General features: G+C 40.1%; 1 protein-coding gene and 1 pseudogene across 1 annotated transcript; one reads left to right on the top strand and one right to left on the bottom strand.

Annotated features, from left to right (window-relative positions):
* Positions 1 to 2,119: 2,119 nt before the first annotated feature.
* SLC24A2 (solute carrier family 24 member 2) lies at positions 2,120 to 241,895 on the bottom strand. The gene is made up of 11 exons (XM_012769764.3): positions 241,720 to 241,895; positions 238,753 to 239,834; positions 95,566 to 95,604; positions 92,828 to 92,936; positions 64,023 to 64,073; positions 47,173 to 47,271; positions 43,351 to 43,469; positions 25,330 to 25,470; positions 16,456 to 16,545; positions 13,877 to 14,043; positions 2,120 to 9,757 (listed from the first exon to the last, which is right to left on the bottom strand). Exons 2-11 carry the CDS (start codon positions 239,680 to 239,682, stop codon positions 9,508 to 9,510), a joined length of 1,995 nt encoding a protein of 664 aa, XP_012625218.2. The 5' UTR covers positions 239,683 to 239,834; positions 241,720 to 241,895; the 3' UTR covers positions 2,120 to 9,507.
* Positions 167,142 to 167,261, top strand: LOC142874612 (uncharacterized; annotated as a pseudogene).
* Positions 241,896 to 288,358: the final 46,463 nt, after the last annotated feature.

Raw genomic sequence — 288,358 nt, forward strand, 5'->3', positions numbered from 1 at the left:
AAACAAACAAACAAACAAACAAACAAACACACAAACAACCCCAAAACCAAAAAACAAAACAATACTTTTTTTGAGTCAATAATTTTATTACTATTATTTTTCACACCAAGGAGACTTAGTTACATAAAGTGATATTCTATGAATTGATTATCAGTAGTAGAAGCATAGAGGTGTGGACAGTGAAACATGAAGAAATACCCTTTTATCAGAGTGAAGTCCATGTGACAGAAGTATACACTCCAAACAGCCTATGTATAAATAAATAGAGCTTTCAGTCTATGTACAGACGTATTCACAGAGAATAAACTGACACGGGTATCATCATATATCTTGTCATCCAGTGAAAATTGCTCATAATAAACACAACACACACAAAATGACAAAAATCATTGAGAAGGGCATCCACTGGATTCTTGTAGGGGACAGGGGTTAAAATGCTTCTTTAAAATGGAGGCAAAGAAAGGAAGCATGAGAGCATGTCGCGATCCCCAGGAAGATCCTTTATAAAAATGGCATCCTGATGTTTTTAACGTAACCTGTCCAAAAGATAGTTTACATGTTATTGAGCAAATGTCTATGTTGGAGTCAGTGTAGAAAACATTTTCTCTGTTTAAACCACATGCAAAGAACATAAGTATAATAGAATTTATTTTTCCTTTAGTGCTAGCAGCAACTTCATGTAGCTTTTGCTATTCTTATTTTTAATGGCTCTTTGAGTCTGTGGATTGCTTGAAGATGGAAGCTGTTGCTTCTGGAGTTTTTTCAGATTTGAGGTGAAGAAATATCAAGACTAGGTGCAGGGCACATACATGGACCATGCGTGCAGGGTTCAATAGGGCAAATGCCAAGAGAGCCTTCCTCTTCTGCATGGGGAATATCTGCCTTCTGGAGAGAACTTTGGACCATAAAACAGACTCCATAGAGGAACATCACTGGCTCTGGGGTCAGATACCCTTTCTTTAGGGCAAATTGGCCATTTAAGCATAAAATTGATGGAGTTGCTCTATTTCATACCAGTGTTTATATAGATAATTTAGGAACCCAGTTGTGGTTATTTCTAGGCTATTCAGTGCCTCTTAGCCATTATTTAGCTTTCACTCAAATAATATAAAAAGTTGTGATGAAGTGAAACATTAAAGTTTTTAGTTGTGTGGACATCTGTATGTAACAGTCTAACATACTAGGTCAGAAATTGTGTATTTTAGCAGAGGGGGAGAAAAACCACCAATGCATTAATGAAGTCTGCTGTTCTACATGTCCTCCCAAGCAAGGCTAATAATTTAGGCATAAAAATTATTGATAAATTATTTATCTCTATTTGCCATTTTTATAAGGGAACTTCTTAGATCCATTCTACATTTATATAAAAGCTCAAACACATCCTAAATCTCCCAGGTATATGTTTGCTAATTATCCATTTCACTTTCCACATGGGTGACCCTTGTTTTACATTACAAATGGATTCCTGAAAAATGGTTAGTCTATAATTTTAAGAGGAAATATTTTCAATGTAGTGTCAGAATTTGGTATTTAAAGGAACTGTGTAATAAGCTATTTGGAAAATTAAGAATGCTTTTGTGAAATGAATAATTTTTTTATTTTTAAACAGTTTTTATTAAAGTACACATCTAAAATTTATAAGTAGATTAGGATTGCCTAGAACAATAATTGTAGGTAATAAAAAATAGAACAGATAAACTCCAATTTACAACAAACAATACAAAACAGGAATGACTCATGGACTGCTTATTGATTGACTATATTCAGAAGCCCTGAATATATGTATTGTTGGTATTTTATGGCTTTAATCAGGACCATTGTCTCTTATGAAGTACTATAAAGTGCAATATTAAAAAATTAAAAAAACCCAAAAGGCATTCATTGTCCTTCAGTTTTATCCCAATGAAGAATTGGAGATTTGCTTAATTAAATGGCAAGAAATTACCCTTAATTTATGCATGCCATTTCATCCTTAAAAATGATTTTATTCAGGGATTCAGACTTTTCACTTTTTTTTTTGTTTTTGGTGACATGATTTTAAAAAGTAACGTTTTCTTTTGGTTAGCTGAGTGTTTTAGAGAACTATTAGTCCCTAAGGCCTTAGTTACTTACGGATCCATTATGAAGGAATATGCAACCCATTATGTGAGAATGCAGGAGCAAATTCTCATCCTTTTGGTGGACCCTGGCCCATTTTCCTAGGCCAGGACACCAATTGGCAACTTTAAAAAAGTCCTATCCAATCTATCATACAAAGAAGTAAACACACTGCAGTACTGGTTGATAAATGGAGGTCCAACCACTTCCCCCATTTCCTATTTAAAGTAAAAATACTAATTCCTCTTGGTAAAACAGTGCAGATATACATGGGCCCAGCATTGTGGAATGATCTGAGTGCTTTGTGAAGTGTGGGATTATGACCTTGGAAATGGTTTGTGAGCTTGACCTCACCAGGGCCTCCTGATAATGCCACACACCACGCTCATCAATGCCTGTTGGTGTTCCTTGTATTTCAGGCCTACTGGTGCTCTTAAGGTATTTCTGTTACTCTACTCTCTTGGTTGTGAATTCTGTCCACATTTTAGTAGTAATTAGGAGGAATTCCCTCCAAGAAGTAGTGGATTACATAAAACACAAATTGTTAGAGGCAGGGGTTTAGCATTTTTGAATATTCACATTAATGAGGAGTTGGAGAAAACTCCTTGTTAAACTTGCCAAGTAAACTGGAGAGGGTCATGGTGAGTACCTTGTAAGGGAGTAAGTGCTGGGTCCAGCCTGGACGTGAAAATGAAGTGGGATTAGCAATAAACAGAACAAGGCTCAATAAGGCCAAGTGGAGAGTGGCACATAGTCAGCAAGACACCTATGCAAATGCACTGGGGCAAGCTGGGAAACGACCTGGCTTCCTCCAAATGTCTTGGAGGAAAGGTACAATGTGAACTAGCAACGAAGTGAGACTTTTTAAGAGGTAAAAGCAACAGAGGGGTGCATAAAAGTGGGGTGAAACATTAGGTTTGAGGCTGTAATTCAGCACTGTTGAGATATTAATATTACACTTGTGTCATGCTTAGTTATAAGATTCCATCATTTAAGAACAATATAATGCATCTTAAAAGGCTTAGTAGAGAGGAATTATAAAAATTATTAAGAGTGTACATGAAAGGGATCCAGAAATAAAAATATAAAGGTACTTTTGATGAAAATAGGTAAAAGGTCACAGGGGTAAAGAGTTAAGAGTGCCCAGATACAGTTGTTTTCTGCCAAAAAGAAAAACAAAGTAGGTTACACCATCAGCTGGAGGGTCTTGGGTTAGTTTGGAGGGAGGGTTTTTTGGTGCTGATGGTTGTTAAACATTGATCTGGGTTATACCAGGAACATCTATGCTGGGCTCTCTTTCTTAAAAGGACCCTTGTCCTTTGGATTAGGGTGACAGACTGGACAAACTCTCTTACTGGAATTAAATCTTTGGTGGAAGCCTATGCAAACTCATGGCATTCTTTCAGACTTAGGTGTTTATCTGTTTTTAAACAAATTTTATTAGGTTTTCCAGTCTGTTGATCATTTAGTAAAAGGGCTTTGGCTTAGATAATATGGTGCTCCATACAGACCCTCACTACTCATACACTGATTTGAACATAGATATCTACCCCATCATAATTGCAGAGTCATTTTTATCTCTCAAAAACTGGCTGACTTGTGGATTCCATTGTCCTTTGCGGTTCTCTCTCGCTCTTTTAATTTAATGTAATTTTTTTTGAGACAGAGTCTCGCTCTGTTGCCCTGGGTAGAGTGCAGTTGCATCATGGTAGCTCACAGCAACCTCAAACTCCTGGGCTCAAGCGATCCTTTTGCCTCATCCCTCAAGTAGCTGGGACTATAGGTGTCCACCATGACGCCAGGCTAATTTTTCTATTTTTAGTAGAGATGGGGTCTCATTCTTGATCAGGCTGGTCTCGAACTCCTGGCCTCAAACGATCCTCCTGACTCGGCCTCCCAGAGCGCTAGGATCACAGGTGTGAGCCACCTCACCTGGCCATCTCTTGCTCTTTTTATTTATATTTTTAATTTTTTTAAATTTTAGAATATTATGGGGGTACAACGTTTTGGTTACATGTATTGCTTTTGTACAGTTTGAGTCAAAGTTATAAGTGTGCCCTTCACCCAAATAGTGTGCATTGTGCCCGTTCGGTGTGAATTTACCCATTCCACTCATCCCCCTCCTACCTGCTTGATTTCCATTGAGTTTCACTAAAGAAAACTGGCCAGATGGAGGACCCTGCAGAGTCCGGGTGGTTCTGAGCAAGGCTGACTCCACGAGTGTGAGGAAGGCGTGTCTGACGGCAGTGTGCACATTGGTGAAGGGGGGTCTATGTGGAAAACACATTCCTTCCATAGCAAACTTGAGTGTGCCTATGATTTTCACAGACGCCTACATACTCCTGGTGATTACGTACCACAGCCTATGCAGGCTTAAGGCCCCCAATGAAGTGAAAGAAATATTGTGATGGTGTAATAATAAGTAATGGGATTGAACTGGCTATATTTCCTTTATTGCTTCTTGTTTGCTATATATTTAAAAAATATGAAGCTGTGAGGTTCAACAAGAAACACAAAGATGCAGAGGCAAGGAGCTAAACTTAAATACAGACAGCAGAGCAGGGCGTGGTTACCTTTCTTTCCTAAGGCCTTCTTGAGTATTTACAAAAAAATCTTGGACTATAAAAGGGCTCTTGTAATTGGTTAAAATTAGCTTGATATTTGTAACCATTTAAAACTACATAGGAATATATTTCTCTGTGACACTTAACCTTCTGGGAATCCTAGTAAAAGTAAATTAATTATTTCTTTCTTCCCTTTCCTTATTCTTCTATTTATCTCACTAAATCTCTCTTAATAACAAAGCCTGACTTACTAATTGGACAATATTGTTGAGGGGCTGAGGATGTATCTTTTAAAAACATTAACTGAGGCTTTTAAGGAAGACCTGACTTAGTAAGAATAAGCATTAGCTTCTATGCATGCTTTCATGAGACAGTTGATTTATCCAGAAATCACCCTGAGAACAGCTTAAATTCATTTCTTCTGGAACAGACCTGCCACCTAGAGTATGACCACTTGCTTCCTGGAGTAAGAATCTGCCCAGGTGCGAGGAAGCACAGCACCCTCGTGGTCTTCTCTGTGTGGGGGCGTGCGTGTGCATTTGGTAGATGGGGAGAAAAGCACACTGACATGTTCTGAAACGCTTGCATGCAGGCAAGCCATCAGACCCAGGTCAGATCGTCCAATGCAGTGATTTCTGCTGAGCATTTAACATAAATTCCATCTTGTTATTAACTCTCTGTCTGGCCAGCAGCTCTATCAGTTGTCATTTCCTTGGTCAACTTTCTGTTAAGGTGGTCTGGGCATGGGGTGGGAGGGGGTGGCTTCCATTTATAGTTCATCTCCTCTCTTGCTGTTATAGAGGCATTGAAAAGCCAGGAGTTTGCCAACTCTCTCCCTAACCCAGGAATGGATGTACGTTAACATTATCAAATGTCTAATCAGCAAAGCAGCTGTGTTTTGCTGAAAGGGCTCCAAACCACCTGATTCATGTCTTCTCTATGAAATAAATGATAATGGCCTCTGTCAGGTGACACCTGTTAGAAGCCTTACAAAGCATTTTCCCTGAATATGCTTCAGGGACAGCATAAACAGTCCCTGCTTCTTTTTATAATCTTCTGGGCAAGGCTTTAGGACATTCTACCGCATCTGCCACATGGATAAACAGCCCTATCCCTCAGTCCCTGCGCATCCATTCTGCTTCCCTGACCCGCCACGGCCTGGCTCAGCTGAGGTCCCGGGAAGCTGCATCAACACCGTCTAATCTCCGGCTTCAGATCCTCAGGAACTGGTCAGGTTCAGAGGGCAGCTGGAGATGGCGTGGGCATTCTCAGATGCAATTTAGAAGTTTCTATTTGGGAACTGTCAGTTTGAGCCAAGTCGCTCTGCTGTCCTGGGGTTCCCAGGAGGGACAAGGGGAGGTGACAGCAAGCAAGACCTGCTTGGTTTGCTGTGGGTAAATAGAACTGTTTGGGTGTAAATCATTTATTTTAGTTTGAGCAGTAAAATGTTGTCTCTTGAATTTTTGATATTATTTTATACCCTGCTCCAAGGACGCAAAGAGAGTACCTGCAGTCTAAATTTTGAAAATATATTTTCTGTTGTGTATTCTTTGCCTCCACATCAGTATTAGGGATATGGCTGGCCATTTCCTTAAGGCTATAAATCTGTATTCTTAGGGAGGGAAAATATGGGTGCATATGTGTGTGTCTGTATGTATACGTGCACAGAACAAAACAACCTTGTGAGATCAGGAAGAACTGTTCCCTTTGGTTTGTGTGCATGACCTTCCTTTTCCTTGACTTCGTCCAAACTTGATGCACCCTGCTTTGGAATCCTGAATGTGGTTGGGTCAGAGGGTGACGATGTAAGTCATACTGTATGTGTACATATAGATCTGGTATAAAGATATATATATATATATTTATATTTATATATGTATATACACAGGCATGCAGGAAGGGGGTTAGAGATGGCCTACTCTGGAACCCATGATGTGGAAAATTCTTTCTTATAATTATGTGAATGATTTGAATGCTTTTAAGACTCATTGTTGCCTTCTACACACTTCTCTCTGAATTTACCGTAGCCCAAGACATGACCACATACTCACAGACACATAAATGAAAGGAAAGCAGGGGCAAGCAGTGGAGGACGCTTGTATCCCATTCAGTGAGGGAACAAGGTTGATGCAGGTTATGTGCAGTGCATATCACTGAGGTGAGAACTGGGCCTGGGAATGTTGTCTTCTCAAATGCAACTTTTCATTAAGGACCACAACACTCCCTGTGAAGTGGAGCTCCCAGGCAAGTACAGTGCTCCAGGCTGCCTGGGTCAGTCCTCACTGTGAGCTGGGAATGAACGGGAAGGTGTGAGGAAGCAGGGGAGGACCAGAAAGTGTTGGAATAAGAAGCGGGTAGCACGGCACCTCCCTCAACCTTGATCCTTTTACATGGTCTATCTGCAGTTGAGTCAAAGTCACCTATTTAAACCTCTTTTTGAACAACAAACCAGTCAATCTAGAATTCACCCAATAACCAACTTTGCTCCCCTTCAAGCAATACACTGGGTAAACAACCAGAGATTTTTAAACTAAAAGTTCACTTCCTTATTCTCTTTCACTGTAAGGAACCAGCACAAATTCTTGCCTCGATACAAAGTCTTGCCCTTGGTTAAAGGGATGCAGGTTTCTTTCACACATCTGAAAACCCAGCTTTGCAAGTGGGGGAGACTTGACAGCTAGCCTTTTAGGTGGCAGCCATCTTGCTTTCTTGTTTTCCCGGGGGGTCTCCAATTTGAAGTGCTTTTTGCTTGTGGGCGAAGAGCAATGATGGGCATTGCCCATTATTGCCATGCTCTGTGGAGGGAGCTGAGGTTTAGTGGAGGAAATACTGAGCTGGAGTTGTCAGGTTACCTTTCCTCTTGCTCAGCTGTGAGTTTGGCATCCTGCCTCCCTATGTTGAGAGGTATGTGCTCACAAGGAAACCACAGCAGGTACCAGTGACAGAGTAGACTGGAGGGAAGAACACATTCGGTGAAGTCCCCCACATGTGATGTGTGCCAGCTTAGACATAGGATGGGTGCAGAATGATGGGCCATCCTCTAATCACTTTTTCAATTGATATTAAGGAAAGCATGACTTGGGGAAATGGAAAAAGTGCTCTACATACTTTTTCATCAGTTCAGTTTGCCTGTCCCCCCCCCCCCCACTGCTGGTTTTATTTTCCACTGACATAGACCTGAGATCATACAAGGTGTCGAACAGAACTTGGGGGCACTGAATGAATGAAATGAAAATATCCCATGTTATGCTGAGCAAAATCAGGAAAAATTAAAAACATTAAAGTGACTGGCTTGAAACCAGCGTAAAGAAGCTGTCAAGTATAGTCTTTACTGAACTCTGAAAGCTAGCCAGAGTCCCAGATGGGGTCTTGATGGAAGAAGAGATACAGGTGTTGCATGGGCTTTAACCAGACCCTCGTGCTGCCACGACCTGACACAGGACTCAGAAACCTTCCTGGGTGTGCTGAGTGTGCAAATGCCTTTCCAAACATCTCTAAGCTGCCTCAATCCAAGCAGGATTGGTCAGAGTTAATTTAGTTCTATTGGGAACAGTGCTTTCTTCAGACCCTCAAGCCGTTTGGGACCACACTGGAAAAACGCTTTAAAGAACTATGCTCTTACATTCCCATGAAGTGGCAAGTCCTACTGAGCTGGATGGTATTTCTTATCACACATCTAGGCTCTCTTGGCAGGCATTTCGACTATATTTATGTCCTTAGCATCAAAATATGCCTAAATGACAATCACAGCTGAAGTCACCCCTCTTCTTTTGATGAGAATGGGACATGCGTTGAAAAAAAAAATAGGTTTAGTTTATATAGTCTTGCTGTCCTAGAAAAGCACTAATTTGGTTTGTAGTCATATTTTCTACGTGCATGCTGGGACAATATAAGATAAAACAAAACAAAACCAAAAATCCAACCCTGGTTACCTCCCTCCCCCCAAAAACGATTTCCACCCAGTCTGGATTTTACCTCTGTTTGTTCTAAGTAACCCTGTGAGTTTCAGCCAGTGTACCCCAGTGGAGGTGAACACATAGCCTTCCCTCTTAGGCTTGTGGGAGTGTTTTGGGGGGCTCAACTCAGGGCCCTTAAATACCCCTCCCACCAAGCCCTCTGCCCTGCAAACTATTTCATTAAACTGTCCACCTCACCAAAGCAGGATCTCAGTAAGTTCAAGGTAGGTTGAAGGTCACAGCAATTCTACCTTTGTCTACTGATTCTATTATTAATAGTTTCACCTCTTGTGCTTAAGAGGTAAAGCCCAGACTGAAGGTTGATGCCCCACTTCAAATAGGTACTATAAATATACTAGAGCTATCCCTGAAAAGATGCATTTGTACTTATATATATTATATTAATATATATGGTTATATATATATATATAATTTCTCTTTCTTTGTGTTTATATACAGGTATATATTAATCTATAGTAAGGAAGCAGAGGTATAGTACAGGAACAAGCAGGGTTTGTGTGTTCATGTGCGTGTATTTATAATATGTATATGTTATACGTATATAGAGAGCCTCCGTCCTTGTTTTCGTCGTTACAGCGAGTGTACCTCCGACCAGCGAGGAGTACCTGTCAGCGGTGAGTGGGCAGAAGCCCCGTAGTGACGGTTCTCTTTGTCTCTTAGGCGAAGTCATTTCCGTAGGCAAGGATGGAAGCAGCCTGCGAAGAGAGTGGGCCCAGTGTGACTCCATCCCTCCTCCAGTCGGCCAAGGAGGGACACGTGGCCTCCAGGGCTGTGTGTCAGCTGCCTCTGCTCAAAAGCGCTCAAGGAGCCCGGAGCCCAGAGCGGGGAGGGACCATCCCTGCTGTTGGTTCAAGATATGGCTTTTCCTGCTAGATGGAGACAGGGCACATAAGGATTCTGTCTTCTAGGAGGACGCTGACCACCAGGAACACGAAGTAGAGGCCGAACATGATGAAGCCCAGCACTTTGTTCATCCGCCATTTGCAGAGGGCGATGGAGAGGATGACGAAGAGCAGCATGATGAAGAGGAGCACGATGGCACAGAAGAGGCCGTTGCTGCTGACAGTCACCGGCTGGAATTTGCGGATGATGGTGTACAGGAGCCAGGGCAGCGGGAGCCTGCGGGGCAGAAGCAGGGCGGGGTGGGCAGACCAGGCAGCAGTGAGACGCGGGGAAGAAGGCACCTGGTCCTACCTTAGTTTCTTAGGAGTCAGCTCTGAGAAGGTTCACTATGGCCCAGGCATAGGAAATTTTCGGCCCAGGAAATCACATATGGAAGGAAAGTGAACCTTAGAAACCTTTGTCTGTGTCCTCACCAAATTAGGGAAAACCAACAATTTGCTCTACAGTTGGATGCTATCAAAGACATGACTGCCACAGGTGGTTTCTGAATTTGATCTGCAATTATTTGATCTGCAATTAGTTTCTGAATTTGATCTGTTTCCTCCCTAGTTGAGATCAAAATGTTGATTTCAGCCCTAAAAAAAGTGAGCTGCAGGATTTGTACAGGGTGATGGGTGGAGAAGACAAATGGAGAGAAGGTACAGAAATGAGTGGTGAAAATGGAACAAATTATTTTTTTAAATGGCGAAGAGAATAACAATGCCTTAGTTAACCATCTAAAAGCAAGTGAAATTAAATGAGGTTAGTGGGGATCGTGGTATAATATAGCAGCCTAAAGTTTATTCTGGAAAAGATGTTGACAATCTTTTGATTCAAAAAATGATCTTCTTAAAAGATTTGAAGAAGACAGTTATCTTCCATTTTTTATTTTCTAAAAACGTTATCTACTTTTATACCCATTCTCTCCCTTTTCATTTGACTTTTAAAATATGATGCCAACTTTTGTTTCCTATCCAGAGTGGTGATTCCGAAAGACATCAGGGAAGCTAGTTGCCAGGTATACCAAAGGAGTCGACTAGAACTCTGTGGGAGAGGAACGTGGCTCAAAACGCACAGCTCAAGGGGTGTGGGCATCTCCCAGGGGCTGGCAAAATGGAGCCAGTTCTACCCACTGATTCTAATGAATCTAATAATTCTAATGCCTAGAGAGACCTGGACCCAGCTGGCTAAGCCTTTCACATGGCAGTGGCCAAGAGAGGCCCACTCTTGGCCTGGTCTCAGAGTGTGGAAGAGGAGGTGCTCTTTTGAAATATTAATTTCTCCAGAGGAAAAGCAAATAGCTTGTGAGAGAAATAATGAGGGTGAAAGGGGCAGTGAGGTTACTCATTTGTCTTCTCTGCTGGAGAGAGTGCATGGAAGACAGAAGCCACTCATTACACATCTTTGAAATCCCAGGGCCTGGTATATGTTAACCTGGGCCAACCGGAAGTGATTGATGTGACTGCCTTGTGGCGGTCAGTACAGGAACTTTGCCAACCAGAGCCTGGCAGGGAGGTGCTTGCATTAAGCGGGCATTGTGGGGAGGTGTTCTACCCAGACAGCCCTGGAACAGGTGTAATTCCAGTTCTCAGCAGGAGGGGGCAGCCCTAGCATCCTGAGGTCAGCAATGAAAAGTCAGAAGAGGAAAGGGGAGGGCCAGAGAGTGAGGGTGGTACAAAAATGAAAACCTTTGATGGGGACTTGTCCTAGGGAAGTCTTCTTTCATCTCTTACAAAGAAAAAGACCCCAACCCATTTTATTCTTAGTGAACTAGACACACACACAAACACACATACACACATCTGGTGAAGTTGAGGTTGATAGCACTACAAATAATTTGCAAAAACCCTTTGGGGAAAAACATGACATTTTTCATAACTTTTGATCTATCAATTCTATTGTCAGGGATCAAATATAAGAAAATAATTTTAAACGCAGGTATAACTATTCAGAGAAATTACTTTGATGTTATTTTGGATAGTAAAAAATGGGGGATCTCTAATAATCTCTAACAATAGGGAACTAAATAAATAGCAGATAAGTCAATGTAATGTTATATAGCTATTTTAAAATACAAGCTTATAATGATAAAGGAAAATACTCATAATTCTAAACTTAAATGAAGGACATACAAAAATAGTAATGCAATTTTAATTATGTAAAATACACAGGAAGTAAAAAAGGGTAGTGAATTATTATTGATATTTGTGCATTATATATATATTTTTTAAATCTCTGAGTATATGTCAATCATGTAAGCAAAAAGAAAATGCTGGCAAGGCTATCAAGAAACTTTTACACACAATATATTGCTAATGATGTCACTTAATATATTGCCAATAACATTGTAAATTGGCAAAAACTCTTGGAAAGAACCTTTTGGAAAAGAAATATACAAAATACATCAATAGCCATTAAAATGTTCAATATATTTAATCCATTAACACTGCTTGAAGGAATTTATCTTAACAAATTAAAAGAGGAAGTTTTTCTGCATAAAGGTGTTCATCAAAGCATCCATAATAGCAGAAAATTGAAAAAAATAAAAAGTTCCTATTACATGATAATAGTTAAACTGAAAAGCAACAAGAGGGAATGTTTGAGGCCATAAAATGTTAGTTATAAGAGCTTTGAAGAATCTCAGAAAAATGGTTGATATGATTTACGAATAGATACCTCTTTGTGCCAGGCATATATGGCTTTAAAATAAAATGGAAAAATAAAAACCTTCCAAGAGGACAAAACTGAATATTTCACTAAGAAAACTTTGTGAAATATTTGGAAGAGAACATACAAAAATAAATAATTTCTGGGTAGTACCATTAGTGGTGATTTTTTTTAAAACTTTCATTTGGGGTGTGTGTGTATATAATCTAAGAACAATGAACAACAAAAAAAGCATTTGGTAATTACCTATAATATTTATTCTTTAGAAACATGACAAATATGTCTAACTGAACACATGTAATCTTTCTCAACTTGTAGGATATTTTCTTTTTATATTATAGAACGTGTTTTTTTCCTTTTTACAAGAGATGAACCAAGAAAACTACTATAAATGTGTGGACAGCAAAACTGAGAAACACTGTTTATAAGAGGGACAACTTCCTTTAAAACATATAGCTTTTAAGGCATCCATCCATCCATCCATTCATCCATCCATCCATCCATCCATTAATTCCACAAACATTTGTCAAGCCACTACCAATGAATGGCAATGGACGAGGCTTTGGTCAGTTCCTGGTCTTGGGGAGTTCAGAATCTAGGGGGCAGACATGACCATGACAAGAGTAAGATGTACAGAGAGTGTACAGGAGAAGAGCCTCCAAGTCAGGACCAGGGGAATCATGGAAGTCAGGATTTGAGCTGACACTGGAAGGATAAACCAGACAGTTTGCAGTTGACAGCACTATCTCTTTGTTCAAGTTCCAGCTACCTCCTTCAGCTTTCTTATCTGAAAAATAGGGATAATACACACCTCACAAGGTTGTTGTGTGGCTTAAACAGATAAAAATGTATGCACAGTGTACATGGTAGACACTGTATGAATAATAATAAATATTAATATATATTTGGTAAGGAAAAGGTGTAAGAGAGAACAATATTCAAGATGTTCAGTGGGAAAGTCGATGCATTTTAGTGGGGTTTTCAAACTTAAGTGTCAAGAGCCCAGTTCTTCTGGGAAAATAAAGATATCATCCCATGTCTTATTTTCTCAGGGGGCTGCCATTTGGGGTTATTTGTCAGATTACTTTTACTTTTCACAAGTTAAATGAAACAATATAGATAACAGTGCCCCTTCCCAACTGGATTCACTTTCGTGATTATTCATATCGAGAACTCTAGTTTGCTTAACTGTAAGAACAGATCTCATGTTCTACTAGAATATCTTCATCGGCACAGATAAACACATGATCATGCCAAGACTGCCAGCGTTTTCCAAGGAAGGAGACAGGATATTTGTGCTGGGCCTATGTTTGTTCCGATCTGCCTTAAAATCCAAATCCCACGTTAGCTTCGTGGGGACTTTAATTAAAACATGGAAAAATATATTGTGACGCCATCAGAGTATCTAGTTCCGCCTGGATGTTGTTATATAAGTGAAATTCTTTTAGTGTTTCCTAAAACATCCATTTTTGTATGTAAGTATGTGTTCCTGTCTGTCCAGGGGTGACAAATTCTTCATTAAGTTCTCCAAAAATCAGAGGAGAATTGGGGAAACCTAATAGTACTGTCAGTTTTTACTTCTATTGGTCAGTTTTGGGCTTAAGATCCTGGTCATGTCTTTTCAGCTTCTAAGAAGATAAGGACAGTGATGGAGTTGGCATGCATCTTTATAGAACTATCTCTACTCACCCTACAGTGATGTCAAAAATGTTGCTTCCAACAGAGCTGGACACGGCCATGTCCCCTAGCCCCTTCCGGGCCACTATGACGCTGGTGATCAGATCAGGGATGGAGGTCCCAGCAGCCAAGATGGTCAGACCCATAATCTCCTCACTAATGCCAATTGTCTCCCCAACCTAAAGGCCAGAACGGGGATAAACATATGAGTGTTTGAAATTACAAAATCATTAAAACCACACAAATGTCAATGCAACTTACTTTTCATGAGTTTCTATTCTGTGCTCTGTGAAGTGCTGAGGTCATAAAGACAAATAAGCCACAATCATAGCTAACAGAGGAGTTTACACTTTTATGTATTCAGACCCAAGAAATCAGGAATTTAATAAACCATCTCAATCTGAAGTTAAAAAGCTAGAGAGGGCTAGAGGGCAGCCTCTGTATAGTGCTTTCTAAGACTGAGCCCGGGGAGCCGCAGGATTGGAGTTAGAAAGCTAACTGGCCATTGAACCCAGGGGCCAGCCCCTGGCAGGGGCACCCACACCTGCAGCAGATATGCCCTTCGGTTTACCACCAAATTTAAGGACTGACACCCAGTGTCCCCATTTTTCCTCAATATCTCTTGGTGTCTGTAACACACTTTTAAATATTTGTAGATTCTACCATTTCACAAAGAACTTGATTTTGGGTATTTTGGGGTTTGGTCATATGAGACTGTAAATCAGCAAGGCAACTGTGGCGAAGCAAAAGTTAGGGAATCTGAGGACTTGGGACCAATTTCTGGCTCTGGAATTTATTAAGTTCTTGACTTACTGCTGACTGGACTGGCTGTACAATGTCTCTGATCCTCGATTCCTCATCCACAGAGTGGGGATAATAGTACCTACTTTACAAGGTACTTCTTAGGACTAAGTGGTAATTTGTGGAAAGATTCTTTGTAAATAGTACATCATTATTGAAAAGCAAGGTGGGGGCAGCTGTTATTTAACACATTTTCTTTTGGTCTTTGCCCTTTAAGACTGATGAGTTCTATTTTGAAGTGTTGGTCTAGCCTCAGATGGAAGCTCCTCCATTCTCTTGAGCAATTTGTTTGTCTTCTTGGGACTTTTAAAAACTTTATGTACTTTGCTGGAGTTGATGAGCTGTGGTTCTGAAAACCTTCAAGATAGTGCTTTCCATCTGGTTTCCAATAGGCTACTTGATGGTGTCCAGTGTTTTAAAAAAATTTAAAGGGCTGAAATAGCATATAAGGACAAGGCTTTTTAGAGAATAGAATACACTCACTTCTAAATTGCTTTTTAAAACATTTTATAAGTAATGGGTTGGTTCTTTTCATTTTTAAATGGTGTTTCTTAAAGAACAAAAGTTTTAATTTTGATGAAATCTAGTTTATCCATTTTTTTTTCTTTTATGGATCATCCTTTTCTATTATATCAAAGAATAACTCTTTACCTGACCTATGGTCATGTATATTTTCTATGTTTTCTTTTAAAAGTTTGCTAAGTTTTAGCTCTTACATTTAGAATCATGATCCACTTTGAGTTAGTTTTTGAGTATAGTATGAGGTAAGGATCTAAGTTTATTTATTTTGGCATATGGAAATCCAATTATTCCAGCACCATTTGTTGAAAAGTCTATCCACATATGTTCTCTTGGTATATATTTCCTCATTTCAAATTGCTATATTTTATTTATGTTAACAAGTATAATAATTTTAGGACTATATTAAACAAAGGATACAAGTGGGAAGTTTGGAATTTATGTAGTATATAATAAAGATTAAAAGCATGAGTTTTGGAGTTGCAACATCCTGGGTTAGAATCTCAGTCTACCACTTAGTACCTATGTGATCTTGGGTGATCTTAAAGATTTAAAGCTTAAAGTTTAGAGCTTTAAACTTTATCTGTAAACTGTGGCTAATAACAGGCCCTCCCTCATAGAATTTGAACCTATGTGTAGGTTACTGTCAAGAGTTTAAAGACAAAGAGATGTGAATTGCACGGCATGTAGTACACACTCAATCACCAATGGTTACCACTATCATCTTTGAAAATGTGAAACCTTGGTTTTCAATAACAATTACTGATAGTGTATTCTTGTGATAGGCGCTATGACTCGTATTGAGTTGAAATGGATAATAATGAAATACATCATCATTTTTATAAACTGAAGCTCAAGGAAGAGGCCAATTTGTCTCCAGGTCTTTTCCTAAGCTCTAGTTTTGAAAGGCTGGTGACACCGTGAGATGAGTGGCTGCCGAAGATAAAGCAGCCTGAGCCAGGCACAACCCCTAACACTCTTCCCAGGCCAGAGCTGGCCGGGCTTCAGGCTGCAGAGACAAGAAACAGTAAGGCTTTTCCTCCTCCACGTGGCTGTTTGGGGACTATGATTTAGTTCCATGCTATATTGAAAGGACTGGAGACTTGGGAAAGTTAAGTGGAGTAAATTCCTTTAGTCCTGGGATGTGCAACTTGTCCGTGTCACACCCAATATTGTCGTGACAATTTTAGAAAGCAAACACATTGATTAACCACTTGGCAACCAAGATCAAAGAAAAACCAGGCAGACGGATGCCATTATTGAAGTCTTACCTGGTGCGCCCACCAGACCATCAAGTAAGAGAATATTGCAATCCAGGTGATGGAGCCAAAGAACGTGATGGGAAAAAACTTCCTCGATGACTGAAAGACAACCAGGAAGAGGTGAGAGTGTCAGTGTTATCAATGGAGGTGGACCCGATAGTTCAAACTAAAGCCATCAATGCAGCTATTTCTCCTGCATTTCTTGCATCTTGGTAAGATTAGCAATCAAAAGGACCTACCCACTCCTGATCAAGCTGGGACAGTAAGATTCTGTTCTGGAAATGTGAAATTGGTGGGAGCTGAATGATCACAATTCTGGGTTTTGAGCTGGAAGTCTCTCGAAGAGAATGTCTGGTAGTTCCTGCTGCTACATGGTCAGGTTCCGTCAGCTCCTGTTCTTTTTAAGCCCCGATTTCTCAGTCTTTCCTTCAAATCTATTAACTACCCCATATTCTCTTTATGTGTTCTTCTCCCTTTTCTTTCTTTTGCTCTCAAGTCTGTCAGAATCAGTTTCTACTGCTTGCAAACCATGTATTCTAATAATCCACATGCCAGAAAACCTTTGGGTTTCATTACACTGAACAAGAAATGGGAGGGATCAATAGCTTTAAAAATAGATTGGCTTATCTTATAATCCCATGAATTATCAGGAAAGCCACACAGCTTCCACAGGTTCCTGATGACAGCCGGTCTCCAGGACATTTGAGCCACACAGGCTGACTGGAGTAGACAGAGGCAGAGATGCCCAACTGCGCTGGTCTCCCCCAGGGTGGCAGATCAGACACTGCTCTTGGGAATGTCTTCTCTCCTGTTCTCCACCCCGAACTATATCACGTTCATTTCTGCTTCTAGCACTAGACATTGTGCAACAGCAAGCTTACAAGGTGAGCACTTTCAAAGTTTCCTAGGAACATCGGCCAAAAAACAGACACAAAATTCAGTGTTCCTTATCCGACCCCACTAAAGGGAAATCCGGGCGTGCAGTGTAGTTGTGTTCTGTTGATGCCCCGTGGTGAAAATTGGGGTCCTTTAAAACATGCTCAGACAGCAGAATGCTGTCAGAGAGCCTCTCACCTATTATTGCCAAACACTTTCTATTTTAAAGCTTTCGAGTTGAGAAACAATCCCACTTTTTGCTTTGATAATGTCATCCAATTTTGTCCCAAGAAATGAATCTTAGAGTTGACTTGGATGAAAGCAATCTCAATTGTCTGAAGGGCTGACCTTGGGCAGTCACGTAGAACACTTTCTGCCTTGGGTTTTGAGAGCTTCATTAAAAGGAAAAGATAAACTTGTACATAGTAATCTTTTGAATATCTATAATGGTGAACATAGTCTCTATCGCTCCAAACCAGACTTATATTCTCTTTACTAATTTCAAGTTTTCAATACATATTTTCATTATCATTCACATGGTTCTCTTAAACTTCACGGTAACCTTTTCTCTGTTTAAATGAATGCCTTTTTTTTGGGCTATTCATTAGCTGGGATGTCTGGAAGACCAAGCAAGCTTGATTAAATTGGGGGAGGGCATCACGTCACAGTGAGTAGCCAAAACCTTACTTTCAAATCTCAAATGCTTCCCTGACCCCTTTCTTTTCTTTTCTCTTTCCTTCGTTCCTTCCGACAGGTCTCACTCTGTCATTTCGTCAACCTCAAACTTCTGGGCTCAAGCAATCCTTCTACTTCAGTCTCCTAGTAGCTGGAACTACAAGTGTGCACCACCATGGCCAGCTAATTTTTCTATCTTTTATAGAGATGGGGTCTCTTGCTTAGGCTGGTCTCCAACCCCTGGCCTCAAGCAATCCTCCTGCTTCGGCCTCCTAGAGTGCTAGGATTACAGACGTGATCGCTGTGACTGGCCCTCTTCCTTTTCTTAGAAGGAAAATATTTTGGACAAGGACTCAGACCTCCCAGGGACTTGAGCACTTTAATGCTAATGGAAAACAACGATCAGTTTTTCCAAGTGGGGATTATGATCTTCACTTTTGAAAGCAAATTTCTTTAGAGCTGGGAGTTCAGCTGGATTCTGGAGACTAGATTCCTTAAGCCAGTGTTAAGAGATCAAGTTTTTGCTTTAAGGTATCTCCATATTGCTTTCCACAGAGGTTGCACTAGTTTGCAGTCCCACCAGCAGTGTATGAATGTTCCTATCTCTCCACATCCACGCCAACATCTATTGTTTTGGGACTTTTGGATAAAAGCCATTCTCACTGGAAACAACCCAAGTGCCCATCAATACATGAGTGGATTAATAAAATGTGGTATATGTATACCATGGAGTACTATTCAGCTATAAGAAACAACGGTGATATAGCACCTCTTGTATTTTTCTGGATAGAGCTGGAGCCCATTCTACTAAGTGAACTATCCCAAGAATGGAAAAACAAGCACCACATGTACTCACCAGCAACTTGGCATTAACTGATCAACACCTAAGTGCACATAAAGGAATAACATTTATCGGGTGTAGGCAGATGGGAGGAGGAGGAGGGGATGGGTATATACACACATAATGAGTGCGATGCTCACCATGTGGGGGATGGTCACGCTTGAAGCTCTAACTCCAGGGGGGAGGGGGCATGGGCAATATACATAACCTTAACATTTGTACCCCCATAATATGCTGAAATAATAATAATAAAAAAGAGAGATCAAGTTTTCCCCGGCAAGGCACTTAGCTGATTAGAATTCCCATCCTCTTCCTCTGGTCACAAGTCACTGTTTCAGGATCCTAAGTGTGATGAGGGCTTCATCCCCCACAGTGTGTTCTGTTTGCAGGGAGGAGAGGGCTCCTTTTGCCATGTGGGGCAGCACATGTGATCTGAGCAGCAACCAGTGCTTGATTCTGAGCACTGTGTGAGGGGAATGGAGGCTTTCTGCAGACTTTCAGGTGTGGCGTATGTACTGGATGTCCCGGGAGAGTCCTCTTTCCATACACTGCTCGCTTTCCAGGTTAGCTCATTTCCTAAATATGTAATTATTTTATTTTTGTTCCTTTGCATGTATATTCATTGAGATAACTTCACAAGTCAGAATCAAATCATTTGAACATATATATATATATATATTTTTATCATCACTGAATTATAGAACATTCTCTGCTAAAAGGTAGACAGCAAGGAATCAGACTAAGGATTTAAAGGAACTAAATTTAAATCAACATATTTATGGAAACCTCTCTAATTCAATATTAGATGATCATGATTCTTAATCGAGAAGCCAATTAGTAATGAATGGATATTGAAACATACCTCATGTTGCATTAGAGGTGCATTGGGAAAAAAAGGCTAAAGATAAATTATTTTGTGAATATTCAGAGTCTTCATCATAAACTAGGGGTAGGTGAAGGCTGGGTAGTTACTCTATATCCAGATATTGAACCTGAAATAAAATCCAAACCTAGGTCTGCCCGACTGCATAGCATGTGCTTCTAACATCTAGGTTATACTGATGCTTTTCTGAAGAAAAATAGGGCCAACAAGACTCAAAATATACCCCGCCATAGACATAATGATCATCATCCAAATACTAAGCTCTACTTGGAATGTTAGAAAATAAAAAAAGCATTGGGGAAGTGGAGACTAGCGTTCCGGCTGCATGGCCATCTGCCTCGCCCAACCTCCCAGACTGTTCCTGCTTCGGAAGTAGCAACTCTTCGTGCATCGGAAGTTTGGCCAAGTGTTTCCCAACCGTCAAACCACCTAACGATTTCCATTCTCACAACCCAGGTAATTCCTTCTTCTCTCATTTTTTTCTGGATCATTCCCCATATTTGGACTCCATGGTGTCATTCCAGACATCACTGCCCAGTAACACCTTCATAGGTTTTTAGTTGCCAGTGTCATGGGAAGGAGGAAAATGGCCCTTGAAGCCAAGGTCTAACATGTCAATTTATGGTTAGCACTGGTGGTTCTTCCTGACATCTGCCTGGCTAGGCCTCATACTAATTAGCAAATAAGCAAATCGTGTCCATGTGCTGGCCATTTTGTTCCCAATGTAATGGTTTACTTATATAATTCACAGCTAATGTTCCCATTAGAAGCTTTTAGTACATCAGAATGATATTGACTTGGCTTGAAAAAAAGTTACTGGACATTAACAGGTTGCACAAATTGGCCGTATCCTTACTGAATTAAATCCAACAAATATTCACCGAGCATCTGCTCCGTGCAGGGTTCTGGAGTATACATATTTAACAAAGTTCTCCCGAACCATCCTATTAAAGATTGAAAGAGTGGTCTCTGGATTAACATGACTGATATTGAAATCTTTGCCCATGAATTACGAGCAATGTGCCCTTAGACAAATAATTTAATCTCTGTAAGCCTTGGTTTCTTCATCTATAAAATGGGAGAAATAACAATATCCAATTGTTCTCAGGATTTCATGTACATAAAATGTCTAGCAAAAAGTGCCTGGCACACAACAAGTGCTTAGATAATAACTGTAGTTGTTACTAGACAATACAATCATCGCATGGTATCCATGGGGAATTGTTTCCAGGACACCCCCTCCTTGGATACCAAAATCTGCGGATGCACAAGTCCCTTACATAAAATGACATAATATTTGCATTTAGCCTATGTACATCCTCCTGTATACTTTAAATAATCTTTTGAGTATTTATAATACCTAATAAAATGTAAATGCTGTGTAAATCATTGTTGTATTGTTTTTATTTGCATTTTAATTATAATATTGTTATTTTTTATTGCTTTTTTCCTCCTGAATATATTTGATCTGTGGTTGATTGAATGCAGAACTTGCAGATACTTGTTTTAGCTTTAAGAGATGAGGAAACTGATACTCAGGGAGGTGAAGGTGACCATGGAGACCTGGCCTCTAGTCTTGGCTTTGCCTCTTACTAGCTGGGTGTGCTTGGACAAGGCACTAAACCTCTCTGGGTCTCAACCACTCCATCTTCGCTAGAACTGTGCCTGGCACATAACAGACTCTCAATAAATACTCAGTGAATGAACGAATGATGACATTGCAAACACCTATTTGGGCTCTCAGTTCCTTCCTAGTTCTAATGGGGCATGTTTTTGTATGTCAGTAGAGAGAAGACTTATTGGGTCTTTATTTTGTTTACTGTCTCCAATTTTCGTCAAAGACATGTTCCTCATTAAGGTTTACATTTTAGTTCTTTTACTTTTGAAACAAAGCCATTAATTTAAGACAACTATAAACATGAAGCCCTTATTAATTATCTGAGCTGAAAATATGCATGATTCAACAAACACTGTCATATCATTTGCATATAAATGAACTGGAAACAAAAACAAGTGGGAGTACTATTTACTCTGAAACTAGGAAGTACACATTAAAAAATCATGTTTTCCTTGTAATATTTGTCAAGGTTTGGTATATTCATCTCCATGGGTAGGTAATTCAAAATGTACTGAAGAGACAGAGCTGCCAGGGAATAAGGAGAAGCAAATATCTACAGTTAATCATTTTCTTCTCTCTCTTTTTTCTCCCTGTATATTTTCTCAAGAGGCTGTTATGAAAGTACATGAGATTTATGGCAGATTGCAAAAATGGCCACAAGACTTCACTGCTCCTCCCAGCAAGAGGTGAGGTCTAGGCTGGGTGTGGTGGCTCATGCCTGTAATCCTAGCACTCCAGGAGGCTGAGGTGGGAGGATTGCTTGAGGTCAGGAGTTCGAGACCAGCCTGAGCAAGAGTGAGACCCCATCTCTACTAAAAATAGAAACATTATCTGGCTGTGGTGGTGTGCACCTGTAGTCCCAGCTACTCAGGAGGCTGAGGCAGGAGGATCGCTTGAACCCAGGAGTTTGAGGTTGCTGTAATGCCATGGCACTCTAGCCTGGGCAACAGAGTGAGACTCTGCCTCAAAAAAAAATAAATAAATAAAAAAGAAGTATGTCTATTTCCCCACCTTTTGCATCTGGGCTGGCCTTATGACTTGCTTTGACCAATAGAATGTGGTGGAAGTGTGCAAATTCCAAATTAGATCTCAAGAGGTCTGTGTAGCTTTCATTCTTGCTGCTCTTGGCACTTTGCCGTTATGTGAGGAAGTCCAGGCTAGCCTGCCTAAGGATGACCAGGTGGAGCAGAGACAAGCTGTTCCAGCTGAGACGCCCCTACACCAGCCAGCCCCCAGCCATGTAAGTGAGTCCCACTGAGCCCAGCCCAAATTGCAAATTCACAGAATTATGGGTGAAAAAATGCTTCTTGTTTTAAGACACTAAGTTGAGGAGGTGTGTTATATAGCAAAATACAATTGATACAAGATCAAATCTAATGAAAATCTTCTCACTACACATGATCACTTATTGGCTTTTGTATCAGCTGGTACTTTTTTTTCATTTAGCATATTGTATATGCAGAGGATGCCCATAGAATTTATCTTTATATTTATCCCAGTATGCTTTGGGAGGATTCTGGGCAAACTGGGACATATGGTCACCTTAAATGTGCAATACCTTGTTTATGATCATCTCTTTATGAACGCTGTCCTTAATCACAGAATGGCATGGCTGGTGTGGAGTCTAGAGATCTTCCAACCTTTTATTCCCAGAGAAGGAAAAATGGGGCCCAGAGTTGAGATGTGCCTTTCCTAAGGTTGCACAGCTCATAAATGTTAGGGGGAAGCCCCCTGCAGTCCATGTGGTAGAATGAAAATGTTCTGGAATCATGAGACATGGGTTCAAGTCCAGCTCCTCTCACAAATACAGCTGTGCAATCTTGCTCTGCAGTTATATGTGGGCATGGCTTGTTTCCTCTACTAAACTTAGGGCTCCTTAATGATAGAAATTGCGAATTTTGTGTCTTTACATCTCTTTAAGGCCCCAAGCCCAGTGCTTGGCATATAATAGGTGTTCAATAAATATTTGCTGAGGACGTTTCAAAACAACCAAATGTTCTTCGTGAGAGTCTCACTTCTGATTGGAACAGCATGTAGTATACTTAGAAAAAGACAGGAAAAACTCCAGTCCATCCCAGGGCTGGCCCTTGGAGGCATGGTGAGGGAAAGCCCCACTGCCCACCCTGGCCCATGTCACAGGGGCTGGTTCTCATGGGTGCACGGCACAGGGAGTGACAAGTCAACGGCATTACAGAAGAGAGCATTGCGTCCAACTCCATCTTTTTGCTCTGTGCTCCCCGGGATTGTAGATTCAGCCAGAGCAGTTGTCATGATCCAGGCAACTTAACTACTTCCTTGGTTGATTTCTGTTTGTTTTGCAGGAGTTGCTGGTTGGGAGCCTTTGATCTTCTCTCACAGCTTCTTTGACCTTTGAGCTCAGACTCCCAAGAGGAAGAACACTTTGCCAGCCCTTGCTCTAAGAGGCCATCCCAACCCTGAGAGCCCAGGGCCTTGAGTTGCTGGCATCTTCCTCCCATTCCTGCACATCTCCCTGACTGCCCAGTGGTTGTGTGCTGGCATCCTCCTATCAGCCAATCAGCCCCCTCTACTCCAGGCCACTAGGACTAGGACTTCTGCAGGGATTTAGACAACCACATCTGTCTCACTGATTCCCCTCACTTAGGTCAAACAAAAGCACTGGGCTAACAGCAGAGCAACAGAGAGAGAGAGAGAGAGAGAGAGAGAGAGAGAGAGGGAGAGAGAGAGAGGGAGAGAGAGAGAGGGAGAGAGAGAGAGGGAGAGAGAGAGAGGGAGAGAGAGAGAGAATGAGTGCAAGCGAGTGCATGTGAGTCAGCACATCTCAGAAATGTCAATGTGATATGAGCAAAAAAAGAGAAAAAAAAATCAAATACATCTAGGTATTTGGTTGTAGGTATTCAGGAAGCCAGGACTTTGCATAGAGCAGATGTTCTGCAATTGTATCTTGAATAAAGAAGCCTAAATATTGTTTTAAGTGAGCCACACCAATTATATGCATCCTTTTCCAGGAAACCTCTGGAGTTGGGAGTCCTTACACAAGGGAGTCCTTGCCTGGTGTCTACTTGACTAGACATGGCTCTCCACCAGGCTGTATTATTTATAGGCCATGCTAATGGGATGGGATTTTTCTTCTGTCTTTTTGAAATGAGAAAAGTAGGACCATCATGGGACTCTTGAAGACTCATAAAATTATACTGGATGTTACCATAGTATTCTTCTACTCCAAATGCTTTTAGAAATAACTTTTTCAGATTTCTACCTTCCGGCATCATAAAATATGAGAAGCCCAAGAGCATATGTTTACACAGACCTGGGTCTGAATCTCAGCTTTGTCTTCAAGGAAGCGATCAGGTATAAATTAGTTAACTTCTTTGTGCCTAAATTTCTTTCTACTTATGTCAATAATATACATATTCCTACCCTAGATGTTTCCTGAGATTCCACAATATGGGTTATTGTGGGCCAGTAACTCAAGGCCCTGGGCTCTCGGGGTTGGGAGGGACTCTTAGAGCAAGGGCTGGCCAACGGGACAGAATGAAATGGTGGTGGTTTCACATCACTAAGTTTTGCAGTTGTTATGCAGATTTGATAGCCTGAACAATCACTGTGATTGTGTCTCTGTCCAGAGAAATTTTAGGCATATATAAGAAGACACAAGATGTGTATAACCATATACAGCATTTGAACTTGTACAGATCCGAACCCTAATGTTATGTGTGTTTTAAATTTCTAAGCCATATTCACTTTTATTTTTGTCTTGTTTTCACTACACATGTTATTGCCATAATCATTCAAATGTGGTATTAATACTGGAATTTTAGATTACAAATCTCTTAAGAATAAGTATTATATTACTAACTATATAGTGTCATATTAAATATGCCTCTATGAGGAAAAAATAAAGAAGACACAAGAATCCATTTCACTTTCCCCTTTCCTTTTAGCATAAATCAAAGCACACTTGTGTTCCATGCTTTTTACAGGGAACCTATTAAAAAATGCCTTACTCACAGGTTTGCGAACGTCTGGTAAGGTGATCCAGAGAGGAAAGACTATGGGAAGAACGATCAGAAATGTGACTTGCTTGCGGGTGTTGGCAGGCCAGGCCAGGCTGAGAGGCTGGTCGTCTTCATCGTCAGCTGTCTCTGTGGTCTGTTGTAAAAAAAAGAGAGAAAAAATAAACAAACAAAGAAGAGGCTAATGAACATAGGCCCAAACAGCAAGAGCACAGGGCAAGGGAGGGAAGCTCCAGATCTCATTAGGAGTTTTCCCCGGAGTTGTCCAAGCCGCTTCCTACACGTGTTTTTTAGGTTTGTAAAGGAACCCCATCTGCCACAGTCTGAGTGCCAGGAACAAACAGTAAGTTGCCCAGCCGTGAGAATTTAAGAATTTTCTTTTCTCTCCTTGAACAGTCTTTGGCTTCTCATGTTCATCAACTGACTGTTTAACTCCAGTGGGCTCTGGCTACGATTCGTGAACTTTTTATGAGAAACTGTATCTGCAGAGCCAAAGACCTGATGACCACCATTCCCCCTTCTTCCCTCCTCCTTGAGGACAAAGCCACGGGATTCGAATCCTTGGGAAGGAAAACACTGATACACTTATAAAAATTTTTTTTGTTTTGTTGAGCACTGATTTTCAGCAGGCAAACGAAGGTAACCACAGAAACAATGCAGTAATAATACTTCTACTGGCCCTGGAATAGTTAAGCTCATAGATTTTTTTTTTTTTGTGGTCATGAGTTTTTAATCTGCTTAACCACCCCGTTGAAGCAAGGATTCAAAACCATTTTACTTGCAGCCAAAGACTTCTACGCAAACATATGCCTCGATCCTCAGAGAAACGGAAGGCAGCAGTCGAGCAAGGCACTGAACCTGCACAGGGCCGCAGAGCCAGGTGGAAACTTCAGAGTTCCTGACTTGGCAGGGAGCAGGCAGCGTTTTCTTTGCCAGCCACCGGAGTCAGCAGCTTGTGAAGTCCCAGAGCTCGAAGAGACGGAAGGCGGATCTGGGCCCGGCAGGATGACCGTTAGCTTGTCAGATGGGCCCTCGGAGCTTCCAAAACAGCACTGTAGACACCATCACTCACTTCCTTCCCCGCTTGTTTAAAAATGAAAAGTGCAGCCGAGGACCACGCATCAAATCTAAAAATATCAACAGGAACTTTTCCACCGATGCTTCCTTTTGAGACATATAAATAACTTCAGAAAGCTCCTGCCCCTGTGGCTCTTGCTTCTAGCATCGCATACTTTTCCAGCAGTAGCACTGAGTCCTCCAGAGCCTATGGCCCTAAGGAGGTGGCAGGTGGGGCGAGGGGGCAGGTGGGGCAGGCTCAAGACAGTTGGCCTTGGGGGTGTAGGGCTCAATGGAGGTCCCAGCTGGGTGTGAGACCCAACTCAGAGCAGTGCTGTGTTTTGTTTACTTATTGGGCAGTTCCTAGGTACTGCCAAACGGATTTGCAGCTGTCTACACAATCACCTACACTTCGACTCTTTCCAGGAGTTAAAATTACAAAAACGAAAAGGAATGTTAAGTCATATTGAGGAAGGTTAGTAATAATAACAGGTTCTTTTGCTTTGAGTATATGTCCTTGGCAGTAGGTAAGAGAGTTTATCAACAGCAAATCTGAGGGGATTAGGTAATAAGTCAGAATTAGGAAGCTGGCATAGTTTAGTTTGGGTGCCTATATCATCATTCAATACACATCTCATGCGCTCTATCCCTTTGCTCTGCAATTCACGTGCTTTTCCGTCCTCAGCTTTCTTTACTCCAGCCTGAGGCTCCTGTCACTGGTGGAAGCTGGGGTGTGCTGGCTCTGGTCCCTCTTCCAAGCCACTTCCATATCCTCTGAGTAGAAGTAGCAGATGCAGAGAATATCATTCCCCATTGGGCTTGCCAGCCTCCCAAGGTGTCAGCTGGCTGCCTGAGTAATCTCTGTGTCATGGGGCCAATGAGGATTAAGGAGATAGGTGCATTTTCCTCTTTGTTGCCCCCAGATACGATCATTTTTGTTTAATTCAAATGAATGACTTTCCCCTCCCCACCTGGTAGATACCCAGGAGACGGTCCTGGCAGGGTTGAGGTATTGCCTCATTCCTAAGTGCCCCATCTCATGCCAGACAGGCAGCTTTATCTCAGCAGAGGATTAACTTCCCTGAAGTCCCAAGAAGCTGATCTGATGAGTTGATCAAGGCTCCTCCTCCTTCTGGGCTCCCTTCCCCAGCTCTGTCCCTACTGCCGTCCATAATCTAGCAACTTCTCTCTAAACTCTAAGCTAACCTTTTTCTCAGAGAAAAAACAAAAGCAACTCTTTATGACTCATATCATTTTAATGACACCGACAGATGGTGACATTTCATCAATAACCCTTCTGCTTATAACCTACGGATTAGCTCCTTTCTCCATCTGCCAAAGTCACCAGGCAGGCAGTGCCACTAGCAAATAGCAGAAAATAATTGTCTGTTTAGATGCATAAGCTCTAAACACACTACCGTCCAACGCAAACAGTTAGCTATATTGTGCGGCTTCCAAAAGCTGCATTTGAGATGGCTGTTGCTAAGGCAGAGATGGGCTAGGAGAAGAGACTGTGTCTCAGGCTGTGCAAACAGGAGGCTCCTTGGGGACTTCACAGCCTCTTGGGGTCAAGCTGTGCTGTAGGGAAGTGCAGGAGCCGGGAATCCTGGGGTGGGTTCCAGGGGCACCCCAGGAGCAAAGCTGTCAGCTTACTTTAGGTGAAATTCTCTTTGTCTCCTTGCCAAGTAAAATCTCACTCTGGCTTGCAAGCTGGTTAGAGAAGTGGAAGGAAAAAAAAAAATATCATTTCCAGTGTGAGGCCTGCTTTGCCTTTGCCCAAACTGGAGATACCCAGAGGGAGAGGCCACTGAGATCAGGGCAGTGAGTTTTCAGGAGTTGTGGCATGCTGGCTTTGGCCTTGCCACAACCCACCCTTGCCTCCTCAAATTTCTGTGGGGTGTAGAAAACAAAACGACATGAAATGATCCAGAAAGAATTCAAATGAATTTACATGTAAGGGTTGAAAATAGTTTGATATCTGCTGGGGTCTCTGTAGAAGCCCTAGAATTGTGCAAAACCCGGACCAGCCATCACTGCTTTAGGGCCTATAATCTTTGATATGGAAAATCTGAGAGGAAAACACACGACTGGAAGTTCCCACACGGTGGGTGGTGTGCTGGTCATCAGACCTTAAAGAAGTCATTGCAGCGTGCTGACAAGAGTGGGTGGCAGAGAGTCAGAAAGTTCTGAGTTTCAGGTTTTGCCCAGGCTGCGATACCTTGGGCAGTCACCACCATCACCTGTGAAACTTCACTGGGTGCCTTTAGGTGCAAAGTAGTGCATTAAATTCTAGGGCTCTTGCCTTCAAGGGGTCTTGGATTTAAAAGGGGAGACAGAGCAGGTGATTCCAAAGAGTTTATTATTTATCCAGTTACATGGATGCTGGCAAGAGATTTCTGATGATGATTTCTGCTCTGTGATATCTATTCTGCTATTTATGGACTGAATTTTGTATTTCCCCCACAACCTCCCCAAATTCATATGTTGAAGCCCTAAGCCCCAAGTACCTCAGAATATGAATTTTTGGGGGATAGGACTTTTTAAAAAGGTAGTTAAATTAAAATGAGGCCATTAGCATGGGTCCTACTATTATATTATACCATCTGACTGGCATCCTTATACAAAGAGATTCGGACACACACAGAGAGAGCAGGCATGCATGTGCACAGAGGAGAGGCCACATGAGGATGAAGATGCAGCCAGAAGGTGGCCGTCTGCAAGCCAGGGAGAGAGGCCTCAGGGGAAACCAACCCCGCAAAACCAACCCTGCTGACACCTTGAGCTTGGCCTTCTAGCCTCCACAACTATGAGAAAATAAATTTCAATAAAAAATAATACAAATAAAAAATATAGTACAACAATTATTTACGTAGCACTTAAATTGTATTAGGTGCTATAAGTAATCTAGAGAGGATGCACACAGCTTATATGAAGCTACCACGCCGTTTCATATCAGGGACTTGAGCATCCGCGGGTTTTGCTATCTAAGGGGGGTCCTGGAACCAATCACTGGTGAATACAGAGGGACGACTGTTCTGCTCTTCTGCTTTAATAAACAGAAAGCCCTTTACCTCAGCCTGGAATAAAGACTGTTTTACAGACTTGGCCTTGGCAGGTGTGGCCATGTGATTATGTTCTGGCCAATGGGATGTGTCAGAAGTACCTTCCACAACTTCCTGGATGTGTCTTTAAAGGGTGTGGGTGTGTCCTTCCTTCCTCCCTACCCCTTCCTGTGGGCTGGAATGGGACATTTTGGCCAGAGTATGAATGACCATCTTGTACCATGAGGTGGAGGAACAATATCTGAGTTCCTGCCACCCATCCACGAGCCATTCTAACCCTGGACTACCTACACTGACTTGAGAGAGACAGAAATTCCATCCTATGCAAGCCACTGTTATTTTGGGTGTTTGGTTACTCACAGTGGAACCTTAACCTAACTGACCCAGTGTTCTTTTCATGAGGACTCAACGGGGAAATAGCTCTCCTATCTCAGCACAAGGAAAAGTCATGCTTCTGTGGAGAAACTTTAAAAAAATTCTTAGAAATACTGTGACTCAGGCAATTGATACTATACTTTCCTTGCTTTGTCCACTGGGGATTTCAGAGCCAAATTTGTAACCCCCATCCAGCAATCACAGAGCTGGAATCGGTGCTCACCTCACCCCAGTCTTACCATTGTCCTTTCTTTCTCATCCTTTGCTATATTTTCTCAACACTATTCATTTTACCTTTTTTCCTCAGACTTATTTTTGCCTTGAATCTCTGTAACACAAAGTGGGGCAGGCCTAAGTAAAAAACTAAAACTCCTCAGTGGTCTAAGCAATTTTGGCATAACTTTATCAGATTGAAAAGAAAGGGAGAGAGAATGAATATAAATGTTATTCTAAGTGACAACTGATGATAAATGGACAACCACCTTCTAGGACTCATTTATCAATACTGGAGGTTGATATCTGGAGGTTTGGCCATCAGAGCACCTATGGAGGATAGAGGAGAACAGTTCCAGGGGTCAGTTACCATCTACCGCAAGGTTTCTAGAGCAACCAATCTTGTTTTTATTTTTATTTATCTAGTAAACAGGAGGTGTAGCAGCAGCTTTTCCAATTGTGGTCTCCTATCATGAGAATCTACTCTGCTTCTTTGCATGTGCATCTCGTCCTCTTTCCACCTGTCTCTGGTGTGGACGAGGGCCCCAGGATAAGTGCCAGGTCTCCAGTGGAGGAGTCTGAGCCAGATTCATCAAGTCCAGAGGTTATTTATGAAGCCAGAAAAATATTTCTTGGGAGCAGCCCAAGTTCTCATTTTTGCCTGTGAAGGGCCCTGTGCAAGATTCCGGTGTGAAAGGGAGCCCACGTTAACACAGCCTCTTCTGTCGGAGAATTAAAATGAAAACCTGGGAGGCATCTGAAAGTAGGCCATCTTCAAGTTCAGTTTTATTGATTGGTAATAACATCTCATCTCTGGCTCATAAGGAGCAATCTCAGGATCACTCGGGTCTGCCTAGATCTCAGCTCAGGTGGGGCTGGATTCCAACTGGAAGTGGAGTTCTTTCATCTCTATCCCACCCACTGCAGAACTTAGGAGCCAGCTCTTCTCAGTGGGGAGCCCCTTCAGCGTGGCATGATACTGGATAAAAAATGCTAGCACAAGGATCTATGTAAAAATATAATTCATTTACTCGAAAACACCAGTGCACCTCACTGCCTTCTAGGCTCCAGCAGACCTTAAATACCATGTTATTGTGAGGAAGGGTTTCTTTGTCCCCAGGTTCCTGTACAAGAACTTGTTATCCAATTCATCACATGGACAATACTAGCTCACAAAAGACAAGCGGCAACCACAGACCCCTGCAATCGTTTAGAACAGGAGCTTTAGGCCCTAAGAGAAGGAGGCCCAGAAATTCAAAGTTGGAAGGGTCCTGGCTCGTGCAGACCAGCCCCTCACTTGATGGGTGAGGATCTTGAAATGAAGTGACCTGCTCATGCAGGTCACCGTGCCAGGCCAGGCCCAACTAACCCCTAAATCCCAGCTCAAGGATCTTCTCCCATCTCATAGCCTCCCTTCCTTGGTCCTAAAAAACAGATATGAATATGCTTTATGCACAATGACACCAGGCTTTCCAGCTGTGTTTTGTAATATAGTCAACCTCTTAAAAAAAAAAGCTAGCTATAGCAAACACTAAGCGGTTAATTGGCATAATTTTTCTCGATCTTTTTGAACCTAAAACTAATTTGTAGTGGTTAGGATGGCCCATATTTTTTCAAAAATCTGATAAAAAAACATCTGAACATTGCATTTTTTCCCTTTGCTCAGAGCCCTATAACGTCCGTGACAGCATTGAAAGGGAAAGGAAGGGCAGGTTTGGGGGTGTGTGGATAGGAGGGGGCATTGTGATGCCCGCTTCCCTCCTCTGTCTCCTTGAGTGATATCTCCAAGGTGCCAGGTAGAAATTTAAAAATGAAATGTAGGTGCTGATAAGATATCAAGGAACACCAGGACCTCAAACATAGCTTGGGAAGAAAGACTTGTTCTTTAGCATCTCTGCCCAAGAGAAAAGTGCAGAGATTTAGCTCAGGTTTGATGTAGGCAGAGGTGACAACCAAGTGCACTATGACCAAAATGACGGCTTGAGATTTTATGTGCCCTTTATTGCTGGTGTCTCCCCTGATTCCAAACTGTGGATAATCTTGCATTGGCAACTTCTAAAATGGATATCTAGGGGGGACGTTGGAGAAGATGGATCAAGGCCTTTACAATAATGAACTTTCCTGGGGCTGTCTTTAGCAAGAACTGAAAAAGGAGATGGGTTATTTTCAGACTCAGCATTCAGTGTTCAAAGGCCCCATGGGAAGAATATGCACAGCAAAACAGCCTCATCTTTAAACAAGGAACTATCTGCTTCTCCTCCTACCTCCCTCTTCATTTATTATTGAAGCATTAAAAATACTCTCTTTGACAAAGGTGGCATGTTTTATTTTTCCAATTAGGTTTCCTTGGGAACTGGTAAAAAGGCGCGTGTGCCTATACGATGGGTGTGTGGGAGGCTCCTAGGGAGAGAAGAAATCTTGAAAGTGCCTCCCCTAATGAAGGCATAGTTGGAGAAGGGACCAAAGGCAAAGACCTGCTTTTCATATGGTTTTCTATTAAATAGGAAGTCAAACACAGGCAGTCTTAAATATGAATTCTGTTCCAGAATGTTCTTTTACAACATTGTTGTTGTAAAACTAACTGAGACAATCCATGAAAAGCACTCAGGACAGTGTTTGACACATAGTAAACACTCAAAAATCCAAAAAATGTTGGTTGTTATTATTTAAGAAAAATTTAGGAAAATAATTTATTCAAAGACATTTAAAAGAAAGAAGTTTTGACTCGATGAAGTATAATGACATTTGCAGCAATAAAATTCTATAATTCAATTATTTAATATGAAAGTCGAAACTGCAATAATTTTGTTCCTCTATTTGTGCTGGTCCAGTATTTACTGAGCATTTATTGACAGTAGTCATATCAACAATCTAATTTCTTTTTCTCCTAGGTACTATGAATAAATAGAAGGCCTTTGTAAATGAGATGAAAGGGAAAATTTCACAGCCCTCAGGAGAAAACACTATTTTATTCCAGTAGGTAGGCTTTAAGTAGACTTTCTATCAGAAACAAAGCTTCCAAGCAGATGGCAAGACTCATAATATTGTGACACCTTGATTCTGTGTTTTGTGAGAGCTAAAAACAATAGTAGAGTTGGAACACTCAAAGGTAAAATTACCCAAAACGCACAGTCACACTTTCAAACAGTGAAAGGCTCTGAAATCAACAACTCTATGCCAAGTAAAAGGTGCCTCCCAAGAGATGTTCCATAGAGTGTTCTCCATTTTGTAAGCTGAAATCACACCATGCTTTAGTACAAAGGACATGCCTATAAACTCCCATTCATAAATACTGGCTGGCTCAAGAAGAGTATATTGTTCTCAACTCCCCTTTTTACTAAATGGATAGGCCAATTAGTGGGGTCTATATACTAAATGGCCTTCATTATGTCAACTGGCTACAGAAAGACAATACTGTGCTTGAAATTGGAAAGAATGACCCATAAAAGTATTCATTACTGGGTTGTGGATCAATTTGATCTCATAGACTCAGAGACCTGAATTCAAAATCTCGAGTGACACATTGCAAATGAACTTTTGGGGCACTGAAACTATATTTCAGGACTTGCCAAACAAGGCATGCTACGAGTCACTTCCAAAGCAAACTCAGAGTTCTGGGATGGTTTTCCTGAGGCTTCTAAAGCTCAGGATAAAATGCCATTTGCCTTTCCTCTTTGAAAGGGGAATGAAAACAGGGAGAGTCTGGAAGAAGGAAAACTGTTAGATCAAATGATGGAAAACCAGAGAGCCATATTTGGAAAACTTTAGTTATTCTGAGATTTGAGTCCTTACTGACTGTCATAAACTGAAAGTTTGTGTTCCCCCAAAATCCTGTGTTGAAACTCTACTCCACCTAGTGTGGCTATATTTGGAGATGGGCCCTTTAGCGATGTAATTAAGGTTAAATGAAGTTAAATGAGGTCATCAGGGTGGGACCCTGATCCAATAAGATAAGTGTCCTCATAAGAAGAGATACCAGAGACCTTGTTCTCTTTGTCTCTGTCTCTGTCTCTCTGTTCCCCCTCACCTAGGTGTGCCGTGCACCAAGGAAAGGCCATGTAAACTTTTGCATTCATAGTGAGATGTAGACATAATGAGAAGGCAGCCCTCTGCAAGCCAGGAAGAAAACTTTACCAGAGACTGAATCTTGACTTGGACTCGATCTTGGACTTCTAACCCCCCAATCTGTGAGAGAACAAATTTCTGTTGTTTAACCTCCCCAGACTATAGCATTTTATTATGGCAGCCCGAGTAGATTAATAAACTGACCATGTGGATATTTATCTTTTTTAAATATCTCATTTTTGAATAGATTTTTTTGGCTTTGAAATAAATCATTAGTGTAATTTATTTTTAAATTGTCTCCTTTTCTCTCATTCTTTATTGAGTCTTAGAAAAATTTCTTTATTTTTGTTCTCTTAGTTTCTCAATATCTTTGCATTTGTCTTTTTTACCAACAAGTCTTATTCTGTACACACTGTTCTTATCCTCTATGTTCCTATCACTTATCTCTTATCCACCAGATAAGTCAAAAAGAGGTGAGTTGAAAAGTGTCTCTTTTTGGAAGACAGCACCACTGAGACATTTGTCTTGCCTTCTGTGTGGACATCTGAATCAACAGAGCTAACACTTAAGTACAAAACAGATTTTTTAAAAAGTGATAAATCTTTTGCCTGCCTGGTGGTAGGCAATAATTCACTCCTTTCTAATACCATCATACGGTTTGTTTTACATATAGATGGAAAAAAAATCAAGAATTTATCACACTAAACACAAGAGGTTTCACTCAGCAATGGCAACCTGAAAACAACTTAATTTTCTTCTTATATGAGACTCTGAATTGAAACTGAGGTTTCAAAATATTTTGCTGTGAGTGATGAAGCTGTCTGGACCTAAGTTTTCCAAGAAGCCAAGAAGCCATTTTGTAATAATGTAAAACGGCATTTGGAGAGGCCGGCGAACTGCAATTACTTTCCCTCACTTTGCATTTTGCCCACATGATTCTGAGGCGCAACCTACGGACAAGATGGATTTCTTTCTGGATTGCTATAGTAAATTGGCTTTTGTAGTTTTCATGGGCTTTGCAAATCTTGCTGATACAACTCATAAAAGAATTGTCAACATAAAGAAAAAGCTAACTGGAGAATTATAAAATATAATTCAAAAATAATTTTCATCATCTTATTATCATTTTGATTAGAATTGCTCATAGGAACTATAATATTAATATTAGTATTTTTTCCCCAACGGTGGTAATGGAGTTTTTTTTTTTCTTTTTATTAATAGTCAGTATCCTTAATGTGTATATATATATTTTTAGGAATCTAATGACCCTTTTATTGTCCTGAATTTTCTTCCTTCTTTTTTCTTAATGTATCTTATGTAGATGATTAATAGACATTCTTTAAACTCTTTCAGAAAATACAACGACAAATGGTACTTTTAATAGCAAGATTCTCAGCGAATATAAAATTCTTTATCAATGTTCAAATCTAGGCAGAAACTCTAGAGTCTGATCTGTATCTATTTCATCTGTTATCTTATTTTATTTAAAATAAAAATTTAAAAGATAGTGTCTTGCTCTGTTGTCCAGAGCACAGTACAGTGCTGTCATTATAACTTGCTGCAACCTCTAACTCCTAGGTTCAAGCAATCCTTCTGTCTCAGCCTCCTGAGTAGGTAGGATTACAGGCACAGGTCACCACAACCCGCTAATTTTTTAAAAAAAATATTTTGTAGAAACAGGGTCTTGCTATGTTGCCTAAGCTGGTCTTGAACCCCTGGCCTGAAGTGATCTTCCTGCCTCAGCCTCCCAAGGGGCTGGGATCACAGGTGTGAGCCACCACACCTGGCCCAGAATCCTCTTATTATTCACTGACGTTCCAGGAGATCGAATCATCTCCTAAATAGGGGGAACTACAGTCTTCTGCTGTTTTCACACTTTCAAAATGATGGACCTGGCTGTTACCCCTTAAGCATTTAGAAAAGCTTTCTTTTTTAATAATAGGAGAATATGAAGTTCCCAAACCCAGAGCTAACCTTCACCACTGCTAAGAACATAAATGTTTGCTGACTAGGAGTAATATTTAGGAAGAAAGACATGGTACAGATTCCAGGTACCATCTGCTTGGATATTCTTGGAAATCTCTATCAGAGCTAACATTCTTTGACCAACGTTTATTACAAAGTCTTCCAAAGGAGCTCTAAAATCATAACTGTAACTTTAAACAACAACAACAACAATCTGTAACAAACTGCTGACCTTGATAAAAATCAAGGCTTTTTAGAAATCACTTGGAGATCTGAATTTAATAGTAGGAAAATATTTTTAAGCATTTAATTCTTTTATAAAAGAAATTAAAAACCACTGTCACTTCCATCATCTTTCTCCTACTCATTCTTTACTTAGTCACATAAATCTCAAACACTTTTATCAACACCATGAGGCTTTATAAAAAATCCTCTGAGTTTAGGTAAAGGAAAATGCTAAGGAGAAATAAGTCAGGGCTGAATTCCCAAAAGGAGAAAGATAGAGCTTAATATGGTAAGGCTATATTTGAATTGTAAAGTGAGGAGGGAAAAAGCCTGCATTTTGCACATTGTCTATCTGTCTCCATCCATCCGCCGTCCATCCATCTATCTACTTACCCATCTATCAATTACATTCTGAGGAATGTGATTTTCTTATACAAATCTATTTGCCCACTGGTGCATCTGAGCAGCTCTTAACAACGCAAGAACAATTCTGATTTCCTCAAAGACAGAAATCTTAGAGGTGACACGAAATAAAAGTTGCAATACAAAACAAAGCCATCTCATGATACATGACAATGAACGTATAATGCAATTTTAAAGAGTCGTATTTTTAGATTTCAGAATCTAAGAAATTTGCAAGGCACTTCCCCGTCTCCACTCATCGTGAGTGTGTATTTGAGGGCTTTGATGTGTCGCCGCGGTGAGGTTCGTGATGAAGCAGGCAGCCGGCTTCACGGTGTATGTGGGCCAAGTACAGTCCCCTGTCTGCTGTCTCGACTGGCAAAATGAAAATGTAAAAAACATACTGGGTTCTGGGTGGGAGAGCATATTTCTCTGAATTGTCTTTCAAACCTGGCTACATTCTCCATGTGGAAAATCTGGGAAGGGTGGTGAATTCTCTGGGGCAGCCTAGATCAGTGGCTCTGAGTTGGAATCCACAACACTGCATCAGTAGTTATTGGGAGGAGACAATTAGCACTAAGCTGTTTGAAAAGTAGAATTATTTCTTGCTTCCACAGAATATACAAAGAAAGGAAAATGCCTCCTGCAAAAGGGCTTTCGTCCTCTGTGAGAGAAAAACATGTAAAAAATGCTCGTCATTGCCAGAGCCAAGTCTGTACTGAAGGAACCCTCTCAGAGAGGAGCCGTGAATGTGAAATGAGTTCACTTGTTATGGAGTTGTTAAAACAGCAGGTTAATGACACAAGACTGGCTAAAGTCTTGGGAGAAGACCAGTCACTAGTGTATGGTACGTGTAGGGGCCAGGGTTTCCATGAACAGAGTGGGGTGCACACCTCTTTCTTTCTTTTTCTTTCTTTTTTTTAGTTGGCCCATTAATTTTTATTTTTTAGTAGAGACGGGGGTCTCACTCTTGCTCAGGCTGGTTTCGAACTCCTGACCTTGAGCAATCCACCTGCCTCGGCCTCCCAGAGTGCTAGGATTACAGGCTTGAGCCACCGAGCCGGGGCATACCTCATTCTTCACGTGCCTTGATACACGTACAACTCAGAAGGAATAAAACAAACAAAATAAAAAGGCATTGAATCATTTCTGTGACAACTTTCAGGTGGCCTGGGCATTCCGGTTTCATCTCTTTCTTCTGACTCAGGAGGCCTACCTACCCCTGATTCACCCATCACCTGGTCTCTGCAGCCCGGAAGCCTCAGCTTGACCTACCGCTTCCTTTTTTTGTTTGCTTTCTAGGACAAATTTATTACCGAATCTTCCCCATCCTGGCTCAGAAATAGCTCCAAAATCCAGCCATTGCCATTCACACTACAACCAACACTGGGTCTGAGGCCTTGTCGTTGGCGCCACTTAGTAGCCATTTAAAAACTTTTACTAGGTACTGCTAATAATAGCAAACACCTCTGCAGTGCTTACTAGGTGCCAAGAACTGTTCCAAGAGTGTTTGGTTCTCACAATTCTCACAACAGCGCTGAGACAGGCAATGATATTATGATCTCTGATTCACAGGCACGAAACATGGAGGAAATGCAGAGGTGAAGGACCTTGTGGACGACCACGCAGCCGGTGAGCCGCCGAGCTGGGACTGGAACCCAGCTGGTCTGTCTCTAGAGTCTCCGCTCTAATGACTGGTGCCTACCGCTTCTATTTTATTTTAATACATTATCTTTATTGTTGTTGCATTTTTTTTTTGAATAGGTGTTACCTGGTTCAAAATTCAAAAGCTACAGAAGGGTCCACATTGGTTGGAGACTCTCCCTCCCACGCCGGTTTCGGTTTCGCCTCGCCCAGGCCCCTGCTCTGGAGATAATCCACATGACCATTCTTTTTCAGTTGCTCTATTAGTTTATTTTTATTTCTCTTGTTGGGCTAGTCAACTAAATTGTTTTAAACTAGTGGCTTTCTAAAAAAGTTAGGAGAATTCAAAAGCATTAAAATTCTTCTGTGTTACAAGCACAGATTAAACCAGGGGTCCTCAAACTTTTTAAACAGGGGACCAGTTCACTGTCCCTCAGACCGTTGGAGGGCCGGACTATAGTTTTAAGAAAAACTATGAACAAATTCCTATGCACACTGCACATATCTTATTTTGAAGTAAAAAAACAAATGGGCAAAAACACCTGCGTGTGGCCCTCGGGCCGTGGTTTGAGGATGCCTGGACTAAACCCTCTTGTGGGAAAATCTCATTCACATGGTAGTATTCTCTTGAAAATTCCATTTGTTGGATTGAACCCCTAAAATGATTCCACATCCCACAAAAATATTCCACATGATCAGTCACTTAAAGACATTTTCTCCTACATCAAGAATAAGTTGGTACATGAAAGAAAACCGCGTGAGTCTTAGTTGATTTGATCTGTTTTCTATATATGTGTGTGACATCCAAGATTCGCAAAGCATTAGGAGAAGAGCAACGCATGCCTGTCCAGTGTTGACAGTGTGCCCAGCAAACACTTTTCCCTCCTTTTCTCCCAGTATATAAATATAGTATACAGAATACAATTTGGCACGCTGCCTTTTTCACCAAACAACGTGTATTGAAGGTTGTCCCATATCAGTACATGAGGAGCTTCCTTATTTCTTTCTTCTCCTTTCTTTCTTTTTTTAAAGACAGATGGTCGGAACTAGGGATGGGCAAACTTTTCCTGTAAAGGGCCAGATAGTAAATATTTTAGGCTTTCAGGTCCATATGGTCTCTGTCACATATGCTGGTATTGCTTCCTTTTTTTTTTTTTTTTTATAAAAAAAACCTTTTAAAGTGTAAAAATCACTCTCATCTCATGGGTTGTACAGAAACAGGCTGCGGGCCAGATTTGGCCCATGGACCAAGCACGCCAATGCCTGAACTAACAGAGATGCTGTATCCAGTCTTTTTCTATTCTGAGCCCTCTTGACCATTCTAAAAGAGCTATCTTCCTATGAAACAAGTCTGATGCCGCCACTGCTCCCTTTAACTCTTTCACGGTTCCCCCCTTTTGAGACAGTGAAGTCCAGACTGGTTGGCAGTGCACACAGTGTCCTTCATGCTCCATGTACTTCCATGTACTTCCCTGTACTTCCCATACTTCCATGTACTTCCCTTCACCTTGTGTCTACTCCACTGGTCCATGCACCATCATTTCTTTCCCTCACTCCTGCCATGACCTCTTTGCCCCACTATAAACCCTTCTCCTCCCAAATTTAATCTCTTCACTGTAGCCCCAGGGATCTTTGACAAGTACAAAGCACTTCTAGGAACCTCCAATGGCTTGTTGCTGCCCTAGAAGGAAGTCCACTTCCCTATCATGGTCTACAAGGCTTGATGACTCTGCTTGGTCCTCCCCTGCAAATTCATTGCTCCCACTCTCCCTCCTCCCATTTCCCCCTTCCTGCTCTCTCCCATTCCAGTCACACTGGTTTTTCTGTTGCTAAAACAAGCCAAGGCATTTCTGCCTTTGTGGGTGCTGTTTCCTTGGCTGGCTCCTTCTTGAAGTTCAGTCTTGGTTCAAACGCCACTTCCTAGATGAGGCCTTCCCTCGTCTCCCAAGGAGAGTGGGGCCTCTCCACTCTCCTTCCATCCCATCACGGCCTTCGTGGCCATCTATAATCATGTTGGTTTCTACTTACAGTCTCTGCTGTGCTAGAACACACGGGTCTCTCTTGTGCCTAGTACATTTTCTGACACATATTAGATGAACAATTGAATCTTTTTGATTAGATAAACAAATAAAGAATTTCAAGACAATTTACCTTTTCTGGTAGATCTTTTTTACTCCTCACCTTATATTTTAGTCTCCAGTCCTATTGTCTTTCTCACCAATCACTAAACATGAATTTCCCTCTTAAGGTTTTATACTTTTGCACATGTTGTCATTTGGTTATTTTTTTTTTCTCTGAGGGACAAACCCATCAACACCCAGCTCAAATGTTAGCTCTTCTATGGAGTTTTTACATCTCCCCTAGATAGGATCAATTTCTTCCCCTGGCTGGCTCCCAGAGCACTTTGTATTGACCTCATGATCACAGTAGGCCATCATTATTTAACTACCACAAATGTTTATTGATTGATTGATTTATACCCTGAAAACTCCTCCAATATACATATATGTATATAACCTTTCATTTTACCAACAATGAGCTCTTTCAGGGAAGGAACACCTTGAATGGCACTTACATGGCAAGTATGAACACGCAATATACATTAACACATAATATATAAAACCTAGCATCTAGCACTGTGCTAAGTGCTTTATGTATATTATCTCATTTAATCCTCCTAATAACCCCAAGGTGGCAGCTATTATTGTTGCCTGTACTTTACAGATAAGGAAACTACAGCTCAGTGAGGTTGGGCATCTTGTCCCTGGTGGATCTGGAATTCGCCAGCAGGCTGTCCTGCAGCCAGCTGTGGTGGGGTGGCTCTTCGAAGGCCTGTTTGCTCTTGAGCTCTGAGTGTAACAGGGTGGTGCACAAATCTGTCCTTTTTCTCTTTATTGGGACCTGGGGGCACAGCTCTGCTCAGAGAGGGGTCAGCTGGGACTCTCATGGTCCCCTGCAGCAAGGTCCTCCCTCGTGGGGGCACGATGCCATCTGGCAGCCAGATGGAGAGGCATGGTGAGGAGGACGCCCTCTGCACACCTGTGACTGTGCCGTCCCCAAGGGCAGCCAGATGTCCCTGGGGCCTGCCTCCTGCTGCCACATGCTGCTTATCCATGTGGCCATAAGCCGCTCTGCCAGCTCACTCTTGAGCTGATGCGAAGGGACCGCAGGGCTCTGGGCAGGAGGGTGAGGAGCCTAGAAGGCACAGGAGACGAGGGCAGGAGTGGCAGGCTCCTTATCCTTGCCTTTAAATGAAGAAACTTTCTTAGAAAAAGGAATAAGGGCAACAGGCAATAATTGGCATTTTTTCTCCCCTAAGACGTACAGCAGCCCTTTTATTGAAGAGCATTTCTTGGTATACAGGAGAGAGTGCTGGTTCTTGGCTGCAGTCTGGTTTCTAGTTGTGAGCACTGCGAAACTTTTCAGCTCACTGGGATTGTTCACACTTTAGGATAGTGCTATGAAAGTGTGCTCCTTAGACCAGCAGCATTAATAATATCACTGGGGTATTCATCAGAATGTCAGACTCTGGGCCCCACTGCAGACCTGGCAAATCAGAATCTGAATTTTAACATGACCCCTCACCCCACCCCTCCTCCCAGGTCCCCCCCCCCCCCCCCCCCCCGAGAATTTGTAAGCTCATTAAAGTGTGACAAGCACTGACCTCATTAAAATGCAAGTTTTAAAATACCTGATTAAAATGCAAGCTCCATGCCTTAGAAATTCTGATTCACTCGATCAGGATGAGACCCAGAAATCTCACAAGCGCCAGCAGAGGTTCTGCCTACTTTTTGAGCAACTGTGGTCTAGAGGCAGTAGTGGAAATAGCACAGGCACTGAATTAAGAGAGTCCTGAGATCCAGTCTCAGGTTTACTCCTTACAAGCTAGGAAATCCCCATGAACTACTTCGTCTTACTGAGCTCCAGCTTCCTCATATGTGAAATGGAGACACTAATGCCTGCACCTCCAGTTGCGAGGTTTAAAGGTGATAACATACGTAAAGTGCCCGCTACCAAATCCGTGGCACATAGTAGGTGCTCTGATTACTAGGTAGAACAGCTCTACTGGTTGTGCCATTGAACAGTGGGCTGGGCCAGAGAGTGTTCATTTCACCCACAGGGACAGGGAAGGCCAAAGAGTCTCCCTGAGGTGGCTGCGGTTACTTTATTATTTAACCTTGACCTTAAAGACACAGAGAAAGGATCAGACTGCAGCAGCTGTCAAACTTTAAAAATCACCAGGGAAGCTAATTAAAAATGCTACTTCCTGGGTGCTGCTTCCCTGAGGTCAACCTCTCCTGAGAAACGGTGGCTTAGAGGATATGTGTGGCCATTCCATACATGTAGAGCTTGATGCATGTGAGCTGGCACTAGGAAACACCGTGTTTCCCCGAAAATAAGACCTACCCATAAAATAAGCCCTAGCAGGATTTCTAAGCATTTGCACAATATAAGCCCTTCCCTGAACATAAGACCTAGTGATGGGCGTGGCTACGCGGCGTATCTGCACAACCCATGCATTTCCTCCAGAGCGGTAAAGCGTACGAGCAGCCCTTCTCATCTGCCCTTTGAGAGCTCTATTGCTCGACGTGAGAGATTGGGGCCAGTGGTTCTAAAGGAAATAGAGTCGCAAGAAATTCAGGATGGAATTCGGGGTTTGGAGAGTTATGATGATGTTCCAGAAGAAGATGACTTACTATATTTGAATCAATGTAGATTGTTGTACCGTACTTAAAAAAAATAACACATCCCCTGAAAATAAGCCCTAGGGTGTCTTCTTGAGGAAAAATAAATATAAGACCCTGTCTTATTTTCGGGGAAACACGGTACACACAAGCATGAATGAGCCCTGGTGTCAAGCCAGCTGGGAGCTGGGGCTTCCCAGGAGAATATGGGGTCTGTGCTCCTACGCTAGGACGTCGATGAGTGCTATGCTAGGATGTCGATGAGTACTACGCTAGGACGTCGACGAGAACAGCAGCCAGAAGAGCAAGGGCAAAAAGGCATACCTGGACTTCTGCAGCCTCAATGCTGTGCGAGAGGTTTCCATTTTGCACGGGTTCGGAAGCATCGCTGGGTGGTGTCATTTCCACTTCTGTGCTGGTGCTGTTTGGGAGTTCGATTTTTTCTGTGACATAATTTTAACACACACACAAAGAAAGCAAAATGAATCAATGAAGGTGAAGAGTCAGATGGAAAAGAACAGCCTACAATGTTGGGCCAACGGAGAGGACAGTGATGTCTGAGGGGTGATAAGGTCCCCAGCCTCCCACTCTGGCATGGTGTCTTAACTGGAGTGCCCCGTCAGCTCCCGCACTGTGCCTTGCTCTAGTCTAGGCAACTTTGGCAACTAGCCACTTAAGAACATGAACTGGGACATTTACAAATCCGAAACCACATCCAGTCTACACACTACTGTCTGTCCCTGGGACCACACCCCTCAGCTACCTTCTTACAGTAGGGTCTGTTCTTTCCTACTGCACTCTGCACAGGATACTGGCTAGGGCTTCAGGGTCCTAGACTTGACCCTGCCACTGTCCGGCAGTCCTCTTACACAAGTCCCCTCCTTCCTCTGAGTTTTGCGAACCTTATCTATGCAATGAGGGGGTTCAGCCTGTTGACCTCCAAGGCCCATTGCTATTAGCTCTAATCTTCTCAGGCTCTGTGAATGGCAACTCTTCCAGTGCCTAAGTGGCCACGGGGAGGGCAGGCTTGGGAACCTGGCTTTTCTCAAAATGCCTGGAGAATGCTACTTAGCATATTCTATACCTGGGCATCCTATTGCAGGCAAGGCAAAGGGAAGTGGACAAGTCATAGAGGTCAAAGTCTGTGCCGTTCCTGAATAAGAGAGAACATTTGGCTAGAGTGAAGCCAGAGGTCAACAAGTGCAGATTCAAGTTTTCCTCTGAGAGTTGAGAAGTGACTCTGGGGTAGTGACTAAGCACTGAGACTGTACCACGGGAAATCAGACAGGCCAGGGTTCACACTGTGGCTCTACGACTTGTGCTGTGTGACCCTTGGCAAGTGACTCAACCTCTCTGAGATTCAGTTTCCTCGTCTGTAAAATTGAGGGTGATAATAACAATACTCCTATTTTGCTACTGCTATACTAACAACAAGAACAATATGCTCAAAGGGTACTTTGGTAAAGATTAAATGAGAAAATGCATATAACCCTTAGCACAGTGCCTGGTATGGAGCAAGGAAGCAAAAAAACATAAACTATTTAGATTCTTATCATGGTGCCTGCCTTCTATTAGAAGATTTTTGTTTCAAGACTGAGAGGAGCACCTGGAGGTGGTCATTGCTTAGGCACCCTGAGGTCTGCCAGGACCTCAGGGGGAGGGAAATAAAAAGGGTCCTATTGAAAACACACACTCTGGCTGTGCTTGGTCAATTCTTGTACGTCTTGGGGAAGGCAGCTGTGTGGTACATGGCCAGGGCTGCTGGGAATATCAGATTGTTCATCAGCGTCAGAGATGAGCAGTATCAGGCTGCTCATAAAGTAGGAGAATATGTTTGTGTTTTTTTTTTCCTCTAGCAACTCCAGAAGCACAGACATTTCTATCCCTGGTGCTTAGGAAAATAATTTGAGAGTTATATAAAATTGTTGGGTTTGAAGCAGCCAAATTTTGGAAATCATAGGAAAATGTTTATGTTTATTTATATATATATTTAGTTGTGGAATACAGGGGCATAAATAGATTTAAATATGAAAAGCTATAGAAACTCAAATTTATTTTATCTCTCCAAGTTTTTTTGTAGTGACAGTGATATGTATGTGATATTCTGCTGCATGTGGCTATGCCAGTTTATCCTGGTATGCTTGATGTAGTTATTTAAACTAAAAAATTCTAAGTACCTTGGGGAATATTAAAATTGTTTTTGGAGGAGTCTATTGGCTAAAATGATACAATCTTAGGATCAGCCTGCAATGGCTAAACTTGACCCTAGCAACAGAGGATACTGGGTACCAAAAAGGAGTTGAGATGTTCCAAGGACAGACATGAACAGATGAGCAGTAACTACCTACCAGGCATAGTGCCTAACCCAAGTATGCCCATCTTAGCTTATGGAGGGCTTTTACACAGCAGGTGGAGTTCTCATCACCAAAGAAATATGAAAATATATCTTGAACTTACTTTAAACGGCATAGCTTTTAGACAGACATTATTTTCTAGTTACAAAGTCTTTCAGAGACCCAACATTGGAAGGGTCCTTGGAGTTATGTGTGCTTCCTCTTCATAAAAGATTAAATCCAAGTCTAAGGTCAGCCAGTCATTAGGAAGAAGACTGAGGCTGAACCCAGGAATCTAAGTCTTTTACTCCAAGCTACCTTATTGTACATAACAGAAATCAACAAGCGCAACAGAAAAAACAGCTTGTGTCATTGAACCTAAACATCACAAGCAGAACTTAACCTGTGCCATAGAATTTCATGGTGTAGCTTTACATTTTTGTAATACTAGAGCAGAATATGCTCATTCTAAAAACTCTGTCCAAGTTCACAAAAGTATAAAGGAGCAGACAAAAAATATTAATCCCAATTATGAATTATATATTTCAATAGTTCAAGAAGTAACTATTGTTAACATCTTAGCTGACTTCCAGCTTTTCTTTTCATACCCAATTGAATCTTTTTTTTTTTTTTTTTTTTTTGAGACAGAGTCTCGCTTTGTTGTCCAGGCTAGAGTGAGTGCCGTGGCGTCAGCCTAGCTCACAGCAACCTCAAACTCCTGGGCTGCAGTGATCCTTCTGCCTCAGCCTCCCGAGTAGCTGGGACTACAGGCATGTGCCACTATGCCCGGCTAATTTTTTTTTTTATATATATATCAGTTGGCCAATTAATTTCTTTCTATTTATAGTAGAGACGGGGTCTCGCTCTTGCTCAGGCTGGTTTTGAACTCCTGACCTTGAGCAATCCACCCGCCTCGGCCTCCCAAGAGCTAGGATTACAGGCGTGAGCCACAGCGCCCGGCCGATACCCAATTGAATCTTGATTGTTTCTTGGCCAAGAATTTTCCCTGAGCCAGAAGTCAAGATAACAGGAGAGGCAGAAATTCTTCTATGGAGTGTAATGTATTTTGAGTGCAAAACTGTTGAATTTATGTCTGCAGATAATTTTAGTTACTTGGGTAATAGCTTCGTTTATAGCATAGATCCAGATCAGGTTAAATTTAGTTTGAATTTAGAATTAGAGAACTATATTGTAGCTACAGACAGGAGAGAAGGAACATCATGTTCCAAGTTAAAATAAGATGCCTGAATGTCACAATCTGGTCACGCAGGAGCTCTGAAAAAGTCAGCCAAAAGAGACCTGGGCTGATATTGCTGAATTCTTAGAAAAGGAAAGGCAGCATTATCTCCACGGGACTCTGTAAGCAATGTCATGGGCATAAAATCTGGTTACCAGGCAAGAATTACAGGAGGGGACTCTCACTTTTGGTTAAACATTAAATGGCGTGTGTGTGGCATGTGTGTGTGTGTGTGTGTGTGTGTATCCTCTTTATGTGGAATTTCTGAAACAAAGTGATTTTCTGCTCTTGAATGGAGATGCCTATTTAGGTGCTGGGCTACTTCAGGCTCCTCAGAGAAGTATTTTACTCTTCTTGGACTTCCCCTAGAGTTACTGGTAACATACTGTGTCCATTCGTGCCCTGTGTCCACTCTAGAAACAGGGACTCATTTTGCGTCACCAAGGGAATGGCTGAGCTGCAGGAGTCTGTGTCTGCACCGAGTCAGGGGTACCCATGCTGGGTCCTGCTTTTCTGCTCCTCTCTGCTCTCCCCCGCCCCCTGAAAGGCATGGGACAGAAGTGCCCCTGCACTCACCAACGTGATTGGCAGCCCCATTCTGCCTCTCGTTCTCATCCACCTGGCATTTCTTCTTGGCGATCTTGTGGAGAATTGAAGCCTTTTCTCTGAACCTCCCTGAAGCAAGAGAAAGTGGCAGGAAAGAGACAGAGTGAGGAGGAAGACAAAGAGAGAGCCTCGTGGCGCAAAGGGTGAAGTGTTGGCAAAACAGGCAGGTGGCTTCCTCATGATGCTGCCCTATTGCAGTGACCACTCCATTCTGTCCAACACAAATGCCCTGTGACCTGCAATGACGGGGACTTTCTTACCTTTGGGGATTCTTCAGCCCAATTCTCTATCTGAGGACCTCAAGCTGTTGGACCATAGATTAAAGGTTTCACTTGGACCTTTTCCCTCCTCTCCCCTCTCAGTGGCTCACAAAATAAATGAAAGCACCAAGCACCACTAAACTCCCCCTACTGCAGAGATACAGAACAGGTCTAAAGAGCTGCTCTGCAGGCACAGCCATTTCTCTGAAACTAAATGCTCATCCAAGTTTGGATTTTGATAATGGGCTGGGAAGGAAAGCCAAGTCCAGGGGGCCTTTAATTTGACTTCGGTTTTCAAACATTTACAGGTTGTGGGTATCCCTAATCTGAAGATCCAAAATCTCAAACAACTTCTGTTCGCAAGCATTTTGGATGAGGGCTACTCAACCTGTATCATAATTAACATTGCAGTTTCTAAACGAGTCAGGAACATGCATCACAGCTTTTCAGATCAGCTGAGTCAGCCGCAATTAAAGCGTCAAGGAGGCAACTGATTCCATTTGGGGATTTGGGGCACAGAAGGATCAACTGAGCACAGCAAGGAACGTCGGTGATGAGACGCTTTGGGAAAGGTGCTGGGAAAAATACCATTCTCAACGCAATCGTTTTAAACAGCTGTACCGCAAGCGTAAGGCTTCGTTTCTTCTTCATTATTGACATAATTAATGGGCAAATGCATGCAACAAGCACAGAAAAAAAAAGCAGGCAACAGTATAGAGAGTAGGGAAACACAGCACATTTCTCTTTCATTTTTTAATCCTTGATTTTCTTCCTCGGGAGCATTCAAAGTACAAAAGGTTCTGATTTTAAACTGACTGATTATTGCCTAGATTCGGATATGATGAGTCCCTCAAAACACCACAACCCCTACCATTTCCCCACTAGTGATTTTGTGCCGGCTGCTTTGTATCGCAGTATATTAACACGGGATCTCATTCTGGGCTAGTTAGAACCGAACCAAACCCAAACGTTGCTCCTGGAGAGTCTCTCCTCCTGGGGTGGGACGTGACAGGGTGGCACCCACTGCCCCTGCCCCACCACAAAGAGGAATCATGGCGTGTGGTCACAGTGGTGACTTGTGTGACTGGTTGGGAGGGACGGAACCTGAAAACTAGAGTGGGGCTGGTTGACTCCAACAGGGAAGGTGACATAGGATAGAGCCCTTTCTGCTCACAGCTCCATTCGTCATAGGGCTAGAAACTTTGCGACCACGAAGGCAACCCCGAGGACACTACTACCTTGGACTAGGCAATGAGTATGTACCACATGGCACAGTCTCAAAGGAAGCAGGAAGGGAAACTTCACGTAGAGCAAATGAGGTCAGTATGTGGCTTGGGCTTCCTAAGGAATGAGGAAGGAGGAGGAGTGATGGGCACGATTCCATTCTTGGGCAATGGTGGTCAGCGTTAGGGTCACCATCCTGGAAGGCACTTTCAATTTGCTTATTTCTACTTCATCTTCAAGGGAAACTCTGGGAAGAAAAAAGGGAAGGAAGAAAGCCTGGGGACTAGGAAAAGGAGGTGGTAAATGAGGGCAAGAAAGTAAAGAAAAAGAAGAGAGAAGAAGAAGGGACACAAGGAAGGAGGAGGCAGGCAGGGGGCTGAGATTGCTGGAGGTTGCACAGGATGTGCGGAGGCAACACACTTTCCTGGCTGTCAGGTCTGGGCTTCCTCGAGGACTAGATAAACAGAAATAAGAGTGATCTTCAGCGCTCTGAGCCTTAAATCTAAAGAGGAGTTGCTTCTTGTGGAAGACAACTCCAGAAAGTCCTCAAATCATTCACAGGAGGAAAAGAGAGGTTCTGAAACTTTACTGGGATGATGCGTCTACTCATCAAACCCTTCTACTGTGGTCTCAGGGCCATTCTTTGAACTTAGAACATCCTGCAGCTCTACGAAATAAAGACGATCAATATTTGCTATTTGAAAATTATATATAAATACAATAATAAAACAGGAAAGCATTCAGAAGAGGAAACAAATAAGCCTGTAGAAATAAAACCTGGAATAATAATCTAATTCAATGAATGTCCTAAAGTCATGAATATTTGATAGAGAAAATATTTGATAGAAACCGGCTCAATCACATATTGTCTGTGGTTATAAGAATCTTCTCAGAGCTTACATGTGTGCCAGAGAGAAATGGTAATAAGAGGGACCCCAAAGCGTGTAGGAGGACAGCCATTCCCTCTGCTAGGAAGCATCTTTGGGAAAAGTGTTGGCCACTGTCACTCATGGGCTGGTTTTTCCAAAATCTCCAAGGGAGGAGAACAAGGTAGGAAATGAGTCTGGAACTGGGATTTTTGTAGGTTCTCAAACATTTTACAGGCTCATGTGGGTTTTCTAGATTGCATGTTACTAGTTTTCCTACTTCAGCGGCACCTCAGATTTTCCACGCTGTTGAAAAGCAGGAGGGATCGGCATTGTTTGTTTTCTCTGGGAGTCTAGCCTTAGGGGCACAGGGCACAGTAGCTGAGGCTGGTTGGGGAGCTATCTTCTCTATGGACTTCTTCCCCTTCTTTCTCCAACCTCTTCCCCGGCCATTCTTTGTTCCACGTGAGCTGGCAAGCATTCTGCATTCTCAATGCTGACAATGGCTGTTGCATAGCCTAGAAGGATTTTCCCTTAATGATTAATTTCTAGAAAGGCAACAGTTGAGGTCCCATCATCAGAATTCAGCACAAACTTGGGCTCTTTCGGGAGGGTGGGGCAAAGCCTGACAAAGCAAGGCATGGTCATTCCAGCCCATCCGATACACCTGGGGTCACCAGAGGGCACCTTTTGAGAAATGCTATGGGGATGAGGCCTACAGGACAAGAGTGAGCATGAGGGAGCTGGGTCAGAAGCCAGCACAGAACCTGTGACTTTCAAAGTGACCCTCTGTGCCTGGGAGTAGGAAGACACCTTCAGGACCTGCTCATCCACCCCCAGGCCACAGCTAGAAAGAAAACCAAGCAGGGGGTGTGTGTTGGGGATAACACAGTATTGTGGCTAAGTGGATGGAGAGGCAGGTAGATCAGAGTTCAAGCCCTAGCGCTTTCAGTGGCTCTGCTAGGTGATTTTTGGTCTGTCCCCAAATATTTCTGAGTTTCAATTTCCCCTCCTGTTAAATAGGGAGTGCAGTGGTATTGGCCCATGAGTTAAATGTAAGGCTTGCACGGGAAAATGTGTGTAAAGGGCTTATCACAGTATACAACACTGGACGAACTTGTAAATAAGAGGAAAAGGAGAAACAAACACAATCTCAGGGGCAAGGGTGACATGGCCCTGAGTTGCTCTAGGAGGATGGCTGCCATTTTCTCTTTTCTCAACTCACACTGGCAGGATTGGAAAACCAGCCACATCTGGAGCCAGGAGTTTAAGCATCCAGGACCTTGTTGGATTGGTGCTCAGGATTCAGAGCATCCTCCAAAGCCAATTAGAAAAAGGATCAATTTACATCTTTCTGCGGTTGAGAAGATCAAGGTGATGGAGTTTCTGTGTCTTAAACATTAATACCTTTGCAATCTTTTAAAATGGGAAGATGATGGTTCGCTTTCCCCCATCACCTGTAAGGACAGAATGCAGGCCAAGGAACTACTGCAGCTGCACAATTGATTTGGGTTGCCTCGAAACATCATGGTGCACTAAGTTCTTGCTTCTCAGGCTCAAAATTTGTAAGGTGAGGATCAGAAGAACACCCAGCTCATACTGTCTTTAGAAGGTCCGATGGGTTAATACACACCACGTGTTTAGATGGTCTCTGACATATAGCAAGTGTTTAGGAATTGTTATTCAGAAAGGGTTACTATTATTATGGAAGCAAATGACAGAAAATTCTTCCCATAAATTACTGAAAATAAGATTGATACTTAAATGGAACTGATGCTTAGCAGCCTCAGGTGCAGACCTTGGTGCTAAAGGGACTGCTCAGCTATTTTAGGGACAGAGTCTATATTGTCGTAAAGGGTGGTATAGAGAGACAGATCTAAGAAACAATTGTGTAACTTTGTGCCTGGTGACAAAGAATCATGATGTTTTTGAGTACTTTTCAAGGTGAGCGAAGGAGTCATTTTTAACATGTTTTAAGGCAACCTTAAAAAATATACTCTTTTGTGGTTTAAACCCTGGAAGTGTTGTATTTTTATATAGCTATAGATATGTGTATGGTTAAAAAAATCTCAGAAATAGCAAACTCTTCTCAAATCGTGAGGCACCTACGTCAAAACCTAGTACACAATTTCAATATAGTTTAGCTTGGTCGGAAATGTGCAAAAGAGTGCCAGCTGAGTGTCCTCAGAGGAGTGCGTGTTGAGGGGGTGGCAGGGAAGTGTGGAAGGAACAGGGCCAAGCATAAGGGCCTCTGTGAATTTTGAAAAACAACCAGCCATCAAAATCCTTGACCAAATCATTGGGACGGAAAACAGAAGCTCCACGCTGCATCGAAAAATAACCTTTGGAGGGTCTGTTCACTCAAAGGACATGGATTTTGCATCTGTTCTGCTGTTAATTAAAACAGCCCCTTGGAAATTCTTTCACATCTTTCCCACCATGCCTGAAATAGGCAGGGTGACAAATGGAGCCCTTTGGGTTGGAGATCAGATTAGCTCCTGACTGCTACAGAACATTCCGAGCATCTGAAACACAGAAAAGCTGGAACAAAAGAGATATATAGATGCAAAGAGAGAGGCCACACATACCCGGGTGAACAGATCATGGTTTAGGGGAAGAAAAGAAAAAAGATAAAACGGAAGGGAAAACTAGAATATAGTTTTTTTTTAAATCTATTTTTGCCCTTTAAAATCTAATTCTGCCTTTCCTGTGTCTTCCTTTGACGTTGATGGCTTGGCAGGTAGCTTAAAAAGCGAAAGTGCACCTGAACTTTCCTCCTGTTTATCCAGGCAGACAGGCCACCACCAGTCTGAGAAGGCTTGCGACAGAGTGACTGTGACCCTGGGGGGCTCCTCTCTCTCTCGCACCCCCCCACATGCCGTCCATCAGCAGATCTGAAGTCTCTATTTTCAAAATATTTCAGAATCTGATCGCTTTTCTCTGCCTCCACCCCCCTGCCCCAACTTAACATTTTCATCTCCGGGGATGTTCCCTGCCAGCATCGAGTTATATGGGAACAGTTCCACTGGCGTGAGTCCCCTGCTTCTACCTGTACCTCTCCGTCCCCCAGGCCAGGCTCATCGCAGCATCCTTAGAGATCAGCAAATCAGATCGTACCACTCTCTTCTCTGCAGAATCCTGCAGTGGCTCCCAGGTCGAAGTGAAAACCACGTCCTTACAACACCCTGTAAGATTCTATCCAACGAGGCTCACCCTGACTGCCTTGAAATCATTCCCTACCCCTCTCCTCGCTCACTCTGCTCCAGCCACGCTGCCCTCTTTGCCTTTATTTGCAAACACTGTGCATGACCTCACCTCTGGGCCATGACATTGGCTGGTCCCTCTCCCTGGAATGTTCTTCCCCCAGAGATCCACGGGGCTCAGTCTCGCACCTCTTTCGATCCCTTGTTCACATGTCACCTTTGCATTGAGGCTTCTCTGAGCAGCCTATGTAAGTCTGCAGCTTCTCTCTGCAGCATTTCCCATCCCAGGCTTATTGTCTGGAAAGCAGTTATCACCGGCTGCTATGCTGTGCTGTCACTGCTGTTGATTACCTGTTGCTTTCCAGGGGCAGCAGACAAGCTCCACGAGGGCAGGGATTTTCAAGACCTGCCAACATTTAACCCAACTACTTCCTTGGTTTTGTTCACTCCTGTATCCCCAGCACCCAGCGGTGCTTAACAAATCCTTCCATTCATGGTTTCTAGGCAAGTAGCTGAGGTTATAACTCTTTAATATGCTTGCTGTTGGCTAATGACTCAAAGTAAGTCCCTTTAGGAACTCCCAAGCCCATGGCCCCAGTGTGGGGGCTAAGGGTCTGCCCATGGGACCCTAGGAACGTTCTTGGGGTAGACAGGAGAACATGGGGTACACTAGATGTTTGTACTCCGGAGGTGGAAGGCACAGGGACATGTCAGTTGTCCCCCTTCTCACATTCTCGGGGCCAACAAAGTGCGTGTGGAAAGATGTCTTTTTGAAAGGAGTTGGGTGAGCATTGCAGAGAGCAGGCCCGAGAGAGCGGGCCCTGGCTCCTCCTTCTTTGTGAAGCTGCTCCTCGTTCATCAACTCCTAACTCAAGACCCGACCTGAAGGTTTCTCTACACACACCCTGTAGAGAGAGAGGCAAAGGCCAGACGCACGTTGTGGGCAACTCGCCGGACTCTCTGCTTAGTTAACGCTACGGCCAAGTTTCTAAGGTCTAATGGCGTTTGTATTAAATAGTTAATGTTTATCTTATCTATTTTGCCACTTTTTTTTTTTTAAAGGTTAATCTAATCAAGTTCAGACAAAATTGGTATTTTAACAAACTGAAAACCTCGCAGCAGGTATCAGACTGCAGAATACGATGTTTCAGGAAGAGGGCCAACTTCCTGACCTTGGCTGAGGCTGACGCTGCCTGAGAGCTGAAGTTCTTTATCATTTTAGGTCACCTGCTTTGTTGTTTTAGGAACTTAATTTTCTGAACGTTTCTATCTTATAGACTCAGATACAAATAGCTCACACAAAGATATTCTCAAAGAGGTTTGTCTGGTTCTCAGATTTGGAGTTCTGAGCCAGGTAGGGCCTGCCAGATAGAAGCTTTAAATATCTTCCTTTTGTTCCCATGCCCTGAACCCTGTGGATATCTAAGAGATAAATGAATAAAGAATCACTCTACTAAAAAGGCAGGCCTCATGTCCCAAGACGTGCCAACATTTAACCCAACTACTTCCTAATGGGGATAAAAAGTTCTCTTCAGAGTCAGTTTGGTGAAGCCCATATCTTGGGGGTATCTTTCTGCAAATGGGTTGTGACATTAATCTATTCATTTGGGGAGAGTTTTGATTTGTTCACAGCACCTTGAAAACAGTAGGTGCTCAATAAATAAGTGTTGAAAGATTATGACCTACATACAAAAAACCAGAATCTAACAAAATAGTTCTTTCTTTTGAAAAGCCTATATATTACTCAATTATTTATCTTGATTTAAAGTGAAAGATGTTAGATTTGGCTAACATTTTTTCTGTAGCAGCCACTATTTCGTGTATATATATCTCATCTCCTGTCACCTAGATTTCATGTGTCCATGAATTGTCACTCAATTCGAGTTCCTAGTTTCCATTTTTTTTTTAAAATCCTCAACGTCAAATTGTAAACAGGTACCTGTACATTTCATTTGAAATGTGGGTTTGCAACAGAAGAGCCAACACATGTTGAGAGTCCTTAACTAAGTCTTGGAGGCCCCTGACTAAAGTGAGATGATTCGGCTCATTTCAGATTTAATCAAAAGAGAAACTTAACATGACTAATTGAACATGCCAGCCTCCTGGTATAACAGACTCCCACTTTTTTTTTTTTTTTAAGAGAAAGCTTCACGAGTGTGGGGGAATTATATTATTAATTTATAATAGCAGTGTTCAAGTTTGACTGATGAAGGCAACTTAGCATTTCCATCTCAAGGGATGTCAGAAACAGACAAAAAGAAGCATCCACAATTTGCCTTCTGCTGCCATTTAACACCTTCTACATATGCAATGTGGCAAAATCTGCCTTTACTTGCCAAGTCCAATCTTTCTGCTTTTACTGCTGACAGTTTAGATCACGAAAATAAGATGCAATGAAGTTTGAAAAAACTGGGATGTATTCTAATGAGAAGAATTCCTTGGTCCTGGTTTTCAGGAAGACGGTGGCTTTACCCACACAGCTGGTTTAGTCTTTGTGACAGAGCCGATGCCAGTCACTAGTTGGTTAGTCTGGTTATGCACGCTGACTAGGCTGCTGTCTTCCTAAGATCCAGCCCCAGGGAGATGCTTGTAAGAATACATCTCTGAAGCAGTAATGTGTTAATAACTGGTGAATTTAATACATTTATCTTTTGGATAAAGTCCAGCCTTTCAGAGAGCATCTGTTCAAGTGCCCAGAAAAATCCTCTGGTTATGGAAGGTTGGACTGAATGAGTTAAACCATAAACTTGGAATGAATGAAACATAACACGATATCGGAAATGGTGTCTGTGCACAATTGGGGCTCCCTGCTTTGGAAATTGAAAGGTAGAAAGTCAACTAGCAGTGTGCTTCTCAGACTTTCTGCAGGAATATCAATGGTCTTGAGGTAAGAAGGGCACATGCTGGGGACGAAATTGGATATTCTGTGCAGGAGAACAGCCTTGCCATTTAATTTAGAGAGGACAAATACTTCCATTATAACTGCACCCTGGCTTTAGCTGAACTTTGGTAAAAATTCAGGTTTCTGAAACAAGTAAATTAGAAGGTAGTTAAATCACAAAGGCTTATCTGCTTTGTAATGAAGTCAATTTGAATCCCTCTTCAAAGGACATTTAAGTTTGTTGTTTGAGGCTCTCTCATTCACTGTTAGTGGAAGCATAAATTGATGCAATCACTTCCCAGGGTAATTTGGCAATTGTTTTCGAAATCTGAAATGTGTATACTCTTTGATTTGGTATTTCTATTTTCAGGAATTTATTTTATATGTGTATACCTTCTGCTTAGTAGAGTTTACTATAAGGGCAAAGAGGATGTCCATGTAGCACTGTTTTAGTAACTAAATAAATAAAAAATGAAAACATACTGACTGTTCATCAACAGGGGATTGATTGAACCCACCATGGAACAACTACGCAGTGAAATACTGTGCAGCTGTTAAAAAGAAATCTCAATGTGCTGTTATGGAAAGATCTACAAGGTAGAATTAATAACAAAAGCCAAGTTAGAATAATACATGGAGGAAAAAAGAATATATTAAAAAAACTAATAAAAGTGGTTACCTCTAGGGAATGAATGGAATTTGTGGTATAAGAGAAACTCGCTCTGATTGTTTTTTCTTGCCTTATATAGTGTTTGCTTTTTACCTCTGTGTGCATGTAATATTTTTATAATAAAAAATAGCTAACATTAATTTATGATTTAAAATATCTACTGTGGTAAAAGTTTGGATTTGTATCTAAAAGGGAATATGATTTTTTTCATTCTTTTAAAGGTCTATTCCACAGGAACTATGTAATGTATTATGTGCTATATTTAACCACATTAATACAGAGTTTGGTTATAGACTGGATCAAATGATATACAGGCTTTTTATTTTCAATGCTATGGTCTAGGAACCTACCTACCACAGTCTTGGTGATAGCTTAACCAAAATGCAAGGTCAAATTATCAGAGGGTTTGGCTGGGTGCGGTGGCTCACGCCTGTAATCCTGGCACTCTGGGAGGCAGAGGCTAGCCGGGAGGCTGAGGCAGGAGGATCGCTTGAGCCCAGGAGTTTGAGGTTTCTGTGAGCTAGGCTCACACCATGGCACTCTAGCCCAGGCAATAGAGCGAGACTCTGTCTCAAAAAAAAAATTTTTTTTTTCAGAGGGTTTAAATAGACTGCAAACCAGTGTTTGCCATTACACTTAGTAAAAGGCGCAGGACAGAATCTTGGGCATGGGACTGGAAGTAGCATCAAAGGGTCCGTTATCTGAACACTCTCCTGATGGAGGCTTGCCTGGCTTCTCCAGGGAAGGGGACCCGCGCCCTCCGAGGTGAGCCATTCCGTCTCTGGACGTGTCTGTGGAAAGGTCTTCCTATGCTGGGCTGAACTCCCTCCCTGAACTCAGGAAGGCCAATCTGCGTCCCCAACCACGATGCCACCCCTAGCTAACTTAAGAGGGTCTCCAAAGCTCCCCTCTCCTGCTGAGACAGACTCTATTTTACCACTGCAAACTGCCCACGGGACCAATTCAAAGAAAGAAGCTCTAGTAAGAACTTGTAAAACATTGCTAGGTTGTTCCCTAACCGTATGCTCCATCTTGCTCACTTCAGCAGAGCTTCTAGGTTACCAACCATCCCGACCTTTATCTCATATGGCTCTGAACATCCCTGACCCGACTTAATCTCCAACCCCTGCCATCGGTAAATCTCCTAGATCCTTAACCTTTCGTCTGAATACTCTCTTGTTCCAACCCAAACTCAGCTGTTTCCTGAAGGCCCCTTTTCCCCTGTAGTCCTTGAAAGTGGCAGCCGCTTGTCCCTCCAAATGTCCCACACTCATTCCCCTCCACCCACTACTTCTAGACCACTGACTCTCGGGAGGCAAGAGCCAATACTTCCACCACCTCTGCCCCAACTGACTTCCTAGTGCCCCTCCCTTCATTCCTCAAGTTTGTAGACACTAGCTCCACCATTGCTTCTGTCACCATCTGTGCCATCTGGGGTGACTTTACGCAGGTGAGCCCTGCAACACCTGGCTCCTCCTTGCCTTTATCTGCTCACTCCCAGCTCCCTTCCTCCAGCACCTCATCCACCCACCCCTGCGCTCAGTCCCCAGACATCACCACTAGCAATAACTGCATCGCTTCCAAAATCTCCGTTTGAAGCATCTCGCTTTCTTGTCCATCACTCTTTTTTCTCTTTCCACTACAACAATTCTTTGATCCCATTGGTCAATTCAATGATGCTTTCATCTGTTCTCTGCCCGCCTTTGGAACGTGTTCTTCACTTGGCTTCTGGGCCACCCTTGTCTCCTGGCTGTCTTCCCACCCAGCTCCTCTCCTGGGCCTCCCCTTCTTCCTAGGCTTTAAACTGTGGCGTCTTCAGAGCTCAATCAATTGCCAGGTATCATCATCCAGCTCTCTAGCTTTAAGTAGCACCTACACTCTGTGACTCCCAAATTTACATCTGCTGCCCCTCCTGACCTTTGTCCCAAGCTCCAGACTCCCACACCTACCACTTTCTCCACACCTCCCTTTGGATGTCTCATGAGCAGCTCAAATTTAACACAAGCTCTCCAGCTTCCTCCCATAGCTTGCTCTATTCTCAGACTTCCTCCTCAACATACAGCTACATGAAAATGCGATTTTCCTGTTGTGGAGAGAATGCAACCTGCCTATCCAATATCTATTTTGTTTTCATTCCTCAATAACATAATACCTATATTATTGGGGGCAGAAATTCACCCAGCTTAACCAACCACATTTTTTGAAACTAGGTGTAGTCATGTGACCAACTTTTTAGCTAATTTTATTGAGAGGGTCGCCAAAGAGGATTCTTAAAAAGAAGATAAAATATCTAGGGAAAATCGCTTTGACACCTTCTCCTTTCTAGAATACAGATGTGATGGCTGGAGTGCCAGCAGCAGCCATCGTGGACCATGAGGTGTCCTTGAGGTTGAAAATCACACCCTAAGGTGGTAAAACAGAAAGTTGGAAGGTGCGTGGGTCTTGTTATTGTGGAGTTGCCAGATCTTCCATGTATTGTCTGCATCTGGACTTGTTCTACTTGAGAGAAAAATAAACTTCCATCTTAAGACACTGATAATATGGATTTTCTGCTACATATCGTTGAACCTACCCAGATTGATATATTTGTGTATATAACACAGTCTCATCTAATCAAGTAAGGATTAAAATGTCCTATAAAGGGCATTACATCAAGGACTTATTTTAAAAGTCTGATGCTCTACTGACTGAGGTATCTGGGCTCTACAGGACTTTTTAGTGAGTACATCTTAGTGGATAAATCACTGCTGAGTGGAATTCCAAAATTCAATTTCTCTTTGAAAAAGAACTGGACTATTTCACTGCAACTAAGAACATCAAATGACTGGCTAGACTATGTGACCTTAAGATGCTTTTGTTTCTTTGAAATAATGTGGGTTTTCAAAACTGAGCCACATAACTAATTTAAGATCCCATGATTCATGTAAGACATTATTAGTTTTTCAGCTTGCTAAAGAGGCTGTTGGTTGCCATGAAACAGTAGGCTTAATTTAATTAAGGAAAAATGTCTTTGTAATTTTTGCCCTTGATATCACAACCTTTTCTACCTTTTTCCTTATACAAATGAACAAAGATTGACCTTTTCAATGATGGTGAATTTTTTTGGAAATGGCTTTAGTTAAGTGGCAGTGAGTTTAGGACAACATGATGTGGGTAGCTCTCACCATACAACACGTCTTTGCAAGATGTTATTCAGGAATGTCTGTCTACCTGCCTACCTACTGACATGTCTCTTTGAAATGTTTATCTCCAAAGAGCAAAAATTACTAGTTCTATATACTGCCATTGGTAGAAAGGCCTCTTCTCCTTTTAATTCATTTGTTCCATCACACAAATTTGTTGTCTTTTGAATCAACTTTCGATATTTTCATTTAGAGTAATTTTAGGAAGGAAGCCAAATTCACTTTATTGAGAATTTTCCAGAGTGAGAATGGTATGAAATTTGGGTATCTGCAGATGAGAAATAAACTATGGGTTATTAACTTTAAGTAGGAGTTGGAGATTGCTCTTCCAAGAATGTGCAATATCACTGCATGAAGAGGTAAGGGGATAGCCTTGCATGGGGAGGGGGTGAGGTCACTGAAAGACCACCTCTAGTTATTCACTTGTGTCCCCAGAACTGTCTTATAGAAGCAAATGTAGTCCCTGGAGGAGTGAAGCTCACCGATCTATCAGGTCTAGCAACATGTCTCATACAGAGCAGGTGCTCAGTTATTAGTAAGATTTATGGATTCTGCCTGCCCTCATTTCCCAAGGTGAAGCAGATGCCATCTGCTGGGCTCCCCCAGCACATAGGGTCTGCCTATCTCACCATGTATCTCTCTGCCTGTGTCTCCCACGGGGTCACCAGTCCTTTAGGAGGACTGTCTTTAATCTCCATGGGCCTAGTCTAGCGCCTGGTACCTGCTGGATGTTGATGAGTGAATGGGATAATAAATGAATGAATGGATAAAATTTTGATTGGCTTGGGGTGGCAGAGGAGGTTGGGTGTGGTTCAGGGAGCTGCTCTAGGGCAGGTTCTAGGGCCCCTGAGAGAGGGAAGGAGGGAAGGAGGGAGGGAAAGGACTCTGGACGAGGATGATCTTTTCAAACATCATGATTTTGTCCAGTGTCTGAGAGTAAGTATATTGTTTTTATTAAAACAAACTTTTTATGGGAAAGTGTTCAAGTAGGGTAAATGTTTTCTTCAATAGCTCATTGTCACCGACACCATGATGTCCTTGTTCTTAGTCAGTGGTCTCTATCCAGCCTTTCTTCCCACTCCCTACACTGCATCCAATTCAAACTTGCCCGTTCCTCTATGCACCTTGCACAGGGTGGGACTCAGGTGCGACGCAGTCCTGAGTTCAGGGCCCGTGTCACAGCAGAGCACCTCTGAGTCCCAGAGCGAATGACTTTGCTTCTTTTAGTTGCCTAATCTAATAAAATACTTCTCTGAGCCTTGGTTTTCTCATCTTCGATAAAATCCACCTTGTGTGATCATGCTGAGGGTTAGATCATGTAGGATACACAAAGCCCACGGCACTGCAGCCAGCAGGGAGGAGGCACCCAGTAAATGTTGGTGTGCACCCTTCCTTTCATCCCTTTCTTAGCCTAGTAGGTTGGTCCCTGTCGACTTCCTTCCCCGATTTACCCCATAATTACCGATTCTTTATAGCCCAGTTCAAAGATTGCCTTCTCCTCCAACTCCCCATCCCCTGACTGTAAGCAATTTTTCTTCCCCTATAGTCGGCCACCATCTCTGAACCACCTACGGTACTTACCACTTTCTTCCTGGTGCCTCAGTGATTGCTGCGTGTTCTATCTCCCCCTGCTCTGTAAGCTCCTCGGGGGCAAACTGCCTACCATTTAATCTGATTTCCCCAAAGCACCTAGCAGAATAACTTGCATACAGTAGGTGCTTAAAAATAATGAACTAAATATGTGCAGGATAGTTGTCTATATTTAGAAATCATCACTCAATTCCTCTTTGGATATGGGGTGGCATATATAATGCAGCTTTCCATTTGATCTATGTATGGGGGAAAAAACAAAACCCTGGCTTCATTGCAAGTAGCTGACCTCACACAACATCCATAGAATTCTTTTTGGAAACAGTTATAAATAGTGACTTGCCACATGGGAAGTCACAATAAAGCCCCGCTCAAGGGCTAGTCACAATTCTAAAATTGTGAGAGTGCTTAAAGGGACGGGGGTATTTCCCAAAGGCTAGCTAGCCCACAGTGATTGCCCCAAACATCTTAGTCTTTATTGCACTTCGTTAAATTGTACAACATGGAAGTGATATAAATCACAGTTATTATTATTATTTCCCAATGGGAGGGGAGAGGCCCTTGCGAATTTGAAGAGATCATGCATGACTGCCACCGGGTCTGAAGATATTGAGGTGGCTTTGAGTCTTTTAGATGGAATCTCAGGATCAGGTTTAAGCCAGATCTAACTTGTCACAATGGAGGCAGCTGCCGCAGGATGTGATTTGAGGTGTCTGGATGGGGAGGCTCTGCTCCAAAAAATGTCCTTTCACTTAGTACCTGAGAGGCATCTCTATGTGTTTAGAAGACTTTTTAATCTTTCAGAGCTTCCTATTCCAGATGAAAATTTAACCTTAGCCAACATTTCCACAAGAGGTTCCATATAAGAAGGTCTGGGAGACGCTGTGTGCTAACAACTTACTATGTGCTGCAGTGTATGGTAGCATGTGGTAAAGAAATCTATTTACCTTAATGCAGAAGGTCTCCCACTTATTTCCCTATGAAATCAATCTTGTTTTTTTTTTCTCTTCTCCTGGTTGTTGGAAATTTCCTAGTGACATCATATGTAACGAGTATTTCATAGAAGACCCTTTAAAAATGCTGCCTTAGCTACTATTAGCTGTTGCTGTAATGGGGATAATTTTCAGCTAAGAATGGGACACAAAGGGATATGTATGAGGGGATGGGAAAGTCAAGAGAGGGATAAAGAATGTCAGAGGTGACCCATGAGGGTCACAAACACACAGTCTGGCCATAGTTCTCAATTCCAGACCTTATTTTGACTTTGTTTTCCTGCTCCAAAAGCCCAGGTGTTAACAAGTGATATCATCAGATTGGAAGTAGAATTTTGCATCTTGTGATCTCGAATTGTCTGGTATAGGGAAGAAAGAAAGGGGGTGCTTGGGCGGCATTTGCTCACATAGCTGTGAAAAGGGGGGGGGGAACAAGAGAGGAAGGGAGAACGGGGACAAGTGAGGTGGCAGGGAGACAGAGGCGCACCAGCAGTGGGAAGTTGGAGGTGGAGGCAAGGGACAGGATGCAGAAAAGAGATAAAGTGAAGGGTCGTGACAGGTCAGGCAGAAGCTAACAAACCCACCGCCCAGGCCATGAATAAAATAATAGTGGGGACACGAGCTTTCCTTGAAGGTACAGATTGCTGTTTCTATCCTTTTGGTGGTAGGACACTTATTCCTACGTGTAGCTTTCTACTCTTGGCCTCTCATGGCCAAGGGTTGTGGGTTGTTGGTAGGCCCAACCTGAGATCCTATAATACTAGTGGCCTGCTGCCTCAGGAAACATCAGAGTGGTTAATTTAAAGCACAGGGCTGGCAATAGAGAAGGGCCCAGGTGTTGTGCAGAAGCCAAGTGGGGAGGGGCTGAGAAGGGGTTTCCTCTTACCCAGGGCTGTTAGATGTTCCACTGCGTGCATGCAAAGCAACTAGGAGGTCTTTGGCAAGCTAAGGCAACTCAGAAATACTGGAAGCTAAAAGCAAGATATGCAACACATTTGGGAGTTTCTCTCTCATGTTGAAAGATAAATTAGCTGATTCCCCTATAGGGGACCTCTTTTGATTTCTTGTCAGTATCAGTGTAAATGTTTTTTATAACTTACAAATAACATATTTTATTCAAAAAGGTGGAGGTGTGTGTGGGGTGAAATAAGAGATAAGGCAATGGGCTAGCTCCCTTTACAAGAATTCTAAATTTTCAAATTGCTGTTCCATGGCAAACCTAAATCAGAAAAGAGATTCTGCCTGGGACAAGGCTGTGTTCTGGGATAGTGCCTGGAAGTCATTAATAAATACATTTTAACTAAATCTCTGCTCAGGGAAAATGGTTAAAATGACATGCTCAACCTCATAGAGCGGGAACCCCGATATAGACAAATTCCATGGCTGGAATGGTGGCCCTGGCCTCTCAGAGTAATAATGCTCTTGTCTGATTCAATGGGGACTTTGTGGCTGAGGCCATGAACCTACAGCCCTTTGCACGAGAGTCAGGACTCTAGCTCGTTTGGGAATAGGAATTACTTCAGTTCTCTCATGCCTTTGCATCAGAAAATCACCAGAACTTACATCTCCTTCTGAAATGAAGGACACGTTAGAAGAGTGTTGGATGGATTTTTCTGTGGCTGTGGTGAGCATGTGGAGGAATAATGCTGACACAGTGGGTGTTTACTTGTGTTTATATTACTGACACCATTTCTCTGAGTATGTTACAAAATTAAGATGGTTTGGATTGTTTGAATGGCATAACATGATTACCCGTGGTATTGCACGTCTCCAATTCCAAATAAACACAATGGCAAAAACTAGACAAAAATGCAAAAAGAATAAAAAAAAAATCACACAATGTCACTGAAGTCATGCAAAGAGGAAAAAAATTCAAAAAAATGGGCAAGCAACAGACACTATAAATGAAAAAAGAAAAAAGCCAATGCATACAATTCTAAAATCATTCTTACCTTCTTCAGTCATTGTGTCATAATATTTTAGTTTTCCATATGATCCAAGTTCTACAACATCACAGTAAAAGACACAAAGATAAGGAACGAGCTATAATGCAAGAACTTTGTTTTTACACATTTTTAATTAATCAGATTCAGAGTTACACTGTCAAATTCCGCAATCGTTAACTCTATGGAGATGTGCAAACATGGCCCATGTGGCAGACAGCTCTCACAGCCCATTTTCAGAAATCACTTAAAATATATTATTCTACTGGGGGTAGGATGTGCCCTGCATTGCAGAATAGGACACGGTTATTTTAACATCCGACGAAACAGAATACCTGGCAAAGATAACTTCACCCCAGGCCTAGACTAATGCTATAATTTTTATAGAGTGACACTCCAAGAGAAAGAGACTGAACAAGGCAGGTGTCCAGGCCCGCTGAAGCTTGCAGATGCTGTGATTTTTTGTGATGGAACACCAGTTCCAGAAGTTCATTCCACAGCTTTTCTCCAACAGAACCACTTCCTAGAAAATAAGGAAGGCTACTTGGGAAAACCCGAAATGAAAAAGCCAGGTTCTAAACTTCACTTTCACTTTTCAACTCGTACTTTAGACAGAAGACACCGAATGCCACTGGGCAGCCTGCTGGAGAGAGCTGTTGACGGTGCAGAGTGCTCTGGGAAGGAGGGGGAGGCATGTGCCCAGGGAAGACCACCTGGCTCAGACAGGTGACAGAGTAGCCACAGCTTCACCTGCTGCTGTGTAAACAGTCGGAGGAGGAGAGAAGACCAGCAGCTCCTGCACAGCCCAGAAGACTCCTCTGTAATGGAAACCACTAGCAGAACGGGAGCTGGTGGGAATTTTCTTATTTTTGGTTTAAAGTAGAAACTTTTATTTTTGTTCATCTAAAAATTCCGGATTGTTTTAAGCAATGTTTTGAACAGGTTAAAAATATTTTTCCTGGTCATAACAACACTCTCCCAATAAACCTCAAGAAATTAATTAGACTCAAGAGATATTCCTGTGATTCTGCCGAATGTGTCCACGGCCCATTAACCTGGGCAGCCGCTGGGAATCGCACATGAATCAACCTATAATTAATGGGTTTTGTGTGCAAGATGAAGGATCTAGCTTAATATGCAATAATACATAGTCTCATATTTTACATTTGTATTAGACGTTCCCTATGTATTTTTCCATGTGCCTAAGTTTTTACCTACAGCTGTTTTAATACAAAATTATGTCTTGGGGAGAAAAATCAACTCATCTGTATGTTTCTGCAAAAAAAAACCCTTCCTATTCTGGATTTTGTTGGATACACTGCCAAAGACGCAGGTGAGTTAATAAGAAATTGAATGCTGTGTAAATAACAAGAAAAATTTTTTTATGACTCTTAGAGATTGCCATCGGTGGAATATATTTTTCCTAGAATTTTAAGAACAATAGTCTATTACATATTTGACATTGCACAAGTTTGGAGTTCTTAAATGGTCTCAATGCCTTCTCATAAGCATCAAACACGTGTTCATAGTGGCTTCCCACGTGATATACATGTTTGTGTGTGTGTGTGTGTCTGTAGTCTTGCAGTAAGTTGATAAATCATTTCAGCTAACTAATTGATTTGTGACCTTTCGTCCTTCCCTAGGTAAGGAGTGGAGTAAGCAGCTGGCATTCTCCATCATTGGCTCAGGAAACAGAGTGTGGGTGGCTTCGTGTTTGCAATGTTGGATGTAGACCATACTGTACACAGTGAAGAGCACCACTGCGTTTGTATGGATTGCCTTAATAGATGCAAACCTCTTTGTATGCACACGCCTGGGTTCATGCATCAATCCCAACTGGCAAACATCTGCTGGAGGCAGATGATATTATTCCTAACCTTCCCTCTCTTGTGGAACCAGGTATAAATAAATAAATACAATCATATTGTTTAATTATCACTTTATTTTTACACAGTTGGAATTGGAACTGTCACACATTCTTGCCACTGTGGCAACGTCTAGATCCTTTCTTAGCTGTTTTCTTGGATGATGAGTAGGACAGAGGGACAAGAACTGGACAGAAGATACCAAAAATGAGGCTGATGATGGTGGAAGAGAAGGGAAAGCTGAATGACAACAGGTGATGTGGCAACTCAAAGCACAGAAAGGAAGGCATGGAAGAAACAGTATCTGCCCAAGCCAGAGGATCCATGTTTGCAGCTTACTTAAGAAAAGACAGGGGCCGGGCGCGGTGGCTCACGCCTGTAATCCTAGCTCTCTGGGAGGCCGAGGCGGGTGGATTGCTCGAGGTCAGGAGTTCGAAACCAGCCTGAGCAAGAGCGAGACCCCGTCTCTACTATAAATAGAAAGAAATTAATTGGCCAACTAATATATATACAAAAAATTAGCCGGGCATGGTGGCGCATGCCTGTAGTCCCAGCTACTTGGGAGGCTGAGGCAGGAGGATTGCTTGAGCCAGGAGTTTGAGGTTGCTGTGAGCTAGGCTGACGCCATGGCACTCACTCTAGCCTGGGCAACAAAGTGAGACTCTGTCTCAAAAAAAAAAAAAAAAAAAAAAAAAAAAAAAAAAAAAAGAAAAGACAGAAAAAGAGTGGAGAAGGGAACCGGCCTGTTAGAACACAGTCTAACACTGACTGCATGGGCTGGAGAGATGGTGAGCTCAGCAGCAGCTCCAGGAGCCAGGCAGTCCTCCTCTCCAAACCAGGGCCTCACGGGGTGCAGTAAGAGGAATGACATGCTACTAGGACAAACACGACATGCACACGTAGGCCAGAGCTCATCATGCACCTGGCTGGGCTCCTGCAGCCCCTGACGCCTCATGGAAAGTGGTGTCAGCCACTGTGTGTTGACAGCCTGCCTAGACCTCATCTGGCTGAGAGGACCTGGGAGGCACGGGGAAAACTCACCTGCACGGGAACAAGGCTTCCAATCAGCACCCTCCCCATAATTAATCATCAAAGCACCTTTAAGATAACTGGATTAGGATTCAAACTGGGGCTAATCCGAGATTACTTTTTGGGGGATGGGAGGGAGGAAGTAAGAGAATTCAAGAGCCTATCGGGTAACACAATCTAGCAGTGTTCACTGTATCAACTGAGCGAGAGGCAGCCAGGATCGGAGGAGTGATGTGTCACCTGTGAATATCATTCTGGGTACCACCTGTTGCCTCTTCTCTCTAACATTTCTCTAAGAAGTCCACACAGCCTGAGAGAAAATTCCAGAACCCAGTGGTTGGTGTTTGATATGAGCCTGTAATCTGATCGTGAATACTGCCCATCCAGGGAACCATGTGTGCTTTCAGGCCATCTGGACAGCTGTGGCCACAGGTGTCCAAGCTCCTGGGTCTCCAGGGAGATTGTACCTTTCATTGTTCCTCTGCCCACTTCCTCCCAGTCCTGCCACAAATCTCACTCCCTGGCTTGAAGGTACCTCTGCATTCTTCTCCATACTTCATGATTGACACAATCAAAGTGAGGGTCTTGTCTTCAGACTCAAAGAATCTATGAATAAGAACTAGTATTTTTGAGCTCCCAATCTCCTTTCTTGAGAAGTACATAAGGACACAGATTTCTCTTTCCAATATTGCCTTTCTCAGCTTCACTTTTGAGGCCTTTGGTATACTCAACCTTTTCCCCACGAATCCCTGAGGTGGGAGCAGCAGGAAAATGACTTCACACATTTGAGACCTCAAAATTCTGACATATAAAACAGAAAGTCAGTAAAAACATCTATGCGGAGTTCATTATATTAGAATGAAAAACAGAGGTAGAGAAATCAATGAGAACAAACATTTAAGTGTTAGCTGATGGGAAAAACGATAAACGTATTTATTTTTTTTCGATCAAAGAGCTAGCATTTTTTTTGGCATTGGTTTGACTTGTTTGTGAAGATCTGAAAATTAAGGCTTTACAAACAGTACAATACAAACAGTAGTTTCTTGGTAAAGTTGTCTAATACCTGTCAAGGGAGTGTGTACGAATACTGGATTGTATCACACCCATGAAAGAATTATTTTCAGTAGTGCACGGAAGTTAAGAATATGGGCATTGCAGTCAGGGGTGTAAATTTGGATCCGAGATCTGCCACCTAACAGCTGTGTGACTTTGAGCAAGTTGCTTCACCTCTCTGAGCTTCAGCTGTAAAGAGGGATGATAATTGTACCCATAAGGTGGTGGTGAAGGGGTAACGAGATAATGACACACACTAAGCAATCAATAAAGGGAAATGCCACAAAGAAGAATGAAGGACAACCCATGGGACATGAAGCAGGCATTTAGAGAACTTGGTATTTTCTACAGGTTTGTTAAAACAAGTTCAACACTACTTACAGAGCTTTTAAATAGGCATTAGTCGTGCAACAACAAGAGATATTCTGTAATGTCCAGTCCAGTATTTTAAAAAGACCCCTTCATCAATGTTACTTTTCTGCTGTCAGATATATGGGGAATCAAAACATCGACCACAACCAAGGGAGTCAGATGTAAAAAGTAGACACTTCATTTATTTGACTGCCAGCATTCCAGCTTGAAACCTAGACACTTTTCCTTCTAATTTTTTGCATATGAGCCTGTCTCTCCAACTAGGTTGTCTATCTGTTGGGGGCAGAGATCCTATTTCTCTTTAGATCTCTCCCAATAGAACCTAAAACTGTGCTCTTCTCGTATCACGTGCTCTCCTCACATTTCTTAAATAAAGCATACAAATGCACAGTTCCCAAAGGATGGTGAGGTTCAGGATGCATTGGTTTATTGAACTTCCCCTAACTTGCTGAAATCAGGAAAGCCACTGCTGATGTCTGAGGCTTTTTGACTGTGGACACAGTATCACCGTCCAGGTTAAGAGTGCTTCTGAGTGAAACAGAGCAGACGGCTAATTCAAAGCTTGGCTGTAACTGTTTATGCATGAGTTCTGTGGCCCTTTTTGAACCTCAGTCTCTTCTTCTGTAAAATAGGGACAAGAGCAATTAACACTTATTCTCAGGAGGGTTTTTTGGAGGATCAGATGAGACATGTCTATAAAGCACTTTGCAATGGGGTGGTACAAACATCTTTCATTGATATCTCTCTTGATCATCTGCCAAAGGTCCATCCTGAACATCTAACTCAGCCCAGTACAAGGTAGTCAAATCCTATTCAAACTCTAATTATCTCTGTAGGTGGGCATCAATCTATACTTGACATGTGCAAGTCAACAAAACCCCCTACACTTCTTCTTATCTTCAATACAAGGAAAACTGTCAAAAGAAAAACTTTCAGTCTGGCAAACCCTTCCTTGGCTAACTTCCAGAACCATGTTTTGTGATATTAACAATTTATCCTGAAGGTGATGGTTTAAAAAAAACGTAAAAAAATAAATCTGTGAATTTATTTTTATTATAGGGTAAAAGTGTGGTGAAGTTTTATAAACAGGTAGTATGAGGCTTGAGTATTTGTAATTTCCTACCATAATCCCTACAAACATAGCACTTATTTTTGTAGATCTATACAATTTTTAAGTGTTGTGTAGGATATCTGGGATAACATAACGTCACTATCTTTTTCTCCTGTCTTTATGCATGAAAAAATTTCATCAAAAAAAAAAAACCCCATGTGAGTGAGATGTGCACCATCTGGGGGATGGTCATGATGGAGACTCAGACTTTTGGGGGGAGGGGGGGAAATGGGCATTTATTGAAACCTTAAAATCTGTACCCCCATAATATGCCGAAATAAAAACAAAACAAACAAACAAAAAAACCCCATGAATTTCGAGTTAAAAGATGTCTTCTAATACAGCCTGATATTAAACTTTTTGTTTAATTTCACCTCAAAAAAGGATATATAGGCTACCAAAATTAATGGCTTTCCATGAAAAGGCTTTCTTTGGTCATTATTCTTTTATAGCAAATGTACATCCCAGTGCAAGTATTTTTTTTTTAACTTAAAAAAACCTTAAGAAAAGGAGGTTAAATGAGGAAACAACAAATTCTCACTTCTTAGTCAAGTCAGAATGAAAGGCATATTTTAACTTTCAAATTCTAAATCTCACTCAAAAAAGCTTTCAAAGTACTGACGCATTCCAGAAGTTCTGCTTAACATTCCATTCTGTGGAAGATGGATGTTCATGTGTTAAACTTCCCTAAGAGGCTCTGAAATGTGTATAGGTTTGCCTGGGGACAGTTGTACTCAACATGTGGTACACATATATGTCATACATGAGGTGTTAACAGAGATAATTTTGCCCTGTGGAGTTTTTTTCACAACTCAATCTTCCAGATCTATGTTAATGAGTAATTCCTTTTGTTTTATGAGATCAAAACTTCTCACTTAGGCTTTTGGAAGCAAGGCAGGAACTTTGCAAATAAAAGTAAATGGCTGAACTTGGGAGTAATTACTAGGGTTTGAATGTGTCCTCCCCCCCCCCCCCAATTTATGTGTTGGAAACTTAATCCCCAATGCAACAGTACTGGGAGGTGTTTGGCTTTTTTGGGAAGCCTTCCTGAATAGATGAATGCTGCTGTAAAAAGAGTTGCAAGAGTGGGTGATCTCTCTCCTGCTCGTCTGCCAAGTGAGGACACAACATTCCTCTTCTCTGGAGGATGGGGCAGTCAAAGCGCCAGCCAGGAAGCAGAGACTAGGCCCTCACCAGACACGAACCTCCCTGTGCCTTGATCTTGGACTTCCCAGCCTCTAGAACTGTGAGAAATAAATTTCTGCTCTTTATAAATTACCCAGTCTCAGGTGTTGTTATAGCAGCACAAAATGGAGTAAGATGGTAATTTTCCATTAGCTACTGAGTGTCAAGTAGGTTTTGTGAATACACTAACACACACACACACACACACACACACACACACAGCTACCTCTTAGAGAGAGACCACCTGGTTTTCACGCCCTCTGAATCTAGCCCCCTCATGAAATCCTCATTCTGCCTTTTCAAGTTTCCTGCACATGCAGACACAGGTCTTGTTCCTGCTGCCATGTCTGCCTCCTCACTCTCCTCATGTACTTCCTTGTTGATGTCCCGGGGCTGTAACATTCAGAGGCACCAGCCCCCCAAAATACCAATGTCACATCTGTGGCCAAATCGGGAGTCAGAAAGATCCCCAGCATGTGACCCAGTGCCTGGAGCACGGCAGGCATCCTGACAAGGTGCCAATGAACCACAGGGGCCAGGCATGGAGAGGCAGGAAGTGGGCTGAATAAAACAACAGGGCATGGTGGGGATTGTGGAAAACTAGATAGTGCATGCCTGAAAAGTGGCAGCAGGCACTCAGCTCCAGCTGTGGCCTCCGTAGGGAAATGCAGGTGGGTAAAATGTTGACATCATCTGATTATTATGGAAGCCAGATATCCAGGTTTTTATGTAAAATCACTTGATTTTGAAAGGTGGTCAACTAATTCTAAATTAAAAAAAATACTGGAATATGTGTGGTTTGTCAATTTGTAACCCTTGGTTTAAAATCAGGCTGCTTAGTCCAATTTTCTTATAGATATTAGTTGAATGAATGAATGAGTGAGATCAGCCAGACTGTTGGAAGTGAAGAGGTCCTCGCCAGGCAACTCTTCTGCAGAAGGTCAAGGACTCTTGCTCACTTCCTTGTCTCCCTCCAGCTTACATCTCTCACCTGGTGGAGGTAGCAGAGTCTGCTCCTCTCTGGCTTGGAATCAGGTTGTATTTCAGCACCTCTGGCTCCTCTGGGAGCATCACGGTGGAGCCTGTACCACTAAGTTGTGACGATCCCATGACTAATTCCCTCCTTTATGCATATTCCTGCCCAGATAGCTCTGCCACCACACAAGCCAAGACAGTGATTTGTTTGTTTGTTTGTTTGTTTTCAATTTTATTTTGGGGAGGAATGGAAGTGGCCTGTTAGGTGTCACTGTTCCCAATTATCTTGCAGGGCCACATCTGGATTATAGGAAATACAGTGGAAGGTTCTGGAAGGTAGGTTAGGATCACAGAGGGAGATGCTAATATAATTATGTGGGAATTATCATCCTCGAACAGTGAACAATAATGTGTGGTCATTACTGTGGATCATCCAGATGGTTCATAATGAAATGCCCAAGCGAGTCCCCAGATTTTCCAACTTCTTATAAATTTGTCACCTAATTTGCAGCCTTGCTCCTCTGTGGTGTTGCTTAGCAATATCAGCGGTTACTGATTTCTGTCCTGTGAGGCGCTGACTCAGGCCATATTTCACCTTATTTTACATGCTCTGGATGATCAAGCAAGAAAAATGGGACCCGGATGTGCCGTTCTGCTGCTTTCCTTTGGAAGGGGGTTGGGAGGGGGAGAGTACAGCAAAGAATAAGCAGGTTTCTGGAAAGGATTTTTAAAGAAAAACAATGATCAACCCAGATAAGAGAATCAAACCAAAACAGACTAGTTAAAAAGATTTCCTGCCTTTTGTGGACATCCTTTTAGTTGTATAATACTTTGTTAAAGTGTTTTTTCCTTTTTCCCAAAGTCAAGGAAACAAACATATAGTGTGAAAGCTCTACATATATTTTGGATCCCTGTAGATTATGACTTGATAACTAGGTCTACCACTTACTAGCCATGAGACCTTGGGCAAGTTACCTAACTTCTTTGAGACTTAGTTCTCATACTTATGGAGATGGAAACAATAATAGTTGTCTTATAGGATTGTGGTGAGAATTACAGTTACTTAACACATCAGCGACACATAATATTCACTAAATATATGGTAGGTATCACTGTGACTTTAATGCATCAGTTGGTTTTCCTTCAAAATCATCAGGAAGCTCCCATGGATAGCACTCTTCTGATCTTCAGAGAATCAGAGTATATCTGGTATCAGGAGACCTTATCACTAAAATGTAGAACAAGGAGATCTTGTAACATAGCATAAGTTTTGGAGTCAACAGATGTGGGTTCTAATCCTGACTTTGCTCTTTTTAGCTGTGTGACTTTGTAGCAAGATAGCCCTTCAAAGCTTTAGTTTCAGTGTCTATACAATGGGACTAACAAGCAGCTCCCTTTATGTTGTTGTAAGGGGCTTTGTGCCATGCCTGGACCATTAGAAGTGCTTTTATTATATATTAATATACAAACCATCATTATATGATTGGGCCAAATCCCAGCAAATGATCAGTTGTCCAGACTAATAAGTCATAGTAAGTGACCACCCAGGATTAGAACCTTGTTCCTAACATTGCTTTCACAAGTTTATATTGAAGAAGAAACTGGTAAAAGGAAAAAAAAAATGACAAAAATAATGACCGATTATCTTATGCCAATGAAAGTCTATGAATGTCATATTCTTTTCTATAATCTGACATTAGGTACATCGAGACTGGTGGCGTTATTTAAAGAATGTGCAACTCAGGGAGAGAGATAAATTTAAAGATCTTAGTTTTGGCTGTTCAGGAAAGTGGCAATTGTCTAGCGGTTAATAGGGTGGGTTCTGGGAACCAACAATCCTGGATTTGAACCTGGCTTCATCAATTATTGTCCTTGTATTCCTGGGGAAAATTATTTAACTACTGTAAACTTAAGTGCCCTTATCTGTAAAATGGTTATAATAAAAGTTCCTATCTTGTAAGATTTACGTGGAAAGTAACTGAGTTAATCTATGTAAAATGCTTAGCACATGCCTGGCTCTTAGTGAGTATTCAATAAATGTTAGTTATTTGTACTGTTACTATTATTGCCTTCACATGTATCAATTCACAATTCGAGCTGACTATTCAACATTCTGGTCTCTTCTTTTTCAGCTGGAGTTTAAAGGGAGAAAATAATATTATTAAAGACAGTGAAAAAATATAGTTTGAATAGCAAGAGACATAGACTATCTGAAACCATCCATGGAACATTTGGAATTATTTCAGATGATCTGTTTGAGCTCTTCTAATAGCAACTTTCTAAAACATATTCTTAATAAATTTTGGGGGTGGGTGGGTATGGAGGGTAGGAAGATAACATTTTCATTAATGACATCTTCTAACATCTTAGGTACACTTTTGCATTTCTATAAACTGAAAGATCGTGTTTACAAAATGAAGCAAAAGGTACTTTCTGACCAAATCCTATCAAATGGGGGGGGGGGGGGTGTGACAAACATATTTATTACTGAGTTGTAAAAGTGGCAAAACATTCCATTTTATTCCTTTTTTTTTTTTTTAAGGATTTATGGGGTGGTGTGTACAGATAGGCCCATTGTTTTCTTTCTAGAAACATGAGCTTGGTTATATTACATGTGACTAAGATCCATGGGGTTGGAGGTGGGGGTAGGTGGGGGGTTAGGTGATGCTGATGCATCTATAAGCCACACTCACAGTCCAAACCAGTCACAAAGCCCAACTAATTCCACCGCTAAATAGCCTCAATTTTATCTTTCCTATTCCATTCCTATCACCTTTGCCTTAGTCCAAGGCCTTGCCTAGGCTTTTGCAATAGTCTTGATTGAACACTTCTTTCCCTATCTTTCTTACCACCTGTCTATTCCCAGCACCATTTACCTATCTTTCACATTGTTATCAGGGTAATCTTTTCAAAATACAAAATGAAAATACAACACCTCTAATCTTGCACCTACTGTCTTTTTGTGTTGGAATTTTACTACTTCTCCTAATTTGCTTAATCCTTTAGATCCCAGTTGAGGTTGTCTCCTCCAGGCAGCATTCTGGAATGCTCCCATCCCTAACATAAGTCCCTTTCCTCCTGTGTGTCTGTTGCAAGTATACACTTCTCTTGTTGTGCTCATCAAATGTACCTTAACCTATTTGCTTTCCACGCTATAGGGCAAGAACTCATTGTACTCATTTTGTGAATTCCAGCACCCAGTAGAGCTCCTGGCACTCTGTAGGTGTTCAACAAATGCTGCTGAGTGGAATGAAATCTCTGTTAGTCTTCCTGAGCCTTGTTGCCTTTGGCACTGATGCCTGTGATTCTTTCCATCTCATGCCACAGGTTCAACTATTTTGTCTTCAGTATCTCCATAGGGAGGACGCCTGAGAAGGGAAAATACATGTGGTTTTGACTCTTGGAATCCCTGCATCGCTTCTTTAAAGTAGGAGGATTTACATCATGCAAAATAGTCATCAGGAGAGTCCTCAGCACACAGAAGAGAAAATGGCAGCAATATGGTACAAATGGAGATGGAAAATTCTGGTGTACAGAATGGATGCTGCATGCTGGCTAGAGAACGCTTGTGTATACTTTTGGATCCCATCTTGGGGGATGACTGGATTCAGTGGTTTCAGCTAGGCAGGGAGAATCTAAATTCTCTAAATTATATCCAGCTTTGGGGTCAGCACAGATGGGTTTCTGCTCTCTGGTGCATGAAGCATCAAACAATATCAGAAAAGCATTCAAGGAAAATATCCAACGGAAGAGAGGAAAACCAATAAAATGAGAAACAGCAAAGGCAGCCCACTTCAGCCATTCAAGGGAAAAAAAGGCAAGGGATGAGAGAGAAGTATGAGAAGGTAAGAGAATTTGAGAGCAGCATGAAATGAAGGGAGAAAAGACTGGAAGATAGACAATTAATGCCACGGACATGGAAGTAAATGAAAGTAAACATTATCCTTATAATTATATATTCTACACTGCAGTATTGTCCAGGATGTCATTTTACTGAATACTTGGACAATCCTTAGAGCCAACAGAAAATAGAAATAAGCACCCAAATTATGAAGAGCTTACAGGAATGAATTTAAAGTAGAAAGAAGGTTCACACAATCCTCTAAATTTCCTCTAAGTGTTAATTCCATTTACCATTATTCTTATTTGGGTATTATGCTGTATAAGTGGGACTATATAAATGGGTTTAAAATCCAGGACACAAAGAAAGGGTAGAAGATTAAGCTTTGTTTAACAAATAGTCAATTATGTACCTTAGATTAAATAGCAAATGTCTTCCAGTGAACCAGAGATCTGATGACATTGGAGGAGGGAGGGCACACCATTGTCTTCTTACCCACAAGCTTTCACATAGTGGCCTAAGGATGTTTCAGCAGAATTAAAAAATTAATTGCTTTTCCAGTTTTTATTGTATTTGAAAGAGAATTTCTTTTAGTCTGCTCAACATCTTTCATCCAAGATGAAATTTTTTTTTTGTTTTTCATTTGTGTTTAACAGTGATGGATCCAGATGAAATCTGGCCTTTTTGGAAGGAAATCAGTTAAGTATCATGTCACATGATTGCCTTCTCATTGTACAAAGGACAGGAGAACTTTGCAAATACTGAAACTGTAATTATACAGTTTCAGAATAACTTTTGTTCTACTAGAAGTCAGTTTTGATAGAAAATCAGTTCTCGTGTTACCTTAGAGATAGGTATACCAGGACCTAAAGATATGGCAAGTGGTAAATAGGCTTCTTTTAAAAGAAAAATATAGAAAAGATAATTCAATGACTTATTACTGAAGCACCAAACTGCTGTCTAAAAATTTGATGGTTGCAAGAAAAAAAAAAAGTAATATATTTGGCAGATAGCTACCTAGAACTAATGATGTGGCAGGCACTGTTCTGTGTGCTTTGTGAATAGCACTCCACTGAATCCATTTAACAGCCCTAAGAGACAGATATTATTATTTTTCCTTGTTTACAAAAGAGGAAGCTGAGTTGCAGAGAAGTTAAATAACTTGCTCAAGGTCGCGCAGCTAGGAGGTGGCAGAGTTGGGGTTCAAGCCAAGGTGGCTGGCTCCACGGTATGTCTGCTCAACATCTAGTTATGTCATTCCTCCCCAGACTCTGATGGCAAGAGGCCACCAAACAGGGGAGGGAGAGATTATGTAAATGCGCCCACTGTGTGATGTTACCTTTGAGCTCCTAGTTTCCGCTCTTCCTGCTCTAAACCTGGCTGGCATTGATGGGGTCAAGAAAAGAATTTGTAACTTTTTCCAGAAAGGAAACTTTTCATGACCTAGTGTATCATTTATGGAAGTGTAGTGTATGGACAAAAAGATGAATATCTGGAAAAAGTTTTTCCAGAAATGACAGAGAAGAATTTTCATTATAGTTTTCTAAAATGTGATCAATTCACCATGGAATTTGACTCCCGCCAATGATAGTTGTTCTGGGCTAAGGGCCTTAGAGTTAAAGCAAAGCTGTTATACATTCACTATTGGCTTTTGGGCTTAAGTGCTGCCACCTGGGAAGTTTAAGAGGGCAGTAGCTGCATAGGTTACTGCAACTGCGTGTCTCTTAAAGGTCAGGTTCAATAACAACATTTAAGCTGGTTTTCAGGACGTTAACCAGTTTAGGACAAGCACTGGCTAATGTTCCCCCAGAGACCTGTCTACGGTGGGGGCTTGTGAAGGAAAATGTTCCCAAGGGGATTATCAGTTATGTCAGCTTGCAATGAATAGGATATGTTTTGTGAATGAATGAGTGAATATATGAACACATACACACACGCAAAATAACAAACCAGTCTGATATAGACCTATAAGCTTAATATAAGCAACAAAGCTGCCTCTTTACAAACATGTGTGTGCTTGCATATGTGTGTAATATAGTCTCATTTGAGCCCCAAGACAACCTGTAAAGGACAGTTTGGTATGGGTGAGGAAATTCCTTTCAATGGCTGAGGCGAAGAGGCTAGATTTGGTGGATCTGATAACGAGAGGTAAGGAGAGACATGGGTCCCGACAGCCACTTGAGGATTTGTGTTTACAATATGATCGGCACGGCGAGTGCAGAGCACGGGTGCCAATCCCAGATGGAAGAGCCACCTGGGAAGAGCTTTCGCTGGCATCAGAGGAAACCATCGCATTACTGAATGCAAGTCATTCAACCTCATTCCAGTAAGTAAGGCCCTACTCTTTATTAAACAATCAGAGGTGAGTTCAGCTTAAATGCCTTTTGTTTGGGAGAAAATACCTTTGAATGCTCTTGTATCACAGGTGATAACGCATTTATCAATATGCATTTTGAGTGGGCAGCCTTTGGCAAAATGAAATTGCTTTTTCACCTTCAGTGATTGCCCTCATCCTTTGGTACCCCAAGTAATCATGTCTGTGACAGCCGCTTTTTATCTCTGGGAACTTTTGAGTCCTCACTTCTGAAGGGGCTCCCTTTTGAGCATGTGATAAGTTCCAGAGAAGAAAGATGAAGCTGTAACTTTATGGATGCTTCATTGTCTTTTTCCTTCTTCATGCTGTGTTTAAGCTCAAATGCCATCAAAATCAATTTTTTGGCCGCATGCTTTTGTGGCCTTTACTTCAAAGCGTATCTTTTTGAGAAAGAGAGAGGGGGGGGGAGGGAGAAAGCGAGAGAGAGAGAGAGAGAGAGAGAGAGAGAGAGAGAGAGAGAGAGAGAGAGAGAGAGAGAGAGGGGGGAGGGAGAAAGAGAGAGAAAACTGCATACTCAAAAGCATTTATTTCAGTAAGACCATTCACATTCCCTTAAGCCCCAAATGATATTTATTTATAATGCGTACAACACAAAGAGAGATCCAATTTGAACATCTTTGACGTTCAAATATGGAATAACGCTTTACTATTCCCTAAAGAGGGGCGCTATTTAGCTTGTCCTGTGTTTGCTCTATGACAGGCATTAATAGCCCGCCCTCTCCTGTCCAGGGATTCTTACAACTGTCATCTTATTGAACCACAGCCAGTAGATTGGATTCTATTCTTTTCCAGAGTCCTGGGTGAGTGGAAGAAGTTCAGGCTCTGAAGTCAGTTCAGAGTTGGGAGCTGGTGACTATGAGCAAATCACACCACCTCTCTGAACCTCAGTTCCTCAGAGGTAAAACATGCATATGAATTCCCATAGCCATTGTTGAGAGAGTTACACAAGATCACTGCCAGGTGCATGGCACAGAGTAGGTACTCAAAACGTTCCACTCTTTTGTTTTTGTTTCTTTGCCATTTCTTAGGTCCCTAGCTTCCTATACTGCAATCACACACACACTTGCACATATACACACACTCGCTCCCACGTCGCTAGCAGCCCTCAACAGGAGAAACTGCTAGAATGTTAGTTCCGTGGGCAAAGATCCACGTGTTTGCTCATTTCAAAGGGGCCTCCATTTCGGTTGGGCCAACAATACGTAGCTTTGGGTCTCCCTGAGCCAGCCAGTTCCTTTGCTTGCTCACACCCCTCATCTCCTTCGAGAACCTGCTCCCAAAACTCACTTTCTCCAGGAACACTTCCCTAATGGCCTATCCTCAGGGTTCACGCAATGGTGTGGATTTCCTCAGGATCTGGCAAGCTGAGCTCACCTGCGTTGAGGGCTTACTTTGGGTCAGCCGCCATGCTCGCTCTGTAGGTGCGCCAGGGCACTTGTGATGTGATGCTCATGCATGAATGTGTGCTTTCGCTGCTGCGGGAATGAGGGCCTGCTCCTTCCGACAGGTGAGGCCAATGCTGCAGGAGGCCCCTCTCTTGCCTCACACACTGTGTTTCCCCAAGAGCAAATCATGGATTCGTCCAGGGTAGTAGTGCTCCAGTGAACCCCTCGAAGATAGCCCAACTGCCTCCGATCCAGCCTCTCTGTCTTCCTCCCAGAACATCTAAAACCAGATGCTTTGTGATATCTCTTGACCTCTGGTGGGCATATGTTTTTGGTTCTTTTTTATAATCAAAAGTATCTTTGTTCTTCTTGCTTATTTTACATAAATTTACAAATCAAGTTATGAAGTCCCATGAAATATCTTTTTTGGGATTTCAATTAGGATTGAACTGCATTTAGAGTTTAATTTGGGGAGAACTGACATCTTTATAATATATTAGCATTTATTTAGATCTTCTTTTATCTTCTTCAGAAATGATGATGATGATTATTCTTGCCATAAAGTTCTTAGATAGTTCTTTTGAATTAATCTTTGGTATTTTATAGTTCTGTCGCAGTGGGGTCTTTTCTTTTTCTTTTTTTTTTTTGGTAGAGATAGGGTCTGGCTTTTGCTCAGGCTGGTCTCGAACTCCTAACTTTGAGCGATCCACCGCCTCGCCCTCCCAGAGTGCTAGGATTACAGGCGTGAGCCACTGTGCCTGGCCATGCAGTGGGTTCTTTATTTCTTTTGTGTTTATTATTGCTAGTCTACAGCCAGGCTATTGAATTAGGCACACTGATAAAGAATCTAATATGAGCAAACTCTTAGTCATTCTAATAATTAAAAAAATTATTTACTCTTCCCTGTGGGAATTTGTTTGAACAAAGGTCTTTGCTATTAAAGAAGACATTTGAAAACCCATGATCTAAAGTATAGGGAAAATGGTGAAAAATTAGATATTTGCTACTCATTTGTGAGGCGTTTACATTCGAGATGGTCTGGAATTCAGGCCATGGAGGCCATCTGCTTATCCCCCATTGCCTGAGCCAGACCGATGGAGAATGGGAGAGATGGCACCAGGATGTCACAGCAGCCATCAGACAGGAGGGAGGAAGCAAACCTGTCTGTTAGAAAGGAAGGAGAAAATGCTCCCAGGAGACTTCCCAAGCAATATGAATGAAGAGTAATACATATTATTATAAGTAAAATATAATAATAAATAATAAAAGTTATTATAAATCATAATTAAAATTAATAATTAATATTATTATAAATAATAATAAAAGTGTTGGCTGGAAAGTAACAGTAGCAGAGACCAGCTCTGATGCCATCGTAAAGTGAGCTTAGCATGGGGAAAATTTGCAGATAAGGCAGGCAATATACTATGAGTACGGGGGCACTTTCAGACATCTCATTATAGGATTCTGATGGTTTTGCCATGGAAAACAGCCTCGAGGGAATTGTATGTCAGGCACAGGACCTGCTGGATTAAACTGGCCCAAGTCCTGTAATTAAATAGTCCTTTAGTTCAATTACAGGCCCACTAGATAAGTAGTATTCCTACTTTTGTGTTTCTTAAGGTATCTAAGGCACTTATTTGTTAAATATTGGTATCAGTAATTAAATTGTGTAACAACAAAAAAATGTAGATCACATTTGCATCCCCACAAGGAAGGAGAAATTACTAGAAGAAGAATATCCAAGAGTCCACAGAAATTGAATGAGAAGCTTCTTTTTTTGTAGTTTTCTTCTCAAACTCATCTTAATGCCAAATTATGCAGAGGATGCTATTTCACAGGTGTTTTGAATTTGTAAAACAAATGAATGGTTAAAACAATAAGCTTTTTTGAATCTCACTATAATGGTCATTCTTTGAACATATATAATTAGGCCAAGGAAGGAACCAACCCTATGTCAAAGAGAAGAAAAGGAAAGGAAATGAAAGAATAGCCAAGCATTTGGAAGGAAAAGAGGAGGAAGGGGACAAGAGGACTCATCAATAAGGTGAAAGGCAGAAAGCAAACATTTCCCATTGCAGCAGTGACCCTGTAACTAGAGGGAGATTTATTCAATCATCCAGCAAATATTGACAGAGAACCTACTTAATGTCAGTGCCGTGCTAGAGGCTGGGGATATCTGGTGCCAAACCAGATGTGATTGCTATTCACTACTGCAAGACAGGCATGAATTGAATAGGACTTTGTTGGGCACACCAAAAGAGCCCTTTGACAGGGCATGGAGTAAGAAAATCTACATGGCTAGAGATATACAGTTCTCCAGCAAAAAAAAAAAAAAAAAAAAAAAAAAAAAAAAAATTACAAAAGCAAGTATTCATTCAATGTATTCAACAAATAATGTATTGGGGCCCGCTTGTGCCAGGCACTGGAAATAGGGCGAAGCTTGTTCTGAGTCCTGCCCTTTTGGAAATGTAAGGGGAGAGACAGGCAGCACACGACAAATAAATGCAGAGAATATCGAGCAGGGCAAGGGAGATTGAGAACTCTAACTATCATTACTTTGATTCTGATATTTACAAAACATTGATCAAGGCCTTGCTCATCAGGTGACATTTGAAGGTTGGCTTGAAAGAAGGGAGGACAGGAGTCATGTGGATATCTAGGGGAAGAGGGAACATGTGCAAAGGCCCTGAGGCAGGAGTATGTTTAGAATTTGTGAGAAGGAGCTGCTAGGCAGCCAGAGGAGTAGAACCGAGGAAAAGACACACGAGAGGTAAGACACAAGGGCAGAGTGAGATGAGGAGAGAAAAAGGAGAGAAGGGCAGGGGAGGTAAGGAGGGGTGGGAGGAGGAAAGGAAAAGAGGAGAGAGGCAGAGAGGCAAGCCGCAGGCAGCCTAGGGGCACCACGAGGGCTTTTACTGATGGTGAGATTGTTTTAAGCAACTGGGGCATGATTTCACTTGCATTTTGGGGGAAGCTGCATTCTCAGTTGACAGTTTTGGGGCATGCCTTTTCATGGCTGCTGTAAATACTAGACTCCTAGGCCAACAGAGGGCCCTTCAAATGGAGGGAGATGGGGAGTGTGAGAAGACAGGGTGAAGGTTACTCGGGTGGGAAGAAGAAGATGAACACATTTGACCTTAGCTGGGGCCTACCATAGAGTTACATGGTATGATCCTGGGAAAATAGTTTTTCCCAAATCTGTCTCATTTGAGAAGTGGGACACTGAGGGAGAACTGCCCACGAGAGGTGGGAACAGAGAGTGTTAAGCAGCAGGGCTGGCTAGGACAAACTGCATTAAAAACCTGGCTCTACTATCCTTGAACTGTGACCTGGGGCAGGTAAGAAAACCACTTGGGGTGTCAGGGTCCTCCTCTTTAAAATGAGGATAACAGATCCTCTCTCATTGACTTGCTGAGAGAACTGAGTGCGATAATATTTGCAAAGCATAGTACTTGGTACCTAGTAAGAGCTCAAATGTGACAGCTAAAAGAAGCTATTATTATCAAGTGTAAGTACTATCTTGAGCAAGCAAGATTCTATCTTGAGGACCTTTTCTGTCCTTTCTTAGTAATAACATTTAGCACTTAACTGGCAATTATTCTCTGCCAGGCCCTGTTTTAAGTGCTTTTCATATATTAGCTCATATATTCTTTTTTTTCTTTTCTTTTTTTTTTTTTAAGAAAAGACAGGGTCTCACTATGTTGCCCAGGATGACCTCAAAATCCTTGGCTCAAGTGATCCTTCTGCCTCAGCCTTCTAAGTAGCTGGGACTATAGGCATGCGCCACTGCTCCTGGCATATATTAGCTCATACACTCTTAAAACAACCCTATGAGGTAGGTATTGTTACTTTTCTCTATTTACAAATGAGAAGGCTGAAGCACAGAGAGGTAAACAGATCATTCAAGGTCACACAACTAGTGAAAGACAGAGCTGGAAGTGGAACCCAGGGGTTCTAGTTCCAGACTCAGTCTAAACTCTTATTAGAGTGCTATGCTAGACTTCCTCTTTGATGATTCAGTGCTCACAGTTCTTCATCAAAGACAGAAAACAAGCCAGGCATCATGGTACACGCCTGTAGGCCCAGCTGCCCAGGAGGCTGAGAAGATTGAGGTTGAGAAGATTGCTTGAGACCAGGAGTTTGAGTCTAGCCTGGGCAACATAACAAGACTCTATCTCTAAACACAGCCAACCAACCAACCAACCAACCAACCAACCAACCAACCAACCAACCAACCAACCAATCAATCAACCAACCAACCAAACAAACAAAAACAAAGATAGGAAACAGTTCTAATCTCCTTCAGTCATGTTTGGGATCTTATGTGTTTAGTTCCTTACTACTCAGCAAGTGGACAGGCTCCTAGGAAAATGACTTTGGAACCAGCTCAACCTGGGCATCGATATAACATCCATCTGGGCATCCTTCTAAACATACTCCTGCCTCAGGGCCTTTGCACATGTTCCCTCTTCCCCTAGATATCCACATGACTCCTGGTCATCAAACTGCCCTGGGCCTCTATATGCATCCATGAAGTAGGGATGATGGTATTCATATGAAATAATAGACGAATAATAGAAACTACTATTGCCAATAGTGATAATGACACATTATGTTCAGGAAAAATGCTACTATACAGTAGATCTTCTCTTTTTAAATAGTTTTATTATCTCTTTAAAAATATTTTTATAATTTTTATTTCAAAATATTAGGGAGTGCAAGTGTTCTTGTTACATGGATGAATTGCATAATGCTGAAGTCAGGGGGTTTAGTGTGCCTGACACCAGAATAGTGTACATTGTATACAATAGGTAAGTGTTTATCCCTAATCCCCTTCCCATCCTTCCCCCTTCTTAGTTTCTAATGTCCTTTACACCACTTTATGACCATGTGTATCCATCATTTAGCTTCCACTTATTAGTGAGAACATGTGGTGTTTGTTTTTCCATTCCTGAATACTTCACTTAGAATACTGGTCTCCAGTTCCATCCAAGTTGCTGCAAATGACACTATTTCATTCCTTTTTATGACTGAGTAGCACTCTATGCTGTGTGTGTGCGCATACGTGTGTGTGTATGTGTGTGTGTGTGTACACACACACACACACATTTTCTATATCCACTCATGAATTGATGGGCACTTAAGTTGATTCCATGTCATTATGATTGTGAATTGGGCTGCAATAAACATTCAGGTACAGGTGTCTTTTTGATAAAATGACTTATTTTCCTTTGGGTAGATACCCAGTAGTAGGATTGCTGGGTCAAATGGTAGGTCTACTTTTAGTTCTTTGAGAAATCTCCATACTGTTTCCCATAGATGTTTTACTAATTTACAATCTCACCAACAGCGTATAAATGTTCCTTTTTCACCATATCCATGCCACCATCTATTGTTTTTTAACTTTTTAATAATGGCCATTCTGATAGGAGTAAGGTAGTATCTCATTGTGGTTTTAATTTACATTTCCCTGATGATTAGTGATGTAGACCATTTTTTCATATGTCTGTTGGCCATTAGTCTATCTTCTCTTGAAAAGACTCTGTTCATGTCTTTTGCCCACTTTTTAATGGGGTTACTCTTTTTTTTTCTCACTGATTTGTCTGCATTATTTGTAGATTCTAGATATTGGCCCTTTGTTGGATGTATAGTTTGTGGCTATATTTTCCCATTCTGTAGGTTGTCTGTTTACTCTGTTGATCATTTCCTTTGCTGTCAAAAACTTTTTAATTTAATTGAGTCCTATTTATTTATTTTTGTTTTTGCTGTATTTGCCTATGTGGTCACAGTCATAAATTCTTTGCCGAGGCCAATGTCTAGAAGAGTTTTTCCTATGTTTCTTCCAGAATTTTTATGGTTTCAGGTCTTACATTTAGGTCTTTAATCCATACTGAGTTAATTTTTGTATATAGTGAGAGACAGGGATCCTGTTTCATTCTTCTTCATGTGGCTATCCAATTTACCAAGCACCATTTGTTGAATAGGACTTCCTTTCTCCAGTGGTGTATGTTTTTGTCTGCTTTGTCAAAAATCAATTGATCATAACTATATAGTTTTATTCCTGGGTTCTCTATTCTGTTCCATTGGTCTATGTCCCTACCTTTATGCCAGTACTATACTGTTTTGGTTACCACAGCATTGTAGTATAATTTGAAGTCAGGTATTGTGATGCCTCCAGATTTGTTCTTTTTGCTTAAGATTGCTGTTGGGAGTTTCACTCTTCTCCCTCTTCCATCATCCCTCTGATCTCCTTCTGGCATCTGGCCACAAGCAGCAGCCCAAACCAGGTGAGCTCCCCAGCAAGGCCACTGCTGCCCTGGGAGCTTCCCTGCCCAGGATCCTGCCCAGACTGAAAGGCCGACTGTCCCGTTGGGGGAGGGGTGCTCTGTGGGCATGCTGCAGCTCACCGGACTCTCCTTTAGTTCCTTTAGTTTTGCCCATGTGGGCTCCCTCGCCTCCTAATATTAGTTCACAAATCTCCACTCCATGCCCCGAGCAACAGGATCAGTTCCTGGGAGTATGGGATCTGGCCTGTGGACCTGTCTTCTTATCCCACAAGTTCAATCTCTGGCCATGCCAGGGAGAAACACACTGGCCCCAAGTTGCACATGGAGTGCTCAAGCAGGCTTAATGTCTCTCTGCTTGGGGTATGCCCTGCTCTGCTGGAACAGCCAGGCAGGCAGCCCAGGGGAGGCCTGCTGGCAGAGAGCTCACAGTCCTAGCACCCCTTCGTCTGCTTCAGGTCTTTAACAGGCAAGGCATGAGCCCCATTCTCTGTGGAAGCCTTGGTATGATGGGCATGCCAACAGAGGGGAAGCAGCCACTCCCAGGAGCCGCAGCTCAATCGTACCTTGGGACTGCCATGGTGACTCACGTGAGAACTGCCACACCTATGTTGGCAGCTGTGGGCAGGGAAGGGGAGGAGGAGGAGAAGAGTCTGGATGGAGGAGAGCTGTCACTCTGGTCCCCTTTGACCCAAGGGGCCTCCCTGGCTTGCTGCACTCTCCTCTCCCCTGAAAGTAGCCTGCCTTGAATGTGCAAGCTCTGGGATCACACAGTTCCACCAGGATCCACCAGCCCTCTGTCGCCACCACAATCTGGGCAGGAGTTGGAAAATGTTTGTATGGGGACCAGTGACAAGGAAACTGAAGGGCTGAAGCTCCCTGGGAAGGACAAAGGCATACAGTGGATGGAAAAGCATTATGGTGCCCACTGCCTTAGCTCAGATCTGTGATGTAGGGGAGGGACTGGCAGCCTGGTGCTGTCTTCTCATGAAGCTTCAAGTTCACTGGCGGCAACAGCTTTTGGGTTTGTGAGGCTGAAGAAGCTGCCCAACAGTTCGGAAGCCTGTAGTCTGCCAGAGGTATGAGGGGAGGAAAAACAAACACCCCACCTACCCTTTGCATGGGCCTCTAGATTTTGGGGGTTGATTTCTGCTGAAATCTTGCTCTGCTCCACAACTTCTCTCCATGGAGTTTCCAGTAGGTTCTGGCACTTTTTCCTCAGAATTACACCTGGGCTATGTTTTCTTCACCTAAAACTTTTTCTTCCTTTGGAGACAGTCTGGTGACTGATGTCTCTAGTCAGCCATCTTGCCTCTCTGCTCCTGCATTTGTCTCAATTTCATTGTCTCTTTGGTCATGGTAGTAATTTTCACTCTGAATTTTTAATAGTCATTTGCCTTGTTGTGACTTTGATTGATCACCAGAAGAGACTGTGGTCCTCTTTTCTCTGCAGTGTTAGGGAGACAGATATACACCTGCCTGACATGGCCTGTCTGGTTCTGCCTAGAGAGTCCTGCCTGGGCTGCAGGAGCAAACATTGTGCAATTCTCACTTCCTTGAACTGAAACCAGCAAAGCACAGGACCAACAGGGCTCGAAGGGTGGAGAGAGGGAAGATGCCACCATTTTTTTTTCTATGCTTCTCTTTCCCCCAAAGGTCAACCCTGAGCATTTTTATCCCCAGCATTCTATTCTCTCCTCCTTATCTCAAAACAGAGGAACAGAGAGCTTTTCAAAAACTCTGGCAAAGCAGGCACTTCAAGTCTTCCTAAGTAGTAGCAATAATAACAGTAATAATAATAATATCCCTAGTCCAGGGACAGGTCAAAGCTCCCAGGATTGAGGCTGGTGTCTACACCAGGAAAACAAGGAATGCTGGGTTGGACATGAAGTTACACGAGGAGGCAGAATAGCACAAGGATTATAAACACAGACTTTGAGTCAGGCAGATATAGGTTCAAGTTCTGTCTCTACCATTTACTTCCTGTGTTATTGGTGAGGCAAGACAAAGCCTCTTTATACATCAGTGTCCCCTGAATGATTGAGCAGGGCTGCTGGAAGGATTAAATGAGATGGTTTATCTAGAGTGCTCAGCATAGTGCCTGGCCTGTGGTAAGCACTCTGCAAGTGTTGTTTGGTGCTATTATCTTTAGACAAATTGATAGCAGAAGTTACTACACTCAAAATGTGCAACATCCAGCATCCTTGTTTTAGGTCTATAAAGATGAACCCCTGAGTAAATATAATGGCTTGTTTAGAGAAAATGTTAAAATCAATATGAGATACAGAATTTATTAGAAAGATCAATTCAGACTGCCATGCTGTGATCTCAAAGACTGATAATTCTAGTTCCCCAAGACTTTCCTATAAATAAGACAAAATCTTTATTCCAACCATTCATCTGTGCCTTAGGTAGATTCCTTCTTCTCATGAATGATGTCCTGTTCAGATGTTTTTGTCCCTGGAAAGGCCCTGCTCAGCTTTGTTTGGACTGAACCTTCACCTAGGCAGGCTGGCTTTGCCCCTTCCACACAGTGTGGTCTGCCCTGAGCACACTAAGGAACAATGGACAGATGAACCAATCAGTGGCATGTGTCCCTGAGACAGACTGGGTTAGATTAATGGTGGTTTCAAGCTCTTTCATATTCTTCCCATTGAGAGGGGGAGTCTCATTCTCCTCCCTTTGAGTCTGGGCTGGCCTTAGTGACTGCTTGACTGAATGCAGTAGAAGGCACATCTTCCCAGGCTAGGTCATACAAAGCTTTGCAACTTCCACTTGAGCCTCCTAGAAGGTTTTCTCTTGGAGCCCTTAGCCACCATGTAAGAAGTCTATCCACGTGGAAAGGTCCTAAGGAAACATGGAGAGTCAGAGGGACCCAACCGAGCCCAGCCTTCCAGCTGTGCCTTCATAAGTGCCAGACATGGGAGTGAGGCCCTTCTGAACCTTCTAAGCTACCCACCCAGCAGCTGAATACCATCAAGTGACCTCCAGTGATGCCACATGGAACCGAAGACTCAACCAGGTGATCCTTCCCCAATTCCTGGTCCACAAAGTCATAAACAATAATAATACGGTGGTGGTTTTAAGTCACTAAGTTTTGGGGTGCTTTGTTGCACGTCAGTAGATAACTGAAACACAAACACGGCTGGAGCTTATGACTCAGGCTCAGAGGCTGAACCAACCATCAACAAAGGCTTTCAGGCAAGGGCTCAATCACTGGATTTTGGAAGCCAAAGACACCTGAGTGGCACAGATGAGACAAAGGGAAATGTGTTTCCTTAGGCCATCTGTCCTAGACGATGTGTTCAAATGAATCTGAATACTTCTCTCTGTGAACAATGACCATATGCCAGGTGAACACCGGTAACATCCACGAACTGTCCTTTCGTTTGACAGGGGAGCTACTGCAGTGCTCACGCTGTCAACTTGATGATGTAACCTGCCTGCTCCACATTGTTAAAAGGTGGCAGTTTGGCACGAGGATGTGTGAATTCAAGTGATCAGATGCAAACTAAAAGAGAAACGACTATTTCTGAGAGCTGTGGGTTAATTTTTTTGGGCTGTTCTCGGAATGGAAAATGATTGTGAATTTTGGGGGAAAAATACCAGAGCAATCTGTTTTCTTGGCCGCGTGCTGTGGAGCAATTTTAAACCATTGAAGTGCTTTTCATATTTTCTAATCACTCAAGACCAGAGCTGATTATGGCTCTCAGCCTCTCTCAGATTCACACCACTGGAGCCCTCCACGTCTTCCAGGGAGAGGTTTCACCTTGAAGGCAGGTGCCCGGATGCAGAAGGCACATCTTGCTGCAGCAGGAACAAACAGTTTAAGTGTAGCCCAGCTCCACAAGGGCCAGGTGTTTTGGAAAATCACTGATGGCCCAACTCCGAGACAACCCAGATTTGCTTTCTCTTATCTCACAGAAACAAAACATGACCTCCTCTCCAAAAAGAAAAAACAAAAACAAGCGCTACCAGAAACTGATTTCCTACAAACAGAGAAACAGAGAAATTTAGATTGTTGAGATCTGCGGGCAAGGACACACACACACACACACACACACACACACAGTTGCATAAGAAATAATATAGAAGGTGTCCCAAGAAATTGGTAACTGCGTTTTCCTCTGTGAAGAACTGGGGAACTGGAAAGAGTTGGGGGGTTGATGCAGAGGAAGGATTTTTTCACCCTAACCTTTTGAATGTTTAAGAATCATGTGTTGTATCACTTTTCAAAATGATGAAGCAGAATAGTTCCAAACCTGCATATGGTACTTACAATGTGCTAGGCAGTGTGTTAAATGCTTTACGTACATTCGCTCTTTTAATCCTTACAACAACCCTGCATCACAGGATGCAGACACCATTATATAACATTCTGATTTTACAGAAGAGGAAACTAAAGTACAGGGAGATTAAATGACTTGTCCAAAGTCACACAGCTAGTAAAGGCAGAACCCAGAGTCTGGACCCAGAGTCCGGTCCTGGAGTCTGTCCTCTTAATTGCTACATAACACTGCCTAGCTAAAAATAAATATACTCAGTCGCTTGCTCATAATTGAGTTGGAGCAGATAAAATCATTCCTTTCTTCTCTTATATGGTCCCCCAGGGAAATGGGGTGGAGAAGATCGCTCAAAATAGCCAGGGTATAATTCACCGATTATCTTCAACCTGTGCTAGGCTAGGTGCGGTGGCTTACACCTGTAATCCTAGCACTCTGGGAGGCCAAGGCAGCGGGATCGCTTGAGCTCAGGAGTTCCAGACCAGCCTGAACAAGAGTGAGATCCTTTCTCTATTAAAAAAGAAAAAAATTAGCTAGGCGTGGTGGCACATGCCTGTAGTCCCAGGTACTTGGGAGGCTGAGGCAGTAGGATCTCTTGAGCCCAGGAGTTTGAGATTGGTGTGAGCTGGGCTGATGCCACAACACTCTCTAGCCCAGGTGACAGAGCAAGATAGATCTCAAAAACAAACAATAAAAACTCAAAAAAAAAAAAAAAACCCACAAAAATACCTGTGCTGCTTTAGAATTGTATAAATTTCAAGTCAATATCATGACTTTGGCCAAGTCCCTTAATCTTTCTGAGCATTAAGTAATTAAGCAATTACTAAGTGTCAGGTGCTCTGCTAGGTTTTCAGGACAACTAATAAATAAAATAGAGTCCTTGCTCTCATGAAATTTCCTGTATCCTGGCAGAGACAGGCAATAAACAAATACCCAAACTGTAATGTGAGCAAAAAAGAAAAATTAAAGGGTGCATTGAGAGATGAGTATTGGGGACCCCGATTTATACTGAATGGTCAGGAGTGTGATTTAGACAGGGTGCTGAAGAACAGAAAGGAGTAAGCAGGAAACATGGAAGGGCATGGGAGAAGGAAATGTGTTCTAGTGCAGGGAACAGCCTAAGCAAAGACCCTGAGGCAGGGAAGAGTTATCTGAGGACAGAAAGGCTTGTGTGGCTAAAACAAAGTGAGTGTAATTAAATTTGGAGCAAGAGGCAAATCATGTGGACCACAGTAAGGATTTTGCAATTTTTCTTAAGAACCCTGTGAACCAATGAAGGTTGTAAGTAGTAATGACACAACCTGATTTCCTTTTTGGAAGATTTACTTGGGCTGCTGCTTTGATAATATGTATAGGTGGAGGCAATGGAAGAAGGGGAAGACCAGCTAGGAAGCTATTGCAGGAATCCAGGCAAGTGATGGAGATGGCTTAAAATAAAGTGCTGGCAGAGGGAGCACAGCAGATAAATTTGAGATCTAAGTTGGTGGCACAATATTCTGTGAAAGGAGAACAATAATGTTAGCTGAGAAGTGTTATTGTGAAGTACAAGTTTATTGCAAGGTGCCAAGCAAAGATAACCATTACTGTAGGTGAAGAAACCAAGTACTAGAGAGACCCTAACTTGCCCAAAGTCACACAGTTGGCTAGTGGCAGGGGGAAAGGAGGTGAAGCAGTTGGCCTGCAATCCTTCCATTCCCTCCTTTGGGTGTATACTCTGTGAGAAAGAAAAGAAGGCTGGTGACCAGGTATAATCTTGCCAAATGGACCTCTGGGGAAATAGAGTAATGGTGCTGAAGATGTCCCTGGCTAAGGATTACCTCCAATCTATAGATCTCAGGATCTATGAAGCAGGGCTCCTTGGAGAATATCACGTCAGCTATACGCCACTCTAGAGTACAGTAGGGAGATGTTTCATAACTGAAATGCTCCAAATGCTCCATGCAGTGAGAGGTGACCCTGTGATGCTCACCTGTTATTCTAGGTGAGGCATGTGTGTCCAATGCGAAAAGATAGGACCTGGGGAGCCACTGTTGGGGTCCCATGTTTTTCTTTACATGGTATGAATCTCTTGATTGCCTGTACTCTTGAAATTATTTAGCAAATCTTGATATTGGGTAAGATATCTGATTTATGTGACATGATTGGACAATCACATTCCCTCGATGTGTTCAGTGGCACATAACTGTTCCCCAGATTGCACTCTTTCCATGATCCCTATTAGCTTCTGTAAAACGTCAGGCCTGATTATAAGGTCCAGGGATGAAGGGATGACAGACTTGGTTTGCTCGAACCCCTTACTAGTGGCAAAACGAATATTTACTTGACACGTCAGATACCTATCTAACTGAAAAATTAATGTTTTGGGATACTTATGCCATTGGAGAAACACAGTAAATCTGGCTTCATTGTGATGAAAACAGGAAGTACATGATACTGGATTCTCTGTGATGGTTTGTCAGATTACCATGGGAGGTGAATGAACCAGGACTTTGCGTCTCCAGTGACTGATCCTAAGCGGTTATCGTAGAGAGAGCTCTTTGCATGTGCAGGCGCTCACCTCCCACCCTCCAACTGCCAAAGAATCAGTACAACGTCAATGTCCTGCAGTGAACATCATCCCCCCAACTACTCCTGGCCCTCCTAAGTCACGGAGTTCTTGTTCCCACTCTCTTTTTTAGGGTGCATAATTTATCTTCACACACGACTTTGTTTTGAAACTTAGAGATGATGATTAAAAGAGAACTGCTTCTCTAGCTGGAAGGGAGGAAAACCTTTTTGTCCTCTCTGCGTCATAACACACTGTATTTATGCCGGAGGCGTTAAGAGACAGAATCAGCGCATGAACCGTATCCTACTCCTGGCACAAAAACTAGCGATCATGAACTGAGCTGTTGCAGATAAAGCGCGTCCAAGGGCCAGGGCTGCTTCTGGCAGATGCTAAACAAGAGGATGCTGGCAGGTGTGTGTGACGATTGCATACATGTGTTTTATGCAGAGAAGCCGTTTGACATTCTCTTTTCCCCGAAACAAGCTCCCAAATCCAAGCCTGATGCTTACCTTCAGCGAGAGGGTCAAGGGTGTGTATCATGAGCTGGAAGATGCTATTCCTCATGAGACTGTTGTGAAGGGAAGCAGAACTTCCACCCCGCTGGAGACGTGGCTTAGCCTGAGCAGAGAAACCAAAGACGTGGTTAGTCTCAGAAACGAAAGGCAAGTGCATTATAGACAAAATCCTCACCTAGCCTGGTGGCCACTCATTCCTGTCACACGATCACACACTATTAGAGCCAAAGCTTTTCAAAATGCATTTCGAACCCTCTGAGCAAATGGCTTTCTCACATCCTTTTCTACTAAAATAAATGAATTGCTTCCATTTTTTTTAGAGCTTAGTAAATGCCAGGCAATATGCTATATGCTTCACATCCCTTGGTTTATCTCATTCTCAAAATTAACCCTTTGAAGTGGATATTGTTGTTATTCCCTTTAGATAGATGAGAAAGCTTCATCTCGGAGAAATGAAATGAGATGTCCAAGTCACGTAGACAACAAACAGAGGCTGCAGGAATGGATCTCAGTCTGCTTCCTCAAAGGTTATCTGAACTGGTGAGTGGTCTCTAACATTTTTGGATTGTGCATCCTATCAGTAAATATCTAAGTGTGTATATATGTATCTATGTCCATGTCTATGTCTCTATTTATATCTATATCCATGTAGATACACATACCAAAATAAGAGTATATAAAAACATTTCCAAAAATAGAAGTTAAGAAGAATGATAAAGAAAGTAAATGCTAGAGGTGTTAATATTTCCTCCTTGCCTCCCAAGGGATCATCTCACCCATCTGCTGGGGTACCTCATCTCTAGCCTGGGACCACAGCTCAAATTCAGAGAGTAGGATGGTCTACACACACAGAGAGAGAGAGAGAGATTCAAAGAGCTAGAACCTCTTATCATGAATCCATGGGGAACCCTCCTAACTTCAAGAGGGAGCTTCTATTGTACAAACTGCTACTCTTTGTGATTCTTTGCTCAAATAAATGGAACTGATAGATGAGAGAATAAGAATGAGCTTCTAGAGATAAGGTTACCAACAAACTCTTTTTCTTTTATCTTCGAAAACAAACAATCTAAAAAAACCTTTGAGCCCTCTGTATTTTGACAGATTTTCATCCTAAATAGGAACTGCTTTCTCCCCCTTGGATGATTATCACAGAGGAAGATGCTCAGAGGAAGTGCAGATTTATAGACAGATTTAAGAGTGAGGAAGGTCTTGCAATATAAGGAAATTAATTTCTTTTTGAACTTCTGGAGCAAAAGATTGACATGAAATTTTTCTGGGGTCAGGTAAAAATAAAACACTATTTTCCATTATGTCTTCCATCCCTTTACATACAGGGTTTTCCAAAATATTCCATCACACTCCAGACCCACAAGGGGGCTTCCCCAATAATTCTTCCCCAAGAATCCCCTAAGAGATTCCAGGATCAAATACATTTGGAAAGTGCTACATCCTAGGCCAACTCACCTTTAGAGTTTCAAGATACATATTAGACCACTAAATCGAACACTATAGCAATCTGGCTAACTTGATCAATTTGGGCAGTGTTTCCAAACTATACCCAATAGGTCTCTTATTTTGTAACATACTTGTTAGCAATCATGGTCCACACATTTGGAGACAAACATGAAACCTACAGTAAGCTTGAAGTATGGGTTAAATCTCACTATGAGATACATGGAGAAATCTGACTTTCTTAGTGTGATTGTATTATAATTGATATTATATTGGAAATCATATTCCCAATTCAACAGCATTGGAGAAGACTCAGAGGAGATTACTGAGGTTGCAGTGGTGAGCCAGAATAAAGCTCCTCAATGGAAAAGACGGGGTCTGTACCCCTAGCCTGCTACTGGACCAGGAACATTCTATGAACTCTCAAGGAATGATAGAAATCTTTGCTCTGAGCATTATAGGAGGAAGGACTAGGTCATATGTATCTTCATTGCTAGTCCTTTTAGCCTTAAAAGTGTAACATTTTTTAATGCATTGTGTTATTTAGTTATGGAGTATTCAGACGATTAAGGTTCAAAATATTTTTGGAGCAAGGTTAGGAGACATGAATAGAGTGGAAATGTAATCACTGTTTGATGGCTGAGCACAAAAACTGTGAAGGTCATTTCCTTTGCATGCTGCACAGTATAAAATGTGACATGTTAATTGAATAGGAACTGGAAAATGTGTTTATTGATAATAATTTGTCATAACACTGTTACTATGGCCTTATTCTGGGAAAGTGGAAGAACTCTGCTGTGGAGATCTTTATTAAGAGAGGACCATACCTACAGGCATTATATATATATGTATTGAATACATAGGTCTCATGCAGCATTTCTTTTGATGGGACCAAAAGAAATTTCCAATCAAAAAGTATGTGCATGCAGATACACAAAGAAAACAGGCATCAAGCATTTCATCCAACAGTATCCCCAAATATCAGCTCAACATCCCTTGGAATGCAATTTGGAAATATCTCACTTTTTAAAACTCCTATAAATGTCATGTCAAAGGGAAGAGAAAATTCAAACTTTTGAAACGCAGTCTTAGAAACTGCTAATTATAGGATAGCATATACATACATACCAGGGGGTTAGACTATCTAAGAATTCCAAGGGAGAGGATGATTTGTTGAGCAATTTGTTGAGTCCTTCATTTCCCCCTCCTCTAGCCCCCCCTCCCGCCCCCTCTCCCACCACAGGCACCGAGCAGGTATAGACAGGGCCATTGCTTCCTACCGGGAGAGTCGGTTCATCCTTGTCCCTGGTTGCAGATGACTGCATGAGAGGAAAAGGCAAAAACAAAAGACAGAAAAATAAATAAACAAGGAATCACATATAGGATTTACATTAAATAACAAGCATCAGCATAGAGAAAGATTTGGTTCATTCTGTATCTGGGATGAGTTAAGCAAAAATAGGGCCAGGGGTATATATTTCTAGCCAATATATAATGGTTTATTTAGGCACATGATTCAGTCTCCTGAAAGGTCAAAGTTGAATGGCCAACCCAAATGTCCAGCAATCCAGAGCAATTACATCAACTGTGGCCCAGCCATGCTGTGGAATACCACATGATCATTAAAATGAATGAGGCAAGTTCACATGTACTAACACAGAAAATATCTAAGGTATATTGTTAAGTGTAAAAATTTAAAACCGTTATTTATTGTTGTTGCATAAAATAAAATAATAATACTTTAGTGCATTAAATAAAAAAAATTCTACAGGAATTATACCAAACTGCTATTAGTGGTTATTGTTGGGGGTTAGGATTGCAAGAAAATGTCATTTCCTATGTGTTTTGCATTCATTGCCCCATGTGTGGTGAATAAAATAAAGCCTGAAGAAGTTAGAGGCCTAAAGGATCCAAGAGGAGGGGACGGTCCCTGTCTAACCTCCATTAAATTCATCAGTCTTACCCCTCCAGAAACCAGATTGATCCTAGCGAATGGCTGACCATTGCGATGAATCGAAGACTAGGATCATCACACGTGGAATTCAGATAATCCACCTTTTCCCCTCTTCCTGCCACCTCATGTATTGTATTCTAAAAATGGAAATCTCTGCAAGTTGGGGAATGTTACTTAGAACACAAGGGCACATGAGGCCTTGTTCATCTGCTGGGAAAGAACATGACGTAGACAAGGAGATAGTGGAATTCTACCAACATGGCCCCACTGGATGTCTTTGCTTCCTCAACTCAGCGTGAGCTCTCCTTCTTCCACGGAATCGGGGCACCGTCCTGGGATCTCAATGGTGTACAGGTGCTTTATGAATGTCCTTACGCTTAGACACTGCCTAGGTCACTTCACCTCAACGACAGGTGCAGTTGGCAAGAACAAACTGGAAACTTTCCCCTGTCTTGCCTTGTGGTCCTCCCCATTAGGGTCTGACTGAGCGGATGTTTGTCTTCAGGAATGATCACGCGCTTGGAGAAGAACTGTTTTAAAACCTGCACGTGCTCTAGGCTTTCTTTTTTAGGTCCTACCACACGCATCATGTAAAGATGTTAAGATGCCCCACATCCCACATAAAATATACACTATTGTGTTGAAAAAAATGGAAAGGATTTTTACAATTTTGAATTTCAAATTATTGACTATGTGCGATTCATTTAATTTATGCTTGGCATGCTCAAAATCTTGGAAAGTGAAAAAATTGAATTCATAATTTGTTTTCATATGGAATTTTTAAGAAGACAAAATTTAATACTCAGGCCAATATTAAATATTTTGTAGACATTCAATTAAACATTTAATAATCTTGATTTTTTATAGATACCTTTTTGGATTTTGGAGTCAAAACCAATGTATTTTTTTTTTTTCCTTCTGGTTCCAAACATTTTTATAGGCTCTTGAAGAACTTGTAAGTGTCAGACACAGACAGAAGGGTTCTGGGTTGGTGGTAATTTCTGAGCACAGTCTGTGGCCATCACTAAATTTGCCATAACCCTCTGATTTGGGGTTCTCCCTCAGTGACTTCTCTAAAAACACTAATGGGAAAATATCCCTGATGCCCTAGTTCCCAAGAACACGCTTGCAGAACCGGTATGGACTGGAAATTGTCCTTTGATTTCCTTCTTTGCTCTGAAAGGCGCTGTATGATCCTGCGTCTCTCTGGCGGGTCCTTTCATTTTCTCTCCTTCCACATCAGACAGCTTAACAAATGGCCTCACATTCTACAGAGCAATCCCCGAGGGAAATTTTCCAGTGCAGCGAGCTCAGCCTTTCGACATGCACCGAGATTAACTGTCAGAGCACGCCTTTTCAGTTAGCAAATTTACACCTCGTGGCTAAATGGGAGGCAAATAATTATGAGCCAGGATTGATACCACAGCACATGAAGGGGCAGCACAAAACTGACTCCAGAAAAGGGTCAGCTTCAGAAGAGCAAAGAGATCGCCAGCTGAGAGTCTGAATTTTTAAAATATATTTAAAGAAACTATTTAAAGAAGGAAAAAAAAATCTGAATCTGTCTTTTGGTCTGAAAGGAAGAAAAAATATCTACTCTATTGACTTCTTTTTTTTTCTCTCACAAGCAAGGAGGATCATAAAACATAAAAAGTGGAAGAAAAATGCCTTGTACGTAGATTCTACAAAGAAAAAACTAAGTGCAGAGAAAGGTCTGAAATCCTTTATAAAATTTCCTACTGTTTAAAGTCTGCAAAGTTGATTTTATTAGTTTTCTTTCAAGTGTGATTTGCAGACATGAATATACATTAGGTTATAACTTGTAAATTTAGGTATACACATAAATGGCAGCTGGGCCATTAAAATGCCCCTCTAATTTCCATTTACTCCCTGTTGCAAAAGACATGGGAAGTGTGATGTGGTGGAAATTGGCCATTTTCAGGGGCTCACCCACATCTACTGAAAATTCCTGAGGTTCTCCTGACTTAACCTTGCTCTATTTGCATCCCGAAGCAGCTTCTCTGTCCTGGCAATGTATAGCTGATTACGTTAGGAATTCTATTTTAACGGGGTTTTAATTACACTGGAAGTAACTAGTGATGGTGACAAAGAAACGATCCTAATGTGTATAGCCCATGGGTATGGGGTTGGCATTAGTGTCACGAGTTTATTTTCAGGGCCATTGAACATCTGGCAAGTTTATTCTAACCCATGGGATGTTATAGAAGACAACTTCTTCAAAAGAAGACTAACATGACTTTAAGAATTAATTTTGGCATTCTTATCATGCATTTTGCTTTTTAATCCCCTTAATTTTAAACACACCCAAATACCACTCATTTGGGCTGTACTAATATGAAAGTCCAATTCCTGGGGTCAGTTCAAAGGCTACGCTAGCCATGAGAAAGACTTGTTAAGCCAATCCATAGCACACGCAGCAATTCTTGAGGATTGTTTAAGAGAATTCATACAGTGCATCTCGAAAGGTATCAGGTTAGGGCTTTGGTGAGCCAACACAGACTTCCCTCTGCATTCCTAAAGTAGGACTTCTACCAGGCCAGGATGTATGTCATACATATTTTACCTACAAGAAAGTATTCTGTAATTCAAATCTTTATTCAACTTCACCAATTACTCCAAGTTAGTCTTATGGTGTTTGCAGTTAAACTGAACACCTTGAGATGCCATTACAGGGGTCCTCAAACTTTTAAAACAGGGGGCCAGTTCACTGTCACTCAGACCGTTGGAGGGCCGTTGGAGAGTGCGGGCACATTCCACACATGAGCACTGTGGGCCTGGGACGAGTTGGCTGCTAAGCAGGACAGGCAGCGGTGGCAAAAACACCCGCTGGGCTGGATAAATGTCCTCGGCATGTGGCCCGTGGGCCGTAGTTTGAGGACGCCTGCATTAATATCTATTGCCCTTCCTGGTGGAAATCCCAATTCTATGTAGGAATTTTGCTACTTATTATTCTTTTTTTTTTGCTACTTATTTGATAGGTGTTTTTAAAGTGCCCATTTCCCCCCAGATAATAAAATGCACAGCCCATTTAGAAAGCATTCTTAATGCTATAAATCATTCTCAAGTCCTTAAATCATCTTTCTTCCTTTGACCCTCAAAGGAGGCCACTGGTTGAGAAACGATTTTGCTGACTACAAAGTGTAGGTTTTTTTTTTTTTTTGAGACAGAGTCTCGCTCTGTTGCCTGGGCTAGATTGCTGTGGCGTCAGCCTAGCTCACAGCAACCTCAAACTCCTGGGCTCAAGCAATCCTTCTGCCTCGGCCTTCCGAGTAGCTGGGACTGCAAGCATGTGCCACCATGCCTGGCTATTTCTTTCTATATATATTTTTAGTTGTCCAGCTAATTTATTTCTGTTATTTCTTAGAGACGGGGTCTCGCTCTTGCTCAGGCTGGTTTCAAACTCCTGACCTTGAGCGATCCTCCTGCCTCAGCCTCCCAGAGTGCTAGAATTACAGGCATGAGCCACCATGCCCGGCCTACAAGGTGTAGTTTTGATGTAACTTTTTTTAGAGCCTTTCACCATATATAGGCCTCCACTACCCACCCCCCATAAAAATTAGGCAATACTGCAGTTTAGCTACCTCAAGGCCACTCAGTAAAAGGATACTAACATGTCTATGGTTAACTTTGACTGGTAATTGTCCACCTTCAAATCATGTAATCAAATGAGTCACTATGAAGACTTCATATGCCAAAAGACAAGTGTATAAAATAAAGGATGGTTTTCCTGGCCAGTGACTTGGCATCAGATATAGAGGAATGATAACCAATTTGTTACAAATTGGTTGTAGCCAACTAACAATTATAAACTTCCACCACTATAACCTTCGACCAAGTCCTGCAAAGTGTGCCTAAATTCCTCATGCCAAGGACTTAGAGGCACTATAAAGTCTATAAAATAAATTTAAAAGTAAAATTATTTTGTCATAAATGTGATCCAAAACAAATATGCTTGTGATTAGAAATATTAACCCAACATTTAATTGACATTAATTTTACTATCTTATAATTTAGAAAGGTTGTGTGAGGAATGATTTGGATGATTGACTTTCATTTAAAAAATTAACATGGAAGTATAAAATGATGTCTTCTTTTTCTTTCAATACATTTACCTGTAATAGACTGAAACGCCCAAAATATCTCTCCTAGTTAAAGATGAATAAACCTCAAAGTCTATTGGGAAGACTAGATACAAATTGCAAAGGCCTCAACATTGAAATCTAAAGGAAAGAAACCCTACCACCTCTTAATCAGATGGAAACTCATCTTCCTTTTACTGTGTCTTAACGTACTCCCTAAAACATCAAGGAAGGAGAGATTAAATTAATCCTTAAAGAAAGAAATACTAAGAGATTTAAATTCAAATTACTTTATAAGTGGTTGCTGGGTAATTATTCCAATTTCACAGTCCTTCAGTAACGTAAGGATCTCAGAGATTAATGAAGTGCAGAAGGTGGCAGCCCAGAATGCAGGAATATCCACTTGACTTTTCTGGTTTAAAGAGATACATTGAGGTGGAGGAAAGAGTAGAAATTATCTAAGTAAGAAATGTGGTAATGGAAGCTCACACTTTGGAAGCAAAGCCTTTTGATCATTTGTGTGAATAATCCCCATAACCATGAAATATTTGGGATAGCAGAAAGACATTTGAGAAGAATAGCTATCCCCCAAGATGGAAGAAGAAGAAAAGAAATTGCTCACAGACAGTTAAAGAACATTTTGCCTGTTAAGTAATTGTACAAGGGAACAAATAACGCAGGATGAGAAGTGGTGTCATAGGGTGATTAAGAGGATGGAATTCAGGGTCTGACTGCTGGGGCTCGTTTTCCTGCTTTTGTCACTTGTTGGCTGAGTGACTTTGGGCAAGTTACTTAATCTCTCTACGCTTCAGTTTCCTCATCTGTAAAATGGGGATAATAATAATACCTTCCTCAGAGGGAGGTTGTGAAGCTTAAGTGAGTTAATACATGTAAAGCACTTAGACTAATGTTTGGTACACAGTAAGCATTATATATTAGCTCTATTATCATTATTATTAATATTAGGAGACACAAGGAGAATAATAACCAGTTAAATAACAGAAGTAGGTTCAGGGTCATGAATTGGGTTCAAGAACAGGGTGGCTTCCAGGGGAAGTAAGAAAACCTCATCACTGAGGATGGTGAGAGGTGATTTGTGTAGGATACTAGAGGATGGCTAATTGGGCACGCCCCAGGCTAGCAGCTGTGGGAGGAGATGACACAACAGATATTTCCTTGACTTGGCTTCTGACCACGTCCCTGTCCCATGAATCAGCACTGCATAGAGGATACAGGGCTGGTGAGGCTAGGTCAGCATTTCGTATATCATACGCCTTCGTGGGCCTGGTTTGGAACAGGAGGCTCTCGGGGGCTGGGATATTCAGAAAAGGCAGAAGCCAGGCCTGAACCAAAAAGTACCCCCCATCCCAACTCTGAAATGCTGGGGGTTTCTGGTCAACACTTCCAAATGGTAGGATGCTGTTTGTGAGTAGAAACAGGGGCTATATGGGTCAGAAAGGTCACAGGTCGAGTCATGAGTTCAATTTCTGCTGGAGCCTCTTCTTCCTCTGGAAGGTGTTCTGGACTGGAGGTTCCCTGCCCCCAGGTGGCCGGGCTGTACGGGGATGATCTGTGCACATGTCCAGTGTAAGCACCTGGGAGCACTAGGTATGCTCAATCAAAGTCATGATTTGGATAAAGAATGAAATAAGGTTCCCTCACAACTTGGAAAAAAGTTTAGCCCATGAGAGGGCAGATGCTCATGACAGATGGGATGAGACATCTGTTCGATCTGCTGCAAGACTGTTAGGAAGTACACTTTGGGATTCTGAGCAAGGCAAGGACCAGGGTGACTTCAGGATGCACAGCTGGACAATGACTGGCAAGTTAAATCCACACAAGTGTATGCAGTCAGTCTTCCAGACTTGATTGATCATATGCCATTATCGGAAACATTCTGAACACGTAATGTAACGTGAATCTTTGCCTGTCTATATATCTGTATCTATCTATCTATGTGCTATAATTGTCAACCATTAAGTAAAGCTGGATTAATTTCTTCCCTCTAAAACATAAAAATAAATAAAAGTTCTAATATTTCTTTCTTGCATCTCAAATATTAATAATTGTCTTGTGCACCCCTCTGGAGCATGAGTGCAAATTTTAAGTTCTTTAAATGTCTCTCACTGAATTGGTAAGCTATACGGGGTATGTTCTGTATGGAACTCCTCCAGATAGCCTCCCAAATACTGAAATCCTTGAGGACAGGATTCACTCCTGAGCCTTCCATGGTCATCAATTGTGGCTACTCAAAATGTAACCAAGCAGCATGGGTAAGTGAGGGCACCCAGGCAGAACAGGAACTGTGTGTTCTTGTGTCAATAACCAAAGCTCCTCAGCTGCTTGCTCCGCTGCTAAATTAATAGTAATGGTGATTATTTAAATCCACCTCTGAAGGACTATTTAATCTTTCTTATTAGGTGGGTACATAGAAGACAATAATCCTCATTTTATAAATGGAGAGAGAGAGGTGGGAAGGGCTTCAGGCTATTTCTGTACTTGGGATACTAAGCACCAGTGTTAATTCACTTAATTTAGAAATTAACAACCCAACTACCACTGCCATCTCTAGCCTTCCCCTGAAAAAATCCAGATGTTGCTAATATACTTTATTGTATTGTTTGAGCAATTCTCACAATTGCTAATGAACAATTTTGATATGTCAATCAAACACAATCTGTTAGTGGTGCTCTGGCATTAGTCACACAAATTTCCTTTAACTAGTAAAGAACCCTAAATGCATTCATGTATTAAGTCTCGACTGCCTTACTTCTTTTAAGGAAAGTGTTCAAGAGGATATGGTTTTTAAAAAAAGTCCAACAAATGCTGGTGCAACACAAACAATGGAATAATATGCAGCAAATCAGGCAGATTCCAGTAATAACAGATAATATTTATGGAAATCTCAATATGTGCCAAGTGTTCTATATATAATATTTCATCGACTCTTCACAATAATAGGTATTAAAGCCATATCTTCCCCTTTTAATATGTGATGACGCTGAGGCTGATGAAGGTTGGATAATTTGTTCAAGGCCACATAGCGAGTAAGTGGCAGAGCTGGGATATGAATTCAGACAGCTGATTTCCTGAGCTTCCTTGAGTGTAGCAGAAACAAGATAGTGGAATTTTCCTTGCCGTGTGACTTGTGGGGAGAAGACAGCAGGCAGTACAACTCCAAATATAGTAAAAATAGCTTATGTATATTAAGAACCCATAATATATGAGCTCTGACTTCCAGTGGCGGCCAGCAAATAGTTGCCAAGAGATTGCTGTAAATTTAGGATGACAGATTTTATTTGTGTTCATTTGGTACAAAAAGCTAGTATCTAGGAGTAGAGAAAGTACAGAGGTATTTTCTTGTCTTTCGTTTCTTCCAGCATTATTATTTAGACTCACATACAATTGCCATGATTTTTTATTATTGTTTTTGTTTCTTAAAGGTCATGGAGGCACTTTTTATGACCTTCGCAACGGCATAGGCTCAAGTAACCCTGCAAATTAGTTTCTCTGTAAGTCAAATTGACTTATTCTTTATAAGGAACGGATAGCTCAGCAGTAGGTGGGAAAAGAGGGGCTCTCTGGTGGTTGCAGTTATCGCTGCAACCATGGGGTCCTGTTTAGTTTATTTGGAAGTAAGCGTGTGCCCAGTCTTCAGTTTATTTCTGACACTTGAAAGACTGGTGCTGTTTTTTTCTTTCAAGGAAAGAACAAGCTTGAAAAAAGAAATAATCGCTCTCAGTGTTTGAAGCATCAACAGAAGAGTTTGACTAGTAAGTTTTCAATAAAGAAAATCTGTTCATTCATTAATTTAACAATATTTACTGATAATATTTATTGTACACTTACTACATGCCAGGCATTCTTCTAGGTTCTAGGGATTTAGGTGTGACCAAAACTAGAAAAAATCTCTGTCCTTATGGAGCTTGTGTTTTAGAAGATGCTATTATCACAAAATTAACTAGACAGAAAGGGTAGGTAGCAGTTAGATCACTTAAAATTGAGTGTTATCTTTAAGGGTATACTTAAGTGGATTAACTGTGGTATAATCATTACTTTTTTAGTAATACTTTATGATTAATTTATTAATCCTGGATTTAGCATGGATTCTTGTATGAAGAAAAATATAGCAAAGACTAAATAAAATAAAGAACATAATTGTGTCCGTAAAATCTCAATACACAGCAAAATTCAATGAGCAAAGGGCACTATATATTTAAAGTACATCTTGAAACTGATAAAATTGAAGGTATAATTTAATTTTTGATAATATTATTGGTAACCAAATTTTTTTGCCAATTTCTTAAAAAAAATTCTCATAGACCTGATTTTAAAAATTGAAAAACCCTGAACTCCAAAGAGAACAGAAGATTACAATTTGAATATAACACAGTGATCTTGATATCTTTTCATATTTATGGTCTTCTAGATACAAACAGTTTAATCTCATTAATACAACAGGTTGATTCTTCACCATATCTTAACTTCTGATCCTAGAAATTTCATTGGTACCATATCACTACCTGATTCCAATAGGACCCTCACACAATTTCCATACAGGCAGAAAAATATAGATGCTAGATTTGCTGACTTTAGTTTTGGAGTTTCTAGGAAACGAATGAATATCACGTAAACCCAATTCAAATATTAAATAATATAAATGCAGATGTAAGTACACTTTGGGAAAACAATGAGGGGCACAGATATCAAGCATATAACATTCTCTGGGGAGAATGCACTGATGAGAGTTGGTCTCACTCTGTGATCTGCTCTTCTGTTCCCAGGAGAGGCCAAGAGGAAGCTGAAACCATTCATGTCACGGAAATGAGTCATAAAAGTGGGACACAGCCACACTCATTCTGAACACTGCTTGGCTACTTCCACGTTCTCTTCCCACTGTGTGTCCCCAAATTTCCTCCCTAGTGCAGTCTCCCACATTATTTGTCTCTTCTCTCTCTTTTCCACTATTGAGGACCCTTCTGAGGGCAGAGACCACACCTATTTCATTTTACATTATTCCATTGTACCTAGCGTAGTGGTGCTAGATGTTCAGTAAATGCATGTTTAATAATAAATAAGTTAAATCAGAGCTTATATTTTTTTAATGAGCCCATATGCTCATGTATAACAAGGCTGGAGGCAAATGGCTTTTTCTCAGCCCAGCACTGAGCTGTGTCATTTTCTCTCTTGGCATCTGATATTGCTAATGACCCTCTGCTACACGAATCGTTCTCCTCCCAGCTATCTGGGACGTGTGCTCTGACCAGGCGACTATTTTCCTCACACCCGTGGAAATGCAACAATATCAAACTTCTCTCCTTTGAACTCCTGTTCTAGTTAGAGTCAGCACTCATAACTTTCCTGGTTGCTCGTGTTTGCCATTTTGCCTGTTCTGTTTGGAACTGTCAGCTTCCTGAGGAAGGGTGCCTTACATATTACACACCTTTATATTTCATATTTTGCCTACCAGTGTTGGCACCCCACAGGTACTCAGCAAGCACTGATCTTTTGATTGCTAGTTACAAGTGGTGGGACTAGAGCTTTGCAAGGAAGGAGGATGCTCAAATAGGCAGGAAACTGACCATGAGGCAATAAAGAATTGAGGTCCCTGGATCCAGTGTTGGGGCTTAGGTCACAGTCAGCAGAAATAATTTAACTAATACAGAGTGGTATCATTATAACTTCTCTGGCTTAGTCCCTGGGGCCCTGTGCCCAGACACTGTTGCATGGGTTCTTTAACCTGAGAGAGCCAGTCTTCCTTTTGAAGGCCCAATGGCTAAGGCAAGTGTGGAAGTAGTCATCTCTTGTGGCTGGTAGAAGGGTTGAATGGAATAGGGTGACCATGTAGTGAAGTGGAGGAGATGGCAGTAAGAAACAGTTTCACTGGGCATACACCATGATATGCTTGGGTGCTCAGGAAAGGAGCCTGACCCACCAATGGGGCTGGACATGAGGTCAGTCACCTTCTCAATTATCTTCCTAAGGAGTGGTCCCCAACCTTTTTGGCATCAGGGACCATTTTCATGGAAGACAAATTTTCCATGGACCAGGGAGACAGGGCAGTGGTTTTGGGATGATTCAAGCACATTACATTTACTGTGCACTTTATTTCAATTGTTATTACATTGTAATATATAGTGAAATAATTATAAAACTCACCATAGGTTGGGGACCCCTGTTCCTAAGACCGATGCAATTTAGCATAGGGGAGGGTAAGGAGATTCAAACTTATCCTCAGCATCTTCTCAGCTGACTCCCCCTTTTCCCCCATCATCATTTGCTCTCATGGGTGTCTAGGCAAATTGCTATTTTAGCCATTTTATCGGTGCCTTACTCTGGATTTTACCACATCATTCCCTCTTGTTCCATTTGCCAAATATACTCCTTCATGGCATCTTGAAAATCACTCATTCATTCTTCATCACATGTTTAATGACCACCTTATATGTGCTACATTGTTCTAAGTACAGGGATACAACAGTGAACAAAACAGCCCAAATCCTTGCTTTCATGGAGTTTATATTCTAGTTAAAATTTCTCTTTTAAGACATGTTCTGCCAGTTAAGTAGCAACAGCAACAATTAAGTAGCAACAGCAGCAGTTAATATGTAAAATCCTTGCTGAGTTTTATGAGCACTAACTACATTGGAGATGCTGTGCTAAATGCTCATCCACAATCCTAGTTGGCAGATATTACTAGGAAACATTCAAAAATACTTTTTATTTTTAAATAATTATAGATTCACAGGTAGTTGCAAAAAAAAATGTACAGGGTGGTCCTGTGTACCCTTTACCCAGTCTCCAGCAATGACACTATCTTGCATAACTATAGTACATATCAAAAATAGCAACCGGACATTGGTATAATCTAAGGATCTCGTTCAGATTTCACCAACATATATATATATATATATATATATATATATATATATTATTCGTGTTTGTATATGGTGTGTGTGTAGCTCTACACAATTTAATCACACATGTAGCTTCATGTAACCACCACTGCCATAAAGCTACTTAACCGTGCCATCACCACATGACTCCCTTGTGCAATTCCTTCATGTCTACACTCATCCCCTCCCTCATCTCTAACCCCTACAACCACTAATCTGTTAGCCATCTCTATAATTAAGTTATTTTGTGAATGTTATATAAATGGAATGATGTGGTATGTATACTTTTCAGGTTTGCTTTTTCCACTGAGTATAAATTCCTTGAGGTTCATCCAAGTGATTGTATGTATCCTTTGTTCCTTTCTATCGTGTAGTAGTATTCCATGGTATGAATGTATCACAATTTGTTTAATGACCCACCCATTGAAAGACAGTGGAGAATTTCCAGTTTGGGGCTGTCATCAATAAAGCTGCTATGAACGTTCACATACTAGTTTCTGCATAAACATAAGCATCATTTACCTGGGATATTTGTCCAAGAGTACAATTGCTGGATCATATGATAAGACCATTTTTAGTTTTAAAAGGAACCACCAAACTATTTTCCAGAGTGTTGTACCATTTTGCATTCCCAACAGTAATGTGTGCATGATCCCGTTTTTCTGCATTCTTGTCAGCATTTGACATTGTCACGATTTTTGATTTTAGCTATTCTAATAGTGCAGAGATATCTCATTGTGATATTAATGTGAACTTATCTAATGGCTTATGATGTTGAACATCTTTTCACGTGCTTATTTGCCATTTTGTCCTCTCCAGTGAAATGTTTGTGCATATCTTTTGCACATTTTCTAATTGGATTGTTTGTCTTTTTAACATTATGTTTTGTTGAGTTCCTTGTATATTCCAGATACAAGCCCTGTGTCAGATATGTGATTTGCAAATACTTTCTCCCCATCTGCAATTTTTCCTTACATTCTCTAAATCTGGTCTCTGAAAGAGCAAAGGTTTTAAATTTTGATGAAGTCTAATTTACCAAGTTTTCCTTTTATGGATCAACTTTAGCTATCAAGTTTAAGAACTTGCCTCATCCTAGGTCCTGAAGATTTTCTCTTATTTTTTTTCCTAGAAGTTTTATGTTTTACATTTATTACTGCAATCTATTCTGAGTTAATTTTAATAAAGGTATGGATTTTGGTTATAGTCCATTTCCATTTTTTGCCTATGGATGTTCAATTGCTATTATACTCATTTTAAAGATTAGGAGTAAAGACCGAGTGAGGTTGACTAACTTGCCCAGCGTAATCCTGGTAGTATGGAAGGTAGTGGGATTGAATTGCAGGCAGTCTAACTTGAAATCACATACTCTTTATGACTCTACTTGCCTGATCCAAGGCATAACTCTCTTTGCATTCTCCAGATAAACATAAAACAGACTTTGAATTCACCCTCCATGCAGGACAGAATGACATTTATTCAGAAAATGGAAGCCATCTAATCTTCCTAGGACTATTTAAGAAAAATGAGAGCTTTAATTATTAACCTTGCTTTGAACAAAAAGTACATGACTAAAAAAATTAACTATTATTTTCAATGTCATACATCCTTCTAATCTTATAAAACCAAGATTTATCTAATCTCATAAAGTGTAAAACAGAAAAATAGAGATGAAATTGAGATCTGCCATTAAGTAAGGACAGCACTCCATTTTTGCTGATGAAGTAGTAATGGTCTGATGATTTTGGAGAGTCAGGGTTAAAATACAAATTCTGGTTCCAGACAGTAGCTGTGGTCTCCTAGGGCATATCTTATCTGCTATCTGTCAGTAGTACAACGGAAATTGTGTGCTATTGAAAACAGATGTAGCCTCACAGTAACAGAAATGGAAAAGAAGTACTCTGGAAATCCTAACTGCATTACTGTCAAATGGAGTCAGGAGGTACTGACAGTAGAGTCAGCACCCAAATATTCAGCACTATTTTCAGTGCTGGAATAAAAAATCTGTTGCAGAATTAGGGGAAAATGATAGGAGAAATATCTCGTAGTCAAAGCCTTTCCCCCTCTATTTACTGCTGGCTCTGAAATCTTGGCTTTAGCCATTGGGAACTTCTCTAGATTGTTCTGTACACTTTGTTTTGAAGCAGGTCCCATGACACAAGCTTATTGCCCAGAGAGCATCTTAAATGCTGATAATAATCATATAATATTGCATGAATCATCACTGAAGGTTTACTATTTACTAAATTATAGTAACATTGAATGTCTTTGGACAGGATTCTAAATTACAATGAAAAATATACTAGACCTGTGGGAAAATGACGCTTGCCAATTGATAAATCTAGTGCCAAAGTGAATGCTTATGTTGACATTTCTCTCAAAATAATATGTATGTGTTCATTCTCCAGGTTTTTATAATGAAAAATTTCAAACATAAGAAAAGTTCAGAATAGCCATATTTTTACCACTTACATTCATTGTTAACATTCTGTACTTGCTTTATCAATATATGCCTATATTTGTAATTTTTTCTGAATAATCTTAAAGTCAGCTGCACATGTCATGATATCTTGATCTTTAGACATTGCACGTGTTTATTTTCTAAGGACACGGGCATTCTCCAACATAATCAAAATAACAGTGTGTGTGTGTGTGTGTGTGTGTGTGTGCGTGCATTTTGTATGTACATAATAGGTAACATGTTGCCTTAGCAGGTTAAAACCTCCTACTGGTAGCTTTTTTTTTTTTGATAACATGATCAATTTTGTTTGTGTTTATACTTTTGTTCCCAAGGCTAGCTATTAAGTATATGTAAAACAAAGTATCCATTTTATTTGCTAAGACTGATGAGGATAGGTGCGGAATACATAAAAGCAAAAGAACAACAAATGAGTCCAGCCAGCTTGTGGGGTAGTATCACTTATTTGATATTTATAGCTCCATAAACATAGACCCTTCCCTACTTTGTTACCAACCCATGAGATTAGAGCCACAAAAATCTTTTAGTTTATTAAAGAAAAGTTGCTCTAGGCACAAGTACTCATTTGCTGACTGTTGTTTGGTATTAGCTTATTGGCGGACAATACTGACCACACAGACATTTACGAATATAAATGTTATTTAGTGGTAGGGTTGTTAATTTGGGATCTCTAGCTCTAATTTAGGTGAGGAGGAAGTTTGTGAAATTTCTGAAACTGTGTGTCAAGTTTTGTGTGTTTTTAATGAGCAGGAAGAAGAGTGTCCATAGCTTCTATCTGTGCTTCCGTGGTGACCCTAAGGTTAAGAATCTCTGATTTAATACTTTCAAGGTAGTCACCCTTTGGAACATAGAAGATATTTCAAAGGGCACATATTATTGCCCACTAACTGACAGGGAGGAGGAATTCCAAAAGGAATTCCTATCTAGTCTGTCCAGTTGACAGCCTGGTGCCACAGAAATGGGTTCTGGCAGAGGCGAGGAACAGAGCAGAAGGCAGCACAAAGCGTTTTACACACGCTGACAAGTTCTCAATTAGTTCGAGCTCTTCAGGAAAAAGATCTGAATGTCACTGCAGATGGTCCCACTCTATTCAGTGGGCAGAGACTGGGCAGGGAGCCGAAGGTCTGCTCTGGGCTTCAGGCACCCATCTCACTCTATTGTGTTTGTTCTAAATGCTGCTCCGCTGTCGGCTCTGGTAGCCTCGAGAGTGGTTTACATCTGTGATTTTACTCACCTGGAAAAATACACAAAAGGGGCAGCAGAATAATCCAGAATAAATGGATGAGAAGAAAGGAAAAAAGCTTCCTTTTTCACCTGACTTGACATTTGGAAATGGGAGCACCTCCTTGCAAATTCCAAAGGGAATAAAAACAAGGGCACCAAGAAGTCGCAGACACTGTGCGTGGTGTTCCTACGTGGCTATCTCAAAACTTTAGGAGAATTAGTATCTCCTTGCCATCTTTGTTTCACAGCTAGAAGGAAGTGAAGTTCAAAGTGATGAAGCCTCTCAGTGCACGGGGTATTCAGTGAGCTGAGGTTAGGACCTGTGTTTCTCCAATGTCATTTTCCGTCACATGTTGTTTTATAAATATGCAGCGGGAGGGGATAGGTGCACACTACACAAAAGCAAAAGAACAATAAACGAGTAAAGTCAGCTTGTCCTGTGGGGTGGTTTGCTTGCTGTGCTTTACTTTGTGCTAGCTTCTCTTGAAAAATGTACAGTGAGAGACAAATCAATAGCACTTAGCATTTGCACAACTTGATTTAAATGCATTACTCATTTAATATTTATAGTTCCATGAACGTCCTCAATCCCATTTTACTGCTGGGGAAAGAGAGGCTCAGTGAGGTGAGTTAATGGCCCAAGGCCTCAGGTGCAGTATCTGGCAAAGTTGGGGTCCACATCCAGGACTGTCTGGCCCCCATCCCTGCAGGTTTGAGGCTATGGGCCAGGTTGGAGCTGGAAGTTATTCACCTCTGCCCAGGCCCAGACTCTGAGGCCACTGGAGAGCACTGAGTTGAGCGAGGAAAGGTTATTTTCTCCAAATGAGCCCCTTTATAGCCAACACATACATTCTTGAGTTGTTTAGTGGGAAATCCAATTTTAGTAAATTGAATTTATTGTTATTGTCAATGGATATTCATGTGGCAAATGAGCATAATACCTTTCTTTTTACCTGCTCTCTCTCTCTCTCTCTCTCTCTGTTGAATTGCAAATTCACAAATAAGCATTTAAACATCCTGGGGGACCTAAGGGAATCTCTATTTTGTTTGTGCTTTGGTAATAGAATAACTATTTTCCAATGAATTCGATTTTGACATTTGTATTTCTGATATTAAGTATTAAAAACAAACACCATATAATTCAAAAGGGTAAAGATATGGGATGACAATGCAGAATAATGGGAAGTATTTTAAAGAGTCCTGGATCCACCAATTACTAGTTTGGTGGCCTCCAGCTAGTTACTTGAAGGTTGTAAGCTTCAGGACCTACACATGTAAATTGTGGTTGACAGTTATATCAAAGGGTTGTTTGATTATCAAATTAGATACGATGACATATGTAAAATCTCTGTATCCCTACAGGCACTCGGTAAATATATATGGGAATATAAAGTGATAACAATCTACAACTGGAGCAATTAGCGATCTAAACTCGAAGATGGCAGGTAGCCAGGTCGGAATTCCTACTTCTGAATGAATTATGAATCTCTCAGAAGCTTTGGCCAAGAATTTCAGTTTTCTATAAACATGGAGAACAGGGCAAGTCAATCATTATCATCCCAGACAGATGGCAATGTAATCTGCTTCAATTTCTCCATGTTCTCATCAAACAATTGCCATTTTGCATTTGCAAGTAGTTTTACCAACACAGTGATTCTATCCCCTAGATCTTTACTCCCTCTCCTTTCCCTTAATAACTTTGTTAAAAATTGCCACTTTATTATATGTAATTGAGTGGGATTTCCATCTTTGTTAATTAATTGTGGTAGTTTGCTTGCAAAATAGCTGCAATTATACTCCTGCTGGTATCCATGTCCCCTTGCAACAGTGACTTTGCAGGTTTCCTTCTCCCTTGTTCTGGCTGATCTGGTTACCTGCTTTGGCCAACAGAATGCGGTGGAGGTGACATGTGCCAGCTCCCAGCCTTGGGGCCTCCCATGCATCTGGATGGTCCCTCAGACCTCTGTCCAGCTGCTGTGTGAACAACCCAGGCTACCAGGCTAGCTGTCCCTTCTCATGCCAGCCATCATCCAAACAGATGACAGAAATTACAGCTGAACAGTCAGGCAAATATTTTGGGCTGTGTTTGTGCATGGGATACACCTAGGTGTCTTTCTCACTAATAATCTTGTGTGGGCATCTGGGTCATATTGGCAATATCTGGAAAACCGATTTCCATTGTTAAGAACAATAGCATTTTGCATTAGCAATTTGCAAATCTCAAATAGGGAAACTGAGATAGACACATCTTTTCTGACATAAAAGCTCAACTAAGATGAGAGTCAGTAGCTTATAGGCCCCGCCCAATCTATTAATCCACAATGTTATTCATAGAGGATGCAAACCAACCTTTAAAACATACGGCATAGCGATGGGGGTAGGGCAAAGAAAGACTAAGGAAAAGAAAACATTTCTTGTTAACTTGGAAAACCTACAAATATTTATTCTGTTAATCAAGCCCCAAACCATATGCCCTCTTAAAAACATTTGCTAATGGATCTCTAAGATCCTTCATGCGTCAGCATAAGAATTTGAGTTTATTAGATGAATGAAGAAATTAAAGCTGCTTGGTTCTTTCAGCTGATAATCTAGTAAATAAGAAAAACCTTTTCTCTTTGTTGAAGAAGTCACAAAATAAAATTATAATCATAACATTTAAACAGTCTAAAAGCATTATGTCTTATACAATTTTAATCTTCCTGGAAACTTTACATGAAAGCATCATCAGTTTTATCTAAAAATGGCTCTCCTGCTGTTATTAATCCATGTGCCTTGCTGAGTACTCACTGCATAAGCAAGATCAGATCCATTTGGAAAATAAGAAATTGAATCTTCATCTGTTTATTAATAGATGTTAAAGTTGGGTGCCTTCCTCTCTGTACTGCTGAGCAAAACATCTTCATAGTTCTTGGATTTATTTTAGGTTGTTTATAAACATTTTTAAAAACTTAAACTAATATTTATGTTTTTGACTACAAAAGCTACTCATGTTCACTGGAAAGTATAAGCCTTGATATGGGGTTGGCTGAGCCAGGACAAAGGTAAGGTGAATCTCTCATTTGCCTCTTCCATAAAATTTATGGGATATCAAAAAACTCAGTAATATAAATAAATGATACAATGCAATATTTCAAAAAATAAAAAAAAATCAGTGAAAAATAAAATACATGATGAAAAAAATGTCAAGATTTTAAATAAAGACAGGCTCCCGCCCTTTCACTTGTGAGTCCCTTTCTCACTCACCTCACCCTAATCCTGGCCCTGGTTTTAATAAAACTTTATTTACAAAACCAAGCAGCTGGTCCATGGGCTACAGTCTGCCAATTTTATTTTTTTAAATATTGCATTAAAATATTATTTATCTTGATTACTAATATTTTTGGTGCCCCTTTACATTTTGTGCCTGAATGCCTTGCTCCAGCCCTGGGAGTTTGTATTTTATTCTAAATTCAAATGGTAAGTTAATGAAGGTTTCAAAGCAATGACTAATAGGATTTGATTTAAGTTTTAAAAAGATAGCTTTGGCTGCTGTGTAGATTGGAGGGGGAGGGGGAATGTGGGACCTGGGAGACTGTTTAGGAGGCAGATATATCAGTCTATTGATTTGGCTCTGGTCAGGTCCAAGTTGTCAAAGACCACTCTGAAGCAAAGATGGTGACCACTTCCCTGTCCTCATATTGCATGTGATATCTCAGCATTTGTCTTACTCATATCTCCTCAGTCTTGAGGACTCTGCCCTCTTCTGTTCTCAAACAATCCCTTGGCCTTAAATACCATCAACAGGCATCTCTAGTCCTGACTTTATCCCCTCCAAACATGCATATCCAACTGCCAATTTGCTATCTCCATTCAATGTCTAGTGGGCCACACACTCAACAACACCTTTCCCCTTCATAGGTGTTAAAGGTAGGTGTCTATCTGTCCTGTTGGAATTAGTCCAATCATAAATTTAGATGTTAGAAAACATCTTCATATTTCTTTGGTTTCTTTTCAGTTGTTTAAATGTGTTTTTTTGGTAACAATATATATGTTTAGATTAGGTAAACAACACATGTTCACTGGAAATTATATCTACTCCCCAAACCTGTTACCCAACTACCTTCTAGTAGAGGATGGTACCACCATCCTACCCAGCTGTTCAAGCCAAAAAATTAGGAGTCTTGTGTAATTCTTCTCTTCCCCTTGTCTCCCACATTTAACCCATCCGCAAGTCCCATCAGTGTTGCCAAAATACGTCCCCATTTTTCTTTAAATGAAGTCAGTATCAATCTCATTAGGCCTAGTAAAAGCATTGCTCTCACATATCTGGGGTAGGGGCTGGCCCAGATAGAAGCAGCAGGTGTGGGGGTGGGGGGAGTGGGGGAGAAGAGTGCATGAATAGGAGTGTTAAATTCCCAGGTCAGGAGATAGGGAGATGGGCTTGGCTTTGGGGAGGGTGAAGCTGCAGGGTGGAGGAACTGGTTTATGTGCTGGGCCTTCCCAGGTGGGACAGACTACAAGACATCCCAGCTTTCAGGCCCATTACACACACGCACTCTCCTCTCCTGTCATTTGGGTCCGCACAGCTGGATCTGGGACCAGAGCAGGGAATACTCTGGCAGACCTTGGTAGATGCAGTTAGTCAGTCTCAGAGAGCAGGGTGATCTCAGTGAAGATGTGTCCAGTCATCAGTCTGGGTTGGTGACAAAGCTTGGCTGCAGCCCAGCATGTGTGGGCTCAGCATCCATGACCTGGCACAGGGCTGACACCAGGTGGCAGTGTACCGAAGCCACAGGGTCAATTTTCCAAGCTAAACATACACTTCTCAAGTTCACTAATGCAGAAGCCACTTAACTAGTCGTTATGCCTATGGGTCCTGATGACATTGACCAAACAGAATTTGATTGCTTGCTTTGTTGTTTGATTTGGTGTTGACAGTGGCTTGCATAGATTGTGGTGCTATGACTTTTCATGCTTTGTGATTGCAAGATTCTACTTCTAGAGATGGTAATAATTTTTCTTACAGATCTGACTGAATTCATCAATCATCTGCCTTATAAAATCAGTGAATTTATTCACTGATAGAAATCAGTGAATTTGATTTAGTAACTACTGATTTTGAATGCTCTTTGCATATCAAATGTAAGCTGTCATGACCCTATTAAGATGAAGAATTTTCATCTAAATGCTATTTAAAAATTCTAAATATTTACTTCACCTGCATTTTACTAAATTCAGTGGTCTCTATAGTCTAAAATATTACATATAATCTCTATTTCACACTGAACTGTATGCTTGCAGAGTCAAAGGGCCCATTATTCAGACCAGATGTTGTCATGTTTTTCATTAATCTTGTTTGTAGCAAGTATTTTTTGGCAGTTCCCTGATACTCCACCCTTTGCTACCACCGTCAAATTTGAATAACTGCTGGAAGTGTCCCTAAAATGGAAGGAAATTAAGCACAGAGCCTTGGGGGGTATGTTTTTCTGTATGCAGAGCATTCACTATTAACGGGCCAGCAGGTGAGTCTAATCCAGATGTTCTCCAGAGGAGGAGGCAGCCGCTTAATTGCCATAGACACTGTGCCCAGGACAACTTCCCCAAATACTCTTCCATCCTTTGGAAGAGGCAGACTTGTCATGTCTGAGCCTTCTCTCTGGAACATATATTTACCCAAAATAACTATGAACATCTGTGTGTGCCTTTTCAGTTTGCAAAGCACTCGTAATATGTCGCTATTAACATGTTGCTTAGGATAGCAGTTCTCAATTTAAATTTTTTCTGTAACACATGAGGATGACATTGACATGTGTGACATGTACATCTAGGTACCCAGTGATGGGCTTAACTTTCAGAGCAGCCAGGTGCTATGGCACACACCTGTAATCTCAGCTATTCGGGAGGCTGGAGGATCTTTTGAGCCCAGGAGTTGGAGGCTGTAGTGAGCTATGATTGTGCCACTGCACTCCAGGCTGGGTGACAGAGCAAGACCTTGTCTTTAAAAAAATAAAATAAAATAAACTATAGAGTAGGATTTGCCAGAATTTTACATCTTCGCCTCCTTCCTACTAGAGGAAGCTTGTTGGAATTTAATTGAGTGGAGCTGAAGTTATTGAGGCATCTTTGCAACTTCTGTAATTTGTGTCAATCGATAAACTTGGGTTCTTGAGTCATTGTGAATAATAAACTGCTTATGACACACCTCACAACTGAAGACACACTAGTTTATCTCAACACCGCAGTTGTGAACTAGAGCCTAGTGAGTAATGGCATCTTTCATCTAAAGATGAAAGATTTACATAAAGTGAGGATAAGGTGCAGGTAGGAAATGCCGATAGAAGTATTGGTATTATTGGTGGTGGGGAGAGATGGTGCACAGGATTGCTGATTTATGCTCTCTTCTGGAAATCAACAGAAGTATTAGAACAGACAGAGCCAAGTGAATGTAGGTGAAAGATGGGCTTCTAAGGGCTGTGAAGACATCCAGCCTAAACTGGCACGTTTGCAATATTTATTTTCATTTTATTTTCCTTTTCTTTCTTTTTTTTTTCAGAGTCAGGGTCTCATCCTGTCACCCAGGCTAGGCAGAGTGTAGTGGTGTCATCATAGTTCACAGCAATCTCAAAATCCTGCACTCAAGTGATCCTCCTGCCTCAGCCTCCCCAAGCAGCTAGGACTACAGGTGCACACCACTACATTGAGCTAATTTAAAAAAATATTTTTTTGTAGAGACAGGGTCTTATTATGTTGCCCACACTGGTGTCAAACTGCTGACTTCAAGCAATCCTCCTGCCTGCCTCCCAAAGTGCTGGGACTTCAGGCATGAGCCACTGTGCCTGGCCATGTTCATAATTTTTTAAGGTAACATTTATTGAGTGCTTACTAGTGCCAGGCAGGATCTATGTATTTACATAGGTTTACTCATTGAATCCTTATAATAAGTCTATGAGATCAGTTCTGCGTTCATTCCCATCTTATAGACAGGAAAACTGAGGAAAGTAAGGAAGGGAAAGATTAAATCACTTGCCCAAAGTACACTATAGTGAGTGAACAAGCTGAGATTTGAACTCAGGCAGTCTAAATTCAAGGTCTGTGATCTAAATCATCATACTACTCTCTATCTCCAATTCTAATTTGTTTAAATTTAAATTATTGTCCTAATTGTTTTCCTCACATGACCTTGGCTTATGTATATTTTCCATATATTTTTATGTGAGTAATGTATTTGGAACATAAAATGTTCATGTTTATGTTTTTAAAAAATCATGACATTTTTCATGTTTTGCTTAATGGATACTTGTAAATGTCTGAAAATAGGATTCTTCATACAGAATATTTGTCGCCATTTATTCTACTTCTGCTTTGACCATTTTCTAGGTGAATGACTATCGTCTCATTTTGTGGCCTCTTAAGTCTAAAAGTATGTTTATTATATAGAATCTTTTTCATGTACTACCCATGGATTGGAATTTTCAGAATAAATTTTGAACAGGGATGAATCTAAACATGGAGAGGAAGAAATATACAGTACTCGAAGGTGAGAAAAAACACCCTGTTCTTTCTATTATACTCTACTTTGCATAGTTTCTTTGAATGCTCCTTGTTTTCACTGATGAAAAGAATAATTTAAGTATTCAACCTTTACATACTATAAAGACACAAAGGGGACAAGTTATCAAGGACATAAAAAGTGCCTGGACATTATAATACATCTAACTGCTAGAGATTACCTTAGCTATGGGATTTTTATTTATTTATTTTTTTTGAGACAGAGTCTCACTCTGTTGCCCAGGTTAGAGTGCCATGGTGCCAGCCTAGCTCACAGTAACCTCAAACTCCTGGGCTTAAGCAATCCTTCTACCTCAGCCTCCCAAGTAGCTGAGACTACAGGCATACACCACCATGCTTAGCTAATTTTTTATATTTATTTTTAGTTGGCCAATTAATTTCTTTCTATTTTTAGTAGAGATGGGATCTCACTCTTGCTCAAGCTGGTCTCGAACTCCTGAGCTCAAACGATCCGCCCTCCTTGGCCTCCCAGAGTGCTAGGATTACAGGCATGAGCCACCGCACCCGGCCTTAGCTATGGTATTAATATAATTTCTACTCACATTCTTTTGTAAAGAACAAAATATCTAGAATTCCGACCACTTGGGGGATATCTTGTACTGGTGGTTGATTGTAAAATTGACATTATTGACCCAGTGTGGTGGCTCATACCTGTAATCCTAGCACTGTGGGAGGCCAAGGTGGAGGCAGGAGGATCGCTTGAGACCAGGTGTTTGAGATCAAACTTAAGTGAGCCTCCTGCCCCAGCCTCCCAAAGTGCTGGGATTACAGGCATGAGCCACCACACCTGGCCAAGGCTGGAAGTTTGAGGCCAGCCTAGGCAACATAGCAAGACCCCTGTCTCAACAAAAAATAATAATAAAAATGGCCCAGTGTGGAGCCTGTCATCCCAGCTACTCTGGTGGCTGAGGCAAGAGGATCACCTGAGCCCAGGAGTTTGAGGCTGCAGTGAGCTACGATTGTGCCATTGCACTCCAGCCTGGATGACAGAGTGAAACCCCGTCTCTTAAAAAAAAATGGCATTATTATTTTTTACTTAAAATTTCTTTGCCCGTCATAGAGTACGCTGCATAGTTACAATTAATCATTCAGGGCTATGATTTAGCATATTTTAGTTTGTGAGCTTATGGCTGTAAGAGAAAAATAGGAACATATTTTATACTTTAAAGTCAATTCTCCACGTAAAATAAAATAAGCATGATGTGTTTTTTAAACATGGTAGCAAAAACTAAATGTGTTTTTAAAAACATGGTGGCTACAAAGGGTGTGGAAGAGCCGGGGCTCAGGATAGAAAGTGTGAAGGGAGAGGATTTTCTAGGTAGGTGTCCACGAGATGGTTGTGAGGTCGAGTAGAAAGCAGCATGAGGGTGGGACAGTGAGGGACACCCCCCTAGGCCCAAGCACCCTCCATCTTTTTTCCCTCCATTGGTTCTGGAAGAAAGAAGACTTTGCACCAGTTTTTCACTGTGAATCACAAACACAAACTTTTGTGGTCTTTAAGCAACCTCTGAGGGAATTGTCCTTGTCCAGCCCTTCATTTTTAAAGAGGAAGAAAATGGTCCCTAAAGAAGTGGCTTTGAAATGCAAAGGGCACGAGACATGGGTCAGGTGATTCAATTAGTGTCTTTTTTCTGCATTTTCTGACCTGTGTGATCTTGGGAAAGCCATCAGCCTCTCTGGCTACAGCTTCCTCGGCGATAACATTATGATAATCCTTCCTACAGGCGCTAGGAAGATTAAATGGGATGATGTATAATAAATCACCATGGAAATGATGTGCAGTAATACAATCATTGCTGTCAAGTCGCTTACTTTAGCGGGATTTGGGCTTTCACTAGAGTGCAAGAAATTCTGGCCATTTTGTCTAACTAACAGTCAAACAGGTATGTTCTGGTGCCTATAAATCTCCTTATAAGCTTCTTTCCCTCACAAAGTAAAACAGAAACCATTTGGGTTTCTTGCTTGTTCTCAGACTCCCCTTGAAGAAGATTTGAAGAGAAATTGTGCTTTTACCCAACAGATCATTTCTCTTCTCTGAAATTGCCCTCACCATGGATTATCACAAAAACCTGTCTCCTTCTCTGCAGCAAGCAGGGGGCTGTCACTTTAGGGATGACTCTTTCCTTCAGAAAGAAATTCCTCTGAAGCTCTGAATGCTGAATTCAAAACATCAGTGATGTCAGGCCAGGTTTGCCTTTTAAAGAGAGGTCACTGCCGTGAGGGATGGAACTGTGTGCAGGGCCCCAAACTGGGTGGGATCAGATTGACAGACACACCGTTTCACCGGAGAGATTTTGATAGATAATAACAAGCTCTCTTCTTCCCAGGGTGTGCTTAATCAGGCAGCAACAAGATCTAAACACACCGTTTCCCATTTCTCTCTCTCCCTCCACAACATTATTTCTTTGGTATGTTTAGAGTGAAAATAACTTTTTTTTTTCGCCTTTTACAAGCCTTAAAAATACGGCTGCAACCAATCTTCCCAGGCATGTAGTTCCCTCTACAATTCCCCTCATCCTCAAACACAAATGCCCACACGCACACACACACTGAGGGAAAAGCTGTTAGTGGTTTGGTTGTAGCCCTTGTTTGGAATACTATCCCTGGCCGTTGCTCTATTGAAGTCTGTCACATTTTTATCCATCCTTGAACTCTCACCTCTTTCATGAAACAATTCCAAGATTTTCTCTGATGAAATGAATTTCCTTTTCCATCTCACTGTGAGGATTCCTCTATTACAGTAGTGTTCACAGCCTGCCTTGATTAGCAATCTATTTTTATTTCTGCTTCCCTACTATGCTATAAACTCTTCTTTGACAAGGAGCAAGTTTCAGGCATCTATGTGTCCCCCATAGAAATCAAGCACTTAGTAAAGTTATCTAGAGGAACATCTGGCTGTCAAAACTCTTCAAAGCTGTTCTTTTTATCTCAGGGAACTTATAGATGGTCTGTATTGGGATTTCTTGTATCTTCTTAATTGGAAAATGCGTCCACAGAAGACAAGTCCTCAACTAGGTCTCTAAAATTAGAGAAGCCAGGAGCACTGGAAAGCGTCAGAAAGATGTGGCTATGTATGGCTCTGTTTTCACGTGGCAGGTGTCCCTCAAACAAGGTGGGGGAGAAAACACTGCTTTAGGAATGCCATGGAGGGGATGAGGAAATGGGGCACTAAAGGTAATTTAAGGGTAGGACAACGTGAACGTACACAAACACAAGAGAACATTTCTGGATTAAGATTTATTACTAGCAGGAAGGAATTATTACCAAATCAATCAATTCTGTGCCATTTAGATCTCTATTATTAACTCCAATACTTTCAGTGAATATAGGTTTTCATCTCTATGTGAATCATTAGCTCCTATCGGTGGATGGGAAAATACTTGAATTCACAAGCAGTACAAAGAGGAGCCCTGCAATAAACAGGGTTATAAGGGTGTCTCACTTGAGTGGGCCAACATCTATTTTATAGTGGATATTCAAATAAGGATTTGTGGACCCTGAGTTTGAACCTCATCTTCCTCCATTTGGTGGTTGTGGCAGGGGTGTTGTGGAAGGTGAGAAAGGAGGATAAAAGATAAGATGAGAAGCCAACTTGCCAAGACAACTGTATTCACTAGTTCTCATAAATAACAATGGTGCTAGCTAGCATTAACTTAAGTGTCATACACTGTATTTAAGCAGTGGGCAGTCATTAGTTTACATAATAGACACAACGATCCATTAAAATAGATATTATTATTTTCATTATCCAAATGGGAAATAGAGGTGCAGCAAGGTTTAAAAAAAGTTGTTCTAAGGCCATCCAAGTAATCAGTGGTATTGCCACACCTGTCTGATTCTAACAAAGAAGGAAAATTGGCCAGATAAGGGTAATACATTTCAAAAAAGTTAGATGAAATGAATTCAGAGGGGTAGAAGGAGATTAAATAGAGAAATTGAAAACAAAACAAAACACCTCCCCCACTGGCCCCCAAATCCAAGTAGCCAAAGGAGTTGGATGCCACTTATGGAGAGAATTTCAAAACACAGGAGAAAAAGAGAAGGTAAGAAAAAGAATCAATTTGGCTAAAACTAGATAGAACCTGCCGCAACATAATAGAAAGCTACAAAACAAGGAAACTAAACCAGGTCACTTAAGAAGTGAGGAAAATAAAATTCACCTGTAGAAAGCAAGCCCAAAATAGGAGACTATTTTTAAACAGGGATGAATTGGAATAGGGTAAGCATTATTTAATTCTATCGGATAGAAAAAACCGAGGTAAACACTGACTCACCGACAAAGACGGACATCTAGTTAAAGAGGGCACTTTAAAGATGAAGGAGTTAGGGTTGGTTATTGGGTTTTATGTTTTTAAAACAATCTATAAAAAGGGTCAATCTGTATTCAGTTTCTCAGACTGTGTACCACCCACGTGGGGTGGCAGATTGGGAATGCCAGAATAGGGAAGGAAATGACTCAAAGTTATTTAATAAAGCTGATTTCACTCAAATTGTCTGAGCCTAAAGATATTTATTCCAAAATAAGAGGGCTTAGTGAATTTTACCCCGGTTGATTAAAAACAAAAACCCAGTAATTCTTTGGAAGATGTAGGTGATGGGAAATGTGGGCATCATCTAGAAAAGTTCAAGGTCAAGAATCAGTCAGACCAGTTTAAAAACTAGAAGGGAAACAGTACCAAATAGTAGCCAACTTGTAAAAACTTCAAGCATTAAGAGATTTGGAGCTAAACAGCTTCAATAATCAGAGCATACAAAACTTTGTATCCTTGAGATAGGATAGTAGGCTTTTTGTATTTACTTTTATGATGAACAATGAGAAGTATTAAGCTTTACTTTGTTTTTTTCCCCCAGATAATATATGTTGATCTTCAGCTTGAATCATTATGCACAAAACTGTGTTGGGTATTTCAAGGTTGACAGAAAGATAAGAAATACGAGTGCACTTTTAAAAAGCAAGCACTGATGTTATACCATACTACTTTTTAGGCCACTAGAACCATATGTTCATGATAAGGGGTGGGGGAAGGAGGCTGGTGAGAATGTTATGTTTGGACTTCAACGTGGGTTTTCTTTCAGCATTTGAAAATCACTGCCAAAAATACGGTCTAGTACACACTGACATTTGGAGAGAGTACAACTGGATCAAAGGCTTCCTCAAACGCAAGTTTCATTTGGTCACCAGTACTATCATGCTCAAGCATCTCTGTGCAATCAAATATTTCTTAGGTCCAGCCAATAGTCCACTTATTTCCAGTGGCATGTGACTCAACAAAGAAATACAGACAGTGCATAGAAATAAGATTTAACACCTGGCCCAGAAAGATCTTGTCCAATTAGCACAGTTTGCCAGGTGGTCATCTTGGATCTAGCTCACAATCTAGGAGCATCCCTCCAAATTAGGTAGGAATTCAAAGTAGCATGGATCTGCGGTAATTGCCCAGTTGTTAGCTATTCTGTACAGCATGTCATGATTGCAGGCAAGTCTCATAACACAATGGCTAAGGAGCACAGGATCTGGAAGCAGAGAGCAGAGTTGAATCCTAACACTGACTGGGTATGACCGACAGTGTAACTGCTCTAAACGTTGGTCCTCATAGGGAAAAGGAATAAATATTGGGTTCTACCTCTTGGACTATTTTGATGATGAAAGGAGACAACTCACACAGAGGATCTTGGCACGTGGTAAGTGCTCAATAAATGTTAGCTCTTATTAGCAGATTCTTTGGCAGCAGACTCAAGGGCTGAAAATGTAAGAAACCAAAGACCTCCAGAAGACAAAAAGTAATGGTACTAATTGGGTCTCAGGAGTCTATGCTGGCAGCAAAGAGGAAGGATGCTGAAATGATCTCGTCAGCTAGGTAAGAGAAACAGAGCCCCAGATGGATTTCTGCAGGGACACAGCACAGGGAAGTTTAAGAAGTAGGGATCACATGAGGACGAAGAACAGCCCAGTGAGTGATCCCAGCCGCCATTTCTCTAGGCTGCCATGTGCTTGGCCTGCAAGTTGTGGACCAGCCCTGAGAATCTGCCCTGTGCACCAGCCTCCCATCCCAGGGAGACAGCTTGGATGAGATGAGTAGGGAGCAGCCTGTGGCTATGAAAGGGAGCAGAGAGCAAAGCTGACTGGCCAAATGGGAACTGAAGCTGTGACCTTGGCCTCATTAAAAACAGTCAGCAATGTCTTTGAGTGGGCCAGTTTTTCACAGACAGGCAAGCCATCTGCAAAGAAAACAAAGCATGGCATGGACACACACACACACACACAAATGAAAATATAAAAACAAACAGCAACCAAGACTTACACCTAAAATAAAAATTATTCACAGGTATTTTTACAAATAAGCTTCTATTTCTTTGTGTGTGTGTGCGCGCATGTGTGAGCATATGCCAGCACCAAATAGCCTTCTATGAAGTCGATTCTGTCTGCAGGGTCGAAATGCTTCTGAAGTGGAGAACTGTTGCTGTAGCTTATATTTGAACAGACCTCCTAGCTAAGTGGTCAACTTGCATTGATAGAATGTCTACATGCCTCACAGATAAATAATGTGCTGCCTTCTAAATTTTGAAAAAGGAAAAATTAGAACCTCTTCAGAAACAAGCTCAGATGTGGACCTAATAGTATTAGGTAGCATAGATCTAAAGCCTCGATTACATCTGCTTTTATACTGTGATACGGAATAAGCCCTCTTAGTAAAGCTACAACACCCAAGCAGGAGGCACGCCAGCAATAACAGCACCCAATCGTAATGATGCAAATGCTATATTTAATAAGGGTACTTACTAGGTACCACTCACTCTTTTAAGCACCGTACCTATATTGCCCAGTTTAATTCTCACAACAACCCAGTGGTGAAGGTGATATCATTATTCCTGTTTTATAGACCAAAAATATGAAGCAGAGAAAAATTTGGTAACTTGGCCAAGGTCATATGGTGAGCAGAGTGATGACTGCGCCCCAGGCAGCCTGACTCGGGAGCCCCGTTCCTAACCGTACTCCACACTGGAGCCCACGCGGCCTCTGGGGAGGAGCGAGAGGTGACATTAGGCACTAAGGAGCTTACGGTTTGCTGCTGGGAAGTCCTCGCCAGCCACCCCCACCCCCATCTACAAGATTTTCTCTCCCTTTTCCCTATTCTCTCCCTGGAGTGTTACCTTATGAGGGTCAGCACACAAACTTCCACTACTTTGTAAAATCAGGTCAAAAAACCAAAATGAAAACACAGAGCTGTCAGGAACCCTGGAGAGGATCTAAACAACTCCTTTATTTAGTAATGAGAAGGAGGGCTCTAGCAAATTACTGGGGCCATCAAACTGCTGATGGCATGTGTGGCAGACAGCGCCGGTGTTACAGGTTTCCCCATGATGTGCTTCACAGACTTCGGCAGCTGCGTTCTTACAGCTCGGTTTTCATCCTTGACCACAGCTATTTCTCTCAAAGACAACATGGTTTCCTCCCTCTGCAGATCTTGGTTCTTCCCTTCCATTTGGGCAGTCCTCTGCGAGCGAATCCTTACTCCAGTAAACTGCTTGATTACAGGAGCTACCTTCATTGCTTTGTTCCCTAAAATTACACTCACTAAATGTCCTTCTGCTTGGAGAGATATTCCAAACCCATTTGAATCTCTATTGCTAACGCTAATTGATAGTCCCTTATATTTGATCTGTATGTGACTAGAGATTGTTGATTACTATACCCTCACCTATCTTTCATTTGTTTTAGAGGTAGGGTACTTCCTCCAGTTCCTGGCTTTTTGGTTGGTGAAGGAAAAGATTTAGAATTTGATATTACCGTGGCAGACTAAATAATGGCCCCCAAAGATGTCCATGTCTGTCCTAATCCTAGGAAACTGTGAATATTCTACTTTACATGGCAAAAGGGATTTTGTAGATGTGATTAAATTAAGGATCCTGAGATGAGGAGATTATTCTGGATTATCTGGTTGGGCCCAAAATAACCACAAAGAAGGAGGCAACAGAATTAGAGAAAAAAGGAGGTGTGGCCATGGAACCAGGGGTTGGACTGATGCACTATTCAGATGGAGGAAGGGGCCACAAATGAAGGAATGTAGCGTGGTCTCTAGAAGATTGAAAAGGTGAAGAAATGAATTCTCCTCTGAAGCTTCGAGAAGGAACACATTCCTGCCAATATCTTTACTTTAGACTTCTGAGCTCTGGAACTTTAATACAATCAATGTGTGCTGTTTTAAGCCACAAAATTTATGGTCACTTGTTATAGCAGCAATAGGAATCAAATACAAACACCCTAGTTCAGATGCTCATGCTTGCTCAAAACTGATGTCCTTGGTTTCAGCCTTCCCTCTTTGCAGTTTATCCTGTCAGATTCAATGATCATTTCCCCATTCAATTCACTTAACCAGCATCTACTGAGCCCCTACCACGTGCCAGGCACTGTGACTAGGTGAGCAGAACCACAGGACCAGCCGTTTTCTGCTTGTGCTCATGCCATTCTTCTCAGCCTTTATGTCCTGTCCCAAAATCTGCCTGGTAAAAGGCAATCACCCTCTAGGGCATCAACCTGGCTTCGGTTCACCCCCAGAGTTCCCATTTCAGACCTCAAAACTGACTAATTGTAAACTTCGCTCCCCTCCAGCTGCCCCACTGCCCAGCCTCTGAACCTTGGACTCATACTGCTAAGCTGTAAACCTGTTTCCTCTGAGCACAGAGGCCTTTTACTCCCAGGGCCCAGCCTCAGATAACAAAAGGAGCAGAGCAAACAAGATGTGTCACTGAAATGTCCCTCGCAGCCTGGCCATCTGGAGCGAGCTCACACTGTCATGAGCACTGTAGCACTTTGACGGTCTCTAGGACTCTCGATCATGTGCCATCTTTGATTATGATCAGAGAAGTGAGATTGTCTGCTGTCTTGTACTAGTGTATAATCCTCTTGCGAATGGGGACTCATTCATGTGTGTGACTTCCTTGGTGCCTGACACATGGTAGGGGCTCAAGAAGCGTGCTGAAGGAACGAGCCTACAAGCTAGCACTCATGGTGGATAGACATCCCTGCCAGTGTATACACCCATCCTTGTGACTTTCCAACACCTATTCAGTCTTCATTCTGAAAACTTTCTTCCCAGCTGCAAAGCTAAACTACTAAAGTTACCCAGATAGCCATGCTGCCAAGCCTGGTACACATTATCGAGTATCAGTAGAATGTTGAGTTTGGAGTTGAGTTTAGATTTTACTCCAGGTCCTGACTTTAATCTTGTCATTCCTCTATCATCATTGTATGCATGGAGCCTGGCACAATGCCCGGCATGTGATAAGTGAGTGATGTACATTTGTGGAATGAATATCCCAATCTAATGCTTGGTAAGGGTACTCCAAGCCAGGTTACATCTGTGTCGGGATCTCCCTAATGCCTTGTGTTCAGTCTCACCTGCTGGTCCTTGGAGTTGGCATCTCAGTGCCAAGGTGTTTTGTGAGTGATTCCACCTCTTTGCCAGACTACATGTCTGATTTTTAAAAACAGTTTTATCAAGGTATAATTTACATACAAGTCATCCACGTAAAAGCGTACCATTTGATGAGTTTCAGCAAATGTCAAAGGCATGTAACCACCACCACACTCACAGTACAGAGCATTTTCATCTCTTCAAAGAAGTTTCCTCATGCCTTTTTGTAGTCAATCCTCTCCCAACTCCTGGTACTAAGCCATCTCTGATCTGCTTTTGATTACTACAATTTAGCCTTTTCTAGACTTTCATATAAATGGAATCATACAGAATGTAGTCTTTTATATCTACACCTTCCTGAGATATATCCATTCCACTGCTTCCATATGCATGAGTTTGCCCTCTGTCTTGCCTGGGCCTTTGGCTTTGGTGTGCTCCTGGCATTTGGCTGCCTACCTTGTCCTTTGGCACCTGTGTGCTCCCAGGGAGCTGAGGGTTCCTAAATCATGGGCCTTTCTCCTGTGTGAGAGACCGCAACTTCTGACCACTTGGAGAACCTACCCTTCTCCTCTCTTGGGTAGTGGTGCCATTTATCTGCCTACTTAGTTGCCCTAGTGAAGAATGTGGAAGTTCTCTTCCACCTTTCTTCTCTCTTATACATATTATCTGTGAATTTCATTCCAGGCAAAGGAAGGGGGCATGGCAAAATATGGCATTAAATGTTGTTCTAACAATATTTGGCTGGTAGGTCTGAGAACCTTGCACCAACTGGTAATTCTTCGTGAGCTCCTTGAGGGTAGATGTCCTTTCACATTCACCCTTGAGTTGCTTTGAATCTGTCCCTGCTGTCCCCAAGCCAGCTTATCATTGTAGTTCCATGAGTCCACTGATGTCCAACTGCTTTGCTCAGCCCAGACTTGTTCCCTTTGGCCATCTTAATGACTGGTATAGGCTCTCTATGCTCATCAGTGCAATGCAAGGATGAGTGTTTACTGTGGGAACAATAAAAAGGACCTTACGAACCATGTCTGCACATGCATATGAGTGATCATTCTCATTTTCTCAGACCAGAGCACAGAAAAGCCACTCTCCCCATGGGCAGTCATTGCTTACTATCTATAATCTCTTTATAACCTGTGATTCATATTTGTTTTAGACAAAACAAGTAATGTAGACAAAACAAAAGAAAATAATTTTCAGGTAAAGCCCGAATAGTTCATTCATATTGAAATTACAATTCCAGGCCCTCACACATCTATAACAGTCTCAAGTTCAGAAGTATGGAAAACGAAATGTGTACCACTACACGGGGAAAAGTCCTTTACAAAGCCCATCTATTTGTCACTTTGGTAGTGCGTGGAAAATGCACTAATGATTTAACACTCTTAGTTATCAGGGGTCTTAGGCAGCCTTCCATCTTGCCTAAGTAGCCTCAGATACAAAATCAGAAGGTAATGAGACCACTGGAAGCTGACCCATTGGCATTCTAAAGACGTAGAAGCTAATAACAAGAGAGGCAGATGTCTTCTGAGACATCCCTATAAGAGCACAAAGTATTTTCAAATATGTTCAAAAATGAAAGGCTAAGTTAAGAAAAGGTTAAATTATGTCATATGTACTCCATTTCCCAAGCAGGGAAGTGTGTAATGAGTACTCCTTAGAAAGACTTCCATCAGGAATGGCACTTAAAGTGAATAGATTTCAGCTATCTGGAAAATGCACTCATTTATAGGTCTTATTTGGTGATAAGGCTGGCTATACAAGGCATTACTGCACTAATTGCTGAAGGATTTTATTCACTGTAGATTTATGGAGTTGCCCAGTGATATGAGTACCAGTCATATTATCTTCCTCTAAGAAAGCACAAGACTCTCTGAAGGCTGCTGGCAAGTGGGTTTTGATTCCCCTGCCATTTACAGTTGGTGGGTGGTGGTTGCCTGAGTGCTGTGCTGAGAACAATTTTGATTCATATCTGGCTGGACTCAGTGGGAGAGGCTGCTGAGACTGACTGGTGACGTCTTCCAAGGGCATGGGAGGAGGGCAGAGTGGCTCGATAACCACGTGCTTAACATTCTAATCTGAGGGTGCCATACATGATTGTGAAAAAGGATCACGGGTGGCCATAAGTTCTAACTGCCCCCGCAGAACCTGAATCACTTTCTCCCAGTTGGATTTCTGAAGCTTGGTCTGCAATTATGACTAGTGGGCCCTTTCAGGATTGTTTGTGCAAGATCTCAGACTGTCAGTTTCAATAATGTGAACCAGACTGTGAAACCAGGGGATGGATCATTTCCATAGAGAGAGCTTCCATTGAAGTCAAATTGCTTTGTAAGATACCACAATGGACAGAATACAAAGTCTCTGTGGTTGCCAAGACTACAACCAATATAAAAAAATGAAAATAGAAATACTAAAAACTTATACCTATGAATTATGGATTGCTCTGTGTGGTTAATTCTGTTAGATTTATACCAGTCTGATTTTATACCCTATTTGCAGCAAACACAACCTATGTTATTTATTTTAGCCTTCAGAACTCTAGGATTATCTTCACTTGTGTTTGGCCAGTTTAAAAATGTTTATTGTGGTGTTTCACTTTCCATCCCAAGTCTCTCTCTTTTTTTTAAACTCAACTCTTTTATTATATCTTGATTCCAAATACCCTCTCTGAAATCCTTTTACTACCACTCCTCTTTGTGTATCAACTTTCTTTAGTCTCTTTCCCAGATTCCCACTTTGCCTGTTTGGAAAATTCCTATTTTTTTTTATTCTCCACCTTTGGAGCCCACAGATCAGACTGACTCTGTTCCTTATTTTTATCTCTCTGCATTTTCTTTCCAGCTCCGTTGTCTCTTTTGAAATCTAATGTATAACTATGGTTTTCCTTCATTTCTCACCCTTTAGTCCTCCCACTTCTTTGTAACTGTGGTAGTTGTGTGCCTCAGTTTCTCTTTTGCTACCTGCTCCCTACCGTCAACTCCTGTGTTCCACATGTGCTGTGGCTTCTCACTCGCCAGGTAGCTGATTCCCTTCCCTATAGCCAGTCTCTTCCGGCCTCTTCAGGGACCACGCTCATCTGCAGGTGTCCTTTGTTTCCCAGGCTTCCTTCCACGAGGGCCACTCTCCCCCTGGCCCTTCAGAAACTCCAGGTGCCTGCCTTCTGTATGGTGGCAGTTGGTTGGCTCTGGCTTTCTTCCCTGTGCAGGGGCTGAATCACTGCCCACCTCTGGCTTCTAAGTGTTGCCTCTCTCAACTCCAGGCTGTAATCTCAACTCAAGCTCAGAAGAACCTTTAAACAACTGCATATAGTTAAATGGGGCCCTTAGGAGGAGGAAAGAAGAGTCAGTTTACATTCAGAACATGACCTGGACAGTAGTCTATCTGTCACATATTGAGTGCTATGCTTTAGGTGCAAACTCGGCCAGGTGTTCCACATCCATCGCCATTATTGTTCTAAGTCTCATTTCCCCTATAAGCCTATCTGTTGTCTCATACGTACACTCTCATCTATGCCAGCAGATCTGCTCCTGGTTCCCTGTGTGTTCTTTGTACAGTCCCACCTTTTAACTTTGCTCAGGCTGTTGCTTCCACTTACCCCCAATCTCCACATGCCCAAATCCTATTTTTGTAAGGCTCTGCTCAAATACTACCCTTTACACAAAGTCCTCTCAGATGTCCCGCTGCAGAATCAGCAGTCTTCTCAGGACTCTTAAGACTTTCACTGATTTCTGCTTGCATCGGGAGTTATCTGTGTCCTGCTGGACGGAGCTCCCAAGGGCACCAACCAGAGCATCTCCCAAAACAACATGCATCAGGCACTGGATTGCTCCCACCTCCACTATGCAGATGACCCCAGCCTTTGCCCAAGCTGCCCCCTGGCTAGGAAAGGTCATTGAGTGTTGAAGAACATTCACTTGAGTTGATGAATCAAAACAACCAGAAAACATTTCTGGGGAAAAGGCCTGTGTGTGTATATTTGTGCCCATTCACAAAAATGACACCTGCACCTCTCATATTTCCCAGGTTCACATTGTGGTGGGGAAGTGGGGTCATTTGAAGACAATCAGAACTCATAATAAAACAATAGCTAATATTTATCAGCACTATGTGCTAGGCACTGAGCTAAAAGTCCTATGAGGCAGGCACTATTATTATCCCCAATTTACAGCCAGGAAAACTGAGGCTTGGGGAGATTAATGGGCTGTGCTAATTGTTCTCTTTTGCCCCTCCATATCCAGTCCCTACCCTTCTTACCCTGCTCAGTGCTCCAGGAGGCCAACCATTAGTGCTGCATCTATAGGCTCCTGCCCTGGGGTTTCCTACTGGGCTCAATCAATGGGAGGCACCAGCAGAAGATCCAGGAGACCAGGGGCTGGGAGGAGAGAGAGGTGAGAACATGGATTTTCCTAGCTCCTTCCTTGCCTGGATGTAAATAGCCAGGGCCTGCATTTCTTTTTCCAAGGCCACACCACCTGTCTGGCAGACCTTTCTACAGCCACAGGTATCAGAGGGTCCCAGTGACCATCTGTCCCTTGCACCTGCAGGCAGTGATGGACCCAAGTGCTTCACAGAACCCTTGCTGATTTCCCTGACCCTTATTGTTATAGCTTGAATTGTGCTCCCTCAAGAAAGATACCTTGAAATCCTAACCCCCCATACATTAGGATATAATCTTATTTGGAAATAGGGTTGTTGCAGATGTGATTAGTTGAGATAAGGAGTGGGGAGATCCTAATCCAATGTGTCTGGAGTCTTTATAAGATGATGGCCACGTGAAGACAGAGAGACACACAGGGAGAACGAAGGCAGAGATTCGAGTTACACGGCTGTAACCCAAGGAACACCAGGGGTTGCTGGCCCCCACCATGAGCTAAGAAGAGTCAGGGAAGGATTCCATCACAGGCTTCAGAGGGAGTATGACCCTTCTTCTACTAATAACACCTTGATTTCAGACTTTTAGCCTCTAAAACAGCAAGACAATTATTAGGTTATTAAGTATGAAATGTCCGATTTCCTTAAACTTCATAAAACTTCTTGTTTTATGTTTATTGTGAAGGTGCATCCTCATTCTTTCAAATGCATGGTCTGCCTTGTGATTATCTTTCAAGGGTTTTTGAGAACAATTTTTGTGAAACCATGGAGAAGTAAAAAATGTATGTTATTTTCTAATATGAGTTCTGTCATGGAACCAGTGCAGTGCAGACAACTCGAAATATCGACAGGTGTTTGGGAAGGATGTGGCTAATAAATGCACAGTATGTTGATAGTTTGAGAAGTTCCATTCTGGTGATTTTAATCTTGAAAATGAGCCACATGAGTGACCTGAGACCAAGGTGGATAATGATGAGCTGAAAGCTATAGTGGAAGAAATCCATCTCAACCTACAACTGAATTAGTGGCAAGGTTCGATGTTACTATTCCAACAATATTGGACCATTTGAAACAAATTGGCAAGATAAAGAAGCTGGATAGATGAGTACTGCATGAATTAAATGAACGTCAGAAAAGAAATCGTCTCAAAGCTTGCCTTTCTTTGATGTCATGATATAAAGGTGAATCATTTCTATACTGTATTGTTACATGTGACAAAAAATGGATTCTTTTTGACAATCACAAGCATTCGGCACAATGACTGGATAAAGATGAAATGCCAAAACACAGTCCAAAATTGAAAATTCACCACAAAAAGCTAAAGGTGTCTGTCTGGTGGTCCAGTACTGGTATTATCCACTGTAGCTTCAGAAACCTGATCACTCGATTAAAGCAGATGTCTACTGCAACCAATTAGATGAAATGATGAGGATGCTTGTGATTAAGCAGCTGAGATTGGTCACTAGAGACAGGCCAATCCTCTTGCAAGACAACGCTCAACCACATGTTGCACAAACAACACTGCTCAAACTACAGAAGCTGGACTTGGAAACTCTCTGTCATCCACTGTATTCACCAGTCCTTGCACCAACTGACTACCACTTCTTCCAGGCTTTGGACCACTTCTTGCAAGGAAAAATATTCAAATCTCAATGTGGAAAACATCTTTTGAGATTTCATCACCACTGGCTGTCTAGGCTTCTTTGCTGCTGACATTAGGAAGCTACTGTTAAGACGGGAAAACCGTGTCGGTAGCTTAAGCACATAATTTGATTAATATTATGGCTTCTTGCTTGAGATATAATAAATTAAACTTTGATTTGAAATCGGACATTCCATATTTAATGGGCGAAATGTACATAGTGCTATGTTAACTCCATCAATGCCATTTGGTCTGAGCTCTAGTGTTTTAGACTGCATTTTTGGTGTTGATGACATGCCTGATTTTTTGCTCAGACCAGGTGGATCTGTGTTAACTGAGGAAGGATCTGTGTTAACTGTTAAATGAGGAAGAGGAAGCATTTAAGACCACTGATTTCCTGAAGAGGCACAAACACACCTGGAATGGTACAAGTGGAATCAGGGTCCTTGGGGGTCAGGGTTTTCAAATATGCTCACGAGCCTCTCATGAATACCATCAACAGAATAGCCAGGCAAGAGCGCAGGTCCCGACCCCTGTTACCATCAGAGTCTAAAACTACAGGACAGTATCTTCATTTTTAAGGTGAACAAGCAAGGAATTGTGACGGGACCAAGCCCCTTTTGAATGCAAATAGTTTGGCGACTTGGCAAGCTACAATTCTTCCAGATGAAAAATAAATAAAAAGCAAACAGATGAAAGGTACGGATCTGAAAGTTTCCTTCTGATTGTTTTGCACTCTGGACCATCTCGGTGCCTCTGTCTTTCCCTATCCCAGCTCCTGCCCCAGGGAAGCAGGTGGAGGAAGCTGCTGTCTCAGTAATTACTGCTCTACCATTTCTTTTAAGGATGGCACTATTTTTAGTAGAAGTGACTCATTCATACAAGTAGGTACAGGCGGGGGGCGGTGGTGGGAGCTTCTTAGTGACGACTTAACCCTTATGTCTTGCTGCACTTATATTTATCCTCACACTTCATCTCTCCTCTTGATCATCACCACAGACCAGCTTAAGGATGGTGGCTCCAAGTCGTCTTGAGCAGGGAGACAGGTGAGGATAGCAGTTCAGAAGTGGGAAGAAAGATTGAGAAATTCTTCTTCAAATGCCTCATGCTTTACTACGGAGTGACAGGGAGTTGTATTAGGAATTGGAAGATTTAGAAGCCTTGGGGTGAAAGTATTTCTCTGTGAAAAGGCTGCTTCCTGATGATGAGCCTCCATTTTCCCTCTTGTGGAAGGGAAGCTTATACCAGAACTTTCAGCACAACCAAGACCACCACCAAGCTTACAGATTCCGGGCACCGGGCGCTGGGCAAACTGCTTTACAGACTATCTCATGTCATCCTCATGACACTTTTATGAGACAGGGGGTGACCTTATCCTATTTTACAGGTAAGGAAGCTGAGGCTTAGAGAGCTTTTGTACTTTCCTCAAGGTAACATACTAATGAACGGCAAAGCCAGGCTTGGTACTCAGGTGTGTCTGAGCTCAGACACCCAGAAGTTCTGGCCCAGTGGGGCGTGGCCAGTACTCCAGAGCCTACCAGCTAGTGATCCTGCTACGAGAGCTAGTTTTCGAACATTTGTGCGGTCCTTTCCATTCGGGATTCACTGCCTTCCTCTGTCGTGAGAAACTCCGTCTCTGAGACTGCAGGCTTGCTGGTGGAAGTCCTGCCGTGACAGCACTGAACTGCACACCCCGAGAAGAGAGGGGTGATGCCTGGCACAGACTAGGACTCAAATACTTGTTCTTAAAGTTCTCTCTCCTCAAGTCACACTCATCTCTGTTCTCCCTGTTTGCAGTGGTTACCGTGCCCTGTATTCTTTACCTTCCAAGGCACGCACACGTCCCCTCAACTACTTCACAAGCGCTTGGACAGAGACAAGCATAGAGAATACACTTGCATTCTCCTGCAGAGTTCACTGAGATACTTGCAGTCCCCAAGCCCGCAGTTCCTTCCAGGCCTCCTTGTCTTGGTACGTGTTGTTATTTCCGCCTGGAACGTTCTTTCCCCTTCTCTTTTGAGAAGTAACACCCATTCTCAAAAAGCACCCTGTCCCCTGCCACCTCTCAATTTTATTTTATTTAATTATTTATTTGTTTGTTTTTCAGATGGAGTCTCACTCTGTTGCACAGGCCAGAGTGCCGTGGCGTCAGCATAGCTCACAGCAACCTCAAACTCCTGGGCTCAAGCGATCCTCCTGCCTCAGGCTCCCGAGTAGCTGGGACTATAAGTACGCGCCACCATGCCCGGCTAAGTTTTCTATTTTTTGTAAAGATGGGATCTTGCTCTTGCTCAGGCTGGTCTCGAACTCCTGAGTTAAAGCAATCCTCCTGCCTAGGCCTCCCAGAGTCCTAGGATAATAGGCGTGAGCCACCGTGCCCAGCCTCAATTTGATTTAATGCCTGTTTTATGAACATCTTTTACCAGGATTTATGCTGTACTCTCATAATTAGTTTGCTCATTAGTCTCAGTCACTGCCCTATGAGCTGTTGTGTGTGTGTGTGTGTGTGTATTCCATGTCTTACTGGTTTTAGACCACTAATACCAAAAACTAATACCTGTAAAATGAATGCAGGCATAGTACATAGTATATACTAAATAACGCAGTAATTGATGTTTATAATCGTGAAAGAAAATAGGTTTCTGACTTAAAAGATATATTCTGCATCTGTTACCTATAAAAATAGGTAACTGGCTAACTGTTCAAGGTATTGGCCCATTCCCTGGAATAGGAAAAGGAAAGATGGAACTATATCTATATCATATCATTTACCCCTCATGACACCCTGCCAGCGAGGTGTCATTACCTCCATTTTACAGATGAGGAAAAAGAGGCTCAGAGAGGTCAAGAGACTTGCCCAAGGCCACACAGCTAGTGAGTGCCACAAGAGGGATGTGAGTCCAGGTCCGTTTGCCTCTGAAGCTGATATTTGTGTTGAGGCCCCAGTTCTGACAAAGTTCTAGAGCAGAAGCCTTCTGATCACTTCAAACAAACCCTAGCCCAGGGACACTCTTTCCACAGATCAGGGGGCAAGCACAATGCACGGCCACATGACTCTTCTATCTTGCTTTCCCCACGGGGATGACCTGCCCCTGTCACCACTCTGTCAAACAGAAACAGTAGTGACAGAAGCTACTTCCTGACTTGTCAGCAGAATAGGCTCCCGGGGACATGGGGACGGATCAGAACAGCAGTCAAGGCCCGGGGTCCACGTCCCACGGGCAGGCAGGCTGGCAGAGAGCAGGGGTCAACTCTGGCTCTCGAGTGCGAAAAACAGCTTTACTCTGCCACCCTGCCTCTCCAGCGAGGTTTTCTCCCTCGTGAAGCGCTTCTGCCAGCCTCTGTAATGGAGTCTCCCTAAACGTCACCCGATAGCGCTGATTAAACTAAGCGTGCATGTGCCTAGCACCGTGGTTGGTGCTTTCACAGGGATCCCGGGGCTGCTGAGATTGACTCTGCAAGATACTAAAGCTGCGAGTAATGAGCCTGGTGGCTGCAGGGCACTGGGGTGTGGATCTGAATTTGCAAAGAGGGATCGATTTCCCTTCCAGCCTCCTGTCTCTGCTTCTAATAAGCAGCGGGACAGCTGGAAGCAGAAGAGACTTGCAGGGCTGCTCTTGGATGCACCTGCCATCCTGACTGCTGTGGCACCTCCCCTCGAAATGGTCGTGACCCTGTAGAGAAGATGAATGGGCCTCCTCCATCGGTTTCTCTGCAAGCTGTGTCTGAATTCACATCATGAGCTAGATTAGCATGCTTGGGCAATCCTAAATTTTGAGTTTGGATTTTGGTTTGTCTTATGACAGTCCATATATCCTACTATAAAGGGACTCAGCATATAGAAATCAGAATAAAAATACAGATGAGATACAGTATTTGCTTTGTTTCACAAGGGGTTTGATTTAGGGTTTCTTTAAATGGCAAGTTCCCTTGGTGCGTTTAGAATAGAGGTTATCTTACAGATAATATTTTAAAGAAATAAGTCTGGCAATAAATCATAGCTGCCATTCACTGCACGGTCGCTGTGAGACAGGCACTGTGATGAACGCACGACACGCATAGACTCTGCTGCTCACAGCGGCCCTGGAGACTGAGTATCAGCATTGCTATTGTGTAAGTGAGAAATGCAAGGTTCAAAGAAGCGCACAGTCATGGGGCAAATCTGGTGAAGTGGGTTGAACTGTGTCCCCCCAGAAGATGTGTTGAAGTTCTAATCCCCGGTACCTGAGAATGTCACCTTATTTGGCACAGGGTCTTCGTGGATGGAATCAAGTTGAGATGAGGTCCTGCTGGACCTGGGTGGACCCTAAATCCAATGACGGGTGTCCTTGTAAGGAGACAGATTCGGACACAGAGGACACTCACACTGGGAAGAAGGCCATTTGACGATGGAGGCAGACACTGGAGTGATGCAGCTGTAAGCCAAGGAACTCCAAGGACTGCCAGCAACCGCCAGAAGCCAGGAGGAAGCAGAAAGGATCTTTCCCTGGAGCCTTCAGAGGGAGCAGGCCCTGCCAACACCTTGCTTCCAGACTTGTAGCCGCCAGGACTGTGGGAGAATGGATTTCCATTGTTTTAACCCACCCAGTTTGTGGCAGTTTACTAGAAACGAACACACCTGGGATTCCAACACCAGGCTTGCTGGTTCTTTTTTTTTTTTTTTTTTCGGAGTCCTTGTGAGCAGAAGTTCTTGGGCTCGCTGGTTCTAAAGGCACACGGCCCTCCTCGCAGAAGAGCAGGCTGCCTGGTGTGTGGCTGTTGACATCGCAGGCCCTCACTCTTGCCACTATCTCATTTGCTGGCTCTTGGGGAAAGGCAGTGAGCAGCGCCAGGCAGGGGAATCTGCCCCAGGTGAGTTTTCTAAGGCCTGGCGCTGGATAAAGGGGGTTAGTGTGTGGCGAGGACAGATGCAGGGGAGACTGTTTAGAAGCGTTGCTATTGCCCAAGGGGAAATTTAGGTGGCTTGCGCTCACCTGGTGGCAGTGGAGAGGAGATGAAGTTGACACTCTGGGAGGTGTGGAGAAGGTAGAATGGAGGCGTGCTAACACACTGGACGTGGGGTGTGGGTGGAGACGGTCAGCTGGGACGCTCAGGTTTCTGGCCTGGGCAACGGGGAGGGTGTTTATGCCATTGTGAGGAGAGGGGAACAGTTTGCTGTGATTGATCTAAACCTGATAGACTTTAATTAAAATGGATTGGTTGTAAAGTTCTCTACAGGAACAGGATTTAGAATCAGGCAAAAGTAGGTATGTGTTGCCTGGTAATGCAACACACTAGCTATGAGCCACTGGGCAAATCATTTAACCTCACAGGGTTTCAGTTTCCTCATCCGCTAAAAGTGAAGATAATAATATGAGTTAATATATGTAAAGAGCACATGGTGAACACACAATCAATGGTTAGCTTTTATAAAATATTTTAAAGTTAATAAATACTTTCTTCCTGGAATCTTTCAATGATGCATCTTATTAATTCTGATTATTTCCAAATGAGGTAGAAAAGACCTTGTTTTTTTTTTTTTTTATTTCCTCCATTAACTGTAAGGAAAATGTGGGGAGACTGGTCTATAGAGGTTAACAATCAGGGAATGCTTGCTTTAATGTCTCAAGAAAATAAAAATTATTTTCTAGCTCTGTCCATGCAGCTATAAAGTATTTTTAGTGCAGAGCTTTTGAAATTTTGATTAGAAAGGGAATGTAAATGAATTAAAGCCCAGCAGTGTAGAGAATATACATTTCTGTCTTTCCAACAACTCATGGGAACAGCATGTACTGGTAATAAAATAGCCCTTTATCTTCCCTAACAGATATTTTTCCCCCCTAAAGGGCTACTAAAATCATTATGTTTTTTTTAACGCAGGACATCTTGTCCTTTTCCCGGAGGTTATAGTACTTGGTGCCTTTCATGATTTCAGACAGCAAACTGCTCCCTGAGTAGGACTATGTTTGTCCAGGACATTTTGTCTTTTCTAAAGCACAGCGTGCCCACTATAACAGGTTTATTTATGTGTACGTTATCAGAGTTACACAAGCAATAATTCTTACTTTTCTTAAAATATTTAAAATAAAACACTTAGTACAAATTAACAAAGATCAGGCACTTTTTATATTTGTTTACTTGGGATCTGTTCTTTTAGTTAAGATACTAATAAATCTAGATGCCACTATAGTTGAGAAGTAACTCGATTTCCTTGCCATTTAAAAACATAACGGAAATGGTTGATCATATAAAAAGAGAAAAAAAAATCTTGAGTTAAGGAGCATAACAAAAGGAAGAAGTTGCTAAAATAATAAAAACAGAAATCTTGCCAAAGCCGTTCCTTCTCCAGCCTGGTTATTTCTACCTGTATTTTTCGCAGGTGACTCAAAATAAAACAATATTCAAAAATGAATGCACTGTGATTTGTCCTTTCTACTCTCCCACCCGGATCCTTTCTTTCTCCCTCATTTTTTATTGTGGTTAATGATTCCATCACCCAACCTGAGGCCTGGAGTTGTCCTGAGCACCTTCATTCTCACTGTCCAAGTCTGACTGGTCACCATATCCTGGTGACCATATCACCTCTTTCCTGCTCTCCACCCCTACATTTGCCCCTGGATCAAGTGTTCCTGCACTTCCATAATAGCCTCTTAGAGGTCTTCTTGCCTCTAGTCCTGGGAGCTCTTCCGTTCACTCTCTGCTGCAGTCCAAGGGAGCTTTCTAAATTGCCCTCTCCTCCCTGGGTGAAGCACCCGAGACTCCCAGACTGGAGTGTCAGCTCCCTGGAGTGGCGTGAGAGGCTGGTGAGAATGATTCCCTCCTGTGGAGCCTCATATTTAGCTACTCCCTGCCCCAACCTGTACTCGATATTCCAGCTGTTCCATGCTATCTGCAGTCTATCAACCATAACACGCTGATCCCTCTGCCTGGAAATGTTTTTCTCCATCTTGCTACCCTAGAAAATTATTCCTAAACCCACCACTAGTTCTGATCGGTCTTCTCTAGAAAGACTCCTGGGACTTTACCTTCTCATCCACTGCCATCTCAGTAGCCCTTTTGTGCCCTGACCTTATTTCTATTCCTGTATATTTCACATTGCATTTCTCATGTTTTAATGTACATGTCTATCTCCCTGGCCACACTGGAAGCTCCTTAAGTATGGAGACTGTCTCTATTTTTTTTTTTTTTTTGAGACAGAGTCTCACTTTGTTGCTCAGGCTAGAGTGAGTGCCATGGCATCAGCCTAGCTCATAGCAACCTCAAACTCCTGGGCTCAAGCGATCCTTCTGCCTCAGCCTCCCGAGTAGCTGGGACTATAGGCATGCACCACCGTGCCCAGCTAATTTTTTCTATATATTTTTAGTTGGTCAATTAATTTCTTTCTATTTTTTTTAGTAGAGACGGGGGTCTCGCTCTTGCTCAGGCTGGTTTCGAACTCCTGACCTTGAGCAATCTACCTACCTCGGCCTCCCAGAGTGCTAGGATTACAGGCGTGAGCCACTGTGCCCAGCCTGGAGACTGTCTCTAATTCATCTTTGCCTCCCCAGGCCCTAGCATAGTGCTTGGACACACTAGATTAGATACTTGTCAACTACTGAAGTGCATTATGATTGCAGTTGTTCACTGCCAACAGTTTATTGCTATTCCTTTTTCAACGTCATTTCCTACTACCCTACATCTTCCCAACATATTTTATTTTCCAGTCTCATCTGCCTCTTCTTTTCATTTTATAGATGAAGAAAACCAGACTCAGAGCATGTAAGTCACTCCCAATATCACACTGCTGGTAAGTAACAGAGTCAGGATTTGATCCCAGAGCTGCAGGGGCCTGCATGGCCCACATACTCCAGTGCTCCACTCTGCCACCTTCCCAGAATATAAGCAGTAAACTGGGAGCAATTTCTTTAAAGTTCAAAATATTTCCAAACCTCCGGGCCTATGCTGCTATTTTCTCTCTCTTTGAAAGGCGGTTTCCCTCCTCCTTTTCACCTGTGGAAGTCTTACTTCCCCTTCAAGTTCTAGTTCATATGGTGTTGACTTTATGAAACATTTTCTGTTTTTGCCAGTTTGAAATAATAGTCTTCTCTCCTGTGCAGCCTAGAGTATCTACACACACACACACACACACACACACACACACACACACACCCTAAACCTTCTCTTCCATGGCCTCCATTATTTTCTAGGTCCTATGACTTTCTCCTTTGTCTAACTCAAGTGCCTTTGGTGCAGAGAACAGGTCTTTACCATATCTTTGCATGGCCACAGCCCCCAATACAGTGCTGTGTGCATAAAAGTATTTAGTAACTTCTGGCTGAATGAATGAATAAATGAACGAGTGTTGTATGTCATCAGTCTGTTTCTGTTTTGAGAACAGAGAGCTTCATAAATATCCGTGTCCTCCCTGCACTTGGCCTGGTAGCCTGAAAATAAGTATGTGACTACGTATTTGGCTTGATTGTACTATTACTTCTTATACCGCATGGCTATTCTTCATGGCTTGAGGGAAGACAAGAGGAAGGGGAAGGCATATGTAACCTGGGACTTCAGTTCTGAGTCCTTGAGCTCCAAAACCAGGAGAAGAAAAAGAGAAAGAAAGAGGCCACCTTTTGCTCTGGAGACTGTTCTCAAGCAGGGGTGGAATATGGCACCCCTATAGTGCAGGGGGATATGTGTGAATGGGGTGAGTGGGTAGAGGGTGGATGACAAAATGAGTGGGGTAGGTGTTGGCATTGGCATTAGTGGTCAGAGCCCAGTGACACTAAAGTCCCTAGAATGCTCTGGGTAGTGCCACATAACATAGAACTGTGCTGTCCAAAATGACAACAATGCTGGTATTAGCATTTTATTGCTGCTATAACAAACAACCACACACTTAGAGACTGAAAACAAGACAGATATATTGCCTTAAACGCTGTAGGTCAGGAATCTCATGTGGGTATCACTGATCTAAAAGCAAAGTATCAGCAGGGCTGATACCTATTTGCAGGCTCTAGGGGGAAAATCCATTTCCTTTGCTTTCCCAGCTTCCAGGCGTCACTCACACTCCTTGGCCTGTGGTCTCCGTCCTCTATCTTCAGAGCCAGCGATAATGGATTGAGACCTTCTTCCATCGCGTCACTTCACTCTCCTTTTCTGCCTTCCTCCTCGACTTTTAAGGACTCTGGTGATTATTGGGCCCACCTAGAGAATCCAGGGAACTTTCCCCATCTCAAGGTCAGCTAAATAGTAACCTTAATTAATTCCCTTTGCCATGTAACATAAAATGTTCACAGGTTTCAGTGATTAGGATGTGGACACCTTTGGGGGCTATCACAGTAAGTCCACTGAGAAACACTGGAGGACATCCCACAGTTATTGGGCCTTGTTGGTTATCTTCTGTGTTAGGTGGGTCTGCCTCAAGACAGGCACTCAGAGAATGGTCTGAACCCAGACAGCTCTGAAACCCTAAGAGCTCAATGGAAGTGTCATTCCATTCTCACAGGCCCACGGCCTCCATATCTCTTCCTATCTCTCAGGGCACCACTGGAGCATTGGATCTCAGTCTTGAGACCCCTCCCCAACTGTAGCTGGAGGTGTTGGTCACAGGTAAGAATTAAGGTCACAGGGAGGCATGTTATGTAATCCAGTCTGGGTTAGATAACATACCTTACTAGGTTCTTTGACATCTTAGTTCTCAATGATGACATTGCTAAAAGCTTCCAAGTGTGACTATAAAAAACATATTTACAGTTATTTATTACTAATGTAATCTTATGAAAATCAACTCTCTACAAAAATCACATATTCTATAAACCTGGAAGTAGAAAGAACTCATAATTTCCTATGCAGGATTTTATCCCTCAAACAACAGTAGTTATTATGACAACCATTACAAAGTGCCAGGTGTATTTTGTTTATGTCTTATGACAATCCTATTCAGTTGATATTATTATTACCATTTTATAGATAAGGAAATTTAGGTACAGAAAGATTACATTATTTGTCCACGAGCACATAGCAAATAAATATAGTGAGAATTTGATCCCAGTTCTGCCAGTATCTAGAACATGCTCAGGCCCATAAAAATGGGCTTGGGTGGAGAAGAAGCAGACATAGCCCAGACTGCTGCATGTCTCAGGGTGAGGATAATTGTTCCATGTGCTCCATAAATTGCTTTTCACTGCTCAGGTCACCAGAGGGTAGAGCGAAGCCTGCTTTATCTGCACTGAACGAACCTTATGGCTTCCTAAGGAACATTTCTGGTATCTCTGATAAAAACTGTTAATCCAGCCACCAGTGCCAAGACCTCAAACTAATTAGCCTAAAGAATCAGATTAGAATGAGGTTAATTCTGTGATCATTAAAAGTTCTCTACTGTTTCCAGGGAGTTTTGATAATGAAAAGAAACAAATCTTTGTTTCAAAGAGCTTTCCTAAACAATAGCATTTACTAATTACAGTGCTGAATAATTATTTGTTGAATATATGAATAAGAATAGCATTTAAAATTAGATGCTTTAAAAAGCTTGGAAAGCTATACTTTGTACATCAGTAATGATCATCTCTGGGTGATAAAATTATAGGTAATTTTTATTTTCTTGTTTATCTGTATCTTCTACTTTTCTTCCACAATGAAGGCATTTTTTTCCACATGTATATCTTATTTGATGGGAAAAATTTATAAGAAGAGTTTTTAGTTAAAAATTAGGTAAGTAAGATAAAGACTTAAAAACAGCAAATAAGACAAGATGAATGAACTCTTGATTAGTGGAGATTTTCACTATGTGGCAATCCCATCCCAATTAAAGTGTCACATAAAACAGATAAAATTTTGTCTACTATTGAGTTACATTATTAGGAAAGACAAATTTAACTTTGGAGATAAATTATTTTATTATTTGACAGTTAATTTCTAAACTCAAGTGATTTCTTTATAAACATTTTTAATAAGAAAAAAGTTTTTATTAGAAATACTCAAATTAAAATGAATAAAACCTTCAATCCTTGTGTATTTTGGCAATTTAAAATCAAACAAAAATTCTGCATCCTATTTTAAAAATTATATAAATACATTTAAATATCTAGATAAATATTGTATACAATATACGATGTAGTATATATTATATATACTATACACTTATATTATGTGATTCTATTTTATATTATAGATTTATATATATTAATAGATATAAGGATAGTTATATATAAATATATACTAGTATATATTAGGATATACAAATATATAGTATATTAGTATAATATTATAACAGTTTAATATATAGTATAACATATATTAGTATAAACAAATACATATACTATACAAACATGTAAACAAACATAAACACATAAATGTAAAATCTAAACACACACACACAAGCACACAAAACAATAAACAATGACAAAGCCAGGTCCCAGGCAGCAGATGCCATGGAAAGAACACAGGACTTCAATTAGACAATCCTGGTCTCAGACCTTATCCCTGTCACTCTAGCTCTATAACCTTAGACAAATGATTCGATCTTTTTGAGTCTCTTTACTCATCCCAACACACAGGCTACTAATACTTTAATCCTCATTTAATGAAGATTAAATGAGATGATGTGGGTGGCAAGCCTAGTGCAGAATAGGTGCTCAGTAATGGAAACCCACTATGGCTTCTGCTTTCGCTTGTTATTCTGACTCTAAATTCTGTGTTCTTTCTGCTTCACCACCCACGGCCCTAGTTTGTGTAGCTCACAGCACCTTCTCCTACATCTGTATCTGTTGAGAAGATTTGCACCCTATTCTGCTGCTGCCTAACCGGCAGGGGGATTTCCAAATTGGAATGTGCACCTTGCCAGTATGCATCTGTGGACTTCAGTACCTCCTTAACAACCTGGGCAGGTAAACCCATGAAGTGATTAAGGCAACCAAATAAAGCATTTGCCTTTTGATTTCTCTCTAACTTAGCTGTCTAGTATGACACTTTATTTAATAAACATTGCAGGTTCTTTTTTTTTTTTTTTTGTCCTGATTTCTTGAGTTTTACTTTTTACCCAAAGAAAATCAGAAGCATGATCAGAGCATGTTGAGAAGACATCTAATGATCTCCCAGTAATTAACAAATACAGACCCAATGTCTTTTCAACTTCCCACTAAATAGCTCATGCTTGCTGGTATTTTTAGAAAGGTCAAAATTTCACTAAAATAAAACTCTTAAAAAATATCTAGAATGAGATGACTGCCTATCTAAGAGACAATAATGAATTTCTTCTAAATATCTTCTTATTGTTTGCAGAATTGCTATGAACCAACTATTAAATGATACTGCAAATTCAGTCTGTCGCGGAACCAAATACAGAGACACCCCACCATAACATGCTAAGTGGGATAAGAAAATCAATTGTGTAAAATATAGAGTAGTGAATAGGAGGTTAATGAAAAATAACATATTTCACTCAGTCTGTACTGTCACAGAAGTCACAAAAGGGAAGAAAATAAAACTTATACAACTGACTCAACACTGAGCTGGAGGAGTGGCAAATGGTCACCAGGTAGTCAGGCCCTAATCTTGCCCCATGCCCTCAAGACAAGCCTTCCCCATTGAGAACAGGGACCTGGCAGCCACCTAGTTTGTTACATTGAGCCAAGTTTTTACCTTGCAAGTTGTAGATTTACAGCATACTTCTCTATACCTATCAAAGGGAAATAGTGTCCTTGGGTTCATTAAATTATTCATTTTGATTATCTCTAAGGATTGCATAAAGGTGTCTATTACTGCCTTTCCCTTCCGTACCTTAGCTGCCTTCTCTACATAATAGGGATAAAAACACTTTACTTTCCTCATGGGTTGCTGGAGGCCTGAATGAGATAGTTTGCCATGTGCCCAGTACAGTACTGGGGACATAATAAATTCATAATAAATTGTGATGGTTCTTTTACGTATCAACTTGACTGGGCTAAGTAATGCCCAGATAGCTGTTAAAATATTTCTGGGTGTGTGTGTGAGGATGCTTCTGGAATAGATTAGTATTTGAATTGGTAGACTGAGTGAAGATCACCCTCACCACTGTGGGTGGACATCATACAATCCACCAAGGGCCAAAATAGAACAAAAAGGCAGAGGAAGGGTGAATTTGCTTTCTCTGTTTAAACAGGGACAGTCATCTTCTCCTGCCCTTGGACACTGATGATCCTCATTCTCAATCCTTTGGATTTGGAATAAATTACATCACTGGTTTTCCTGGTTCTCCAACTTGCAGATGGCTAATCTTGGGATCTCTCGGCTCCAGAATCACATGAGCTGATTCCCATAACAAATCAATCTCTCTCTCTCTCTCTCTATATATATATATACGTATATATATATACGTATATATATATATAGAGAGAGAAACATATATATATATATATATTCTATTGATTCTGTTTTTCTGGAGAACCTTAATACATAAATGGTTGCCATTCTTATTACTGCAGAAAAAAATTATGTTCATTTCAAAATGTTACAGAGGTACAAATGATTTTGGTTACATGGATCACTTTTGTAATGCTTGAGTCAGGGATAAATATGTGCCCATCACCCAGATAGTGCTCATTGTACCTGTTAGATGTGAATTTACTCATCTCATCCACCCCCCCACTTGATTTCCACTGAGTTTTACTTCCTTCTGTGCACATGTGTGCTCATCAATTAGTTCCAGTTTAATAGTGAGTACCTGTGGTATTTGTCAGACAAAAAATTTTAATTATTTGTTGCAAACTATCTAACAAAAACTGATTAGATACTATGGGCTCTTGCAACCAAACATTAATTCTACACACACTAAGCATGTACTGTGTGCCAGACAATGTTATTTTAGTACTGGGGCTACAAATAAAGAATATGACACAGTTCCTCCCCTCAGGGAGTTCAGAGTCTAGAGGGAGACACAGATACAGAAATCTACTAACACTCAGAAGGACCACAAGGGGCTGCAAGGGAAGCAGTAGGAGAAGCACTATCAGAAGAGGTGTCAAACTTGAGCTGAGTCCTGAAGGGTGACAGCTGTGGGGGAGAACTGGGCACACCAGAGGAAGTCACAGCACATGCAAAGGCATGGATGCAGACAGTGTCAGGGCACGTGGGGAGGGGAATGTGGCCCAGATGGCCACAACCAGCACACCCACTGCCCCCTGGCTGAGGTCAGGGATGAAAAGGAAGGGAGCAGACCACATCGAGCTTCCGATGTTGCTGCAGCTACTTCTTTACTGTTGATGAGGCTGTGCTGAAAATCCTAGTTTCTTTCTACAACTTTTGCTCATTAAAACAATTGCGTTAGCAATAACACTTTAATTCCACTTTCTTAACCAGTATGGGAAATGCAGACAGTTCTCTACATATATATTTTTATAGTTAAAATTATGAAAGTATATATTTCACCTTGGGGTCCTTTACTTTTACAATCTTTCTCACAACCCAAATTGACTTATTTTAAGGCAAAGATTCATGGCTTCAGAACATTTGAAAGCTCTCCCAACTTTACAATGTTGACAAGCTCACAGATACAACTAGTGACAAACAGTTCTTTCTTTCCTGTCAAAAGTTGATAAAATAATGAATGCTTAGAAATTTCTGCTGACTTTGAAACACTCCGAATACATGGCAGGGGTGTCTCTGTGTGTGTGTGTGTGTGTGTGTGTGTGTGTGTGTGTGTGCTTACAATGCATCCAGAATCTGACCACTCCTGGAGGCCTCTGCCACCGTTAGCACATGGTCCATCACTTCCTGCCTGCTAAGTGCAATAGCCTCTGAATTACTGGCCTTCCTGCCCTTCTGCCTTCATCCTAGCCTGTTCTCAACACAGCAGCCAGAGTGACCCTATACATAATGTTGTCAGAACGTCTTTCCTCTACTGAAAGCCATCCAGGGTCTCCCTATCTCAGAGCAGAAGCCAGTGCCCTTGCAGAGCGCCTCCTCCCCTTACCTCTCTGGCCTCACCTGCCTTGCTCATGTCCCTGCAGCTACACCCCAAGGTCTTCACCTTGATAGTCCCTCAGGAATGCTTTTTACACCAGATATCCACATAGATCTCCCATGTCTCCCTCCCTTCCTTCCAGTCCTTGCTGACTCCTTAGGCTTTTTCAGGAAAACCTTCCCTGACCACTTCATTTAAAATTGCAACCTGCCTGCCCCCAGAACTCCTGACCTTTCTTCTCTGCTCCATGCTTTTCCATAGCTCTTTTCATCTTCTAACATATGACCTAAATTACCTATTTTACTTTATTTTCTGGCTCCGCCTTTCAAAATGCAGGAATTACCATCTCTTTTGTTCCCTGCTGTGTCCTCTAGGTAGGTTTCTCCAGTTTGGGGCCTGGAGGCAGGGCAGAAAGCAAAGCCCCTATGGCCCTGCGCAGGCCCTGGGTCTCCCTGGGATTTCTCTCTCCACCTCCTTTGTCCCTGGTTCATAACTGCTGAGCTAAAAAATGTTTTGTAGGCAAGACACTCTCTGTGGCACAATCATAAAAAAATAAAACAGTAGACAATAATAGAGCCCTCTAATAAAACATTAGCAGGCTTCGCCGTTGTCTTTGTTCTCAGTTAACAACAGCATTTCAGACACGTATTGAGGATCTGTAGATTAATGAGTGAGGAGATCATTTGCTTTTATTCCCTAGAGACACCTTCAGTAAACCTTTATCTGGAAGCAGTATATTATGTTTGCGGAATATTTGAGAGAGGAGTGACAAACATTAGTTTGCCAAAACAATACCTTCACATAACGGAAATAGAAATTGATGGATGGGTTCCGCCAGGGAGACAGATTACTATTTCTTCTGCCCAGATCCACCAGCTTGATTTTACTATTGACGTTTCTTATGCAGTTCTTTCTGCCACAGGTTAATTGGAACTGGGACCTAGATAGGGGCCTCTGAAACTCATTATCCTGCATCATGAAGGTGCTTTATGTGAACATTTACCAGAGGTGAGATTGTAATTGTAATGATGTTTCCTTGCAGTGACAAACGTCCAGAAACATTCACTGGGCTGGGAGTAAGATTCTCAATGTCTATAGCAGCATATGTGATGTGATATTTAATGCTCCTTTTGGTGGTGACAGGAGGTAGTTGGATACAGAATAGAGATAACTGAGTGGGAAACTTGGGCCATTCTGTAAACTCATTTCTCCCAAACCATTCGGGAGAAACAGTACCTTAAATGAAATTGCTAATTCAATTGCTAATGAATACTAGAGCAATGAAGATGTCAGTTTCCTGCAACAGTAATCCTCTCCTTGAGAGCTGTTTTCCCCTTCTATAAATTTTAACTAAAATGGTAAAGAGGGAAAACACTTCAATACCCAACCACAGAAGTGGAAGTCTCGCTCTCTGTGGCCGTGGGAAGCAGAAAGCCCTAAAAGCAAGGCCTGTTTCCATGGCAAAACGTAACCACATCACAGAAAGCATCGGCGCAGCAACGCGGGGAGCAGGAGGACACACCAGGTGACCTCTAAGCACACGGATGCACCGCAAGAAACATCATGGCATCTTTAATTTGGGATCAAACAGATGTATTTATAGTTGATCTTAAAATATATTATTGTTAAAACTAACGTGTACTTATTCTAAGCAAGTGATGGAAGATGTGGAAGATTTTTGAAGGTAGAGCCAAAGGGAAACTCAGAAAAGTCATAGCTTACATCCATTTCTTATTCTTTTTACTGTATGTATTGATCGGTTGTGCTGTCTTGGAGTAAGATAGATTAAAAAACAAAACAAAACTGAAAGTAGCTGTTTCCCCCCAAAGGGGGAAAAAGAAAGGTTTACAGTGAACAAAAAAAAAATGCACATTAAGATTGCAGGAAAGCTAGGAACACGCAATGCAAATTCAGCTCTACAAATCCTATTCTAGCATAATGCTGACGTAAAATTCTAGGCAGGGCATTCATCAGAGAGGAGAGAGCAATTTTATAAGGTTTACTATAAAACCCTTTTAAAGGATAGCAAATTAACTACTGAGTGCTTGCTGTATGCCAGGCACTATAATAAGTGCTATGATAAAACACTGAAAGCAAAGCCCTCACCAGCAGGGAGATTACAGGTTAGTTGGAGAGACGGATGAAACCGAACAATTACAAAACTGGGAGTGGGAAGTACAGGTCTTCTTCCGTGGAGTGCAACTGAAGCGCAGGGCAAGGAACTACTGCCTCAGCCTAGGCTTCAGGGAGATGCCATGGATGTTGAGTCGCATCCTGAAGGGTGCAGAGGAGTTCACTGTCCTTCTAGAAACGGGAGTGTCTAGAAAAGGTGATGAGTCCTTGGTCTGGCCACACATGACCCTGTTTTGATCAAGTGACCTGCATTTCACAATCAGCAGCCGACACCCCACCTAGAAATTGTGCCCTGAACTTTTTGGTCTCCAAGAAACATCATTTTTTTTTTTTTTTTAATGAAAGATGTGGCCAACTAAACTTTACTAATTAAACAATGTTTAGTTCATTTTCCCACTTCTTTTAATTAGAGGCTTTCAACCATGCTTCTGAAATAGCAAGGACTACTATACTGAGTGATAAAAATCTGGCTGAGGGCAAACAGAACTGAAATTTTATATAGCCAGGGTAACATTCCTGTGCTGAGATGGGGGTATTTAAAAACACTTTTGGGGAAGCATTTAAGAAAGCTGTTGGTGATCTGATGCATAGGACACCAGGCTGGGAGCCACCAGTCCTGGGCACATGGGCTCCTCACACCCTTTTGCTTTTCCCACTTCCTGGCTGTTCCTCCTTGGGTCTCTGGCTTCTTACTGTCTCCCTTCTTGGGGAGTAGCCCTTAGAATTATATGGTTACAAGCAAAAGAAACTTTCTGCTTAATGTGGAAAGAGAATGTATTGGAAAGAAGTGGGGGGGACCCACTGAATTGAAGGAAAGTCAAGAATCAGGTTTAGAAACAAGTAGACATAAGGTTCTCTAGGGGTTCAGGCAGTAGGAACTGATGGGCCGTCTTTTCAGGGTGCCATTGCAGGGCCAATTAGCTCCAGGTTTTTTCCTGTTTTGGTGTCATTTCATTCAAATTTCCAAGGCCTGGGAGGCAGAGTCTTCCTTGGACTATGTGTTTTATATAACAAGAGGCAGAGATCCCTTCCCCCAGTGGAAATCAAGATGCTACACTGAAGGAAATCCTTCCTCTTCCCTAAAGGGATTCTCCTTCCAGAACCAGGGCAAGCTCCTTAGAGCAAACTTCTGTTCAGGAGCTCTGATGATGCCCCGTTTGACCAAGATGGTTGACAGCAGTTGCCGGGAGGGTCAAGGAGAGATCGTGTACTTTTCCCGAAGCTGTCAGTACACGTGGGTGGGGAGAGTAGTACTCTTACAGACTCACACCATAACTGAGCATGACAGCACCAAATAACTAAGGAAGGGAGACCCTAGTCTATTTGACAGGCAAAGATTGACCTTTGAATGCTTTGGGGGTTTCAGGATGCTGAGTTTCTTCTAGGCTTGTTGATGTCTGGGATATGGGTCTTCCCACTGTGAAAGCCAAATGGTAAGGAAAGTAGGTATATAACAACCCCAAAAACATCCATCCCAGAAAATGACAAGATGGAGCATTGTGGAGCTGAGTTCTAACCTGGTTTCTGGGTGGGTCGGCAAATTCATTATGTCTTGCGTATGCAGTGTGTAAAATGGCACATTGCTTACCTCCGTGGGCATAGTCCTAAAGTTACTTAAATTTTATAGGCCATGACAAGACTCTGCAGGAATTCACGTGGTAGACTTGAAGGTGGAATCGATTAGGAAACAAATGGAAAAATAAATTCCTTTAGCCTATTTGGGTGGCCCCATGCGTCAGAGAGTGGTTGTGATAGAGGTTTTCTGACTTCCTCACACTGTTCACGTTCTTCGTTCTGAAACGATAGTTCCAGTGTATTCCAGGCCACATTTCTCAACTTCTTCCTGAGCTTCCAGGTTTTGGACCTCATGCCTCACTTTCCTATTTGGGGTTATACCTTGCCACTTGCACCTGACCTTAGCATTTGCTCTCTAGCTTTGACCTTTGTTCCCTCCTTGAGTGTGACTCAGGTTGCCACTGGTTACTACTTCTAGCTATCTCAATTAGCTCCCTAAGTATTAGGATTGCTTTTGGACCTTGCAATTTGAATGACAAATGCTCCAGTCAGGTGCCCTAACCCCTTGAGAGGATCCAGCAATGACTAAAAAAGCCCGTGTTACTTAAAAGTCAATTCAGCCAAGGCAGATCAGTGGGGAGTCACCCCTTGCCCCCCCCCATCTTCTACTGTTTATGCACAAACACTCTGTAGTTTCCAATAATTTCTCTCTCTCCTTTTACCATTTCATTAAACTGCCAGGTAATATTTCTGTGTGCTTTTGAAAAGCTCTGGGAAGGCTGCTTTCAGTGATGGGTGAAATGATTTCTAAAAATAACCTGCAAATCAATTTTTCAGCTTGTAGAAATGTTGATGAAGAAAGGTGCTATTAAATGTGCAAAATAAAAACCTCCATTTTACTTCAGAGTATGTTTGTGGCAGAGTATTGTATTGTGGCAGAAACAAAATGAGAGAACACATGAAAATGTTGCTGATAGGATGATGCTGGGTATCCTTTGGTAGACATAGTATTGACTAGAAAGCAAATTTCCTTCGAACGAGTTTTGGTTTTTTTCCCTCATTGTAAGCATATAAATCAGAATGTATTCCTGGTGAATAGCTTTCATTTAGGAAATGCACTAGAAGTACATTTGCAGACTTTTTTTTTTTTATCTTTTCACTGATTCTGGGTTTTTTTTTTTTTTTTTTTGAGACAGAGTCTCGCTTTGTTGCCCAGGCTAGAGTGAGTGCCATGGCATCAGCCTAGCTCACAGCAACCTCAAACTCCTGGGCTCAGGCGATCCTCCTGCCTCAGCCTCCCGAGTAGCTGGGACTACAGGCATGTGCCACCATGCCCGGCTAATTTTTCTATATATATTAGTTGGCCAATTAGTTTCTTTCTATTTATAGTAGAGACGGGGTCTCGCTCTTGCTCAGGCTGGTTTCGAACTCCTGACCTCGAGCAATCCGCCCGTCTCGGCCTCCCAGAGTGCTAGGATTACAGGCGTGAGCCACAGCGCCCGGCCTGATTCTGGGTTTCTTATCTGTTCCCAACATACATGTCTTTCTCTAAGCCAGAGAAATGTGTCTTATTTTTCATGTCCCCTCATGTAAAGCTCAGAGCTACCAGAATTTAAATTCTTTTGATCTATTAGTCGAATACACAGTTTCCTAGTGCTAAGCTCAAATGGTTCACGCTACCACTGAGTACATAATATATATTGGTTTGGTTCAAATATTACATAAATTTGAGACTTTAAATTCTATGAAACAAATGAATGTACATTTACCAAAACTATACATTTATGATGCAAGTCCTTTTATCGAAAGAACTAAAGCACATTAAGCACTGCATTCATCCTGTCTTTCTAGTTGTTGAACTTGTATTACTTCATTACATTTTCAATGCAACTTTATAAAATGAGTATAATTGCCATTTTACAGATGAGCTAATGAGGCTGAGTGAAGTTCATTCAGTAATCTAAGTCATGCATGGGATAGGTTTCCTGGCTCCTTCGCTGGTGGCCTTCTCCACAGAAGGAGGTACCTGTGGCTACACAGGGATTCCCAAAAGAGTGAAAAAGAGCATGACTTGTCAGTGTGGCACGCCTCATGGAATCTTCATCATAAGCAATGGTCACCACTGCTGGCCGTGTTCTGTGCATAAGGCCCTCTACTGGGTCCAGTGTTTTCTCCTGCCCAGCATACACCCCTCCTCTTTTTGGAAATAGCATGAGTGTCTCAGAGCATCCCTCTGTGATAGTTAATTTTATGTGTCAACTCGATGCCCATAGGATGCCCTGATAGCTGGTTATAAACATTATTTCTGGGTGTGTCTGTGAAGGCATTTCTGCTCGAGATTAGCATACGAATTGGTGGGCTGAGTGAAGGAGATGGCCCTCCCCAATGCAGGTGGGCCTCATCCAACCCGTTGAGGGCCTGGACAGAACAAAAAGGCAGAGGAAGGAGCTGGGACATTGATCTTCTACTGCCCTCAGTACTCCTGATGCTCAAGACTCCAGGCCCAGACTGGAATCTACACCATTAGTCCTGTGACTCTTAGGTTTCTGGACTATACCATTAGCTTTCCTGGGTCTCTAGCTCATAGACAACTGATCATGGTATTTCTCAGCCTGCATAATTTCATGAGCAATAATCTAATACCTATAGTAAACCCCTCTCCTTCTCCCTGTTTCTCTCTGTTTATACATACACACACACACACACACACACACACACACACACACACACACACACACACACATCTTGTATTGGTTCTGTTTCTCTGGAGAACTCCACTAGTACATCCTCTCTCCTCTACTGTGAATCCCCACTTGATCTGGGAGGGGATGCACCCCATCTTCAATTTTATGAGGACATGTGGCCCAAGCCTGGTCAGTTAGTATGTTCCACCTCTGAGCTATAGGGACTGGTAGGAGTTTGGACACCTGACTCCAGCTTGCCAAATGCTCAGATTGTCAGAGAAACCACTGGAAAAGAGGACTTGTCTTTCCTTTGGGGGTGGTTAAGCTGACGCAATGTAAGGTGACAACTGCTGGTGACTTTCTTGCTTATTATAAAAACAGCCTGCCTGAGAATAAAACCAACTGAAAGAAAAGCAAAGTTGAGCGTAGGAGACACACAGAAAGAGGCAGAGTCCAAATGGCACTGCTTTATGCCTCCTTAGATCTACTCATGCCTGAAGCTAGTAGACAATTCAGTTTTATAAGCTAATGCATTTTCTTAAAAAAATGTAAGTGATTCTGTAGGCTTTTATATTTTCAGTCTGGTTCCATCCAAATTCTTTTCCTCTATGATTCACTAGATAACACTTGATGCTAAATAATAAATGTGCATGCACACAGTGGATCTTGATAGAATTGAAAGAGGTGGATCAGTTTAAGTACAGCTACCCCTTCGAGAGGTCTATTTCTTTGTGTATGTGTGCGTATATGCGAGCATGTGTACTGGCAAAGGAAAAAACAGTGTTACCCTCAAACAATGGGGTCATGTGACAATTCTTTAAATAACGAATACCTCTGAAGCTGCCCAAGATAATTTCAGACACCAGAAACCCAGCACAAGAAAATGTTTCATTTAACTTTAGTCCACTGTCAACACTGGGACATTCTCCTTCTTTGAAGGTGTGTATCCAACAAAGTATGAAAGGAGCCTCTCTTAAAAATGTAGGATGCACCCGCATGTAAGGGAAACTTTGGAAAAGGTCTTTTATCCACCCCAACCAAAAAGGAAGTTCAAGAACCAGAGGCCCCAGGACAGAATAACGCTTAGTGTGGCTGCACACCAACTCTCTGAGACTCACACTAGTGGGGCTCTCACAGATTGCAAAATCTGCCCCTGGGGAACAAAGAGATATAAAGAGAAGAAATTGTCAGAAAACAAAGACCACAGAAAACTAAGGACCACAAGGAATGAGTCTTTGGAGAATCATGGCTTAAGCTGACCAAAGACTCCAGTGAGAGTTGTGTTCATTCAACCTCCGTGACTGATGTACCACCATCATGGTGTTGCCGTATCTGTGCACTATCTATACTATTTCTAGCCTAGTACTTTTCTTGAAGTGGACCCACTTTTCTTTCACTTAAATACTTCCTTGTTGATTCTAGACAATAATTTTTGAGAAATAATGGGTTTAATATACCAGTTATAGACTTTTTCTAGTATACGTTAAAACAAGCCTATAATCATTAAAAACATGTTATGCCACCTAAAATCTTTTCCAGTGCCACAGCAGTAATTATCCACCAGTATATAGAACAAGTATGGACTTCAAGTCAAGAACATCAAGGGTAAGGACAAAACTTTCTCCCCTCAAGATGCTAATACTGCCCAGGAAGCCTCTGAGTTTCAGTGCTGTTTTTACCTCTCCCCTCTGCTCAGACCACTTCAAAGTCTTTGCTGCTCTCCCCTCTGCTCAGACCACTCCCCTCTGCTCAGACCACTTCAAAGTCTTTGCTGCTCTCCCCTCTGCTCAGACCACTCCCCTCTGCTCAGACCACTTCAAAGTCTTTGCTGTACACTGCAAGGAAAGATGGGTTTGCAAGCAAATGCGAGAATTAGGAAGATGAGTAAAAGAGTCACATGTGGGGCCTTTTGCAAGATATGAGTACAATATTGTTACCTCCTGTCTACTGAAAGGGGAAAAGAATGATCCAGGAGTTCACTGCATTAACCCATCTCTAAAAGCAGTGGATACTGTATGCCACACTTATGTTATCAAGGAATGGCAATTATGTACACATAATTAAAAGTCTAATTTAAAAATTCTTTCAAAGCTTACTAGGAAACCACATTAAGCAGAAATAAGTCATCTCTCTTTAAAAGCCATGAACTATCTCGCAGCAAAGTCACAAAAAAGTTGCCACCTGAACTCTGGGGCACAGACTTTCAAAGACAGTTTTCAACATGTTTTCTTCCCATCATGATTTTATAGACACTAATAATGACCTCACTAGATTTGCTTCTCAGTCCTAGTTGAAAAAATTGGACTGTAATTTAGATGTTGTTTGAAGATGGACTGTAATGCCACAAGATAAAATTGAAGCCACTTTATTAAAGCTCCTCTTTTTTATTCCTTTAATTTCATGTTTTAGCTTCACTGTGATAAAATATGCCAGCAGTAAAACATAAAACATGGTTTTCTTTTTAAATTGCAAGAAAAAGATGATTTATGTATAGTGTGACTTCAGATGGGGTAATATCTTCTCATCCTTCTAATAATCACCCTTTATCCACTCAACCTGCTTTATCTTTCTTCCTTGCACTTGTCACTACGTGTAATCACCTTATTTGCTTATTATTGCTTATTTGCTTATGTGCTTATTATCTTTTTCCTCCACTAGAATGTAAGCTCTATGAGGAGGGGACTTTATATTCTTCATACAAGTCCCCCTAGCACCTAGCAAAATGCCCAGTACATAGAAAGTACTCAATAAAACTTTCTTGGATAAATGAAGGTTGATTAGTGACCAAATGTTTACAATTAGCAAATTCTCTTTTTTCAAGCTCTGCCCACCAGTTATCAGATATGAGAAATATATACTTGTTAGCTATTTGACCTTTGATAAGTCATTAAACCACATAACCTCTTTCTGTCTGTAAAGTAGGGACACCATCAACTCATAGGACATTTGTGAGAATAAAATGAGGTAACATCCATGAAACTGTTGGCCTCTCTATATAATCAACCAGGTATTTATCCATTTGTCTAGCTATGTAGGAATAAAACCTTTTGGGCACAGGATCTGGCCTATAGTAGGTGCACCATGAGTGCTTACTAATTTAGTCACTTTTAATTATAATTTTGCTATAGAGTCTAATTATTTCCTTTTCACTTGTTGATGGCTCTGTCTAAAATCAAGGACAAGAAATCAATAGATCAAAGCATTGCCTTTATATATTTCAACTCTTACTATATATATATATATATATATATATATATATATATATATATATATATATATCTGCAATATAAAGAGATTTAACAACATAGTGTTCTCCCAGTCAAATACAGTTAGAGGACAAAAATAAGAACAGGACATTGACAAGACTGATAAGTACTAAAGTCATCTTTTCTGCCCCAGCAAAAAGGTCAGTTTTGTTTTTAAGATGCTTTGCACGTACAGAGGACAGTGTTAGGGAAAGGAGGAATTTGAGTTTTAGAAAGGTAATCTTCAAGGTATCCCTCCCTTTCTCCCTCCCTCCCTTCCTCTCTTACTCCCTTCCTTCTTTCCTTCCTTGTTTCCTTCCTCCCTCCCTCTCTCCCTTCCTTCTTCCTTTCCTGTCTTTGTTCATTAACTAGAATTAAATTAAGTTTTTGGTTGTTTTCCTCACATAAGATACAGATATATGTCTGAAAAATTAGGTAGGTCAGGGGGAGGGAAAATGGTCAAAAGAAACTTTCTTAGAAGATGAATGTATATTAAATCCTCTTCAAATTAGAATTTTCAAATTTTCACCATTAAGGCAAGATGAATTGGTTGAACTATAACAGAGTTGCCCATTAAAACATGGTTAGCCAGGATTCTCTAAAAAATAAAAATTCTTGAATTATTGCATCTTTTATTCTAGACAAACATTTTTTTTTTTAACATTAGGAAAATAATGATTTATTTGAACAGGAAAATGATAAATGACGAAATCTCAACTGATAGGTCAAAGGTATTTCTACAGAATAATATCTTAGCAATTGGCCCAATCACTTGCCACTCAGTTTAAATGCCTCTACAAGAGGTATTTTATATGAGGAAAGGTCTACATTAATATTTTTACAGATTTACATTTACATAAGTATTTGTTCTCCTCACCAATAGAAAATTTTACTTTAACATCTTTTTGAAAGTATTGATTTTTTATCTGGGGGACAGGGATAGGGAACAAAACATTTTTCTAGTATTTATTCTATCAAAGATTTACGATTTATTTTACTTTTATTCTCTGATAAAGACAAGGCTCCAGGCTGGGTGTGGGGGCTCACGCCTGTAATCCTAGCACTCTGGGAGGCCGAGGAGGGTGGATTGCTCGAGGTCAGAAGTTCGAAACCAGCCTGAGCGAGACCCATCTCTACTAAAAATAGAAAGAAATTAATTGACCAACTAAAAATATATATAGAAAAAATTAGCCAGGCATGGTGGTGCATGCCTGTAGTCCCAGCTACTCGGGAGGCTGAGGCAGGAGGATCGCTTGAGCCCAGGAGTTTGAGGTTGCTGTGAGCTAGGCTGATGCCACAGCACTCACTCTAGCCTGGGCAACAAAGTGAGACTCTGTCTCAAAAAAAAAAAAAAAAGACAAGGCTCCAGGGAAACTAACAGGCTAAAGACTTTCTAAAAGGAGGTGCTGACCAAAGGAAAAAACAAGAACTGCAATTAGATGAATATGCATAGTATGTAGCAAGGGTTAGAAATGTATATGCTGAGAAATGCATATCAAATTGTACATATTTTTAAATAATACTTTGTAGGAATTTATCACAAAGAATTCAGATATGCACAAATACACACTGTAAAAGGATAATCATAGCAATATTGTTTATAGAGGTAAAGAATGGCAAATCCTTGTTTCCCACTCCATTCAGGTAGGTGAGACTAACCCATGGGGACAGGAGACTGAGTGTCTCAGGAATTCACCCTGGGAGGCTTTGGACTTGGGGCTGCCAACCACAGCCAAGGGAAGGTGTAGAATACAGAGGGAAAGTGGAAGAACTGAGCAAATGGCTGTACTGGGCCCTTCATCAAGTTGATTTCCCTCTTTTCCTTCTGTCAAGGACAGGAGACTGGGGCAACCTGTCTGGAGAAAGTGAATGATCCAGACATCCAGACAGAAAAGGCCTTTGGAGACTTCAATTTGGGGGGAATAAAAAGGCCAGCCAGCCATGTATTTATCTTTGAGCAGCAGTTTCAATTTGAATTGGGGGCGGGGCATTCCCTGGGGGACTTATGGAGACATTTTTGATTTCCATGACTGGAGTGGGTAGTGCTACTGGCATCTAGTGGGTAAGGGCCAGGGAAGCTGCTGAACATCCTACAATGCAGAGAAAAGCCCTTGCAACAATGGATTATCTAGTCCCCAATGTCAATGGTGCTGCTGTTAAGAAACCTTGTCTTAGAGTGAAACCCACAGTTAACACCTGTCCCCTGTCCCCATCATTCACACAGGACTTTAAAAGGCTCTTTTGGGTTTCACCCTTAAATATGATACAACTGAGTAAGAAAAAAAAAAAAAGGACTGGAGGGAAAAAAAGATCATGAAAAAACTTAAAAAGAAAAAAAACTAATTGGTACAGCCAAATCTGAAATGCAATTTGGCAATATCCAGCAAATTTGAAGCTGAACAAACCTATCACCCAGCAATTCCATTTGCAGAGATTTATCTCAGAGAAACTCTTGTACATGTCACTAGGAGACAAACACATATTCATAGCACCATTATTTGTTAGTAGCAAAAAGCCTAAGAGCAATCTAATTGTTCATCAAAAAGAGAAGGGATAGATTAATTGCAGTCTACTCATATAATTAAATGCCATAAATCACTTAAAATGAATGACCTAGAGCTAAGTATTTCAATCCAAATAAGCCTCATAAATATAATGTTGACTTAAAAAAAGAAAATTGCAGAAGACTACATTCATTAAGACACTATTTATACAAAGTTTAGAAACATGTAAAACCTTTACTATATATCCTTTAAGGATTGATATTTATCCACCAAATCTGTAAAGTGATGCATTTTAGCCACCTACCAGACCTATGAAGAAGGTTACCTCTGGAAGTTAGGCAACAAGGAAAGTGACTGGGATGGGTACATGGAGAACCCCAACTGTGTGATATTTTATTTTTTTATTTTTCGTTTTTAAAAACTTGAATAGCATTAGGGGATACAAGTTGAATTCCATTACATGTATATTACATGTATATATTGCAAAGTGGTGAAGTCTGGGCTTTTGTACCCACCACCTGAACAGGGTACATTGTATCTTATAGGTAATTTTACATCCCTTACTCCCTCCCACCCTCCTCCCTTTGGAGTATCCAATGTCCACACTCTGTGTGTCCTAGACTAGCCATAGATTAGCTTCCACTTATAAGTGAGAAAATGTGGCACTTATTACTGTGTTCCTGAGTTACATCATTTAAGATAATGGCCTCCAGTTCCATCCAAGTTTCATTCTTTGTTATGGCTCCATGGGGTGTGTGTGTGTGTGTGTGTGTGTGTGTCTGTGTGTATCACATTTTCTTTACTCACTCAGTGGTTGAGGGACACTTAGGTGGATTCCATATCTTTGTGACTGTGAATTGTGCTTCAATAAGCATGAGTGCAGGTATCTTTTTGATATAATGATTTCTTTTTGGATAAATACCCAGCAATGTGATTGCTAAATGGCAGATCTATAATACTTTTAATTCTTTGAGAAATCTCCATACCGATCTCCATAGAGGTTGTACTAATTTATATTCCTACCAACATTGTATTAATATAAGCATTCCCTTTTCACCACATATGTGCCAACATCTATTGCTTTTTGACTTTTTAATAATGCCCATTCTGACAGGAGTAAGTGGTATCTCACTGTGGTTTTAATTTGCATTTCTCAGATAATTAGAGATGTTAAGCATTATTTCATATGTTTGTTGGCCATTTGTATATCTTCTTTTGAAAAATGCCTGTTTATTCCATTTGCCTACTTTTTAATGGTTTTTTTTTTCTTGCTGAGTTGAGTTCCTTTTAGATTCTGGATATTAACCCTTTGTCAGATACATAGTTTGGAAATATTTTCTCTCATTCTGTAGGCTTCTATTTACTCTTTTGATTATTTCTTTTGCTGTGCAGAAATTTTTTAGTTTAATTAAGTCCCATTTGTCTACTTGTTGTTCTCGTTGCCTTTGCTTTTAGGGTCTTAGTCATAAATTCTTGGCCTACACTGATGTTCAGATTTTTTTCCTAGGTTTTTATGGTTTTCGGATTTTTATGGTTTTAGGTCCTACATTTGAATCTTTCATCGATCTTGAGTTAATTGTTGTATATGATGGGAGATAAGAATCCAGCTTCATTCTTCTGTATGTGGCTATCCAATTAACCAAGCACCATTTATTGAATAGTGTGTCCTTCCCTTAGGATATGTTTTGATCTGCTTTGTCAAAAATCAGTTTGTTCTAGTTACATAGTTTTACTTCTGGGTTCTCCATTCTGTTCCATTGGTCTATGTGTCTACTTTTATACCAGTACCACACTGTTCTGCTTACTATAGGCTTGTAGTATAATTTGAAGTCAGATAGTGTGATGCCTCTAGCTTTGTTCTTTTTGCTTAGCACTGCATTGGCTATTTGGGTTCTTTTTTGATTCCATATGAAATTTAGGATTGTTTTTTCTAGATCTGTGAAAAATAACACTGATATTTTTATGGGAATTGCACAGAATCTGTAAATCACTTTGGGTAGTATGAACATTTTAACAGTGTTGATTCTTTAAATCCATGAGCATGGGATATTTTTTCATTTGTGCCATCTATGATTTCATTAATCAGTTTCTTATAGTTCTCCTTGTAGAGATCTTTCACCACCTTGGTTAAGTATATTCCTAGGATTTTTTTACAGCTATCATAAATGGAATTGGGTTCTTGCTTTGACTCTCAGCTAGATTGTTATTAGTGTACAGAAACTTTACCGATTTGTGTATATTATTTTGCGACTTGAGACTTTACTGAATTTATCAATTTGAGGAGTTTTTTGATAGAGTCTTTAGGGTTTTCTAGATATGAGATCATATCATCAGCAAATAGGGATAGTTTGACCTCCTCTTTCTCAGTATGGATGCCCTTTATTTCTTTCTCTTGCCTGATTGCTCTGGTTAGGACACCTAGTACTATGTTGAATAGAAGTGGTGAGAGTAGGCATTCTTGTCTTGTTCCAGTTCTTAGGGGGAATGCTTTCAACTTAATTTTTTCAAAGAACAAACTTTTCATTTCATTGATCCTTTGTATTGGTTTTTGGTCTCTATTTCATTTAGTTTTGCTCTGATCTTTGTTGTTTCTTTTCTTCTGCTAACTTTGGCTTTGGTTTGTTCTTATGTTTCTAGTTCCTTGAGGTGTGGCGTTAGGTTGTTAATTTGTGATCTTTCTACTTTTTGATGTAGGCACTTAATGCTGTAAACTTCCCTCTTAGCGCTACTTTTCCTGCTTTTACTTTATGCAGCAACATCTGTGTGCAACATTTCCAGGCAGCTCCCTATGTTAAACCCAAGACCTGTGTGGGTTGGGGTGTTCTTTTGTAGCCACGATCATAAAATCTTATCTTGGAATGTGGAGCTCTAGAAGCTTCTCTCTTATGGTTTCCTCACATCCAGCAGCTTCTCCCAGCTCTTGGCCAGTCCCTGGTCAGGCAAATTGTCCTGAACCTTCTCTTGACCTATTTTTGGTGCTTCCTGTGACCTCCCTTGTGAATCCTAGCATTCTCTCTTAGATGATCTGTTTGACATGTGAGAATCTGTTTACTCTTCTGGTTCCTCTCTGTGGAGAAGGCACATGCTACTTGTGTCTAGTCTGCCACCTTGATTCTATCTCCTTGATGTTTTATTTCTTAAGCTGCATTTGGGTTTAGTGGTGCTTATTGTATTATTCTTTTACAGCTTTGGTATGTTTTAAATTATATTAAATAAAAAGTATTTTTAATATTTTCAGAAAGATAAAAGAAAATACTGCATACAGTAAAAAGTCATGTCTCATTCATGAAGTAGGAATTCTAAAAATAGAGCAATTTTAAGAAAACCTAATTTGTAGCAAAGATATTACATGCTTTAAAACATAAATGAAAATGTATAGGCATTCTTTGAAAAATCTGTAATTTAATTTCAAATACATAATTTAAACTTAACCTCAATGACATCATATTAGAATTGAGTTTTTCCTTTCAAATAACTGAGTATGTAAGATATCTTGGTCATGTACTGGCTTGGAATGTTTTATAGATAGATCCCAATAGGTCATATGCCATCTCCAGCTATTTTCCTTCTAAGTGTTCTCTATAGTGAGTATTGAGATAAATTATTAATTGCCAAAAAGAGTAACTGATAATATTTGAGCCATTTAGCAGTTATGATCCACAATAGCTCTAAGAAATTTAAAAAACAACATTTTTGTCAATGCTTTAAGATCTCAGCAATGAACTAAATTCCTCAGCTAAGTGGTTGCAGCAACAGCTTTTAAAATTGTAATAACAACTTCTGCAATTATTTAACAAATAACTTTTTATTTGGCACTAATTTGTTTTAACTAGAAAACTCATTTGGGAATTGAGAAAGGCATAAAAAGTCTTTCATTTTTAATTGTATAAATTAGTGATACAAGAAAATTTGTGAGTTTCATAACTAAACATTTTAGTTTTCTTTCTAGCTTAGTTAAAATTATCATTTTAATTGTCATTTTAGAAATACTGTATTATCATACCAAGTAGTTAAACGTTTAATAATACACATTAGCTAGTTAAAGTAAGTATGTTCATTACTTTTTATAACATGCTAAACATACTTATTTTTACATGTTTAGCAGATTAAAATAAACATCTTTATCTTTTTAAGAAAAAGATCTTCGAAGAAGGCACAATTCATATTTTCCATTGGCTTAATAAGTACTCATTTCAATTAGCTTTGGAAACTAAAATATAACTTTACAAGTATCTTTATATGGTTGCAAAGTTCACCTGAAAGAAAATTTCTAATCTAATCATTCCTTCCTACATGGTGTGCTCCCTCTAAAAGTGAAAACCCTATACTTATAATACATATAAGTATATATTAATATCATGGCCAGTAACAAAACAAAGCAAAACAAAAATGAACAAAAATGTTTTAATATAGAAATTTTTTATCAAATTAAGTTTCCCTGGCTATTTATTGAAATTTATTTTATTTAAACAATTTATGTTTATTCAAGCAAGTGCTTATAAGGTAAAGATGCTAATACAGGTTGAGCATCCCCAACCTGAAAATCTGAAATCGTTTTTTTGTAGAGACAGAGTCTCACTCTGTTGCCTGGGCTAGAGTGCTGTGGCGTCAGCCTAGCTCACAATAACATCAAAGTCCTGGGCTGAAGTGATTCTCCTGCCTCAGCCTCCTGAGTTGCTGGGACTGCAGGTGTGTGCCACCATGCCTGGCTAATTTTTCTATCTTTAGTAGAGATAGGGTCTTGCTCTTGCTCAGGCTGGTCTTAACTTCTGAGCTCAAGCAACCCTCTCACCTGGGCCTCCCAGAGTGCTAGTGAAAATCTGAAATCTGAAATGCTCCAAAATCCGAAACTTTATTAGTGCTGACATGATGCAATAAATGGAAAATTCCACAACTGGCCTCATGTGACAAGTCACAGTTAAAAACTTGTTTCATGTACAAAATTATTAGAAATATTATATAAATTACTTTCATTCTGTGTGTATAAGAGATAGATGAAACATAAATGAATTTCATGTTTAGACTTGAGTCCCATGCCCAAGATATCTCATTTTATATATATGCAAATATTCCAAAATCTGAAAAAAATCTAAAATCTGAAACACTTCTGGCTCCAAGCATTTTGGATAAGGGATTACATAACTAGTATAGCTGTGTTTACAAAAATAAAATGGTAACCACGAAGATGACCCCTAAGATGATATCTATAAGATCTCCTTTAGCTCTAATATTTCAGTTACTCATCCCTTCATCATTAATGACTTCATTCATTCATTCACTTGTTCATTCCTTATAAGACTTCCTATGTGTCATGAACTGATTTAGACTATAGGATAGAAAGAAAAACAAAACAAAATCTCCTTTAACTATAGGACATCAGCATGAAAGGTAGAAGGGGACTACAAACTCAAATCTCTAATACACATGGAATCCTCCACTCTCTGTGTTGGAAAAGGAAAGGGATCCTGATCAGGTGACATACACCTACACCTAGAGACCTTTTGTATGGAAGTTGCACGACGGCTCTATCAGTTTGCTTGCAAAGTCTGGCACACCATGCTTGCATTCATTTATAGTTGAAGACATGGAGACGCCAAGAGGTGACCTAACTTGTTGAAAGTCACAGAGCAAGTGAGAAGGCCAAAATCAGAACATATGGTCTACTGGACTGTTTTCAACAAATATATTGAGAACTTGCTAGGTGTTTGGCTCAGAGTCAGGAATGAGGACTAGAAAGATGAATAAGACCTGGTTCCTGCCCAGTTTTATGTGCACTCAGGTGCTGTCAGTGGCTTGACTCAGGAGTTCTGGAAATTACTGTAACATCTGATGCCTACTGCTGGGTCTCTGAGGACTGCGGCAGCACATAAACAAACCTGGGACTGCGCGGGAACCAGAACACCTGGTAGAGTAAACACAGGAAAACAAGCTCAGCTTGGCTGTGATCTGAAAAATGCACATCAAAGAAGAGTTTGTTTTCACCTATCAATCTTGCAAGGTTTTAAAATGACAACACTCAAAATGGAGAAATCAGCCTTCTCATCCACTGCTGTTGGAAATATAAATCTTATGTTTAGATATCAAAATTGCAGTATCATGTGTAATAGCTCGCAACCAGGAATGATTATGTTCAACAGCAAGTGAATAAAGTTTCATTAAATTAAGGTTACATTCATGTAATATTATGGTATATAAGGTGGTTTCATAAGATTACTTAATGACTTGGGGAAAATATTCAGCATGTTAATCAGAATTACTTCTCGGCCTTTTGGCTAAGATCAAGTGCAGTATCTGTTTTTATCAGTTTAATGTTAATTAGAAAATGAGCATATTAAGCTATATGCAGCATGATTTTGCTTTCTAAAAATATATTAACAGTGTGCATACATGTCTGTATTACAAGTACTGGAAGGAAATGTGTCAAATTAATTAATACTTGTGATTATTTATGGGTGGTGATATTGCAGGTTACTTTTATTTTCTCCCTTTCTATTTCTCCAAATTTTCTTCAAGGAGCTTCCATTAATTTAATAACTGAGAAAAAAATAACTAAATCTTATTTAATTATTTTCTGACCAGAATGAGTCTCTGACATGAACTGCCTGCTACGGACTGCTTCCAGCCATCAGTGACTCAGCCCCTTCTGGTCTGGACACAAAGATGGGCTGAAGAGGTCCTCAGACCTGAGCTCCGTGACCCAGACTGGTTTCACTGCTGACTGGCTGGATCTTTTTCGGGCAAAACAGTTCTGAGCCTTTGTAATTGTATCCATAAAGGGTGCCAATTGATAGCTGCCTCACAGATGAAGTTTAAAGAGAGCATAAGAAAAATGCTTCGAAAAACACTGTTAAATGCAAGTTACGTCTTACATGAGAGATGGATAAGATAGGGTATAGACTCAAATCCCAAATGACCAACTTCTTCTTTTTATGACATCAGTCATACGACAGAACCTCTTTGAACCTTAGCCTAATAATTTGTCAAGTGGAGATATTACTGTCTTCTTCAGAAGGCCGATGTGAACTAAACACCTTTTGCAGTGCTCAGGAAATGTTAGTTTTCTTCCTTTGTTAGGCTCTGTCTTCCCCTACCCTACCCTTACTCTGAATCAAGGATCAAAAAACCCTTCAGCATCACCACTTTCTGTTCTAATTTTAAAGCATATTTACTTTGATTTTTTGATATGTTAAAAATGTATAGACTCTCTTTTTCACTTCTCTACACTTTTATAGCTTGGACCAACAACAAGCACAAAGTAAGTACAGCTTGGAAAAATCAATGTGAGGATGGTGGGCAAATTTTATGGGGTCATTTGAGCCTGAAGTCTCCCACACAAATCTCTGAAACTCCAAGCACTTCCCATTAGGGTGGGCAGAGTAGGAGGGCTGAATGTCCTTGCTTTGGTAGGCTGGAGTTGTTTCAGCGATTAGATCTCCTTAGCTTCTGGGTTTATCTAAATATACCTGTGACATTCTGTAAATGTGCAGAACTCGGAATTTCTCAGGCGTGGTTTCCCTAGTGTCAATTGACAACCACATGTCTTAAATTTTGTTTCCTTTAATTAACCTTCTCCATTTTCAAATCAGTTTTCTCACTTCTTCATGGTGTTACTGCTATTCTAGGAATGCAGACCTAAGGGATCAACATTTCAAGACTCCCAAGGTTCATGTGCCAAACCTGGAACTTTGTACACAAATAGATATCCAAGTACATCTGCTGCTGCTTCTGCACACCATACCCAAACATTTAAAGACCAAGACTCAAGGATCAGGGAGTTCGGCCCTAACTTTTATTATTTGACATCTGAGCCTTCTTTTGTAAGGATCTTTCCTTATGGGAGTATTGAAGATTTTTAAGAAAGGGAACAACCCACTTAAGGCCTTACCTCTTCTGGGAAGATTAACCTGTTGGGTGCTGGTGGATTGATTGGAAAGGATGAGCTGCATGTGAGATGACTGTGAAGACAGATTAAAAAGGATGAGGCAAGTAAAGGACACATTGTAGCAGACTCTGCTGGTGCCCAGATCATTTCCCCAGAGTGTGCTCTGGCTGCCTTCTAACTGCCAGTGTCTACCTCCCTTTAGCTGAGTGCTAAGAAATTAACACTCCCTGCCCAGCCCTCGGCCAATGACTGATAGAAGTCAATACCTAGACACCCCGGCTCTCTTGCCCTTTGGGTAGAAGAGCTCTGAGATGTGTTGTATTCATTTCCTATTTCTGCTGTAAAAAATTACCAAAAACTTAAGAGGCCTAAAAGAAACACAAATTTATTTTTTTTTAATAGCTCTGGAGGTCATAAGTTTGAAAAAGGTCCTACTGAGCTAAAATCAAGATGTTGGTAGAGCCGCCTTGCTTCTGGAGATTCTAAGGGGAGAATCTATTTCCTTGTCTTTCCAGCATCTGCATGCTGCCCATATTCCTTGGCTATTTGCCCCTTCCTCCCTCTTCAAAAGCAGCAGTGTGGCACCTTCATATCTCCCTGTGACTCTGACCTGCTTCTCTCTTATAAGAACTCTTGAGATTACTTTGGGCCTACCTGGGGAATCTAAAATAATCTTTCCATCTCAAGATCCTTAATTTGATCATACCTGCAAAATCTCTTTTACTATACAATGTAACATATTCACAGGTTCTGGTGATTAGTATGTGGACATCTTTGGGAGGCCATTACTTGGTCTACTACATGGGTGTTTTATACCATTTCCCAGTTTCCTCCCAAGGTACACACTCTGATCACCCCCAGTGGTGGTGGTTTTATAGCTTTCCTTTATTTGCCTGCTTTCTCTTCCTTGCTATTTGCCCAGTCTCCCACTGGTGTCTCCTATGAAGGGAAAGTTTTGAGACCTGATGGAAAATGTTGTGCTCAGAACTTTGTTTTCATTTCATGATAACAGTTTGTTAAGGAAACAAACGAGATCTAAAGGACACTGCATCATGTGAAGTAAGGACAATAACTTCTACTCCAGGGGCAGGACCATGAGCCCCAGAGGAATCAGAAATGTCTAAAACATTAGCTTATAATTTTCCTTTCACAAATCATTTTCATCTTCTTAGCATTTTCTATACCACAGCCAGGCACTGTTCTTAACACATTCTTAGTTTTCCCATGTTAAATCCTTATTACCATAATTTGCAGTAAGTGCTATTATTTTTCCCCATTTTATCACTGAAAGGTTAGATAATGGTAGAAGTAGGATTTAAAACTAAGTCTGTTCAACTCCTGAGTCTAAAATTTTAACTACCACATTCTCCTGCTTTGGTTTTAATTATAAAGAGAAGAGGAATTCAAGAAGACTCCTTCAAGTCTAATGACAATAAGCTGTCCACAGCTTGGTCTGCTTATATAAGGAGCTTGGGGCAGCATCCTTCAAAGTGAAGTCTCATTTCTCTCTATTATCTTCAAACCAATCACACAAGCCCTCATCGTAATCCCACTTAATTTAATTTAATTCCACTATTTAATTTAATCCATCCACTTCAACCCTACTTTCATACATTTCAAGTCCAGAACACTTGAGTCAAATCATCTAACATTCCCAGACAAGCAGAAGCCTAGCCTGGATGAAAACCAACGGCAAAGATACAAGGTGCATTCAGTCAGAACCTCTTGTTCTTCATTCTGGCTAAAAGTAACCATATGATCTCAGATGAATCACTTCATCTCTCTATAACTGATTTCAGTTCTTCATATCCAGGTAGAATTATTAAGACCTTCCCCCTTTTTGAGAGATTTCTGTAGAGTTAAATGGAAAATTCTGTGTGGACTTGCCTTGAGTTTTCTAATACAATGGCAGTAATCATGTTGATTCAAAGCACAGTGAACCTTTTGTTTTTCCCATGAATGCAGGGTTTAGTTAAATCTTTCCCAGCAAAGTATTTTCTGTACAATTGTTCCTTAAATATTTGTTGTTTTTAATAATGAAGATAAATGTCTTGATGCCAAGTCATCTATTAACCACTTTTTCCCAGTTGGAAATGGTGTATGTTGAATCATTCCAGTTACTTTAATAAACCCCCTCTCCACATTTATATCTAACTTCTTTATCAGAAATAAACTATCTTCTTAGTGCACGTTGGCTATTTCTGCAAGATGAAACAACGGATAGTCATTTGTCACTTTTTTTTTTTCCAGACACAGTGTCTCGCTTTGTCATTCATGCTGGCGTGTAGTGGTGCAATCATAGCTCACTGCAGCCTCAAACTCCTGGGCTCAAGCAATCTTCCTGCCATGGCCGCCCGAAGAGCTGGGATTACAGGTGTGAGCCAACACACCCAGCCTTTTTGGGCTATTTTACATCACATTTGGATATTTTTTATTGAGAATCTATTATATCTAGGGTTCTCCTGGAGAACAACCAACAGAACTAGTTTTCTGGTAGTTTACGTAATAATAGCTAAAATAACAACTGACATCTGCATCTTGCTTTACAGTTGCCAGGTGGCTTCCTATAGTTAGATGTTTCTCAAATTTCAGTCATTTTTATAACATCATCATGATATATTTGCCATATTGTCATAATTTATGCTTTACTATTTACCAAGATTTTTACTTTAAATTGACCTACCTCTTTTTTACTTAAATAAATTGGTATAAAAATGCATTTCATATTATTACCATAACTAGAAAATCAATATTACTTGCCATACATAGAAAATACATAAGTTTATTGATTTAGCCATTCCACAAAGTATACATATATCAAAACATCATGTTGTATACCATAAATATATGTTTTTATTTGTCAATTACAAAATAAATAATAATATAATTTTAAATGGAAAGTAAATAAATGCAATGAAAACTAAACAATATTGCTCAATTTCTGCTAGATACTGATATTGGGGGAAGGTCCCTGAGCCTCAAATATATTCTTTGTGTGTGTGTGCATGAGAGAGAGAGAGAGAGAGAACACGCAAGAGAAAGAGATTTGCATGCATTAGATAGAATTTAGGATGAACTCTAGCATGAAACTATTTTTAATGAATTATTTAGATTTGGGGAAGTGATATAATAGATTATAATCTTGATTTGCACAATAGCCTTGTTAAGTGATTTGTTAAGTAAGTGGTGCTGATATTGTTCCCATTTCACAGATGACAAAACTAGGGCTCAGGGAGGTTATATTACTTGCCCTTTGATTATACAGGTAGTAAATGACAGAGCTGGGCCTCACACACACAGGCCTTTCATTCCAAATCCAGTGCTTTTTCTACTGCAACTAACCCTTTCTGACATGAGAGGGCTTGCAGAAGGCTTGCAGAAGACTTGCATCCATTCCCTCAATCATTTATAATACTGTCAAGGAGATGAGAGGTTCTAAAGTGATATATTTAAATGGTATCAAGAGAAAGTAGATAAGAGTGCTTTGAGATAATTGGCTTGGAAAATAACAGTGAAAATATTTAGCAAGTGAGCTCACTGTAAGATGGATTGTTAGGAAAGATTTTCTGGAGGAAGAGAGATTAAAACTGTGTGTTAAAGGGTAGATAAAATTAGATGAATTGAAAACAAGACAGAGGGAAAGGCATTTCAAATAATAACAACACTGTGATCACAATCACCCAAAATACCAAAGAAAGTTCTTTCTTGGTTCACCGCAGATAAGAGAAAATGCAGAAATATAACAGGAAGTGCCATAGCTACATTTTATAGTCTTATGTGCTATGAGGTAAAATAATTACTCTTTTGGACTCTTTAAAAATAAATTATTAATATTTCCCTTAAAATATATATGATCTAGCAAACTACTCACAGGGTTGAAATGATGACAGATATGTGCTAATATTTATAAGGATGTGCCTCATCCCTTACAGGGAAATTGGAAATAACTCCAATGTTTGACAATATAGGGCCCAGTTACATAAACTTAACTACATCAAATCTGGGAACACTGTGCAATCTTCAAAAAAGATGTCATGCTTTGCTACTGAAATGTTGTCCGTGGACCAATATTATTACCTTTACCTGGAACTTGTTAAAATGCAGTTTCTGATGCAATAGGTCTGTAGGAGAGTCTGAGATTTTGCATTTTCAACAAGTTCTCCACTGCTTCATGCATCCATTAAAGTTTGAGAAGCAGAGACAGGTGATTAATGACATGAAAAGATACTTGCAATTAAATTAAATAGGCTGATTTCACAAGAATTAGTTCTATATGATACTATATTGGTAAATTGAAAAAATATATATGCATTCATGCACGGGGTGGGGAGAAGAATGCAAGGCAGACAGATGGGAAGAGTATATATCAAAATACCAACAGTGGTAGAAGTACAGGAAATTATTTAAATTTTCTTCTGTGTTTGCATATCTGTATTTTCACTATGAACATGCCTCTTTAAAATTATATTTTTAATTCCTTTCCTGTTTTCAGAATTTCACCGAGTTCTTTCTGGAAAAATAAACACGAACCAACAGGCTGAACTGGAAGAAAACAACTCACAGGGATTTAATCAGTGTAACAAGAAACTGTCAGAAGAAAAGACTTATAAGAATTTTCCATTAGGTGTGAAATAAGTCAGTGTAACCTTCATGTTCCTGGATCTCTCAGAATATATTTAAAACAACCAAAACTTCTTCTTTTTTTTAGTAAGCTATATAAATCTATAGGAGCATAGACATTTTCAAGACTGCCGACTGGGAAAGTATTTTCAAGATGAAACAGATCAGTTACCCTTAAGTATTTTCAGCGGCTTTCCTCCTAGGTCTGGTTAGGAATATTCCAGCAATGTCACTTAGAAGTTGAAAGAGGACCCAGCTGCTTTGTCAGAATGATCCTTTGCCTGCATTCTCCCTTGGAGAAGTTACCTTAAGCTTTATTCATTTCTGTCAGTTGTCCCCGTTTTGGTGATCCCTTTTTTCCCCTACCATCAGCATGTGATGGTAGGAAAAGGATTAGGGTCCCAGCTTCACTGTTTCCTAGCTGCTAGGGGGTTTAGGCAATGGAAGTAAAGAGCCCACAGTCCTTTATCACTAAATTAGGGGAAATGGTGTCTACTTTAGTTAAGAAGATTGAATGAAATAATGCACGTAAAGCATTTATTATGAAGCATAAAAGAAATACTTTAAAAGTTGACTGATTCATTCATTTATCATTCAACAACTGTGCACCCTCTGTCTAATCCTCTGCATCCTAAGGGTAGAGGATGCAGATGACCCCAGATATGTTCCCTTACCTCAGGGTAATTTCAGGTAAGGGGACATCATTAGGAAAACAATTACCCTGCAGTGTAACACGTGCTACAACAGGGAGAGGGCCACGTATCATGGGGACAAATAAAATCAGTACCTAACCTGCCTATGGGGGTGGGGTGGTAAAGCCATCTTCTTGGATGAGTGACCTGAGGGGCCTGCAGGTCTTGGCCAGGAATGGCTGGGAGGTCCCAGACACTGGGAATAACACATTTAAAGGCTCAAATGCGAGAAAGAGCATGAAGGGTCAGGTGTTCAGCAAACTGAAAATGGTTAGGATATGAGTTTGGGTTAGAGGGTGGGGGCAGTAGAAAGAAGGAAAGTGGTGTTGAGGGGGTCAGCAGTGCCTGCATGAACGGGCCTTGTAAGCCATGCGGGGCAGGTTTAACTTCATCTGAAGGCAGCTGGAATGGTCAAGGTCCCACTTGGTCTGTTTCAGGTTTTAGGAAGATTGCTCTGGCCACAGTGTGGAGAAAAGACAGGAGGCAAGGCAGGAGGGTTGGAGATAAGCCAGGAGGCTGCTAGAGTGAGGCTGGCGGTTAGCTGGAATTGTGGGGCTGAGAGGGAGAATGTGCTTAATAGATGCTATTGCCTTCCTTTTCTCTCCATGGAGGTCTTTTGGTCACTTCACGTCAAGACAAGGTTAACCCAGTGGTAGCTGAAAAAAAACTTCTAGATACAAAATACTGTCTCTCCTTAGCAGTTCTCAAAGTTAGGTCTGGGAATTCTTGAGGGTCACTGCATTTCCATTTGAGGAGTCTGTGAGGTCAAAACTATTTGCATAACAATACTAAGGCACTGTTTGCCTTATTGCTCTTATTCTTTTTTTTTTTTTTTTTTTTTTTTTTTTTTTTATTGCTCTTATTCTTTCACAAGCACACAGTGGAGTTTTCCAGGGGCTTCCATGATGTGTGGTGGTGCATGCAATTGCTCTGAGGGCTAAAGTAACATGTGCTTAGATTTTCCCGACCTTTAAATTTGTCCCAGTTTTAATTTCAAATACAGTAAATACAGAAAGATATAGCCCCCACAACAAAAGCTCTTTGAGGTCCTCAATAATGTTCAAGAGTGCAAAAGGGACCTGAGACCACAAAATTCCAGAACCACTGCCATAAACATTTAAAGAAGACATCTGCTACCAACAGCTTACAAAATTTATGAGTGAGGGTAAACTCTACTGATTGAAAAGCCCAATTCTTATCTTAGTTTTGTTATCCTTTCAAACCTGAGCTGCTGCCTGCACCATATAAGGATAATGGCTGGTATTTCATTTCTAGAAGATCACATCTAAAGAAAGCAAAGCACACACCATCCGATGTGCTAAGTAGAAATATGAAACCTCTATCTGTGATTCTGAAGATACTTTTTTTCTTTAAAACTTATTTTTAAAGTTAGAAAACATAGTCACTGAGTAACACTCATATATTAGAACAAGATCTCTGTTGTGTGGGCAGAAAAGCAAAATAGAAGCTGCAGTGTGGGCAAGTGGAAAATAACACAGTGAGAAGGAATGATGCAAACTAGACTCGAGCTCTAAACTCAAGTTCCCAGTGCAAAAGGACTTCAGGAACCCCTAGGAACGATTCTTCTAAAAAACCTGGTGCAGTGGGCTAGCTAATCAAGCACAAACCCGGCAGTCTTCCATGTCATCCAAAAGAGTCGGGGAAACAATCTTTACTGTGCCCCTGAACAATTCTGGGTGTCTGTCCTTCCAAGAGGTCACTGGTTATCTCAGCACAAAAGGCCCAAGGAGGCCCAGGAAGAGAGCAATACAGAAAACGGTCCAGGAGACTGAGGGCAGCTGAAGTTCAAGGCTTAAGACAAGGATCTCATATAGTTATTAGGAATAAATGTGGCTAGTACATCTAAGGTACTGAATTTTAAATTTTATCTCATTTTCACTAATTTATATTCAAATACCCATGAGACTAGTAACTACTGCACTAGGGGGCTCTATTCCAGAACTTTAGTGAAATTATCTTCCTAACCTTTGGAGAGCCAACTCTAAGATCGCTCATCATAGGGCAAGATGGGTGTGATTCACTCTTTAGGTAAACATGGATGTGAAATTCTTGTCTCTCACAACAACCCAGAGTGAGCTTCACAGGACATCTGCTAGCAAGGCCAGCTGGTTCTCCTGGGAGAGTTGTGGAGCTTAGTAAAGTGGGAAGGAAGCAGAGCTGGCAAATGGAGAGGCAGAGGTCTTGACTGTGACTCCCTGTGACCTTACCTTGAGCTACCTTCCAAATTCTTTTCCTGATACGTATCTCCTCCTCACTGTGCTCCTGCCATACCCACCCCTTCGAGCTTCCTCAAACATGCCAAGCAAGTTCTCATCTCAGGGCCTGTTGCAGGTTTCCCTTCTTCTTAGCCCAGAATGCACTGTTTCTGGATCAGGGTTTCTTAACCTTAGTGCTAGTGACATTTTGGGCTGGATAATTCTCTGTTAGAGAGACCTATCTTATGCATTGTAGGATGTTTAGCAGCATCTTTGGCCTCTATCCACCAGATGCCAGTAGGATTCCTCCCCCCAACTTGTGACAATTAAAACATCTCCAGACGCCAAATGTCCCTTGAGAGGCAAAGTCACCCCTGGTTAAGAATCACTGACCTAGATATCTGCATGATTCACTCCCTCACTTAATTTAGGTCTGTACTCAGATGTCACCTCTAGGGAAACTTTTTCAAAACCCAGTCTAAACCAGAAACCCCATCTCTGTCTGTCCCCTTTCCCTGTTTTATTTTTCTTCATAGTATTTATTACTAGCTAACATCGGATTGGATAATTCTTTGCTTATTGTGTCTTCACCTGTTTTGTTTACTGCTGTAATCCTAGCACCTAGTACCTAGACAATTGGCAGATGCTTTATAAATATTTGTTGAATGAAGAAAGGAAGAAAGTGCCCGAGCCTTTTATTCTGGGAGAATGGAGATATGCCGCCAACAGAAAGGCTTCAACTTGATCTAGCTATTAAAATCTATATTGGTTGTTATATATAAAAATGACAAGGTTTTGAAATTTTTTCTAATAATGGGCATACTTTTACTCATATTCTCTAAAATGATGCTTTGAATGCAGAAATAAATTACAGTTTTAAATTTATTTGTCAACCACTTTTATGAATAATATGCACTTTTGAGACCTAAAATTGCAGTCATTTCATATCATCAAGAATCTGTGTTCTCACCCAATATTAACAGTGATGTCTACTTGCCACTGAGTAAAAAAACATTCTGATTTGATAATTAGAAAAGTGCCCAATTAAAGGCCTGCATTTTTCCTTCACGGTTATAAGTTGAAAATGTGTTTCTGAGAGGTTTTTATTAGCATTACTGTATAAGCCTATCAATTCAGTGAATATTACCCTGACTACAGCCCTACAAAATTTAATCATGTTCTGAAGTCCTTACTTAATTATAAGATTGAGTTTTTTCCCCCTGAAGATTTGTTATATTCTTCCTGAATTCCTCAGGACATACTAATTTCTAAGATGCCGACTTTCTTCTGGAAAGAACTGCAAATATTCAAAAGAAGTTACAAGTGTTAAGTAAATTGTACCTTTTGGAGAAGAAGGTTAAGGGTATTCCTTGATTGTTGGCAGATCCTCACGAATGGTCAGAGTACTTTTGTAAAACCTGGACCTAGCCAGCTAGTAAATGAAGTTCCATGACACCTCAGCTCCTGAGAATATCCAGGGACTGGGAACTTCTGAATACATTCAGTAAAACTTCTAAAAATTAAGTAATTTCTCTTTCACATTTTCAAGGTTTTCATGAATCAAAGTTTCTCTACAACAACACTTCCCTCCCTTTTTAAAAAATAATAGACTCTCTGGAACTGTGTGTGTGTGTGTGTGTGTGTGTGTGTGAGTGTGAATGACCATCCTTTTGGGAAGTTGTGAATAAGCACAAACAGGCCTGGGGGCAGTTCTCAGGCTCAGGACCCCAAGTCTGGCCCTAAACCTTGTGCCCTCTCCCAGGTGGGGTGCAGCACGCAGAGCCATGAATCCAGTGTCACTAGCCAGCCTTTTACATAATTGACTGCTCAATCAAAGACTGAAAGTAGCCTTTCTCTGCAGGGGTTATCTCGATTTTTAAAAATCACTTTCTTTACTCTTCTTTTTAGAGTCTTATCAACTTCTCAGTAACCCTCCAAGTTATTATCCAAACCTTGTTTGTGATTTCTGCGGTCAGCCCTTTAGCAACTCACATCCCTCACCTAGTTCCTCTCACTATATGAGTGGAAGAGGAGCATTCCTCGTTACTAGTTCAAGAATTTTTTAAAAATAGTTTTTGTGTTTATTTGGGGTGTGCAATGATGTTATGAATGCGATCCATATATACAGCAAAATGGTTATGATAGTGAAACTTCATTTAGCAAAACTCCTGAATACACTATCATTAAGTACGGTACTCAAGTGGTACATTAGGTCATTAGACTTGTTCCTTCTACATGTCTGCTGCTTGTAGACAGAGAATAAACAGTGTTTTCCATGGGTGGGAGGAGGAGAAGGGAAGTGAGGAGATACAAAGTATACAAAGCAGTTCAAGAATTTTCAAGAGAAGAGTTGGGGAAAATCTACTTTGAAGATTGCCTCTTCCTCTCCTCCAAACTCCATCCTCATCACCCTCTCATCATCATCATCAGACAATTAACACTTCTAGACACTTGATACCAGACGACATTGTTCTTGACATATTCCCTAATATCAATCAGACTTTGAATGGAATTCCGACCCCTATGAAATGCATTTTAATGGTTAAGTTTGAATGTTTTCTATAGTATTTTGCAGGATATGTCAAATTCCTCTTGTAGTTTTAATAACATCTTGCTTTCCGAATAGTATTTCAGATGATACATTGACAGGCAGAAAAATGATCAGAGATAGTAACCCTGACTCTTCCAGGTTACAGGTATGATTGCCCACCTGGAGAGAAAGCTAGCATCCTCAAGGAGGACTCGGGCTTGAAATAATCTTTCCCTGAAAGTACCAAAAAGAAGGATGGAACCTCTTGGGAAGTGTTCTGCATCCATCTGTGCCATACATAGCTTGTCCTCTGGAATCAACACCACAATGCCTCTGGTAGCTCTGTGGTAAGGGTTTTTTCCTAAAAGTTAAAGGTTTTATTTTTCAGCAGTCTACAAGACCAGCCTCGGTAGGCACAGTCAACCTGTCTTCATTGTTTTTGAAGCCAGGCACAGTCCACACTATTACATGCTACTAAGAAGACTGGAGAATATTTATAAATGAATTCTCTGAAAGGAATAAGCAACTGACAATTTTTATATAGCTGCATCACATCCTGACTATTTATAGAAGTTAAAACCCATCAAAGCACCTAGCAGAAAATACCCATGCATTACTCGACTGATAAAAGTCTGTTGTTTTTCTAATTTGCTCTTTAAAAAATTATCTTTTCAAGTTGTTTTGAGTTGCAGGTTTTTGAAGGAGGGGGAGGAAAAGATATTTTCTCTTTTCACTGAGAAATACTCAAATAAAAGAGGTAACCCCCCCCCATTCAGCTAAGCATACCAGCTTTTACATCAACAAAATGTACAACAAGCTTGTAAAGTCAAAGGACTTTAGGAAGAGCATCCCTTTTTAAACAAGTTGTTATAGAACAGAGAAAAATAAATAGCATACTTATCGGGCTAGGTTTTTCAGGCTTGCCCATTTCAAGTCAGCCTTGGGTTTCCTTTCCTTCTACTTCTCCGTTTTACCTTTCCCAGTCCACACCGCAGGATGCCATGTACAACATGCGTATCCCCAATTCAACTGCACGTGTTTACCATATTCTATAGCCAAAGGCTCGACCACATGACAACGATGATGGTTACTCATTGTTTTATTCAGCAGACTTATTGGGGGCCTATGACATGCCAGGGTGGGTCCGGATGATAGAACAAGGCCCCTGGCCTCCTGGAGCTTCCAGTCACTATTGAGCTACGTGTCTGGAGGCCTTCAGTAACTTTTGTATGCATGACAGCCATGTGTGATCCCAGGGGTGATTTGATTTATCCTCATTTTAAATATCACCCGTCCCATGATAGCAGTGTTATTTTAGGGCTAATGTCTGGTATCTGTGCCTTGAGGCCGATCATGTCTTGACAGACTGTTGAGATCTATGATAGCTTTTTGATAAAACTCTTTGTCCACTTCCCCTGTTTGATCTTTTCTTTCTCATGGGCTCAGTGTTTACAGTTTATAGCCACTATTACTACCCTCATCCCTGCAGCCTCTTTCCCTACCCCTCTGTAATTCCCCACATATTCTCTGCTTCCTTTATCTTCTTTGTTTTGCCTTGGTCACATCTTCATGCTTGCAGTCTGGTCAGATAGTGGCACTGCCAAAACCTCTGGGTTTCTAGGTTTTCCTAGTCATGATTGTTACTTCTGCCTGCTTGGGGAAGGGGGATTCTTTACAACACACATTTGTTGGTTCCACCACTGTTCTGTTATCCCCCATCAAACCCAGTTTGGTGCTATTCCAGAAGCTCAGAGTTGTTTGTAATCTGACATCTGAGCTCTGGATAATGGATGGACTTGGCCAGAGATAGTGAGAGCTTTCTGGAAACATCAGGTGCACTTATATCACTTGCTAAGATGTAGAGGCAGAATTAGAAGAATTAATGACTAGCGCCCTGGACAACAGGCTGAAAGGCTCCAAGCTTTGCAGTCTATTTCTCTGCAACCTATTTCTCTGCTGACTCACTGCTTCTCAAGTTTTTGGAAAAGGAAATACGAATGTTAGAATGCAAAGAGACATGCACTAAGGTTCCAATGGGAGAAAGATGCCTCACAAGTTAGCCGAGTACACTTCTGTTTATTTTGAAATAGTGGTTAGGTCAATTTAATTCTTCAATTAACCAATAATTACCATATATAGATTTCTAAGTTTTAAATGACCAGGATAAAATGCATTTATCAATAAAAAAGATACTGCCAAAATATTTTCTTCAGAGGTCATTAAGAACATTGTAATAATCAAGAAATCCTATTTATTTATTTTATGAATTCTAGAAAAATAGAAGTGTATACGAAACCATCTATATTCGAATGTTAAACTGTTCACAATCAAGTTACACAGTATCCTGTTTACCTGATCTAGGCCTAATATATTGTTTGAGATTCTGAATTTTTTACCCTGGCTTTTAAAATATTTTCTTAGTTGTTCTGTACAGCTTCTCCTCTTTCTATGACTAAAATTGTCTGAAGCCTCTTGCAATAATGATGCTGGAGTAGGCTTTTCCATAACCAGGTCATCAAAGAATTAGTTTTTCAGTGATTCAACTAAATGACACTTCTTTTAAAAATTTTAGTACAAGAAAAAAATGCATGCATGTTTTACGATCTCATCAGACTGAGATGTCTGAAGACAAGAATAACAGCTGAGTGACTTAACACTGCTGCTGCATTGCTGTGTTACTTGACTGGCACCTGTGGCCCTTCCTGTCAGCCAGGTTTATGGTCACTGCACCAGGGGCACTGAATGCTAGACCTTGAAATGAATCTCATGCATGCTCAAATGCCTGGACAACAGTTCCCACTGCAGGAAGGCCTTTCTATTAGTTCATTAAAAGATGACCCATTTTTACTCCTCTTCAACTTCTGGAACTTTAAAGTGTGGTGTCAACTTATTTCCCTCATGACTCTTTCTGAATTTATGTTGCTTTCTTCGCTTTTGAAATGTTAGAGCTGGTCTGAGAAAGTGGGACACATTTCCCCTGACACATTTCAAGCTGTATGAGAAAGAGGAACCATGTGCAATAAGCTGTCAAACTGAATACTGGCAGAAAGCAATCAAGTCCTTCATGAAGTAAGTCCCACCCAGCTCTCTTCCACCTCTATTTCATATGATACCCCAAATGCCAAGGCTCCTGATGAATCTTCCTTCTGGGCATGAACTGCTAAGATCACTGTTTGAAGGAGTTTTCTGGGGCAGACTTTGCTATCATGGCGCTCACCGTCACAAGACATTCTTTTCCTTGGTTACTAGCATTGAGCTTTTTGGATAGGAGTGTCCCACTATTTCTCCAGGGACTTACTGTAATACTGTTGTCATTAAGTTAGTGGATGAGGAAATGTGGCTAACATATTAAATAATTGCAGATGATTTGCTACTCAGTACTAATTTCTTTAGCACTCTTAATTCTGGTTCATGTCCGACCTGAACTATTCCACATTATTTTCGTTTTATCTGCATTCTTTGCAATGCTCTCAGGTGAGAAGAGTTCTGCCTTTAACCTTCTTGTTCCCTTGACTTTGTTGTGTAGGATGAGAGTGGAGGCTGAGAAACGGAGGAACTAGACTGCTAAAGGGTCTGCATTTAAGACTCTGATTAATGGCAGAAGAGAAAGGGTTCATAGGGTGAGAAACAAAGCGAAGAAAAAAGAAACCAGACTGGGTGAGTTTAGGGATTTATGGAAAATTTCATTTTTCAATTAAGGCCAAATCTTCAGGAATATCAGCAAGTTCACTGATTAGATAAAATGGATTTTAAACCTAGATAAACTTCACATAATCATCTCAATGACTAAGAAGGTTTTATCTTATGTTATCATCTGTCTTTGTGAATTACACTCTCTCTGGGTTCCCATTGGTGCATATAATAGAGTTGACCACACCTAGAAACCGTGTTTAGCAATACATACATGAAATACATGCATTGCTATGTGACTTCAAGCACATCAGCTTTCAGGGTTTTGGTCTTTAATGGAGATAACTCTAAAGTCCCTCCAAACCCTACTGGAGCTCTGTGATTTGATTCACATAATCAAATTCCTACAGAGGCCAAGGAGGTAGCAAAAATGGATGAAACAGGAAGAGACAAACCAGTAAATGCTATGTTGCTAGTATGGTGACCAAGAAATACGAGTAATCCCTGCTTTGCTGTATTGCATCTTAAAACCCCTGAGAATGGCCCTCCAAAACCCAATCAGTCTGATTTTGGGCTTTGGGGGCATCAATTTCACTTACTCTTAGAATCTATGATAATTTACCAGATACTGTAACAGAACCTGCAGAAGAAGGTACAGAAACTGTTCAACAATAGCATGGTGACAAAAGAGCTGCCTTGAGACAGCCTTGCCTGAAAATTCAAGGGTGGGATTCCACAGTGAACACATGGATTATGAGCCCTGAATGAATTCTTAACTGGTCCCCGAGTGTTATTAAACTACAAAACTGGGAAAAGAACATTGTAGCTGTCCATGGTGCTCAAGAATTTTTCTTTCTTTTTTTTTTTTTTTTGTCTAAAAGATAGTAATGATTACAGACTTTTTATATTTCTATGAGACATTATTTTGTAGTCATTGTAAGTCATTGCAGTCATTACATTGTTATAGCTTTATTGAGATATATTTCACATACCATAAAATTTACCCATTTTAAGTATACAAATTTAATGGTTTTTAGTATATTCACAGAACTGTACAACCATCATTACAATCATTTTAGAACGTTTTCATCACCCCATAAAGAAACCCTGTACTTGTAGCAGTCACACCCTGATGGTACTGTCTTCCTGCCCACCTGAGCCCTAAAGAATTTTTCTTAAAGCCAGAGTCTCTTCTCAGGTTCTGTGGTATGGAAATACTTTACACTGAACATATTGTGCATTTAAAACAACAATAACACAACAATAAACCCCAACAAATCACCTTGGTATGGCCCAAGAGGATTTGATGTATTTATGACTCAAGTCAAACACTTACATAGAAATTCATGCTCTTGATTTTCCTTCTGTAGTTCTGAAACAATTTGTCTGTGTGTAGAATGGTGTGTGTGTGTGTGTGTGTGTGTGTGTGTGTGTGTGAGTGTGGTATCTCTGAAAGCTTCTTCTTTCCCTTATGTTAATATGATTGTGATTTGACTGTCTACATTCCCAAAGTACAGTGCTTGACACAAGTGATCACTTAGGTACCAGCGATCCTGTGCTGGAGTGCATAGAGGAACATCAATTTCTGATCCTTCTTCCTGCAAGTTTCACTGCATGGTTACAATTCCCTTTTGTAAATTCAGGAAAAACCACCATTGTCCCCAAGTGATGGGAATTTAAAATTCTTCACAAAAAGCTAAAAGAAAGGAGGAGGAGGAGGAGGAGAACGAAAAGGAGGAGGAGTAGGGGGAGAACAAAGTTGAAAAGTAGCACCTAATCCAGAAAATTTCCCACTCTGAAAATACCACTTTAAAAATACAATTCATCTGATCTATTTTGAAATCAAACATCAATTTTGCATGTTCATAGAGACTCAGGGCAAAATGGTTTCAGCTGGACTTCAGTTACAGTCACCCTTTCTGCATAAATATTCTGAAATGCTGACCCTCTGTTGATATTGGCTAGAGGAGTTTTTGTGTCCATCTGGAATTATTTTTTATTTTGGAGCTACAGCTTTGACTTGGCTGGAGTATCAACAACAAAAGAAAAAAATATAGAGGAGAGGAGACAAGAATATGTGTTCCAATAAAATAACCAAACATTAAAGTCTTCTCCCTTTTTTTCACAATGAAGTTTAAAAAGCTTTAATCATGAGATGATGATAAATCTGATGAAATCAGGGAAGTTAATAAAGAAATTAAATAATAAATGAAAAGAAATCTTAAAAACCATTAAAACAGGAGGCTCTTTAAAATGTCATTTAATCCTCATCATTTCAGACACTATGTGTCTTTCTCATTCCTAACGACTTCCTAATGAAACTGTCCTAGAGTCCTTCTAAATTAATCATTCCAACACATAACAGTCTTCATTGTGAGGATATTTTCATCCTATTTAAACTTAATCTTTACTATTTAAAGGTTGTTTCCTTTTTTTGAGCCTTTATGTCTATTTATAGAGAAAACATTGGTCATTAGTCTTCATGTAACTGAAAACAGTCACTAAATCAGTGAGGTTCATTGCTCTTTTTCAGATAAATAGACCTCAATTATTCAACCTAACTTTGTGCACCTTTTACTTTCTGTCTTCTAATACAAGGTTATTTTCCATGATACTTTTCCAAATTCCTCACATCTCCTTGGTTATGCAATCCCTCTCAAGAGAAGAAATCATCCCAGAAACTACCTGTCAGCTGCTATTATATTTTTTGTACATGTTGTTTTCATAGTCTTGCTTAAATCTAAGTGGAAATTACAGAGAACAGTATTTAAGTAATTACATGTATAGCAAGAGGTGGGTTCAAATAGATTTCTTTAGGTAAAAAAAAAGGACTGGATTAAGGAATCCTGAAATAGATGAAATCAGATACCATTTTTAAGAATGTTCCTTTGGAAAGTTTATGAGATCAGGAATTCTATTAAAGCAATAAAAAGTATAACTTTTAGTAGGATTTAACTGGGTTAAGCTGAGAATGCTGGATTTGACATAAATTTTTCTATCACTTTAAAATTAAAAAATATTGTGACTTGCTATATAATAACATGAATAAAAGTCCTGTCTCTTTTGGCACTATTATATCTTTGACAGCAAAGCTGTGAATAATTGATTAATATTTGGTTTGTAGTTCTTATGGAATACCTAAAAAATGCATGAGAAATCAAGACAATCTTTAAAGGAATCATGGGGTATTTCACTGCAAACAACTAGTTAATAATATCACCAGATGCTCATTTAGGTAATCAGCATGTGAATTAGGCTCTCTGGGAGGTTACAAAAGGAATAGAATATTGAATCCCTATCTTCAAAGTACTAATTCTCAACTTGAAGGGTCTATGCAGCAAAAATGAATGTGTCAGAATCATACAAATAAACAAAACAATAAAGAAGATAGACTTCCAAACATTCTTAACACATATTTATTACTGACTCTGACTGGGAAGGGCAGGGAGGAGAAATATTAAAGAAAGAGTTTGGAGGTGCTAGAATCAGGTGAAGCTAGTATGTATGGGAAGATAGGTTTTGAGTGACATTGTTAAAGGCTATTTTCTTGTCCTAATAGAATCTAGAAGGTCACCTCTGAAAGTAATGAAATCCTTTCTGCACTGCAATAAGATTGTTCAATTTTTAATTCAAGGAAAATCCCAAAGCAAACGGCACATAAAATACTGGGGCTTGGGGGTTGTAGCGATAAAATTATCATCAAAATTTAAAGACCTGTCAATCTAAGCATGCACACAGACCCATTTTTAAATAAATTATATTGTTTTTAAGTGACAGATGCCATTTTTATCATGCACATTCCTGCAATCTAATTCACAATAAATTTCAAATAGCTTATGGTAATTATTTTAGGTACTGCTTTATCTAGCAGTCATGTCATTTGCTCTCTTATTCTATTTTTGCTGCATAGATGTGAAGTAGTTTTAATTTATTTCATATTTCTGCTAACAACAAAGAAAAATAAGATGCACCAGAAAAGAATGAGCCCACAGAACATCTGGTACTCCTTCATCATTTTAAAAATAGTATTTAATACAGGTGTTTGCATTCTATCACCTTCTATTTAATTTACAAAGTTTCCCCCCTTTAAATTGCCTAAAGCCATAAACTGTGTCCTTCATCATCTCATAATGACTTTAACATAGACTCTCTGAAATAAGCAATTTTTGCCATATGACTTTAAAATCAATTACGACACTAGAAGAGACCCCAAGAAATATTAGGGCTATTACCTTGTGTCCCAATATAGCTGAATGAGATAGAGACAGGTCATTTACTGTCCTAGTCATAGAATTCTCCTTGAAACCTAATTTTAAGAGAATTTCTATTAATAATTAATAATAGAAATCCATGGCTAGAATCAAAGACAGAAAAATCATTAAAGCAAAATTCACAATTCAAAAAGTCTTCTATACATCACACTTCAGGACAGAAACTAAAAAAAAAAAAAAGGTTTAATTCAACAAACATTTGTTGAGAGCTTACTAGATGCTAGATCCTGCACAAGGTACATTTCTGATGATGTGCACATTCTGCCATATTGAGTATTTTTAATTCAAATATACATTTATCTGCATTTTAATTATTTAGACATCTTTAGTTTATAAAGTAATCTAATCCATGGTATAATCCTATTTGTGGCACATCCATAGTAAGGTTAATATCAAAATACAACTTCTACTTTAATCTTATAATTTGTTATGTAGTAATATTGATACTGACAAAATTGTTGCACATGGGAGAGAATGGTAACTCATTTGAAGAATCATTTAGGAGCAAGTCTTTCTAGAAGACTTCTTGTTTTGATAATTCAGAGCCACAAGGCTTGGTGGACACCGAACCATGATTAATCTCACACACTTGGTTAAGAGCCTAGCTGACTGCTGCTCAACCAGACATACTGAAGGACACTAAGAACAGAATGATGCTCCCACACGGCAGCATGTGATGACATCTGCTTTTCAAAGATGACACAATTAGAACAACTCATTTACTTTGAGAAGGGTGATGTCTTCGAAGTTAAGATTAAATTGAAGATTCAAGAAATATTTGAAAGAAAACTGTGCACAATTTTGATTCATAAAAGATGAGTCAGGGACAGAATTAAACATCTAAACGACTTTGCATGCATTTTGTTTTCTGGGGAGGGGGATGGTAGAGTTTGGGAGGAGGTCTTGCCAAAAGCTAACATCAATATAAGGTCTGATATATTACTTCCCTTTCAATAAAACAATGCCAAGTGTCTTTGTAGCATTTATATATGGAGAACATCAAGCTTATGCCCAATGCAATGACCTCCAGATGTTTTTAATTCCAAAAGACCCATATTATTAAGTTTGGAAATAATTCAGTCTTAGTTTAAAATTGGAAATAAAAATTATTTAAAGTCTCCCAATTTCTAATTCATGCACAAATTATAATTTTGGCATATTTAGAAATTTAAACATCTTTGAAATCAATAGGGCATACTTCAAACACAAACACCAGTTGGATTAGATAAAGGGAAATTTTAAAAGGGAAATCCATAAGCAAACCACAGTTTAATCTCAAATCCTATACAAACTTTGAGAGCCAGCCAAATCTCACCTCTTCCTTATAGCCTCCAGCTTCCCTGTTGGAGGCACTCACCCACTTCACAACTCCTACAGCCCTTGTCTGCACCGTTCAAAATCTCTGCCATGCACTGTAGTTATATTTGTCCATCATGGTGTGTGCCAGGGGAGTAACTCCCACACCTCTGCTCCCAGGATGCATTTTGCAAAGTCTTGGTTGTCCCAAGACATTGTCCTGACTAGAGGGTGGTTGTGCCAATGGCATCTAGCAGGAATAGGTCCAGGATGCTGCTAAACAGTCCTGCAGCACTCAGGAAACTACCCTGCAAGAAAGAAATGGTGCTGAGGTTGAGAAACCCCGGTGTATACCCTGCACATTGTGCACCTGGTAAGTGGTTAATTTCATTTTGCACATTATAATTTCACATAACTCAATCAGTTATTTTTTTCAGTAGCTAAAAGAGCTAATGCCAATCCAAATGTGCCTCCTTCAGGATAAGTAAATAGTTTAGGTAAGAATTTGGCTCAACATTTTATTTTTATTCTATTTTGGCTTAGTATGAAATGCGTACAAACTCTGTTGAATGTTTTGATTAAAAACTTTCAGATCTGGAGGTAAACTGTCTTCAAATTAAGCTATTTTCCTAGGGTTTCATTTATATACACCACAGCATATTTTTCTACAGCACTTTATTTTATGTGCACATTTATTTTTGCCATTTAAAGGAAATATACACAAGAATATGATGAGATGGTGTATGAATAAATATTGCAGCATTAAAATAAATATGAAGGCCACCATGAGTGCAGTATTTCAGGGGTGAGAACTTGGCGAGAATAGATCATAAACTCTCCTTCTCCATGTTCCTAAAGACACAGAACTAAATGGAAGTAATATGCACGCACAGATCAGCATTCAATGCAACATATCTTAGAGTATCCTTTTTTTCCTTACTCCCTTACACAGCTGCTGCCCCAGTCTTCTCTGGGATAGAGTCATGTAAGAGTTGAAAGAAAAACCCAATTCCTCCTATCTCTTGGTCTCTTTATATTCCAACTTACATGGCATTGGGAAAAAACTTATGATTCCAGTGTATGTCCTTCTTAACAAGGAATATTTACAAACACTGTGATCTCTCGATTTCTTGAAGCAAATGCAGCTCTAGAAAGGACACACCTCATCAAAGAATGAAAGCAGAGTCAAAGCCTATGAGCCCCGGTCAAGATTTCTGCCTCCAGCTTTGTAGCACCTCAAGAACCAATCTCCCTGGAGTCACTTCTTGGTGGACAAACATTTCACATTAAACATCGCATAGGATTACACTTCCTCTTAATAGATGATTTCCTTGCTGCAGTTATAATATTCTAATTGCCTGAAAGAGAATATAACTTCAAGAATATCTTAAATCAAACCAAAAAGATAAACGGAAAAGGCAAAATCTGGTTCCATAAACAATAGCACAATCTTCCTTTGTGTACGAGTATAAGGTTGTGTTTTCTGGCTTACATTGTTTTTGTTTGTTCATCTTGTTTTGTTTTAATATGAAAGCAAATAAGATTGCAGTCTGGCTCCAAACAGCAATCAGAAGGCACAGCACTCCCCCCGAAACAGGAAAAGGACAGAAGAGAAGCCTGCGATTGGTTCACAAAAACCTTAGTGACCTTCTCCAAACTGAACAGAGTGTGAAATGTGATTTTGCTCTCTTCATAATGATTATCAAATTCTTGTTGGCTAATATAATCACTTGGCATTAAATATCCTCTACTTGTCATGCAGATGACTCACTTAAAATCATTACAGGATGGCATTATTCACATATGGTTAACATAGCTAAATTCATTTGCAGTTTACCAACTGTTCTACAGAATATTTTTGCACCCTGTAGAATTGATCTGCTTACCCCCAGGCAAATGCAACGTGATATATTGAACCTTTCTTTTCTTTTAAACCAAGGAAAGATTTTAGGCTAGCTTTGAAGTCATAATAAATGCTTCTGGGTACATTTTGCTTTTTCCTTCATGTCAGAAAGATGGTATTTTATTTACTGCTTGGTAGTACATGGCAGATCATCACACTGCCAGATGCCTGTGTGGAGTCCATTCCAGATTTATTGCTTGTTCCCATTTCATTCGAGCACCTAAAAAATTTCCGGTGAAACTCTGTCACCATTAAAGAAGTAAAGATTGTGTCACCTTATTTGTAAGGAAAGTAAAAGCAGCAATTCTGTATCTGTAGGCTTTCCCCTGGGTCCTTCTTATCAAGCAAATCTGCTGAGATTTAATGCTATGGTCTCAGCTTATGTTGACACAAATATTAGACATTTTTATGTGGACAGAACCAAAGAATAGGGGAATATTTATACAGTGAGTTTTTTGTCATCCCTCATGAAACAAAGAAAGAACTATTGAGATATAATCCAAATTTTGAAAAGTAGCCTTAAATAACTCACATTAAACGTGATCATTTTGCATTAGAGTTTGACTTTATAATTCTCCTATCTTCCCTAATTTATTTTTCTCTATAACATTTTGCACCTTCCCACACACTACATCATTTAATTATTTATTTTGTACTGTCTTCCTCTCCTAGAAGGAGAGAAGCTCCAAGATTTTGGGCCAATTTTGTTCTCTGCCAGAGCCTAAGCACTTAGAACAATGGATGGCACACAGTGGATAATTGTACCTACTTGTTGGATGAATGAATATTACATCTTTCACTCTTTCTAAAACCATTTTTTATATATTCAAGTAATTTTGCTATATGCCCTTTTCTAAAAGAAATAACTTAAAAAAATTCATCTATTGTAAGTATTAAAAAGAAAACCCTATCTGAAAAAATATCTATACTAGCTTACCTTATATCCCTCTAAGCAAAGATCTGATCAGTTTTATTAATACATTTATTTGAAAATATGGTCATTTTCTATTTGTGAGTTGAGATTATTTACATATCTCTTTCTCAGTGGGTAGAGAGGCTGCTTCCAGTCTTCATGGTACATCTCAGAAAGTTCATAAAAGGGAAAGAAAACAGGTAAACCCTGAGGGCCTCAACACCTCTGGGAGGTCCTGATTGGCCCTTTGCAAGTGGCAATGACTGAGGTTCAGAAGGTAAGGAGGTGGGGAGTAGGGAGGGTGGTCAGGCTTGTGGCCCTTGGAGGCCATTCCCTTTCTAAATGCATCAGTCCCAGCCCAGGCCCAAGGATATTTTTTCTCTTGAGTATTTAAAGTTTTTGGAAAGGCAGATGGTCTTACTTGAGTTGCTTTGTATGACTGGCATTTTTAATGAATTAGTGACAGAAAAAAAAAAAAAAAGTTTGACTCACTCCCAGCTGGATAATTTCAAAAATGCCAAACTGAAAAGAATGATATCTCATAAATTCAGGCAAATGGGCATTAAAGGGGCTAAGCTGGCTGTCTTTTTAATATAAGAAGTATTAGCATTTTCCAGGGCTTCAGGTTGGTAATGTAGTTTCAGCTCAGGAGACTACACCTTTCATTAAAACTCTTTTATTCTCTCTGCTTTGTTATAATGAAAAAATTCTAAGTTGTCATACATGTAATGATTACAGAAGGTTCTCAACTCTGATGGGGAGAAAGAGTCAGCACAGGCAGGTACAATTTTCAAAGACTTGCTTCAAAAAAAAAATAACATCTGTCACCAACATTTTACATCAAAAAATAAATTTAATTTTTCAGACTGTTTTAGAAAACTCCAAATATTGGAAGGTTCTTCAATTTTTATATAGTCAGAAGCACAAAGAACTCTAGCCTAGCTAATTTTATTCACTTACTGACAGGATAAAGGGCATATTCAATAACAAAAAATTGTCATTTTTACTTTTTTTTAGTTGAGGCTTAGATGAAAAAGCCAACCAGTACACCAAAAGAATTTTACTTTATGTAAATTTAAAAATGAAATAATTGCCTACCAAAAAAAAAAGAAGAAAGAAAAGCAAAACACGTGAGTCTGAGGTAGCCCATATTTGACTCCCATCACTTCAACTTCCACACAGTAAACACTCAATCAATGTCTGCTGAATGAACTGAAAGAATAAGAAATAGAAAAGCACCACCATTTCAATCAATGAATGTCAGTTCATTTTATATAAGTGCACAGGGAAATTTAGTAGAATATTGGTTTTGCTAAAACATCTCAATTTATAAATAGTAAATGATCATGTTTTCAAATAAATGTATTAATAAAACTGACCAGATCTTTGCTTAGAGGGATGTAAGGTAAGGCCTCGGATAAGCGTCACTAAAGAGAAGGCACAGAAGGCAGTGAGCGCCATGACACAGTTGTATCATATTTGGTGTAGAATAAGTCTTTGGGAAATATTAAATGTGAAAATTTATCTTGGAGGTAATTTGGCAATATCTATCAACATCAGCAATGTGCAAGCTTGAAATGAAATGGAAATATAGCCAACTTCTATATTAAATGAAAAAAGAGTTGTAGAATTTGATGTCTAGTTTAAGAGTCATTTTTTCTTAGAACACACAAATACGTATATTGATATTGATTTTTACACATTTTTATTGCTTTCATCGCTTAAAATATGGATATATTACTTTCACATTAAAAGTATAAAACACGGCCGGGCGCGGTGGCTCACGCCTATAATCCTAGCACTCTAGGAGGCCGAGGCAGGAGGATTGCTCGAGGTCAGGAGTTTGAAACCAGCCTGAGCAAGAGCAAGACCCCGTCTCTACTATAAATAGAAAGAAATTAACTGGCCAACTAATATATATAGAAAAAATTAGCCGGGCATGGTGGTGCATGCCTGTAGTCCCAGCTACTTGGGAGGCTGAGGCAGAAGGATTGCTTGAACCCAGGAGTTTGAGGTTGCTGTGAGCTAGGCTGACGCCACAGCACTCACTCTAGCCTGAGCAACAAAGTGAGACTCTGTCTCAAAAAAAAAAAAAAAAGTTTAAAACACTTAAAATATTATTTAATGCATATCTTTTCTAAGCATATATGACTACATTTAAATTCACATTAAATAGTGTTTAAACCATTACTCCTACTCCTTTCTATAGTTAAATCCTTAGCTCTTAGATTATTTTTTCCCCATTGTTAATTAAAGTTTTTGACAATGGAAACAAGGTACTCATCTTTCAAGAACTTGACCATACTTAAAACTGTCACGCTTTTCAGTTCATTTTGCTTTATAGTCTATTTGTTCAAATGCTAAGTGATATTGATTTGTCTTGAGTTCATCTTTCAAAATAAGATAGCACAAAACTAGGATTGCACATCAGACAATTTATAAATTAAGTTCAACTATGATAGTATTCTCATTTATATACTGTCTTGATATTGAGCCACTGAGTAATGCTTAGAAAATGGTCTAGGTAGTGGAAAAGGTATGGATTTTGAAATCAGGTCTCAGGTTAAATCCTGTCTCTCCCATGAGTTACCAGTGTGATTTACCTTCCCCAAACTTCAGTTTCTCTATCAGTGAAACATGTTTGTTGTGAGGATTATGTACACAGTGTTATGGACTGAAAGTTTGTGTATCCCCCACATTCATATGTTGAAGCCTCGCCCCTCAGTGTGACTGTATTTGCAGGTTGGGCCTGTAAGTAAATAATTAAGGTTAAATGAGGTCATAAGGGTGGGACCCCTGATCTGATAGGATTGGTGTCCTTATAAAAAGGGAAACTGGAGACTACTCACTCTCCAACTCTGTCGCTTTCTCTTTTATTCTCTCCCTTCTCTCTCATTCTCTCTCTCTCTCTTACTTACTCTCTCTCTCTTTTCTCTTTGCCATAGGAGAACACAACAAGAAGGTGGCCATCTGCAAGGCAGGAAAAAAACAAATCAGCTGCCACTTTTATCTTGGACTTCCTAGCCTCCAGAATTGTGAGAAATAAATTTCTGCTATTTAAGCCACCTAGTCTGTGCTATTTTTTTTATAGCACCTCAAGTTGATTAATATACATAGTGTGGGTAAAACAACAAATACAACACCAGGTACATAGCTGACACTGCAGGCAGCCCACACTTGGCACAGCAACCTCTTAGTGGAACCTCATGCATATGGAACTGTGTCCTCATTTTGCCTGGTAGCTACCCTAGAAATATGCAAAGTGGGGACTGCCTGTATACTTATAATTAAAATATTTATTATAATAATCATGTATTATAATTATATTTGTTAGTGCATTTAAAATATAGTTATAAAATATACACAATTATATTGTTAATATAACTAATAGCAACAATAAAATTTTCAAAGACAATAATTATGATGACAATAAGTCATCAAAGAAAGATGTGGATTGCTATCATTGGTCCACTCAAATGAAACTGCTTTTGGCTTTGACAGAAATGGATACCAAAATCTGTGGTTACTGTGCAAAGTGAGGAACTAAAGGATTGCAAATTAAATCCCTTAGCTGAAGTAATTGTCTTAGCATTTTATATTTCTTCCCCTTGAAGAGAAGGGGAGTATTACTGAGAAGAAAACTGATTGTTACCTTGACATTGCTTGAGTGATAACATAAGGACAGTGAAAGTTTTGACTGGGTATGATCTCTTTATACAAATTGCATCCTAAGTTGACTAGAGATATGGAAACCCTGATCGTACAATTGCTTATGGAGAATGAGAAGCAGTTCAAATACTTGCAAATTAATAGTTAGGGGAACTAAATTGTGATATAAATTGTCACTGCCACAGAGAGTTTCTAAAGGTGTGCAGTGTCCCTCAATGAGCTGGATGTGAACCCTAATTTTGCAACCTATACACTGTGAGTCAGTTTCTTCAACCACTTGAGCAGATATTATCTCTCTGGTCTGTGAAATGAGTATAAAAATATCTACCAGGGTTGTAAGCATTTCAAAACATGGAGGAAAAGCATTGAGATATCGTTGGCACATTGTGGGTGCTCAAAACTGATACCTATTGCTATGTTTTTCATGGATGTTCAATATAAACTCCTGAAGAGCTGCTTGATGGGTTAAAAAAAAATCTCTTTCTGGTGAACTTGTAAATATATCCTAAGAAGGGCAGGTGCAGATACCTGTCTAGCTATGCTCAGCCCAGTGCCTGACCCCTAGTGGGCACTGAATTATGTCCGCTGCCCAAACATTCCAAGCCCCACTGGCCAGCACTGAAGAGGCAGAGGTTACACCATTAATTTCCACACAGTCCAATTAGCTTTTGGAGAAAACTCCGACTTACGGCTTGGACTGACCATCCTTTGCAAAACTGCCAGAAATACTGGCTGTTAAACAGTGTGAGCCCACCCATCCATGCAACTCCATCAGGGCTGGCTGCCTCTCTTATTTTTAAAGTTTTATTTATTTTTAATTGACAATACTAATTGTGCATGTTTACAGGGTACAATGTGATGTTATGATCTATTGAGCTAATTACCATACCCAGTCTCTTAATGAGGCTTCAGCCATGTCGGGCATACTTTAGTACATTCTCCTAACATCACGATCTGAGACTGTCCCTTCCCCATGGCTGTGCTGGTTCTCCCCCTGCGGTCACTTTGCCAGTCACATTTCAAATGCAGAGCCCAGGTCTGGCGGTCTCAGGGCAGACCGTGAAGCAGAAACACTGGCTGCCAGGGTCACTTTTTATTACAGGGCCAGCTGCCCTCCCATCTGCCTGTCAGGCTAGAAAAAAGGCCAAGAGCTGAAAATGTGAAAATAATGCCTTCCCACTGTAAAAAAAAAAAAAAAAAATCCAGGTTTTTCAGTTGACACTCTGTGAATAGAACCTAGGAATTAACCCGTGGCCTTTTTGTTTTATGAGTTCAAAAATGGGCAATAGACAGAGCAAGGGATCCCTTATACCTCCCTAGACCGAACTGCTACAAGGGGAAGAAAATAGTGACTATGAAGTCACATAAGGATGGAACATTTTGGAAGTCTTAAGATGTGACTGGTGTTTAAGAAAAAAATAAGCTAATATAGCCCCAAGCAAACACGGGGCAAGTGAGCTGCTCTCTGGACAGTCCCCTGGCCCAGGTGTCAAGACTCACTGGCCTTTGGTGCCTGAGTCTCAGCAGTGGGGGAACCAGTACTGTTTACAGTCTCAGCAATGGGGAATCCATAGGCTCTGGATACAGAATTTCTTGGAACAGTTCTCGGTACCTTTATGTGTGAATGTCCTTTTGCGTCATTTCAACGCTGTCTCAACAGTACTGACTTAAGGGCATCAGGATCAAAGCTCTTGATTTCCTTCAGTCCAAGAATGCCCCACCCACAGGACGATCTCCATTCCTTTTGGTTACAATATTCTCTTCAGTCATCCAGGCCATTGACCCATTACACCTTTAACTGAAACCAGGTTCGGTGATGATTTGTGAAGGAGCCCTACAGAGTGGGCTGCTTGCTGCACACACACGAAGCCCAGCCCAGCACTCACACCCACTCGGCGCCCAGGTCCGCACAGGTGTTCAGGAAGTGTGGAATGAATGAAAAATCACGAGTAGGGGAGAAATCTGCCCACTTAGTAATTTCTGAAGTGATCCTAGTATTGCTCCCAAGTTTTCTTAATATAAAATTCCTAAAAATCTTCCGACTTGTGGTTTACAGCAGTTCACCAATCTGTATTTAGCCAATTTATTACATTCAGTGTAATTTGGGGTCTCTTTGGGGTTTAAATCCATCTTCTTTCTTGTTTTCTATGTGTCTTACTGAAACTATGTTCATTTTTTCCTCTTTCTTTTTTTTTTGCTACTTTCTTATTAATCAAGTGTTATTATGACATTTTGTTTTCCTCTTCTATTTTATTATTCTTTTATTAAAAACATAGAGAGGACCTCTCTATGGCCCACCCCTGCTTTCTGCATTCCTAAGAGTTAATGGTTGAGGTCTCTTTGGGCACTTCTGACCTGTTCGTGGTTTAACATATGAACTGAGGGCCTGCTCTGGGCTAAACCCTCGTGAACAAGTAGACAACCCCTGCACTTATGAATCTTGCATTCTAATGTGAGAGACAGACAAGAACGAATCAGTACTCTTATTTCGGGTGATAAATCCATGAAAAAACAAAATGGAATAAGGGAATAGAGAAGAAAGGGGTAGAGTGAGTTTATTTTAAGCAGGATGATATAGGCAAGGCTCTCTGAGGAAGTAACATTTGAGCCAGGCAAAGATGTAGTTAGATTTAAAATATGTGATAACAGTAACACAAAAAGGGAAAGGGGATAAAATGAAATTAAAATATTCTAAGACTCTTAGTACACGTCTGGAAAGTGATAAAAGTACTCATTTATATTGGACATTAGTAAATTAAACATTCATTATACATTATCTACAGTTTTGATAAAAGTAATACAATAGAGGAGGGAAAATGTAATAATAATACTTGATTAATCTGAAAAGTGGCAAGAATAAAAAGGAGAAGAAAAAAAGAACATAGACTCAGTAAGACACATCAAAAACAAATAAGATGATGGATTTATATCCCAAATATTCCCCAAATTACACTGAAAATAAATTGACTAAATACTCTAATCAAAGAAAATGATTGTAAACAAATGATTGAAAACAAAACCCAATCACATGTAGCTTATAAGAGATATGCTTTTTGAATATAAGGGCATGAAAAGGTTGCAAGTAAAGGGTAGAAAATTCCAGACAAACATTAACCAAAAGAAGACTGGTTTAGATTAGACAAAGTAGACTTTAAAGCTGTAAGAATTACTATAAATCAAGAAGGCCATTTTATAATAATGCAAGGGTTAACCCACCATAATGAATCAACAATTCTTAATTTATAATGTGTCTAATAACAAAGCTTCAAAATATAAAAGCAAAAATTAATAGAATTAAATGCAGAAACAGACAAATCTATAAACACAGTGGGAGATTTTAATACACTTCTTCCAGAAATTGATAGAAAGAGAAGATAAAAAGAAATCAGTATTGAACCAGCTGAACAATTGAAGAACATGATGAACAAGGATGCCTGTTATCTTTTCCTCTTTGTAACGCTGCACTGAGGTTTTTGCCAGAGTCTCCCAGGCTTATCTGTGGGGACAGGGGCAGGAAGACAAATGGAGGCCCACATTCTACATATCTAAATACGTTAATATAATAAGTCAAGCTAAGAAACTGTCAAAATATATTCTGTTCTCCTACCTTAGCAAATATACCTTTATGATGACAAAATAAAAAAGTATAAAACTATCATTTACATATGACTGAAAACTATAAAATATCAAAAGATGATTATATTTAATTATTTTGGAACATGTCTGGGTATTTTGCTGATGGGCTGATCATATTTGAATAAGTTATAAAATGAAGGCATGAATAATCCACCAATTATTATGTATTAATTCCATAAAATATTTCTTCTGTCTTTATTTTACCAAATTTCTCATGCTATTAGAAGACTGTCCTATAATTGGTACACTATCGACAATAATGATTTAAAGGATTAAAAAGTGAAATGCAATTGCATTCAGGGTATAAAAATGTTTATATATTTTGATAAAAAATAAATTTTTTAAAATGTAAAATATCAAAAAATTATTTGATTCTGGTTTGAACATGCTATTTTTCTTCTAAAATATTCAAAATTATACATTAAAATTAAAGGCAAGACACAAAAAAATTACTGAGTCTTAAAATTGTTTAAATAAGGCCGGGCGCGGTGGCTCACGCCTGTAATCCTAGCACTCTGGGAGGCCGAGGTGGGTGGATTGCTCAAGGTCAGGAATTCGAAACCACCCTGAGCAAGAGTGAGACCCCGTCTCTACTATAAATAGAAACAAATTAATTGGCCAACTAATATATATAGAAAAAATTAGCCGGGCATGGTGGCGCATGCCTGTAGTCCCAGCTACTCGGGAGGCTGAGGCAGGAGGATTGCTGGAGCCCAGGAGTTTGAGGTTGCTGTGAGCTAGGCTGACGCCATGGCACTCACTCTAGCCTGGGCAACAAAGCGAGACTCTGTCTCAAAAAAAAAAAAAAAATTGTTTAAATAAACCGGATGCTTTAAATTTAATTTGGGGGAGGAAAGGAGAGGCAAAAACCTGCCTTATGGATACAATGAATACTGGGTGATGGGCACAATTATAGCTGTGAGTCAAGCATTACAAAAGCGATTCATGTAACCAAAAACATTTGTACTCCCTTAATATTTTAAATTAAAAAAATAAAGTTTACCATAATTTAAAAAAATAAAGTTAATTTGGGAAAATTTAATAAACTCTATTAAATATTTGTATAAAAATGAAACTTTTTCAATTATAACATGCAATGCTCTTTTATGTGCCAACGAAAACAATTGGTATGGAGCTTCACACATTTTAGGTCTCGAACCAAATATATTAAAATTTAAGAGTAATAGAAATTGCTTTGTACTGTAAAATGCTCCTCAGTTGGCAAATACAACTGCTGAAAAAATATTGATTATGAAAAACTTGCTAATCCCTCAAATTAAAAGTAAGAATGCAAGACAAGTAAGAAAACAGAAAGTCAGATCTATTAGAAATCAATGCCGTGCTTTAGCATGCAGGCATCTATGCACTCATGCTATCTAGGAGGACAGATTAGTCAGGTTAATCTGTCTTTCACCCTAGTGCCTCTGCCACTCTAATCTTCTTCTACCTCAAAGCAGTGTTTTTTCCCACCATTAACATGAGCATGACTCAAACTGTCAGGGCGTCTGGATGCCATCATTTTTTATTTTGAAGACATGGGCAAGAGAGGTAGAGAACTATTTTTCTGGGTGCTGAGTAATGTTGGGGTAAAAGTGGGCATTTAGGGTAACAGGACCCAAGTGAGAGAGAGCCCTTGAATTCTTTAATACATTTATTGTGGTCAGTGTGTGTGTTTGTGATGTGCTGGTCTAAAAGTGGTATTGGTTTTAACCAGTGCAATAAAGCAAGAAAAAGAAATGAAAGGTATAAAAACTGGAAAGGCAGAAATAAAGCTGCCATAATTTGCAGACAATATTATGGCATATATATAAAAATTGAAATTATTATCAAATAAACTATCTGAATTAATAACTAAAATTAGCAAATCAGTTACATATTTTCATGTACTAGCAAAAAATAGAAAATAAAAAATTTAAAAATTATTCCATTTAAAATAGCATAAAAATCATATATCTAGGAATAAATCCAATGAAATATGTGCAGGGCCTTTATAAACAAAACTACATTATTTAGAGAAAATAAAAGAGTCTAAATCAATGAAAGGATACAAAATGTTTATAAACAGAAAGATTCTATATGATAAAGAAGTCATTTCTTCTTGAAGTAAATTAAAGATTGAATGTAATCCTACTTGAAATCCTATTAGGTAATTTGAAAATTGATGAGCTAATTTAAAATTTATATGAAAATGGAAAAGGCCAAGAATAAGCAAGAAAATAAAATAGGAACAAAGTTCATGAATGCACACCATCAGATGTCTCAATTCTTATTGAAATAAGATGGTTATTCACACAAGGATATACCAATAGAAAAGCCAGAAGCAGACAAATATTTACACCATCACTTGATTTATGACAAAGGTGAAACTGCAGTGCAGTGAGGAAATAATAGTTTTTTCAATAAATGGTATTAGGTCAATTGGATATCCACAGGGGCGGAGAAAGAAACTTGACCCCTGTCTCACAGTATACACAAAGTTTGACTGCAGGTGGATTATGTGTTATTTTAACCTTTCACGTTATTTAAATGTGAAAGGTTAAAAATGAAAAAGGCTTTTAGAACACAGGAGAATATCTTTATGACATTGGATTAGGTAAAAGTTTTTTTAAACAAGACTCAGTAAGTGCTAACTATAAAGAAAAAGTCTGATAAATTGGACTACATTAAAATTAAGAACTTTTTTTTTAAGCTATAGCTGCTGGACTGGGATAAAATTAAGAACTTTTTATTATCAAAGTCACCATTAAGAGAAAGAAAAGGCAAGTTAGAGTGGAAGAAGATACCTGCAATGTTGATTTCAATAAAGAACGCATACCTGGAATACATGAAGAACTCCTACAAATCAGTAAGAGAAAGACAGACAACACAATAAAAGCATGGCAAAGACTTGAACGGACACTTTACAAAACATATCCAAAGAGCCAATTAAGCATCAGAAAATGTGTTCACCAAGGGCATGCAACTTAAAATGACAATGAGATACCATGACACATTTGCCAGAATGGTTAAAATGAAAAATACAGACAATGCCAAGTGTTGGCAAGGATATGGAGCAACTGGAATTAATGGAAAGTAAAATGACATTATCACTTTGAAAATCTGTTGGGCAGTATTTATTAAAGTTGAACATATGTATATATATATATATATATATATATATTCTAAGAATCAGCAATTCCTTTCTTGATATATACCCAAGAGAAACACATACAAGTATGTACTAAAAGACATGCACAAGAATGTTCACAGCAACATTGTTTGTAATAGTCAAAAGCTAGAAACAACCCAATTGTACATCAAGGGTAGAATGGGTGTATGAATTCTGGTATATCCATATAATGAAATACTATAGAGTAAGGAAAATATTAATGAACTATGACTACATGCAACAACATGAATAAATCTTACCAGCAATGTTGAGTAAATGAAGTCAAACTCAAAAATGCACATTTTCTATGAGTCCATATATACAAAGTTCAAAATAGGTGATAGTGGTGACTTCTTTGGGAAAGAGTGAGGAAAGGACCTAAGAGAGTACTATAAAGAGGGTTCTGGGTATTTGTAATATTCCATTTTCTGATCTAGGTGGGGTTAACATGAGCATGTTTGTTTTGTGGAAATTCAATGAGCTGGAATTAAACATACTGAATTGTTTATGAATGAAGTTATATAGTTTGGCCAGGTGCGGTGGCTCATGCTTGTAATCCTAGCACTTTGGGCGGCCAGGCAGGAGGATTGCTTGAGGCCATGAGTTTGAGACCAGCCTGAGCAAGAGAGAGACCCGGTCTCTACAAAAAATAGAAAAGTTAGCTGGGCATGGTATAGTCCCAGCTACTCAGCACCTGTAGTCACAGCTACATGGGAGACTGAGGAAGGAGGATCGCTTGAGCCCAGAAGTTTGACATTCGGTTAGCTATGATGATGTCAGTGCACTCTAGCTCAGGCAACAGAGTGAGACCCTGCCTCAAAGAAAGAAAGAAAGAAAGAAAGAAAGAAATTATATAGTTCAATGGGAAGCTGAGAAGATAGGAGGGGGTGTTAGGGGAAAAAGAAAATGAGTGGCCAAATGCTTATGATTGCTATTGTTGGGTTATGGGTACCTGGGGTGTAATTGTACTATACTTTCTATTTTGTGCACATTTGAAATTTTCCATTATAAAAAGGACACACACAAAAAAGCCCAAACTATCCACAGAGACCTACGATAGCCTCGTGGTGGTTTTCATTGCCCTCTCTCACTGAATCACAGCTTTACTGGCTTTATTTGAAGGTGCACACTGTTAAAACTGAATGCCATTTGAGGACAATTGTTAAGATGCTGCTATATTCTATATGCCTTTCCTGGCACCTAGAATGCTGTCTCATTCCTCATGGGAGCTCGCTGGTTTGGTTTCTGCTGCCGCCATCCGCTAACCTTGCCTGAAAACTCTGGTGCCATTGACTAAGCTCTTGCCTCTCAGTTTCACACCAGCCCTTCCATATTCAGACTTCGTGACACTTGAGAGGGGACTTGGCAAACCATGTTTCTGATCTGCTAGCTGGCCTTCTGGTTTTTGCCAAATAGAGGAGCTAGGGAGAGATAGGAAGCTTGTAGGAGGAAGAAGGGATTTGCTCCTTTCTTTTTTTTTTTTTTCTATGCACTTCCTGTTTCCTAATCTTTTGAATTTCACCCCAGGAGTGGCAGTGCCACTCTTCACAGCAGCTGAATCCAGTGGCACAGGTTTTCCAACACTCACATAACAGCCTCATAGCTCTCTGCTCCAAGCACCAGCTGAGCAGCTTCCTGCTTCAAGTTTCTAAGTTTTAATTATTCTAGCCTCTTCCCTTTGTTTCCCCAGTCCTTAGACTGGTAGCTGCTTCCTGAAATTCTACCTCCCTGGTACCTTAAAGTTCTCTTACTCTTTAGGTAATTAGCAACTTTCTGCCTACTTAACAATTCTTTATTTAGAATTGGATTAGCTTATGTCAAACACTGATGTGACTGTTTTATCGAAAGACTTAAAAATTTAAAATGTCTCTGATTTTTCCCTGTCTGAAAAAAAAAACACCTGTTATTTTGAAAAATAGAGGAATTCCATGCTTAACAACTCTCTTATAAAACAACAGCATGTAAAAATTAAAAAGTTAAAATTTCTTCCACTCTCTCTGCATTGGCATGCACTAAAAGATTGAGCTAAGAAAGTAGTTATGGCTGAGTTGGACAATTACTGCTGGGGTTATGTCATAGGGTCAGTTTGTCACTTCTGTTCATAGCAACTTGATCATATACTGACATGTAATTCACCTTATAAATTATACAGAATTTTAATAAGCTGCTTTTTAGGGAAAACAGTATTGAAATATAGCTGGCACCGATTTCCTGCATCTCTTAAGATAATGATCATTTAGTGTACTGTAAGTTTAACTTTAAAGAATGAAGTGTTTTCCTTCAGTGGCATTTCTCAAACTCTGCTATTGTCCTATGGCAGATGACAGGGTGGGGGTCTTGTGGGGCTTGGGTAGAGGTGTGTAGCACAAAGCAGTTTCTGTGAAGCACAGTTTCTTTGAAATTGGTGTTATATTCAACAAAGAGAGAGGGATTCTGGCCTCTGTCTTTCCACAATATGTTCTCATTTACATAATATAGAAATGTTCTGAATTACTTGCTAAGTAAATTATTTAACTGCTCTCCTCCTTTAAAGTATCTTAATAAAATTAAGCTCAGTCCAAGGGTTCTGCTTATTCTGAGGCACACTACTGCTTCTCCTAATTCAATAAAAGCATGGAAATGTAGACAGTTCTTGGTGCTGCAGAAACTCTACAGGCGGATGGATCAGCAGCATGAATGGGCTGATCTTTGGTGGGGTTGCAGGTAACATTGAGGATTCTTCCTCGATGTATTAGCCTGTGTCTAGACTGTATGGTTATGCTTATTTGAATGGTTAGTGGCATAAAACAAGAAATGGCTTTGCCACTTAGGAGACCAATCCCCAGTCCTAGATCATCACCCCCACCACCCATGCTGCACGGTGTTCCAGGAGGGGAAATACCACAGCACCCCCCACCCCATTTCAAATGGGCGGGCAGAGCTGCTCTGTGATGTTTTAATACAGCAAACACTTCAGACTTTGTCTTCTTTTCCCTCAGACCTATGCACTCCTCCTCAGGTGCAGAAGAGGGTCTCGTCTTTGTTACTGAGAGGATGAAGATCATCATCTCTAATTCAAACAATGCTTCCTTTACTTCTGTTTTCTTCCTCACTATATCCAGGGATAGATGTTTCCATTCCTTCCCAAAGCCAACCCTCCCACTTGTGTCCTTGATTCCATCTCCTCCTTCCTCTTACTGGTCCTCGATCATGTCATGATTACAACCCACCAGCATCTTCAGTTCGTCTCTGTCCTCACACTAGAAGTGTGTATGTTTACCTCGTTGGATTTTGTGGTTGCAAATTCATATGCTCAGAGAGGTCTGGTAGGTCATCTAAAGGAGGGAAGGAGCAGACAGGGGCTGTTTCACCCCAGAACATTTGCCCAGCTATATGGATGGTTGTCACATGAGGATGCAGACCCCAAGTCGCAACGTCTGATTTTTCAAAAGTAAAGAGGAATCTGGATTTCCATATGAAATCTGACAATTTTTAAATTTTGGCCACTAATTTAAGACTTTGAATTCTATGGGTTGCTTCACTATCGGTGAAATAAATACTTCATGGGTCCCACCCATAAGTTTCACCTCTCATCTCAACCATTCATTTGCCTCTGCTTCCCATTCAAATACCACATTCTTTCACTTCCCAAACATCTAGCCTGTAAGTGTTGACTCCTTTGCGACATTCATGGCTCTTTCCTCAGCCAACTTCAACCTGTCTTCCATGCTTCCAAAAGTCTACTTTTTTTTTCTGCCTACAATAGTTAAGTAGAAGTGAAATGAAAGTGTACTCTTGAAGGTCACCAGAAGTTTCTAACTACCAAATACCCTGGACATCTTTTACATAGTGATCTCACAGATTGATTCCAGGAGGGTTAATATTAGTATCACCTGGGAACCAGCTAGCTAGAACTGCAGAATCTCATGCCTCTCCCCAAACCTACTAAATCAGAAACTCTGGGGATGGATCCGGCAATCTATATGTTGACAAGCTCTCCAGGCGATTCTGATGGCTGCAAGTTTGAGAACTGCCTCTCTGAAGCAGGCGTCCTCAAACTACGGCCCTCGGGCCACATGTGGGTGTTTTTGCCCGTTTGTTTTTTTACTTCAAAATAAGATATGTGCAGTGTGCATAGGAATTTGTTCATAGTTTTTTTTAAACTACAGTACGGCCCTCCAATGGTCTGAGGGACAGTGAACTGGCCCCCTGTTTAAAAAGTTTGAGGACACCTGGTCTAAAGTGTCCCTGCCTGTGGGTGCACAGGTTGCCTGAGGGGGATTAGCCTGGCCCCCTGGATCGTGCCCCGAACTGCAACCCTTCTTCTACGTGCTAGGGAAAGGGGCACTTTGCATTGATGGGGCACTTTTTATTAAAGGTTTTTCACATTTTATCATCTAATTTCTGCATATAGGAGTCTACTTGTTAGGCAAAGAAAAGCCAAATAGGTTTATTATCCCCATCTGGCAATTATACAAATGTGAAAACAGTAATGAGAAGTTAAGTGACTTTTTAAAAATCGTAGTTAGGAAGTGTCTGGTTTCCTGATATAAATTGTAGCCTTTTCTTTCTTTGTGTTTATTTTTTATTTATTTTTTTGAGCCAGAGTCTCACTCTGTTGCCCCAGCTAGAGTGCAGTGGCATCATCAGAGCTCACTGGAACCTCCAACTCCTGGGCTCAAGCAATCCTCCTGCCTTGGCCTCCTGAGCAGCTGGGACTACACATGCCATTATGCCCAGCTAATATTTTCTATTTTTAGTAGAGAGGGGGTCTTGCTCTTGCTCAGGCTGGTCTTGAACTCCTGACCTCAAGTGATTTCCACCCCCAGCCACCCAGAGTGCTAGGATTATAGGTGTGAACCACTGCTCTCAGCCTCTTTCTGGGTTTTAGAAATAGTATTTTTTTTTCTACTTGTAAGAGTGTAATATATTATTAGTTGAAGAAAAGCTGGAAAATACAGCAAAGACTTTAGAAGAAAGTAAAAAATTACCCAGAATTCCACTGCCTTTATTATTAATATATATTTCCATTTGGTCTTTCTTGTTGTTGTTCTTTTAATGAATGAGCACAGATGTGGCAGGTGCAATCCTCTTCCATTACAGGACGCAATACTGTCAGATGAGTGGCTCCCTTGTTCTTAGAGCCTATGGCAACTTTCTAGTGGAACCATAAATGAGAAATTTAAATAATTATTTTATTTATCTTTTGTTCATCAAAGTCCTAAGTAACTCCAAAAGTAGATGCAAAATCTAAATGAAATGAAATCAGCATTGCTGATTTTTCTAGTAGCCATGACAGACAGGAGAAATTGCTAACCCTGATATGGAAATATTCAATATCTCTATGCTATAATATTAAGGGTGCCTGAGGCAATTCCCACTGCAGATAGCGCGTGTAGGCTCCCTGTGACTAACTAAATAGAATTCAATAAAAAACTCTATTACCATAATAGTTTAGTGTGTCAATAAAATTGATACTGCTTCTACAATAGGGAAAATATAAAATATACCCAAGGGCATACAATAAGAAGCTTTTAATTTTTATTTATTGACTCATAGAATTATTTTTTTTTACTGATTCTGGCATTATTCTAAAATCCAGTATTCCCTTCCTCACTTCTTTAACTCACTTTAAAAAGCTAAGGCCAAAAAACCTAAAGAAAATTCATGTGAAGGCCTACTAAGTGCTATTTCTGACAAACAACATTTCAACAATAAAATCAATAGTTTTATTTCAGAGCAGTATTTATAGGGGAAGAAAGCCTACTAACGAGAACAGGTCCATTTGCTGAGTGTCTATCCAGTGCCAGTGTTGTGTCGGTGCTCTCCAAGTCACTACAACCTCTTTTTAAAATGATGAAATATTTTAGCAATTCAAAATGGTATAAAGATTGATATAATAACCAACCTGACATTCAAATTTTAATAATTTTCCATGTTCACACTTATTTGAAAGAAATACAATATTCCAGATACATTTGAAGCCCTTCTGTGTGCCTTCCCCATCCCATTCTCCTCTCTCCCTTTCTTCACCACCCTGAATTTGAGACTTATCATGCCCATGAAATTTTTATACCTGTACTTTCTCTCTCCTATTATATATAGATAAACATATGTATATATGTGTAAAGCATTTCTATAAAAGGTTTCATAATATACATATGCAATTTGCTTTTCTTGTTCTGTTACATTATTCAAGTTGATACTCCTCTAAGCCTCAAACTCTTCATCTGTAAAACAGGGCTAATAACCCTACCTATAAAAGGACTAAATAATACTGGTAAAGTGCTTAGCAGTGTCTGGCCTGTAATAGGCATTTGATAGAAGTTCATTACAAATTTGTTATTATCTGATATATCACTCTGCCTTTCAAGAGATTAGCCAAGACACATTATTCTTGTCTTATCTGGAGATTAACTTTTTCTATGATGGTCTTAACTCATATATTTCTACCTGCTCCATGAGACGCAGGGACAGATGACATGTGCGTGTATCATCATAGATGGCTTGAACACACTTGGGACGGCACAGACAGGCACACGCACACACCACACACACACACGAAGGCTAACTATGCACTAGGGTGGGTCTGACTGGAGCTGCTCTGTATTAATCCATTTCACCTACATGACTCCGTGAGGTGGCCATTTTACATCCGAGGAAACTGAGGCACAAAGAGGTTAAGACATTGCTGGAGATCACAAAGTTAGTGAGCGGTGCCACAGCAGGGCGCCCACTGCAAGCAGTCTGGCCCCTGAGCCTCTGCTGAGGGCTCACACTCAGTCCCTGACCCCTTAGCCTATAGATTTTTCTATTTTCTGGATTTGCAAGACCTGCAAGTTCACAAAAGAGATACACAATAGTGAATATCACGTGTTATTTACCCAAAGCAAACACCCAAAGCCATTTGCATTGGACGGTGTCTCACATCCAGCTCAACGGAAGCAGATGGAAAGACACTACCCTAGGAGAAAAGATCTGTAATTTCAGTTGCTGGATTCCCACCCACAATCACAAGCAAGCAGGCACATTTCCCTTTTTACCATGAGACTGGTTTCCTTAACAAAATAAAATAATAATAATAAAAACCACTAATCCTTTCCCTCTGAAATTATAGAAAGAAATGACACGAAAACTGTGAAGCCTGGCTTTCTGTTGATGTAGTGGGGTAAGTGGTGGAAAAAATGGTTGAGTCACCTTTGTGGGCATGTTTAATTAAACTTCTGTGTAGTCACAGTCGTGGTAAGGTTTTGCAAGATGAATGTCAGATGTGGCTGATTAGTGTTAACATTATGATCTTTGTAATTTAACCTGATAATACGTTTTCAGCAACGTTGGTCAGCCCCTTTATCTAGGTAGTCCAGGCCCAGTTGTTTCTGGTTGTTCCTTTTGTGGGGTTTGTTTTTTAACAACACAGTTCAAGACATCCTCCCGGCTTCCTGATAGCCCCTGCCTGACCGGAGCGATAAGCATCCGTAGGTGTAGAAGGAAGGTGAATCACAGGCACAGGGCAACCACAGAGGAGGGTGACAAGCAACCTTCGCCATTTCAGATGGAGACAGCACAGGAGGAAGTGGGTTTGTGTTAAGTCAGAAACAACAAGAACCCCTCCTATCTGGAACACGGCGCTGTACCAGATTGTGCAATCCACTTCTCTCTAGAGACCTTGAGGTGCAGGATGAGCCACATCTGATCAGCACAACCGGCTCCCAGAGCTATTTCCAGAAGCCATCAATAAGCCCCTGAGATTCTCATGAATCAGCAAATCCGATGTGGCCATTCCAGATACTGACCCTAGTCACCTCTCTTCCTTGCTTTCAGCTCAGGTTGCTTAGATGAGAAAGGTTAAAATGAATGACAAAAAGATAGACACACAATCCAGACTCCATGAATCCTCAGCAAAACACATGTATTCACTAACTCTTTTTAAAAGAAATAAAATAGCACATATTTCATTTCTTTTGTCTTGTCTTCCTATCTGAATACTATTGAACTAACCAGAATCTTTTTTGATTACATTTTGATATTTGGTTGGGTGTCCACTTTTTAAAGATGCATGTTCAAAGGATAAAACAAAGGCCACCAGAGACTAGGAAAAAAAAAAAAGCAACAAAGCTGAGTTTATTGCTTGTGGCATAAGGGAGAGCCAGACCTGCATCACTCAAGAAACGAGTCCAGCTCGTCTCTCTGTGCTAAAGGCAAAGGGATCATTTATTTCCTGTTAGAAGAGAGTCTTGGCAGCACAGGAAATGTCCAAGGTAGATTAGTTTAGGGGGTAGCCAGGTTTAGAAAAATAAAACAGGTTTAGAAAAATAAAAACTCAAGATGCCCAGCTAAATTTACATTGCAGATAAATAATGAATCATTTCTTAGAGTATGTCCCAAATATTGCAAGGGATAAATTGTACTAGAAAATGATTCATTGGTTTCTTTTGTTTGTTTTTTCTTTATTTTTTTTCAGTATATTATGGGGGTACAAATGTTAATGTTACGTATATTACCTTTGCCCCCCCTCCCCCTCGAGTCAGAGCTTCAAGTGTGTCCATCCCCCAGAATGATTCATTGTTTACTAAAAAATAAAACTTATCTGGCACTCTCTATTTTATCTAATTAGGTGAGGAGTTGTGGGGCTTGGGGTCATGCAGCAGCAGCTAGTCCATGTGCCCACGATGGGGACTTGGTAACATTTTTCTTTAACAAGGTAAAGTAAATGTTGCATTGCAGTGCATTCTGGTAAAGGGACCATAAACGAAATTATCCCATCTGGGACCACCCTTTGTGATCAATTCCAGTGGAATATACCAAGTTGGAGAGTAAAGCACACGGCTGTGAGGCCCTCCAGGAACTCAAGTCAAGGCAAGAGGAATTGCAGTTACTCATGTCTCCCAGACCAGGACAATCAACTGTTGGGTGCTGCTGGGGTAGACAGGTGTCAGAGGTGGATCAAAGAGGAGTCTTTGAAGATCACTCTGGTTTTTAGCTTGTGAAGCTGGTTGGAGGATAACATTTTAACTGAGGTCCAGAATACAGGAAGATTTACTGGGAAGACCAGAAAGGCCTAGTGACTCTGCAGTCTCTCTCTATCCTCCCCAGATACCTAAGGGATGTTGCTACCTAAACATCATCCACTTGTATGTCCCATAGCTTTAGAACTCAACATTCTTAATACTTAATTCATTCTCTTCTTTCCCAAACCCATTTGTCTTCCTATAATTCCTACTTCAACTACAGATAGCACGCCAAGGCTCCAACAGCCCCAGGCTGGATGCCTCCTGGTCATCCTCAGATACTACTGCTCCCTCACACTGCAGCCCATCAAATGCCAATGCCTTTCGAGGCTGTGTATCCCTCAGTTCAAGCTGTCACCATCTCTGACCTCAACAACAGCAAGAGAGCCTGAACCAAGCTCCACCCCCACCCAGCCATTGCCTCTGCTGGTCTACTCTTTTCATTGCTATATCAGATGTCTTATTAAAATGCAATTTTGAGCCGGGCGTGGTGGCTCACGCCTGTAATCCTAGCACTTTGGGAGGCCAAGGCGGGCGGATTGCTCAAGGTCAGGAGTTCGAAACCAGCCTGAGCGAGACCCTGTCTCTACCAAAAATAGAAATAAATTAATTGACCAACTAAAAATATATATACAAAAAATTAGCCGGGCATGGTGGCGCATGCCTGTAGTGCCAGCTACTCGGGAGGCTGAGGCAGTAGGATCGCTGAGCCCCGGAGATTGAGGTTGCTATGAGCCAGGCTAATGCCACGGCACTCACTCTAGCCTGGGCAACAAAGTGAGACTCTGTCTCAAAAAAAAAAAAAAATGTAATTTTGAGAATGTTTTCTCTATTTCTTACATACTTAAGTGGCTTTTCATGCCTGTAGCATGCAATCCAAATTGCCTCCAGATAGGCACACAGGTCCTTCAAGGTCTGGCATCGGTCTCTGTTTCCAGCCTCGTAACCATCACTTTCCCCCCAACAACAGATGGTGCCAGGCTACTGGCCATCTGAAGCTCTTCCACATCAAGATGACTTTGCACAGACGGTCCCTTTACCTGGAATGTCCTCTGTCTATCCTGCTTTTGTCTGGCAAACTCATCCGTCAAGACCCTGCTCAAGTGCCAGACCGGCTTCTGGTGAGCCTGCTTCCCTCTCCACTGCAGACTCAGCTGCTCCCCAGCTCGTGTACCCACAGTGCACTGCACCTGCCCTCACCATGGTGCTCACCACTTTGCACCGAGTGTACTGGTAACATGCTTGTCTTCTCCATAAAATTATGGGCTTGGGGCAGGGACCATGCTTTATTCACTTTGGATCCCAATGACATCACATAAACACTGATCGTGATAATTATAGTGGTGAAAATGATTACAATGAACACTGTGTCCTGGACAATTTTTTAGGGATCTTTATCCATCTTAACCCTTTAAGCCTCACAACAACACTATGTGGTCAGTACTACTATTATCTCCATTTGATAGAAGAAGAAACTGAGGCAAAGATGTGAAGAACTGGCCGAAATATAATACTACAGCTAGTAAACTACTGGTTTCTAACTCAGCTACAACATGGAAGCACTTGAGCAATTTTTTTAAATTACTAATGCTCAGGCCCACTCAAGAACTACTGAAGCAGAACCTTTGGTGGGCTGGAAGCTAGAGGATCTTATTAAAATTTCTCCGGTGATTTTAATATGTAGGCAGAATTGAGAACCACTGATCCACTTGCTTCACCCTAAGAAACTTCAAACAATGCTGCGGGGAGAGGAGGGAAACCAAAGGACTTTGTGGGGAAAAGGGACCCAGACACTAGTGGCCAAGAGTTGCATAGCTTTTTATCCATGGCCCTAAGTGACCCATTAAGCATGAGACTCTTGTAGATGAGCAGAGTGCCAGGCCTCCTGACACAACCCTCTGCCCCCTTCCTAAATACTGCAGATAGGACCTGGTTCTTTCCTTAGCACACACATGGCTTGAGGATCAGGCGTGGGAAGGGTGCTGGAGCTGGCTACTTTCCACCCAGCAATTGGAAAGGAGATAGAACCTCTACTTCCTGGTAAAGAGATGAATTAGACATTTCTGAGCACAGGAACTATGATTCTACCTAATCTTTTCCAAAGACAGAAACTGTCCTCCTCTCTGCACCAGCTGTTTCTCTGCAAAGAAATCATTCCCTTCCCCAAATTAGAATGTATAACACAGTAACCACTTTCCATGTAGTCAAAAAGTTGTCAAATGGCAGAATATGACCTTAAAAATGTTCATTTGATGAGTGCCTGACAGGTTTTGTGACATTCGTGCTAGCTGCTTGCCAGGGAAGAAATAAGAACAGAAACTAGAGAGACTGGGTGCAGAAAGAATGAGGACTTGATTGAGGATGGGGATAAAAAGAAAGGGGGTTTTTCTTAGAAGTCATAAAAGACCTAGGAAAGGGTAAGCTACTGTATATTTGATGAACAAGAATCACACATGGGACAACAACGGGGGGTTCATGAAGTAATAGAGAGATCAATTCTGACCTGGAAACTTCGGGGTTACAGTTGGATCCCAATGAGAAAAGACAAGGACTCTCTATGATTGAAAAAAAGATGCTGTCTCTTCGAGGGTTAATCTGTCAAAGTGATCACCATGATGAATGAAGATTGTATAGTCTTGCAACCCTGGGAGTTGGATCCTGGCTCAGCCCCTGTGAGTCCATCACTTTGGGCAAACTTCCTAAACTCACCGAGCCTTAGTTTCCTCATATATAAAAGTCTCAATAAAAACTTACCTTACATGGTTGTGGGGAGGAAGAAATAAGGAATCTACATCAATAATAATAGCTAACACTTATAGAGGGTGTGTGTGTGTGTGTGTGTGTGATCAGCTCATTGTATCCCCACAACAACCCTAGGCAGGTACTATTACCATGCCCATTTTCCAGATGAGAAAAGTGAGTAATAGAAAAATTGGGTGACTTCCCCAAGGTCATGATGATAATGTGGCCAACTGAGATTTTGAACCAGAGCAATCTAGCAATAGCATCTAGTCTTAATTGCTATATTATGTTCAAAATTCCCTATATGGATTAGCAGACAAAGTACAGATAGAAGAAAAATGGAAAGGCTAAAATCTTTAAGTTACAGTTTTCAAAGGAGTCCCTTGATCCCTCAGGTACCAGGAGTGAGATTTAGACCTAGATTCACTTCTTATCACATTTTTCCCTTTTCTTTGCATATGCTGGCTGGATAGAGAAAGGCCTTATATGAAGACATAAAAGGCACCTTTTGAAGTCCTCCGGCCATTGGTGGGTCCCCTGACTCAGCAGGCAAAGAGGACAGGACATGAAGCTGAATTATTTCTCCTCTGACCATATCTCTCTGCTCAACTGGTCTCCACCAGGCAGCTCACCTGATTTCTCAGATACAGAGTCCCAGCATTTTTGAAATCCTGAATTTCATCTGTGTTGACAATCAATAAAGCTTTTAAGAATAGAGATAGCTCTTATTCTGGAGAGTTCTAAGTGTTGGTGCACAGAGCTAAGAACGCAAAAAAAGAAAAAAAAATTAATAGCCTCAAGCTATTAACATCCCCAAATAGTTTGTCCATTTTCATACAATTAGGTGCTTATGAGTCCGAGTGGCACAAAACTAATCTTTATTTTTAAAACAGTGTCTTCTTTTAATATTGTGCTTACCTCTCTTTTTTAAGGAATGAATTAAACTGCATTACTGAACCTCCAAGTTTCAAGTATCCTTCCTTGCTTTAGTACTTTCTTTTTTTCCACAAAGCACAGTATTTGCCTACTCAGCCACCTCTTTAGAATAAGTTATTCCTTCAAAATTACTGTCCCATTAAAAGCATGTACTAGTGAGAAAATCAAGCCAAGGACCGGATGGGCATCCTATATCGTCTGGATGTGAATTCGATGGGGAGAGCAAATCAGTCTCCCAAGATTTCTGTCTGTCACATGAAGTGGCAGGAGATGGAACTTAAAAGCACTGCTGCCTCCAACAATCAGCATCTGCCAGCGTTTCCTTCCACCTGCATCCACCACTGAGCTTTTCTGAGAGAACCAAGCAGTCTCTCCAGTAGCAAAGGCATGAAAATGATGAATCAAATCACATGTTTGAACATGCATGCAAGAAATCACACTCTGAAAAACAAAATGAGGGAAAAACCAGAGCTTCCATCCTTTCCCACAACATTAACAATTTAAACTACATCGTGGAGGTCAAAAAGCTCACTACTCAGCTTTCAACCAGGCAAGCCACAGAAGCAACTCCTCAGAGACTCTGAAAAAGGGGCCACGCCCTCAGGGGCAGCGTGGGAGAGAAGATCTGCCAAGGACCCAGGCTCTGCGTGCCACTCGCTGCCTTCCCAGGTTTACAGGCTACTCCTTTAAGAGCCAGTTCCCTCTTGAAGCCATCCCTGTAAACACACCTTCCCTGACGAGGCTGAGTTAGGTAAGGAAGAGGACCAGGAAGAACACAGGACTTGGGGTGTGACAAATCTGTTGAGAGCCTGGTCAGCCCTGTTTCTCACTGTGTGACTTTGGGCACTTCAACCTTTGAACTCCTCCTCAAGTGACCCGGGTACTGGGGCCCAGGACCCATCGCACTGTCTTTCTCGCATGCCTTCCTGAACTGCAGAGGCTGGGAACTCTAACAGTGACTCTTCCCAGACTGCCTTGCAGCGGGGGTGCGGGTATTATTTAGGTTTACCCCATCAGATACTCTTAAGCTGGATTTAGAAGGTGAAAGTCAGGGCGAAGGCTGTGCCTTCTGCTCTTTCATCTGGAAATCATGGGGAGAAATGTTTTGAAAATTACCCCGTGGTGTCGAGTAACTAGGATGACAAGCACTGAGAAGCAGGGCACTGGTGGTTTGTTCCAGAACGCAATTGTTCCAGTGGCGGCTTCCTGATTCCTTGCCTTCCTGACTGATGCAGAAGCAGCAGTTTTTCAGGCAGGCCGGCTTTAGCGAGGTCAGAGAATCATTCCTGGAGACCTGGTCTGACCCTGCAGCCTTCCCAAAGATTTTGTGAGCACCCAGTTCCTACATTAAAACTGCTCTCTCTTTAGAATAATAGAGTGCTTTCTATTTTCTGCAAGCGAACCCAGACTGACAGACTCTCCATTCTTCTGAGTAGGCGCAAGGACTTAAAGACTAGTGGGAGGCAGAAGAGTGTAGCAGTTAAGAACATAAGCCCTGAGCTCACATGGCCTGGGCTTAAATCCTGCTCCTGCCTCTTGCTTGCTTTGCGACTGTGGGCAATTTCCTTAATCTCTACTTTTTACAGGATGGGGTTATTATAGGATTACACGAGACAACGCGTGTAGACTCCTTGCCCCAGTACTTGGTCCCGAGTAGGAGTTCAGTAAACGGTAGTTTCTTCACGCCCTGAGTTCCCACAGGCCCGGCTGTACACGTCTATGACAGCACTTATCATATCACACCGCATTGAAGAGTCCTCTGTGAGCAAGAACCCAGAGGACTGCCTGTAATATGTGAATAGAAAGTATTAAGACTAACCGGAATTTCACTCGAGGTGACTCAGAACTAACCTTAAAGAAGGAGAACTGAAAAATGATTGTAATTTATTCAGTCACAACATAGTTGTCTCTATTGTGCTCTGTTGTGGAAATACAGTGTCACACAGGTGGTTGGGTGCGGGAGTATGGCAGGGGCGGGGGTGTGGCAAGAGGCAGGGTTGGCCAGGCCTGTCCAAGGACACTCAAGGGTAGAAGAGTCTTGGCTGAGCAAGTGCTCCTGTCTCCTCAGTAAGGTGTCCCTGCTGAGGGTGAGAGTCTGTCGAGCTATTTTAACAAAGTGACCCTTCTTAAGTCCGTGGTGATACCCTAATCTGGCTCCTCGTCTTGTCATCTAAACAGAGCCAATGTGTTGGTCAGAGCCGTCAACTTGACAGTTTCATTCCTTATTATAAATGAATAGATTGTCACCCTGATCATTATCATTGTATTTGCTTACAGGCAGATAAGGGTCTGATTTGAGCTTTCCATTTGGTTTTAGCGATGTAGCTCTCATTGTATTATAATGGCTCTAATTGGTTTTGTATTAATACATCACAGTCATAATGAGCTTGGTTAATACAAGTCCACGTCCGAGAGACAACCCTTCGCAGTGAACCATCGCAATCAGGTTTGTGATTCCACTGGGATGACAGCCAGGCTCCTGACCATGGCAAATTCACCAAGTTACCTGTTACCTGCTACCTGCTTCAAGTGCCCTGTGTGGCCAGCAATAACCTTCAGCCTTGAGCATCCAAACTGTCTACAGTGATCTGCTTTCATCTTTGTGAACTCCCCTCCAAATGCCCAACTGAGTGCTAGGCAAATACATTGTTGAAATATAATAAATATTTGATGAATAACTCCATAAACAAATAGATGTGTCCTTCTGCAGAGAAGTTTTTTGGTTTTTTTTTTTTTAAACCTATAGAAACAAAGGAAAAGAAAATAATTCCAAAGAGACTCTAAGAAGACAAGAATCATAGGATTAAATATTCTATGGTGATTCTTCAAAAATACTCAAAGCTTAGCTATTGATATTCTAACATTTTTGAATAGCTTTTTATATAATGTTATTATAATGAGCATATTAGTTTTCTATTGCTGCTCTAACCAATTACCACAAACTTTGAGGCTTAAGACAGCATCCATTTATTATTTCAGTTTTTATATGTCAGAAGTCTGGGCACAGCATGGCTCAGCTGGGCTCTCTGCTTGGACAATCATGTCATTATGTGACAACTAATTCACCGTTGGGAGGCACTAAAGATTATCCTAAAGTTCCTGATTATTCTGCAACTAAAAATCCCAATTTTATCTGGTTCCATTTCAGACTAGACTCCTTAAAATAAGTCTTGACTTAAGTCTGTCTACTTCATTCAGAAAAAAATCATGTTTCTGTAGTCTTCCTAGCTAATGCTCAAGTTTAGGGAAAACTATAGGGAGAGAGAGGATGGCAGCAAAATGTATAAAATAGAGCTTGGAATCCATACCCCAGGTTTCTCCTGAAGCTTCTTAAAAACAGAAATGGCTATCTCAAAATTCTAGAGTTTGTTTATTCAATTTTGCAACTCACAATTAATGCAACTGATTGGCCAGATAATGACAGATTATAAATTAATTGAAGTAAAGGCTGTATCCCATTTGTCTCTGTACCCCAGGAGCTGAGCATAGAATTGGTTGTGTTTGATAAATTTGAGAGTTTTGAATGAAACCAAACATGGCAGCAAAACACATGGCCATATAAAAACAGTTATCAATTATTAGAAAATTTTACTGATTCCTAAATTTAGTAGCAAAGAAGAAAAAATACTGCAAAGCAATTTCTTTTATTTTGTTTCCTTTTTTCCTTTTCCTCCTCCTCCTTCTTGTTACTTTAAATAATGTTCACCTAAAATTCTAGAAGGTTATTTTTTTCTTTGTTAGCAAATAGATGTGAAGTTCCTTGACAGTTAAAAAATAGCTTGAGGTAAAGTCCGGGCCCAGAATTGAAATAAAGAAACATCTAAAAATACCCCAGTAAGCCAATGGGATTTCCCAGTCTTTTAAAATCACATACAACCCAGTAAAAATCTTCACAAAGATCTAGACATGCTGCTATGGTTTGGATGTGGTTTGTCTCCATCAAAACTCATGCAGAAATTTGATCCCCAGCATGGGGGTGTTGGAAGGTGGATCCTAGGGAGAGGTGTCTGGCTCATGCAGGTGCATCCCTCACGGATAGCTTGGTGCCATCCTTGCAGTAGTGAGTTCTCACTCTAGCGAGACTGGATTAATTCTCTCTGGAATGGATTAGTTCCTTCAAGAGTAGGTTGTTATAAAGCCAGGATGCCCCTCAGGGTTTTCCTCTCTACAGACGTCTGCTTCTCCTTTGACCTTCTCTGCCACATTATGATGGTTATGATGCAACATGAAAGTTCTCCCTAGAAGCCAGGGCCTTGACCTTAAATTTCCCAGCCAGCAGAACCATGAGCTAAATAAATCCCTCTTATTTACCAATTACCCAGTCTCAGGTATTCTGTTATAGCAACACAAAATGGACTAAGACAGATACCAACAGAGAAACTTAAGAGATTTCACCAGTGAGTCTATGTTAGGAAAATTTTTATATCAAACAGGAAGAACTAGTATGTAGAACATGAAAGAAAATAACTTGTGACCTGCCAATAGCCATGAAGCCCAGTTTTTTGCCTAAACTAAGTTGGTGAAGAAGACAAACACAAGGAATACTCATTGCCTCCAACTTCCCATCCTATCACTCTTTGCTTGTCCACATGAATAGGACCTCAGCTCTTCTCTGGAAAAGGGAGGGAGGAACAAGCTGTTCATAAGTTCAGAGAGTGGTACCATACTTTGTAATAGGGACAATTCTATATGGAATTCTGACCTTTCCTTGTTTTTTTCCATTAGGACTTTAACTAAAAGACAAACACAAAAGAATATAACATTATTTGGAAATTACATTCTCCTTGGAAAAGAAAGAGAGATCATGGTTTCTTTCTGTGGGCTCAAGGAACCAGTAAGTCCCATGGGAGCAGTGTACATCTTAAAGGTTGTTCAATGGGATTGGTTTGTGCCAGTGTGAGGGCCCAAGAGGAATGAAGAACCTCATCAGGTTTGGTTTGTTTTTAATAAGGAAGGTGATTCCTTCTAAATAGTACTAAATCCAATAAGAAAGAAATCAATTAAGAAAGTTATTTCACTCCCTGCTTATCACTGGTATCAATAATTCCTGTTAATCAGACAAGTTGGAGCTAAAACACATTCTCCTGTTGTGCTAAGGTAAAATCATCTGTTCCCCTCGATTCAATAGCTTCCCCCATACTGCAATGCACCTTTCCTCTCAGGCTTCTGGGATAAACTGCCAAAAGTGCTTGCTTAGCTCTTTTGTGTCAAGATTGCAGAACAATCAGTACACAGCCTATTGATTTATGTGAAGACACTCAACTTCCCAAGCAAAGAGAAATAAAGTACAATTAGCTTACTTTGTGATCCTGCTGTTTACAGAGAAGATCAAACAAAAGACAACTACAAGCAGGAGCCTAGATCTGGAATATAAAACATAATGCTACTATTTAGTTTCTGATTCTTACCATGTCCGCCATATGGTAGCAAGTTGGCATAACCTAAATACCAGAGGACCTTGTTTTGAATTTCCACAACCATATCTGGTTTCTCAGTGTAGGTGTCCAGCTCATCAACAGATGGTGCCCGGCACTTTACCCATCAAATGCTATGATCTCCATAACCATTTAATAATGGGATTGGACCAGATAAGATCAGGGAGCAGATTTACATTCTGCACAGAGATTCTGCCAGCTTTTCATCTGCAAAGCGAATTTATGGATTGAAGCCTGTGAAATTATCCCATAAAACTAGAGCTATAATATAAGCAATGTTCTTGAGTCAGTTCACAAGAACAAAGTGTTTGGAGGAAAATGGCAGCACTGCAGCCATATGGACACTTTCACTTCAATGATAAAAAATTGAGAATGTACAAACAGATTACTTAAAATCAACTGCTGTATCCTTTTAAGTAAAGAATACTCTGGTTGACCTTACCTTGGTTTTGACTCAATCATTCATTCAAAAATTATTTACGGAGCATCTGTTATTTGCTAGAAACTGTTTTTTTTAGGCATTGGGGATTCATATGTGAACAAAACAAATTCCTGCTTGAATGAAGCTAAGGCTTCACAGACTTCTATGTTTCTTTTTCTTTTTTTTTTTGAGACAGAGTCTCGCTTTGTTGCCCAGGCTAGAGTGAGTGCCGTGGCATCAGCCTAGCTCGCAGCAACCTCAAACTCCTGGGCTCAAGCAATCCTTCTGCCTCAGCCTCCCGAGTAGCTGGGACTACAGGCATGTGCCACCATGCCCGGCTAATTTTTTCTCTATATATTAGTTGGTCAATTAATTTCTTTCTATTTATAGTAGAGACGGAGTCTCGCTCTTGCTCAGGCTGGTTTCAAACTCCTGACCTTGAGCAATCTGCCCGCCTCGGCCTCCCAGAGTGCTAGGATTACAGGCGTGAGCCACGGCACCTGGCCCAGACTTTTATGTTTCTATGATAAATCATGTACTGGCATAACTGGGGCTCCTGAGGGAGTGAGAGAGCCACCCTTTAGGTGCATGAAACTACACATAAATGCCCTGTTATACCCTGTTGTAAAACAATAATAATAATAATGTGGTCTTTTTAAATAAAATAGGTTATTATTTATCACTCTGCTTCTTCACTTCTCAAGCAGTACAGGTTTTTGTAATTCCATCTGAGCCACATAATTTTATTTTGCTGAATGCTGATATGATAGACAGATGATTTTTATTATTTAACAAAGCATTTTTCAATCAATTTTAGAATCTGTTGCTTCCTATTTTACTGAGAAAATAGAAACAAAAAGATAACTTCCACACATCTCACCAACACATCCATGCATTACTTGCAGCTGTGCAGGTTCCTGGCTTCCCTACTTACTGTGTGCTGCTCATCAGGCCCAGCCCTTCCCTCCTGTGCAGGAGTCAAGGACATTGCCCCAGCTACTCTCCTCTCTCTTTCACATTATCAAATCCTCCCTCTGCTGTGTCATTCCCATTACCATACAAATGTGCTAATATTTTTCCCACTTATAAAAAACCAACCAACCAACAAACAAACAAAAACCTCTCTACCCTTGTCTTAGTCCATTTTCTGTTGCTTATAATGCAATATCTGAAAGTGGATAATTTATAAAGAAAAATAATTTCTTTCTCACAGTTATGGAGGCTGAGAAGTCCAAGGTCAAGTGGGGACCTCTGGTGAGGGCCTTCTTGCCAGTGGGGACTCCCTGCAGAATCCAAGGTAACACAGGGCATCACATGGTGAGGGCGCTGAGCATACTAGGTTAGGTCTCTCCTCCTGCTCATATAAAGCCACCAGTTCCATTCCCAAGACAACCCACTAATCCATTAACCCATCAGTCTATTGATCCATGAGTAGATTAATCCATTCATGAGGGCAGAGCTTTTATGACTCAGTCACCTCTTAAAGGCCCCACCTCTCAATACTGCCACATTGGGGATTTTAAGTTTCAACATGAGTTTTGGAGGGGACAAACATTCAAACCATAACAACCTTATATTTTCTTCCAGCTTTCCCACCTTTTGTTTTGTTCTCCTTTACAAATATTTCTAATTCCCATTTTCCCATTTCTTGAACCCAGTTCACCAGGTTTTCAGTCCATTACTCCTCCGAAACTGCTCTTGCCAAGTCATCAATGACCTCATCATTGCTGAAGCCAGTGTTCAATCCTCTGTCCTTATCCTAGTTGGTCACCACTTGACAAAATCACTTTTTTTTTCTTTGAGTGCAATAGTCTCCCATTATCCAAGGGAGATACGTTCCAAGAGCCCTAGTGGATGCTTGAAACCTTGAATGGTATCCAACCCTATATATAGTATGCTTTTTCCATCTGATAGCTGAAGATGGCTACTAAGTGACTAATGGTCACATAGCGTCTACAGTGCGGATATGCTGGGCAAGGATGATTCACTTTCATGTCAGGAGGAAGAGGGACAGGGGAGATATCATCATGCTATTTGGAATGGCATACAATTTGAAATTTATGAATTATTTATTTCAGGAATCTTCCATTTAATATATTCCGACTGTGGTTGGCCACAGGTAAGTAAACCGTGGATAATAAACTATTGTATTTTCTTCATCTGGCTTCCTCACTCTCCAGGTTTCCTTCCTTCCTTAGTGGCTGCTGCTTCCCCAGCTCCTTGGCTCACTCCTCACCATTTTCCTCACATCTCCGTGCTGTGTACCCCAGGATGTAGGCCTTCAAGCTCTTCTCTGTCTACACTGCTCCTGGGTGATTTTATTTGGTCTCATGACTTTATACACTATCTGTATTCTCATGATTTCTGAATTCGTATTTCTGAATTCTAGACTCACATCCAACTATCTACTCAACCTCCTCATTTAAATGTTTAAGTCAACCAACTTAAATCCAAAATTGAACTCCTCTCTCTTCCACTTGAAACCCACTCCTCCTAAAGTTTTCCCCATCTTAATTAAAGGCAAGTCCATTCTTCCAGTTACACAGGTCAAAAATCTTGGTGTCACTCTTGAGTTCTCTCTTCTTATCACACCCTACGTCTAACCCAGCAAATGCTATTAGCTGTACCTTCAAGATATATCCAGAATTTAGTCATTTCTTACTGCTTCTGCTGCCACTACTCTGGCAAGGCCACCTTTATCACCCACTAGGATCACAGTTCCAGTGCCTCAACATGAGGGTCCCTCTGTTCCCACCCTTGACACTACAGCCTGCCTGTCTCAACAGTTCCATTGCCCCTGACACAAGTCACATTGAACATGAGTCAGACTTCTTCAATGTTTCTGTGGGTATTATCAACATGGATTACAATATCACTCTCATTTTCACAGGTGCTAGGAAGAGAAGTACTGAGTTTTGATCCTATACTTACTGATGCCAGACAGATATATTCTTGTTGCCATCAGCTGTCTTACTGATGTGATCAGCATGATTGTGGCATTCGCTGCGCATTTGTGCACTGTCCAAAGGTGCATGGCTGTGTGCCACACTCCAAGTCATGAGCCCTGGTGGGCACTGCATCTGCCCACCCAGAGGAGATGGCACCTTTCTTTTTGCACATAGATGCCTTTTGCTTATCACATCCTACATCTATAGTCCTGTCTACACTTGTGTGTGTGTTGGTGGGGTGGGGGTGCCTTATCTAACTGGTCTGCTCACAGCCAGGAGCCTTTTTAAACCTGCTTAAAGACACTAAATAGGCCAGTAGCAGGCCTGTCACTGTGCGCATCAGAGTCTACCCAAACTCAGCACCCTACCCACTCCTGCCCCATGTGAACCTCATTTGCTACTTCTAATTTTTTATGTGCTGGGAAACCTAACTTACTTAATTTTGTATATGATAAAAGTAAACAAGCTCTAATAAAGAGTCCCAAGAAGTTGTGACATGACTAAATGCCTGGAATTTACAGCACTGATCTTCTGGCATCTATTTGGTTGTGCAAAAGTCCTCCTGGCTTTGGATCTTGGTTCTGTTCTGGACTTCTGGATAAGAGACTTCTGGATTAATAGAAATTTATGGGATTAAAATCACACCAAAATATAGCTTGCCAGAAAGTGCTTTATTAAGCTCTCAAGATTACTACATGAGCTTTTTTTTCTGGATAGTCACATTAGAGCAAATCTTTCTATAAAGATTATTTGAACCCTACACTGAAAATGTGCTTCAAATCATTCTAATCCACTTGCCACTGTATCTTCATGTCTGTGGTTTTGTCCTAACAGGGGCTCAGATAGTGATCTATTCCTATTACCTCATTAATTATCACACTATCTAACTTCTTGACATAGAAAACTGGGGACAAATAAATGCATATAAAACTCATGAAATACTGGAGCGTTTAATGATATAGTAGGAACATAAAGTATTTTAAAATAGATATATAGAAACTAAAGCTTAACATTGACCATTCATTCAGTGAGTCAGTGAGATTCTCAGACAAGCATTTATTTCCCAGGACTAGTTAGCTTAAAAAGAGAGAAGAGCAGCTCATAGCACATCACAAATACTTAATATTATTTTTTTAAGATGGTAAAAAATAGCTCTTTAAACCTCTATAAGCCAACTATAGGACTTTAATAATTTTAATAAGAGGCCCCATGCTGATAATATTTTTTAAACAAGCTATTCAACTACAGAAGGTTCATCCTGTGATCCACATTTGCAAGAAACTGAACTGAGATGGTGGCATGATATTCTAAGCACTGTTTTACTAAAAATAAATAAGCAAAAGCATCTACTGGGGCTGCTGAGAGGAAGGAAGCATTGCTCAGTAGTGGCAGGCAGCAGAGACGCCGATCCAAGGTGATTATGCAATGAACATCCCTGGCAGTACCACTTATTTGGTTGGGGCTTGTCTCCCAGATCCACCCAGTGAAGTGGAGATAGAACTGGATTAATTTTTAGCCCAGTTTATGATTATCCACCAGTGAAGCATGTGGTGGCATTTCCCAGGGTGTTTAAATTCTTCCCCCTAAAGCACAACACTATCTTGTCCTGTTCTATTTATTTTCCCTAAGTGTGTGTGACTTGCAGAGCATTAACATGCCAAAACATATGTTTTCTAAGCCTGTGCTCCCATCTCACCTTCGCTTAGACTTTCAAGGTCAGAGTTATTTGTGGCTATCTACTTAATTGGACTTAAAATAAAAGGCAGCAGAAAATAGTAGATTTGTAATGGCCCTTCATAGCATCAAATGAGCAGCCTGGCACATCTGAATGCCATTTAAATAAATCAGCCTCTTATTCAGGGCCACAAAACTCCATGCACCATGCCACCAGCTACTATGTAGCTGACACAAGCTAGAAGTGAGAGAGAGGATGTTTCCTGAGCCCCTTGGAAAACACTGGAGCTTTGAACCAATTGTACATTTTTCTATAAAGCATGATCATGTGGTTAAGTTCTCTTTACCCTCGGAATGTGCACATTAATCAAATTTGTGCAATTACTGTTCCCACTAGACAAAGACGGAGTAGATCATTACTGGTATTGTTATTATTTACTATATGTAGCTCCGTACACTTACAAAACAGTGTGCAAGATGAATGCAAATGTTCCTAGGGCCTGGAATGGGGGTGGATATATATATCCACCAATATATATATATTGCGGGCAGGGGGTGGATGGGCAGGAACCACAATGTATAATATAAAGCTAAGTGCCAAGGTACACACAGCAAAATAGACAAAGTTCACATCTGAGAGTGAAGGACGATGGCCCAACTGCTTTGCTGAGGGCTTCTGGGCAAGAAGCAGGGAAGGGGATTTAATGACAAGAAACTCTCTTAGATAAGACAGAGAGGAATCAGGATAGGCAAAGAATGGTGATGCAGCAACCTGATGACAAGCATCCTAGGTCTAATGCTCAAGTAGACTCAGATTCCCAGGTTCTCCATAATCAGGAAGGCCCGGACCCCAAACAACCCCTGAATCCTCCTCCAGTCCTTAGCTTAGGGCGGGGGCCATATTTTCCCAAGACCAAGTCAAGGGAAGAGGCAGCTTTAGGATTGACCCAAGAGTCCCAAATCAGTCTAGATATAAGTGTGTTTAGAGAACAGTATGGAATAGCTTGGAGCCCCAGAGGTTCCCAGTGTAGGAGCTGCCTCATCTATGGAGTATATTCCTTAAAAACCCACAGAATGGGAGAAAATATTAACAAATGTGATACGGGACCTATAACCAGAATATATAAAGAACTCTTGAACCTAACAATAAAACAAATAGCCCAATTTAAAAATGGGCAAAGGATTTGAAGAGACATTTCTCCAAAGAAGACAGGTGAATGGCCAATAAGTTCATGAAAAGATGCTCAGCACCATCATCCATCAGGAAAATGCAAATCAAAAGCACAAGATACCACTTTACACTCACAAAGATGGGGTGCAATAAAAAAGACAGATGACAACAAATATTGGCAGAGATGTGGAGAAATCAGAACCCTTGTATGCCATTGGTAGGAATGCAAAACAGTGTGGGCACTTTGGAAAACGGTTTGGCAATTCCTAAAAATGTTCAACACGGAGATAGCATACAACGCAGCAATTCTAATCCTAAGTATATACCAAAGAGAATATATATTCACACAAAATCTTGTAAACAAATGTTCATCGCTGCATTATTCATAATGGCTAAAAAGTAGAAACAACCCAAATGTCCATCAACTGATGAATGAATAAACAAAATGTGGTATATATAAACAATGGAATATTATTTGGCCATAAAAGGGCTATGATATGGATGAGGCTTGAAAACATTATGCTACATGAAATAAGCCAGACACAAAAAGCTACATATAATATGATTTCATTTGTGTGCAATGTCCAGAATAGGCAAATCTACAGTGACAAAATAGATTAGTGGCTACCAGGGGCTGACCAGAGGGAGGAATGGGGAGAGACTATTAGTGGGTATAGGGTTTCTTTTTGGTGTGATTAAAGTGTTCTAAATTAGATAGTGGTGATGGTTACACAACACTGAATACATAATAAAAAGCACTAAATTGTACACTTAGGGTGAATTCTATGGTAAATAAATTATATTCAAAAAACTGTTATAAAAAATTGATAGAGAAACATTACATAATGCTAGAAAGCAAGGAGAACTATTTTAGGCCACAGATGGAATAATCCGGCTTCTAGAATTGGGAGCCCTTACCTACCGTGACACCCACACTTGCAACCAGAGTGTACTGGAGGATTGCTAATGATTCTTGCTTCTTAAGTAGGAAATTAGTCATTTGCCATCTGAGTTTAATAGATAAGCTACTACATTTTATGATGGATTCAGGCCCAGACTGTTTTTCATGAACACTCATCACTGTTATTATCAACTTCTTAAAGCATTAGGTGTTCTTTGCCCTTTCACCTGTGTCACCAAGCTAGGCACTGAATACCGCAAATGGGAGTGGTTAGTTACCGAGTCAAGGGGAGTAATTCAATCCAAGGCAGAAAACACAGATGCTGGCAAACCAACACAAAGCATATCCCTGACTAGATAGATACGTGAATAGCTAGGATTAAATATTGATGATGTATACAAGAAAAGAGTGAACACATTTATAAGGCAGCACTAGAAAGCCTCAAGAGAATTTCATGGTTAAGCAAGGTTTAGTTTTATAGATGGGAGCTGTTTCTCTCTTAATCCTCTGCAAGAATAAAAGGAAAGCAAGTTCAAGACCAAACACTGAGGTTTGACTATTATTAATAGTTAGGGGTTAGTTGGGGAACTGCATGTTCCCGTGGCTGCAAGGGAGACAAGGTGAGGGAAGCCTTGGAAGTGAGGCAAGGCTCTGAAATGACAAGAGAAAAACACACTGGGTGGAGAGACAGGACTGAGGCTGGTAGCACAGGGGAGGGACTCAGAGCAAAAGAGATCAAGCGTAGAGTGTCTTTGGATGGGTTGGGGGGATACAAGGACCAGACTCTGCTAAATCTTTTCTTGTTCAATCTCGTTTGAAATTCAGAACCTCCCATGATGGAAATTCTATTTTTTTAAATTTAATTTATGGATAAGCAAACATAAGCCCAAAGAGGTTAAGTAACAGGCCCAAGACCACACAGCTAGGAAGTCACAGTCTATGCCAAGCCTAAAAATTAAGTAATTCCATTGTGTTAACCCTTAATCATCATCTTCCATCTCAGAAAACAAAGTTATAGGTTCCTGGAATACACTAATGCTCAGTACCTATCACAGGCCTAAAATAATAGAAGTGGTTCAACATACATTTGGTTGCTATCAGGTGGTAGGGAAGAATTACACAGACTCAGTCTATGTATGTGGTTAGAAAAACTGATGACGGGTTGTAAGTGGGAGGAATAGTGCTTCATGTTTTAGTTGAAGGTGAAACCTATATTTCTACCCCTACCTTGCTTGTCCAACTCAACATCCATCACACAGTAAAAGAGAAAGTTACTTACAGAGAGCCAGAAACTCACTTGGCCCTTTTCAAGGAAGTCCAATGGATGGGGAAAAGAAGCCCTCATTAGCCCTCCAAAGGAACAAAACTCCTTTAATTGGGTTTCTTAATTGGAAAAGCATTGTGAAAAAAGTAAGTTCTGGGCATCTTTACCTGATCATTTCTTCGGTTGGCCAGTCTATAACTATAAACAAGTATACTTGTTTCTTTCCCATTAATGGAGAAGCACAGAATTATCAGAACTTACAGGATCTTGAAGATACATAGCCCCTTTATTTTCTAAGATTGGATGCTTGAGGAAAAGTGCCTGGTTCGGGGTTAGGCAGCCAGTGTGTGAAATGGAAGGTACTCCTTCTATCCAGGATTGGTTCTGCCACTGCAAAATTTGGAGTGCACCCTTTAAAGCTGTGGACTTGCATTAAATATGGCCTGGTGATCAGACTCTTTGCAAAACCACTGGTTTTTGCCAGTACAAGAACCTTGTCTACATCATTTGGTTTGCGAAATCCAATCCTTCATAAAAAGGAAACCAATCTAATTGAAAAGCAGCTTCTTTTCAACGTTCTTCATCTCTCTGATTCCATAACCACCCTGCTTCACCCACATTTCTTTCCCACTTGATGACAAGCTCATCAGGAACCAAGGATGAGCCCGGGCTCGGCAAGCACATCATGCAGTCCTCTACGCCTTCTTCACCCTGCAGTCAGTCTAGGTCAAAGCCAGAGCACAATACATGGCGTGGTGGGTGCTGGCCTCTTAGGAGTCTGCAGAAATCTGCATTGGTCCAAGTTACTGGACTTCATGTAGATGGTGTGTGTGCTTGGGGAGAAAGCTGCAATGACATGTGGTTTGGGCTCTACATGGCTGAAAGAGTCCCAGCCATGAATATTAGCATGTACTTAATTACACATTATACATACTTAATGGTCCCTTTAGATTCATGGCTCTGAAACTCAAATAAATCATAAAAAGGAGAAGTTGAGGGTAAGAAGCAGGGACGCCACCAGCCCTAAGAACACACCTTTGTTGAATTAAGAAAAGGTACCCCTTCCTCAGACACAGTCTCACACCACAGCACACAGCTTATCGTCCTACACAGTGATGTCTGGATTTCTGTCCCCATTCGTCCCCTTGCTCAGACAGACTGCCTTGTGTAGTATACAACTGGCACAGCCCTTCAGGGCAGCCCTGCTAAGAGGAAGAAGGAGAAAAATGGAATTTCTTAACACAACTCAGGTCACAGCCCATTGGGACATCATGAAATTATTTTAGAAAGTTGAACCAATATTTTTAATAGAATGGAAAGTAGAAGAAAAGTGGCTTGCACTTAGATTTTTATATGTAAATATGATAAGTATGCATGCATACATGCACATGTAAATATTAAGTTGAGATATAAAATATATTTCTTAGTGTGGTCAAAAATATTTGAAAATCACTGGTTTAACCAAGCCTGTTTAACAAAAAGTGAATCTAATTTGGAGACTTGCTTTGTCTTTATTCTCAATTGCCCACTGAGAAGCACTAAGGTACAAGAGAACTAGTTTGCACTTTGGAGTCAGACAGACTCAAATTCAAAATGCAGTTTGAATACCACAAAATCTGGACCTTAGGTAATCATTTGTGTTTTTTGATCCTCAGATTCCTGGTCTGCAGATGGAGGTGACAATATCTATGTAAGTGTTGATGCACTGCCTAGTTTTCAGATCCCTCTCCTCTCTTGACTTTGGAGACACTGGTGGAGATCAACAACCCACGGACACACATCCAGCTGCCAAGGAAGGTTTTCGTTGCCAGAAGCCACAAATGCTGAGGAGGTCTAGCGTCCTGTAGTAAACTTTAAATGACTTTCTCCCATGCACATTGTTCTCCCATCTGTCTGGAAGAGCTACCTCCCACAGCATGCTTAAGCTAAAATTATTGCTTGGTCAGGTCGATTAAATCATTTCAGTGAAGCTACTGTATGTAAGTCAGTTAAGGAAAAGAGTTAGGTGATATGAGTACAGTTAGACTCTGGTCTTCTGTTTAGGGTAAATGTATGGAATTGCTACTTTGGCCTGGTTAGAATATTCTGCATAGTAAGTATGAGAGCTCCCAAGGACAGAAAAGACAAGCTAAAATCAATCTGTTAGGTCACTGGGGTCGAAGCTCCCATTTTCCACATGAGGAAACAGGGTTCCCGGGAGGAACAGAATCCCCCAAGGTCATAATGGCCAAGAAGCACATCCCCAGCCCTGGAACCTCATTTCCCAGCTCCTCAGCTGCAAGGCATCCTCCTCAGAATAATTCTCCCATTAAAACAGAAATGAAAACCACAAAAACTTCCTGGATTTACTTAGGTGTGGAAATGTGGGGAGGGAGGAGAGCTAAAGTTAGTGATTCTCAGCATAAATCTGTAAGAAATCTTTGTGTGAGTCATCATAGCTAACTTTAAAATTGACACAAAGGACACAGGACATAGGAAACTGGCAATCTATAAAAGAAAAATTTAATTCTTCATCGGCATTTGTTTCAAAGCTCAACCTCCCAATTAATCAAAGCAAAGCAATGCAAATTAAAACAAATTAATTAAAATGCCATGCTTCACCCATGAAACTGGAAAACATGAAAAATTATAATATTTAATACTACAAAGTATGTTGCCATATGGCAAGAACTTAAAAGAGCTAATAAACTTTGCTCCAGAATTTCTGCTTCTATAAAAAAAGGAACTGATGAGGCTATTTTTTGTAGCATTTTTATAGCAGTAAAATATTATAATATATAACGTGAAATTGGCATTCTAGTAAATAACATTTTAGAAAAACATTTAATGACATGAAGAAATGCTCATGATAGGCCAAGACGTAAAAAAACCTTAAAATTATATATACCCAATATGATAAATAAATATAAAATTGTGCATATCCAATATCATTGCAATTTAAATATATAATTTAATATTTAAATTTAAATATACTTATATTTAAATATATAAGTATATATGTATACATATGTATGTGTATGTATGAGAATTCTAGAAGTATACTATATGCAAAAAGTACACAATTAACTTTGTATGGTTCAATGATGATATAAGTTATTTAAAATTTTCTTTTATATATTTTGATGTTTTTATAATCTTATACAATAAATATGTTATTTTAGTATCTGACAAAAATATTATTTAAAAGACAAATCTAAAATGTAAATTGACCTCAATAACTTCCCATTAGAATTGCCTCTTAGATTTGATTTGACTAAAAATTTTGCTGTTGGTAAGATTTTTCTTGATGAGGAGCTTTACTATAATGGTCAGGTTCTGAAAGTATGCCATTAAAATTCCGTATCAGTGTCACCTGTGATATCCATTATCTTTTGAAAAATCCACAGTCCGAAACATATGCTTCTGGTCATAGAATGAACTAAACATTTGGAGAAACCTTTCACAATATATTATTCACTCAAATGTTGGATGTTATTAATATATATATTTAGTGCAGAATTATGAATTTCTTGGAACTCAGAACACCAAGTAAGCAAAAATCCAAACATATCTGCATTGCTTTGCCTTCCAGGCATTTGCCATTCCCTAAAGACTAGGTTTTTAGAAGCTGCAAATATGCGGCCTGATGGGGGGAGGTAGTTCAGAGGCCTTTTCTACCCATAAGCTGGGAATCCTGAAGGATTGATGCTTTTAGTGGGTGAATAAGGAAAAAGAAATCTACCTACCTAGGTATACCTAGGATATACCTATTTTGTTCTTGGTTTTGAGTGGTACTGAAAAAGAATGAGAAAGAGAGAGAAAGAAAGAGTATCCCTTAAGAATTTCTAATCATAGGCTCACTCATGTGGGTTTGAGTCTGAATTCACATTACCTGGTAGAAAAATGTGAAACATTTAGGTTAGAATGGTTCCAGGTTGGTCATACTCCTAGACCCTTGACAGAAGAGCAATCCTCTCTGGAGGAGTATATTTAAAACCCAGGCCTCAGTGAATTCCCACAGGTAAAGTTCCAAAGAAACATGTGTTCAAGTTTTTGTTTTTTTTTTTTTTTTTTTTTTTGAGACAGAGTCTCGCTTTGTTGCCCAGGCTAGAGTGAGTGCCATGGCGTCAGCCTAGCTCACAACAACCTCAAACTCCTGGCGCAAGCGATCCTCCTGCCTCAGCCTCCCAAGTAGCTAGGACTACAGGCATTCGCCACCATGCCCGGCTAATTTTTTGTATATATATTAGTTGGCCAATTAATTTCTTTCTATTTATAGTAGAGACGGGGTCTCGCTCTTGCTCAGGCTGGTTTCGAACTCCTGACCTCGAGCAATCCGCCCGCCTCTGCCTCCCAGAGAGCTAGGATTACAGGCGTGAGCCACCGCGCCCGGCTGTGTTCAAGTTTTGAAAAAAATTACTAAATACATAAGAAAGCAACCACATAGTCAAGAAGCAATAAAATGATAAAACTAGACCTGCAAGGATATCAACACTAAAATGATCAATTATGAAATGTAAAATAAATATATTTAACATCTTTAGAGGAATAAAAGAAGGTATTAAAAGTATGATCAAGGAATACAAAGCAATGAGAATCGACCTGGTAGATCTAAATAAGAGACAAATAAAACTTACAGAAATGGAAAATATGATAATTAAAATCAGAAACTCAATGGATGAGCATTAGAGCAGACTACACAAAACTGAGGAAAAAATGAGAAACTAGAAGGTAGATACAAAGAAATGAACAGAATGAAGATCACAGAGAAAGATGAGCAGTTAAAAGACATGGAAGGTAGGCTGAGAAGGCACAAGATATATCTAATCAGAATTCTAGAAGGTGAGTCCTCAAAATCAGGAAGCCTAATGAATCACAAATAGGGGATATATATATATATATATATACACACATATATATATACATATATATGTGGAAGCCACACTTGGTATATTTTAAGGAAAATGATGAATACTAAAAACAAAGAAAAAACCTTAAAAGTAGTCAAAGAGAAAAGACAGATTTCTTACATGGGAAAAACATTCATACTGATAGTAGTCTTTTCAACAGCAAAAAATGAAATTCGGAGACTATGGAATATTATTTTCAAAGTGGGATGAGAAAATAATTTTCTACCCACCAAAACCATATTTTAAGAACAAAAGTAAAATACATCTCCAAGCAAATAAAAATGAGGAGCATTGACTATTAACAGATTCTTGCCAAAGGAACTTATAAAGAATGTACATCAGGAATGGAAGGAAAAATTATAGACAAAAGGTCTGATATATAAAAGGAAATGAGGAGGGAAAAAAACTGGTAAATATGTGAATAAGTCTACGAATATTGATGATATAATGGCAATGCTTAATTTGCAGGATTTAAAAAATTAAGATTATATCTCAATAAAGCTGTTACAGAACATCAAAGTAGAACTTAAATCCTGGACTGTAAATCATATACAATTGGTGAGAAGTGACTGAGTTAAAATATTCTAAGGTACTTAGGTTGGTTAGCTGGAGTATAAAGATCTTAAGGTCTATGTTAAGTTAAATATACAGGTTAAAATTTCTAAGGTAAACATCAAGAGAATAGAAATAGAATGTCTAAATTCCAAACTATTACAGGGAAAAACAAACTTAGAAAAAAACTCAATCCAAAAAAGGCAAGAAAAAGTTATAAAAAGAAACAGAAAGACCAGAACAATAGAAGGTATAAATTAACATCATAGAAAAGAATCTAAATGTAAAAGAAATCACAATCAATGTAAACAAACTAAACTTCCCAGTTAAAAGATGATTGTCAAGCTGAATTAAACAAAATGCAGCTACATTCTGGTTATTAGAGACTTATATAAAAATAAAACTTCAAAAGAAGTTTCAGGATAAAAGAATGGAAAAACTAAATCTGTCAAATCCACATTGCAGATGTACTAGTGTCCCCAATTGCCAGAGAGAAGCTTAACATAACAGTCACATTATTTGCTAAAGTTGAAATGCAAATTATCTGGTTTTACCAAAAGTAGTAGGAGAAATAAAAGAAGGGGAGGAAGGAGGAGTAGAAGGGGAGAGAATGAGAAGAGAGAGAGTGGTAGGAATGAAGGAAGGCAGGCAGGGAGAGATGTGGCGACTCCAGTTCTCAGAAGGATTCACAAAGTTGAGATCATCTCTTGCCAGGGGAAACCAGAGTAACAAGGGGAATGGCCAAGGGCAGTTTGAACTGTGTGCATTACTATCCACTGGGCCCGTTTGGATCTCTCAAAATGCCTTGTTCACTCTGAGTCACAGGCAGTAACTGGTGGTTTTGATTTTAATATAAGTAGAGGAAACAAAAGAAGGAAAAAAATCACCAGGCTCTATCCCCAGATAAACAAACATACTACCTTCACAGGCATCTAGCCAGGTAAGAATTTCAATTCCTAATTTTTTTTTCTTTTGAGGACAGGGAATTAGTTTCCAAATCTGTTAATTAATACATTCTTTTATATAATATAAAGACTATTTTGCCTGCCTTGAAGTTTGTACATTAATTTTACTAATTTATTAACTAGGTTTGGAGAGGGAACAACGTTGAGTTTTATAATAAATTCTGTGTCTTAAGAAAACTTGGGGCTCCATATGTGTACTTATAAAATTATTTATGGTTTAGTGCCCTACAAGAAATACTTCACTTTATGAGGAATAGTCATTATATTGTTTTAATTCTGATTTTCCCAAGAACATTGATAACAATTTGAATTGCAACTTTCCAGAGACATACAAACTGAATAAGGCAAGGCATACCTAAATTATTAAGTAGTCTGCCTCTTCAACTATCCAGCTTTAAGCATCTTTATTTAGATCATTCCCTTCATTAGAACCAGGCCAACTTGCTGTCAGATTACAGTGCCAAGTGTAAGACGAAGTTAAATACCATGGACAGCTGCTTTCTAGGCCAATGACAGCCTAGCACCATTACAGATCAACCGATCCCAGCAGCCAGGCCAGACGCGCAGCAAAATGAGTTGGATGCCCTAAAACTCAACTGCAGGATTCAAATTTATTCCTAACCAGCTACAGAGAAGGTTTACACAGAGAGCTCCAATCATTTATAAATTAAAATTCCCTGGAAACAAAAGTTTCTGTTCAGCATAGATATTGCTAAACCTGAGCCAATGGCCTCATTATTTTAAGCAAAATTATACATAACAAAATTCCAGGACAAAAAGAGGCATTGGAGGTTTCCTTCAAGGTTATAATATTTGGTTTGCATATATTCACCATATGTGAACTAGGGCTTATGAATATTATAATACAACAAATATCATATGACCCTGAGGGGTACAATGGCCTGCTTAACTCAATGATTCACTAGATTAAATCCAATCTTCAAGGAATGTTTTATCATTCTTTAATCTAAATTATTCTGATTCAATTTTCATTTAAGAACAAAACATAAAAGGAAGGGAACCAATTTATTGCACAACCCACATTTGCCAAGGACCATACCAGATGCTTAACATTGATTTCTTCATTTAATAATTTTACCAATCTTATGAAGTAGGTATCATTATTCTCATTTTCCAACTAGGAAACTGAGGCTCAGAGAGTTTAAGTGACTTCTCTGCGGTCACTGGGCTTATTCCACAGCTGGACTTAAAAGCTTTTTGTTTCTGAGTCAAAGCCCCAGGATCTCTCCACCATGTCATGACATGACACAACTTTTTAAATAGGGTAATAGTATCACTAAAAGAAATAATAATAATGACAAAACAATTAAAAGCCACACAGGGTAGAGCAATTAAATGAGATGGGAAATTATTATTTTAACTATGAAAAAAAAAAAGCTAGTTCACATGTTTCCATATTTCACAGTTGCTCTATAATATATATCATCAATAATGAAACCAAATTAAGGTTTTTAGTTTATCTATGAAGCAAGTTGTTTCAAAGGTATTTCACTGCTTAGAGCCTAGAAGAGGTGATGATTTTTTTTTTTTTTACCAAAAATAATTTGATGATTTATACAAGAATATCTAAAATGTGTTTACTCCACTTTCACAAATTCCCATGCCCCATAATTGTGCATTTAGGACAATGAGTTGGCTTTGCATGAAAACATGCTTAGTATTAATATTTTGCTTCCTAAATACTTATATAGCACATTCCTCTCTATGAAAACTCCCTTGAAGGCTGCATTTGGCTTAGGCTTTTTCCCCCTAAATGTTCTGATGATATCAGACACACCAATTTCTGTAGGAAAAGTGAGCCACACAGACAGAAATCGACTCTTCAGACCAGAGTACTAGATGGCCACCCTCAAGGACTCATCACTCTTTGGAACACCTTATGTTCAGTGCTTGGAGCAAACCTCCATAAGATTCTGAAATCAGGCACCTGTTCTTTGCTGTAATTGCTGAAAAAAAAATTGTCCAGCAATAATTCAAAAGTAAAATTGCCAAGGTGAAATTTCCTAAGATAAATCATGAATTATTATGCACAGGCCATCTCAAAATGTATGACTATGCTCTAGCATTTTTGAAGAATACTGAACAAGATACAGTTATGTTAAAAAAAAACCTACTCCCATTAGCTATTCAATGCCAAAAGAAACAATAATGATTAAATGAAATAAAGTAAAGCTATTTGGTGCTAAAAGAAAAATAATATAAGGAACACATTTTTTTGGGAACATCAGAAACAGGAAAGATAGTTATGAATATAACCTGCTTTCTTTTTTAATTAGATAAATCCAGAATTTCCAAATTTAGAAACATAAAATTATGGATATGAATAATAATTGCTAAGGAATGTCAGCCTCAATTGCTGACTTATAAGTTATCATAAAAATGACCTTGACAATCACCTAATTTGAGTAGGTAAAGATCTTGCCAGGACTACTTTAATGAATGGTTTACAATTGATGAAATACAGTCCATAAGTTGCATTTAAAAAGTTATTTCCCAAATGTATGAAACTGTCTCCCACCCCACCCCCTGCTAAAACAGAATACAACGTCCTCCTACAATCGTACATATAGCATTGGATTGCTTTGGAGATTCATTTTTCATAAACGTTGCCAACATAACCTTCAGCCAAGTCGGTGTCTAAGTTAATGAAGTTCCACTATCGTGTAAGAAAACAAAAAAGGACTGAGTTCTCAAAAAGATTTTCTTTTTTACCGTGGATGTGCCCAGGATGTTTATAAGACCCCAACTCATCTCCTTGCCTCTAAATAATATGCCTGGCCAGGCACAGTGGCTCACGCCTGGAATCCTAGCACTTTGGGAGGCTGAGGTCGGAAGATCGCTTGAGGTCAGGAGTTCCAGGCCAGCCTGAGCAAGAGCAAAACCCCATCTCTATCAAAAATAGAAAAAATTAGCTGAGCATCGTGGTGTGCACCTGTAGTGCCAGCTACTCCAGAGGCTGAGTCAGGAGGATTGCTTGAGCCCAGGAGTTTGGGGTTGCAGTGAGCTATGAGGATACCACTGCCCTCTAGCTGGGCAACAGAGTGAGACTCTTGTCTCAAAAACAAACAAACAAATAAAAACCCTATAGACAAAAAATAAAAAATATGCCTTTCCTTGACAATTACTCAGTTCTGAATTGAAATAAACACAGAAACTACCGATGTAAACCACTCAACCAGGCTTGAGGAGGGGGCTTATGGGATCATCCTTTTGGCTGCTAAGAGCAGGGAGAGGAGGCTTCAGAGATGGTCCATTCTGATGCCCTGAAGGAGATGTATTCAGTCGTATCACCTAAATGCTTATTTGCCATAAATTTTGCTATATGAGTTTTTTTGTTTTACTATACAGTTTCTAACAAGCAATTGTACACTGAAAGAAATGCTGGAAAAAATGTACTATAAAACATTTCTCTTTTGCATGTAATAAGTAGAAATATTACTAGTGGTTTTTCTGTACTTCCATTTCATGGCTGCTACAAAAATGATGGTCATCAAACTTGATTATAAAAGAATTATGTAAATTTACCTAGATTGATGTCATTTTTTTCTTTTCTTTTTGGACAAAATCTCTCACCCCCTACTCAAACATCTGTTTTTTGCATACATGAGAATTTTCCCAGATGTAGCCTCAAAAGTCTGTGTATATATTGTGGTTTTCTGTTTAAAATCACATTCAGAGACAACATTCCACTGCTAGGATATAAATCAGAACTGCATTATGCTATAATATGCAATTTTATTGATGCTGCTTATCATCATTTTAAAAAATTTACATTTTTTCAGATCAATTTCTTTTAAGTTCTTTACCAGTTTGTTTCCCACCTAAGTATTAGGATGGCCACTAATGTCATTAAAATTCCCTCAAATTCTACTATAAAAATATTTGGGGTCATGTGTTTCATGGCAGGTAAAATGGGCCACTGAGATATAGAGGCAGGGGGCAGGGCTGGCCAATGGCTCTCTTTACAATAGATGCTGATTGCTTCCTGATCAAGTGACCTAAAACATGATGTTGTGAATCAAAAAAAAAAAAAAAATGGCCTCAACCACTCTAATGACCTGGTAGGCCCTGGGCTGCTGACTTGAAGGTACAGCACTGGTAACACGAACAATCTTTCTCAGACATCTTTCAAGAGACAGTTCTTGATAATCATCATGTGCCCATTAGAAAGAAAAAGGCCTGCAACTTGCTAGGCACATATATACTTTCCCATGAAAACTAAATTGCTCATAAAACATTATGCCTACTTTCAGAAAATACAAGCCAAATAACTGCTGAGTCTGCTCTGGGATCCTTATGTAACCTATTTACAAATGTTTTACTCTAAAGCAAGTAGCTGGGGAACTTAGTAAACATCTACAAGAATATCCCCAAATTATTCTTTCCACTGCTATGCTAGTCTGCCTATCACAGAACTGCAGAATGCAATCTGCTATCCACTATGGCTCCAAATACCATAATATTAAAAAAAAAATTGTAGTTCTCAAAAACACAATGTAATTCGGAACTATGATCAAGAAGAGCATTAAATAAAAAACCACCACCACTAACCTTTGCTTGGGCCTCTGGTGCTGTTACTTTGACGACTTTATTGCGATTTATCATTTGCTTCGCCCATCTTTCTACTTGGACGTTGAATTTCATGAAAATCACATAGCAAACATAAGCTGTTAAGAGAAGCAAGCTTTCCCACCACATGATAAAATTATCCAGGAAAAATATGATCAGCATGATCAAGTCAACGATGTAGAAGGACACATCCCGAAAGAGCGGCCACCATGTCAGGTTTAAGATTTCTCTAGAAAACAGAGCACACATGCCGATAACAAAGAGGATGTTGAATACTGCTGAACCTACGATTGTGCCTATGCCAACGTTGCTATGAGCAATAAATACCCCTATGAGAGACGTGAAAAGTTCTGGGGCTGACCCCCCTGCAGCCATAAAAGTGGCTCCAGCCACATCATCAGAGATGCCCAGTTTTTCAGTGATGACAGTCAAAGAAGGAACAAAGAACTCATCGCAGACAATGGCTAAGGCTATGAACATGTAGATCATTCCAATGACATGGAGAATGACTGCACCTTTTCTTCTCTCCTCAAGGGAAAAGATGTCTCTAGGGTAGTCTCCTTGGACATGAGCTGAACCATTCTCAGATTTGTCTTCCGTAGAAAGAGATGGCTGTGGAGTGTAATCCTGAATCTTGTCGTTTAGATCTAAGAGAGTTCTTTGACGGTAACCCTGTGCTACCCTAGGGCCACTTACAACACTGGCCTCTCCTGTGCTCTGTGTGTCTGTCTCAGAAAAGGCACCCATTGAAAATGAGACAGTGCTAATGGCTACCAGGCCCATGAAAAGGCCTAAGATTCGAATAAATTTCAGTTTTTTCTTGACATTGTAATGTCTCCTGCAGCCAGACAGTGACTCATCTGAACACCATTTCTCCAGGAAAGTGATGGCGGTGCTTTGGTGCAGATCCATTCTGGGTCTTCTGGTGGATGTGGTGGTCTTCAAATGTTAGACTCAACCAGATGGTTCTTTCATACTTTTTCTTATTTTATAGTTAACAGTGCTTACGGCACTTCCACAGTCAGCAATTCTTATGCTTCACAGGAAATTTTCATCATTTATTTCTTAAATAAAAATAAAAAGGATAAGTAAATCATAAAATCATGTCTTTTTTTACAGAAAGAACTTTGCAATTATGATACAATCCTGTCCTGCAGCTGTGAGATCCTGGATAAGTTACTTAACTCCCCTGTGCCTCAGTTTCCACATTTAAAAAGTGAGGACAATTACGGCACCTATCACCCAGGATTGCTTTAAGATGCATTAAAACATATGTAGCACTTGGAACAGGATGTGGCACATAGCAAGCATTTATGAACATGTACATATAAACCCAAATAAATATTTTGATAAATTCAGTGTTAGGTGTAGAAAATGTAGATGTGTCAGAATAAAAATTTCATAGATGAAAATCTATCAGATTAGCTCACCTTAAATCATGTAACAATCTTCCAGTGCTAAAAAGATCCTACTTGTTTCAGAACTATCTAGGTACTTGACAACTAACAATTATTCATATGTTTTCTTTTAATCCAGTTATATAATTCCCAGTTTAGGGCACATTTCTCTGATTTAATCTATCATTTGGAAAGGGTTGAATATTGGAGGAGGTGGTGGTCTTTTCCTGGACACACAGTGATCTCAGGATCTTATTTTTAATAAAAAGCCTCTCTCCTTGAACAGATGCAGAAAAGCAGCCCTTTAAAAATTTAAGTTTACAAAAGAATGCTCTGGTGACATGCACAAGCTGTCTTCCCTAAACATCTAGACATTGTTTTCAGCTAAAGCATTTTTTAAAAAAACAACCTTTAGTCATATTTAAAATACACAGCTTAGTAAATCAACTCCCAATGCAGTGAAATAACAAGTAGGCTATTTCGACAGACCAAAAGTGTATTTCATAAACAATACGCAAGTTGCAGCAATACCTCTGTCCACAAAATCTGCCCCAAATAGCCCCAACACCGATTTGAATAGGTGGGGTATCCAAAGCAGAGTTTTCATTCTCTATCCCACGAAAGGGATGGGTAACATATCCAGACACACAGCTGATATTCTAAAGCTTCCTCTTTTCAATTTTTCTTTTAAAATGCTGTTCTTTTCTATATCAATGATTTCATTTTAGAGTCCTGCGCTGAGATCATCTCAGGTGTAAAATAAGCTAATTAAACACACGCCACTTAGACACCGAGATTAGCTGGAGCTCAGGTTTGCAGAGCAGAGCGAGAGCACAAGTCAACCCAGGCTGAGTTGCTGCTACTCCTGAGATAAACCGAACCCGTCAGAGATTCCCGGCTGGCTGCGGATGTCTACGCTTAGCAAGAACGATTAAGCGATTCACAGCACTCAGGGGATTGTCACAATGCCCGGGCCCGGCAGGAACAGACACAACTCCCAGGGCGCACGAATATATCCGGCCCGAGCCAGGCTCGCCCTGAAAACCCACTGCCCGGCTCCCTGAGAGCTGCCTGCGCAAGCGAAGTTCGCCCCCAGCCGTACCCCAACTTTGCTTTGCGTGGTCTCAAACTTTCCCTGGTGGATTAATAGGATAATAAAACTAAAGGACAGACGCCCCACCTGCGAGCTTGGCTTGGAGCTGGGATGCATTTGGGGAGGCGCTTGCATCGCATCTCCCTGGGTCGTCTGTGGTCGGCTAGGGAAGGGAGCGCCCCTCTGCGCGTCTCCCCCAAGACAGGCCCTGCCCGGCGCCCCCACTCCAAGCCCAAGCAAGGGTGGGAGAGGCGGGGCCTCGGAAACCGCGCCCCGGGGCAGAGAGAGTTGGCTAACTCCTAGCGGGGCCTGGGGCGCCCACGTCCACGGCGGAGCCACCTGTGAGCCTGCAGCGCAGCAGCAGGATGCAAGCAACCGGGATCCGGGCACTGCGGCCACCGCGGCCACCGCGGCTGGCGGCTGTGTGTGTGTGGGGGGGGCGCAACTACCCGCACTTACCGGGGTCTGACGGGAGGACGCGCGCTCGGCTGCGGCCCGAGCGCGGCTCGCCACTCCGGTCCGCCGCTTCTCCGGCCCTCCGCGTCCCCGCTCTGAGGCCCGGGCTCCGGCTCGCGCTGGCCGCCGCGCTCGCCAGCCGGCTGGGCTCGGGAGGAGACTGAGCCGCGGCGAGCCCCGCGCTCGGCGTCTGGCGCTGCCCGGCCCCCTCCGGCCCCTCCCTCCCGGCTGTGCGCGGGGAGCGGGGCCGCGGCGCGCTCGGGAGCCCTCTGCTCCACGCCTCCCGGGCGCAGAGGCGACGCCGGCACCGTCTCTTAGGAGATTTCTCCGCAGTGGGGACGGGGGTCAGGATTTGCAGGCGAGCAAGGGCAGAGAGGAGAAATCGCACAGGTCGGCCGCGCGCCCGATTCCCAAAGCCTCAAAGTACTGTCAACTTTAGGGGTCATCTCTACCCGGCACCGCCTCTCCAATTATCTGCAAAAAGTGATAGCAGTCGCGTCTCTCCTTAGGAGGCGATGCAATGTGTAATGGTGGAAAAGACGTTCAGTGAAAAGGCACGGAGGCCTGCAGAACCGGCTATTCGGCTCCTCGGTTTCTCAAGTTTCCCATTAGGAGGGTTGGGGCACTGGGGTCTTTAGTCTTACAGCTGACCTTTCATTGCATGGGCCATGAAACGGAGACCCAAGACATAGTGGCATTCCCAGTTACTGACAGTTTTCGGATTCTGTCCTCAGGACTTCCAGCCCAGTGCTCTTCCTGTCCTGTCTGGAAAGCAAGATCCTGTTGACCACGAGAAACTGAATCAGGCTTACTGGGGATTAGGGGCAAGAATTGGGGCCAGAGTGGGAGAAGATGACCTAAACAGGTGCTGAGGGAAGCCCTTTTACCCAGCCCTGTGTCAGCCACCAAAGCTGCCAAGAGGTACCACCACAGGACACTTTGGAAGCTTTCAGCATTTCCCACCATCCTGCTTTATTCTTACCTTCCATTCTGCTTTCTTCCACCCCATTTAAGAGTGGTTCTTCATGCCTTTACGATGGGGGTAAAGTCGATTAAATCCCGAGAGCTCATTACCTCTGACTTAAAGAGTAAACTCTGTGCCCAGACCTCTCTGCTTGCTCATCCAATAAGTCAAGGGAAGACTTGGGAATTTAAAAATGCCTCCTCAACATCCTGAGTAGCTGGGATTACGGGCGCACACCACAGCGCCTGGCTGAACTTTATCATGTATACTTTTTATTCTGGAAAATTTCAAACACATACAAATGTAAGAAAATAGTATAGTGAACCTCTATGGGGCCTTCACCAGCTTAGACAATTATCAACTCATGGCCGATCATATTTTATCTATACTTCTTTTTCTCATGAAGTCAATTTGAAGCAAATCCCAGACATCATAATATTTTCTGAAAGGAAGGAAACTATCAACCATTACCAGGATTTTGTCAAAAATACTCAGGAAACAATTGAAATAGGCTCCCATTGACCAAAGATGGGTCAATTTGAGTATCAAAAGAGAACTGAAATTGTTTTCAAACATATCAAACAGGATTATATCTATAAATTCACAAAAATTTATCACTTGATGGTTGAAGGGGAACCAGCTCTTTATTTTGAACATTCTTTTAGTGAAAAGAAAAAATCGTGCATTTATTCTGCTTTTCCTATACAAATTGGACCTCTGGGTCACCAATTAGGCTTTACTTTTACCCTGCCTTTGTCTTTAACAATCCTAATCTTCCCTGAGGCAATAGATGCCTTTGGCTACATAGATTGGGGGAAGGAACATCTCGCACAAAGTTCCACTTAAAAGAGAAAGATTGTATTAATAATATATGTTAAATATTTTATTCCTACAACCACATCATACTCCTCCTACCAATGCCCTCATAAATATTATCTAGCTAACTCCCCTTACAGCCCAGAGGTGCCCCTGAATCTTGATTTGGTGGGAAGGGGACTGAGGCCCAGAAGAAGACCTCATGACTCTGCAGGTTTCATTGGTTGGTGTTTGCACTTAGCTCGTATAATAGAAACTTATCCTCAGTGATTGCACCAAACAAGAGTTTATTTTTCTCATGTAAAAAGAAGTCTGAAAGCATACTGTCCATGGTTTGTACAATAGTTCCATGGTGCCATCAGGGAACCTAGATCACTTTGATCTGTCTTCCTTAACATATGGCTTTTATCCTTATGGTTACAAAATGGTTGCCTCTTTTCAGTATCACATCTGTGTTCCAGGCAGGAAGAAAGGAAAGAATGAAGGGTGAAAGGCAAAAGGCCTCCTTGTTGGGCTTTGCCTTTTTATTTAGTAATGGATGCTGTCAAAACTTCATTTACATTTCACTGGTCACAACTTGTTTATACCAAGTTGCAAAGGAGTGTAAAGACTATTTTAACTGGCTTCATAGTCACCTTTTAGAATATCAGGATTCTTTCAGTAAATGAGAGGGGGAAATAAATGTTGGGTGAGTGACTAGCAGTATTTGACACACAGTTCCAAAGTATCTCAATGAGATCCACTAGACTAAAGATTTGGAAGTTGACCAAGAACTTGGCAATCAACTGCCATGATAGTTGAGAAGGCTAGAACTGACATCACGATAGTAATGGAAAAAGGCATGGCCTATTTGTCCAAGTCACACAACATCAAAGCAGTAGAAGACATGAATAACACCTGTAGGTCTTCCATATTCACAGACTTTATAGCCTGGTCATGAGGAAAGAGGAGCTTCATGAGAAATTTTACTACAATAAAAGCACAAGTTATTAAACAGTAGCACTGACCGAATCTTTTGCTAAGAGATTTAAGTAGATTAATGAATGAGTCTATGTATAAATTATTATAGAAATAATAATTTCATCTTTTTAAAAAAGATATCTATATAAGTATAAACAATAGTTTGCATCATATTTACACTTCTATTAACTGTATGATTTATTTGAACATAGAGTTTATGGGAGTCATTGGTAACAGTGGACTCTTTTTATAATTCTGGAAAGGAAACTTTCAATAATCAATAATGAATTTTAAAAATCATGGGGTAATACTTAAGCTAATAAAGAATTTTAAAAATAAAACTGCCAAAGGAGTACTAGTTAATAGTTTTGCTAAGCACGCATATCATTTTTACGTAGAAATTTAGAATGTTATGATTTAAAATAGGGTTGGAACATCCACTCGCCCATCTACAATGACATCCTCACAGGGCACTGTGTCTACAATTCCACCATTAGAAATTCATTGCTTTGGCTTTATATTTTACAACTTCAGGATGTTTTTAGGTAAATGGCTCCAGAATTATAGTAAGGATTAGCAATTTTAGATTGTTTCTGACTTGATATTCAGTCTAAAGGAAAAAAAAATCTAGTAAATGATCACTAGGGGAGGTAAAAGAGGTATATATAGCTCAGCCAGGAAGTTGTGGGCAACCCAGGGACAAAATGAAATACAGTACTCATATTTACTTTGTCAATTTGATCACCTTGTTCTTCATTCTTTCCACGTACACCACCCTTTTTTCCTGATATTACAGCCTCTAGCTTCTTTGTTATTAAAATCTGCAGGCAATCAGGACACATATGAAGGATTCAATGTGCACAAATGCAGTAGTCCCCAACCCTGACGTTTAACTATGAACATTTTAAAAAATTTCCTGACAATGACCCCTACACCCCTCCCCTTACAACTAGCCCCTTCAGGGCAAGAATCAGTATCATGCATTTCTCAGCATCTAGCACAGTGCTTGGCATTTGTTCAACACATATCTGCGCAATGAATTAAGATGCTGGCAAATGCAGTTACTTAAAGGAAATTGAGACAATCAGGAAGATGTAGGTTATGCTGCGGTAACAAAAAACTCAAAAACCACAGAGGCGCAGAACAACAAATGTTTTCATTTCTCACTCACACTACATGTCCTTTGTGAATTTTGCTGTGTCACCTTTATTCCTGACCCCAAGCGGGTCACTGTCAGGAACATTGCCAGTTGCTGTCATAGAGAGAGAAGATGCATGGCCAATCTTAAACTTGCTTTTAAAGCTTCAGCTTGGAAGCCTAAGCATCAATGCTGCTCAGATCTCATTAGCTGAAGCAAATCACATGGCCATATCTATTTTCGAAGGAGCGAGAAAATGCAGCTGCCCTGTGTGCTTTGGAGAAGAATGGAAAGATTTGGTGGCCAACACTAATAATTACCACAATGGGCAACAGGATTTAAAAAGGGGAACTTATGTGCCTACCATGAACTAGAGTTTTCACTTATCTGTCTTCAATACTAGTTTTACCACTAGTATTATTATTATTCCCATTTCATGGATGAAGAAACTGAGGCTCAGTGAGGTTAAGCAGTGTGTCATATATCAAACAGCCTTCACTTGAGCCCATTTGGACTCCAAAGCTCGAGTTCTTTCTGCTAGTCCTCATAGACTATGATAATCCCTGCCTAAGAGTTAGTTGCATTTTTCCTGTTAGGATTATATACTTAATCAGTTCCTATAGATTTCTTCTACCACCAGCTGGCCCACAATCTAAGATAACTGTTTACTTCCTAAGAGGATTCATTTTGCTTATTTAAAAGTCACAGGTGTAAATATCAAAATAAAATCCTGGTGGTCTATAAAACGGTTCTCCTCAGGTCCCCAAACCTGGGCTGCTTTTGTTTTCCTTTGCATTTGGCTCATTTTTCCACCAGTAGCTTTCCCCTTCCAGTTCAGTGAGAACCATAAAAGCAGAAAATAAAAAAATATCTGTGCGGTTGAGGGATGCAAGTACAGGCTTCTTTGCTTTTGATAGCAGTTTCTGCAATAGCACTTAAAGCCACACAACCCAATTATTGCTCTTTCTCCTTATTTATTTAGAAGGTGAGAAGTGATGAATGTCTATTATTTTTACATTAGCAACAGAATTTTTCTGATCTTAAATGCCCGGGAAGCCCCCAGATGAAGATTCTCTTTGCAACACCAGTTCAGCTTCATTTCTCCCGAGCACAGAGACAGGGCACGGTGCGGAGGCGAGGGCTCCGAGGAGGGCAGGACTGTGGTCTATCGATTTTATCAAGGGACTTGGAGTCTAAAACCTTGGCTGTCTTCCTGGTTCCAGCAGGGACTTCCTGAGTGACCTCCAGGGCGCCCCCTTGTCTCTCAGAGCCACATCAACAAGGAAAGAAGGATAAATAATATTGGTAAAAGCAGGCACTCTGGGGAAGAGGGTACAGAGTCGGGGCAGCCCGCTTGGAGGGCAAGCAAGGAGCACTTCTTATTAATAGCTCAAAAACCTTGTGCTCCAGCTGCCTTCTGTCTTAAGCTACCCTCTCTCTTTACCTAGCTCTGGTTCGGAATTTCAACGTAAAATAAAGATTAAAATAATAATAGGACAGAGGAGCCATTTGCCTTGAGCCTCAAAGGGAGGACAAGCCAGAAGGAATGTGCTGCTCGCTGTGCCTGTGGTTTTTGAATGCTGAAATCAAATATTTGTTTTATTTCAGTTTATGCAATTATTAAAATTATTCAGTTATAGGATTGAAATGAATATGTCACTAATCATTTTCCCAGCTCAGTGGTGGTGGGGTTCTCAAGTTGTTCGTTTGGAGTAGGCTTCCGGCCAGCCCTCCACATAGTGTGCACAGGTGTTGTTAGAGCCGGTTTCCTTCGGCCCCAGGAACAGAGAGGCAGAATCGCTGAGGCTGCAAAGCACAAAGGTGTTTATGGGCTAGCTCGAGCTAGGGTCCAGGTCCCAGAGCGCCAACGCAGTGGCCTCCCTACCAACCAGGACCCCGCCCTGGGGTACAAGTCAAGCTTTCATACTTTTCTGCAAGTTATACACGCTGGGTACACCTTCCCCCCTTTGTCCATTGGTTCCTTTAGAAGTGGCTCATCGTGTTGGCTCCTGATTGGCTCCTTCAAAGGCAGCACGGGTCATTTCGGGGAAGGGTGTAGTAGGCAAAGTTTCTGGGAAACCGAAATTTAGGCCTACTCCAGGAAGTGCAGCCTGTCATGGAGTCACTCCTGCTCTCATTCCTGTTTTACAGTGTGGTGGTGATGGGGGACAGGGGATGTCTCAGCACTGTGACACCTTGTGAGCGGGCTTCCCTGGCAGACACTGGGCTTCAGGTAATAAACCTGCTCGTCGTTTCTGTCACTGCCTTCCCAAATTGTCTTTTATTGGTAAAAAATAGTGATGGTTTCACTTCTATCTGCCACTCTTTTTGTTTACCTTTCCATTTGTTTGGAACTAAGATGGGAAGACAGGGGATATATATTGGGTCCCTCACATACTCTAAATATTACTATGAGGCTTATATTGAAAAACAGCCATTCTTTTTCCCCGCAAATCTTGCTTCCTGGTCTCTAGAAGGAACCATATTCAAAGGTTTTAGCTGTTTCGTTTTTTTAAAGTTTTTGCTTCGTGGTACGTGTCACCATCTTTTGAAGTAGTAGGGTCGCTTTGTTATCTCTTGATTTTTCCGATGTGGGCGTTAGCTATTAAATTCCTACCATGGGAGAGGAGGACTCCTTCCTCTTACAATATCTGCTCCCCCCACCCCACTCCCACTCTGAAGCCTTCATCTCAGCATACTCGCTCCCCATCCTTCCGATATATTATTATAGTTGTATCACTATTTTGAATAAATAGTCACTGTTTACACCCTTAAATTATGTAAATAGAATCATCAGTGGAGCTGCACAGTATACTAATTCGGTCATTAACACGGGTTTTTTATTAATTGATATATTGGTTAGCCAGATTTAATTATCAAGTCACTTTTATAAGGAGGGCCTATGAGTGAGATCTTTGGTGTTGATAAATCTTTCTATTGCTTTTATATATGAATAATGAGTTTGATCAACTCCTTTATAGAACACACACACAGACACTTCATAGTTGTAGACACTGTTCCACTGCCTCTTTCTGTCATCTGGTATTGCTAATGTAGAGAAACATATTTTCGTAATTTTTTCCACTTGCTTTTTCTGCTCACATGCCTCAAATATTCTTTTCTTTGTCTTTAAAGTTTCGTAACACAAATGGCAAGCCTCAGTGAGGATCTATAGCTATAGCTAGTCATACCTATTTTTGAAGGTATGCCCTTTCTGAATCTTACTTTATTTATGGTTAAAAAATATATGCTTGCTTATTTTTTCTGTTTCTGGTTTTGTCATCTTCAGGAACAATCACAATTATGCATGCATCATCTCTGCAGCTACCATCTCTCTCACCTCCTCCCTCACTTCCATCTTTTGGTTATATTTTGTTTCATGTCATTTGATTTTGTAAGATTTTCATAGAAAGCCTATTCACTGTTACACTGAATTTTTAAAATAGATTTCCTTCTACTTCTTGTTGATTCTAATAGGCTTTTATTTTTATTGTTTCCATTAGTTTTATTATATTCAGTTTCTTTCTTCAACTCTCTTAATTCATCTTTTCAGCTCCTATAATCTCATTTCTCCAATTTGATCTCTTTCATCCATTCTTTTGGCTTTATTTATTTTTTTTGTCCACTGAGAAAAAGTCCTTGTCATTTTTATTTCTTTGAGAGTATGATGAAGTGTTTGCCTGATATTTTCTTCTGTTTCCTAAAGTAATTTTTTTCCTATGTATTATTTATCTCCCTTTTGCATGTGATCTTTCTTTCTCCTTCTCCACCAAGTTCTATACCTATCCATTTGGTAGAATCCATGTTGTGTCCTTTACATGTTTTTCATCTTTGCGGTGAGTCCTCTACAGGCTTGCATTTGGCTTACAAAGACTGTGGAGATGGTTGGGAGATGAGGAATGAGGAGTCAGATCTGGCAGTTTGAAATCAGCTTAAAGCCATGTATGTCATGAAACCTATGGACTCTTTGCCTGAGCCAGGTTTCTTCTTAACTTTTAGGCTCCCTTGATTGCAGTGGGAAGCTCATCTAGGTAAGCGCACGGCGTTCAGTCTCCCTTTGTGATCCATAACGAAGGCTGATAGATCACAGATGTTTTGTGTTTAATAATGTGGTGTTTATTTCTGTCTGGTCCACTTTGGTCAGCACTGCAGAGATGCTTAATTCCCCCTCACTCTCCTTCTTCACACTCAGTTTTTGTTTTGTTTTTTTAATGTGATGTACTAGTTTCCTTGGGCTGCTGCAATAAATTACCACGAATTTGGTGGCTTAAAACAAGAAAAAATTATTCTTTCACAGTTCTAGAAGCTAGAAGTCTGAAATCAAGGTGTTGGCACAATCAAGGATCCTTCATCGTCCCTTCCCAGCTTCCGTGGTTCCCAGCAATGCTTGGCATTGCTTGATTTGCAGCTGCATCGCTCCCATCTCTGCCTCGTTCTTCATTCAACTTTCTTTTCTGTGTATATCTCTGTATCCTCTTCCCTTCTTATAAAAATGCCAGTCATTAGATGTAGAGCCCACTCTATATCTCGGGTGGTTTCTACTTCTGGAATGATCCTTAACTAATTTCATTTGCAAAGACATTATTTCCAGAAAAGATTATATTCTGAAATTTCAAGTGGGCATGAATGGGGGAGGTATTTTTCAGCCAACTGTGAAATAAGAGTCCAGGTCTGAGATAATAATAGGGTTTGCCCACATTCTGACCCCTCTATCCCTGCCAATCCATGATGAGAAACTGAGGCCCCGAGGTAAATCCTCTCCCCCACTATTAGCCTATATCTTCAATATTTGTTGTTCCAAGCAAGATATTAGATTTTTCATGCCTTATCACTTATTTTGAGGAATATCATTGAGCTCTGGAACTTTATCTATTACTTTTTCTGGAATGTGTTCTTTATTTGTCCGAATATTACTATATTTTGCAAAAATTATTTTTATTGTTAGTTTGGGATAGAGCCATTTCCTGAGTTCATTATGGATGGAATAGCCTTTACTGTATGATTTTTGTCTTATTATTGATTTGGAGGCACATAAATGTGACAAGTAAGGAAAACATGGATTTATATAGTACTACCTTTACTGAAAGACTACTTTTTCAAAAAAAGGATATATATTTTATCTTGTACGTGGATCATAATTCATTTAATAATTCCCCTAGTGTGTTTTCTGACTATAAATAACACTGTAATGAAGAACTTTGTACATGTAACTCAGTATAGAAAGACTCTCCTGTTTTCTTGGAAGCCTGTTTCTTACAACTGGAGACTACCTGGGAATTCATGTGTGTGACTTTCATGGGTTTACGGGGAACATGTGTCTTCCTTGTCATTGCTCTTCCATGGATCACACTCCATTTCTCTCAATAACCAGTGATGATTCTGCCTCATAATTAACCTATAGAGAGGGCCAATAGCCTCCAGCCTTGTCTTGGCCAAAGTCCATAGCAAAAGTATTAGGGAAAAAAATCACTTTTTGTTCTCAAATACTTTCTGTTTTCTCAGTTTTCTGTGAACCAAGCAGACATCAGACTACAGTGGAGACAGTCTTTTACTAGGGGTAATTCTCTTGCCCTTAAAAGGAGAGGGTCATGCAGACTTAGACAGGGCTGATAGTTAATGACCTGACTGGTTGTTAAACTATTGAAATAATTCTATACCACTTGGAAAATTTTATTATAGTAACATAACAAGCTATTTAGTTAATTTGTGTTATAAACTTTAGAATAAATCCATTAGTTCAAGTGAAATATTGTAGGATATCTCAACAACCCTGATAAATGGGCTACCTGTCATAACAACATCTAAGAAATAGTTGTAGCTCTAAGGGCCAATTGGCCAATGTCCAGTAAGCAGTGCAGAATACATATTCATTATAGAACTCTGTGTTTGGAGAGAATCACCAGTTTATCTTCATCCTGGAATTATAGTTGCTATTACATCTAAATAGTTTGATTATTATTTGTTTTTTATAGTTACTGTGTTATAATTCTTGTATGTACATTTTAATGCTTCAAAATATAAGGATTTATAACAAGATACTGAATACAGACTCCCAGAATGAGGGAACAACAAAGTTTGGGTACATTTCTCAGTATTTCTATTAAATATAATAAATAAGGGTCACTTGGATCTATGGTAACATAAAAAGAAATGATATTAAAATTATATCATTAAAAGGTAAAAATGTTGAACACAAATATTTTATTAGATTAAGAATCATATTCTGTTAAATCTTTTGGTTTAAATGAAGGAAAATTATAATCATCAATGAGGAAAAAAATTTAAAAACATGAAGAATGAGTGAAATAATAAAAATGTTCAGAAATTTGAAAAATCAAATTCCTAAAAAAATAAAAAATAAAAAAAAAAGAAAAATCAAATTCCTAAAAAGGTAAATGAAATTACTTGAAAATCTTGAAAAATACTGGATTGTTTTAAGCATGAATATTTAATAAAACTTCAAAAAAAAGAATAATATCAATACAGACATGCCATGATGTAAATGTTTGTGTCCCCCCAAAATTCATATATTAAAATCTAACCCTCAGTGCAATGAGTGGTATTAAGAGATGGGGCCTTTAGGAGACAATTATGTGACAGAGGGAATGGCCTAAAAAATACCAAACAGCAAAGAGATTTTCTGTCTCTTTAAATACTTCCTGGCAGGGCTTAGTGGCTCACACCTGTAATCCTAGCACTCTGGGAGGCTGAGGAGGGAGGCTTGCTTGAGCTCAGGAGTTTGAGACCAGCCTGAGAAGAATGAGACCCCATCTCTTCTAAAAATAGAAAAATGAGTCAGGTGTTGTGGTGCATGCCTACAGTACCAGTTACTTGAGAGGCTGAGGCAGGAGGATCGCTTGAGCCCAGGAGTTTGAGGTTGCTGTAAGTTAGGCTGATGCCACAGTATTCTAGCCCTGGTGACAGAGTGAGACCTTGTCTTAAAACAAAACAAAACAAAACAAAAAAACTTCCCCTACTCCTTTTGGGAACTATTGCAGGCTGGCCTCTATCCTTGAGGCAGGTTAAGTCTTTTGTTAAAATTCTCAGGTGGTGCCAGCCCCTCATGTGGGCAGCTGGCTGGAGTTCACAGGCTCTGTCTTTGGCAGAGATGGGACAATTAAAAGAGTTAACCACAGTAATTGCCTAAAGCTGAGAACACTCCCTTTAAAAGCTCTGTATTCTGCCTATGTTCAAGGAAATATGGATTTCGAGATGAGAAGGTTTACCATTTTTCTTCCCTTTGTCGCAAAGGTATTAAATCTCTTTCCTCATCCCCAAAAGACTTGTCCTTATTCTTCTGATTTGGCTTCATGGACAAGTGGCCAAGTTTTCAGTAACAATTAGGTTATGAGGACCGAGCCCTCATGAATGAGATTAGTGCTCTTACAAAAGAAATCCCAGGGAGTTTATTTGCCTCTTCCACCAGGTGAGGATACAGTGAAAAGGATGGTCATCCATGTAGCAGTGCCCTTATCAGACATTGAATCTGCTGGCACCTTGATTTTGGACTTGCCAGCCTCTGAAACAGTAAGAAATAAAATTTCTGTTGTTTGCAAGCCACCCAGTGTTAGGCTGGAATTTCGCAGGACCACAGAACAGAGAGACAGACTCACCAAGGCTGAAAATAGGAGTTTTATTAGCTAGCTCTAGCTAGGGTCCAAGTCCCAGAGCACCAACACGGTGGCTTCTATTCAGACAAGGACCCTGCGCACTGCAGGACAGAGTCCTTTATACCCTGGGTTCATGACTTGTCCACATGCTTGCCCTTTACATTGATTGGTTGGCCCCTTGTGCCTGCTTTTCTGCAGCATTTTATTTCGCCTTAATTCTGATTGGCTTTACCCCATTCTGGGTGCCATTTGATTGGCCCTCAAATCCGGGTTTTCTTTCTGCATTTTGTTTCATCCCATAATTCCCTGTGATCAGTCCGCTCAAGCCAACTTCCTAAAAGCAAGCAAGCAATACACAGAAGCTAAAAGAAAGTGGTTAGCCTGAGGCTTCACACCAGTTTATGGTCTTTTTGTTATAGCAATGTGAATGACTTAAGATAAGACACATAATAGTAATCTATATTTGTAGTTCTGGCTTGTTAAGAATACATCTACTGAAATGAGAACACTGCTTTTAGAAAATGTAAATTAAGACAGTAAAATTTCAATAATTTTTGATGAAGCTTCAACTGCTCTATGTTAAAGTAATGAAATAATTTTCTTTAAATGAAAAATTCAATACTTTGAAGAGAGAGTTGAAAAAAATTGTTTTTTGATCTTAGAAGCTGCACAAATAAGATCTAAAGTTTTTGTTGGTAGTGCTTGAGAAAAATGATTTCAATAAAATATATTGTCATAAAAACCTTACTGAACTTTTTACAGTTATGCTAGTGGAATGTTAGAGAGAAAGCCTGGGGTTTTAATCATAATTTTAACAAAACTGCATATTTTAATTTGGCACTATCTAAGTAACTATAAGCAAGCACTCTGGATGATGGGGTAAAATATATAAAATAAATGTTTTCTCCTGAACTTTACATTTACTAATATTTATCAAATAACCATTTGAGAGAATTACCCAATATTTCAGAAGAGATGACAAATAACATAATAAAAATTAGAAAAATATTTGCATGTCAACTGGCAGCTGATAGTGCTAGAGCTGAAAAGCAGTCTGGAAATCATATCATTATTAAAAATTGTGAAAAAGAATAGTTAAATACTTGAGAAATGAAAAAATGTTTTGGAACATTGGGTTTCTAGGATATCTTTATTTAGATATAATTCACATCCTATTACATTAATCTTTTAAAAATGTATAATTCTATTGTCTTTACTGAATAAAAAATGCTATTTAGTGAAGAAGAAATGATATAGGCAAAAACTGTGATCTGGACATCTTCTGATGTTGTGGAAAATAGTGAAGTGTGAGTTCTCCAACATTGTTCTTTTTCAATGTTGTTTTGGGGTGGGGCAACTACACCAAGGCAAACACCCACTTTCATCTCTAGGAGACCCAGAATCCCTTACTGCCTACCTAACATAGACATTAACTAGATGTCTGACCTTAAGTAGGGTCCCTCATTTCTTTGCAACCTCAGTCTTCTCACCTGTAAAATGAAAGCTCCAGACTAGACAATCTCTGGGTTCCTTCTGCTCCAAATTTCAATATCTGTTTCTAAAGAGGATGGATTTGAAAACTCATTTCTATAATCACAAAATCAGATGTCAAAGCAGATACTGAAAGAGAAAAACAAAGGGGAAAATATGAATTTTACAATATCTCTCATATCTCATTTGAGATTTTCCTTTACAAATAAAAAGAAACAGAAAATGGACTTAAAGTCTCTCCAGCATTCTATCCTGTCCTTTTTTTGGAAACAATCTTGCTGTACTGACCCTTGAATTTTATAACCCAAATGAAACCATTTATCATCCCGGGAATTTAAATCAGAAAAGTGGTGTATCTTTATGGTAATAAGGAACAAAAAGAAGGAAATAGGTTTGAAATTTATGTTAAGAACTTGGCTTTTGCCCTATATATGAATACAACAATATCTTCTAACCTTTCCTGAGTGTAGTGCAGGAAACTTGTTTCCTAATTTGGTTATTCAATATGATATTTTAATTTTGCTTTTCTCACATCCTTTAGAGAGAACTGATATGTTAGAAGAAAAAGTACAACAGTACATTCCATTAGAAAGAAAAAAGAAGGAGGAAACCAGTTACTTTTAGGAGGGAGGATAAAATGAATGGCTCAAGTAAACTAGTAACAGCAACCAAATCTAAATATAAAAGGGTTACTATGACTACAAAGGTGTTATATTTGAATAAAAATGGATATGATATCTTTTAAATGCTAATTGCAATCAGAGGAAGTCCGTCATTTCCAACTCCAGACAGTCCCCCATCTCTCCTACTTTATGGCTTCTGGATGGAATCTACTTGAAACAAAACTATTGCCCTGTGAAATTGAAAAGCACTTTAAGTTCCCCTGTGTAAGGGCTACTTTATACCAGTTCCAGCATTGTGACTCCAATTCTTCATTTTGTCGGGAGCCTCAAGACCCCTTTTTTTTCCTGATAAAGAAAAAGAATGACGATCCACTTGAAAAATCTTTAAAGTATAAGTCATCCCTTCTAAGTGATGATGACTTTCAGTCAAGTTAGAGAACACTTACAGAGCAAATTCTAAAAGCAAGGCACTGTGGGGGAAACTAAGATAATTTGGGTTCTTCTCCCTAAGAACCCCCTCTAGATGAGGAGTTATATTGAGTGATCTTTTTGGATTCTTTCCAGACCTTGTTTCAGGCTCCAAAGAAATAACCACTGTTCCTTGTAGTTAAATATAGATTGTGCTGGAAGGTGCCTGAAATAAAACCACCATGGTAGTGTCAGCATTACCAGATGACACCGATGTACTTGAATCTACTGCAGTATTCACTCTCATTTCTGATAAGCTTAAAGAACATATATGGATTCTGCTTTTAAAAGTCATATGAGTAATGAAATCAGAACTCACTTTATATCACATGAAAGAAATGGGTGACATTTACATAAAGATTATTTGACCATAGAACTCTTTGTCCTCAGAACAATGATTAACAAGGCAAAGAAAAACAGTTTTCTGATTTATTTTGGGCAATGAACAATTTAAGATTATTTAAGAAAGCTTTTCTCTCTAGAACCCAATAAGGACTTATTGAGGATGGGCCCTGACCTCTAAAGTGTAAAAGAAAATAAAAATCTTAGGACCATTCCTCCAACTCCTTATGTAAAAGAGAAGGTCAAGCCTGGAGGCTGAGTCATGCAATACCCCCTCCCAAAAGAATAGCTGATACTAACATTATGCACCCCCAAGCATCTATAAGAACTGCCCCCACACATCATTCATAAGGAAATTCTTTGCTGGCCTCCCATAAACAAGGATATGCAAATTGAAACTTAGAGTCTGCAGCCTAAGTCCAGCTCCTAAAACTAAAGTCTCTTCAATTCTACACTAATAATGTTGGATTATAAATTTAATCTTACAAGGTGCAGAACAGAGACAAGACAAGATCAAACATACTTCCAACTACTCAGGGACATCTACATAATTGATATTTCCTTCACTCCCATTTTCTCTTCTAACATTCACCTTATCTTATGTAAAATACAGATTTCCTGGACCTCACAAGAATGTAACCATTTGTCTCACCGCCCACCTTTCTCCTCCTTTTTTCTTTCTGTATGCCCTCTCCCTTTTAGAATTCTGCCTCAGAAAAACAGTCACAGATATATCTGTGGTCTCTATTTTTCCCAGAGGCTTAATAAACCTCCATTGATTAAGATTTTTGCCTTAGTCATTTATTTTGGGTTGTCAAGATTGTAGCATGTGAGTCTCAATTCTGGCCCAGTCATGGCCTTTGGTTACATATTTGTAAATAAATGAGTTAATGAATATACCTTTAACTGATTGTTTTATTCTTCTGTTATTACCTTTTAAATTATGTACATGTATTACTTTAATTTTTTAAAAACAGCCACAAGAATTATCCTGGTGATAGAACAATAGGATAGTTTTGTTTTGCTTTCTTATACCTCTCTATATTTTAAGAAAAAATTCACCAACAGTGTATTTAGAAAACCAAAACAACACAAAACACCAAACCATTGTTGGGTTTTCCTATCAGACAGGAACAGATTAAATGCTTTGAGACATAACAGAGTAAAAAGAAATAAAAACTTAAAAATTTTAAGGGTTTAAGGAGCTATGTTATCTGGTGGAAGATTATTTTCTCAGCACACCAATCAACAGCCTCTAGAATATTTCACAGCCTGGGAAATTCTGATCTAGCTTCTGGGGCACAGAGACTAGACTGCTGGCTGGAACCATAGGAAGCAGCAAGGAAAAATTGAGCCCCGAGAGAGTAAGGCATCTTAATAAAGGCACAAAAGTGGGGAGAGGTGGTTCCAGGAGCTAGTTGGGGTTGGCTTGGACACCCGACCTCCTCCAGAGCACTGGTGCTCAGGCAAGGCTGTGTCAGGAGAGCAGATATCCTAGACACTGGGAGTTTGGATATCTGGACCAGAGCACTTGAGAGCGAGACACCTTGGGGAGCAGATAAGGTTTGTATAGGTAGGCATTTTCTTTAATCTATAATATTTATAAAGTGTTTTATAAAGACTAGCTTTGTTTTTTTAAAAATCTGTGTAAATAGGAAAGAATACAGAGAAACTGTGATTAAGCCAATCAGTCCCAGAAAAAATAGAAACTGTACCAAGAACATTAAGAACTGATGAGCTCTATGGCAGGGCATGGTGGCTCTTAGCACTTTGGGAGGCCGAGGTGGGAGGATTGCTCAAGGTCAGGAGTTCGAGACCAGCCTAAACAAGAGCGAGACCCCACCTCTACTAAAAAATACAGAAAGAAATTAGCTGGACAACTAAAAATCTATATAGGAAAAATTAGCCAGGCAGAGTGGCACATGCCTTTAGTCCCAGCTACTCCAGAAGCTGAGGCAGGAGGATTGCTTGAGCTCAGGAGTTTGAGGTTGCTGTGAGCTGGGCTGATACCACTGCACTCTAGCCCAGGCAACAGAGCAAGACTGTCTCAAGAAAAAAAATAAAAATTAATCAGCTCTGGTGATGACTGGCAGAAATGAGTTTCACATTTGTCAGCATTACACACCTCCATAACCAAGTAGAAAGAGGGGCATGCCATCTCTCTCAAATGCTAACTTATACTAATTTCTCAAAGAAGAGAGCTAATTAAATTAATGAGACCAGTGAAGGAGCTTGTTATAAGAAAAAAACATAATAAAATCCATGGCTTTTTTGTATATAACCAGTAACTTGTTTGAAAACAAAATGGGCAATGAGAGCTTGTCATAATAATAATTTTAAAAATTATATAATAGCTGATATTTAAGATAATCTTAGAAAGAAATGTGTGATGTAAGGGCCGCTGGAAGAAATGAATAAAACTTGTAGAATACTTAGCTAGATAAATAGGTATACAAAATATTGTATTGCATTTCTATTCTTTTAAATTCAAAAGTAAAACATGCTTATTGGGAACATTTCTAATAACTAAAATTTTGGAAAACAAAATCCTTCTCCTTATTCTCCTCCCAACTCCTTTCACTCCCCAGAGGGCCCACAATTAGCAGTTTGCTATGTATCTTTCCAAATAGTTATGGACTGAATGTGCCCTCCCCCATTCATATATTGAAATCTAATCCCCAGTGTGATGGTTTTAGGAGGTGGAGCCTATGCGGGGTGATTAGGTCAGGAGGGTGGAGCCCTTATGAATGGGATTAGTGTCCTTATAAAGAGACCATAGAGGGCTGGCCAGCCCTTTCTGTGAGGACACAGGGAGAAGGTGCCATTTCTATGAACCAGAAAATGGGACCTCATCAGACACTGAATCTCCTGGCACCTTGATCTTAGACTTCCTAACCTCCAGAAACTGATAATTAAATTTCTGGTTTTTTTTTTTTTTTTTTTAATCTTGAGACAAGAGTCTCACTCTGTTGCCCCAGGTAGAGTCTAGTGATGTCATTGTAGCTCATAGCAACCTCAAACTCGTGGGCTCGAGTGATCCTCCTGCCTTAGTCTACTGTGTAGCTGGGACTACTGGTGTGTGCCATAATGCCCGGCTAATTTTTCTGTTTTTAGTAGGAAAGGGGTCTCATTCTTGCTCAGGCTGGCCTCGAACTCCTGAGCTCAAGCAATCCTCCCACCTTGGCCTCCCAGAGTGCTAGAGTTATAGGCATGAGCCACTGCGCCCGGCCAAATTTCTGTTGTTTATAAACTACCCAGTCTCTGGTATTTTGTTACAGCAGCCTGAAAGACCATTCCTATAGTATTGGCTGCTTTAGCAGTTCTTTAATGGCTTTAAACATATTTGCTGTTTGCTTGTTTTATATTATTTTTATTTGGCCTTTCTAGTGATTCTGAGTGGGAATGGCAGTCTGCTATAAGCCATTTGTCATACTCACTAATATCTCATTGTCCACACTTACTCATATGGTCACATTGGACACTGGGAAAGATAATTAAAAAAAAAGTTTTGAGTGATGATATGTCCAACTAAAAATTAGAATTTTGTTCCTATGAAAGATGAGAAGGATGGGTGTTGGGGTAATCAACTAGCAGTCTGTTCCAGAGTGGGAGGCAGAAGCCACTTGTAGTGCCAGGGTGGGATGGGGAGTGGTCTTCCCATATACTGGGATTATGAGTTGCCAGAACACACCCCTGACTTAGGTGAACTCATAAAACAACCATAACTTGATTAACACTAGCTGTGAGAATCATCTGACTCCTTGTGTTTGGATCTGTGCTTACTAAATAACCTTGAGGTAGTAATTTGGCTTTCCTTAGAGACTTGGAGAGAATGTACTAAGCCTCAGATATGAAATCTACTGATTTTTTGGCAGTTCTACTTCTCAAGGCAAATAATCAAAACCAGTGTCAAAACCTGCATAATGAACCAATCTTCTTGAGCCCACTTTGCCCTGGATGAAATGACAAAACATAATTTCTCGAACTACTAGGATTTGATTGTTGCTGTGGCCCTCTTACTAAAGCACTATAAACATTTAGACATTAGACATCTCTTGCTAAATTTAGCAGCAGGTTTATTCTATGGAACAAAAATGAATCCTCTGTTTAGGAAAAAACTTTCAAACGATGTCTCAGTTTCTAATAGAAAGGTGAAACAATTTACAACAGTGATGAACACAGGAAAGATTGTGTCTGAAAATTGTTTTCTCCTTAAGTCAGGTATACCATTGGAAAATGTGGTCCTGAAATTTGGTGAAAATATAACTCACAGAGAATTCTAAAAGACTATCTCTCAGACTGATTGGTCTGCAATTTGGGGGTTATACAAAATGTTTGTTCTTTTTAAAGGTAGAGCAGATTGTGGATTTTGGCTAATCTGAAAGAACTTCACTATTAAGTTAATCTCTGTGAACACTGGGCTGTAACACACAGAAGAGATTTAAATTCTGAGGGCAAGAGCTCTCTTGGCACCTATTTCAATTTTATAGGAATAATCAGATGATTAAGAGAAAAAAAATAGTGACTCAAGAGGTCCTTGGGATTCTCCTGTAAATTCTGAATAGGGCACTTAATTTTCCTAATTCTCATTTCTTCTTTTTCCAATCTGTTATTGAAAATAAAATCTGGCCTCTGAGGATATATGGCTTGTACTAATGAAATAATAACTGGAAGGATACCAAGTTTATTGGATGGGCTCTGGGACCATTTCCCTAAAACCTGTTCCTGCTTAATTACCAGTTTAAAATTCAGCACTTTATTAATGTGTTTGGATCATTTAGATTATTCATGTCTCTTTTCTCTCTCTCTCTTTTTTTTTTATCCTTTTAAATATTTTTAGACACTAACACATTTAGTTCTTAACCTTGTAGAATGTATGCTATGGAATCTATCCCTAGAAAAATGCATCCGTGCACCAAACCACAAACTTTTGCCTGCAGTTTCAGAAGAGACACAGATTCCTGAATTAAAGACGATCAAACACATTTTTAATTTTTTTCTCACATGTATTTGTCAGGTTTTGAACATTTTGTAAACAATTAGACTCTTTTGTATCCCTCAGGATATATATACCTCTACTTTTGAAAATTTTACTTTTTACCATCTCAAGTTCCTAACATCATATTGGATTATAAAACATAAAGAAATATATACAACATGGTAGCCAATGTAATTGGCAATAGAGTACAAGTAATTCCAATGACTTGCATATTGGGAAGTTATTTCAATTATTATTAAAATTACTTTTAACGCTATTTTCTACCTTGATCAGAATTCATTATTTCCTGATGGCTTTGATGATTTGTCCCAGGCTTGCATGGTTTGTGGCAACCAGTTGCTGAAATAAATCAACAAAGTCATGCTGGTCTCTTTTAGATCATCACATATGCACTTTCTTACTAGGAGTACTCTGTACATGCTTTTCTCCCTGTCTTTCTTTCCTTCTTTGTATGGTTAAAGCCTCCTCATCTTACCTATTTGGTAAATGGCTTTCCTCTACATAGTTATTCAGGGACCCAAGCTCTTTCCATTTTGTGATTCTACTGTCCCTAGGACTTCAGAGTCCTCTGCTTCCAGCAGAGAAGAGAGAAGGCACCTGCTTATAATTTTCTTGACCCAGAAGTGACACACATCACATCCAAACACTTCCTGATGGTAAGAACTACTTACATAGCTCCACCTAAGGTACAAGGGGGCTTGGGAAGTGTAACTTCTGGCTGAATAGCCACTTCCAAGGGACATCTCAGCACTGTGGGAAAGGGAGCTTGAATTTGGTGGTAGCTACTTATCTCTGCCACACCATAGTGTACCACCAGCATCTAGTATAATGGCATTTAAATATTTGTAGAATGCATGAATGAAAATGAACGAATGCAATTATTTGAAGTAGTTTTGTGACCAGCAATATTATAAAAATTTCACATCTGGTGCACAGAATTTGGAAAAGCAGCAGCTTCATTAGGTGATAGCTACCCTATTTACATAAACGAAAATAATGATCCAGGAGGCACTCACTGTGCATTCTCAGGTCTAATATGTCAGGAAGCACCAGATGGGCAGCATCACTCTTACATTTCTGGTTCAGCCTGCTGGCTTGGATCATTCCACAGATGTATCAAAAGAAATGGAAAAAGCAATTATAGTAAATTATGCCAGAAAATTTTGCTTGAATTGGTTTCATTCTGGCCATTTCAAACTGCATCATGAATTAATTACCCAAAGGGCTAAAAAAGAGTATAACAATAGAACAGATAAATAATCAATTAAATGTGGGTTAGATTTAGGTTAACTGGTCATTAGGTAAAGATCTTTGAGCAAACTGACCTGTTCCCTTTGGGTGAATTTATCTATCTTTATATATTTACTATATATATTCATAATGTATAATATATTAACTTAATATATTTTATGTATGGTTATTATATATTCATTATATATTCATTATGCATGGTCATAATATATTTATTAATTCATGTTCATTACTATATATTCATTAATTAATATATTAATTTTATAATGGCCATATGAAATATTAGATCTAAAATTAAGCATATAGAGAACACGTCAGAAAATTGTAATTATGTCATTTGTAAGTTTCAGATAACTCTTTTGCCTATTTCACATTATAGTCAAGACTTAGTTTTAAACTATAGAGCTTGCTTATGAAACTAGTGATTTGGTTTGCACCAAATATCTAAATTTTAGACTTACAATGTATCTTTAAATATGTACTTTTAATACGGGGTTTACAAGATTAATAAGGACTATGAGATTTATTTATTTTTAATATGTGGTGCAATACCTAGAGTCATGTTCCCTGCTTTCCTAATTCTTGTAACATTCCCCCAGTTCATCCAGCTTTGTGTTTCACTGAATCTCTATCTCCTACCTCATACAAGGTGCTCCGTGTTCTTACCAGTCTTAGTTTGTCTGGCTGGATAAGAGAGCCAGAGAATCAGAGAGCTCTAACCTGGAAAGAGCTTCACTGTCAATGGGATCAATCTGCTCTGTGATCTGATAAACCATTTCAAAATAAAGCACTAGTTACTTCACAAGTGATTTGTAATAGAAAAACTTTCACTAAAAAAATCACCATGGTGATAAACAACACGAGGTAATAGATTAATGGTAAAGGCAGTACAGGATTCTATGTGTGGGTACATAGGGGATTACATTGCTGCGTAAAATTTATATGATGCAGAAGAAGGAGGTCTAGACCCTTCAAATCATGCTAGAATAGGCCACATTTGCATGCATATCTGTACCTTCTCACTATATCCTCTTCAAAGAGCTCAGTTGTAGCGTTATATTTTCTGCAACATCAAGGAAGCAACACATTTTAGATCCCAGCCTCATATTTGCCTAAAGAAGTCTCCACTGAATAACCAAAAAAATTTCTAAAATGTTGTATTTTTGGAAAAAATGTTTTTACTTATTTCAAAACCTTCAGTGATTCATGCTGTTTTGAGGGAGTAGTGTTTTAAAAAACCTAAACCTTTAATGCTCTCTAGGTGGCTCTGGCTTACTTTTGAAATAAAGTGATACTTTTTTTTACTGGATGGTTTCTGAATGATTGCCATATAGAGAGCTTTACTTATAGGTGTGAAAAAGGCCAATTTAACTGCCCACACTTCTGTATCCCTAAGGGTGGTGTCAATTTGTACTAGGCTGTGGGGATACAGCACAGAATAGACTGGTGCTAAATTGAGGGGAGAACTCTCAAATGAAATTTGGTCACAGAGAATTTGTAATCTTGATCCTGCATCTAGATACACAAATAAATACACAGTCCCTTCATTTTGTTTCATTAATTAACATACTAATGATATTCCACATTTTATTATGCACCTTACAGATTGTAAATGGACTCACTTATTTATTTTTTTGCCAGTCCAGGTCGATGTGGAAGTACCCAAAATAGTCTATTAAGAATGTAATATCAATTTTGTGAATGCCTTTGCCCAAGAATCCTGGGGAACTTTATATAGTGTGTGAAATATTTAGTGGTATAGGGCATCATCTGGAGCAGTAGTTCCTAACTTTTTAAAATGAAAGGCCCGTTTTTTTTTTTTTTTTGAGACAGGGTGTCACTTTGTTGCCCAGACTAGAGTGAGTGCCGTGGCGTCAGCCTAGCTCACAGCAACCTCAAACTCCTGGGCTCAAGCAATCCTGCTGCCTCAGCCTCCCAAGTAGCTGGGACTACAGGCATGCATCACCATGCCTGGCTAATTTTTTCTATATATATTAGTTGGTCAATTAATGTCTTGCTATTTATAGTAGAGACGGGGTCTCGCTCTTGCTCAGGCTGCTTTCGAACTCCTGACCTTGAGCAATCCGCCCGCCTCAGCCTCCCAGAGTGCTAGGATTACAGACGTGAGCCACTGTGCCCGGCCTGAAAGGCCCATTTTGAAACTAAGAAAAGTATCATCAGTAGCTGCATGTTGGAAATTGCACTTTTAGTATTTATTGATAGAAGAATAAACTAATGATAACACCTATTCTGGATTTAGAAATGCTTTAAGATATACTTGTATGCTATTAATTATTACAGCATCAGTATGTTCTTGTAAAAGTATAAGACCTATGGATGAGGACCATGTTATCTATGCCAATAATGCTTGGCTTGTCTTTAAACTTGTAGACTCTTGAAGGGCTTGTCTCACATAGATCAGAAAGTGCCGGCTTAAATTAAAAATACATAATTAATGATGGGCATATTTTGAGTTTTTATGAAAATTCTTTCCTGATAAAGTCCTATGATCTATAAGTAAAACATTTCTTCCAGGGTCCATGGCTGATGCTGGTCTTATTTCCCCACCATGTTGCCTGATCTTTTCTTGATGCAAAGTGTGATCTCTGATAATCCCATGTGGATCTGAAGGTTTATCATTGCTGGAATGATAGGATTGATGGAATGCTCTGCCATGAAGTTGTGATTAAAGATTCATGTTCTGTAGCACCAAGGACTTGGCTAGGAAAAATATCAGGCCTAATTAATTAATTAGGTAATGTGCTGAGCGACAGCCCACTTTGCAGTACCTCTGAGGCGATGTGATTGCATAGGCTAATGGAAAATAGACCACAGACTCAGAATTTTAAAATAAGACTATTATTAATAAGAACTTTATTGCACGATAGATGAGAGTGCTCACCTTCCTCCAGTTAGAGGAAGGGTGCTATCACGTCCTAGTTCCTTAACGAATTAAAATGATAAGCTTACTTTTGTTCATGCAAAACGATAGGACCCTTCTCCAAAATCTGGGGGAGAAGAGAGGCATTGGGAGACTTTGATGCAGGAGGCCTCCTTCCTTCCTCTCCTCCTCCTCAGAAATCAGAGCTGCGTTGCTGTCTAAGGCTCACTCCCCCTGCCCCCACTCCTTCTTCTTTCTCCCTTTGTCTTTTATTGAGATTTTCCCCTATAAAATCTCTTCCACTTCTAGTCCCTTCTGGGAGTCTTATTCTCAGAAGTCCTGAACCATCATACCATTTATTAGCTTGGATGAGTTACTTAATCCTTATAGGTATGGTCTGTCTCAGTAGTAACATGAGTAAAATAATAGTATTTAGGTCTTATAGGTTTTATAAAGAAGAAATTTGAAAATGGCTGAAAAATTGTAAACACAGTGCCTGGCACATGGCAAGCAGTCAAGAAATAATAATTGTTATTCCTATTATTACTACTATCTTTCAGTGTTTCTAGAATTCTTTGCTTGGAGCAAGTTGAGAAAGCTGAAGGCTGTCTTTTCTTGGAAGAGCCCTGGATTGCAAGATATAGATGGGGAAGAAATTTCACAGAATCCCATGTTGATCATGACCCAAGTGCATTGTAGCTGCCTGTGTGAGGGTTATCCTAGGTATTGGGTGTTTGTGACCTTTGTACTTGGGCAGGAACCATTTGAAAAGCCTGCTGACCTACTGAGGCTAAAGTAAGGGAGGGCTGGGGACCTAGAGACTTGTCTGCCTGGTCCAAAAGATCCTCCTCTCCCTACGCCTTTTTTCTTTTACATAATTTCAGACTTATGCAAAAATTGTAAGAATAGTGCAAAGAATTTCTGAATACCTTCATCCAGATTTCCCATGTTAACGTGTGTGTGTGTGTGTGTGTATTCACATGCATACATTTTTTTCTGAACTCTTTGAGAGACAGTTGCAGCCAGGATGTCCCTTTATACCTAAATACTTCAGTATGTGTAGTCTGAACGTAGGGTCTACATTCAGCACGAAGGTAGAAATTGCCCATGTTCAGTCTCATATCCTGCCCAACAATAAATTCAGAGCTGCCTGATTTTGTCTCTTGTGCCAGCACAGATCATTTCTTTGGTTAATGAGCATATGAAGTAGTTATTTTTCTTATCGATCATGTTGTCTAAAAAGTAATTATTTTAAAATACCAGAATCATACTTATCCTAGTAAGAGGCTCTCCTGATGGGAGGCACGTGGGCAAACTCATACCCCTGAAGGTGATTCAGGTGGATCTGCTCACTGAAGATATCTCTAGGCATGTGCCCATTGAGGTCTGAATTACCTCTGTTGTTTAAATTATTTCTTTTTCATTCTCTTTATTGATCTAGTTTATGTTAAATACTAACATAATATGACTTTGAATGACTGTTCTAATGCTCAGAGGACAGAGACAACTAAGACAAAATTCCTACCCTGAATGCAGTTAAACCAGGGAAAACAAGACAGGAGCACAAGTATAATCATAATACAAAACATGAGAGAAGGTTGAGAAGAAGGATGGATTACAAGGAGGTAGCTGGCTCAAGAAATATTTCATGGAAGAGGTGGCTTTAACATGTTCATTAAAAGGAGGAAGATGTTTTCTGGGTATTGTTGAGGAGTTTCCTTCTACAAAGGTGTCAGCATAGGCTAAGGCACAGAGACAGGAAAGCACTAGGGGAACGAGTATAGTCAAGAGTGAGGAGCTCTATGTGGCAAGAACTTCTGGGACTTGAGGTACTTGTGGAAGAATAGTGACAGTAGGGTTGTCTTAGTCTGTTCGTGCTGCTACAACAAAATAACTGAGCCAGGGTAATTTATAAACAACAGCAATTTATTTCTCACAGTTCTGGAGGCTGGAAAGTCTAAGATCAAGGCTCTGACAGTTTTGGTGTTCGGCAAGGACCCAATCTCTGCTTCCAAGATAGCGCCTTGAATGCTCCTTCCTCCAGAGAGGACAATGTGTCTCCACATGAAAGAAGGGACAGATTTACCTTCTCAAGCCCATTATAAGACACAAATCCTATCTATCAGGGCAGAGCTGTCATGGCTAAGTTGCCTCCTAAAAGGGCCCACATCTTAATAGTGTTACACTGGGGATTAAGTTTCAACATGAATTTTGAAGGGAACCCAAACAATCAAACCATAGCAAGTGTGGAGAGAGATTTGGGGGAGGTTGTGGAGGATCTTGGAGCGTGGTCTCCAGTGGATCTCCCAGTTCTGTGTGTGAGTGCTGAAGGCAGTGTGCTTCCCCTCCTCACTCCCTCAGCTTCCCTCTTCCTTGTACTCTTTTCTTTTCCTGCTTTTTTCCCCTTGGTATCCAGAGACCTCCTCTACAAACAGAGTTCTTTGCCAGGTTGGATAAAGACTTTTCTCCACCCTCACTCCCCCCATTCTTGGATCTACCCAACTTTATTAAAGGACAGGGACAAACTTTTTCAGATTTCTAAGTTGTCACAAAAACTACGAAGATGAAGGATGCCGACACACGTGCCCAGAGGTGAGCCCCGTGGGCCATCTGAGGAAGGGGCCCTGTGTCCACTTTCCTCTGTCCTCTTACAATAATTCATCTTGGCAAGGTAAGGGCAGGAAACGCTAATCAGTTTCAATATTTCATCAAATTAGCTATTTACCTCCACTCCCTGATGTGTCATTGTAGACCCAAGATGACTTGGGTGAACACGTTAGAAACTCTTTGAGTTTGCAGGGTTGCTTTCTCCCTGAGAATGCCCAATTAAGGCTGCTCTGAAAAGGTTTCCTAATTTTGTTTTCTTGTTAGGGGCATTCAAATGATCATGAAGACAGAGCAAGTACTTACCAGTACTAATTTTTAAAAGGTATTATTAACTTTATTGTCATATTTCCTTAATTCTAAGACGTACATTTGATGTATTGTCACATTTCTGGAATGGAGTAAGCTTTACATTCAACATACGTGTTTAATACGGTGGCTTTTTGTTTTCCTTCCCCTTTATCTCCCTCCCCCCAACCCAAAAGCAAACAAATAAGCCAAAGCTCTCATTAAATTGCTGTCTTACAGTCAAGGGACTAGGGTGATATTTTCTAGTTTCTCACTTCTGTCCCCCAGAGACACCCTTTCTGCTTATTAGCTGGGTGAGCAGAAGTCATCTACTTTAAAATGTCCTGTTGAGGGGTAAGCATCCTTCCCTAGGGGCTGCTACAAACTCTGAAATCACCCATGTATTAGACATGTCTAGACTATTTCCATCAGCTGACACCCTTTCTTCTCCTGCAAATTGAGTCTCATCTGAGTAATTCCCATGTGTACACGTCCTCCTTCCATCCAGCTGTCCTCCTCAGAGCCTCCATGACAGAAAGCAGCGAGGGATTCATTTTTAATGATCCAGCCTGGTTTTTGTGATGGGTCATCATCATTATTTTTTTTAATATACAAATTGTCCTATGATGATCCAATTACCAGTAGAAGTATAGGGATTTTGTTTGATAGATTGCTTTGTTTATCCTGAACAAAACAGAATATGAATTAAATATTTCTAAAAATAGAAAAGGAGGGGTCTTTTGTAGCATTCTGCATGTAACTGCACATCTAGATTCACACTGGGACTGGGTAAATCTCATCCTGTCTCTGTCCTGATTTCTACTCCCCTACCCCCTGCCCAACTTTAAAAACTGGGTACTGAATGGTTGAAGTGCACAGATTGGACAGCTGCAAGGAATTTTCTAAAGTGAACAGGTGTCACAAAATAGCATATTGCTGAGGGGGTGGGTAGGTGGAGGGGAGGGGATGTTGGCAGGTCACTCAGCACCAGCTGCATTGCTGAAGTTGTGTGTGGGGAGGATTAGAAGAGCAAAGAGCCTGCTGCTCAGGCCCAGAGAAGCCCCAGTTCCATTCCAACATTCTATTTGCCATGTAGGTGAGGTTATTTTAACAGATTCAGCAACTCTCCCTGCAGGTCCCTAGTGGACCCCAGCAGCCCACTCCCCACTGTCCACTAATCCCCTCCCCTCCCCCCCACCTGCTTTCCTCATCCATGCTCTTTGACTCATCCTTCCTTCTTTTTCATCTTTAATCCTTTTCTCAAACTCCTTTTGGTCTCTACACAAGAACTGAAATCTGACTTTCCTGTAAAACCCTCCTTGTAGAGATGACACCTTCTTCAGGTACCTAAAACTCACAAAATAGGAGAGTTTTCACAGCCCCTTTTCCTCTGTGCCCCTTTCCTGCTAGCTCTGCCCTCTCTCTCAACAGTCTCTCCTCCTATGCAGCCCAGAGGGACCACCTGCATGGCCCAGATGAAGGGGCACAAAGAGAAGTTTGGAGCACAGGGACCTAAAATGGAACCTAAAAACTCTCAATTTTTCCCACCTTGCCTTGGTAGATAGGAAGCTCAGGAACTATCTTTTCCCCATTTGAAAAAATTATAACATTTCTTTCTTACTTTAATTATTTTACCATAATTATACTTTTTCTTTCCTTTTTATCGAAGTCTGAGATTTTATTGTATTTGGATTTTCCAGTCTCAAACTAATCTCTTTCTTTCTTTCTTTCTTTCTTTCTTTCTTTCTTTCTTTCTTTCTTTCTTTCTTTCTTTCTTTCTTTCTTTCTTTCTTTCTTTCTTTCTTTCTTTCTTTTCTTTCTTTCCTTCTTCTTTTCTTCTTTCCTTCCTTTCTTTCTTTTTTCTCTTTCTTCTTTGATATAAGAGGAAGAGTAACTAAATACAACCTGGAATAATATCAGTCTTCTTTGGCTTCCTTGCCCACCCAAGAGAAGTGGCAGGTGGGTGAAAAGGGAGCTGATCTATGATGGACGTGTCTTTCTAGTAGTTCTCCAAGAGTTCCAAGGCACTTCAGGGCTGCCATGCAGGCCTTGAGGCCACTGTGAGCAGAGCCTACTGACATGCTCTATCTTAGGTATTGGGCTTTATGGCTAAAAGAAATCTGCTAGACATTGTGTTTTGTTTCAGATATGCCATGACATCCTTGCCCCAGAAAAAAGAAGTTCTTCTTGAGAATTCCCCAAGAATCAAAGGCCTTTTAAATTAATTGATATATATACTTTATATTAAATATATATTTATATATAATTCATATATATATCACAATAACACATTCTACATGTTATTCACTATGAGGAATTGTGCCAGATTTTGACAGGCATTAGTTCATTTGATTCTCACCACAACACTGTGAGTTAAGTATTAATATTAGTAGTACTACATTTTACAAATCAGGAAGTTGACTTTTAGAAAACATTAAATAACTTATCCCAAGTCATACAACTATGAGTTGGACCCTGAACCATTTGTTTGAAACCTCAACCCCCAACTACATTAGGATGCCCCAAGATAGAATGAACCTGACTGTTCTCCCTGGAATCTTCTGTTCTAGGAGCCAGCAAGGCCACAAGATTCATTTAAGCAGCTTTGTAGTGTGGAGGATCATTCAGACCCAGCAGACCGGACTCTGAAGAGTTTGGTATTGGCACATGAGCTAAAGAGGCAAGCAGAAGACATTGAATGAATGGCAAATGTCTGACTATTTTAATCTGTTGGTGATGCTATAACAAAACACCAGAGCCTGGGTAATTTGTAAACAATAGAAATTTATTTCTCACAGTTCTGGAAGCTGGGAAGTCCAGGATCAAGGCATCAGCAGGACTGATATTTGGTGAGGGCTGCTTTCTGCTTCTAAGATAGCACCTTGTTGCCATAGCCTCCAAAGGTGAGGAACACTGTGTCCTTACATGGTGGAAACAACAGAAGGGCCCGAGAGTGTACCCTTCACCCTTGAGCCTTTTGTAAGGTTTTAATCTCATTCAGGAGAGCAGAGTCCTCATTACTTAATCACCCCCCAAAGGCCATATCTCTTAACCCTTTGCACTTGGATGTTGAGTGTGGATAATGTCGAGTGGATGATGAGAAAAAAGCAAGCGAGTGCAAAGGGTTAATACTATTGCATTGAGGATTTGGAGGGAACATCATCATTCAAGCCATAGCACTGACTAAGAATTCTTGCCACCAGCTATATTAAGTACACTTATGTATTTTAGTCTGGCTGCCTGTGAGGAGGGCCCATTCGAGGCCACCTGGTCATGTTTCTCCTCTCCTGGAAGTTTGAGTGAAAATCAAGTCCATTGTTTTTTAGGCCTCTTTTAAAATTCCTCCACCACTCTTATTCTCTAGCAGTCCTTACCATATGAAATATCTACTTTCTGCTAGCCCATAAAATAGAGCTGCTTAAAAGCAATATTAAAACTGGAAGAAAAAAATAAGTATGCATTTTTAAAGCATGTCCCCAAATAAATTTGAAGTCAAACCAGTTCAAGCAATTATTGTGCTACAAATGTCATTAGATTCTCAATTACAATGATTCATAGGTTTTTTAATCTCCCCAACTGAACTTTAAAAATGATTTCTAATTAGGAAGACATAATATTGTCTTGAAATTTATTCAGTGGTTCAGAAGACCAAGAAAAGAAAGGGACAAAGACTTCTGGTAGTGATAAAAAATATCTCAAGCCTTCATCATGCCAAATATTTATTTTCCTTCTGAAACAAAGTTATTGCTTTCCAAATAAGGAAACCATTTAGAGCCAAGATATGTCATTCAAATCATAATAGCTTTTTCTTGCTAAACTTAGAATAGAAGAATGTATACAATAAAAATGTTAACGATTCTAGAAGTAAACATTTTGCCCATGATACATATCAAATTAAAGATATTCTGGCATAATGGAAAAGATAGCATTGTTGATTCAGCTTTAGCTGGACATTTGGCTTTTGTTTGTTTTATTGCTTGTGTTAAATATTTTAGTACTGGGGTAGATTTAGATTATACCTATGCCTGTCCTCACTGTCTCACCTAAATATTCCCATAGACCATTGATGAAATGCCAAAACAGAGTAGGATGTTGGTATCAGAACAGGCAGAATCCAATTGGCCCAGAAAAAAAGGAAACCCCATTGGTCTGGTAAGCAGAATATTTAATCCATAACTCATAATAGCTATACCATTTAGAAGGTAAACAAGGAGCCCACCGTCTATGTCTTCAGAGTCATTTGGCTGTTGATAAACCACTAACGACTCCAATTTGTATCTGAGGAATGTTATTATTCTATATACAAGCCCATTGAAACATATTTTGAGGCTAGATATTAGTCATCCAAACAAGTGATTAGTACCAGATTCTGTCAAAATGATCAACTAAGTCATGTGTGCAGACTAGAAATTTCCAAAGTAAGTCAGTGCAGCACTAATTCATTAGACTGTTAAAAGATAACACTTAAAAAAAAATCAGTGGCCCACCAAGCTTGGAAATACAGTGTCAAATGAAAGTAAACAGGATATTTCAGGCAATGTTTCTATACTGGTAGAGATACAGACTCAATAATGACTGAGCCTGTATCTAATTAATCCTTCTGTTGTGTTTGAAAAGAAGGGTTTATGAGAGCCTATTTTCAGAAGGCATCATTGTCCTATGCCAAAAAGGTGGTATAACAAGTACCAATTTCTTACTGGTTTCAAAGAGATGGATCTGTTCATTCCATTATCAGTTACCTGAGGGCCATCTTAATTTTCCATTGCCTTGTTGCTATGTATGTTTTAGCAACATGCTCAGAGATAGGGATCATTTCTATTAGGTGTAATGGCAAAGCAATTCTTTTATTCTTACTCTTCCCAGGTAATGCTATTAGGACAGTGTAATCTGGATTGTATATTTCTCTTTGTTTCTGTACTTCTGTATATAACTACCTGACATATTCTGTTGTGTAGTGGATGGATAATATAATTCAAACAATAAAAACATATTTTAAAAAGAGAGGAACAATGGTCACAACTGTTTGAAGTATGAGGTCAAAATCTGGACTGGTTGAAATGGATGGAGAAAGATCATGAAATTTAGGGACTTAACTACAGTTGGCGAAAGTTTCCCCATGAAGTTCTAAAAACAGTTTAACTCTAGCAATAATTCCAAGAAATTATGGTGTAGTCATATGCTGCATAATGATGTTTCAGTCAACAACAGACCACAAATACAATGGTGGTCTCAGATTATAATGGAGCTGAAAAATTCCTGCCACCTAGTGACACTATAGCCATTGTGTTACAATTGCCTGCAGTTTTCAATGCAGGAACATGCTGTATAGGTTGGTAGCCTAGGAGCAATAGGTTGTATCATATTGCCTAGATGCACAGTAGGCTCTACTATCTAGGTTTGTGTGAGTACACTGCACGATGTTTGCACAACAACAAAATTGTCCAACAGGGCATTTCTTAGGATTGATACCTGTCACTAAGCAATGTGTGACTGTATGTCATTTTCAAAATGGCAAAATAGAATTGAAAACAAATAACATAAATCATGGTAACTTAGAGGAGAATTGAATTTGATTCCAAGACCCTGCACAAGCAGGTTAACTGTACTCTTCCATACTCATTTCATAACAGCACTCATCCACATAGGCTTTTCTTTAAAAGTAATAAACACTATCATTTCCCTATGTAGCCTTTTCTAATAATTTACAATCCTTATAACTGTAACTCTTTCTAAAATTAGATGAGTACCCAGTACCAGTACCTGATCTGCCAATAGCAGATGTAATCCTGCACATGCCACCATTCCCTGAGGTCAGTGAAATCCACCTGGTGACAGGTTGATCACATTAGATTTCTTCTATCATGGAGGTGCCAGAGATTCATCTTCACAGGAATCACATATATTCTGGATGTGGATTTTCTCTTCTTGTTCTTAATGCTTCTGCCACCACCAAATCCAAGGACCTGCAGAATGCCTTATCCACCATCATGGCATTCTGCACAGTGTTGAATCTGATGAAGGAACTCATTTCCTGAAAAAGAAATACAGCACTGGGATTGCAACCATTGGATTAACTGGTTTTACCACATACTTCCCCATCCAGAAGCACTAGCCTAATTGAAATGTGGAATGGCTGACCAAAGACTCAGTTATGATGCAGTTGGGAGATAACAACTGAGAAGAAAGGGTTCTGTTATACAGGACACAGTTTATCCTTTGAAATCAGAGTCCCCATGTCCAGAATACATGAGTCCAGAAATCAAGGGATGGAAGTAGGAATGGCTCTTCTCACTAGGATTTCTAATAACTCACAGAAATTCTGCTTCCTATCCTGGCAACTTTGAGCTTCACTAGTTTAGAGATCTTAGCAAGGGGGGAATGCTACCACCAAGGGACACAACAATGGTTCAACTGAATTGAAATATGAGACTATCACATAGAAATTTTGAGCCCCTTATGTCACTGAACCAATAACTCTATTGCATTTGTGTTTTTGTATGTTGCATACAATACTTCTATCTGATATTCCCCATTTGAAATCTCCAAGCTCCCTCCATTCTTCAAAACACGGCTCAGATCACTATGCTTTCACTAAGCTTCCATGACACTCCCTAGCTCCCAGGGATCCTCCAGCCCCTTATATAACAAACAGTTTTATACTTCACATGTCTTTCCTAATATCATATTATCACTTGTAAACTATAATTAGTTTTGCCATGTTTATATTTCTTTCCCACCAGCTGATTGTAGGGTTTTTTGAAGGCAAGAATTTTTGAAGGCAAGTGTCTTTATAACTTCTGTGTATAACCCATAACAGGGTTTTTCAAGTGTTGGTGCCCATTCATGAGCAATGCTGTCACCTGTCTACAGCAAGGGGAAAATAATAAGGATTATGTAGCCAGGTTTTAAGCCAATATACTCAAGTTAGAGAATTGCCCTTTATTTGAAATTATGCCCTTCATACTCTTATTGTGCCAATATGCTCCTTCTTTTTTGAAATTATAGTCATGATAGATGGGAGGATTTTCTGAAGTCTTTATGTGATGAAGTTGAAAACTCAGAAGCTCTTTCCTCCATATGCAAGGGATTACATTCCTCCATAAAACTCCAAAGTCTAAAAAATAGTGCATCTAGCAGTTGGTGCAATGCCTTTTGGATAATTGTGGTTTAATATGTGTTTATCGATTTGGGACATCAAATGACTGAGTCCTTGTTCTTCAGGAGTTGATAGCATTCTAATCTCTCCTTGCTCAGAAATTTCCACTTATGTTAAATGTTGGGATGGAAATGCAGATCTGGCTCAGGTTCTGTTCATATGATTCAGTCACCCTTGGCTGTGTGCCTAATGGCTCTTATTTTTTTTTAATTTCAAAATATTAATGTTCATATGATTTTGAGCTAACTCAACAGGAGGAAAAATAATTTCCATCATTATTTGACATTATGCATTTTTTGTATTAAACTATTTGTGGGGAGAGGGGTCTAATGCTACATAAATGCAAGTAAATATGTGGGACAAAAAATTATTCAGAAGGTAAGAATATAAATTTCTGCATCTTTTAATAAAACTTCCACCCATCTGTTAATTTAATATTGTGCATTACTTATATATCTGTGAGAAAAGTTCTTAGAATTTAACATTAGGAAAAAGTTTGTGTTCCCAAAGAATAAATTACATTATTTTATCACATAATGCAAACTACATAATTTATAATGTTTCTCCTTTAGCCTTGACTGCCAAGAAGTTCCATGCTAAACATAACTCCCAATTGCATTAATCTCTCCTCTCACTGGTTGCTGATCTAAATCTCTCCCTCTTCTTTGTGTTCTTGTTTTCTCTTTCAGATTTAAAAAAAACTGTCCTTAAATATATGTGTTCTTGAGGTAATTTGTCTCAATTACATATGGAGAGTAGGAAAAGTAAAAATTATAAATGAATCACTAATAAATAGAATTATCCACATTTGGGGGAAACGTCAGAGCTTACACATATATTTTGCTACCCCATGTCAGCACTTGTTTACTATCTATGTCCCTGTGAAATTATTTTGACTAATTTCATGTTTTCTTCACACCAGTAAACAGGGGATCATTTGCTCAGAACAAATAGATGGTGAGTTCTTGGGACCCACAATAATTGCTTGGTCACTTTCGGTTTGGATGGAAATAAATAGCTCTCAACTAGGCTGACTGCAGAGCTTCATCCCAGCTTTGAATCTGATTATCAAGGGACTTCTCTTTTTCAATAGGGAGTTGCACTTCAAATTTGACAAGCATCAGCAACTACCTTGTGACCGCAATTCTCCAAGGGGATTGCAGTGTTATAATCCCTTGCATTGTTACTTAAACTATTCAGAACAAATGGATTTTTCTTGTACAGAGGAGCAGGTTTTATTTTTTATTTATTTTTATTTTTTACCAACCTGATTTCTTTTTTGTTTTTGTTTTTAAATTTTTTTACCAATTAAGAAGCAGCACCGAGAGAAGAGCAGGTTTTTATTTTTAAATTTTTTACCAACTTGATTTTTTTGTTTTTTTAGACATACTGATAATCAACAAACATATGAAAAAATGCTCAACATCTCTAGTCATCAGGGAAATGCAAAGCAAAACCACAATGAGATATCACTTAACTCTAATGAGAATGGCTTTTATTAAAAAGTCCCAAAACAATAAATGTTGGTGTGGATGTAGAGAGATAGAAACACTCATACACTGCTGGTGGGACTGCAAACTAGCACAACCGCTTTGGAAAGTAATATGGAAATATCCTAAAGAGCTAAAAGTAGAACTACCATTTGATCCAGCAATCCCACTGCTGGGTATTTACCCAAAGGAAAAAAAGACATTCTATAAAAAAGACAACTGCATTCAAATGTTTGTAGCAGCACAATTCACAATTGCAAAGATGTGGAAACAACCCAAGTGCCCAACAATACATGAGTGGATTAACAAAATATGGTATGTGTATACCATGGGGTACTACTCAGCCACAAAAAACAACGGTGATCCAGCACCTCTTATTTTATCCTGGGTAGAGCTGGAGCCCATTCTACTAAGTGAGGTATCACAAGAATGGAAAAACAAGCACCACATGTACTCACCATCAAATTCTTATTACTTGATCAACACTTATGTGCACATATGGTAGTAACATTCATCTGGTGGCAGGCAGGTGGCGGGGAATAGGATGGGTATATTCACACCTAATGGGTGCGGTGCGCACTGTCTAGGGGATGGGCACACTTGTAGCTCTGACTTGGATGGGGCAAAGGCAACATATGTAACCTAAACATTTGTACCCCCATAATATTCTGAAATAAAAAAAATGTTTAAAAAATGTTTGCCATTTGAGAAAAAACACTGACAGAGGAGGAGGTTTAAACTGTAGATTTGCTAAAAGTTTTAATGCAAAATCTCAGAGGAGAAAACTAGTGGGTTCTAATTTCGGCTCTATCATCTTCTGTGTTGCTACTTGCACAAGTTATTTAACTTTCCTGTGCTTCTGTTTGCTCATCTATAAAATAGGTGACATGGTAGTATTAGTGTGGAGAATAAAAACATTTATTGACTGATGCTCATGACATATTTAGCAGCATAGGTAAAATATTATATATAAATTATACATATATAAAATGTATTGTAGTATATGTAAAGTATGAGTGTAAATGATACATGGTATTGTATGTAAAGTACTTATGAGGTAGCTATTGTTAACACTTCAACAATAGAGGTAGCTATTGTTAACACTTTAGAACTATAGAGGTAGCTATTGTTAACACTTTAGAACTATAGAAATGTCATTACATAATAAGCATTACAAATGCTATTTTAAAAATTTGCTTTCTAAATATAAGTTATATACAAATTCACTTAATGGGCAGTGAGATAAAAATAAATGTAGAAATCTCCTAACTACAAAAGATTATCCTTTATTATTTCAACTATGACATACTTCAAGTTCCTGGTGGCCAATGGAATTGTATCCATTCATTTTCATGCTGCCTGCTTGACCCGAGCATTTATCGACTGATGCTCAGTAAACATTGACCTGAAATAATCTGAATTCTGACTAGCTGCTATGCGAAGGCTGTATTTATTGAGTGCCAAGGATGCCTCAGGCACTCGGGATGCAAAGATAAATAAAACATGGATTCTGCATTTAAGGGAAGCGCGCCCTAGCCGGGGAGCCAGACACATAAAGGGACAATGGCTTCCCTGGGGAAGTGGCCTGTGTGAGAAATGTACTGAGGGCTGAGTGGCACTGAGTGGGCAGGGTCCCTGGGGACGGGTGGCTGTCAGAGGAGCTTTTCTGGTGTGTGGCCTTGCACCTTACCCTTCCCTCTGCTCTGCGTTTGGGGTTTGGATTCTGCAGTCAGTGAATGTGACAAGAAAAAACAAACGTGTATAAGGTTAGATTTTTTACCTCTAAAAATCTCTTAATTGCCCATTAAGTAAGAATAGGTAGAATTAACCCTGTAAAGATACACATCTTTGCACATGTGAAATGCCTCTGAGAATCTAAAGTGGGACATTAGTAAGTAATATTTTACAGTATTTTAATGTTTACAATTATTATTATTATTTTGGTGAGGTGCTTCACCAAATTCAGTTAAGTTAAAGGTGTATGTGATGAGATGCTGCTGACAATAGAAGATAAGGCCTATGTTTTTTTTTTTTTTTTTTTGGAGACAGAGTCTCGCTTTGTTGCCCAGGCTAGAGTGAGTGCCGTGGCGTCAGCCTAGCTCACAGCAACCTCAAACTCCTAGGCTTGAGTGATCCTTCTGCCTCAGCCTCCCAAGTAGCTGGGACTACAGGCATGCGCCACCATGCCCGGCTAATTTTTTATATATATATCAGTTGGCCAATTAATTTCTTTCTATTTATAGTAGAGACGGGGTCTCGCTCTTGCTCAGGCTGGTTTTGAACTCCTGACCTTGAGCAATCCGCCCGCCTCGGCCTCCCAAGAGCTAGGATTACAGGCGTGAGCCACAGCGCCCGGCCAGATAAGGCCTATGTTTTAACAATAATGACTAATGAAAGACATTCTAATATTATTACCCCTCTGATCCTGGTTTGTGAATGTTTCAATAGAGAAATAAAGCAACACTGGAAAAGAAAGCATTTTATCTATCTTTTAAAATAGAATGCATAATCATAAAATAGTTGTGAATACGAGTGAAAATAAAATTTACTCACCAATGGGTAGGATATAGCCTAGAAATGCACCTATTTTTATACTCTAGACTTTCCATCAAGCAACTAAGCAATTTGTCTTTGTCCTTCTACGTCTGGAATGTTATGACTCTAAGAAGACATAAATATAGCTGGCACCAATCTAAACTGTGAAGACCATAACACTGAGATGATATTTTATCAACAAAAGGATATTTAAAGTGAATGTTTCTGTAATAGATTTAGGTAGAGAAAGTTCTTAAGGGGTTATTGTGAAAGAAAAAGGAAAAAAGCTGCTATATACGAACAAGATTTGAAAAGCAGTTAGCACATTCCCACAGGCTATTTTCCCTGAAAAGGGGCCTGAAGTCTAAAGCATAAGAATAAAAGCTGCTTTTTTTTTTGTAGGATGAATGTTATACCATAGGGCTATGCTACTGAGTAAAGACCTGATTCTCAGTTCCCTATAAGAATACTCCCCTGAAGTTATTTATATAAAATCCTGTACACTATGAAGACTTTAAAATAATTAAAAATCAGTTAAGCAGACATCAGAATAGTGAATTGTTTAAAATTACATTTAATACGCTACAGTAGCATAAGGTCTTATTCAATGCTTTCATCTTCTTTCTTCATAATTTCTAGGTTATACTGCAATAAATGAGAAATTCAAAGAATTCTTTTCTCAAACTTGTATTTGAACATTTTCAAAAGCAAGGAAAAGTTGAGAAAGGAGAATATTTGAATTGCGTAGTCACCATCTAAATTTAACAATCTTTTTTAAATGTGAAAGTCATATATATAAACAATTATATCTCCTGGTGAATATGTATATCTTTTATTTACAGCTTTACTGAGGTATAACTTACATATTCTAAAATTTACCCGTCTTAAGTGTAAATTCAATGATTCCTAGCTATTTATAAAGTTGTGCAGTCATCACCAAAATCCAGTTTTAGGATATAGCCTTCATCTCCCGAAATTCCCTTGAGCCGTTTTTTAGTCGCTCTTCCCTCCTACCTCAGCCAGAGGTAACCACAGATCTGCTTTCTGTTTCTATAAATGTGCATGACCTGGATATTTCATATAAATGGAATCATACAATACATAGCATTTTGAATCTGGCTTCTTCCACTTAGTGTAATATTGAGTTTAATCTATGTTGAAGCATGTATTAATATTTCATTTCTTTTTTTTCCCACCCAGATTACAGTGCAGTGGCATCATCATAGCTCACTTCATCTCAAACTCCTGGGCTCAAGCGATCCTCCTGCCTCAGCCTCCAAGTAGCTGGGACTACAGGCACGTGCCACCACACCTAGCTAATCAATCAATCTTTCCTTCCTGACTTCCTGCCTTCCTCCTTCTCTCCCTCCTCCCCTCCCTTCCTTCTCTCTCTCTCTCTCTCTCCCTCTCTCTCTCTCTCGCTTGACGTGGACCTCGCTCTTGCTCAGGCTGGTCTTGAACTCCTGGACTCAGCTTCCCAGAGTGCTAGGATTACAGGCATGAACCACCATGCTCAGCTTAATATTTCATTCTTATTATCACTGAATAGATTTCCATTATGTGGATATACCACATTATGTTTATCCAGTCACCAGTTGAAGGATACTTAGATTGTCTCCATTTTTGGACTATTATGAACATTCACATACAAGTCTTCATGTGAGCATATGCTTTCGTTTCTTTTAGGGTAGTTTTTGGGAATAGAATTGCTGGGTTGTATGGTAACTTTATGTTTCACTTTTTAAGAAGCTGTCAAATTGCTTTCCAAAGTGTCTGTACCATTTTACACTCCTGCCAGCAATGTATGATGGCTCAAGTTTCTCAACATATTTACCAACACTCAGCTTTGCCTGCCTCTTTGATTACACCATTCTAGTGGGTGTACAATGGCACCCCATGGTATTTTTAACTTGCGTCATTGCTCTGATGAGCAACATGTTGACTATATTTTCTTTCATGAAATTATCACTGACTCGTATCTTTTTTAGGTGAAATGTCTAATCAAGTTTTTTGCCCACTTTTGGGTTGTTTCTTTCCTTATTGAGTTGTAAGAATTCTTTATATATTCTGAATACAAGTCCCTTAGATACGTAATTTTAGGATCAGCTTGTCAATTTTGACAAAAGAAAAATCATGTTGGGATTTTAATTGGGATTTTGCTAGAATCTAGAAATCAATTTGGAGAAAACTTGCTCTCTTAACAATTATATTAAATATTATTTTTCTATTGCTGCTGTAACAGACTAGTGACTTAAAATAATACACATTTATTATGTTATATTTCTAGAGGTAAGAAGTCCAAAATCAGTCTCACTGGGCTAATGCTAAGGTGGTGACAGGGTTGGTGCCCTCTGGAGGCTCTAAGGGGAGAATCTGTTTCTTCGTCTAGAAGCTGACAAGCTTCCAGAGCCTATCTGCATGCCTTGGTCTGGGGCCCCTTCTGGACATCCCTCCCATCTCTTGCTTTCATCGATGATGCATCTCCTATCACTGACTTTGATCCTTCTACCTTCCTCTTATAAGGACCTTGTGGTTACACTGGGCTCACCTGGATAATCTAGGAAAATCTCCCCATTCTAAAGTCCTCAATCACATTTGCAAAGTCCCTTTTACCATGTAAGGTAACAAATTTCCAGGTTCTGTGGATTAGATGTGGACATCTTTCAAGGACTATTATTCAGTCTATCACAACAATATTGTCTTATAAATCATAAACATGGAATAACCTTGTATTTACTTAAATCTTTAATTTCTCTTGGCAATATTTTGTAGTTTACAGGGTTCAAATTTTGCACTTCTTTGTTAAAGGTATTCATAACTATTTCACTCTTTTTAAAGCTATTATAAATGGCATTGAATCATTAATTTTTCAGATTTTTTGTTGCTAGTGTATAAAAATGCAATTGATTTTTTTTATATAGGTCTGTTGTCCTGAAACCTTGCTAAACTGGACTTATTTATTAGTTCCAATAGAATTTTTTTGGTGTGTGTTGTGGATTCCTTAGGATTTTCTACATATAGACTCATATAATCTGGATGAATACAGCATTACTTCTTCCTTTTCAATCTGAGTGTTTTCTTATTTTATTTTCTCATTGCATGGGCTAGAATCTCTAGTATAATGTTGAATAAAAGTGGCGAGAGCTGATATGCTTGCCTTGTCTTGATTTTAGGTGCAAAGAATTCAGTCTTATAACACAAAATATGATGCCAGCTATAGCTTTTTCGTGATGTCCTTTATCAAGTTGAAGAAGTTTCCTTTTATTTCTCTTTTCATGAAAGTTTTTAACATGAATGCTGATGGATTTTGTCAAGTGCTTTTTCTGCACAATTTATAATAATTTGATTTTTCCCTTTTATTCTATTAATATGATATACTAGATTAATTGATTTTGGTCATTAAACCAATTTTGCATTCCTAGGATAAATCCTACTTGGAAATGGTGTTTAATTCTTTTAATATGTTGCTGAATTTGATTTGTTGTTGAATTGTTCATGAGTTATATTGGTCTGTGGTTTTCTGTTCTTGTGGTGTCTTTGACTTTAGCATTAGGGTAATACTGGCCTCATAGAATGAGCTGGCGAATGTTTATTCCTCTGTATTCTGAACGAGCTTTTAAAGGATCGATATTATTTCTTCTTTAAATATTTGATAGAATTCATCAGTGAAGCAATCTGAGCCGGGGATTTACTTTGTGGAAAGATTTTTAATTAGAAATTCAATTTACTTACTTGCTAGAAGTTTATTCAGAGTTTCTATTTCTTTTTAAATTAGTTTTAGTAATTTGTGTCTTTCTGAGAATTTGTCCATCTTACCTAAGTTGTCTAATTTGTTGGCATATAATTATCATAAAATTCTTTTTATCTCTCTAAGATCACTAGGGCTGTCTCCTCTATATTCCTGATTTTGGCAATTTGTGTCCTCTTTCATCTTGTTCATTTTACCTCAGGGTTTGTCAATGTTATTGATCATAAAAACAACTTTTGGTTTTGTTTTAAATTTGTGTTTCTATTTTCTTGTTCATTGATTTTTTTATTCTATTATTTATCATTTACTTCCTCTGCTTGTTTTGTATTTAGTGTGCTCTTAATTTTTTATTTTTTGAGATAGGGTTTCACTCTGTCACTCAGGCTATACTGCATGATCATAGCTTACTGCAACCTCACACTCCTGGGTTCAAGTGAGCCTCCTGCCTCAGCCTCCCAAGTAGCTAGGACTACAAATGTGAGCCTCCACCCCAGATAGTTTTTAAGTTTTTTTGTAGTGACAGAGTCTGGCTATTTTACCCAGGCTGGTCTCAAACTCCTGGCCTCAAATGATCCTCCAACCTTGGTCTCCCAAAGTGCTAGGATTATAGGTGCGAGCCACCACACTTGGCCCATTAGTTAATGATTACCATTATATTATGCATTATGCACCCTATAAAGTTTGAAAAAAAATTCATTTTCATCAAGTTTAACAAATTAAAAAATTATTTTCTCTTATGATTTCTTCTCTAGTCCATGAGTTACTTAGAAGTTTATTGTCTGTTTTCCAAATATTCTATTGTAGATATAATTTAATTTCATTGAGGTTTCTGAACATACCTTGTGTGATTTCAATCTTTTTAAATATATTGAGATTTGTTTGTGGCTCATGATATGGTTTATCCTGGAAAATGTTCTATGTGTGCTTGAATAGAATGTGCCTTCTGCAATCATAGGATAGAAGGTTCTATAAATATTAGGTTAATTTGGTTAATAGTGTTGTGCAAGTCTTATATATCCTTGCTAATTTTTTGTCTAGTTGTTTTATCAATTATTGGCAGTGTGGTATTCTATATTATTTTTGTCTATTTTGCTTTTCAATTCTGTTAATTTTTTTAGTTAATATATATTGGGCCTTTGCTGGGAGTTGCTACATCTTCCCACTCATATTCACCCTTGTTTCATTGTAAAATACCCCCTTTTGTCTCTAATAATAGTCCTTGTCTTGAAGTCTATGTTTTCTGATATTAATATAGCCACTCTAGCTCTCTTTTGGTTACTATGTACATGGTATATCATTTTCTATTATTTTGCTTTTAACCTCTTTGCTTTTTTGAAAGAAAGATATGTCACTTGCAGACAGCATATAGTTGAGTCTTTTTAATAAATCTACTCTGATACTCTCTGCTTTTTGAGTAGGTGTTTAGTTCATACACATTTAATACAATTATTTATATGGGATTTAAGTCCACTATTTTGCAATTCTTCTTGTTTCCTATCTTCTGGCCTCCATTATTTCTGACAATAAATCACCTGTTGCTCATATCGTTGTTCTTCTATATGTCATGATTCATTTTTCTCTTGTTTCTTTCAAGACTTTTTTTTGTCTTTCAACAGTTTGACCATGACTACGTTAGATTTTTGGCCCTCTGTTCTCTCTTTTGTGACTTTTTTAGGATGGCTATAAATGGAGTCATACAAATCGAATCATAGCCTTTGCAACTATTAATAGTTTCTTTCACTTAGCATAATGTTTTCAAAGCTCATTCATGCTGTAGCATGTGTCAGTACTTCATTCTTTCTGTGGCTGAATAATATTCCATTGTATAGATATACCACGTTTTATTTATACATTCATCAGTTAATGGATATTTGAGTTATTTCAACTTTTTAGCTATTATGAATAATGCTGTTATGAACATTTGTGTAAAAGTTTTTGAATGGATGTATGTTTTCATTTCTCTTGGGTAAATATGAGTGAAATTGCTGAGTTATATGGTAATTCTGTTTAATTTTTGGGGGACATGTCAAACCGTTTTGCACAGTGGCTGCACTATTTTACTATCCCACCAGTAGTGTATGAAAATTCCAATTTCTAAAGATACTCACCAATACTTGTTATTTTCTATTTTGTAATTATAGCCATCCTATTAGATGTTAAGTGGTGTCTCATTATGGTTTTGATTTGCATTTACATCATGGACAATGATGTTGAGGATATTTTCCTGCATTTATTGAACAATTGTATATATTCTTTGAAGAAATACCTATTTATATCCTTTGCCCATTTTTTAAATGGGTTATTTGTCTTTTTATTGTAGAGTTGTAAGAGTTCTTTGTACATTTTGGATACAAATCCCTTATCAGATATAGATTTCCAAATATTTTTCTTCATTATTTGGGTTGTCTTTCACTTTTTTGACAATGTCTTTTGATGTGCAAAAGTTTTAATTTTGTATTGTTGCTCCTTATGCTTTTGCTGTCATATCTAAGAAACTATTACCTAATCCAAGGTCAGAAAGATTTACGCCTGTATTTTTTCAGAGTTGTATAGTTTCAGCTTCTGTAGGATACCTTGGCTGAATATGGGATTCTTAATTGGCAGTTTTTTCTTTCTACTCTTTGAAAATATCATTCCACTGCCTTCTTATCTCCATTATTTCTGGCAATAAATTATCTGTTATTCATATACAGATCACAAGATCATTCATTACTTTTCCTGCTGCTTTCAAGATTTTTTTTCTTTGTCTTTTAGTACTTTGTCTATGAATTGGTTAGGTGTGAATTCCTTTGTGTTGATCCTACTTTGGGTCTAGCTTTTTACATATGTAGGCTAATGTTCTTCATAAAATGTGAACATTTTCATAAAATGTGGGAATGTTTTGGATATTATTTTTTCAATTTCTTAAAATCTATCCCTGTCTTATCTTTCCTTCTGAGACTGTCATTATATGTATATCTGTAAGATTGATGTTTCACTGGTTTTTCTTTCTATTTTTCAAATTGGATAAATTCTATTGATCTATTTTCAAATTTACTGAATTTTTCCACTGCCATCTCAAATCTTCTCTTGAGCCCTTATGATGAATTTGCCATTCAGTTAATGTGCTCTTCAACTCCAAAATATCCACTTTATTCATACATATACATATATGTATATGTGTATGTAGATACCATATGTATTGTGTGAAACAATATGCAAGATTAATTATTAATTGAAAAAAGTTAGTTTAAAACTACATATAAAAGATGTTTTACTTTGTGTAAATACGGAGCATCAATTTATTAATCCACACTTGTATTTGCATAGAATGTTTCTGGAATAATAGTGGTGTTTCTGGAGAGGAAAGGAGAATCACATTTTAATGTAAACTCTTTCTTACTGTTTTGTTTAAAAGATGCAAGAAAAAAATTGTAAAAAAAAAAAACCACTTAAAAAGTAAATAAAGAACATCTTTAACAAAACTTTCAATTTGGAAGAATTTTTTGGGTGTGTGCGTGTGTGTGATCTTCTTTAGTTAGCTCCTTATACATAGTCCTATGGTTACTATATATCAGAATTCACTTGTTGTACAGACCAATTAATTTTAGTGACTAGATGGGGCCCCAAACTGACATTTGACCAGGTGCCCTTGGAGTCAGGTCCAGTTGTGGAACCTCGATGGTATGGTCACAAAGGATAGCAAAGAGGTCCAATATAATAGTAACAGGAAGACAGATAATAACCGTGGAGAATATAGAAACAAAAATTGTTTGAAGATTCAGGCAGATTCTCAGCTTTGGAGACTTGGAGACTCCTGAGATCTCACTTCACAGACTGCTATCCAGGGAGGGGACTTGAGGTCATGGGAGGAGATGGAGTTCTCAGTGCTACGGTGATTATGTCTAATTCCTCTCTTCAAATCATTTAGAAGGCTAGAGGAAGAGTTCTCAATTTCTCTGGGCAGATGCCAGAACACTATTACACATTTCTAGTGGATAAAGCTGTTCTATTAGAATATCATTTGCATGCATGAGGCGCCTTCTTTTCTATTTCTTGTTTTCTGCCTAAGGTCATCTTCAGCCCTTTTCTCATTGTCTATTCTTCACCATACCCACCTTGTCTCCTAGGGCTGTGAGAAGAGTTTGCTAATGGGTTGTTTGTGATAACACCATGCTAAGGCCTTGATCCTGAACTGCCTGCTCCAGTCCAGGTTTAACAGATTTAGACATTTGGGCATTATAGCCTAGCACAAGTAGTACAATAATAATGTGTCCTTCTATTAATCCTTGTTGTATATGGCAGTTCCATTCAGAACCATTAGGAAGGGATGATTGACAAGGCAGGATTTTGTCAGTCATGGGTTCTCTTGTAAATATATTTCCTTATACAATTTCATATCAAGTCTTAACAGGAACCAAAGAAGGAACATGCTTCCAGAGATGGGGTAATAAAGTCAGCCTCATAGTGTTGAGGATTATCTCCTCAAATCCCTCTTGTCTAGATTCAAGATTTTTCGAGAGACCAGAACTGATCAAAGATGGTAGTTGATGGTTAGGTGGGAAGAGGAGGTTCTCAGAGGTTTAGAATGAATCAGGGCATCATGGTAACAAGCATAATCATTAAAAACCAAGTTGTTTGTCCCTCTGTGTTTGATCTCAGAAAGTTTCAAGAGACAATATGGCCTTAGTAGGAACAGCTTGGACAACGAAATCAGAGAGCTATAGGTTTACATTTCTTTCATGCATTAAATAGATGAATTTAATCAAAGTGCTACACCTTTCTAAGGATGCTTTCTCATTTACATTTTTACCTTCTTTATTAAGAAGTGTGCACTGATAAAGTAATATACATACAGCCCTCTGTACCAAGTAAGCCATATAAGCCTCACCCTATATTATTTCACACTAGTACCAGCAGCCTCATCTGGCACTTAGATGTTAAGAACCTACATTTATGTTAAAAAAAACACAACCCTTCCCTGAATTTCACTTTCCTTTCTTTGAATTTGAACACAATTTTACATCCTGGGGTTAAAAGCACCCAAGTTTTAACGTTCAATGTTGCTAAACTCAACAAGCCATAGACAGCTGATTTTTTTCTTTTTTCTAATTCTACAAAAATTCCTAGACTCTCTGTTTCAGTCTCTGGCATATAAGAGAGAAGACTTACTCTATTTTTTTATGACTCATTATAAATTTTTCCCAGATGAAATTATTATAGTCTATGACATAGAACTTTGGAGCTTCAGTTACCCATTTGTCTCAGCAGTAAAGTTAATCCAAATTACTTTCAGAAA

The sequence above is a fragment of the Microcebus murinus genome, chromosome 12, assembly GCF_040939455.1.
Source record: "Microcebus murinus isolate Inina chromosome 12, M.murinus_Inina_mat1.0, whole genome shotgun sequence".
Classification (NCBI taxonomy): domain Eukaryota; kingdom Metazoa; phylum Chordata; class Mammalia; order Primates; family Cheirogaleidae; genus Microcebus; species Microcebus murinus.

Excerpts from the sequence above, each read along its gene's own strand:
- SLC24A2 (XM_012769764.3), bottom strand. The coding sequence starts at position 239,682 with ATGGATCTGCACCAAAGCACCGCCATCACTTTCCTGGAGAAATGGTGT. Across the intron at positions 64,074-92,827 it reads CCTTGACCCTCTCGCTGAAG|AACTTGGATCATATGGAAAA; the intron begins GTAAGCATCAGG and ends GTGATGTTGTAG. Across the intron at positions 43,470-47,172 it reads TGGGGCTGCCAATCACGTTG|AAAAAATCGAACTCCCAAAC; the intron begins GTGAGTGCAGGG and ends ATTATGTCACAG.